The sequence below is a fragment of the Neoarius graeffei genome, chromosome 18 (assembly GCF_027579695.1).
Source record: "Neoarius graeffei isolate fNeoGra1 chromosome 18, fNeoGra1.pri, whole genome shotgun sequence".
Classification (NCBI taxonomy): Eukaryota; Metazoa; Chordata; class Actinopteri; order Siluriformes; family Ariidae; genus Neoarius; species Neoarius graeffei.
The window spans coordinates 26,868,808-27,157,165 of NC_083586.1; the positions used below are offsets into that span (position 1 = coordinate 26,868,808).

At 42.5% G+C, this 288,358-nt stretch overlaps 2 protein-coding genes, 1 non-coding gene and 1 pseudogene across 4 annotated transcripts; 2 read left to right on the plus strand and 2 right to left on the minus strand.

Moving 5' to 3' along the window:
• Positions 1-18,212: 18,212 nt before the first annotated feature.
• Positions 18,213-150,048, plus strand: kpnb3 (karyopherin (importin) beta 3). Of its 2 annotated transcripts, none has more exons than XM_060898618.1 (26): positions 18,213-18,360; positions 22,845-22,925; positions 34,233-34,425; positions 34,557-34,659; positions 34,760-34,856; positions 38,794-38,898; positions 40,243-40,365; positions 55,485-55,605; positions 61,891-61,978; positions 68,678-68,784; positions 70,515-70,639; positions 70,756-70,845; positions 74,674-74,847; positions 83,570-83,788; positions 83,946-84,029; positions 100,278-100,410; positions 107,052-107,173; positions 127,345-127,441; positions 127,565-127,737; positions 130,990-131,101; positions 131,195-131,250; positions 131,370-131,492; positions 138,820-139,039; positions 148,898-149,126; positions 149,221-149,362; positions 149,469-150,048. In XM_060898618.1, the coding sequence occupies exons 1-26, from the start codon at positions 18,217-18,219 to the stop codon at positions 149,553-149,555; spliced, it is 3,348 nt and encodes a 1,115-aa protein (XP_060754601.1). In that variant the 5' UTR covers positions 18,213-18,216; the 3' UTR covers positions 149,556-150,048. The 2 variants fall into 2 exon arrangements, with proteins under 2 accessions (XP_060754601.1, XP_060754602.1); XM_060898619.1 differs by having other exon boundaries at positions 83,579-83,788.
• On the plus strand, positions 40,452-40,588 carry LOC132866890 (small nucleolar RNA SNORA84). Its single transcript, XR_009650654.1, has one exon. It is a non-coding gene; the product is annotated as a small nucleolar RNA SNORA84 (small nucleolar RNA).
• Positions 150,049-192,453: 42,405 nt separating the features above from the next.
• On the minus strand, positions 192,454-250,820 carry LOC132866057 (sodium/potassium-transporting ATPase subunit alpha-1). The gene is made up of 22 exons (XM_060898620.1): positions 250,654-250,820; positions 210,215-210,334; positions 210,039-210,098; positions 209,704-209,907; positions 209,481-209,594; positions 209,260-209,394; positions 208,001-208,118; positions 207,579-207,847; positions 202,612-202,920; positions 200,353-200,487; positions 200,071-200,263; positions 199,789-199,964; positions 199,576-199,712; positions 197,954-198,104; positions 197,683-197,851; positions 197,432-197,586; positions 197,222-197,345; positions 195,867-196,012; positions 195,662-195,792; positions 195,466-195,567; positions 194,381-194,472; positions 192,454-194,102 (listed from the first exon to the last, which is right to left on the minus strand). The coding sequence occupies exons 1-22, from the start codon at positions 250,663-250,665 to the stop codon at positions 194,074-194,076; spliced, it is 3,081 nt and encodes a 1,026-aa protein (XP_060754603.1). The 5' UTR covers positions 250,666-250,820; the 3' UTR covers positions 192,454-194,073.
• A 3,772-nt stretch (positions 250,821-254,592) lies between these two features.
• LOC132865750 (sodium/potassium-transporting ATPase subunit alpha-1-like) lies at positions 254,593-274,222 on the minus strand (annotated as a pseudogene).
• Between the last annotated feature and the right edge of the window lie 14,136 nt (positions 274,223-288,358).

Genomic DNA, 288,358 nt, shown 5'->3' on the forward strand with positions numbered 1-288,358 from the left:
AGTCATGTTAATGACCTATTGCCAATTGACCTAATGAGTTGCAATTTGGTCCTCCAGCTGTTCCTTTTTTGTACCTTTAACTTTTCCAGCCTCTTATTGCCCCTGTCCCAACTTTTTTGAGATGTGTTGCTGTCATGAAATTTCAAATGAGCCAATATTTGGCATGAAATTTCAAAATGTCTCACTTTTGACATTTGATATGTTGTCTATGTTCTATTGTGAATACAATATCAGTTTTTGAGATTTGTAAATTATTGCATTCCGTTTTTATTTACAATTTGTACTTTGTCCCAACTTTTTTGGAATCAGGGTTGTACCATTTATATATCTATTTGTTGCATTTTCTGCAATTTCTTTGAATGTGGTCTCCATCCCTTTGTAGATTGGAGACCATTCAGCATTCAAAATATCAAGAAAATTTATTTTCCTCTAAATGTATTTTGAAAGGAAGTTTAAGTCCGGGTTGGCATACGGTATTTCCCGATTTATGTCATGTCATATTTCCCAGTCAATTATTAGTGAAATATAAACATGACAAATGTCTCCCATTCACTTTGTACAGGCAAACTTAAAACCATATATCAGACACCGTCCAGGAAATAAGCCGTTGACTGGGGAATATGACCAACCCTGATTTAAGAGTACCCTCAATAGACCCAGGGCGGCACGGTGGTTAGCACTGTTGCCTCACAGCAAGAAGGTCCGGGTTCGTGGCCGGCGAGGGCCTTTCTGTGTGGAGTTTGCATGTTCTCCCCGTGGGTTTCCTCCGGGTGCTCCGGTTTCCCCCACAGTCCAAAGACATGCAGGTTAGGTTAACTGGTGACTCTAAATTGACCGTAGGTGTGAATGTGAGTGTGAATGGTTGTTTGTCTCTCCGTGTCAGCCCTGTGATGATCTGGCGACTTATCCAGGGTGTACCCCGCCTTTCGCCCGTAGTCAGCTGGGACAGACTCCAGCTTGCCCGCGACCCTGCACAGGATAAGCGGTTACAGATAATGGATGGATGGATCAATAGACCACTTGTGCATGGCATCATGCATCATGTGATAATTTCTCCTGGGACACAACCAGATACCGTCTTTCCTGTAAGCAAGGCTTAATCTGTCTGAAATATGGTTCATTTTTGCGCCGTTTTTGGTTGCTCCAATTGTTCAAATCGAGAAAAAGATAAAAGGTACTACCATCTCCCTGGAACTTGAACGTCTGACTGTGGCTTAGAAACTTGACTTGGGCATTTCTTTAGAAAGGAAACCTCTCTGATCCAGGAGTAGGAGATTTTTTTCAAAGCAGTAAGAAGAACCCAGTATGCTTTTTAATCTGTAACGGTCACTGAATCCCTTTGTTTGACTCCAGCTTCGAGCCCACAACAACGATGCTATGTAAGAACAGCTCTCTCCAAGGCCTGCCATAAAGTCGCAATGTGTGGCCACAATCTTGCCATCTTTTTCACTGACAATCCACTGAGTTAAAGGCTTTTCCGTCATTCTTTGCGAGCGGTTAACCTAGAATAGAATATAGTTCGTATTCAGTCATGGGACTTTTGCTTGCGAGTTTACTTCCGGTGAATTAAGTGGTGGTCAGACAAACCAATTTGGCTGCAGTTACGTAAAGCGCTCGTAAAACCGTCTACGACTATTTTCACAGTTTAGAGGCCAATGCACGGTCAAGATACCTTCAGAAAGTTGCTCTTTGCAATGGGATAGATCCTTACACGCTAGTAAATTAGGATTTTTGCAATGATTTGAAAAATTATCCATCCATTGAGTTCCTCGACACCTCAAACTACCTGGTGCTGCAGACATCGTTCTACACAGACACACAGATGAAAACCTGGAAGAGCATGCAGGCGTACAACTTTTTATATATGTGGCTTGGTTAAAGATCTGGGGATCAGGATCCTACAAGATAGATCCTGTATCGTTCATGCCCGTGTAAGGAGGAATTTCCGGGCTTTTTGTACGTGTCTTTGCGATGATTGCTAGGACGCGACAAGTTTTTGTATCAAGTGTAAATAAACCACAGCTGCTTGAGTCTCAATCCTCCCTGCTCTTCTCTTCCAGCAAATGATAAGGTTTTTTTTTTAATTAAAACAGAGAAAATGCAGTGAGAAGGTACATTCCAACATCTATGTAGGTTACGCTAGGCCACAAATCTACATCGTCACTCCAATCGTTTTGAGGAATTTTATATGGATCATAGCCACCAATGAACTCTAATTTCCACATATATACAGTATATCCTTTCCTTCTTTCTGACTTAGATTATCCAAGTAATCCAGTAGCAAAGCTTTTTTTTTTTAAGCTGTAGCTTTCTTTGAACTACAGACATCTTCAGTATTACTTGTCTTCAGTATGCAGTGTTCTGCACTTTTCAAAAATAAAAGGTGGTGGCAGGGGTTTGGGGCCCCCTAGGCCCCCAATGAGGTCCTGGGGCAGAGCCCTGGTAGGGGGTCAAGGGGACTTTGTCCCCCTGAAGCTGATGGACTTGGGGCTTTTTTTGACAGTGAAACTGGCCAATAAATGGATAGGAAATGCTAAATCATTGTTAAAACTAGATAGAACTCAACGCCAACGGCATTGACGGGGATGCCTCCACCCGGTAGACTACACCATAGATTTACACAGAAGACTAGATTCCTCACCGCGTATTCCAGAACGTCCGCACAGGGCGGCCATCTTACCACAGACAAGGGGTATGAAGACTTACGCAAGCACAGCACAGCCCAGCACTCACATTATGATTTACAGGAAATCAAAGTACTGACTTTGATGACAAGATGATGTGTGTGTCTGTGTGTGTTTTAATTGTAGATGTTTATATCAGTATATTTAGTTTTATTTTAACTGCACATTGGAGCCTAGTCAAATGAAATTTCAATCTTCTGTGCTAATATATATTGACTTTGACATGATAATCAGCTTTGAATGTCCTTTTTGTAAATGTAAAGATATCTTTTTATCCTTGGAAGTATAACCACATGTGATTAATTAAATGCTTTTTTTGTCACAAACTACCGTGAGTCGCTGTTACTGTTTTATACTATTACTTACTCGGGCAGTGCATTTGTTATTATGCTATGATGTGAGTTTACATTTGTTATTATGCTATGATGTGAGTTTACATTTGTTATTATGCTATGCTGTGAGTGCATTAGGTTTTTGAGGTGGATGAAGTATTTCTGAAGTTTCAGAAGTGAGTAAGCTGTTTATTTAACTTTAGCTTCCCCTACGGCCCTATCACATGTAAAAATATTTTCACTAAAAATTGGAAATAAATTGTATGGTTATTTGTCCTAAGGCCGCAGTTATCCATAAGTATGCAGTGTTAGGCTTCTCACAGCATAGGAATTTCAGCATGCATCCTGTCTTACAGTCTGTAGTATACTGAAATATTTTCGCCAAGCTATGCGTATTTTTTTAAAACATAAAATGATTATTCATCATGGGGCGGTACGGTGGTGTAGTGGTTAGCGCTGTCGCCTCACAGCAAGAAGGTCCGGGTTCGAGCCCCGTGGCCGGCGAGGGCCTTTCTGTGTGGAGTTTGCATGTTCTCCCCGTGTCTGCGTGGGTTTCCTCCGGGTGCTCCGGTTTCCCCCACAGTCCAAAGACATGCAGGTTAGGTTAACTGGTGACTCTAAATTGACCGTAGGTGTGAATGTGAGTGTGAATGGTTGTCTGTGTCTATGTGTCAGCCCTGTGATGACCTGGCGACTTGTCCAGGGTGTACCCCGCCTTTCGCCCGTAGTCAGCTGGGATAGGCTCCAGCTTGCCTGCGACCCTGTAGAAGGATAAAGCGGCTAGAGATAATGAGATGAGATGATTCATCATTAATATCATAAATACATACTTTTGTTTGTTTTTTTTATATAACAAACCAAACCGTTTGAATATCGATTGAAATTTGAGGAAGTTACGGTCATCTGAAAAGTACATATCACTACCAACACAATGTAATGGGTAAGCCAGCTGTATGAGGTAAGATGGCCGCCATGTGCGGACGTTCGACTTCGTTGACGGGCAACGGGGACGAGGCATCCAGTCTTCTATGTAAATCTATGGACTACACGCCTTATTAAGCTGTGATTTGGGGATGGACATTTGACCTCACGGTAATCTTGACCTGGTGAAATTACTTGTATCAGCCTTGGAGATATTGTGTTCACAAGGTTTTTGGACAGACATTTGACCTCACAGTGACCTTGACCTTAGACCTTTTGATCTCAAAATCTAATCAGTTCATGTTTGTCCCAAAGCGCACAAATGCTGAAAGTTTGGTGAAATTCCTTTCATTAGCCTTTGAGATATCGCGTTCACAAGGTTTCGGGACGGACGGACAACCCGAAAGCATAATGCCTCCTGCACCTTACGGTGGCGGAGGCATAATAATTTTACAAAAAATTAACACACTTACTGTACATATCATCTTTATTGTCAACATGAGACTCATTTGACATTTCAGTTGAGACTGATGCGCCTGTTGTGCATCCCTGAATTAATTATATATTTTTTTCTGTGTGTGAAAAATAAATGAACTTCCATGCATAAACAAAATGCTCAATTACAATAAATGCATACATTTTTTACAATACACATAATTAAATGTTAATTGGGTGAAACCACTCCAATCCATGCACGAGACTGGCACTACAAAGCCACCCTGGCCTCCGTAGTTCGGATCCTTTGACCCAGGAACCTGGAAGTCCTGCAGTAAACAAACACTGAAGCAACGGGAAAATGCAGCTCTCGCCTACACAGTCACAGATACATAAAATAAAAGACCTGAACTTAACTAGTGTGTGTGTTTGACTGACATTAGCTATTGTGTTTGACTGACAGCTACGCTCAGCGATTCCCCCGGAGGCTGTTGTGGCCATTCCCTACTCGGATTCTGGCGGACTGTTTGGCGAGTGACCGATCCATTGACGGTAAACGAGGATGGAGTGGACTTCAGTGGTGACTATGATATTGAATTAATTCAACAAAGTGTAAAATGTGTTGTATGTGTTGCAGTAGTGCACATTACGCAGGTGTTTTGTGGCAAGTCAAATGTTAGCCTTCGCTCCACTACCCAATATAATAGCTGTCTTGCTAACGTTAAACACGCCTGCGTAATGTGCACTACTGCAACACATACAGCACATTTTACACTTTGTTGAATTAATTCAGTATCATAGTCGCCACTGAAGTCCACTCGATCCTCGTTTACCGTCAATGGATCGGTCACTCGTCAAACAGTCCGCCAGAATCTGAGTAGGGAATGGCTGAGCGGAGCTGTCAGTCAAACACAAGTTAGCCAATGGGAATGCATTCCTGGACAGCCCACCCACACAGGAAGTTTGTGCCAAAACTGCAAGCAAAAAGTCAGGGAGCGCAAACGAGAAAGCTGGAATCGCAACCAAAATAAATTACGTCAAACAAAACTGAGAAAGACGCGGAACAAAAATAAAAGGTTTCTGAAGAGTAATAGACTGATATTTTGCACGATTACACGAATAATTTGTTTGCCAGTCTAAAAAAAATTGACTTTTTTTTTGTATTTTGATTCGTCGTTTTTGTTTGATATTTCAAAAGTATTGTATGAACATTTTGCCACAAAATTGATTCCATACAAGTCCAGGTCCCAGCTAAACATTGAGCAGGAGCGGAGAGTTGCAGTATCATGCTTCAAACCCCGCTTCAAAAAGCTGTGCACTGCAAAACGTGCTCATTGTAGCCATTAATCCTGACTTCCTCATTTTGATTAAAAAAAAAAATCAGCACAAATAGTTTTATTAATTTTAGTTTTGTAGGTTAAAGTGTTTTATATATTGTGCTCCTGAGTTAATGTTGCTGATCAATTTGAATGTATTATTATTTATTGAGTTTATTTAATTGTATTTTTCAGTATCAAATGGGGGGCGGCACGGTGGTGTAGTGGTTAGCGCTGTCGCCTCACAGTAAGAAGGTCCTGGGTTCGAGCCCCGTGGCCGGCGAGGGCCTTTCTGTGTGGAGTTTGCATGTTCTCCCCGTGTCCGCGTGGGTTTCCTCCGGGTGCTCCGGTTTCCCCCACAGTCCAAAGACATGCAGGTTAGGTTAGCTGGTGGCTCTAAATTGAGCGTAGGTGTGAATGTGAGTGTGAATGGTTGTCTGTGTCTATGTGTCAGCCCTGTGATGACCTGGCGACTTGTCCAGGGTGTACCCCACCTTTCGCCTGTAGTCAGCTGGGATAGGCTCCAGCTCGCCTGCGACCCTGTACAGGATAAGCAGTTACAAGTAATAGATGGATGACACGTTCAAGATTTGCAGCAATTCTTTCCTGAATCATAGCCTCTGGATCTGAATGGCATCATTTGTTAAGTTGGATATGCTTGGACCAGGGTGGCGTAGTGGTTAGCGCTGTCGCCTCACAGTAAGAAGGTCCGGGTTCGAGCCCCGTGGCCGGCGAGGGTCTTTCTGTGCGGAGTTTGCATGGTGTCCGCGTGGGTTTCCTCCGGGTGCTCCGGTTTCCCCCACAGTCCAAAGACATGCAGGTTAGGTTAACTGGTGACTCTAAATTGAGCGTAGGTGTGAATGTGAGTGTGAATGGTTGTCTGTGTCTGTGTGTCAGCCCTGTGATGACCTGGCGACTTGTCCAGGGTGTACCCCGCCTTTCGCCCGTAGTCAGCTGGGATAGGCTCCAGCTTGCCTGCGACCCTGTAGAAGGATAAAGCGGCTAGAGATGAGAAATAGAGAAAACTTCTAGGACCTTATCAATTGTGCTTAGTCTTAGGGAAATGAAAAGAACTCCTGATCAAAGACAGCTCTCTTTTTATTTGCATCCCTCACTTCCTTCCTTCATTTAGGCTCCTGAGGCTAATTCACTCACTTTCAGTTTTCTTTCTGAACATGTCTAGACTTTGGCTTTGATCCAGCCTGGGACAAAAATCTGCCAGTCAGTGTTCATCTCAGAGATCAAGATCAGAGTTTCAACAAGAAACAGACATGATGAGACAGATTTTCTGTTGTTGTTGTTGTTGTTTTCCCCCTTCACTCTGCGCACAGACGTGTAAAAGCCATGAAAATGATCACACGCTATCAGTACTCACAAGTGAAATGTCCGTCCACAACCTTTGACATGTCGGTTTGTACAGTTCACTGCTGCACATGCAGGCATTTTCCTCAACAACGTGTCGCTTCCTGGGCAGAGATCCAGTCGGACTGATCCTATGTGCGTGCTAATATGGCGGCCAGATCGCCTCACCTGATTGGCCAATGAGCGCCCCAGGTCTATGACGTAGACAGTGAATAGCAGTCGTATCATAATCTAATTTTTATTAGTTTACTTTTCACATTTTCACGATTTGGTACTAAGCTGTAATCGTTAGACGTGTCCGCCTGGTTAGTGAATCGTGTATTTAGTTAAATTAAATAGAAAAAATATATAATATTTTGTTTTCCTGCAAAAAAGAAGAGATCTGCCTGTAGTTATGTGGATACAAAAATGGACTAAAACTATGACTAGAGCATAACTATGCTATTTGAGACACCGCTTTCGACTTAAGGCTTGATTTGCGTGTGGGATTTTCTGATAAGTAAGAAAAGAAAAAAAAGTACATGCTAAACACTGAGCTCTATGTGAAGCTATGTGGCCGCCATCTTACCACTCCCATAGCATGAATTTGGCTTGTGTGTTAAACCATTATCTCATCTCATTATCTGTAGCCGCTTTATCCTGTTCTACAGGGTCGCAGGCAAGCTGGAGCCTATCCCAGCTGACTACGGGCGAAAGGCGGGGTACACCCTGGACAAGTCGCCAGGTCATCACAGGGCTGACACATAGACACAGACAACCATTCACACTCACACCTACGGCCAATTTAGAGTCACCAGTTAACCTAACCTGCATGTCTTTGGACTGTGGGGGAAACCGGAGCACCTGGAGGAAACCCACGCGGACACCATGCAAACTCCACACAGAAAGGCCCTCGCCAGCCACGGGGCTCGAACCCGGACCTTCTTGCTGTGAGGCGACAGCACTAACCACTACACCACCGTGCCACCCGTTAAACCATTATATCTGATCAAATCTTATTTTCTCACCTTTACCCCATTCCTTAAATATCTTTATAGTGCTTTTTCTGTATGGAGTTTGCATGTTCTCCCCGTGTCTGCATGGGTTTCCTCCAGGTGCTCCGGTTTCCCCCACAGTCCAAAGACATGCAGTTAGGTTGACGTGGGGCGGCCTTGGGCTGAGGTGCCCTTGAGCAAGGTACCTGACCCCTGACTGCTCCCCAGGCGCTCTGGTGTGGCTGCCCACTGCTCTGTGTGTGTGTGTGTTCACTGCTTCAGATGGGTTAAATGCAGAAGATGAATTTCACTGTGCTCGAAGTGTGCATGTGACAAAGGTTTCTTAGTTTAGTTTATAAAAAGTTAATCAAGTTGATTTCAGATCGCCTGATCTCTCCTTTAACTCATATCTTAACTGTATATCAAAGAAAACGTTTCCATCCCCTTGGAAGGTTGCACGGATTAGTCCTATACCAAAGTGTGTTGAAGTGAAAATGAATAATGATTTCCATCCAGGGTGGCACAGTGGTGTAGTGGTTAGTGCTGTCGCCTCACAGCAAGAAGGTCCGGGTTCGAGCCCCGTGGCCGGCGAGGGCCTTTCTGTGCGGAGTTTGCATGTTGTCCGCGTGGGTTTCCTCCGGGTGCTCCGGTTTCCCCTACAGTCCAAAGACATGCAGGTTAGGTTAATATGGGACACCGCAGAGCATTTTTTAACTTAGTTACATGGTCTCCTAGTCAATGCCAAACCAGCTTCACTGGGAGACCAAATTTTAAACCAAGTTATGTTAGATTGATGCTGAAAGGTAAAACTGAAATGGGATTATGGGAGATGCTTGAATTGCTGGTCCAAATTCATAAGACTGTTTTCTTTGGATTGGAATGTTTAAGAAATATTGACGTTGGGTTGTCAAGACTGTTCCAATTTCCAAATTATAGACTAAATATACAGGTATTTGATACTATGTTTCACATTGAGCAATAAAATTGAAGATTTTCTTATTTCTTATTTTTCACTGTTTCTTAAAATACATATTATGAAAGTTGATAAAACAATAACTTAAACTCATAGTGTAATTTTAGTATTTTACCATACTTATGATGAAGTGAGGTGGCACGGTGGTGTAGTGGTTAGCGCTGTCGCCTCACAGCAAGAAGGTCCGGGTTCGAGCCCCGTGGCCGGCGAGGGCCTTTCTGTGTGGAGTTTGCATGTTGTCCGCGTGGGTTTCCTCCGGGTGCTCTGGTTTCCCCCACAGTCCAAAGACATGCAGGTTAGGTTAACTGGTGGCTCTAAATTGACCGTAGGTGTGAATGTGAGTGTGAATGGTTGTCTGTGTCTGTGTGTCAGCCCTGTGATGACCTGGCGACTTGTCCAGGGTGTACCCCGCCTTTCGCCCGTAGTCAGCTGGGATAGGCTCCAGCTTGCCTGCGACCCTGTAGAAGGATAAAGCGGCTAGAGATAATGAGATGAGATGATGAAGTTATGGTAACTTGGCACTGCATTAACTATGTTGATATTATGCTGGCTGAAACGAGGATTCGTAATGTGGCAATTTGCATCACAGAATATGCCACAGTGGTGCAGCCGCATGGACTCTGGGGCCTGTGATTGTATTGCCCAGACCAGTTGGTCTCCTAGTGGAAAATCCTTAAAAAATGCTCTGTGGGACGGCCTTGAGCGAGACACCTAACTCCCAACTGCTCCCCGGGCGCTGTTAGCATGGCTGCCCACTGCTCTGGGTGTGTGTGTGTGTGTGTTCACTGCTTCAGATGAATAAAGTTGTGCTTTCTTTCTTAATTTTATCCCTAATCTATAAAATTGATGAGCAAGCCTGTGGCGACGGTGGCAAGGAAAAACTCCCTCAGACGACATATAGCGCTTTTAACAATAGACATTGTTGCAAAGCAGTTTTACAGAATTTGAATGACTTAAAACATGAGCTAAAGGGCGGCACGGTGGTGTAGTGGTTAGCACGGTCGCCTCACAGCAAGAAGGTTCTGGGTTCGAGCCCAGCAGCCGGTGGGGGACTTACAGCAAGAAGGTTCTGGGTTCGAGCCCAGCAGCCGGTGGGGGACTTTCTGTTTGGAGTTGGGCTGAAGTGCCCTTGAGCGAGGCACCTAACTCCCAACTGCTCCCCGGGCGCTGTTAGCATGGCTGCCCACTGCTCTGTGTGTGTGTGTGTTCACTGCTTCAGATGGGTTAAATGCAGAGAGGAATTTCACAAGTGTGTGATGAATAAAGTTGTGCTTTCTTTCTCTTCACTATTATTGTTTTTTTTTTCTTTTCCAGTCCAGTCTCTGATCATTTTTTTTGAACAGCTCTTTTACTGCTGTTATAATCCATGGGGCCAAATTACTCAATTCTGATTGGGCAATCAAGGCGGGCTTTTTTCCTTAACACGGGGCTGTATTTCTGAAATGCTATTGGCTAGTTCGTTGCTTGGTTACAGTTACAAAAATTAGCAAATTGTGTCAACAAAATGGCTTTTGTAAAGAAGTTCCAATCAAATTTTGTAAACCACTTTCAAAATCCTCGTGTCGTGTCGCCGTGTCATGATGAACGACGCTTTAGAAACTGATTCAAACGTGCACGATAGTCTCGCGCCCTGATTGGTTCAGAAAACGTAAATGACAAATGTTGTGAACTTGAATGGCTTCCGAAGTATGAATTTGGCCCTATATATTATAAACAAGTAATCGTATGGTTCCTCGTAAAATTAAGGATCAATTTCAGTCGTGATTTCAATGCGACTCGGGCAATTTTCAAAACTTCAAAATCACTCGTGAAATTAATCCTTAATTTTACTCGGCCCCATACGATTACCTATACTAATTATTTCAACAGAGATTATTTCAGTTTTTCTCTTATACAGTGTATCTTTCTCTTTTGTATAGTCCTTCATTCCTATCTATCTATCTATCTATCTATCTATCTATCTATCTATCTATCTATCTATCTATCTATCTATCTAATGCTGTTCAATACTTCCTTTCTGTTTAGGACAGTTGTTGAAACAGGATTATTTTCTCATGTTATTTGCCATTTTCACTTCCTTCTCACAGTCATGTCTTAAGTCACATAATTCACTGTCACAATATTCATGCAGCTTGCGACCAATATGACCAATAAATCAAAGATGAGGTCTTTAATACAACTTCTTTAATAACTTTTTTCATAATAAAAATTGATTTAAGAAATAAACTATAATCTGTAATTTTCTATTCTGATAAAACTCTTTTGGATTATATTTTAAGTGAACATCTTCCATCCTCTTATTTAATATATCACTGATCATGATGAATAACTAATATGTAAGTCACCTAGCTTGCTTAAGCTACTTTTCCCTGAAACACTGCTTGCAGAGACGCTCCTTTGTTAATACCACAGTGATCAGCATGGTGAATGCGGAAGTGTTTGTCCAGGTGTCCCATATGGCAACACTGATCTCTACGTAAAATACCTGGAAAGCTCATTGGCCAATACGCATGCTGTACGGTCCAAGCAACCGTTTTACCACACCCGTCGCGTGCACTTGGTTTACGTGTTAAACCGTCGTATCTGATCAAATTTGCCCCAAGAAAAGTATTTTCTGGCTTCTTTTTTCTCCTTTCATTACCTTCTCAACTTTACCCACATTCCTTACATATCTTTATAGCGCTCCCCTTTACTGTTATTGTTTTTTCCTTTTCCAGTTCAGTCTCTGATCATTTTTTGAACAGCTCTTTTAGTACTATAATTATTTTACTGACATTTATTTCAATTTTTCTCTTATACAGTGTATCTTTCCATTTTGTATATTTCGTCTTCCTTTCCATTTAGGACAGTTGTTGAAACAGGATTATTTTCTCATGTTATTTGCCATTTTCACTTCCTTCTCACAGTCATGTCTTAAGTCACATAATTCACTGTCACAATATTCATGCAGCTTGTGACCAATAAATATATGTTATTTACCAGCTGGGAGGTCTGTATCGTGAAATACCGTGACCGAGGTCTTGAAAGTACTGAGCGAGGCCCTCTGGGCCGAGGTCAGTATTCAAGGCCGAGGTCACGGCATTTCACCATACGGACCGACCTTAAGCTGGTAAATAATATATTTATTTTTTTCTTTACCAAATTCTAACAGAAAATAAGAGCGCCCGAAAGGGAAAACCGAGCCGAGCCGCCATTTTGAATCCTCATTCACGGCTGTAATGCAAATGGCTTCCTCCTCGGTATACAAGTGCACTTCCATGGCAGGAAAAAAACTACATTTTGCCCCCTATGTAGTCCCCTATTTATACAAATAGGAGTCATTCAGGATTCAGCCATGTTTTTGCTCGGTGTTAGCAAGTTAGAGGTTTTTAGCTTTCTCCTGAAATGTTTTCTTTTATTTCTTCTTCGTCAGGGTAGTAAAACTCACTTTTGCTGTGAAGACTGTTTTTATCGCTATCCATGATGTAAAATTAATGCTATTATGCTGACAAATGCTGGCAAAAATTTATAAGATTTTTGATAAAAATCTTATAAATAAATCTTATAAAAAAGATAAATGTTGACAAAAATTGCTACTAAGTTTGCTGTTGTTGTGAACGAGCGAGTCGCCAGAGGTCCATAACCGGGGTCCATATTGTAGGATACAGACCCGCTCGCCAGCCAATCAGAGCGCAGGACTTGATGGAAACTGGACCGTGAAAAAAATTAATACTGTTAAGACATGACTGTGAGAATGAAGTGAAAATGACAAATAACATGAGAAAAATAATCCTGTTTCAACAACTAAACTACCTATTAAACAGAAAGGAAGTATTGTACAACCTTTGTGTTGGAATAATAAATAGATAGAAAGGAAGAATAAATATACGAAAGAGAAAGATGAAATAATCTCTGTTGAAATAATTATAGTCGTAAAAGAGCTGCTCGAAAATGATCAGAGACTGGACTGGAAAAGAAAAAAAAACAATAACAGTGAAGGGGAGCTCTGTAAAGATATCTAAGTGATGGGGTAAAGGTGAGAAAATAAGACAAGGTAATGTCTCATCTCATTATCTCTAGCCGCTTTATCCTGTTCTACAGGGTCGCAGGCAAGCTGGAGTCTATCCCAGCTGACTACGGGCGAAAGGTGGGGTACACCCTGGACAAGTCGCCAGGTCATCACAGGGCTGACACATAGACACAGACAACCATTCACACTCACATTCACACCTACGGTCAATTTAGAGTCACCAGTTAACCTAACCTGCATGTCTTTGGACTGTGGGGGAAACCGGAGCACCCGGAGGAAACCCACGCGGACACGGGGAGAACATGCAAACTCCGCACAGAAAGGCCCTCGCCGGCCACGGGGCTCGAACCCGGACCTTCTTGCTGTGAGGTGACAGCGCTAACCACTACACCACCGTGCCGCCCCGACGAGGTAATGAAAGAAGAAAAAAAAACCTCAGGAGATACTTTTTGGGGGGCAAATTTTTAACACATAAACCAAATACACACGATGTGAGAGGTAAGATGGCGGCCAGATGGCTTCGCTCGTCTCTACAGCGGGGAATGGGCTCTGAGCTGTACAGATTTTCTATCGAGCTCAGTGATGCTAAATCGCTACTTTACCATTGGACTCAACGTTTTGGGTTGAATATCAGAAACTGGTTATCTCTTAAACCTCATATTCCTTCATTAAGTATTACTCACATTTTATTTTATATGGATAATTTAAGCCCATCTAACTCCAATATTGTTAATATAGTCTTACTTTTAGCCAAATATCACATCTATTGTAGCAAATGGAGGAAACAAACCCGCATTTTCCTGTTTTATGAACAAATTCAAATTGTACTATTCTGTATTACTTAGTTTAAAAGACTGGAAGGTGGCTGGAAGTATTTCTCATCAGATTTCGAAGTCATTATTGTTTTAACCTATTTCCAGTTGTATGGTGTAGCTCTTTTTTTATTAAAAATGATATTATTCTTATGCCCCCTGGCTTTTTTTTTTTTTTGCGCTTTGTACTATTGTAAAAACCTGCCTTCGACAGGGATACATTTTAGCCCCCTCCTTATTCATACTCTTTTTCACTTACGTGTTACGCCATGCAACAAAAAATCTGCCACCTGAAGATGAGATAGGCATCAGAAGTGTTATGGATGGCAACCTATTCAATCTGCGGCGTCTCCGCAGAAAGAAAGCCACCAAAACCTCCATTAGTCAATTTTTGTATGCCGACGATGCTGGATTTGGGAGACACAAAACAACTGCCCTCCAGAACCTCACTAACCATCTCCAAGCGTCCTGTCAGAAATGTGGTCTCACCATTAGCCAGGAGAAAACAGAGGTCCTACATCAGCAAAACCAGCAAAGTCAAGATGCGCCTCCCGTTACTCTCGGAGACAAAGCCCTCACTGTCTCTAACACGTTCTGCTACCTTGGTGGCATTGTCAGTGATGATTGCCAGCTTGACAAGGAGATCAATCAGATAATCTCAAAAGCCAGCCGTACATTCCATTCCCGAAAGGCTAAGGTGTGGGACAGAAATGGAATCTCCCCAAGAACCAAGTTGCTGGTATACAGGGCCATAATCACGCCAACTCTCCTATATGGTTCAGAGATGTGGACAACTCATTGCCATCATCTGCGCAAGATCGAGCATTTTCGACAACGATGCCTGCACCAACTGCTCAAAATCAACTGGCAGGATCAAGTGACCAACATTGAGGTTCAGAAAACAGCAAAGGTTGCCCCTATAGAAATAGCTGTCAGGAAGAACAAGCTCAGATGGCTTGGGCATGTGTGTCGTATGCCGGATCACAGAATCCTGTTGAGTAAATTTTAATGTCATACTGTTTTGTTATTTTCCTTTCCTCTGAGCGTTACCTCTTCAAGGACAAACGACAGAACATTTTGCATCGAAGCATGTCTATCTTATCATGATCCTTACATGCGTAGCAGATGTGCGTACCAGCCAGCGATTAGACAAGATCCAATCAGCTTTAGAGCTGATCACGCTCCCAGCGCATGATCAGGGCATGTAATTGCAATGATGTAATGCAAAAGATGTAACGTCTCCTTTTTATCTAGTAAAGAGTATATACCGGTATACATTTGAGAACAAAGGGACGGTGTGAGTGAAGGGTGTTGCCGAACCCTCATCACTTGTCCGTTTCCTCAAATTGCACCAGTGAACATCCAGGGTTTGGACATTGAGATTGTGGAGGAGTGCAAATACCTGGGTGTTCACCTTAACAACAAACTGGACTGGACTAACAACACGGATGTCCTGTACAAGAAAGGCCAAAGTCGTCTCCACCTCTTGAGAAGACTGAGGTCTTTTGGTGTGTGCAGGACACTGCTTAGGACTTTTTATGACTCTGTGGTAGCATCAGCGATTTTCTACGCTGTGGTCTGCTGGGGCTGTGGAAGTTCAGAGAGGGGCAGGAAGAAACTTAATAAACTGGTCAGAAGGGCTGGGTCAGTCTTGGACTGTCCTCTGGACTCCATTGAGGTGGTGGGTGAGAGGAGGATGTTAGCCAAGCTGACCTCAATCATGGATAACCCCTCTCACCCCCTACATGAGGCTGTGGGGGCTTTAAGCAGCTCGTTTAGTAGTAGACTGCTACACCCACGGTGTAAGAAGAAGAGATACCGCAGGTCATTCATACCGGCTGCTGTCAGACTGTATAACACCCACAACTTGTAATGTAGCACCAATAACCTGTTTGTCGGTTTTATTTGCACTACTTCACCACTACTACCGCTGCCATCTCTCATCGATGCAATTATTATGTGCAATAATATCGGCCTTAAACTATTTTTATGCATACTTATATATATATAATTTATGTATATATGTGTGTATATATATATATATATATATACAGAATCTACCTGTAATGTGCAATTTTTCCGAGCCTCTCAATAAGGCAATGTTTCTATACTTTTTCACGGTAGATAATGCAAATAGCCCTCTGTATTTAATCCTTCATTTGTCTAATTTTTATTTCAGTTTTATTTGTTATCTGTTTGACATTTTCTTGCTACTGTAACACGTGAATTTCCCCAATGTGGGATGAATAAAGTGAATCTAATCTAATCTAATCTAATCTAATCTAATCTAATCTAATCTAATCTAATCTAATCTAATCTAATCTAATAAACCTTCATTTTGCAAAAGGATGAGACTGTCGTTTTTCCACGACACTCTCAAAACAAGTCCTATTTGGTGAGCTGACCGGAGGGCACAGGAAAAGGGGCAGGCCGCACAAGAGGTGGAAAGATTGTGGTAAGGAGGACATCAAACTATTTGAGATTGGTGACAACTGGCACACATCAACACAGGACAGACAGCAGTGGCGACGCTTCCTACACAGAAGAGAGAAGGTGGCAACTGCAAGCCTGACTGAGCGTGCCCAGGCCCGAGGAGAGTACAAGGTCCCCAACATCATGAGGATGGGTTCCTCTCGAGGTTTCTTCCTCATGTCGTCTGAGGGAGTTTTTCTTTGCCACCGTCGCCACAGGCTTGCTCATCAATTTTATAGATTAGGGATAAAATTAAGAAAGAAAGCACAACTTTATTCATCTGAAGCAGCGAACACACACACACCCAGAGCAGCAGGACTTAAGTGTCTCGCTCAAGGGCACCTCAGCCCAAGGCCGTCCCATATTAACCTAACTACATGTCTTTGGACTGTGGGGGAAACTGGAGCACCCGGAGGAAACCCATGCAGACACGGCGAGAACATGCAAACTCCACACAGAAAGGCCCCCGCTGGCCGCGAACCCAGAACCTTCTTGCTGTGAGGTGACCGTGCTAACCACTACACCACCGTGCCGCCCATTAGCTCATGTTTTAAGTCATTCAAATTCTGTAAAGCTGCTTTGCGACAGTGTCTATTGTTAAAAGCGCTATATGTCGTCTGAGGGAGTTTTTCTTTGCCACCATCGCCACAGGCTTGCTCATCAATTTTATAGATTAGGGATAAAATTAAGTAAAAAAGCAAGCACAACTTTATTCATCTGAAGCAGTGAACACACACCCAGAGCAGTGGGCAGCCATTGGGAGTTAGGTGTCTTGCTCAAGGGCACCTCAACCCAAGGCCGTCCCATATTAATCTAACCGCATGTCTTTGGACTCTGGAGGAAACCCACACAGACATGGGGAGAACATGTAAACTCCACACAGAAAGGCCCCCACCAGCTGCTGGGCTCGAACCCAGAACCTTCTTACTGTGAGGCGACCACTTACACCACCGTGCCGCCCTTTAGCTCATGTTTTAAGTCATTCAAATTCTGTAAAGCTGCTTTGCAACAATGTCTATTGTTAAAAGTGCTATATGTCGTCTGAGGGAGTTTTTCCTTGCCACCGTCGCCACAGGCTTGCTCATCAATTTTATAGATTAGGGATAAAATTAAGAAAGAAAGCACAACTTTATTCATCTGAAGCAGTGAACACACACGGACACACACCCCCAGAGCAGTGGGCAGCCGTTGGGAGTTAGGTGTCTCGCTCAAGGGCACCTCAACCCAAGGCCGTCCCATATTAATCTAACCGCATGTCTTTGGATTTTGGAGGAAACCCACACAGACACGGGGAGAACATGCAAACTCCACACAGAAAGGCCCCCACCAGCTGCTGGGCTCGAACCCAGAACCTTCTTACTGTGAGGTGACCACTTACACCACCGTGCCGCCCATTAGCTCATGTTTTAAGTCATTCAAATTCTGTAAAGCTGCTTTGCGACAGTGTCTATTGTTAAAAGCGCTATACAAATAAATGACTTGATGGGGCAGCACAGTGGTGTAGTGGTTAGTGCTGTCGCCTCACAGCAAAAAGGTCCGGGTTCGTGGCCGGCGAGGGCCTTTCTGTGTGGAGTTTGCATGTTCTCCCCGTGTCCGCGTGGGTTTCCTCCGGGTGCTCCGGTTTCCCCCACAGTCCAAAGACATGCAGGTTAGGTTAACTGGTGACTCTAAATTGACCGTAGGTGTGAATGGTTGTGTGCGGCTTGTCCAGGGTGTACCCCGCCTTTCGCCAGGAGTCACCTACTATTGTACTAAAAAAAAAAATCTGTGAAATATGGTTGTTGTTTTTTTTTTCCTCAACAAGAGGTTGTGTTGTATTGGTATTGTATAAATAAAATAAAAAAAAACAAAAACAAAAAAAAATCGCGACTTGAGAATACGACTTCCTGTGTGACCCGGAAGTAAACTCTGATAAGGCGGCAAAACATGGCGGATCCAGGGTTTATTTTGGCTCCTCCTTCATCAGCTGGTTTCTTTCTGGAGCCTACTGCAATGGCGGAGCAGCAGCAGTTTTACCTTCTCCTGGGGAACCTCATGAGTCCTGATAATAATGTCAGGAAGCAGTCGGAGGTGAGAGGCGGTGTGTGCTGGGAGTGAGGGAGGGAGGGATGGAGTGAGTGAGGGATGGGGTGAGTGTTGTGTTGGTGGAGGCGGTGGTGTGCTGGGAGCTGGAGCCTCAGTGCGCCGCGCGCTCCACGTGTGACGGGGCAAGTTTTGCGAGAGTCCGCTAAGCTAAAGCAGAGGGAGCCCCGCTGCTCGGCTCCACGCCGCGGCGCGCACTGGCACTGGGTGCTTGTTTCCGTCGCGGGCTGATGAGTGTGTGCTGGAACACGAGCTTAATGGCTGTTTGGGCTTTAGTCCCATGGCGGTGTATTTATTTCTCGTGCAGTTTTTACGCCGTCAGGTGCAACTTGTTAAACAAGAAGCGGCTGCGAGTTCCATTCCAGCCGCCATTACTGAATGTAAAGCCGCACTCTGGGTGCTCGGCTCAGGCACTCGTTTATCAGGGAAACGCTATGATGATTTGTGTAGGTTAGCGTGTTAGCTCGTTAGCACGCTGAAAATGTCCGTTTTGTCCAACTGTACCAGCAGAAAGTTTGAGACAGACAACAGGAACAAAGTTTCTTCAAACATCCAGACTGCTTGGAGTCCATCACTGACTGACTGACTGACTGGCTCTTCCCCTCCCTGATCAGTGTGGAATCACTGACTCACTGACTGACCGACTGACTCTTCCCCTCCCTGATCAGTGTGGAATCACTGACTCACTGACTGACCGACTGACTCTTCCCCTCCCTGATCAGTGCGGAGTCACTGACTGACCGACTGACTCTTCCCCTCCCTGATCAGTGTGGAATCACTGACTGACCGGCTCTTCCCCTCCCTGGTCACTGTGGAATCACTGACTGACTGACCGGCTCTTCCCCTCCCTGATCAGCGCGGAGTCACTGACTGACTGACTGACCGACCGACCGACCGGCTCTTCCCCTCCCTGATCAGCCCGAAGTCACTGACTGACTGACCGACCGACCGACCGGCTCTTCCCCTCCCTGATCAGCGCGGAGTCACTGACTGACCGACCGACCGGCTCTTCCCCTCCCTGATCAGCGCGGAGTCACTGACTGACCGACCGACCGGCTCTTCCCCTCCCTGATCAGCGCGGAGTCACTGACTGACTGACCGACCGACCGGCTCTTCCCCTCCCTGATCAGCGCGGAGTCACTGACTGACTGACCGACCGACCGGCTCTTCCCCTCCCTGATCAGCGCGGAGTCACTGACTGACCGGCCGGCTCTTCCCCTCCCTGATCAGCGCGGAGTCACTGACTGACCGACCGACCGACCGGCCGGCTCTTCCCCTCCCTGATCAGCGCGGAGTCACTGACTGACCGACCGGCCGGCCGGCTCTTCCCCTCCCTGATCAGCGCGGAGTCACTGACTGACCGAACCGACCGGCCGGCCGGCTCTTCCCCTCCCTGATCAGCGCGGAGTCACTGACTGACCGGCCGGCCGGCTCTTCCCCTCCCTGATCAGCGCGGAGTCACTGACTGACAGACCGACCGGCCGGCCGGCTCTTCCCCTCCCTGATCAGCGCGGAGTCACTGACTGACAGACCGACCGGCCGGCCGGCTCTTCCCCTCCCTGATCAGCGCGGAGTCACTGACTGACAGACCGACCGGCCGGCCGGCTCTTCCCCTCCCTGATCAGCGCGGAGTCACTGACTGACCGACCGGCCGGCCGGCTCTTCCCCTCCCTGATCAGCGCGGAGTCACTGACTGACCGACCGGGCCGGCCGGCCGGCCGGCTCTTCCCCTCCCTGATCAGCGCGGAGTCACTGACTGACCGACCGACCGGCCGGCCGGCTCTTCCCCTCCCTGATCAGTGCGGAGTCACTGACTGACTGACCGACCGGCCGGCCGGCTCTTCCCCTCCCTGATCAGCGCGGAGTCACTGACTGACCGACCGGCCGGCCGGCTCTTCCCCTCCCTGATCAGCGCGGAGTCACTGACTGACCGACCGGCTGGCCGGCTCTTCCCCTCCCTGATCAGCGCGGAGTCACTGACTGACCGACCGGCCGGCCGGCTCTTCCCCTCCCTGATCAGCGCGGAGTCACTGACTGACCGGCCGGCCGGCTCTTCCCCTCCCTGATCAGCGCGGAGTCAGGCCTTGGTGCGGTTTAATCTCGCTGTGGGATGCGAACAGAGCTCCTTACGATAGTGTCCGACTGAGACCGAGATGTACAGATTCCATTCCATTTTATAGTTCAGCCTCTGGTTAAATATCTTGTCCTGTATTTCAGTCATTATCTAAAATCGTTGGAAACTTACTTTCCCTCCCACGTGAACTAAACTTTGGCTTTTACCATTCACGATATGGGGGGAGGACCAGGACTCGTGCTGTCTGGGGGAGGAAGGACAGGACTCATCCCTTTTTTCAAGGGAGGATGTGTCTGTTTTGGGGGGGAAAGGGACAGGGTGACTTCCTTTTGAGGGGAGGGACAGGATGACTCCTGTTTTTTTTTTTGGGGTGGGGGGAATCATCCCTTTTGAGGGGAAGGGAGAGAACTCATCCTTTTTTTCAGGGGAGGACGTGTTCCTTTTGAGGTGAGGGACAGGACGACTTTTTTTGGGGGGGGGGGGGGATCATCCCTTTTGGAGGGGAAGGGACAGTACTCATCCTGTTTGGTGGTCTCATCCCTTTTGAGGAGAAGGGACAGGATTCATGCCCTTTTTCAGGGGAGGATGCATCCCTTTTGGGGGGGAAGGGGCAGGACTCCTCCCTTTTTCAGGGTCAGGACATTCCCCTTTTGGGGAGGGAAGGGTCAGGACTCCTCCCTTTTTCAGGGTCAGGACATTCCCCTTTTGGGGAGGGAAGGGTCAGGACTCCTCCCTTTTTCAGGGTCAGGACATTCCCCTTTTGGGGAGGGAAGGGTCAGGACTCCTCCCTTTTTCGGGGGCAGGATATGTCCCTTTTGGGGGGGGAAGGGTCAGGACTGCTCCCTTTTTCAGGGTCAGGACATTCCCCTTTTGGGGAGGGAAGGGTCAGGACTCCTCCCTTTTTCAGGGGAGGGTGCATCCCTTTTGGGGGGGAAGGGTCAGGACTCCTCCCTTTTTCAGGGGAGGGTGCATCCCTTTTGGGGGGGAAGGGGCAGGACTCCTCCCTTTTTCAGGGGAGGATGCATCCCTTTTGGGGGGGGAAGGGGCAGGACATTCCCCTTTTGGGGGGGAAGGGGCAGGACTCCTCTCTTTTTCAGGGGAGGACGTGTCTATTTTTTGGGGGAAAGGGACAGGGTGCCTTCCTTTTGAGGGGTGGGACAGGGCTCTTCCCTTTTTTCAGGGGAGGATGCATCCCTTTTGGGGGAAAGGGACAGGGTGCCTTCCTTTTGAGGGGACGGACAGGACTCCTGCTGTTTGGGGGGGAAGGGACAGGACTCATTCCTTTCAGAGGACTACAAATGAATATCCCTTTCAAATGAACATTCACTCAATGAGTGGATTTTTATTCCTTAATTAACCTGTTAAATTACTTACTCGTCTTTTCTCGATGGTTCAAGCATTAAGTTACAAATGTCCGCAATATTAACACATCTGTTCTAGACAACGTGACGGGTTTCCTGAAAGGGTTTACTGTATATAAGATCTCTGCTGGAATGCACATCTGTTGCCTTCAGCTCTGTGATGGATCGTGTCCCATCCAGGGTGTATTCACTCGTTGAACCCGGGGTCCCTGGGATGGGCTTAAACCAATTACAGGAGAAGAATGAATGTTGCCCTGAATTTGATCCTCAGCAAATTATTGATGTGCAAAAGTGACAATTAATTTAATTTGTAGTTCACAGCAATTGTCTTTCTATATAGGCCTGTACTTATTTATTATTTTTATTTATTTAATAAACAGGGTAAATTAATCTGTTTTAGTGGAAGGATCATAACCAAATGAGGGGGCGGGGAGTGAAGAGGTTGGAATGCTTTCTGTAATTCAGGGTGTAATTAATTTGGGTGTGATTGGTACGATGTATGATGACGGCTATTATCAGCTGCTGCCAGACACCGAGCGCAGAAACAATGTCACTGCTGTGCTGAGAATAGTTAAGCAGGCCATGTCCCATTGATGGCTGCGCTACAGGGGTGCTGCTGATGTAGTTTAGCACATGATCTGGGTTGTGGGCCCCCACACACAAAAAGAAGAAAGGTGAAGGGTTTCCTCCTAAATGCATGAAGTCAGCCAGGGGAATCTTTTCAAACTGCTGCTCATGCTGCGTCCTGGGGCGTCATAACACGGTTTGAGGAAAGTGCTATCCACCCAGATGTGCATGTGCTCCCAGACATCCACAGCTGGCTCGTAGATTTACCGCGGTCGGGTCCTACATGGGGGTGCGTTGTTCAAGGACCTGCTGTGGAACATTGTCAGTTCTCCGTGTGTGTTGCTGTAAACGTGTCCTCGGGTTTATCAGTGTAAATTTGTTCATATCATGGCATTTCTTGTGGTTTTCCAAGTTTGAATGCCGTTCTTCTGCTGTAAGCTTTGTACTTTCTCTTTCTCCCCCCAACATAGGGAACGTATGACACCATCCCTGGATCAACAAAGATAAGTTTCTTGCTGCAGGCCATTCGTGATGCATCGGCTGCTGAGGAGGTATGTAACGCTTATTTATGCTCAGACCAAATGTTAAATGTGTTTTGGTTTGTTTAAACTGAGTAATTTGCAGCACCTAGAAGTAATGAGCCACTTTTTAATTATATCCAGATTTGTCTGACCCAATCACAAATGGACAGCCAGGACAGAAAACTGTGTTCCTTCACACACCTGGTGTTTCAGATGGATTTTCAGTACCACCGTGATCATAGTTCTACAGTAGCAGAGTTGCCAGATCTGTCAAAAGCATTTAGCCAAACAGTTTTTATGCCTGGCTGTCTCTGAACGTCTTAGTTTCCGAAGCATAAATCAAACTACTAGGAATCGTCATGAAACCTGACGGTTATGTTAAGTGACTAGAGGAGTTGTGCCTTGACATTTTGGGATTTCTGTGATTTTATACATTTTTTTTTTTCGCATATTTCCATGGCAACCAATTCAACTTAGGAAATTTTGCAGTTTGGGGCGGAAGAAATGAGATGTCGTCTCCTGACAGGGACTTAAGGCCTCTGCATGCTCTTGCGACAAGGCTTTCGCAGATAGCTTTTCGCAGACAGTTGTAATTTATCGTTGAGCGGGGAGTAATAGGCGTGCGCGATGTTATTCACCGGCACAACACAAGGGGGCGCGAAGTCGCTAGGAGTAGTTGGTGGGTGTGGTTAGTGGAGTGTTTATCCTCCGGTTACTTATAATGACTAGAACTTTTTTTTTTTTATAATGACTAGAACTGGAGTCGTATAGATGTCCGTACTTCCTCGATCGACCGCTCTTCGTGCTGCTCCGTCTTCGCTCGTGTTTTTAAAAATGCCAGTCGTGAAAACGAACCAAACCGGGAAAGTAGGGAAGCGGAAGTGCGTGTACAGCGGATGTAGAGTGGACCAATCAGAGCCCTCTTGTCTGCGACGCTGTCTGCGAGGCTTCTGCGATGGTCACAATTTTTGGGAGGTGCGCGCAGAGCGTCTGCGAATATGGGGGGGCTACGCAGACTCTATCTGCAACGCTATCTGCGAGGACTGGGTTGTCAGCATAAATTGGCCTTTAGCCAGGATTGGGAAGGTTTTTTTTTTTTTTTTTTTTTTTTTTGTGTGTGTGTGTGCGTGTGTTGCAATCTTGTGACTTCTGGAGCTGGAATTGAGCCTTATAGCAATAGTTGGGGATTTTTGACATGAATCTGTATGGCATCCCCATCAATAGTGTCGTGCAAACACACTGACTTACCCCCGACAGCATCCTGTGAGTCCAGTTCTTGTCCAGTTTTGGTCCAGACGAAAGTAGTCCGGCAAGTTTGTTGGGGTCACGAAAGTAAAACGTTTTTCTTCTCAAAACAGTACGTGTTCAAAAGAGTGATATATCTGCATCACAAAACCGTTGCCAAATAAAAAGTCAGACCTCGTAATTATTTGGCGCTATATTTTGTCTCCCTCGGTATCACTGCGCGCTGTCATGTTGACATCTGCGCAGGAATCAACACCTTTCCCATTGTTTGGCAGTGATTAGGAGTTCAGATCAGCGGCGCTAACAAGCTAATTTGAGAGCAAGAACAGCGACAAATTTATCACCTTCTATAACCTATACAATAATATATTTGTGAAAATGGTGCGCACTTGCGACTATCCAGCCCATAGCTCCAGCTTCACCTTCTTCCACTTCTCTGTCCACCCTTTCTCTCTCTGCCCGTTCTAACTCCATCTGGCGAATTTCTTCATCTGTATATTCGGGTTCATAAAGATATCCCTTTGGCTGTGAGATGAAGTCAATGTTTTCAACGTCACTGTCATAGTCAGACATGTTGTCGCTAACTTTGCTAGCAGTAAACAATGAATGAAATAGCGATGTGTCGGTCGCGAACGATCCGGTTCAAAGAAGTGAACGACGGGAGTCGGCTCTTCGGGGGGAGCCGAATTAGTTTTGTCCTTAGGTGCCTCAGAGAGAGAGAGAGAGAGACTTTCACAAAAAAAGTTGCTGTCCGATTGCGTCTTTGTGTTGTCTATTACCATTCAAAGGAAAAAAGTAGCATGGTGTACGCCTACTTTTTTTGGTTGATGTCATTCACAGCTGCGAAAATATGAAAATTGGTGTAATGCTTAAAGCTGTGGAGCGCAGGGGAGAGGAGTCTGTGAGGCACCTGAGGAGGGGAAAATCAGCTGTGTATTTTATATTGGTAATATAACACAGTTTTGCATTATGTTTGTGAGAAAATAATTTATTAATTGGTAAGTTTTATTTCTATAGCTAGAACATTGTTACACTGCTATACTTTACAAAGTTTTACAATGGCTACAAAAACTAAAAAATAAAATGGAAAACATCCTATTGATAAAATATAAATAATGTAATTAATTAACTAGTTAATTGCAGCAATTAAATCAAAAATAAAATCTTGGGAGCCGAAAGAGCCGGCTCCTTATAGTAAGAAGAGCCGAAAGAGCCGGCTCCCGGAAAAGAGCCGAAATTCCCATCACTAGAATGAACCAGCCGTGGCTGTCACCTGGCGGCAGCGCGCAGTGATAAGAAGGGAGAGAAAATAGCGCCAAGCGATTTCGAGGTCTGACTTTTTATTTGGCAACGGTTTTGTGATGCAAATATATCACTCTTTTGAACACATACTGTTTTGAGAGGAAAAACGTTTTACTTTCGTGACCCCAACAAACTTGCCGGACTACTTTCGTCTGGACCAAAACTGGACAAGAACTGGACTCACAGGATGCTGTCGGGGGTAAGTCAGTGTGTTTGCACGACACTATTGATGGGGATGCCATACAGATTCATGTCAAAAATCCCCAACTATCCCTTTAAAAATAAATGAAAGAAAGCATTAATTTTAAGTGTGAAGATTTTATTAGGCATTTGGCACATTTTATTTACTAACTTGATAAAATGATGTAACACTTGTTTTTTTTTTTTTTTTTTTTTAATTTAGTTTCTTATTCCTTAACCTAGAACTTTACAAATCACTAGCTATCAATAAAATCTTCTGCCAATTCCTGCAGCGAAAGCAGAAACCTGAAATGAGAATTTCTAGTACACTTAAAGGAGATACGCAGAGCCTTTATTTTTAAATAAATTTCTGAGTGGATAGTATTTCCATCCTTGACTCTTGTATGCTGCATAAATGGGAATAAATATATTTTTTGAGAGTTAAAACCGACCGCAAAGTTGGCGTTCGAGCCAGCCAGCCCTGAGTGCGTGACGTCACAGCGGGAACCGGTTTTAAGGCCGAGGCCTTTTACAGCTGTAGACCAAAAAGTCATGTAAATAAATAAAAATTTGTGGTGAAAGTAAGAAATGCCGTTACCGACTCGCTCAACTAAGACTGATTTGACTTCACTGATTGTGGGTTGACTCTCGTTAAAACAGGATGGGTGTTATAACTTATGCAGCGTACATGTACATGCATGCATTTTCACTGATGAACCGTAAAAGGCTCGTTAAATAATCAGATGAACTGAGACAATCACATTCTGAAGCAAATTAAATAATCTTATACCGCTAACTTAAACACACAATACAAGTTACATGGATTAATCTAAACGCAGGGAAACGAGTGCTTTGTATCCAAATGAGAGTCGGAGCTTACCCGTCTTGCGTTCTCGCTTCTTGAAGGCAGAGCTTGTGGCCGATAGTTTGTTTCAAAACAGACTTTCAGTTCTCTGTTCATTCGCTTCTTCCACGTAAGGGTGAGATGGCAGCAATGTCCAGCGGAGAAATCAGACAGCTACGACACTCATTCTCTATTTTCTCTAGAGAGATCTTGCAGTCATGTGACTGGGAAAGTACACAGCCGCCATCTTGTCGGTAAAAAACACTCGTGTACAGAATGGATAAATTTCAACCGACAGACTACACGGCTCATTTTTCTAATGAACAGGTAATTAGATACATGTCTAAAATAAACGACCTACGGATTAGTGACCCTTATGGCTTACCGGACGGAGTTTTCACGACCGTGTCAGTGGATACGGAACTGCCAGAGGTGGAACACCCAGACGTGTATAATTACCTCATTAACTTTCCCTCGCTGTTCAGTGGTGAAGCACTGCGTGCTTATAAATCTCTGCACAGTTCTCTTTACAGAAATTCATGTGACCCCTAAAAGTGTAAAATAATTTTATATCTAGAGACTACATTGATTGTCACACCACTAAAGACCCAATCCACCCCCCCGCGCCAAGCCTTTTCTCAGGTTCCCACTTCCCGGAATTTTTTATTAGATCAAGTCATAAACTTATGTTGCGAATAACCACATGGATATACTGAAATAAATACATAGCGAACCGGAGATGAAATGGTCACTGCACAGGTGCCAGTGATCGTTCTTTCCAGTCGGTTCCCATGCCTTGTTTGCATCGGCCTGGCCGATAGCAGCAATCCACTTTGCACGCCTGTCAGGGTCCCGTGGCAGCCTATGAAACTTTCTTCCCGATTTCTGACCTCTCCTGTTGTGGCATTTATATGCCATACAACTCTCCGGCATTGTGGAACGGTAATATTTGAAGATTTGGGCGAAACACCCCCCCCCCCCACCAAAGTCAGTGTTGGAAAGACGGCGGAAATATGGCGTTTGACCGACAAAATGGCGACTGCTTACAATCTGGAGCGGATGTGACGTCACGTGCAAGATCTCCATACTGAGTACTCCGCCATTACTGCTCAGCTCAGGTGATTACTAAAACCCAGGACGGAACCGGAGTTCACTGCCCAAGCGATTCTGTCCCGGGTTTTAGCAACAACCCTCGGCTCGCGCTCCGGGAGAACTGGTGCAACTGGACTTGCTTTAAAAAAAACAAAACAAACTTGTTTTCTTTCTTTAATTGTTGGTACTGCACCCTCTTTCTATACAGGCTTATAGCCAACGCTCCTCAACAGATCAGAGGTTTCGTACGAGTCTTCAGTAAAATGTGCAGAGCAGAGGAGAGACCACTTCGTAACCGCCCAATGTGCCCGTGAACAACTCGCAAAACGCGTCCAAATCTTTGCAGGTTGAACATTCTTGGGCCATGAATGCAACATAAATCCACCTTCTGTCGTGTTGCTGGCATGTCTATGTGGCATGGCGATAAATTGGCTCAAAATGGAGGCTCGGAGTTGCAGTCAGCTCTGTGTTTAGTATAGCGGAAATGGCGATGAGACCAATAGACTTCCTGCTGTGACGTTACGGACGTCAAGGTCATTCACTCAGACCGCTACCTATATAAATCACTTTAATCGTAAAAATTACTATTAGATTCATTGTTAACGCTTAAAACGATTCCTGTGTCATTCTTGAGGTCTCAAGGCATTTATAAACGAAAGTGAGGCCATGGTTCTGCGTATCTGCTTTTAAGACAAAACAAAAATTGCTGGAATCAAGTCCTATTACACGGAATACGTCTTTACTATAGACAAACGAGATTCGGCCAACTCTGAAGATGAATATTATGAAGTGTATACAACTGAAAATAATAGATACCTTTAACAAGTTTTGATCTTACGAAATGTACATAATGCACGTTACATCACAAAATGTTAATCATTTTGATTCTGTTAAGTGCAATAAACAGGAGTTAAAAATAAGTGAAATGAAGTTAGAAATAAAAGGGAATTTTCTTGTAGTTACTTAATGTAAATACTGTAAACAATACAAAAAATGCAAGAAGTTTAAGATAATGTAAATCTTAGTGAAGGAGGAACAAACCGAAAGAGTGGAAGTGATTATCGTGCTGTTACCATAAGAACAGACTTTTATGAATGTGGAAGTGGGCGCTCAGCGTGCCGAGGCCAGTGCCACTGAGGAAGGTGACAAGTTTTTATGTGTCGTCTAATTTAGGTCATTTAAAAACCTATATTATTTGGCAGTGGGCACGTAGGAAAGTGTAAAGTATAAAGTTTTGCAATAGGTTTATCATGCTTGTATGATATAAAAAAAAAAAAACTCGTGAAGATGTCTCAATACACGTCCTACTCGTTCTAAACCTGTTGAGCTTTGCTGGCGAAGCTCTCAAGGCTTTCAAGCCTTGTTTCGAATTCTGACCAATAAGAATGCTACGTTTTTGGCAGTAAACTTGATTTTCTCGACTTGCATATTAGAGGTCTGCGCGGGTCGGATTTTTCAGTCCAGCTCCCGCCCGCGCCCGCATTGTGCAGTACCGCTCCCGCCCGCGCCCACAAAGAATTATGATTTTCAGTCCCGCTCCCGCCCGCAAATCCCGCATGATGCAGATGTTTGCGTTATTTCTCAGGAAAGTTCTTGTCTTGACACAGCGTGATGGTGCCCTGCCCCCTACTTTGAGTGGATTTGAGCATAAATATCTACAGTTCACGTTTATTATTTACCTTGTTTCTGAATTCAGCATGTAGTGTCTTGAATAATAATAATAATAATAATAAGTGCTGTCAAGCGATTAAAATATTTAATCGCGAATCGCACATTTTTATCACATGAGAAACCATTGTAATTCTCTGATCAGCATAAAAAAGTGAATGGGCTTGCTTTGTACCAATGGGTGGTTTTTTTTTATTTTTTTATTTTTTATTTATTTTTTTAATTGCAGAGCTAGTAAGAGAAGTGAATTGATTTACTGCTTGAGTTAGTCTTCAACTCTAATCAGAGAGACAGGTTACACAGTGACGGTAGGCTTGACTCTATGCTATCCCAGAAATCCTTCCTGTAATATGCAAATTTGGCCGCCTCTGATTGGACAGCCAAATTTGCATATTACAGGAAGGATTTCTGGGATAGCATAGAGTCAAGCCTACCGTCACTGTCTAACCTGTCTCTCTGATTAGAGGTGTAGACTAATGCAAGCAGTAAATCAATTCACTCCTGGTTCTCTTGCTAGCTGGGTGTGAACTGCGAGTCATTAGTGATCAAAGGATTTCCCGTTAGGGTGATCAATGGCAAATTTAAGATGCCATTCCTCACTCAATCTGGCAATCTGACTCTCTCTCTGCAAATTTAGGCATCTTAAAATGTTTTTATTAATGCCAAATAAAATATCCAGCAAAAATTATATATGATTTATAAATTTTATTTCAAACACGTTTTTAGTTAGCGGGACTGCAGCTTATCACCGCTCCCGCCCGCGCGCGCATATGTGCACTCCCGCTCCCGCCCGCGCGCGCATGTGTGCACTTCTGGTCCTGCCCGCGCCCGCAATGAGCTTTCAAAATTTGTCCCGCACCACACTGCTTTGTGGCGGGTCCCGCGGGAGTGCAGGGCTCTATTGCATATATGGAAAGCACGCACCGGGAACCCGACAAAAATGTCCACAGAAATGCGCAAAACGACTTCACAAAGCAACAATTTTTGTTAGCACAGGTTAGTGTCAAACTCGCGGCCGTATTTTTTGAGAATTGGCCGTGTAAAAGACGGCGGCACGGCTTGCTAGCTGACCCTATGTCTGCTGATGACTCTTGTTATACTTGGCCACTAGATTTGTTTCTACTGAAAAATCTTTGAAGCTCAGATCAGTGGCGTAAAAGTGTACCTACATCCATGGCCGTAGCCAGCTGTGAGGCCACCAAGGTCCGACCTCGGTCATTTTTTAAGAGCTGGAAATGCATTTGTACGCTAAATATTCAACTGGATGAAAAAAAAAAGAACATTAAAACGTCTCCATAAAAAGTGCATTGTTAAGCCTAGGTCACAACCGGATGTACGATTTTTTTTTTTTTTTTTTTTTTTTGGCAGTGCGATTTTTGGCGTTTTCCAAATTGCTGCTTTTTTTTTTTGTTTTGTTTGTTGAGAAAGACGCATGTTGGCCATAAGTTTGTCTTGCAACCTGAAAAAAACGTAAGCGCCCATAGTTTGTTTGACATGACAAAGAACCTCTGCGGCTTGAAAATCAGCACGTCACACGCGCGCCCTCTATGCGTTTTTTGCACGTATACCGGCCGTAGGAGCACGTACGGCCGGTTGTGACCGAGGCTTTAATGATGTTAAACGTTGATTCTGTGTCTATTTCGTGCGCGCGGCTCTGACACCAAGAACACGAAAGCGAATGAGCGCGTGACTCGGCGGAGGAACGCAGTGCAGGAGACACGGGGTTTCCATGGTAACCATCAGCGCACTTTCATCAAGCTGTTAAATTTACATTTTCGAAGCAGCGCAGTTGTAGCCTGCCTTTTTTTTTTTTTTTTTTTTTTAAATAAATCATTTGATAAGCCAAAGCAATAGATTGGAAAGTTTCAACTTGGGTTTGCCTTGGATAACTTTGCCTAAAACATGGTGTATACTCATATTTTTCCCAGAATTATTATTTTTTGTGTCAGTGTAACAGATGCCAGGTTGTTAATGTATCTCTGTTCCATAGGCTACATGGTGAGGGGATCTTTTGTCCTCATTGCTTGGGCCAGATCAAACCATTAAACAAGCTTCAATTATTCTTCCTCTTGCCACATACATGGGTTTTTTTTTTTTTTTTTCCTTCAACTTGGTTATTGATTATAAAGAATGAAACGCACATTGTTTGGACAGGCTCAAATATCATTCGCATGATTTGACCCATATTGCAGTACAGCAGACAGTTAACAGGGTTTTTTCTAGAAAAATTTAGTATGAGGGCGCTCACCATTGCGAGGGAGTTGGGGGGGGGTGTGTGCCGGTTGTCCGTCCCCCCCTCCGCCGTGCACAATGGGACATTCTGAGGCTGTTGGAGAGGGAAATTGTAACAAATTGTCTGTCAACATTGAAAAAGAAAGTAATCCTCTTCTGCCCTGGACAGTCTTTGGCTTTCTTCCGCTTCGTGCCGCGGGATGACATCTTTAAATGCCCAAGTGTCAACAAAAACAACTCGCGAACTACTTCTGTCAAAAGCTCCCGCGCCGGTGGGTGAAAGGTCATTCAGTCTCGAGAAATCTCGCTCTACAAGTCAGCTGACCTTGTATGTAACCCATGTCAAATCTCGCGAGAGCACCCGCGACAACTAAACAACTAAACAGCATGGCGCCTCAGTCTGGGAAACGCCAATTCGGATTGTTTTTGCACCGTCTGGCGGTGTATCTACTATGATTGGAATATTTTTGGAGTAATTATAACGTATTTGATGATCAGACACATTGTCACGTGGTGTTGCTGGGATCTTTTCACGGAGAAAAGATCGTTTTGAGAAAGACTGCATGTTGTGCAGTAGCATATAAGTGCATGGCCTCAGTGTGACTTGGGGTTCAATCGGCATTTTGGTAAGGGGGCGCACGCCGGGAGTAAGAGGGCGCAGTGCCCCGTTCCCCGGTTTAGACGCAAGCCTGGTTAAATCAGACCCCATGGGCTACTAAAATAAAACATTCCTCCATTAATGGCGTGTGTATGCAGAGCTGCCACGTGGGCCAGGCACAAACAAAATAAAACGTGCTTAGTTGCGCACAACGTGAACCATCAACAGTAGAACGAACCCACTAATGTGGTGAACATGTATGGAAGGAGTCATGAGATGGAGATCTCAGCTTCTCATGAAATCTCTGGTCCATACGTGGCACTGATCTAGGAGAACCGGTTTTATTTTACTACATGATGCATGCCTATTGTGAACACTGTCTGGAGGTGATCACGTACTGCAGGAGTCTTGGCCTTGGTGGCTCACTGTTACTTGGGCCTAAAGCCCAAAAAATAAACTTTTATACTGACATGATATCCATACAAGACATGTTCCAGTCTTCTCTTGTTCATATTTGTATCTGTATACTGTGTACAGATTACATTTTAAAAGGAAAACCGTGTCCCTGGGTGCTGCCACCTTACTCTCTGAGGTTAAAGTGCATATCACGGGTAGATTCAGGAGCGAGATCAATGTAATTCTCCTGTTGTATATTAAACTTTGGTCAAATATCTGTTGCATTTTGTGCAGTTTTTTTTTTTACCTTGCGCAATACCAGAAAAATTCAGTTGAAATCAAGCCATTTGAGGCGAATCGGTCCGCCTCTGAAAAAACTTGGCATTTGGATTTCCCGGCAAACATTGATTTTCGTGACGTCGCGTGCGGGACGCCTCCCTCTGAATCCTACGTCAGCGCTGGTTTGTTTATGAGAAAATTATTATAGGTAGCTATTGACCGAGAGAGGGTGACCATAGGGCTGCACAATTAATCGAATTTAATCGAAAATCGTGATTTTGGCTGCCACGATTAAATTAAATGAAAATCGCGATTTATTTCTATTTAAAATGCGAGCTCTGCTGTATATCTGATCAAGCACTTTTTGACCAATACTCCGCCAAACCATTAGGGGGCGAACCGACGCATGTAAGGTTTCATTACTCCGCCTAAATAAGCAAGCAAGCCAAGTGCAGTGTTGCCAGATTGGGTGGTTTTAAGTGCATTTTGGCGGGTTTTGGGCTGGAAAACGTCAGCAGCATCTGGCAACACTGGCTAAGTGCGCAGAGCTTCAGTGCAGCGGTATCTTCAAGGGGTGATAGCGTGAGAGCAGAAAGAGAGTAGCGTGAGAGTAGGTAGCAGATTGAGGTGAGAGAGAAAAGCTAACTATGTCGGAACAACAGACTATTTAGCACTGGAGGCAATGCTGTGACCTGCCTTCGCTCATGTTTAAAGCCAGAGCATGTTGACAGGCTGGTCTTTCTAGCTAAAAACTTGTAGGCCTCAGTATAATGCTATGTAATTGTTGCAGTTGAGTTTTCAGTTCCTTCATCCTTTGGTAATTTCTTGGATAAATTTCATTTATTTGTCATTTGGAAATCAGAATTTCTCTTTTAAATTTCATTCTGCACTGAAAGCTGTTCATATTGTTTGTTTGAATATAGTGAAATAAAATTTAAGTGATTTCCCTAACATCAAGAATAATCGTGATTTAATAATCGCGATTACAATTTTGATCAAGATAATCGTGATTATCATTTTTTCCATAATCGTGCAGCCCTAGGTGGCCATGAGTTGGTCTAGTGGCCTGCCTCTCGATTGGGAGATCACGAGTTCTACTCCCGGTCGGGTCATACCAAAGGCCATCGTAAAAATGGTACCTACTGCCGTTTGGCAAGGCACGCCACGATACAGATGCGAGTGAGGAGTCAAACTGCCATGGTTACCAGAGGACCGGCCCCCCATTGTAACCCTAGCTATGTAATAGGCGAGAGGCCGAGGGCTACAGAAACTGAGATTGGCGCCGCCACATGGCGTGGGAAGGACTTTGACCAAGAGAGTAATTTGATCAAAGGTTTGTATTAATGTAGGTAGGCTGATTTCTCTTGTATGGGCTTCAGAATAACTTGTTTGCAGAAAATGTTTTTTTTTTTTTTTCGGGGGGGCATAATTCCAACTAACCAGTGACTTTTCTGAAGAACCGAACACGTTTTAAGGCTAACTGTCGTTGCTTCCCGTCCAGGTTAGGCAGATGGCAGCAGTCCTGCTCCGGCGATTGTTGTCCTCGTCCTTTGAAGACGTCTACCCAAGCCTGGCGGTAGACGTTCAGACTGCCGTTAAGACAGAACTGCTTGCCAGCATCCAGTTAGATGGATCCTCTAGTATCCGGAAGAAGATTTGTGATGTAGCTGCTGAGCTGGCCCGCAATCTTCTCGGTTAGTTGAACCACGTTAAAAGTCCTTTCTGAATTTACTGATTTCTTCTAGTTTTGGTGGCCCCAATGAGTGGATGAAGCGTCCTTGTCTGTTCACATGCTGACTTGACTGCGTGCGTCTCATTCTTTCAGACGATGACGGAAACAATCAGTGGCCAGAAATTCTCAAGTTTCTGTTTGACTCCGTGAACTCTCAGAACGTTCGTCTACGCGAGGCTGCGCTCCACATTTTCTGGTGAGCTGTCCCTTTTCACCGTTTGGCTTTTATCATGGCGCAGTTTCACTCTGTGTTTGATTTATTTATTTATTTTTTTTTTCCCATCTGTTGCGCACAGGAATTTCCCGGGAATATTTGGCAACCAGCAGCAGCATTATATGGACGTTATAAAACGCATGCTGGTACAATGCATGCAAGATCAGGAAAACCCGCAGGTGAGTAACACTTTCACCATGAGGAGTTGTTGAATTTGAAATCAATGCTTGCACTATGATATTTCTGATCGGATTAGGTTGTATAGTTCCATGTGTATAGGAGTCCGAAGCTCCCTGGGCAAAGTTAGTGGGATGTGGGTGTCGTCTCCCCCCTCCTAAAGTTACTCATGGTGGTGCAGTGGTTAGTACAGTCACCTCACCACAAGAAGGCTCTGGGTTTGAACCTCATGGGTGATTGGTGCTTTTCTGTGTGGAGTTTGCATGTTTTCTTCAGGTGGTGTTCTCATTAGTTATTCAGAACTGTAGCTGGTGGTCTACCAAAGCTCATTTGACAAAGCGTTTGTATGGAGAAGGTGCATTGCTTGTAGGGCTGCGTACCGGTACTGTACCGTGAAAATCGATTCGGTACAGGTCTAAAATACCGGATCATGAAGTTCCGGTACCGTACCGACGTTTTTTTCTAGAAAAATTTAGTATGAGGGCGCTCACCATGGCGGGGGGGGTGAGATGATGCCGGTTGTCCCCCCCCCCCGTGCAAAGCCTTTGAAAAAAATGCTCCAATGGGACATTCTGAGTATCTGAGAGGGAAATTGTAACAAATTGTCTGTCAACATTGAAAAAGAAAGAAGTAATCTTCTGCCCCGGACAGTCTTTGGCTTTCTTCCGCTTCGTGCCGCGGGATGACATCTTTAAATGCCCGAGTGTCAACAAAAACAACTCGCGAACTACTTCTGTCAAAAGCTCCCGTGCCGGTGGGTGAAAGGTCATTCAGTCTCGAGAAATCTCGCTCTACAAGTCAGCTGACCTTGTATGTAACCCATGTCAAATCTCACAAGAGCAGCCGCGACAACTAAACAACATGGCGCCTCAGTCTGGGAAATGCCAGTTCGGATTGTTTTTGCACCGTCTGGCGGTGTATCTACTATGATTGGAATATTTTTGGAGCAATTATAACGTATTTGATGATCAGACACATTGTCACGTGGTGTTGCTGGGATGTTTTCACGGAGTCGGTAAGGGGGCGCACACCGAGAGTAAGAGGGCGCAGCGCCCCTGTTCCCCCGTTTAGACGAAAGCCTGGTACCGATATAAATTTACACTAAGTACGTGCTTATTTTGTGACTGAAGATGCGTAAATCCTACCACGAAGATGAAAATGTAGCACTGGAAAAGACGTAAAATGCCACGCTGAAACTTGAAATCAGAGCCATCTTTGATTTGAGATCCTCTCGCCACGGTCTCACGAGACATTGCGAGAGCTTGGCTGATCCAGCGTTCTGATTGGTCAAAAAGACTCAAAATCAGGTCAGCCATTTTTCCTTTGCCAATGCCAGCAGTCTTTGCTGCTTTGTGTAATTTTGCCGCGTAAGTTAAAGGCCGCGGACTGTGCGGAGTCTGTAGTACTCTAGTGTAGTCACTTCTCGCTGTGAGACAACTTCTGACTTTTTGTCCCAAGTTAACGAAGTGTGAGACTGAGAGGGCGACTGAGAAGTGAGGTAGGAAACCTAGTTATGTTCGGTTTTCTTTGAATAAAGATACTGACAAGTTGTCAACAGTTTATTCATGTTTCTGTCATTATTAAAGAAGTTCAGAAGAATTTGTCAAATTGTACAGGTACAGGTCCGGACCTGTACCTAAACCTCTGTACCGGTACCTGATGTTACGTTTAGGTACGCAGCCCTAATTGCTCGTATGAAAAATGCATCGTTTGAATTGATCAAACTGTGAAACTGAAGTTTCTTCAGGGTTCCCCGTGAACTAATAAAGGGTGAACGAACACAGGATTTCACAAAAAGACGTCGAAAAAGGTGGCTTTCGAACCTCTCGCTGAAATCGAAAGGGGTCAAGTCGAAGCATGCTCGAGTTTGCAGTGATCACTTGGTGAAAGGTTTGTATCCCTCTCAGCTATCGTTAGTGCTTTTCCAAGTGCTTTTCTTGCTGTGTGTCGTTATTTTACGGTAATTTTTTTAGTCACAACGCGCTAAAGTCCCCAGCTGTTTCTTTGTTTCCTCATCACGAAGTCCATACGCATGAAGGTCGACAAAATTCTTCCCCAGCCGTACAGTTACAATGCGCTGTGATCACTTCTCCGTCTTGTTTAGTTAAAATCCAGGTCTTTAAAGGGGCTCCTGATCTGTGAATGATTTAGCTGAGAGATAAGAGCCGACACAAGTGAGAAACTGTTGCTTGTTTACACTTCAACTTACAGCGCTTCGTTGTAAAGACGCGAATGAAAAGCTTAACACGGGCAAAACCAATCCAGGATTCATTGGGCAGCGACTTGATAGCGAGGTCCTTTACCCAGCCACATAGAAAAAAAGTTTTCAGCCTACATACTCTTCCACGCTTTCATCGGTTTTGCGGTGTAGAAGGACATCTGCATTAGTCTGGCTAACGCGACTTCAAAGCTGTGCGAGCTATTGGTCTGGCCAAGATATTCAGCCCAACCGTTTCCCAAAGGCGTGGTTGACCCGCCTCCCTGAAATGCCTCAGTTTGCTACTGGTCGAAGCCAGAAAAGGCTGTGACGAAGCTTAAACCAATCACATCACTCTTTCCTCTGACGTATGCGATGCGACGGGGCTAACTGGTAGATTAAACTCTTACCGAAGCCGGTCGGGAGCAAGGCTTTCAATAAATCCCTCCAGGGCTGCTCTTTGCTCCGTTTTCAATGAGAACTTCCCGTTGAATGCTTTCAATACAGCATCTACCGCTGTCAAAGGCTTGCCGCTGCTCCATGTTCGTAATGTTTCTAGTGAATGAAGCGCTTCCGGCATAGATTCTGTAAACAATCTATGGCTTCCGGTCGCAGTTCTACTATGTCAGTGCCTTGAACACGCCTCTACCCAGGGCTGTTGGAGATGCTCAAAGTTGATTGGTTCCTGATTTTTCCGGAGCTTGGAAGAGCTGTAGATAGCTTGCCTGGCCAGACTAAGCTCGCAACAGGCCCTCGTGTTGCGTCACACTTAGGATGGGCGGGCCCAGGCTACGTCTGCAACACCAGATAGTTGGAGATGTCTGGGAACTCGACTGAAGGGCAGTTTTCCAGATCGTATGACAAAATCCTTCTTTCCCAGACTGTCAGGGTCGATTCCATTGCACGTAGCGATCTTCTGAATATATCTAAAGCCAGCAGTGGCTTCTAGATTACGAGCGTGCTCTGATAACTTGTTTGCGCTACGGCAGCCGTTTAGACCACCAGCTATTTTACTTCCGGGAGAACCGCTAAGAAAAGTCATGTGACTGAAACCCAGCAATAGATCATGAATGAATGAATGGATGGATGGACTTGTGCACCCGAAACAATGTCTAAAAAATTGCTAGTTGGCTGGTGAAACAAATATATTTTTCAGTCCAGCCTTTTTTCATAGTTTATTGATCTATATAGAATACCTTTGTTCTCAACTCTTTATAACGGATAACAGGAAAGTGTTTGTCATTGGAAACTCTCACCTATCTCTAGCAACCAGCTTGATCTGGAGAAGGCCAGCTTGGTGTCCGTTGGCATGCCTTTATTCTCCACCGTGTTTCGTACTGGTGGTCCTGGCACCCCCTGAGCTCGGCTCCTTTGCTCGTTAGCGCTGTTTGTCGGGTTTGCGTGGCCTGAGCGATTTCGCAGCCATCACTTGTCCGCGTTTGTTGTAAAGACCAATATTTTCATAGCTTATTTAGATCTTTTTTTTCTTCATTGTTCAGTGGTCAGTCAGAACTTCGCTGTAGTCTGATGTGGGAGAAAAATCTGCCTTTTTATTTGTTTTTGAGGAAATCGTCCCAATTTCTAACCACTTTCCAGGTTTCTTGGTCTTTTGCAATTTTGATTTTTTTTTTCTTTTCTTTCAAGGGCTGGAGTTATAATAATAATAACTTGATTATGCTGATCAATAGTTGTTTATGATGTGCGCACACATTTAAATACCTTTTTTTTTATCTGCCTTTTAGATCCGTACACTCGCAGCACGTGCAACTGCCTCCTTTATTCTCTCTAATGAGAGCAACATGGCAATACTTAAACATTTCTCTGATCTCCTGCCTGGCGTACTACAGGTGAGCAATGACTACACTACCGTTCAAAAGTTTGGGGTCACCCAGACAATTTTGTGTTTTCCATGAAAAGTCACACTTTTATTTCCCACCATAAGTTGTAAAATGAATAGAAAATATACCGTATTTTCTGGACTATAGAGCGCACCTGTATATAAGCCGCATCCGCTCTATTTTTAAAAAAAAAATTAAAAAAAAGATATACAAGCCGCACCGGGCTATAAGCCGCAGATATCTATGTTGAAAAATTAGATATTTACTGCATGTAGAGAACGATTTTGTACTGTAAATGTACATGTATGTACCTGAACAGATTCTTTCCGAACAGTGCCTTTTAACACGGCAGCAACTTTGCTGATTAAAACGGAACAGAACCAAGAGAAAATAACCGGTATTTATTTACCTTCATTTCTCCTGTGTTTGAAACCACAAGTCACTTTAATCATCTTCGCTGGATTTGAAAATAATTACCAGTTAGTAATTTGTCGTGCGTGTTCTGTCTGCTAAAGATCTGCTAATTCTTCTTTGCATTGATTTTTCGTCTCTCTTATTTTTGATTCTACTTCCGGTTAGAGCGCCCCTAGCGGTGGAAGAAAAATCCACAGAATAGCCGCACCTTTGTATAAGCCGCATGGTTCAAAACCTAGGAAAAAAGTAGCGGCTTATAGTCCAGAAAATACGGTAGTCAAGACATTTTTCTGGCCATTTTGAGCATTTAATCAAGCCCACAAATGTGATGCTCCAGAAACTCAATCTGCTCAAAGGAAGGTCAGTTTTATAGCTTCTCTAAAGAGCTCAACTGTTTTCAGCTGTGCTAACATGATTTGTACAAGGGTTTTCTCATCATCCATTAGCCTTCTGAGGCAATGAGCAAACACATTGTACCATTAGAACACTGGAGTGAGAGTTGCTGGAAATGGGCCTCTATACACCTATGGAGATATTGCACCAAAAACCAGACATTTGCAGCTAGAATAGTCATTTACCACATTAGCAATGGATAGAGTGGATTTCTGATTAGTTTAAAGTGATCTTCAGTGAAAAGAACAGTGCTTTTCTTTCAAAAATAAGGACGTTTCAAAGTGACCCCAAACTTTTGAACGGTGGTGTATATGTGTCAAATTAAGTCACAGGTTAATGTCAGTCTTTCATGGCTTTTTTTCCTGGATAAAACTTTTCTGTTCTGTCATACAGCTTAGTGTCTAGTGTTCCAGGTCTAATGCTTTTCTTTGAGCATCTTTGCATCTTACAAGATGTAAAATTCTGAACCATTTTGCTCAACCTGATTTAAAGTTGTTTCGCTATCTGACGACAAACTTCTTCTCATTGTTCCTTGCTGTAATCCAGGCAGTCAATGAATCCTGTTACCAGGGTGATGATGCTGTGCTGAAGTCACTAGTAGAAATTGCCGACACCGCCCCGAAATACCTGAGGCCTAACTTGGAGGCCACTTTACAACTCTGTCTCAAGGTATACACACTGAATCTTTTGTTTTGATCTCTTGTTGGGTTTTTGTCATCTGTAGCCATGCAAAAAAACAAAACACAATTGTGTCTGCCTGGTGGTTCCTTGAGGCTGCTCATCTGTGCTGTTCATCAAGGTTATATTTCACAGGCAAATAGTAACTACTTCGGTTTAATGCTTGGGAGTTGCTGACCTCTGTGACTTCCAAAGCCCGGCTGGAGGAACATTCAGTGCTCAGAACTGATCAATACTTCGGGCATGTGGGTTTTTATTTTTCCATTAAGCTCATGCGTCCTTTCCCGTCCTATCAAAATGATACGAAGGACTCCATTAACAGTTCCTGTCCAGTATCTTCATGTTTCTTAGTACGTTGTTCTTGTTTGGGAATTGAGGTTTTTCACCCACGTGACCAAGTCATGTGAGGCTGCCATTTTGGACGGCACGGCTCGAATCAGTTTGAATGCGAGGAAGGCGACAAACGAAAAACATAAAAGAAAAAGGAGCGAGATGCAGAAAACACCTTCACTATCCAGTGACGCAGGGCATTTACAGGGCGAGCAGAGGGAGAGGGATTTGCAAAAATTGAGGTTAGCAGGCTTAGAGAACGACGTTTACCTGCTTCCACCAGGATTGTTCACTGACGTACGGAAGTACACGAAGCCCTCGTCTTTACCTGACTTCGGCCCACATGATCTGTATACCTATGTCGTTAAAAACCCATCGCCATACACAGGTATTGATCTGAAAGCATAGAAGAGTTTGGATGCCTACAAATATTTTGTGTCAGGCTGGGTAACATGCCTACATCAGTGGGTCGTCCCTGGAGCCGGTGGTCGCCATCTTATTACAGCTAAGGTTTGTTCACATTTTCATTTACTTTCGGTCCTCAGGATAAACAAAATGTTATTAAATGTCATTGAAATAACTTCTTAGTCTGTTGAGACATGGCCCGTTATAAATTTGCTGTTACCAGGCAATGACCAAGAACTGTATTATTAGGGTCGGTGTCTGTGTTGTACCAGTGTACTAGCAGCTAGCTGTTAGCACTAGCTAATGTCAACAACATAGTAGCTAGTATGTTACTGTAGCAATGTTTACGTTCAGTCATTTGGATGACTGTTAAAACCTTTCAGTCTCAAGTTTTTCCTTTACTGGATTTACTAGTTTACTGTAATTATGACGCGGCAGCTATTTACACCGGATCCGGTGTAAATAGCTGCCGGAGCGCGCTCTGGCTTGCTCCCCCTCAAATTAAGCCGCACGCTCAGGCTTGCTCCCCCTCAAATTAAGCAGCGCGCTCTGGCTTGCTCCCCCTCAAATTAAGCAGCGCGCTCTGGCTTGCTCCCCCTCAAATTAAGCAGCGCGCTCTGGCTTGCTCCCCCTCAAATTAAGCAGCACGCTCCGGCTTGCTCCCCCTCAAATTAAGCAGCGCGCTCCGGCTTGCTCCCCCTCAAATTAAGCAGCAAGCTCCGGCTTGCTCCCCCTCAAATTAAGCAGCGCGCTCTGGCTTGCTCCCGGAGTGCTCCGGCCGAGGTTCTGGAGCGCGCTGCTTAATTTGAGGGGGAGCAAGCCGGAGCGCGCTGCTTAATTTGAGGGGGAGCAAGCCGGAGCGTGCTCCGGCAGCTATTTACACCGGATCCGGGAGTAAGGGCCTCTGCATGCTCTTGCGACAAGGCTTTCGCAGATAGCTTTTCGCAGACAGTTGTAATTTATCGTTGAGCGGGGAGTAATAGGCGTGCGCGATGTTATTCACCGCCACAACGCAAGGGGGTGCGAAGTCGCTAGGAGTAGTTGGTGGGTGTGGTTAGTGGAGTGTTTATCCTCCGGTTACTTATAATGACTAGAACTGGAGTCGTATAGATGTCCGTACTTCCTCGATCAACCGCTCTTCGTGCTGCTCCATCTTCGCTCGTGTTTTTAAAAATGGCGGTCGTGAAAACAAACCAAACTGGGAAAGTAGGGAAGCGGAAGTGCGTGTACAGCGGATGTAGAGTGGACCAATCGGAGCCCTCTTGTCTGTGAGGCTTCTGCGGTGGTCACAATTTTTGGGAGGTGCGCGCAGAACGTCTGCGGGGGGGGGGCTACGCAGACACCATCTGCGACGCTATCTGCGAGGACTGGGTTGTCAGCATAAATTGGCCTTAAGAGGGTGCAGCGCCCCTGTTGCCCGGTTTAGACGAAAGCCTGAACAGGCATGCCTCGTCAAAAGTTAGTGGAATCTCTTGCCGCCTTGATGCATTTGATACCATCCAATAATAATAATTAAAAAAAACAAAAAGCAGTAAACATCTCTGTTCCACACCTGTAGTAATCCACATGTCAAGAGCTGCTCAATTAAGTAAAGAGAAACGACATCGGTCATTACTTTAAGACATGAAGTGACATTTAATTAATAAAAATAAACCATTTAACTAGATGTGTCCAAACTTTTGGCTGGTACTGTACGTGAATAGAAATTTTCGTATATTTGTAGTTAGAAATGGAGCATTGATCGATGAAAGCTAGACTGCCTTTCAGATCTTTCAAGTGTAGGTTATGAAAAGAATTTTCCCCGACACACAATTATTTTTGTTTAAAGCTACTGAATTCGAATCACAGACTTTCACGTGGCCCGAAATTCTCTGCTTTTTTTTTTTCTGCTTCACCATGACCCAATTCAAGATGCTACGTAATGCATGACGTGGTGGGCTTTCCCCGTTCGCGCAAGGCATTGTGGGATACAAATTTGAAACGGGAGAGAACAATGGAGTGTGCGAATGAAATGTAAAAGACCGACTACGGTAACGGAAAGCGAGAAGAAAAGACGTTCTGTTCTATACGAAGGAAAGGAAACGCAGGACCGAGCTAATAAATATCAGCGCTCAGCGAGCACCTCGGTGTGATCAGCTGTTCGTTTAGTGACGGATGGAACTGTCAGTGCACGGTCAAGGTAAACCTGTAGATGGCAGTAACGCAACACTGGATGCCAGCTGCCGTAAAACCCAAAAGAAGGAGGAAAAGACGACGACGATGACTGTGTATGCGCATACTGACCACCTCGGTCTGCTTGACTGCGTGAAGAGTGATTTGATTTTTTTTTTTTTCTTGCATGTTATTTGCTCAGGAATTCCTTCAAATATTAAATAGCTTCCCAGCCACAGAATGGCCTGATATTTATTTTTTGAGATATTACAGAAATAAAACTCACAATGACAATTTCAGAGGGAGCTAAACTTCACCGATTTTTATGAAATCAAAAGGCCGTCTAGCTTTAAGGCTAAAAGTTGATTCTGTCCTGCTTATGGAAATTGAGCATCAAAGATGTATTGTAAAAAAAAAAAGTTTCACATTTTTCAGGATTTAAGTTTATGGTTCATCTGATTTCATACTACCGTTCAAAAGTTTGGGGTCACCCAGACAATTTAGGGGCCGTTCACAATTATCAACATTTTCATGAGCGTACAAAACGTACGCTGGGGGGGGGGGGGGAGGGGGTTAATCAGCCGTGTACGCTTTTAAAATGGTTATAAAAATGTCGATCCTTCTTTGTATCAACGGCTATACCTCCTTGTATTGACGGCTCTTGATCCGTGGCTATCTCAAGAGAAGATCGTCAATACAGCCCTATCTCACTCCAATGGCTCTAATTGCCGTGTTTGTACACAGCATGAATGCACAATACAGACGTTCCCTGGGCGTCCGACGGTGGCGCTGGCTGATGCACACGTTCTGACGTTGCAGAGCAATGGCGTCCCAGTGTGAGTGGTTCAATGAGCTGGAGATTTATGTGAAAAATAGGCCAGACATGATACATCGGTCCCCGAACAATGAATACTGCCACTTCATCAATGTGTTCCATTTCGTCAACCACAATTTAAAACGGTCTGAGGCAGTCAGCGCTGGACAAAACCTTTGGAAAAGGTTGAAAACTGATGGTCTGAATGCCGGCCGATGTGCACTGTATCAACAAGGTCGCGAAAGGATGGAAAAACTCAGTGCGGCCAAAGAAAACTATTGTGGACCTATTTCAAAAGGTTAGTTTGACTTTGCTTCTGAGGGTAATTTTGGAAGGCTGGCCACGTCAGTGTGGAAAGCTACTGTGTGTAGCTAGGCCGTAGCTAGTAGAGATGCATGGATGGCGGTTGCAGCCGCGGAGTCCGCAGATAATCCGCGGATCGGGCGGGTGAACTAGCGAAAGTTCCTGTGGTTTCTATTTTTTTGTGAATAAACAAGATCTTTTTTTAAATACAGAAAAATCAACATTTTATTTCATACACTTTGGGGAGGGGGGTGGTTAAAAAGTGTACGTCTTGTACACTCATGAAAATGTTGACAATTGTGAACGGCCCCTTAGTGTTTTCCGTGAAAAGTCACACTTTTATTTCCCACCATAAGTTGTAAAATGAATAGAAAATATAGTCGAGACATTTTTCTGGCCATTTTGAGCATTTAATCGACCCCACAAATGTGATGCTCCAGAAACTCAATCTGCTCAAAGGGAGGTCAGTTTTATAGCTTCTCTAAAGAGCTCAACTGTTTTCAGCTGTGCTAACATGATTGTACAAGGGTTTTCTAATCATCCATTAGCCTTCTGAGGCAATGAGCAAACACATTGTACCATTAGAACACTGGAGTGAGAGTTGCTGGAAATGGGCCTCTATACACCTATGGAGATATTGCACCAAAAACCAGACATTTGCAGCTAGAATAGTCATTTACCACATTAGCAATGTATAGAGTGGATTTCTGATTAGTTTAAAGTGATCTTCATTGAAAAGAACAGTGCTTTTCTTTCAAAAATAAGCACATTTCAAAGTGACCCCAAACTTTTGAACGGTAGTGTGTGTATGTTGTTTTGGATAGCTTTGGTGTTGGACGGTGGATGAAACCATGAAATGCCCTTCAAAGATATGTTAATGTTTTGCTGACATCACGTTCTTGTCTAATGTTCGCCAGGTCAAACACGTTTGATGGTTTATTTTCATTAGTTTATAGATAACATTTAGTTAAAGACCAACGGCGAAGTCTAAAATGTAAACGTTTTAATGGTTATGGTTAGAAACTGATTAAAAATGCTTTGCCTGCTGTTTTGCAGCAGTCAAGTCTGTCACAGTAAAAATTGAAGTGCGTATAGGTACGGAGTTTTTACAGTCAAACTCTACAGCAGGGCTTCAGGTAGCAATTTATAAAAGATTGATCGTTACCAAGAAATTAAACGTGTTTCTTGTGCCAGTCTGTCTATACATAAAATATTCTCTCTCAGGGTCCACAAAACAATAGTGTTTATTAGCGACCCTTTTTACACAGATTCCTTAAAGTGCATGTCTTGGACCAATTTTATTTTATTTTTTTTAATATGAAAGAATGTCCCTTTACACACTCATCCAGAAGGGTAATTTTGCACAAGGCCATCTGTCTATAGCAGAAAAAAATAAAATAAAACACGTCTGGAAAAATCCCAAGCGAGTCTGGAGCCAGATTCGTGACGTTACCTGCGGAAGCGCCAGCAGGCTGCGAGAGCTTTGCACGGTTTCAGTGCACAGCCTGTGTAGACCAAGCGCTCCCATTTCTCTCTTTGTCCGGTCCTTTGGAAAATGATGAGTACTAATCCCATCAAGATTGGTGTTGCTACACCCTCCTGCGATACATCTGTTAACCATTTTAATAATTACGCGGTAACGAAGAAATTTGCAGAAAACCACCAGGTCGTTTTCTCATAAACAAACCAGCGTAGGATTCAGAGGGAGGCGTCCCGCATGCGACCTCACGAAAATCAATGTTTGCTGGGAAATCCAAATACCAAGTTTTTTCAGAGGTGGACCAATTTAGTCTGGCTAACGCGACTTCAAAGCTCTCCGAGCTATTGGTCTGGCCAAGATGTTCAGCCCAACCGTTTCCCAGAGCCCGTGGTTGACCCGCCTCCCTGAAATGCCTCAGTTTGCTACTGGTCGAAGCCAGAAAAGGCTGTGACGAAGCTTAAACCAATCACATCACTCTTTCCTCTGACGTATGTGACGTGACGGGGCTAACTGGTAGATTACACTCTTACCGAAGCCGGTCGGGAGCAAGGCAAAAACGTCCTTCCTTTCAATAAATACCTCCAGGGCTGCTCTTTGCTCCGTTTTCAATGAGAACTTCCTGTTGAATGCTTTCAATACAGCATTATTCTGTAAACAATCTATGGCTTCCGGTCGCAGTTCTACTACGTCACTGCCTTGAACACGCCTCTACCCAGGGCCGTTGGAGATGCTCAAAGTTGATTGGCTCCCGATTTTTCCGGAGCTTGGAAGAGCTGTAGATAGCTTGCCTGGCCAGACTAAGCTCGCAACAGGCCCTCGTGTTGCGTCACGCTTAGGATGGGCGGGCCCAGGCTAGGACCAATTCGCCTTAAATGGTTTGATTTCAACTGAATTTTTCTGGTATTGTGCAAGGTAAAAAAAAAAAAGTCGCAAAATGTGACATTTGGCCAAATTTTAATATAAAATAGAATTACATTGATCTCGCTCCTGAATTTACCCAAGATGTGCCCTTTAATATTGGCATGAAAGGGATCTCGATGTTCCAGCTTATGTTGCAAGCCGGCATTCCATGACCAGAGGCATGATGTGTCACAAGACAGCTTCTAGGGTGACGTGTCTACACGCTGGAACTGAGTACCCTGATTGTACTAGCGCTGCTTTAACCCTTTGGGTTCAGGAGCATATTGACAAACTTTACACTTTCCTATGTGCCCACTGCCAAATATTATAGTTTTTAAATTAGATGAAACCTAAAACTTGTCCCCTTACTCAGTCACACCAGAGTCGGAGCAATGAGCGCCCTCTTACACATTTCATAAGACTATTCGCATGGTAACGGCATGGTAATCACTTTCACTCTTTCAGTATCGATTGGTTTTTCTTTTGCCGTGAGAACACCCGCCGTAAACGGGTTAAAATCTGCCTGAAGTAGTTTAGGCTATTTGGAGGTATAACTTGTTGCGGGATGGCACACGGATTTTATGTGCTTTGGATGATTCAGGACAGCGATTTAATTCATGACTCAATCTTGAGAACCGCGACACTAATGAGTGGTCCATGTCTCTTCCCCCCCCCCCCCCCCCCCCCCCCTTTTTTTTTTTTTTTTTTTAATATATAAAACTTCAACTCGATCCAGCCCAAGATCAACTCGAGTAAGTGTAAATATTTTCTGATAAGCAGATTGGTTGTGCGCGCTGTGGTGCATACACGAAAAATGACTGAGCAATTTTTTTCAGAGTTAAAAGTATTTTCCTCAAATAGTTAATTTTGCTGTATTTTGAGTTGAGTGTACAATTTGGAGTTGAGATTGGGAGTAAATTTACCGAGTTCCAACACGTTTTAAAACTACTTTTCTCTACATCTCATCTCATTATCTGTAGCCGCTTTATCCTGTTCTACAGGGTCGCAGGCAAGCTGGAGCCTATCCCAGCTGACTACGGGCAAAAGGCGGGGTCCACCCTGGACAAGTCGCCAGGTCATCACAGGGCTGACACATAGACACAGACAACCATTCACACTCACATTCACACCTACGGTCAATTTAGAGTCACCAGTTAACCTAACCTGCATATCTTTGGACTGTGGGGGAAACCGGAGCACCCGGAGGAAACCCACGGGGAGAACATGCAAACTCCGCACAGAAAGGCCCTCACCGGCCCCGGGGCTCGAACCCGGACCTTCTTGCTGTGAGGCGACAGCGCTAACCACTTACACAACCATGCCGCCCCATGGCTGTTCATGTCTAAAGCAATTTACTTGTCGCTCACTGCTTTGTAGCGAACAGTTGAGCCTTATTCACACGCGGCGTTAATACGCGTCCTGGGTGATCAAGCTACAGGTGGAAGTAAATCTGTTCATACCCAGCGTTAGAATGCGTCTCCACATGTGTCTTGAGTGAAGACTTGCGATCAGATCTCACCAACTTGCCCTGTATGCAAATAAGCATATACATAATTTCCATTTGCAAAGACCAAATTCACTTTTTTCTTTTTTTTTTTTTTTACACTGGCAGGAGGCAGTGATGCACTTCCTGTATGGGGAAAAAGACGCAACCAAAACTTGGCGTGTTCCAGGCAAATTAAAATACCCAAGATGTTTGAGACGCTCCTTGTTTTGCGTTTTTCAGACATGGTCCTAAGTAGCACTGATGAATTAACTTTGAGTGGGACGTCGTGTCCTGTCTTGTAAGAAGAAAGGGAAACTTTATGCACATATATTGTTCTGATATTCCACGTTTGACAGTGTTCTGTAAAACACGTGTGTTTAAATGCAGCTCTGTGGGTTTGGCTCTCAATATGTTGGCGCAAAGCAGGCTTGCCACAAAATGTTGACGGAGTCAGGTGAAATATAGTCGTTACCAGAGAGCCAAACCATGCATTCCCTTTTCTCTTCAAACCAAAGCACTAGTTATTCTTTAAACTCCGGGAAAGATTGGGCAGCTGCTTTTACTTGTTTGGTTTTAATGATGAAGTTAGGAAACCTCAGTTCTTCATCTCTTACAAAATGCTATGGGATTGTTTGTTTGTTTGATAGGAAATCTTCTGGGCAAACGAAACCAAAGATTGTGAAGGCAAATAGGACCCTCAGATAAAGGATTAAGCAATCAAATAAGTGCCCCTTTTCTGTTTGTGTACACACCTATGTATCTGTCTGTAGTCTGTAACATGCACACAAGTTTGGGGAATAAGAATTCGGAGAGAATGTGAAGGACCCAGGAGCACCCTCTTAAACACGGACTGCTTTAATATCTACTGTACAGTGGTGCTTGAGTTTGTGAACCCTTTAGAATTTTCTATATTTCTGCATAAATATGACCTAAAACATGATCAGATTTTCACACAAGTCCTAAAAGTAGATAAAGAGAAGCCAGTTAAACAAATGAGACAAAAATATTATACTTGGTCATTTATTTATTGAGGAAAATGATCCAATATTACATATCTGTGAGTGGCAAAAGTATGTGAACCTCTAGGATTAGCAGTTAATTTGAAGGTGAAATTAGAGTCAGGTGTTTTCAATCAATGGGATGACAATCAGGTGTGAGTGGGCACCCTGTTTTATTTAAAGAACAGGGATCTATCAAAGTCTGAGCTTCACAACATGTTTGTGGAAGTGCATCATGGCAGGAACAAAGGAGATTTCTGAGAACCTCAGAAAAAGCGTTGTTGATGCTCATGAGGCTGGAAAAGGTTACAAAACCATCTCTAAAGAGTTTGGACTCCACCAATCCACAGTCAGACAGATTGTGTACAAATGGAGGAAATTCAAGACCATTGTTACGAGGTCACAAAGGACCCCAGGGTAACTTCTAAGCAACTGAAGGCCTCTCTCACATTGGCTAATGTTAAATGTTTGTGAGTCCACCATCAGGAGAACACTGCATGGCAGGGTTGCAAGGAGAAAGCCGCTGCTCGTCTGCAGTTTGCTAAAGATCATGTGGACAAGCCAGAAGGCTATTGGAAAAATGTTTTGTGGACGGATGAGAGCAAAATAGAACTTTTTGGTTTAAATGAGAAGCGTTATGTTTGGAGAAGGCGGCATGGTGGTGTAGTGGTTAGCGCTGTCGCCTCACAGCAGGATGGTCCGGGTTCAAGCCCTGTGGCCAACGAGAGCCTTTCTGCGCGGAGTTTGCATGTTCTCCCCGTGTCCGCATGGGTTTCCCCCACAGTCCAAAGACATGCAGGTTAGGTTAACTGGTGACTCTAAGTTGAGCGTAGGTGTGAGTGTGAATGGTTGTCTGTGTGTCGGCCCTGTGATGACCTGGCGACTTGTCCAGGGTGTACCCCGCCTTTCGCCCGTAGTCAGCTGGGATAGGCTCCAGCTTGCCTGTGACCCTGTAGAACAGGATAAAGTGGCTAGAGATGATATGTTTGGAGAAAGGAAAACACTGCATTCCATCATAAGAACCTTATCCCATCTGTGAAACATGGTGATGGTAATATCATGGTTTGGGCCTGTTTTGCTGCATCTGGGCCAGGACGGCTTGCCATCATTGATGGAACAATGAATTCTGAATTATACCAGTGAATTCTAAAGGAAAATGTCAGGACATCTGTCCGTGAACTGAAATCAAGAGAAGGTGGGTCATGCAGCAAGACGACGACCCTAAGCACACAAGTCGCTCTCCTAAAGAACGGTTAAAGAAGAATAAAGTTAATGTTTTGGAATGGCCAAGTCAAAGTCCTGACCTTAATCCAATGGAAATGTTGTGGAAGGACCTGAAGCGAGCAGTTCATGTGAGGAAACCCACCAACATCCCAGAGTTGAAGCTGTTCTGTATGGAGGAATGGGCTAAGATTCCTCCAAGCCGGTGTGCAGGACTGATCAACAGCTACCGGAAACGTTTAGTTGCAGTTATTGCCGCACAAGGGGGTCACACCAGATACTGAAAGCAAAGGTGCACATACTTTTGCCATTCACAGATATGTAATATTGGATCATTTTCCTCAATAAATAAATGACCAAGTATAATATTTTTGTCTCATTTGTTTAACTGGGTTCTCTTTATCTACTTTTAGGACTTGTGTGAAAATCTGATGATGTTTTAAGTCATATTTATGCAGAAATATAGAAAATTCTAAAGGGTTCACAAACTTTCAAGCACCACTGTAGAATAAAGGCAGCCCTTCAGTGTGGCCTAGGCCACATTTATGGACTCTGCTCCATAATCACCTCGAGCGAGACTGCAAAATGGCGGCCAATCGCTTCATCGCTGTAAGTGAGGAAGAATGACAATTTATGAAGGAAAACGCTGTTCCTAAAAATGCTATGAAGTTTGGTCTAAAACTATTCAAAGGGAAGATGGAATTGAGATTTTATTGATTTCAAAACGAAGTATTTTGAGTCTGCATAGATGAGCAGCAAGTCTGCACATGCCTTAAATCACATGTATTTTATATTAAAATAATTCTCGATCTCGGACTCTGTGAATAATGACCTCAACTTCGTCTTATTATTCACCAATATTCACTTGTTCACCAAAAGCTAATTGTTAAATGTGAACGAGGCCGTGGTTGCTAATGGACATTCCGGACTCTGGCTGCCTAGGTATCCCTCTTATTAGGGCCGGAGCACTGGAGGTGCAAGGCCTTATTGTTTGTTTTTGTACAGATTCTTAATTATTTTTCAACAGTTTCCCATTTTTGAGATGATTCCCATGGGCAAAAACTCATGAAATTTATCTAAATTGGTCAGTGTGTGGGGTTCCCCAAGACGAACAAAACTGTAATGTACGCAGTGTTAGCCAGTTGAATTGCGAAGGGATTTGCGATATCTTGCAAGATGGATGTTGAAAAGGTGAAACCATAAATTTATACGTTAAGCCACGCAAACAGGAAACGTCTTAAATTTGCCATGCGTTGCCTGATATGGTTGAAACTTCACAGGTTATAGGATATGATGGTTCTGATGAGATCCACATGCCCAAAGTGACCCTCTGGTATAGTGCCATCATTTGGACCTGGACAGTAATCCAGGGCTCGAAATTCGCGGTGGTCCGGTCGCCCGAGGCGACTTAATTTGTCATTTGGTGGGGAATTCTGGTCACTAGTCAGCCCGGCTGGCTAATTGAAAAATAAAAAATATATACGAAGCGAAGATTCAGACTTGCGGTCAACTAACACTGCCACGTATTAAGTGTGTGCTGTGTCTGTGTTAATCGGCAGGACGGAAAATACCGAAGAATTCTGAATCTTGTCGTGTACGAGTCAGGCTGTCGGGTTTTTTTACCTACTGCGCATGCATATAACGCATCTCGTTGAATATTGCGGTAATCACGTGTAGTATTGGACCAGGTGGGTGGAGCACAGAAGCACGGCAGGCCAGAACGGAGTTCTCAATGAACTATTTATTGCTAGCTTTTCAGCCTTTTATCACTTCCCAGCCGCGCGCACGTGTGTTCTGGTTGGGGAGAGAGAGCTCCCTTTCTCTGCTCTCCTCTCCTTTTAAATGGCGCGGTTGCTGGGGAAGACACACAAACACAGGTTAATCCCCATCAGGTGCAATGATTCCACCACTTACCTTCCCTGACTCCGCCCTCCATTCACAGACCGACGCTTGGCCACGCCCCCACTGCCACATCACGTTATCAAGTTCATTAGATGTGGCCACGTTATCGCCCATTTAAACGCGTGTTGTTTACATCTACATCTGCCAAAGCTACGTTGCGATGTGGAATTTTCTGAAAGGTGTACAGAACCGCCAGAGACGGGGACAAAGCGACCTCGGTCTGAAGAGGAGAAAAAAGGCCGCCAATAAAGCGTACCAGAAGGAGAAACGACAAAGGACTTATAAGCAAACGTGGGAGCAGGGTAGGCCTTGGCTGCAATACGATTTTTATGGAATAATTAATTTTTTTCAAGTTGATTCCTCGTCAATATGAAGCTCCTAATGCTTTCTCTCTCATAAATGGTTAAATACAGAAAACATGTTGGATATATTTCGGGTGCTATAGTCATGGCAGTAAGTAGATTTGTTTTCAATACCCATACACCAAGTTGCCAAGTTTTCCAATATATTATTTGTTGATATTATATTATGGTGCTCTGTGTTGTTCTCATTTATGTATTTAACAACAATATCAAAATACTCAGGTCTTGAAATAAATGCACATTAGTCATGAGCAATGGTAACTACTCTCGTGTTATTTTTGACAGAAGTAAAATTCGTACATGAACAAATTTTGGCGAGCTGATTTTCTGTTTGGCGAGTTACTCTGGAAGGGAACTAATCCGGCTGGCTAGTGGGGGAATTTCTAGGCCTGTGCATCAGATACCCAGGCTTTTCTCACATCTCAGATGCATGTGCGTTGTATGATAACGTGTGACTGGTTGCGGAACCAGAGCTGCCAGGGCCTCCCTCATTGCTTGCGGCTATGTTTTTTATATTTGTCAATGTCGGAGTCATCTGTCGGTCCACTGTATCCTTCGTGTCCTATTGGTAGTCGCCTCAATTGCGTCACCTCAAAGTTGGCATTAATTTTACTCGATACCTGCTCATCTCTTACTGCTAATGATCATTTTGCCGGTCATCGTTACAACCTGCTGAATTTCACAAACATTCCATGGTCACTGCTGGTCTCTTCCTGTGTATTCACCCTTTAGTATTCACCCACGTTGATCCTCTTCATTGTTGGCAGCTCTGGGTGTTGGTTGATGACTGAGACCGGTGCAGTGGGCTCAAACGTGTAGCCATTGTTGCTGGCAATCTCCTTTTTATTATATTCTTTAAATGTCATGACTACGTTCGCAATCTGTAAATCCCCATGCCGGATCACGTCATCCTCTGGGATATCCCGGGGGGGGGGCGGAGATGCACACGCAGTCAAAATATATCAAAGGGCTTGAGTGTTGTGTTGTAGGACAGGCTATATATTTCTTCTCGGACTTTTACAAAGCCATTAAATGTGGAAACACTTTTTCTTCCTTTCTGTTCGTCCTTCCAATATTAGGCCATCCTTAAAAAAAAAATAAAATCCGTTTCTGTCCACCGGGTGAGCAAAAAAATTTTCAGTCGGGAGGGAGGGATTTTTTTATGAATGGATAAGAAATCGCAATGCTGTTTGCTTTTTCTTTCAGTACTTTATTACAAAAGCAGACACTTAATAAAATGACGGTTTAATCAACTGAAACTTGTACAAAAACTTTGTTAGCATTTTAAATGCTGACTGCAACATTTGCAAAACTTTTACAAAGGTACTTAAAATGTCCGACACACGGACTTTTTGTAGTTCTAAATCGAGCGTTAGGCCGAGTTCGGATGAAATTACACTATTAAAATGATCACTGAATGATTTGTTTTTCTGAATCTTTACTATTTTGTTGTTCGCTAGAATACCATTTTGCGATTTCACACTTAAGCAAATGTTTGAAAACTCCGGATCTGCTTCCTTCATGGTGGCTGCCATTTTTTTTTGTGCCGCACGGCGCATGCGCAGAGCTGATTCAGTTCTATATTCTGCGCGGAATGCAGGGCTTTCCACAAGCGCCGGCTGCCGGCCACACAATTAAGTCCAGCCGGCTACTTTAATGACTTATTTTTGTAGCCCACAGGCTCTAAATATTAATTTTCGATTTTAATAAAATTAAATGTTTATCTAACGGACTGACAATAATGTCAAACTGAACCGCACTCATTTAAGTTGTGATTCGCGCTGTTTGTACCGATAATAACCACAAATTCCCCGCCGACTTCGTTGATCAAGGGAGAGTAACTCATCCGCGGCCCCGACATGCGGTGTGTGCGCGTGCACTCGGCGGAGGCAGTAGTGTGTCGGGGCCGTCGGAGGGAACAGAAGCAGAGATGATGCTTATTTTGTCTCCGGTAAACCAGTCTTCTCTCGTTCAATTACGTGCTGGCATCAAAAGACACCGCTGGTTGTAAATGAAACCAAACTGAGTGGTTGGAGTGTATTTTCATACACAAATGGAGAAATGTTGGCTGAGTGTGTAATTGTGTCGCCCCACTGCAGACCGTTGTCGTTGTTAATTCATAGCATGCTCAGCTGCGTGAATGTGTCATGCACCGAAAATAAGAGATTTACAAGCCAGGAACGCCTCATGATGCAATACGCAAGAAAAGAAGATTTACTGCCATTTTACTTTGTATTTGAGTAAAGTGAATAAATAAAGGGTCTGTGGAAAATACATTTAATCCTGGGAACTGCGTGCACAGGAGTTTATTTTGTGTTCACTCCCCCCGGCTGGCTACTTATTTGTCATGGCTGGCTAGTATGAGCCTTAGTGGAAAGGCCTGGGAATGTGGAAATGTCAAGTTCGAGTTTAGATTTACGAACCCGAAAAAAATGTCAAAACCGGCGTTAAAAAAAAAATTTCAACCGCACACACAGCACTCACCCGGCCGGTGGACCGGAAACAGAACATTTTTTAATAATGGCCTTAAGAGGTAAAGGTCATAATGCTTGTTTGTCTAATGGACAGATTTCCTTCCATATGGCAAACGCAGAAACTGTCCATTGTACATCGGTGTTTATGTAAATATAAAGGTGTCAGCCTGCAGACGCTGTGCTCTTGGGGGGTTATGTTAAATGAAAATGTCTGTTTTATGCAATGATTTGAGCAAATTATTATTTTTTTTAAAAAAGCAACTTTTTTTGTGTGTTCCTTTTAGCTGTGTGCGGATACAAGTCTGACAAACATGCAGAGGCAGCTGGCGCTTGAAGTTATTGTAACGCTCTCTGAAACTGCTGCTGCCATGTTGAGGAAACACACCGCCATTGTGGCTCAGAGTGGTAATGGACACAACACTAATATTAATATGAAGTGTGTGTGGGGGGAATGAAACCAGGTTGGTCACATGAGTGCCGAGCTTTATTAAATCTCTGCAGAAATTTACCTGACTCACAATACACGCACGTTTATGTGGACAAAGTTTTTATTTGTGTCTTTGTATTGGCTGTGCATGCATATCCCCATGTAGAGTTCCGTGCAAAAGTCTTGGGCACGTGCAGCGCAGTAAAGGAAGTGTTTGGTGTGATGACACTTTGCTGATTTAAAAAAAAAAAGTCTCTGGTGCAGTTTTGTAAAGAAATTGGCCAAGTTTTATTGAGCATCTTGCAGAACCAGCACGGTTCTTCTGGAGACTTTGTTCAGATGTTCTGTTCAGGCCCTAAGTCCAAATCCGATCGAGTTTGCATATCTGATTGGAATCTGAACAGCCGAAAATCGCAAGATCCAATTTTTTACAAATCCATTCCGTTTTGAAATATTATTTGTGTAGTTTAAGGCCCGACTGCTCTGGGGTGGGTTTCCCGATAACGTGGCCCTTTAAGGCTAAAGAGCGAGTTGAGAGACTCTCTTAAAGGGGAACAGAGGGCAATATATCGAGTAAATATAACAATAAAACACACATTAACGAACCTTATTCAAGACTTACAAAAGTTTTTTTGTTCTAAGGTTGGAAAGTTATAGTGTTTTGAAAGTAGCTCGAGCAAACTATTTCCGCAGTTTGAACAGCCCGCCATGATATTAATTTTATCCAATCAGAATGCACGTTCATTTTCTCTGCGTAACACTCATGACGTATGTATGTGCCCAGTTGTGTTGGCTCATTGAGGTTGGGAATAGCACGTGTGAAATACCTGTTTCTGCCTCTTGCGACGATTTCGCAAGTCCACGGGTGGCGCCTATCTCATTGCAGCACATAAATTCTGCTGGACTCGTGAGCAACTCCACGTTACATTTTCCGCACGAGCACCACGCCGTGTCACCTGCACGCAGACGCTCTGCCCCACACTCGCCATGCCCATGGTCAGCATCAGTGTCATCCAAGCTTTCTTCTCTTATTTCATCACCGGAGTCGAGAGTACCTCTCCTAGCTATTTTAAGTTCGTTTCTTAAGACAAGGATTTTTTAAGATGTTACCTTGTTGACAGTTCCGGCGAGAATCTTCCGTCTTCTTCAAAACAGTCACCAGATGTGTCCTGGGGGAGCGACCTGACAGCAGGAGGCGTGAACTACCTGTCAAATTGGGCGGGACGTTCACGCCTCCGTAGCGTAACATCAGCTGATAAGGCACGTCACCACTCGACATCTGGTGACTGTTTTGAAGAAGGCGGAAGATTCTCGCCGAAACTGTCAACAAGGTAACATCTTAAAAAATCCTTGTCTTAAGAAACGAACTTAAAATAGCTTTAATAGTTAGACATAATGAACTTCCACTACAGAGTACCTCTCCTAGGTTCAAACTGGTACCCTTCTAAGCCATAGCCTGCTTGCAGTGTGTCTTGCGGGATCTCTTCGTATGATTCGACAGAGCCGTCGCTTTCACTTGATGCGCCCGACGCCATGATTACACGCTTATCTCCTCTATTTCGGAGAGTTCCGCTAGTGCAGTGGGGAGCGCTGACGTCACGGTCTTTTAAAAATGGCGACTCTTGTGCGGTTTAGCGTATAAAGTATTATATTTACAATTACCAAGATATTTCGTTGTTTTCTAGTATATAAATTTGATAGAATACTTAAGAATACGTTACTTTGTCACATCAGCAACTGTATATATTTGGTACCCCTTTAAGCAGCGAATGTTCTCTGTCCGTGGTTTTCCCGAACTCACTCGTAAGGAGTCCAAAGAGCAACGGGACCAAGGGTCTTTGCAGTGCGCGTCCCTGATATAGGCGTTAGTTGTTAAAGGTTGATCGTACTGTCGTTGCTGAAGGCATTAGTGGTTGCTAAATCCAGTCGATAAGGTCACATGGCGTTCGTTTTGAACAAAAATGCAATGCAGTATTATGAAGCGCTTAAAATGAGTCTTCTGGAAGCATTACGCATGCATATGGTAACTAAACGTTTTTGGGCAATTTTTTTACAATTCAAAGCAGGGTGGCTTATTTTATTTTTTTTTAATTAAATGAATGAGGAAATAATAAACTAAATAAGTAAATGTGTTCCCCATGCCCATTCATTTCACTGTGTTACACCCCACCTGATAACACAGTCAGGATTATTTCAACCACTTCTCCACAATGCCAAGTGGGCAATGCTCTCCCGTGTAAGTGCGCATGGAGAGAGAGAGGGGTTTCGAGCTGTGTAGTGTGTACCTAAGGAGGCTGAATTGAACCCCCCCTCCCATAAATAAATATATATATATATATATATATATATATATTAGTGCTGTCAAAAATGTCGCGTTATTAACGCGTTAACTTGACTCAATTTTAACGGCGATAATTTTTTTTATCGCGAGATTAACGCTCTGTGACGTGTAGGTTTTTCATAAGCTTTTGAAACTGCCAGGAACTTGGAACAGAGACAAACGATAGCAGCTAGACTGTAATGCCGCGCCCCACACAGCCAGAGTCCACTGCCCCCCCCCCGAGAACCAGCGCGGGCAGGGCGCGCTAGTAGAGATGGGATTTATGGCTCTTTGATGGGATCCGCATCTTTGTGATCCGTTCTTTGAAAAGAGCCGTTCAAAAGACTGGCTCATTTGGCTCTTTTTAAATATTTATTCAGTTTTAAGAAGACAGCGTCTAAAGAAGCCAGATCCCTCTGAACTGTAAACTCAATGCTATCCCAGAAATCCTTCCTGTAATATGCAAATGTGCCCGCCTCTGATTGGACAGCGCGACGCATCAACAGGCAGAAAGTGTAAAAGTACAAAATGTGTTAAGTGAGCTGAAACAGTAAAGATCAGATTCAATGCAATATTTATCAACGAACAACTTAAACTTAATATAATAGTGTACTTTATATTATAATCAAGCATGTCAAGCCTACCGTCACTGTGTAACCTGTCTCTCTGATTAGAGTTGTAGACTAACTCAAACAGTAGATCACTTCACTCTTGGTTCTTTTGCTAGCCCCGCGCCGGTGCTCGGCTTAGGTTTCACTTTGCAGTGGCTGTGACAAGACGTGTTATGCTTTGCAATACAAAGCAAGCCCATTCACGTTTTTATGCTGATAAGAGAATTACAATGGTTTTTCATGTGACAAAAATGTGCGATTAAATTGCGATTAATCGCGAGTTAACTATGACAGTCGCGACATTAATCACGATTAAATATTTTAATCGCTCGACAGCACTAATATACGTGTGTGTGTGTGTGTGTGTGTATAACAGAGATGTATGGATAGATTAAAAAAAAAATCTTGCGCGTGCGCACAGATGCAGAAATGTCATATCAAGTGAGACTCACTCACCTAATAGAGTTAAATTTGATTAGAATGTGGTGATATTCCGATATCCATTCGTAATTCCATAAGGTTGAAATATATTCATAATGTTTTGTGTATATTTATTTAATAATTAATTTGATGTACTTGCAATGTACAAAAAAAAAAATAACCCCAGTTTCCGCCGTTGGCTGTGAGAGTCCCGCAGCGCATTCTGTGTATTCGGCGGTGAGCGAGTCGCTCTTTGTTGTGAAGGAGTGGTCCGGGTGTCTCGTAAATTCAGAGCAAACTAAAGGACTACTTGGGCTACGATGTTGTTCGGGAAAACCACGTTAGCTTGACAATGGATCTTAAGAGGGAATTTTTGCCTAGGTCACAACCGGACGTATCATTATTTTTGGCGTTTCCCAGGTCGCTGCAGGGCTTTTTTTTTTTTTTTTTTTTTTTTCCTGTGGAGAAAGACGCATGCTGGCCGTAAGTTTGTCTTGCAACCTGAAAAAAACGTAAGCGCCCGTAGAGTTTGTTTGACATGGCAAAGAACCTCTGCGGCCGGTCTACGGCTCGAAAATCAGCACGTCACACACGCGCGCCCTCCGTGCGTTTCTTGCGTTTTTTTTTTGCGCGTAGACCGGCCGTAGGAGCACGTACGGCCGGTTGTGACTGAGGCTTTAAAGACACTCTTGGCCTTAAAGGAAAAGGCAACTTTTGTACAAAACCAGGTGTGTAATAGGAGAAAAACATGTACGTAATCAATTCCGTTAATTATTTCCATTATATATCGAACATGAAAAAATATTTTTAACTTTGAAATCATGAATTGACACAGAAGAGCCGAAGTTGGAGGAGGCAGCCATTTTGAGATTGTGGGCAACTATAAACCAATCAGAATCTTTCGTTAATGCGCCTCCCTCTGATCTGTGACGTCACTGGGCCCATGAAAACAGTGTTTACAAGCAGATCACTGCGATTAGGAGTCCCGGCGGGGGGCTTGTATTCGATTCGTTTATATCCCGACCTTGTCAGCTGTCAGATTTATGTTCATGGACCCGGTAAGCTGGTAAATAATATTTATTTAGTTTTTTCTTTACCAAATTCTAACAGAAAACCGAGCCGAGCCGCTTCGCGCATGCGCAGTAGGCTTGGTAGGACAAATCCAAATAGGAGTCATTCAGGATTCAGCCATGTTTTTGCTCCGTGTTTTTACTCAACCAAAGTTCTACAGTATTATGAGCTTTAAGTTGCATAAATAAAACCATTTGGTGAAACTTTGAAGAAGCGATTGTACTGGTTTTTTACCTTATTACCATGAAGCACTGAAGAGTTCTTTTCAGTGGTGGGCCGCATGATGTCACGCAGTAGATCAATATGGCGGAACGCATCTTCGCTGAGCTCAGCGCAAGCCCGTATTATTAAAAGTTAAAAGATGCTGTTATGCGGTCTGTTCTTTCTCTATAAATTCCATGATCGATTACTTTATATATTTATCTATCTATTTGTGGTGATTTTGTACAAAAGTTGCCTTTTCCTTTAAGAGGCTTTCGGGAAACATGTTAGTTTAGTGGTGCATGAAATAAAGCAGATCAGGCAAGCTTCCGTCTTTCTTTAAATATAAATCCTCTACTGTGGCTCCAGATTGGCATGTGGTAAATAAGCAAGCTCCTTTCACTCCCCTGCGTTTTCGTTTCGGTCAGCTATTACTTCTACTTTCGGGTACAATGTCATTACGATAGCAGCCAACGAGAATTTCCACACATCAGATGTGATCCTGTATGATGTGGGCAACGAGAAGGATCAGATGCAGTCTAAAATGGATTTGACTGACTGAGCCTCGCCTCGCCTCGCCTTCGACTGTCACGCTTGCTTCTTATTTTGCAGCAAAACCCAGCAGCCCTTCATTATCATTTTTGTCTGAAAAGTGGTCTCCCGTGTAACGTGCTGCGTTCTTTACTGACGCACGTTTTCCGTAACACTGAATTCTGTGCTGGAAAACTAATGTATGGAAATGGAAGTCATATATAAAATAATCTGTAGCAAAGTTTGTACTTAAAAATTGGGTACCTAAGGTGGGGTTTACATTAGACCGTATCGGCGGATCATCAGATTAACGTTTTTAAAACGATTAGTGTGCACACAGCAACGCCAATACACGGATACGCTCGGCTCCGCAGGCATCCTGCGCTCCAAATCACTCCGCCCTGAACAGCGAGTGCCCTCTGGAGGGTGCGCACTCCGGCCCTGCGCAGCTCACAGAGCGCGTGAGTGAAGTGCACGAGCTGTGATTCGGGACTGAGCCGCTGTGTGTGTGATCCCAGCGCATATCACTTACCACTTGCAAGTGGAAGGATGGCAAGCCTAAAGACAATCATAACTACACAATGGGCAGTATTTGCATCAGTATTTGCAGTATTTTCATACTTTTATACTCTTTAATGAAAGGCGATACAAGGCGGAAGTCCGCGCCGTTTTTCAGCAGTCAGTCGCGTCACATGACCAACGCCAGCGAATCAGGAAGGTGGATGTCACAGTGACGTTGTCCAATGAGACGCCAGCTAGAGCTCAGCACAGCGTATCCGCGTATTCTGAATGTTTACACAGCACCGGAGCTGACACGATCTGGATTGAATACGTGGACGCTGGCGGTTTAATGTAAACGGACAGTGCATCCGCGAAGAAAACGAGACAGATACGGTCTAATGTAAACTTGGCCTAAGACTTGAGAACTGTACTGCATAGACAGGATCTAATTTTAAAGCTGTGTGGGGGGAGAAGTGAGTGCCGTATTCATAGTTCCATAAAGGTCAGTCCAGCAAAAACAAATGCAAAATATATTATGCCTTTAGTAATGCATTTCTACTTAAAGGTTTGCTTTCCCCCCCCCCCCCCCCCCCCCCCTTCCACCGCAGTGCCACAGATGTTGTCCATGATGGTGGACTTGGAGGAGGATGAGGAGTGGGCAATGGCAGATGAATTGGAAGATGATGATTTTGACAGGTAAGAATTTGTAGGGGTTTTTTATTTTTTGGGGGGGTTGGAGACATTGGGAATTTTTAGGCCGAAAACTTTATTATTTTTTTTTTATTTTATACCTCTACCACAGTATGCAAGTGTTGAAATTGATGCTCTCAAGGAGCAGGTTTTTAAAGCAGATACACAGAACCTTTTTCATTTTTAAATAAATTTGAGTGGATAGTATTTCCATCCTTGACTCTTGTATGCTGCATAAATGGGAATTAAATATATATTTTTGAGAGTTAAAACCGACCGCAAAGTTGGCGTTCAAGCTGCCCCGCTGAGCCAGCCAGCCCTGAGTGCGTGACGTCACAGCGGGAACCGGTTTTAAGGCCGAGGCCTTTTACAGCTATAGACCAAAGTCATATAAATAAATAAAAATTTATGGTGAAAGTAAGAAATCCCGTTACCGACTCGCTCAACTAAGACTGATTTGACTTCACTGATTGTGGGTTGACTCTCATTAAAACAGGATGGGTGTTATAACTTGCATGCATTTTCACTGATAAAACGTAAAAGGCTCATTAAATAATCAGATGAACTGAGACAATCACATTCTGAAGCAAATTAAATCATCTTATACCGCTAACTTAAACACACAATACAAGTTACATGGATTAATCTAACCGCAGGGAAACAACGTGGTCTGTTTGTATCCAATTGAGATTCAGAGCTTACCCGTCTGTGTTCTCGCTTCTTGAAGGCCGAGCTTGTGGCTTATTTGTTTTGAAACAATCTGACTTTCAGTTCTCCATTCATTCGCTTCTTCCACGTAAGGGTGAGATGGCAGCAATATCCAGCGGAGAAATCAGACGGCTGCTCCACTCATTCACTATTTCCTCCATACCGTGTACTCCGCCATTACTGCTCAGCTCAGGCAATTACTAAAACCCGGGACGGGACAGAAAGTCACCAGTTTTAGCAACAACCGCGGGGAGGTCACTGCCCAAGCGATATGTCCCATCCCGGGTTTTACCAACAACCCTCGGCTCACGCTCCGGGAGAACTGGTGCAACTGAACTTGCTTTTCTTTAATTGTTGGTACTGCACCCTCTTTCTATACAGGCTTATAGCCAACGCTCAACAGATCAGAGGTTTCGTACGAGTCTTCAGTAAAATGTGCAGAGCAGAGGAGAGACCACTTCGTAGGCGCCCAATGTGTCCATGAAGTTCTCGCAAAACGCGTCCAAATCTTTGCAGGTTGAACATTCTTGGGCCATGAACGCAGCGTAAATCCACCTTCTGTCGTGTTGCTGGCATGTCTATGTGCCATGGCGATAAATTAGCTCAAAATGGAGGCTCGGAGTTGCAGTCAGCTCTGTGTTTAGTATAGCGGAAATGGCGATGAGACCGATAGACTTCCTGCTGTGACGTTACGGACGTCAAGGTCATTCACTCAGACCGCTACCTATATAAATCACTTTAATCGTAAAAATGACGACTTAGATTTATTGTTAACGCTTAAAACGATTCCTGTGCCATTCTTGAGGTCTCAAGGCATTTTTATAACCGAAAGTGAGGCCATGGTTCTGCGTATCTGCTTTAACTTAAGGGCGTTTGCATCCAGTGTAGGAAATGCACTGCACGGTTGCAGCGCACTTTTTTTTTTTTTTTTTTTTCCTATGTAGCTCACCTTTTAATAATCTTTAACTGGAGCACCTGAAACCCTCCAAACAGATGTTTGTACTGATCATGACTTGAATCAACTTCTGTCTCTGTGATTTATGTAGTGATCACATATCCTGCGCAAACCGATTGATTATGATCACTACAGAAGTCCTCTGACGTTTACTTAAGACGTGTGGCCAGAAATTGTTATACGCAACAAGGATGTGCCAAGACATTGTTTTCCAAATGCATTAAAATTATCCTCCAACTTTCACCACTGGCATGTCTGCTTCTTCAATAATTGGTGATAATTTATGGGTTGTTTTACAATCAGGGTCCGCAAGCTAAAAATCACATTTAACACTTATTATCTTCAATATCAAAAGGCTTGACTAAATAAACTTGGTTGTTTATTGTAGCCCTGTGATAGCTCTATTTACCATGCAAAAAAAAATTTGGTGATAATGTTATTTTTGGTGAATGTATGGCAATATATGTCATATTTAGCAAAATTACTCGTGTCATTTAGAAAAAGTGCTTTTTTGACCACAGGTAGCTCCAAAAGGGATGCACTTACATCATTCTTTATACCATAAAACACATATTTGGTTCCATATCATTGGAAACATAGTTAAGTTTTAAAGGAACAGTCCACCGTACTTCCATAATGAAAAATGATGTTCTCTGAATTGAGACGAGCTGCTCCGTACCTCTCCGAGCTTTGCACGACCTCCCAGTCAGTCAGACGCGCTGTCACTCCTGTTAGCAATGTAGCTAGGCTCAGTATGGCCAATGGTATTTTTTGGGGCTGTAGTTAGATGCGACCAAACTCTTCCGCGTTTTTCCTGTTTACATAGGTTTATATGACCAGTGATATGAAACAAGTTCAGTTACACAAATTGAAACGTAGCGATTTTCTATGCTATGGAAAGTCCGCACTATAATGACAGGCGTACTAACACCTTCTGCGCGCTTCGGCAGCGCATCGATACCTTCACTCGGAGTTGTACCTTTTTTTTTTTTTTTAATATAGACAGGGCGGACGGACCAGGGCATTCGCCCGCCTGGCCGTGCCCAACGAGGAGCGCTCTCGGCCGGCTTGGGAGGCAGACGGTAGCCCCTCCTGGAAGTGTGGTTTTACCATGGGCCTCATGCGGAAAAATGACAAAGTCCCAGTTTTACCATGGGGCTCGAGTTGTACTTTTTTTTTTTTTAAAGACAGGGCAGACGGACCAGGGCATTCGCCTGCCTGGCCGTGCCCGAAGAGGAGTGAAGGTATCAATGCGCTGCCGAAGCGCACAGAAGGTGTTAGTACGCCTGTCATTATAGTGCGGACTTTCCATAGCATAGAAAATCGCTACGTTTCAATTTGTGTAACTGAACTTGTTTCATATCACTGGTCATATAAACCTATGTAAACAGGAAAAACGCGGAAGAGTTTGGTCGCATCTAACTACAGCCCCAAAAAATACCATTGGCCATGCTGAGCCTAGCTACATTGCTAACAGGAGTGACAGCGCGTCTGACTGCGTCTGACTGACTGGGAGGTCGCACAAAGCTCGGAGAGGTACGGAGCAGCTCGTCTCAATTCAGATAAGAGCATATTTCATTACGGAAGTACGGTGGACTGTTCCTTTAATGTTGAATGCCAGCAAGTTTTCAGACTATTTTGATCAAATTAGTATGGAATTGTGTCAAAAAAAAAGTCCTCTCCGAGACAGCTAATTTTTCAATATAAAATAACATATCTAAAATGATTTTCATCCTAAAATGTGGTCAAGATATTGGGACATAAATATTAGAGACAACTAACACAAAGCTTACAGCCTTATATTTAAAAGCACTATGGAAGTAGTGGATTCTGAATTGTTAAAAAAAAAAAAAAAAGTCCTCTCCGAGAATCACTTCATTAGTTTCTCCCAGCCCTGCTTAAAGCTACACTTAATCTTGTTATAATACAAACTATTCCACATGCCTATCTGCTCTTTAACTTGTCCTTCACTTAAAAACTGGTACAAGAACCAGTTTGAATCTATTTGAATTTTAGACCCCTGTGACACACACTTGGTACCCTGATTGTGAAACAACCCTTATTCTAATAGTATCAATGTTATCGTGCTGTGACGATGTAACACCTGATTGTTAAAGCTCTGAACTAGCCTGTAGACACGGTTCTTCCTGATCAGCTTTGTTCTGTGCATCTGTGACATCTAGTAGGTTAAAGTAGACCTAAATTTGTTTATCGTACTAAACTGCAATTTCTGCAGTGAGTAATTTGAACACTATCAGTGTTCTGTAGCAACCCGAAAGAGTGAACACTTGGCATGCGCTCTAGTGCACAGTTTGTAATCATTCTTTGTTCCTGCAAGTGATCCGTTTACTATCAGATACGCTGCTGCCTTTATGCTGAAGGACAGTCTGCTTAAGTTAAACACCAGTGCCGCTCCTGTTAGTTCAGATTTTTCTAGGAGTACCTGAGCACAACTACGTTTTCCTAACGTAATTGTATGGACCGAGCACGAAAGGGTTTTATCCCCCGCTGGCCAAAAGGCCCGAAGGGGGATTATGTCGTGGCGATGTCCATCTGTCCCAGGAAGGGTGTTCACCTTCTGAAATCAACGCCTCTCACGATTTTTGGAGGAATTTCATGAGACTTGGCAAGATTCCTTGTTGTACAACCCCGATTCCAAAAAAGTTGGGACAAAGTACAAATTGTAAATAAAAACGGAATGCAATGATGTGGAAGTTTCAAAATTCCATATTTTATTCAGAATAGAACATAGATGACATATCAAATGTTTAAACTGAGAAAATGTATCATTTAAAGAGAAAAATTAGGTGATTTTAAATTTCATGACAACAACACATCTCAAAGTTGGGACAAGGCCATGTTTACCACTGTGAGACAGCCCCTTTTCTCTTTACAACAGTCTGTAAACGTCTGGGGACTGAGGAGACAAGTTGCTCAAGTTTAGGGATAGGAATGTTAACCCATTCTTGTCTAATGTAGGATTCTAGTTGCTCAACTGTCTTAGGTCTTTTTTGTCGTATCTTCCGTTTTATGATGCGCCAAATGTTTTCTATGGGTGAAAGATCTGGACTGCAGGCTGGCCAGTTCAGTACCCGGACCCTTCTTCTACGCAGCCATGATGCTGTAATTGATGCAGTATGTGGTTTGGCATTGTCATGTTGGAAAATGCAAGGTCTTCCCTGAAAGAGACGTCGTCTGGATGGGAGCATATGTTGCTCTAGAACCTGGATATACCTTTCAGCATTGATGGTGTCTTTCCAGATGTGTAAGCTGCCCATGCCACACGCACTAATGCAACCCCATACCATCAGAGATGCAGGCTTCTGAACTGAGCGCTGATAACAACTTGGGTCGTCCTTCTCCTCTTTAGTCCGAATGACACGGCGTCCCTGATTTCCATAAAGAACTTCAAATTTTGATTCGTCTGACCACAGAACAGTTTTCCACTTTGCCACAGTCCATTTTAAATGAGCCTTGGCCCAGAGAAGACATCTGCGCTTCTGGATCATGTTTAGATACGGCTTCTTCTTTGAACTATAGAGTTTTAGCTGGCAACGGCGGATGGCACGGTGAATTGTGTTCACAGATGATGTTCTCTGGAAATATTCCTGAGCCCATTTTGTGATTTCCAATACAGAAGCATGCCTGTATGTGATGCAGTGCCGTCTAAGGGCCCGAAGATCACGGGCACCCAGTATGGTTTTCCAGCCTTGACCCTTACGCACAGAGATTCTTCCAGATTCTCTGAATCTTTTGATGATATTATGCACTGTAGATGATGATATGCTCAAACTCTTTGCAATTTTACACTGTCGAACTCCTTTCTGATATTGCTCCACTATTTGTCGGCGCAGAATTAGGGGGATTGGTGATCCTCTTCCCATCTTTACTTCTGAGAGCCGCTGCCACTCCAAGATGCTCTTTTTATACCCAGTCATGTTAATGACCTATTGCCAATTGACCTAATGAGTTGCAATTTGTTCCTCCAGCTGTTCCTTTTTTTGTACCTTTAACTTTTCCAGCCTCTTATTGCCCCTGTCCCAACTTTTTTGAGATGTGTTGCTGTCATGAAATTTCAAATGAGCCAATATTTGGCATGAAATTTCAAAATGTCTCACTTTCGACATTTGATATGTTGTCTATGTTCTATTGTGAATACAATATCAGTTTTTGAGATTTGTAAATTATTGCATTCCGTTTTTATTTACAATTTGTACTTTGTCCCAACTTTTTTGGAATCGGGGTTGTATATCAATAATGCGCATATTGTAATTTCGTTCAATTGGGTCGCGTTTTACCAGAGTTACAGCCCTTGATTGATAACCTTGTACTTTGACAATTTCATGAAGGTGCGCTCGCTTTCTGACATCAACTCCTCTCACGATTTTTGGACAAATTTCTCGAAGCTTGGCAAAAAGCCTTGTTATATGATGGTAATGGGCATATTGCGATTTAATTTCGTTCATGAAAATTTTACCAGAGTTTTGAGCCTTGATTTAAATAACGGACAATTTCATGAGGGCGTAGGTTCTTCTGAAGTCACCTCCTCTCTCGATTTTTGGATGACTTTCACCAAACTTGGCAAAAGGCTTTGTTATATGACGGTAATACGCATATTGAAATTTCGTTTAATTTGGGCAAATTTGACCAGAGTTATGCGCTTGATTATTAACAAACTTTGGCAATTTCATCAAGGTGTGCTGGCTTTCTGAAATCAACTTCCTTCATTTGTATGCCCTGCTGACCAAAGGGGGATTATGTCATGGCGATATCAGTCTGTCCCGGGAAGGGTGCTCACCTTCTGAAATCAACTCCTCCTCACAAATTGTGGAGGAATTTCATGAGACTTGGCAGGATTCCTTGTTCTATGTCAGTAATACATGTATTGCAATTTTGTTCAATTCAGTCACATTTTACTAGTTATAGCAGAGTTGCCGGGGGGATATTGTGCATTCAGAGTAACTCTTGGGGTGGGATGTTTGTGTGTCTTTTATTAGGCTTCACTGAATATTTTATTATAATATTTTTCCCCCCCTTCCCAGTAATGCTGTGGCAGGTGAGAGTGCTCTCGACAGAATTGCCTGTGGCCTTGGAGGCAAAATTGTGCTGCCCATGATTAAACAGCACATAATGCAAATGCTCCAGAACCGTAAGTTCATACAGACCCGCATCACAATTTTTAAAGGTCCAGTAATTAACTTAATTGTTCTTGCTGGAGCATGCACTATACACTTTTTTTTTTTTTTTTTTTTTTAATTTGGATGATTCTTCAAAACTTGGTCAAGAAGGTAGTACTCCTCCTTGTGGCTCCAGCAAGAGAGAGGAGTGTAGCTTTTTTTTGGGTCAAGAGAGTACTGCCCAATTATACCCTGTCCACACTAGGGAATTTTGTACCGATATGAAACTACTTTCGTACTGCAACACCTGTCCACACTAGCAACTATACCGGTACTGTAGCGGCATAACTGTATCGGTACGAAACCCACAAATGTATGGGTTTCGTACCGGTACAGTATCGGTACTGTAGTGCTTCGCTGTAGTGTGGACAGATGAAGCGGCTCTGTATCGATACAAATATAATGCGCAAAGTCTCACACCTCAATCGATGTCTTCGCTGAATAAAATAGTGAAGAACGGAGATTCGTTTGTTTCTTTCTCAACTGCCTCGCGTGTTTTATACGATTCGACTGAATAAATGACCACCAGAAATACAGACTGTACACTGACAACAAAAAGCACACACACGTTGTTTCATCCGTACGGAAGCCGAAAGAGGCCCTTCATATCATCCTTTTTTTTTATTCACCTTGTTATCCCGAGATAACGACATAAATTTTTTTTTTTTAAAGATTTTTGGGCTTTTTCCACCTTTATTGGATAGGACAGTGTAGAGACAGGAAATGAGCGGGAGAGAGACGGGGAGGGATCGGGAAATGACCTCGGGTTGGAATCGAACCCGGGGTCCTCGGATTTATGGTATGGCGCCTTATCCACCTGAGCCACGACGCCCCAATAACGACATAATTAATTCAGGATCTCGAGTAAACAGCTGAGAAATGGTTCATTCAGGTGCGCCAAGAGACTTGTGATATGCTGACTTTGGGGCTGTTTCTCATTCTGTATAGACACAACTTTGGTCATTAGAATGTCTGGAATAATCGATCACCTAATAAGGCAATATTTTGATCAGGGGTTGGCACAGGGAGAGATTGCATTAAGTCTTTTAATAAGGGATCGTTTCAAAATTAGTCCGCGGCACCTCCGCAGAAGACTGGCCCGGCTTCGTCTCTACCGACGGAGATACAGCGATCCAGCTGAGATCACGGAATAATTTTGTTTTCTCGAGATCTCGAAATAACGGATGCCATATATTCTCAGAAGGAAGTTACTCGGTAACCACGGAAACATTTCGCGCACGCGCATTTCAACTACCGTGAAAGAAAACCGCAAACATTTCTCGCTAGTGTGGACAGATGCACTAAACTGTACCGCTATACTTTGTATCGATACAGTTATACCACTTTCGTACCGGTATAAGTGTGAACACAGCATTAGACTGAGCTCATTTGGATGTGAATAATGTGCAGGAATCTTCAGCTTGGCTGATATGATGCTCGGTCTAAGCCTCACAAAAATGGCCAACCAAAAGTGAGGCCATATGACTTGACCATTTCTGCCTATTTACACTGAATTTATATTCGTGTACGCACTACATGACTCGGCTCACCACTTGTGGTAATCCGATTAAAAATGCATTATAATCAGCTTTCAGCAAGCATGTTTTTAATTCTTCACAACCTTTGATCTCTTTGGTGATGCCTTGCTGAGCGTTAAGAATCTTTGTCCTAAACCTTCTTACTTGTTTTGTTCACGGCACAGCGGATTGGAGGTACAGACACGCCGGTCTTATGGCGCTCTCTGCGATTGGTGAAGGCTGCCATCAGCAGATGGAGTCGATTTTGAATGAAATTGTCAGTTTTGTCCTGCTGTTCTGCCAAGATCCTGTGAGTACTGACCAAGTTATTTTTACACTGAGCACCTGAGTGATCTATGGATCACATTGCTCTACATCATTTAATGGCCATGGGTCCCCCCCCCCCCTTTTTTTCTTCTTTCTTAGCATCCCAGAGTTCGATATGCAGCTTGCAATGCCATTGGTCAGATGGCAACAGATTTTGCTCCTACTTTCCAGAAGAAATTCCATGACAAGGTATTGTTTTCACAAATCCCTGGGATTCACCCTGAACACATTAGAGTAATTGAACTTGCCTGAAATGTGTCGGAGGCTGAGACTGTGCCAGAAGTGCTGTAAATGGTGATCGCTTTCTAGTGTGAAGACTAGGAGTTGCAGTTTAGATGTTTAACACAACACCTTGTACAAGGAGACCCCATTACCGTATTTTCCGGACTATACATCGCTCCGGAGTTTAAGTCGCATCAGCCAAAAAATGCATTATGAAGACTTATCCTTATAGTATATATATCCTTATATATATATAAGTCGCACTTTTTTGAAGGGTTATTCTATCCATGGAATCTGTGATTGTATCTGATAAGCGGCGCGTGGTTACTGCGCGACTGCATTGTTTATTTAATAAACAAACAGCTGAGCAGTGATAACGCGCCCTTTGCCCTGTAAGTACCGTAGTTTGATTATTTTAAATATCTACTACTATCATTATAGCCTTTATTATTATTATTATTATTATTATTATAAGACCATTATTAAAAAATGTTCTGTTTCCGGTCCACCGGCGGGGTGAGTGCCGTTTGTGTGGGTGAAAATTTTTTTTTTTTTTAACGCCGGTTTTTCGACATTTTTTTTCGGGTTTGTAAATCTAAAATCGAACTTGACATTTCCGCATTCCCAGGGCTTTCCACTAAAGGCCTCTGCATGCTCTTGCGACAAGGCTTTCGCAGATAGCTTTTCGCAGACAGTTGTAATTTATCGTTGAGCGGGGAGTAATAGGCGTGCGCGATGTTATTCACCGCCACAACGCAAGGGGGCGCGAAGTCGCTAGGAGTAGTTGGTGGGACGGGACGTCACGTCACCGGTTTTGGCAACAACTGCAGGGCAGTCACTGCCAGAGTGATATGTCCCATCCCAGGTTTTACCAACAACCCTCAGCTCACACTCCGGGAGAACTGGTGCAACTGAACTTACTTTCCTTTAATTGTTGGTACTGCACCCTCTTTTAATACGGGCTTCGAGCCAACGCTCCAACAGATCAGAGGTCTCATACGAGTCTTCAGTAAAATGTGCAGAGCAGAGGAGAGACCACTTCATAGGCGCCCAATGTGCCCATGAAGTTCTTGCAAAACGCGTCCAAATCTTTGCAGTTTGAACATTCTTGGGCCGTGAATGCAGCGTAAATCCACCTTCTGTCGTGTTGTTGCACCCGCCAGCAACACATCTATGTGGCATGGCGATAAATTAGCTCAAAATGGAGGATCGAAGTTGCAGTCAGCTCTGTGTTTTAGTACAGCGGAAATGGCGACGAGACCAAAAGACTTCCTGCTGTGATGTCAAGGTCATTCACTCAGACTGCTACCTATATAAATCACTTTAATTGTAAAAATGACTAGATTTATTGTTAACGCTTAAAACTATTCCTGTGCCATTCTTGAGGTCTCAAGGCATTTATAAACAAAGTGAGGCCATGGCTTTGCGTATCTGCTTTAAGGATAAGCAGCTTTGCTTTTGGGGTGTCACTTGGATGGTGGAATTTGCTTCGAAATACTTTTTGAGGTTTTACCAAACATTGTTATACCCCTGCTCTGTGGGGGGGTATACTGGCTTACCTCCTTCCATCTGTCCAAAGCACCCTTTTTCTCCGCAACCACAAATCCTAGCCACTTGGTACCAAACTTCAGCTTGGGGTTCTATTGAGGTTTTTCACCTGACGTCACAGGGTCACGTGACGCCCCGGTGTCCGCCATTTTGAAGGTCAAGCTAGCTAATGTCAACAACATAGTAGCTAGTATGTTACTGTAGCAATGTTTACGTTCAGTCATTTGGATGACTGTTAAAACCTTTCAGTCTCAAGTTTTTCCTTTACTGGATTTACTAGTTTACTGTAATTATGATCCGGCAGCTATTTACACCGGATCCAGTGTAAATAGCTGCCGGAGCGCGCTCCGGCTTGCTCCCCCTTAAATTAAGCAGCGCGCTCCGGCTTGCTCCCGGAGTGCTCCGGCCGAGGTTCCTGAGCGCGCTCCGGCAGCTATTTACACTGGATCCGGTGTAAATAGCTGCCGGATCATAATTACAGTAAACTAGTAAATCCAGTAAAGGAAAAACTTGAGACTGAAAGGTTTTAACAGTCATCCAAATGACTGAACGTAAACATTGCTACAGTAACATACTAGCTACTATGTTGTTGACATTAGCTAGTGCTAACAGCTAGCTGCTAGTACACTGCTACAACTACACCGACCCTAATAATACAGTTCTTGGTCATTGCCTGGTAACAGCAAATTTATAACGGGCCATGTCTCAACAGACTAAGAAGTTATTTCAATGACATTTAATAACATTTTGTTTATCCTGAGGACCGAAAGTAAATGAAAATGTGAACAAACCTTAGCTGTAATAAGATGGCGACCACCGGCTCCAGGGACGACCCGCTGATGTAGGCATGTTACCCAGCCTGACACAAAATATTTGTAGGCATCCAAACTCTTGTACGCTTTCAGATCAATACCTGTGTATGGCGATGGGTTTTTAACGACATAGGTATACAGATCATGTGGGCCGAAGTCAGGTAAAGGCGAGGGCTTCGTGTACTTCCGTACGTCAGTGAACAATCCTGGTGGAAGCAGGTAAACGTCGTTCTCTAAGCCTGCTAACCTCAATTTTTGCAAATACCTCTCCCTCTGCTCGCCCTGTAAACGCCCTACGTCGCTGGATAGTGAAGGTGTTTTCTGCATCTCGCTCCTTTTTCTTTTATGTTTTTCGTTTGTCGCATTCAAACTGATTCGAGCCGTGACGTCCAAAATGGCAGCCTAATGATGCATCACATGACTTGGTCACGTGGGTGAAAAACCTCAATACCGTGTATACCGTTTTCAGGTCTGTCCCACATCGACTTCCTGTTTACCGACTGAATGCGTTTATGAAACATGCAGGGTGGATTTTGACGCCATTTCAAGAAGCAAAGTGCGATTTCAAAATGGCCGTTTTTCAGGATGTTATTTGAAATCCCTGGGGAGAACGCTGCTCTTGTTTTCAGGGTTAATTATTTGTTGAAGTCAACATTCATAGTAAGTGTCCTATTCCTTCAATTGCTTGCATTCTGATGAACAAGAGCAGGGCTATTACCATGGATGCAAACGGCGCGCCTTTTGGCGGATGCCGCCTTTTTCATGGCTGTCTGGGGGACTTGTGTGAATCGCGCAGATCCGATGAGGGTTTTGGTTTTTTTTTCGGGGGGGAGCATTGGAGTGTCTGATTATAATTTCATCAAAGTAAATTCTGTATGAAAATTACTAAATAAGCAAATGCCGTTACAGTCCATGAAACGTAGGAAGTATAAGTATGAGAAGAAAACAGTAAATCAGAAAGCTGCACGTAAAGCCAATTGGCTGCGCGCCATTATCTGCTGCTGGCTGCACTTCACTGCATGCACAAGGATTTCCATCAGGCCAACGCAAGTTACGTAATTGGCTTTACGTGCGCAGCTTTCTGACTTACCGTTTTCTTCTCATACTTCCTATGTTTCATGGACTGTAACGGCATTTGCTTATTTAGTAATTTTAATACAGAATTTACTTTGAAATTATAATCAGACACTCCAACGCCCCCCCCAAAAAAAACCTCATTGGATCTGCGCGATTCACACAATTTCCCCCAGACAGCTGTGAAAAAGGCGGCATTCGCCAAAAGGCGTGCCGTTTGCATCCATGTATACGGACGCAAGCAGTAGCTCTCAGTTGAGCTTGTTTTTCCACATTGTAAAATTTGTTAAATGTTTTTTTTTAAATAAAATTCCTTAATTTGAACTACCAGCTCAAATGTTCTCACTGTTCTTTGTTCTAGGTAATCTCGGCCCTTCTCCAGACCATGGAGGACCAGTCGAACCCTCGTGTTCAGGCCCATGCTGCGGCAGCTCTGATCAACTTCACTGAAGACTGCCCCAAAGCGCTCCTCGTTCCCTACCTGGATAATCTAGTTCAGCACCTCCATGTCATCATGGTGGCTAAGCTCCAGGAGGTCTGTTAAGAGAAGTCGCCATAGTTTGTAACAACTGACTGTGTTTTTCCATCAGTATTGAACACCTCACTCAATCCCCACCATTAACTAACCTCGGCAGCTACCCGATTTACCAAATGTTCCTTCGCCAACACCAGTGGCAAGTTTGCTGCTAACGTTCCCTTAATTTGCTGGACGGCTAACTAACATTAAAGAGAACTTTCTTTTAGGTAATTTCAGCCAGTTGGCAAATTACCAGACGTTCTCCCTAATTTAGTCTCGCCGGTTTCCTGCCGACTAGTTAGGTCCGTGTTAATTTTGACGCAGGTTTGAAGCTTGGTTTTAGTCACATTTTAGCTATAGTTTTCTCAGTTTCATGGTGCTGTAGTGGGTTTTGCTGAAGGATATTTCTCCTGGCTGCCCGTGAAGTAAGCGTACCTTGAACAATGTGTTTAGTCAGAACGTGTTGCTGAACTGCAGCAACCATTGATTGATTTCAGTATAGATTAGCTTTTTCTTTTTAGTTTGGTAGTTTTGTTCAACGTTTAATACGAATGCTCAGCCCTGATGAATACTTGTATCGCTGTTGCAGTTAAGAGTTAACTCCTGCATCAGTGGTTTTGTTTCTCATGAGGCCATCCTTAAAAAAAAAAAAAAAATCCGTTTCCTGTCCACCAGGTGAGCAAAAAAAATGTTCAGTTGGTGAGCAAAAAAAAGTTCAGTTGGGATATATATATATATATATATATATATATATATATATGCATGCATACATACATACAGTGGGGCAAAAAAGTATTTAGTCAGTCACCAATTGTGCAAGTTCTCCCACTTAAAAAGATGAGAGAGGCCTGTAGCTTTCATCATAGGTACACTTCAACTATGAGAGACAAAATGAGAAAAAAAAACCCAGAAAATCACATTGTCTGATTTTTAAAGAATTTATTTGCAAATTATGGTGGAAAATAAGTATTTGCTCAATAACAAAAGTTCATCTCAGTACTTTGTTATATACCCTTTGTTGGCAGTGACAGAGGTCAAACGTTTTCTGTAAGTCTTCACAAGGTTTTCACACACTGTTGCTGGTATTTTGGCCCATTCCTCCATGCAGGTCTCCTCTAGAGCAGTGATGTTTTGGGGCTGTCGCTGGGCAACACGGACTTTCAACTCCCTCCAAAGATTTTCTATGGGGTTGAGATCTGGAGACTGGCTAGGCCACTCCAGGACCTTGAAATGCTTCTTACGAAGCCACTCCTTCGTTGCCCGGGCGGTGTGTTTGGGATCATTCTCATGCTGAAAGACCCAGCCACGTTTCATCTTCAATGCCCTTGCTGATGGAAGGAGGTTTTCACTCAAAATCTCACGATACATGGCCCCATTCATTCTTTCCTTTACACGGATCAGTCGTCCTGGTCCCTTTGCAGAAAAACAGCCCCAAAGCATGATGTTTCCACCCCCATGCTTCACAGTAGGTATGGTGTTCTTTGGATGCGACTCAGCATTCTTTCTCCTCCAAACACGACAAGTTGAGTTTTTACCAAAAAGTTCTATTTTGGTTTCATCTGACCATATGACATTCTCCCAATCCTCTTCTGGATCATCCAAATGCTCTCTAGCAAACTTCAGACGGGCCTGGACATGTACTGGCTTAAGCAGGGGGACACGTCTGGCACTGCAGGATTTGAGTCCCTGGCGGCGTAGTGTGTTACTGATGGTAGCCTTTGTTACTTTGGACCCAGCTCTCTGCAGGTCATTCACTAGGTCCCCCCGTGTGGTTCTGGGATTTTTGCTCACCGTTCTTGTGATCATTTTGACCCCACGGGGTGAGATCTTGCGTGGAGCCCCAGATCGAGGGAGATTATCAGTGGTCTTGTGTGTCTTCCATTTTCTAATAATTGCTCCCACAGTTGATTTCTTCACACCAAGCTGCTTACCTATTGCAGATTCAGTCTTCCCAGCCTGGTGCAGGTCTACAATTTTGTTTCTGGTGTCCTTTGACAGCTCTTTGGTCTTGGCCATAGTGGAGTTTGGAGTGTGACTGTTTGAGGTTGTGGACAGGTGTCTTTTATACTGATAACGAGTTCAAACAGGTGCCATTAATACAGGTAACGAGTGGAGGACAGAGGAGCCTCTTAAAGAAGTTGTTACAGGTCTGTGAGAGCCAGAAATCTTGCTTGTTTGTAGGTGTCCAAATACTTATTTTACTGAGGAATTTAACAATTAATTCATTAAAAATCCTACAATGTGATTTCCTGGATTCTTTCCCCCCATTCTGTCTCTCATAGTTGAAGTGTACCTATGATGAAAATTACAGGCCTCTCTCATCTTTTTAAGTGGGAGAACTTGCACAATTGGTGGCTGACTAAATCCTTTTTTGCCCCACTGTGTGTGTGTGTGTGTGTGTGTGTGTGTATATATATATATATATATATATATATATATATATATATATATATAATATCTCCCAATGCTGTTTCTTTCAGTACTTTATTACAAAAGCAGACACATTTTTAATAAAATATGACGGTTAAATCAACTGAAACTTGTACAAAAACTTTAAGTTAGCATTTTAAATGCTGACTGCAACATTGGCAAAACTTTCACAAAGGTACCTAAAATGTCCGACACACGGACTTTTTGTAGTTCTAAATCGAGCGTTAGGCCGAGTTCGGATGAAATTACACTATTAAAATGATCACTGAATGATTTGTTTTTCTGAATCTTTACTATTTTGTTGTTCGCTAGAATACCATTTTGCGATTTCACACTTAAGCAAATGTTTGAAAACTCCGGATCTCCTTCCTTCATGGTGGCTGCTGTTTTTTTGTGCCGCACGGCGCATGCACAGAGCTGATTCAGTTCTATATTCTGCGCGGAATGCAGGGTTTTCCACAAGCGCTGGCTGCCGACTACACAATTAAGTCCAGCCGGCTACTTTAATGACTTATTTTTGTAGCCCACAGGCTCTAAATATTAATTTTCGATTTTAATAAAATTAAATGTTTATCTAACGGACTGACAATAATGTCAAACTGAACCGCACTCATTTAAGCTGTGATTCGCGCTGTTTGTACCGATAATAACCACAAATTCCCCGCCGACTTCGTTGATCAAGGGAGAGTAACTCATCCGCGGCCCCGACATGCGGTGTGTGCGCGCGCACTCGGCAGAGGCAGTAGTGTGTCGGAGGCGACATCGGAGGGAACAGAAGCAGAGACGACGCTTATTTTGTCTCCGGTAAACCAGTCTTCTCTCGTTCAGTTACGTGCTGGCATCAAAAGACACCGTTGGTTGTAAATGAAGCCAAACTGAGTGGTTGGAGTGTATTTTCATACACAAATGGAGAAATGTTGGCTGAGTGTGTAATTGTGTCGCCCCACTGCAGACCGCTGTCGTTGTTAATTCATAGCATGCTCAGCTGCGTGAATGTGTCATGCACCGAAAATAAGAGATTTACAAGCCAGGAACGCCTCATGATGCAATACGCAAGAAAAGAAAAGATTTACTGCCATTTTACTTTGTATTTGAGTAAAGTGAATAAATAAATGGTCTGTGGAAAATACATTTAATCCTGGGAACTGCGTGCACAGGAGTTTTTGTGTTCACTCCCCCCCCGGCTGGCTACTTATTTGTCATGGCTGGCTAGTATGAGCCTTAGTGGAAAGCCCTGGGAATGCGCAAATGTCAAGTTCAAGTTTAGATTTACGAACCCGAAAAAATGTCGAAAAACCGGCGTTAAAAAAAATTTCAACCGCACAAACGGCACTCACCCGGCCGGTGGACCGGAAACAGAACATTTTTTAATAATGGCTTGAACTGTCTCCGTCTGTTATAATGGTACGTTCCATGTAGCGTTTGTGGATGTGAGTGTTGTGTTGACGGAAACCAGACGTTCGCGTTCAGAGTAGCATAAGGGTTGTTTTACAATCAGGGTACTAAGTTTGTGTCACGGGTCCAAAATTCAAATAGATTCAAACTGGTTCTTGTACCAGTTTTTAAGTGAAGGACAAGTTAAGAACAGATTTCAGGTCATTTTTTGACGTGTGTGTATGGTAGTTTTGTGTAATCTGCTATAAGATAAAGAAGATTAAGTGTAGCTTTAAGCAGGGCTGGGAGAAACAAATGAAGTGATTCTCGGAGAGGACTTTTTTTTTTTTTTTTTTTTTTTTGACAATTCAGAATCCACTACTTCCATAGTGCTTTTAAATATAAGGCTGTAAGCTTTGTGTTAGGTGTCTCTAATATTTATGTCCCAATATCTTGAGCACATTTTAGGATGAAAATAATTATTTTATATATGTTATTTTATATTGAAAAATTAGCTGTCTCGGAGAGGACTTTTTTTTTTTTTTTTTTTGACACAATTACATACTAATTTGATCAAAATAGTCTGAAAACTTACTGGCATTCAACATTAAAACTTAACTATGTTTCCAATGATATGGAACCAAATATGTGTTTTATGGTATAAAGAATGATGTAAGTGCATCCCTTTTGGAGCTACCTGTGGTCAAAAAAAGCACTTTTTCTAAATGACACGAGTAATTTTGCTAAATATGACATATATTGCCATACATTCACCAAAAATAACGTTATCACCAATTTTTTTTTTGCATGGTAAATAGAGCTATCACAGAGCTACAATAAACAACCAAGTTTATTTAGTCAAGCCTTTTGATATTGAAGAGAAGTGTTAAATGTGATTTTTAGCTTGCGGACCCTGATTGTAAAACAACCCCTAATTCTCTGGCCAAAATCCTGACGCACCAGCTGGTGCAGGGTGTTCCCTTTTTCATTTCTTGAAGGCTTTTTGCACAAGTTTTTTGCGTCATGTGCGTTACAAGTAACCTGTAAACTGTCAAGGGAAAGTGAATAAGAGCTGCTACACATCCTTTTTTTTTTTAAATGCATTTCATAAAATGAGCACATAACTAGGCTATCTGCTTGAACGGAGTAAGCCATTTCATCCTCTTTACTCATCGGGGCATAATGAATAGAGATTTTGTGTGTGGTTTTTTTTTTTTTTTTTTTCCCTTCTCTTCCTCATGTACAGTGCTGAGCGTAAATGAGTGCACCCCTTTTGAAAAGTAACATTTTAAACAATATCTCAATGAACACAAACAATTTTCCAAAATGTTAGACGGTTTAATATAACATCTGTTTAACTTATAACGTGAAAGTAAGGTTAATAATATAACTTAGATTACACATTTTTCAGTTTTACTCAAATTAGGGTGGTGCAAAAATGAGTACACCCCACAACAAAAACTACTACATCTAGTACTTTGTATGGCCTCCATGATTTTTAATGACGGCACCAAGTCTTCTAGGCATGGAATGAACAAGTTGGCGACATTTTGTAGCATCAATCTTTTTCCATTCTTCAACAACGACCTCTTTTAGTGACTGGATGCTGGATGGAGAGTGATGCTCAACTTGTCTCTTCAGAATTCCCCGTAGGTGTTCGATTGGGTTCAGATCAGGAGACGTACTTGGCCACTGAATCACTTTCACCCTGTTCTTCTTCAGAAATCCAACAGTGGCCTTAGATGTGTGTTTAGTCATGTTGGAAAAGTGCACGGCGACCAAGGGCATGGAGTGATGGTAGCATCTTCTCTTTCAGTATAGAGCAATACATCTGTGAATTCATGATGCCATCAATGAACTGCAGCTCCCCGACACCAGCAGCACTCATGCAGCCCCACATAAGGACGCTGCCACCACCATGTTTCACTGTAGGCACCAGGCATTTTTCTTTGTATTCCTCACCTTTGCGACGCCGTACAGTTTTGAAGCCATCAGTTCCAAAAACATTTATCTTGGTCTCATCACTCCAGAGTATCGAGTCCCAGTAGTCTTCATCTTTGTCAGCATGGGCCCTGGCAAACTCTAGGCGGGCTTTTTTGTGCCTGGGCTTTAGGAGAGGCTTCTTTCGTGGACGGCATCCATGCATGCCATTCCTCTGCAGTGTACGCCGTATTGTGTCACGGGAAATAGTCACCCCAGTTTGGCTTTCTACTTCTTTAGATAACTGCAGTGAACTCGCATGCCGATTTTCTTCAACCCTTCTCATCAGAAGACGCTCCTGTCGAGGTGTTAACTTCCGTGGACGACCTGGACGTCTCTGTGAGATGGTTGCAGTTCCATCTTTCTTACATTTTTGTACCACTTTTGCTACAGTATTCTGACTGATAAGTAAAGCTTTGCTGATCTTCTTGTAGCCTTCACCTTTGTGGTGGAAAGAAATGATTTTCTTTGGGGAATTCTGAAGAGACAAGTTGAGCATCACTCTCCATCCAGCATCCAGTCACTAAAAGAGGTCATTGTTGAAGAATGGAAAAAGATTGATGTTGCAAAATGTCGCCAACTTGTTCATTCCATGCCTAGAAGACTTGGTGCTGCCATTAAAAATCATGGAGGCCATACAACGTACTAGATGTAGTAGTTTTTGTTGTGGGGTGTACTCATTTTTGCACCACCCTAATCTGAGTAAAACTGAAAAATGTGTAATCTAAGTTATATTGTTAACCTTACTTTCCCGTTATAAGTTAAACAGATGTTATATTAAACTGTCTTCAACATTTTGGAAATTGTTTGTGTTCATTGAGATATTGTTTAAAATGTTACTTTTCAAAGGGGGTGCACTCATTTACGCTCAGCACTGTACATTATTAAAGTGTAGTCATGAAATAAAAGGTAGTTGGTGAGTACTTATCGTCATTTGACAAAATTAATACCGTTCTCCCCCATCATATGATGGTTACTGATTCAGAAGGGTGAAGGTTATCGTTTGCATCCTCGGAGATGAAGCCAGCCTGATCTTTTTGACCTGCTGCATCATAGGGTAGAGTAACGCACTGCGGAAAGGGCTCTCATCGCCCTTGCCGATTCATGAGCGCATAACTCGGCAATTGTAAGCAGCTGTGCTATGATTGATGGTGGAGAGTGAGTATGCTGCCCTTCCCACCCAGAGAGCATGTACAACCCCGATTCCAAAAAAGTTGGGACAAAGTACAAATTGTAAATAAAAACGGAATGCAATAATTTACAAATCTCAAAAACTGATATTGTATTCACGATAGAACATAGACAACATATCAAATGTCGAAAGTGAGACATTTTGAAATTTCATGCCAAATATTGGCTCATTTGAAATTTCATGACAGCAGCACATCTCAAAAAAGTTGGGACAGGGGCAATAAGAGGCTGGAAAAGTTAAAGGTACAAAAAAGGAACAGCTGGAGGACCAAATTGCAACTCATTAGGTCAATTGGCAATAGGTCATTAACATGACTGGGTATAAAAAGAGCATCTTGGAGTGGCAGCGGCTCTCAGAAGTAAAGATGGGAAGAGGATCACCAATCCCCCTAATTCTGCACCGACAAATAGTGGAGCAATATCAGAAAGGAGTTCGACAGTGTAAAATTGCAAAGAGTTTGAACATATCATCATCTACAGTGCATAATATCAAAAGATTCAGAGAATCTGGAAGAATCTCTGTGCGTAAGGGTCAAGGCCGGAAAACCATACTGGGTGCCCGTGGTCTTCAGGCCCTTAGACGGCACTGCATCACATACAGGCATGCTTCTGTATTGGAAATCACAAAATGGGCTCAGGAATATTTCCAGAGAACATTATCTGTGAACACAATTCACCATGCCATCCGCTGTTGCCAGCTAAAACTCTATAGTTCAAACTAGAAGCCGTATCTAAACATGATCCAGAAGCGCAGACATCTTATCTGGGCCAAGGCTCATTTAAAACGGACTGTGGCAAAGTGGAAAACTGTTCTGTGGTCAGACGAATCAAAATGTGAAGGAAATCAGGGACGCCGTGTCATTCAGACTAAAGAGGAGAAGGACGACCCAAGTTGTTATCAGCGCTCAGTTCAGAAGCCTGCATCTCTGATGGTATGGGGTTGCATTAGTGCGTGTGGCATGGGCAGCTTACACATCTGGAAAGACACCATCAGTGCTGAAAGGTATATCCAGGTTCTAGAGCAACATATGCTCCCATCCAGACGACGTCTCTTTCAGGGAAGACCTTGCATTTTCCAACATGACAATGCCAAACCACATACTGCATCAATTACAGCATCATGGCTGCGTAGAAGAAGGGTCCGAGTACTGAACTGGCCAGCCTGCAGTCCAGATCTTTCACCCATAGAAAACATTTGGCGCATCATAAAACGGAAGATACGACAAAAAAGACCTAAGACAGTTGAGCAACTAGAATCCTACATTAGACAAGAATGGGTTAACATTCCTATCCCTAAACTTGAGCAACTTGTCTCCTCAGTCCCCAGACGTTTACAGACTGTTGTAAAGAGAAAAGGGGATGTCTCACAGTGGTAAACATGGCCTTGTCCCAACTTTTTTGAGATGTGTTGTTGTCATGAAATTTAAAATCACCTAATTTTTCTCTTTAAATGATACATTTTCTCAGTTTAAACATTTGATATGTCATCTATGTTCTATTCTGAATAAAATATGGAATTTTGAAACTTCCACATCATTGCATTCCGTTTTTATTTGCAATTTGTACTTTGTCCCAACTTTTTTGGAATCGGGGTTGTATGATTTTGGTGTGTCTGACTCCTGAACTTGGATGCGATTCTGTTTTTTAAAACTGCCAAATTCGCTGGCTTTTCAATCCTAACTAGTCCTGATATCGGCACGTCCTTAGTTTGTCTGAGTGATTTTATTTCCCCCCCCTTCCCCATTTTTTTCTGATTTTTCTTCAGCTCATTCAGAAAGGTACCAAGCTGGTGCTGGAACAGGTGGTGACCTCCATTGCATCAGTGGCTGACACAGCAGAGGAGAGGTTTGTTCCTTACTATGATCTTTTCATGCCCTCCCTTAAACACATCGTAGAGAACGCTGTGCAGAAGGAGCTTCGTCTGCTAAGAGGCAAAACCATCGAGTGCATCAGTTTAATCGGTCTTGCCGTGGGCAAAGAGAAGGTGAGTGCGAGACGCACATCTCCGGTCTTCTGATGACCCAAAAAGTTCGATTAGCATAACCACTGAGGAATGTTCTTGAAGTCGTTGTCTTTTGTGTAACCGTATAAAGTCTTTAAAGCAGCTCTGTCGAAATGACCTTTATATCTTCTCACTTTAGTTTATGCACGATGCGTCAGCAGTGATGCAGCTGCTCCTCAAGACCCAGACAGACTTTAATGACCTGGAGGACGATGACCCACAGGTGAGCGTTTTCCTTCATAGGAAAATTTGAGGGCGCTTGATTTTGAATGTTATGAGAGATGGAAGATGCTTTATTGTGTATATATACAGTGCCTTGCAAAAGTATTCATCCCCCTTGGCGTTTTGTCGCATTATAAGCCGGAATTAAACTGGATTTTTGGAGGGGTAGCACCATTTGATTTACACAACATGCCTACAGCTTTAAAGGTCCCACGGCATGGTGGTTTGTTGATGCTTTAAACGGGCTCGTGGAGGTTTCCGGATGTTATATCCGCAGCCTTTCTCGAAATGAACCCTCGGCACATAGATATAGCCTCCTGGGAGAAAGCCCCATTTCAGCGCTTTTCCCAGTGCGTCGTTTTGCTAATGAGAAGCAGGAGGCGGGGAAGGGTAGAGGGTGGGGGCGGGTCTTATCATTAATATTCATGACATGTAAACGTGTTACCTCTGATCGGCTGACAGCACTGTGACGCTACCTCCAGTGGGTCAGAACAAGCGGATGTGGGTGTCTTACTATGGCGAGAGAGAAGGAACAAACCGCGAAGAGAAAAATACCGCGCGCTGACGTCATTAAGGTGCGACGCGAGGAAATAAAATAAATTCAACAAATGTTTGGGTTTTTACTGAACAAACAAACAAATAAAATGAACGAGTGACTTAAAGAAAAGAATGTGGGTGTCTTTGTAAAAACTGTTTTGATTGGCTATTATAACAGAGCATGCTGCATGCTTTTTGGTTTTGTAGCGCAGAGTACCTGGCTAACTGCAGGAAGCGGTTAGCTGCACAGCTAATGTAGCCATTGCAAGGCTAACGTGGCACCGATTTTAAAACACGGCAAAACGACTTAAGTTATCCACTTACTTGTTCAGTGTTTGTGGCTGATGCGGCAGGGATGCTTGGTACGGACCCAGGCTTCAGTGACAGTTGATGTGCAAAACCTGCCCTGTACTGTCCCAAGTTGTGGAAACATTCATCAGGAAAATGCTTCCGACAAACATGCACCGTCTTAGGTAGACTCGACGGCGTATTATTGGAGTAAATAAAATTAAGCCACTGCGTCTTCAGGGGCTCTCCCGTCGGCAGTAAAAACAGACTCCTTTCTGTGTTGTCACATCCATGTACAGCGCAACTTCCATGTTTGGTGGAAACTTTTGAGCTGGGCGGGGCAATCCATACAGTGGGTGGGAATCCAGAGGGGGGGCATGGGGATCATCTCCCTTGCTGACGTCGGCAAGGGAAGAGTTCATCAACGCGCCGTTTTGACGCGCCATTCTCAAATGTTGGGCATAGTTTGGTTTACACATTATGAAATTTCTAGCCGCTGGGGTGACTTAAGAAGGTCAGAGGAACTCATTTTAACGTTAAAAAACCTCAAAGTGAAAATGTCATGCCATGGGACCTTTAAAGGTGCACTTTCTTTTATTGACACAAACAGAAATCTGGGGTGTGCATAAATATTCACCGTCTTTCGTATGAAACCCCTAAATAAGAGCTGCTCCAACCAATTCACTTTATAACTCACACGATTAGTTGATTTAAGAGCCACCGGTGTGCAATCATGTGATTTTCTGTATAAATCAACCTGTTCTGGAAGGACCCCGACTCTGCTACACTACTAAGCAAGGAGCCTCCAAACAGGTCAGAGACAAAGTTGTGGAGAAGTATAGATCAGGGTTGGGTTCTAAAAATATCCCAGGGAGCTCCATTAAATCCATTATAGCAAAATGGAAAGAACATGGCACCACTACAAACCTGACAAGAGAAGGCCGCCCACCAAAACTCACAGACTGGGCAAGGAGGGCATTAATCAGAGATGCAACAAAGACACCAAAGATAACACTGAAGGAGCTGCAAAGATCCACAGCGGAGATGGGAGCATCTGTCCATAGGACCACTTTAAGCCGTACACTCCACAGCTTTATCTGGCCTCCACTGTAGGAAATATTTTTGATTACAATTCAAATGTTTTTGTAAAATTGACTTGCATATAAAATAACCACATCATGAAGAATTAAAGCCCCGCCTTCACAGATGAGTGAAAATATTGAATAAATTTTCTCTTAAATGCCAAGTTATGATGACTGAATTGATTCTTCACTTAAATATGAATAATATGATACAGTTTGGGTATTTGATATGGCGGAATAGGACACGATGGAAAAATCAAGAACGCACCGGAAAGATGAGAATAACAGCAGTGGTAAAAGAACAGCGACTGTACCGGCTGAAGGTCGCGCAGGTCTCTGCTGCGGCGCGCGAGCAACGGGACATCACTACCGCGCCAGACGGAGCGCGAGGCGGGGGCGGGGCAAAGTGACTGGCCGTAGATTCTATCAAAAGTTCGATCTAAATTGGCCATGGTTGCAAAATCTTGGCCAAAAATACGCAAACACTATGAAATATGAAAGTAAGATGAAAAAGAAACAAACATTCTATTGCCTTATACTGCAAAACTAAAACAAAATAAAACTGTCAAAACTCCCCTTTTCAGTGATAACGTCCGAACAGATCACCCGCGTAACAGAAAGACCGCAAATGGAAGCACGATCAACTTCTAACTGCTGGAGTGGAAAATTCCATTCTACACGTGCAGATTGTTAATGTGTGTCCTTCCCCGCACACAAATAACACGCTATGGTAAAAAATAGACCACGACTCATTTTATAGCTCAGAAATTCATACAGGACCAGCTACCATCGTAACATATTCTGTAAGAAACATATTCTATACCTAACTTTCAGCTTTCGTTTTAAAAAACAAAATCGCAGATTTATAACTAAATTTTTATCTGGTGTAGTGATTAAGTTACTGCTTTTGGTGAGGTCGTGACCTCGACCCTGAAGCTTTCCGTTTAGATCAGAACACACGATCGTATTGGTTTTGGGTCTGCGGAGAATGGAGTTACAACGGTGATCAAATATTTTGCATGATGTTTTATTACGGTTATGATTATTCTGTGAGCGCACCGATCCTTAGGTGGATAAAGTTACAACTTAAAATACAATTAGTGATAACTGTAGACTTTTCAGTGGACTCCAGCCTTTTTAAGGGAATGCGATGTAGTCAACCGTTTATCACGTCCCAGATCAAGCCGCCATTTTTCCACAAATTTGCAGAATTTTTGCCAAATTCTGAATATTCACATCAAAGATTTAGTTTTATCTGTGTTATTTCTTTCATCGTTTTATTTCAAATTAAAACCAACATCACCATTAAAAAAAAAAAAAAGTATAGTTTACTGACTGTGAGTATATTTAGTGGGGGACCCCCACAGTACCCAGTTTCTGAGACAGACCCAATTACAGCCATTTTTTTTTTACACAGTCCATTCATTACACACGTTCAAAAGTAATTGGACCAACTAGCAATTATGAGCATAATTTTTAAGATCTGGATGCAAATCCTTTGCAGTCAATTGCTGCCTGAATTCTGGAACCCATGGGCGTAATTCAGTGCCGTTTCTTCCCTCAAGATGGTTTGTCAGGCCTTTACTGCAGCCGTCTTCAGTTTTGTCTTCAAGTGAGAAGTACACTCAATTGGGTTGACTGACATAAGAGTACGTTTTGGGTCATTATCCATCTGTACTGTGAAGTCCTTTTTAAATTTTGTGTTTGAGGTGAAATTACAGAAGTTCACTGGCCAGATATATATGGACCTGATTTGTATGTTTTGTTTCCCCATGTTGCTGTGGAATGAGCATATTGTACAGACATTTTGCTATGCAGCTTGGGGTTGTACAGTCATGTTGGAGTTTAAAGCAGATACGCAGAGCCTTTATTTTTAAATAAATTTGAGTGGATAGTATCTCCATCCTTGACTCTTGCATGCTGCATAATTGGGGGGAAAAAAAAAACAGAGTTAAAATTGACCGCAAAGTTGGCGTTCGAGCTGCCCCACTGAGCCAGCCAGCCCGGAGTGTGTGACGTCACGGCAGGAACCGGATTTAAGGCCGAGGCCTTTGACAGCTATATACCAAAGTCTCATCTCGTTATCTGTAGCCGCTTTATCCTGTTCTACAGGGTCGCAGGCAAGCTGGAGCCTATCCCAGCTGACTACGGGCGAAAGGCGGGGTACACCCTGGACAAGTCGCCAGGTCATCACAGGGCTGACACATAGACACAGACAACCATTCACACTCACATTCACACCTACGGTCAATTTAGAGTCACCAGTTAACCTAACCTGCATGTCTTTGGACTGTGGGGGAAACCGGAGCACCCGGAGGAAACCCACACGGACACGGGGAGAACATGCAAACTCCACACAGAAAGGCCCTCGCCGGCCACGGGGCTCGAACCCGGACCTTCTTGCTGTGAGGCGACAGCGCTAACCACTACACCACCGTGCTGCCCATTAGACCAAAGTCGTATAAATAAAAATTTATGGTGAAAGTCAGAAATCCCGTCACCGACTCGCTCAACTAAGACTGATTTGACGTCATTGATTGTGGGTTGACTCTCGTTAAAACAGGATGGGTGTTATAACTTATGCAGCGTACATGCATGCATTTTCACTGATAAAACGTAAAAGGCTCATTTAAATAATCAGATGAACTGAGACAATCACATTCTGAAGCAAATTAAATCATCTTATACCGCTAACTTAAACACACAATACAAGTTACATGGATTAATCTAAACGCAGGGAAACGAGTGTTTTGTATCCAAATGAGAGTCGGAGCTTACCCGTCTGTGTTCTCGCTTCTTGAAGGCCGAGCTTGTGGCTGATTTTTGTTTTGAAACAATCTGATTTTCAGTTGTTCGTTCAGTTCTCGGTTCATTCATGTCTTCCGTATAAGGGCAAGATGGCTGCAATATTCAGCAGAGAAATCAGACGGCTGTGACACTCATTCTCTATTTTCTCCATTACTGAGTACTCTGCCATTATTGCTCGGCTCAGGCAATTACTAAAACCTGGGACGGGACGTCACTGGTTTTAGCAACAAGTGCGGGGAGTTTACTGCCCGAGCGATATGTTCTGTCCTGAGTTTATCAACAACCCTCAGCTCACACTCCGGGAGAACTGGTGCTACTGAACTTGCTTTGGGCAATTCCATGTAAATGTCAACCTGACCATGCAAAAATAAAGCAACATGTAATACATCAAAACCACTCCCAGAGATATCACCTAGGCCTGTATTTTACAGATGTGAATAAGTTGAACCAATTTGTAACCAACCTAATATGTCACTGTCAGTCTTTCTTTCTTATAATGTAAACCCCAAGCTAAAATCAACTTTGATCATGTACAATTCTATATTATTGCCACAAGCCACAGAAATGTATGCTAAAATCCGCAAAACAATAGCCATCCTAAATATTATTTAAGAACTTTGATAGTTTTAGCTGATATTTAGAGAGTTTTTCAAAGGGTTATGGTGGTTAAATTGCTGATTTTCTAAACATATGCCATGTCTATTTCAGACGCGTCACATCCATAACGGAATTTCGTCACATCCATAACGCTGACTTTTCCTTCCGAAACTCTGCATGAAATACAAAATATTTTAAACAAAGATTTTTTAATATTCACCTTGGACCCCTCTATCAAATGGATCTCTCCATTTCGACATTAGGTTTACAATTTCACAGAGTTTGATGAAAATGTACAGTCACCCAAGAAAAGTGATACTTTTTCTGTCACATCCATAACGCATCTTTTATTGGCGTTTTCTGGCATGCCCTAGATGTACTATGGGAATTGTTCTTGTTCTATCACTTCTCCAGTATGGTACAGCCTTAAAATATGCAACACCTGTTTAAATACTGGGAGACAATAAAACATGCACTGGGTCATTTGTTGCCATTTTGAGTTCAAGTGTCACGTCCATAACGCTGGAATTGCTCCTTTCCTTTTTAAAAAATAAATAAATTACTTGTTTTGTTTTAATTGTTGGTACTGCACCCTCTTTCAATACGGCAATACGGGCTTGTAGCCGACACTCAACAGATCGGACGTCTCATACGAGTCTTCAGTAAAATGTGCAGAGCAGAGGAGAGACCACTTCGTAGCCGCCCAATGTGCCTGTGAAGTTCTTGCAAAACGCGTCCAAATCTTTGCAGTTTGAACATTCTTGGGCCATGAATGCAGCGTAAAGCTTTGAACATTCTTGGGCCATGAATGCAGCGTAAAGCCACCTTGTCGTGTTGCTGCATCCGCCAGCAACACATCCACATGGCATGGCGATAAATTAGCTCAAAACGGAGGATCGGAGTTGCAGTCAGCTCTGTGCTTTAGTACTGTATAGCGGAAATGGCGATGAGACCAATTAGACTTCCTGCTGTGATGTTACGGATCTCAAGGTCATTCACTCAGACCGCTACCTATATAAATCACTTTAATCATAAAAATGACTATATTAGATTTATTATTAACGCTTAACTATTCCTGTGCCATTCTTGAGGTCTCAAGGCATTTATAAATGAAAGTGAGGCCAGGGTTCTGCGTCTATGCTTGAAATAAAGTGTACAGTAGGGGTGTAAATCTCAGGGTTCTACTCAACGTGATGGGGTTTAGGATTCATTCCTGAGGCAATGATTTGAGCTGTGTTTGCTATGATGGTTTGAATTGGCAGCCTGTGACTTGATGTATGTAGGTTCTGAATAGCTGTGAATGCAGTCTGTATTTTGGATATGTATAGCAGCGAACTTTCTTTAACTGGTGATGCAACAAGCATAACTCACTGGACTATAATCCTTGCCTTCGACCTCGATATGTCGATCCAACCGGTCAGGTTGTTCCTCCGTTTAAAAAAAAAAAAAGAAAATAGACGTGATTCCTAAAATAAGGGCAGTGCCTCTTACTTGGCTGGTGTGGCATGAAATTGAGGTTTTTCGCACTAGACGCCAGTTCACACCAGACATGTCCTGTCCAGTCAGGGGCGTTATGAAACAGGTACTTGGTGCATGTTGGTGGTGATTTTTTTTTTTTTTTTTTTTTTTTTTAAACATGTAGGAACCAAATCGGTCCACGCTTTGAGAAACAGTGCCCTAGGCTATGAGGCTCAGTCTTTATAATGCTAATGAGTTGACTTTTTTTTTTTTAAATGCATTTGCTCATATTTACCTTTGAGTGAATAAGGTTACAGCAGGCAAGAGCTGACTGTTTCATTTGGGAAGTGCTTCTGTACAGCTGCAAGTACATGCATCTTATATTTTATGATTGGAATCCAGTAAGGATGGCGAGCAGTAAGAACTGTAAACTCACCTGGGCTTGTCTGTCGACCTCTTTTCACAGGCAGTGTTGGCTGCGAGCAGCGAACACCACCTCATTATCGATTAAATTTTTTGCAAGGCACAATTTGCAGTATGCTTTGATTCCCAACTCTATTACCCTGTCCACACTAGGGATTTTGTACCGATACGAAACTACTTTCGTACCACAGCACCTGTCCACACTAGCAACTATACCGGTACTGTAGCGGTATAACTGTATCAGTACGAAACCCACAAATGTATGGGTTTCGTACCGGTACAGTATCGGTACTGTAGCGCTTCGCTGTAGTGTGGACAGATGAAGCGGCTCTGTATCGATACAAATATAATGCGCATGCGAAAACGAAACGACCGTGGAGCTACATGGAGCGGAGAAAGGGAGGAGGGAGGAAGAGAGGGGGAAAAGCGAGGGGAAGAGAAGGAAAGAGGGAGAAAGGGGAGGGGAAGAGAAGGGAAGAGGGAGAAAGTGAGGGGGAGAAAGGGAGGAAGAAAGGAGGAAGAGGGGGAAGAGAAGGAAAGGGGGAGAAAGGGAGGGGGAGAGAAGGGAAGAGGGAGAAAGGGAGGGGGGGAGGAAGAGGGGAAAAGGGAGGGGGGAGGAAGAGGGGAAAAGGGAGGGGAAGAGAAGGAAAGGGGAGAAAGTGAGGAGGGAGGGAGGAAGAGGGGGAAAAGGGAGGGGAAGAGAAGGAGAGAGGGGGAGAGGGGAGGGGAAGAGAAGGAGAGAGGGGGAAAAGGGAGGGGAGGGGAAGAGAAGGAAAGGGGGAGAAAGTGAGGGGGGAGGAAGAAAGGAGGAAGAGGGGGAAAAGGGAGGGGAAGAGAAGGAAAGGGGAGAAAGGGAGGAGAAGAGAAGGGGGAGAAAGGGAGAAGGGAAGAGGGAGAAAGGGAGGGGGGAGGAGGGGAGAAGGGAAGAGGGAGAAAGGGAAGGGGGAAAGAGGGAGAAAGGGAGGGGGAAAGAGGGAGGAAGAGAGGGGGAAAGAGGGAGGAAGAGAGGGGGAAAAGGGAGGGGAAGGGGGGAGGAGGGGGGAAAGAGGGAGAAGGGGAGGGGAAGAGAAGGAAAGGGGGAGAAAGTGAGGGGGGAGGAAGAAAGGAGGAAGAGGGGGAAAAGGGAGGGGAAGAGAAGGAAAGGGGAGAAAGGGAGGAGAAGAGAAGGGGGAGAAAGGGAGAAGGGAAGAGGGAGAAAGGGAGGGGGGAGGAGGGGAGAAGGGAAGAGGGAGAAAGGGAAGGGGGAGAAAGGGAGGGGGGAGGAAGAAAGGAGGAAGAGGGGAAAAGGGAGGGGAAGGGAAGAGGGAGAAAGTGAGGGGGGAAGAGAAGGGAAGAGGGAGAAAGGGAGGGGGGAGGAAGAAAGGAGGAAGAGGGGAAAAGGGAGGGGAAGGGAAGAGGGAGAAAGTGAGAGGGGAGGAGGGAGGAAGAAAGGAGGAAGAGGGGAAAAGGGAGGGGAAGGGAAGAGGGAGAAAGTGAGGGGGAAGAGAAGGGAAGAGGGAGAAAGGGAGGGGGGAGGAAGAAAGGAGGAAGAGGGGAAAAGGGAGGGGAAGGGAAGAGGGAGAAAGTGAGGGGGGAAGAGAAGGGAAGAGGGAGAAAGGGAGGGGGGAGGAAGAAAGGAGGAAGAGGGGAAAAGGGAGGGGAAGGGAAGAGGGAGAAAGTGAGAGGGAGGGAGGGGGGAGGAAGAGGGGAAAAGGGAGGGGGGAGGAAGAGGGGAAAAGGGAGGGGAAGAGAAGGAAAGGGGAGAAAGTGAGGAGGGAGGGAGGAAGAGGGGGAAAAGGGAGGGGAAGAGAAGGAGAGAGGGGGAGAGGGGAGGGGAAGAGAAGGAAAGAGGGGAAAAGGGAGGGGAAGAGAAGGAAAGAGGGGGAAAAGGGAGGGGAGGGGAAGAGAAGGAAAGGGGGAGAAAGTGAGGGGGAGGAAGAAAGGAGGAAGAGGGGGAAAAGGGAGGGGAAGAGAAGGAAAGGGAGAAAGGGAGGAGAAGGAAGGGGGAGAAAGGGAGAAGGAAAGAGGGAGAAAGGGAGGGGGGAGGAAGAGGGGAGAAGGGGGGAGGGAGAAAGGGAGGGGGAAAGAGGGAGGAAGGGAGGGGGAAAGAGGGAGGAAGGGAGGGGAAAAGGGGGGAGGAGGGGGGAGAAGAGGGAGAAAGGGAGGAGAAGAGAAGGGAAGAGGGAGAAAGGGAGGGGGGAGGAGGGGGAAAGAGGAGGAAGGGAGGAGAAGAGAAGGGAAGAGGGAGAAAGGGAGGGGGGAAAGAGGGAGGAAGGGAGGAGAAGAGAAGGAAGAGGGAGAAAGGAGGGGGGAGGAAGAAGGGAAAAGGGAGGGGAAGGGTAGAGGGAGAAAGTGAGGGGGAAGAGAAGGGAAGAGGGAGAAAGGAGGGGGGAGGAAGAAAGGAGGAAGAGGGGAAAAGGGAGGGGAAGGGAAGAGGGAGAAAGTGAGGGGGGATGAGAAGGGAAGAGGAGAAAGTGAGGGGGAAGAGAAGGGAAGAGGGAGAAAGGGAGGGGGGAGGAAGAAAGGAGGAAGAGGGGAAAAGGGAGGGGAAGGGAAGAGGGAGAAAGTGAGGGGGGGAAGAGAAGGGAAGAGGGAGAAAGGGAGGGGGGAGGAAGAAAGGAGGAAGGGGAAAAGGGAGGGGAAGGGAGAGGGGAGAAAGTGAGAGGGGAGGAGGGAGGGAGGGGGGAGGAGGGAGAAAGGGAGGGGGGGAAAGAGGGAGAAAGGGAGGGGGGGAAAGAGGAGAAAGGGAGATTCGTTTTCTTTGTTTTGTTTCTCAACTGCCTCATGCGTTTTATACGATTCGACTGAATAAATGACCACCAGAAATACAGACTGTACACTGACAACAAAAAGCACACACACGCTGTTTCATCCGCCATGTTCTCGGAAGGAAGTTACTCGGTAACCACGGAAACATTTCGCGCACGCGCATTTCAACTACCGTGAAAGAAAACCGCAAACATTTCTCGCTAGTGTGGACAGATGCACTAAACTGTACCGCTATACTTTGTATCGATACAGTTATACCACTTTCGCACCGGTATAAGTGTGAACACAGCATCATTGTTGAATACATCAGGGTGGGTTTCACTGTGTGGCGTTAGGGTGAGCCCGTACACGAGGCCTGTTGACCATGCATTGGAACCTGGAGGGGTTTTTGGGTTAAATGAATGTTGGGCCGATACTGGTGTCCGTATTAGTGCGCCCCTAGTTAAGAGTTCCTGGGTTTCGCGTGACGTCACATCCGCCTCATTAGTTATTCAGAACTTTAGCTGGTACTCTACCGAAGCTCGGTTGGCCAAGCGTTAGTACGGAGAAGGTGCATCGCTTGGATGAAAAACGCCTCACGCTTGTGTTTTTAGGTTGTTCGAATTGATCACACTGTGAAACTGAAGTTTCTTCAGGGTTCCCCGTGAGCTAATAAAGGGTGAACGAACACAGGGTTTCACAAAAAGACGTTGAGAGAGGTGGCTTTTGAACCTCCTGGTGGAATCGAAGGGAGTCAAGTTGAAGCACGCTGGAGTTTGCAGTGATCACTTGGTGAAAGGTTTGCATCTCCCTCTCAGCTCTGTGCTGACTGTTTTCCAAGTACTTTTCTTGCGGTTTATTTTTTTAGTCGCAAAGCGCTAAAGTCCCCAGCTGTTTCTTTGTTTCCTCTTCACAAAGTCCATACACATGAAGGTCGCAACAAAGTTCTTCCCCAGCCGTACAGTTACAATGCGCCGTGATCACTTCTTCTCAGTCTTGTTTAGTTCAGATCCAGGTCTTTTTAAAGGGGTTTCTGATCTGTGAATGATTTAGCTGAGAGATAAGAGCCGACACAAGTGAGAATCAAGCCAACTGTTTGTTTCCACTTCAGCTTGCAGCGCTTCGTTGTAAAGATGCGAATGAAAAGCTTAACACGGGCAAAACCAATCCAGGATTCATTGGGCAGTGACTTGATTTGATTTTTGTTTTATTCCGAACAGTAAAGAATATAAAAAACAAAAAAAAAATGCAATCATCAAAACATCATAAACAGAATAGCGTAGCCACAAGGCAATAACATAATAGGGGTGTTCACACGGCACATATTTGCATCGATGCTGCACCGATGTATTTTGTTGCGATATATCTTGCACCGGTGTAAATTTTGTGGAGCGTTCACACGTCACAAACCTGCTGACTAGAGAGAAGCGTGTTAGCACTGGTGCAGCCCCACTGGCGTTCACACGGCAGTTTTTGCGACCATGCTATACGATAGTAATAATGCGGAAATGAAATATGCGCATGCGTGAAAATGTACTTCCTTTTCCCGGTTGCCATGGCATCACCAAGTGCCGGGAAAACAGCGTGGATGAAGACACCAGTGTTGCCAGATACTGCTGACGTTTTCCAGCCCAAAATAGGTTCAAATCCGCCAAAATGCACTTAAAACCGCCCAATCTGGCAACACTGGAAGACACGCAGTTCTGCTGTTGATATTCGCCATTTTGGAAGCGCAAAATACCAGGATGCAAATTATACAATGCCCGTATGTAATCAACTCTCCTCACGCGTAGCGAGTCTACCCCTGTAGCGTTCAGACGTCCCATTTTATATCGGTGCTGCCCCGCAAACTAGCATTTACTCCGGAGTAAATTTCTTAAACCACCTCCCGAGCAGCACCGGTTTAAGCAGCTTTCAGGGGCGACACCGCTATAACTTTGCACCGTGTGAACGCTCTACCGGGACAGCCCCGGTGCTACACCGCAGTAAAAGTTGCCATGTGAACACCCCTAATGATGTTCGGAAAGGATTAGGAAGAAGTAAATAACTTATCAAATCCTAACCCTCTATACCACCGTTAATCAAACGTCACTTTCCGCCATAATAAACTATATCAAAAAAAAAAAAAACATGCCAAGACATACCAACATGGTATAATATGGCCCAAATCATATATGAATACTTATGCTATGCATATATACACACATACAATACATATATTACAGTACATACACACAACTATACACATTCATACGTACACAGACACCCATATCATCATTATGCATATTATTCTTATATATTATATACAATTATATGTGCACTCACTCACTCTTTTTATATAATAAGCTCAACAAAAATAAAAACTTTACACTCGTGCCAAAGTCAATAATTTGAACATTTTGGAAAATAGGTTTGAAATAACGATTGTATTCAATTATCTTGTCATTAAAGATGCTATAGCCTACAGATCATGTTTGTCATGGAATCGGTTCCACCGGAAATGCGACGACAATGTCCATGATCCAAAACTGTGAGTCGCAACTTAATGAAATCATGTCAGTATCGGGTGTGTCCTCCATGGGCGTTCACAACTGCGATACAACGTCTCCTCATGGATTGGATGATGCGTCTGAACACAGCTTGGGGAATGCGCCGCCATATTTGTACCAACATGGCACCAAGCTCCTGCAAGTTCTGTGGAGGGTTCCAGTGGTGCCAGTTTGATGGAGACGTGTCTGGAGATTATGGATGGTCTGTCGACTGCATCCCATAACCCTCGCACCGTCAGTGACGGATGTTCCCGTATTCAGCATGCCAATGGCACGTTCACGCTGAATGTTTGACAGTCGTGGCATTGCAAATTAACGAATAATTAACCATAAAACCTTGTTTTTCTGAGATGACACTCTACTCTGCTACCGTGAGATCAATAGGTCACGTCACTTGTGTCACGTGGAAACGTGATTTTAGCGTGCAGTGCTCTCGCACGTGCTACGTAGGCCTGACCAGTAGAACGAATGTGTGACGTAATGCCCTTGACAATGCATTTAACCATAATCACAAGAACTCTTTCAAGAAAAGTTTCTAAACACTATTTATTTGAAAAATAATGTGTTGTTTTTATTTTTGCTGAGTATATATCCGTATGTACCCATACCCACATATATTATCAATAGCATGTTATTGTAATTCCTCCTCCCTATACCTCATAAAGATCTGCTCCTTATACCTTTTTTTGAACTGGTTTATAGTTGTACATTTCATGAGCTCCACATTCAAACTGTTCCATCACTTTACTCCACAAATAAAAATACTGAACATTTTTAACGTTGTCCTAGCACTGCGAGTTTTAAATTTCAGTTTCCCCCTAAAATTATAGCCCCCCTCTCTATCCGAGAACATTGTTTGGATATTCCTTGATACTTTTATAATTCCTTACTTTGCACATTATTAAGGCAGTTTTATATTCTATAATATCCCTGAATTTTAAACATTTAGAATTTAAGAATAGTGAATTAGTATGATCTCGGTAACCAGCACTATGAATTATTCTTATAGCTCTTTTTTGAAGTATAGTTATTGCATGAAGTGAACATTTATACGTATTTCCCCACACCACTGAGCAGTAATTTAAGTACGGTAAAAACAGGGAACAGTAAAGAATGCGGAGTGAATTATAGTCCAGGACGTGCTTAGCTTTACTCAACGCAGATATGCTTCTTGATAGTTTAATTAGTATGCATTTTATATGTGATTTCCAATGAATTCTATCATCTATTATTACCCCAAGAAATGTATTATTAGAAACTCTTTCAATATCAACACCATGTACAGTGCTGAGCGTAAATGAGTGCACCCACTTTGAAAAGTAACATTTTAAACAATATCTCAATGAACACAATTTCCAAAATGTTGACAAGACAAAGTTTAATATAACATCTGTTTAACTTATAATGCGAAAGTAATACACCCCACAACAAAAACTACTCCATCTAGTACTTTGTATGGCCTCCATGATTTTTAATGACGGCACCAAGTCTTCTAGGCATGGAATGAACAAGTTGGCGACATTTTGCAACATCAATCTTTTTCCATTCTTCAACAACGACCTCTTTTAGTGACTGGATGCTGGATGGAGAGTGATGCTCAACTTGTCTCTTCAGAATTCCCCAAAGAAAATAATTTCTTTGCACCACAAAGGTGAAGGCTACAAGAAGATCAGCAAAGCTTTACTTATCAGTCAGAATACTGTAGCAAAAGTGGTACAAAAATGTAAGAAAGATGGAACTGCAACCGTCTCACAGAGACGTCCAGGTCGTCCACGGAAGTTAACACCTCGACAGGAGCGTCTTCTGATGAGAAGGGTTGAAAATCGGCATGCAGGTTCACTGCAGTTATCTAAAGAAGTAGAAAGCCAAACTGGGGTGACTATTTCCCGTGACACAATACGGCGTACACTGCAGAGGAATGGCATGCATGGATGCCGTCCATGAAAGAAGCCTCTCCTAAAGCCCAGGCACAAAAAAGCCCGCCTAGAGTTTGCCAGGGCCCATGCTGACAAAGATGAAGACTACTGGGACTCTATACTCTGGAGTGATGAGACCAAGATAAATGTTTTTGGAACTGATGGCTTCAAAACTGTTTGGCGTCGCAAAGGTGAGGAATACAAAGAAAAATGCATGGTGCCTCCAGTGAAACATGGCGGTGGCAGTGTCCTTATGTGGGGCTGCATGAGTGCTGCTGGTGTCGGGGAGCTGCATTTCATTGATGGCATCATGAATTCACAGATGTATTGCTCTATACTGAAAGAGAAGATGCTACCATCACTCCGTGCCCTTGGTCGTCGTGCACTTTTCCAACATGACTAAACACACATCTAAGGTCACTGTTGGATTTCTGAAGAAGAACAGGGTGAAAGTGGTTCAGTGGCCAAGTACGTCTCCTGATCTGAACCCAATCGAACACCTATGGGGAATTCTGAAGAGACAAGTTGAGCATCACTCTCCATCCAGCATCCAGTCACTAAAAGAGGTCATTGTTGAAGAATGGAAAAAGATTGATGTTGCAAAATGTCGCCAACTTGTTCATTCCATGCCTAGAAGACTTGGTGCAGTCATTAAAAATCATGGAGGCCATACAAAGTACTAGATGGAGTAGTTTTTGTTGTGGGGTGTACTCATTTTTGCACCACCCTAATTTGAGTAAAACTGAAAAATGTGTAATCTAAGTTTATATTATTAACCTTACCTTCCCGTTATAATTTAAACAGATGTTATATTAAACTTTGTCTTGTCAGCATTTTGGAAAATTGTTTGTGTTCATTGAGATTGTTTAAAATGTTACTTTTCAAAAGGGGGTGCACTCATTTACACTCAGCACTGTAGCTGTACATTTATTGCCCTATTTATTTTATAATTATTAAATAATATGATTTTTGTTTTAGACAAAACAAAAAAGGACCTTGATAGCGAGGTCCTTTACCCAGCCACATGGAAAAAAGTTTTCAGCCTCCATACTCTTCCACGCTTTCATCTGCTTTGCGGTGTAGAAGGCCGTCTGCAACACCAGATAGTTGGAGATGTCGGGGAACTCGACTGAAGGGCAGTTTTCCAGATCGTATGACAAAACCCTTCTTTCCCAGACTGCCGGGGTCGATTCCATTGCACGTAGCGATCTTCTGAATAGATCTAAAGCCAGCAGTGGCTTCTAGATTACGAGCGTGCTCTGATAACTTGTTTGCGCTACGGCAGCCGTTTAGACCACCAGCTGTTTCACTTCCGGGAGAACCGCTAAGAAAAGTCACGTGACTGAAACCCAGCAATTAGGAAAGATGGCAGCACTGAGACAAATTATCTGTGTTTTGTAAAGATGCACTTTTAATGGACGGATGAAGTGGAGGTCCTAGACAATCATAAGGGTTTCGGGTTGATCTAGAACACTCCCAGACATCCCACCCTGCAAAACCCCATTTCATGGAGGTACTCCTTTTGATCTGGAGATTTCCACATGGAGCGTTTGAAGGCGTGTAGTTGGGTACCTTTTTGTGAGCACCAGTTTGAAGCCCGAAATAGGAAATGGAGCACCACGTCCTCACGGACATGAGCAAATGAAGACTGCAAAGCTGCAAGTGCACCATTTGGGACAGGCTTCAATGATCCATCTCTTGTCACCTTTAAAAAAAAAAAGTTTTTTAAATGTTTTTTTAGTGTTTCCTTCATTTAAAATGTGTATTTAAAAACAAGTGCATGCCATGGTTTCGCAACAGTGCTCGAATTTCATTGCACCCCACTGATTGCTGTGGTCATCGAGCAATATTTGTTGTTCTGCAGATCTCCTACATGATCTCGGCATGGGCCAGGATGTGCAAGATTCTGGGCAAAGAATTCCAGCAGTACCTTCCTGTGGTTATGGGACCACTTATGAAAACGGCTTCCATCAAACCAGAAGTAGCTCTCTTGGATAGTAAGTCACAATAATTACTCTTGACTGGCTAACTTCTTGTCCATTGCTTTGCACAGAATCCATATGATTTAGGGATGATTAATTAATTTTGCTTGTGTGTACTGATGGATAGAATTTAATTTCAGTTTAATGCTCATAGATCGCTGTGTTTTGTACACTAGGTGGTAGCACCAGAGGTAATGCATGGATGCAAATGGCACGCCTTTTGGCGGATGCTGCCTTTTTCACGGCTGTCTGGGGGAATTGTGTGAATCGCGCAGATCCGATGAGGGTTTTTTTATTTTTATTTATTTATTTTTTGGGGGGGCGGGCTTTGGAGTGTCTGATTATAATTTCATCAAAGTAAATTCTGTATTAAAATTACTAAATAAGCAAATGCCGTTACAGTCCATGAAACATAGGAAGTATAAGTATGAGAAGAAAACAGTAAATCAGAAAGCTGCGCACGTAAAGCCAATTGGCTGCGCGCCATTATCTGCTGCTGGCTGCACTTCACTGCACGCGCAAGGATTTCCATCAGGCCAACGTAAGTTACGTAATTGGCTTTACGTGAGCAGCTTTCTGATTTACTGTTTGATGAAATTATAATCAGACACTCCAATGCCCCCCCCCCCCCCCCCCAAAAAAAAAAACCTCATCAGATCTGCGCGATTCACACAAGTCCCTCAGACAGCCGTGAAAAAGGCGGCATCCGCCAAAAGGCGTGCCGTTTGCATCCATGGTAATAGTAGTTTGCAAGTGAGTACCTAACTGCCTCCTTGCATGCATGCTGAAGTCCAAAATATTATGCTCGTCGTAACACTTGTGTGTAGCCTAGTTTCATTTGGTGAATACCAAAACAGGCCGCCATAAACTACTTCTCGAGTTTTTCCACATTGTCTGTCTGGAAGTCACCACAGATCTGTAGTGTAACCATCCAAGGGTAGTCACCATAAACTGTGTGTATATACTTGCACTCTGGTTTCTATAGTGCAGAGACTCAGATTGTTGGCGCGCCCGCGTCTAAGATGCACTATTTCAAATAATGAACGCATTGTCAAGAGGGGCAGGGGCCAATATGGACGCGAGCATTTTATACCCTATTTGGAACGTTTCATGGCGTATTACAGACCCTCCAGGATTTCGTGGTGTTGCGATTTGCAACTTCAACGCAAATTCAACCAATCCCTGCGAATTCAGGGCGGTGTTGCAATTATATCCAATCACCGCAACTTTCCTGCAAACTTGACCAATCGTTGGCGTCGTCTTGAGGGGACGTCGACAAACTACCTTCCGCCTTACTTCCAATGTTGCCAGATTGGGCGGTTTCCCGCCCAGTTGGGGGGTTTCAAGTGCATTTTGGCAGGTTTTGAACATATTTTGGGCTGGAAAACGTCAGCAGTATCTGGCAACACTGCTTACTTCCGTGTTTCCGTTCAAGAGAAGCAGCCTGTGCGAGTCAGTGTTTATATAGGCTTAAATTCTGTTACTCAAAGTGTGTTATGTTTACAGTGAAGGACTGTGCGCATTTTACATTATTTTTTTTTTTACTTAATACAAGAAATTAATGGATGCCAACATTTTTGCCAAAATGGTATTTTATTTTCCATTGTTTAGGCAGCTTCAGCATCATACTGTGAGATTCTGTTCAAATTGTTTTTTTCTTCTATGAAGCCTGAGCCATTTATTTTATTAGTTTATAATTATTGTTTAATTTAGTCTTCAGGAGAGACTGCCTGCACACAGTACTAGTATTAATAGTGTTTTTTTTTCTTACATGAAAGCTGAGGCATTTATATTATATTTTAAGGTAACTTCATGTTGTGCTGTGAGGTTCTCTGCACTTTAACTTTAGAACCAACAGGTGCATTTGGATGAGTAAAGCCTATTTTTCTGCATTTTTATAGTCCTGGTAATCTTTTATATTGGTAAAGTTGTTTATAGGACCATTTCTCAGTGTCTGGTTTTTTTTTTTTTTTTTTTATCAATAGTTTTTCAGTAATAACTTATCACTCAATTTTAATCCCAAAAAGAGAAAATCGCAACAATTTCTCGCAACTTTCACTTCCTCCCACAATGTAATCACAACAAAAACCTAAAAAACACCGCAACTTTCATCGCAATTTTTTGGAAAACCCCCCGCAACATCAGACATTTTAGCCCGCAACAATCACAAAAAAGGCCCGCGGAATCCTGGGGTGACTGGTATTACTTGACTTCATGGTCTCAATATCGAAAATCTTACACAAATATGCAACTTCCAACACAATTATCTGGATGTTCAACAGATTTCAGCATCGGATGAATTTGTTTTGACCGCCGCCATATTGAATATACGTCGGACCCGTTCGTGTGTTTACGCCGCCCTGTTTGTAGCGTCCCAAGCGAGTAAAACCTGATCCAAGTCTTTCGCTAGGTGGCGTCTTACGGTCTATTTATGAATATTGGAAAGGGACAAGAAAGCATGGATAAGAAAAAAAAAAAAATACATCTATTTTGTCATTCTTCGGCAGAAAGAGAGTACATTCACCTGAAAAAACTGATGCCCCTGATACCCAAGGTAATTAGTCATACTAGATTTACAACAACTACTGCAACATCAACTACTACAACAGCAACCACTACTACTACTACTATAGCCCTACACCAAACTGAAAACAAGTTAATAAAATAAATTATAATTTACAAAGAGGAGATAATATAGATGTGATATATAGTGGCCTGTGGTTGAATTCCAAAATATTGCCACTGATTAAACAATATCTCAATACATTTGGTTGAAGCATTGATTTTTGTCATCTACATTGCTTCATATGGCTTCTAATACCAAAAAAAAAACAGAATTGAGAAGAAAAAAACAGCCCCTGGGCTGCCCCAGCTGTTCATTGGGCTCGCTTCGCTCACTAGGTTCGCTTCAACTGAAGGATAATCACTGGGCCCCCCATTGTAGAAATGGGCCCCTGTTTTTTCCCAGGAGGGGCCCTGTGGGCCCCTTGACCTGCAAAACAATCTGAGTCTCTGATAGTGACTGACTTGATCGTGGTCTGAAACACAGTTCAAAATCCGTGCCGGTGTGCTGCATCTGATTATGTGTCACGCTCCTGTCTTTAAAAAAAAAAAAGTGTTGTGTCAGTGATGTATTTCCTCATCACTCTGAAATTAATTCCTGGTTGCATTTGTCATCACTACTGCAACCTGAGTGTTTTTCCTCGTCTCACCAAAATGGAACGGTTTGTGTTCATGCGCGCTGAGTAAGATACCGTCGCTGAGCAAGAACGCATTACAGGCTGTTTTAGTACACTACCGTTCAAAAGTTTGGGGTCACTTAGAAATGTCCTTATTTTTGAAAGAAAAGCACTGTTCTTTTCACTGAAGATCACTTTAAACTAATCAGAAATCCACTCTATACATTGCTAATGTGGTAAATGACTATTCTAGCTGCAAATGTGTGGTTTTTGGTGCAATATCTCCATAGGTGTATAGAGGCCCATTTCCAGCAACTCTCACTCCAGTGTTCTAATGGTACAATGTGTTTGCTCATTGCCTCAGAAGGCTAATGGATGATTAGAAAACCCTTGTACAATCATGTTAGCACAGCTGAAAACAGTTGAGCTCTTTAGAGAAGCTATAAAACTGACCTTCCTTTGAGCAGATTGAGTTTCTGGAGCATCACATTTGTGGGGTCGATTAAATGCTCAAAATGGCCAGAAAAATGTCTCGACTATATTTTCTATTCATTTTACAACTTATGGTGGGAAATAAAAGTGTGACTTTTCATGGAAAACACAAAATCGTCTGGGTGACCCCAAACTTTTGAACGGTAGTGCATATTTTCCAAGTGAAATGGGAAAACAAGGACGCTTCGAGGCAGTTCGGTTCCGACTCGCAAACTTCATGCTCTGTATGCCACTACCTCTGCTGCTCACTAGTGTGTAAAGGGGTTGTGCTCATAATGAGCACTGAATGAAACGATTTTACATGAGCAGCAAATTTGCCAGTGTGTTGTAGTGCAAATCAACTTTTAATAAGCGTATATGTGCATCGATGAGTGTAGTGAAGATGCAAGGAGCAGACGTAAAGAAAGTTGGTGAATTCAAGTACCCGGGGTCAACTGTGCAGGAAAATGGGGGCTGCGATAGTGAGGTGAGAAAGCGAGTGCAGGCAGGGTGGAGAAGGATTTCGGGAGTCATTTGTGATAGGAAAGTCCCAGCAAAAGTGAAAGGTAAGATGTATAAGACAGTAGTGAGACCAGCTGTGATGTATGGATTGGAGACCGTACCCTTAACGAAGAGACAGGAGGCAAAGTTGGAGGTGGCGGAGTTGAGGATGTTAAGGTTTGCGATGGGAGGTTGGGCAGGATAAGGAACGAGCACATCAGAGGGACAGCACATGTGGAGAGCTTGGGAATTAAGCTAAGAGAGATGAGACCGAGATGGTACGGGCACATCCTGAGAAGAGATGCAGAGCATGTTGGAAGGAGAATGTTGAGGATGGAGCTGCCAGGCACACGAAAACGAGGAAGGCCAAAGAGGAGATACATGGATGTGGTGAGAGGACATGAAAGTGGCAGGTGTGGTAGAGAAGGATGCGGAAGACGGAGCAATGGAGATGAAAGATCTGCTGTGGCGACCCCTAATCAGGAGCAGCCAAAAGATGCTGCTGCTTAATAAGCATGTGTGTGTGATCTACAATATAAAATGATACGCACACAATCATGCGGGGGAAATGGTACACCTTCCTTCAGTTCCATGTGGTTCTTTTTTTTTTTTTGGGGGGGGGACTTAAATATGAATTTATTTCGTATTTCACCCCCAATTTTTATAAACAAATGCACATTTCAGTATATAGTAGTCATCTCTTCTCCAGGGAGAACCAGGGAGTGCATGCTTCCTACTTTTCACAGTTAAGGGAGTAATAAGCAGCCATGTGTTGCTAATGAAATGCACGAGATTAGTTCAAGGGGAACTGAAGTCGTTTTTAAACTTCCTTAATTTCTTAACGTGTTGTTCAATTTACGTTTTCGGTTTTAGTAACCTTATATCGTGACTCGTATTGGTAACTAATCACAATTAAATATTATACTTATCAGCCTATTCGGTTTTTAGCCGTGTTGAATTTAGTTCGTTTGTACCACGGCAGGGCAGCACGGTGGTGTAGTGGTTAGCGCTGTCGCCTCACAGCAAGAAGGTCCGGGTTCGAGCCCCGTGGCCGGCGAGGGCCTTTCTGTGTGGAGTTTGCATGTTCTCCGCGTGGGTTTCCTCCGGGTGCTCCGGTTTCCCCCACAGTCCAAAGACATGCAGCTTAGGTTAACTGGTGACTCTAAATTGGCCGTAGGTGTGAATGTGAGTGTGAATGGTTGTCTGTGTCTGTGTCAGCCCTGTGATGACCTGGCGACTTGTCCAGGGTGTACCCCGCCTTTCGCCCGTAGTCAGCTGGGATAGGCTCCAGCTCGCCTGCGACCCTGTAGAAGGATAAAGCGGCTAGAGATAATGAGATGAGAATGAAATGTACCACGGCAGGCGTCGCTTATCCGCGCGATCTTCACGAGACTTGTGCGAGACTTCGAAACGTGAAGCGTCAGCCAGGTGTCAGTGCTGCCATTTTGAAAACTGTTTTCCAAACGAAAGATTGCACAAAAACGAGTTTAAATGACGATTACTGCCGACTTTTTTTCCTGATTGCTGTCAAAACAAACCAAACTTCCGGCTTGATTACATCAGCATTCGAAAGCGGGCGCGCAGGGTTTTTTCGCGGTTGCGCTGAAAGAAATCAAATTAAAAGTCTCACGTTTGATTTAATAAAAGGCAGCGGCAAAGAAGAAAGTATTCAGCCTTGATTAAAAAAAAAAACTGAAAGATGCAGGTACTTTGTATTTATTAATGTGCGAAATGCGCTCAGTGTAATATGCATCACAAAAATACATGCGTGTATTTATTATTTTGAAAACCCACCAGCCGGCTGATCTGACACGTTTTAATTGCGCAGCAGTAATGACGCAAATACCACCGCGACAGACTAGGGTCCGAAACAGGTGCCGTCCCCTCTTCTCCATTTTACAAATGAGCTCACTATATAGTCCTCTATATAGTAATTCCTTATATAGGGAGGATTGAGCGATTTCTGTCACCGGGAACGTCGGTGATTTTTGATTTCCGCTGTACGTTTTACTTCCGTCCTACGATGTCTCGCACAGGTCTCAACGAATCTCGTTTACGGCCATTGCTTTGACATACGGACTGATATATTACAGAGCATGTTTCAAACACTCATAACTTGCTATAGCAGCGACAGAATAGTGATCAAACGTGCATTCCGATATTTAATAAAATGAGAGAATTTTGATGATTTTTTTTAAAATTGCCTTCAGTTCTCCTTTAAGTACGCACGCTGATTGGAGACAATGGGTTATCTTGAAACTGTATGGTTTGTGTTTACTGTGCATTACTGTAGAAACCCTTCTGAAGCCACCATGGTTAGGGTTAACACTCATTATGGGAAGGATTGCATTCCTCCTCCTCTTAGAGAGCTTGCTGCTGCATGAGAATTGGCAGGTGACCAAATAGTCATGCGTGGGGTGTCTTTATTATTGTTATGGAAAATTGCGCTTAATCACCCAAGCTTAATGATGCATCATTTTACACTGTTTTACTGTACCCTCTCAGCCCAGGACATGGAGAACATGTCTGAAGATGATGGGTGGGAGTTTGTGAATCTTGGAGATCAACAGAGCTTTGGCATCAAGACTGCTGGATTAGAAGAAAAGGCTACAGCTTGTCAAATGCTGGTATGTTTGAGTTATGATTTTGCTAGGAGGCACTTAGTAAATGTACACGTGCTTTGATTGTGTGTATAGGTTTTTTTTTTAAAAGCAATTATGCAAACTTCAAGTTTTACATGTCTGCTAACATGTGAAAACATGCATTTCCTGAACTTTTGACAACCTACTTTCATGTACAATGAAGGTTATTTACCAGCATGGAGGTTCGTATGGTGAAATACTGTGACCGAGGTTTTGAAAGTACTGAGTGAGGCCCTCTGGGCCGAGGTCACGGTATTTCACCATACGGACCGACCTTAAGCTGGTAAATAATATATTTATTTTTTTCTTTACCAAATTCTAACAGAAAACGAGAGCACCCGAAAGGGAAAACCGAGCCGAGCCGCCATTTTGAATCCTCATTCACGGCTGTAATGCAAATGGCTTCCTCCTCGGTATACAAGTGCACTTCCATGGCAGGAAAACAACTAAATTTTGCCGCCTGTGTCGTCCCCTATTTATACAAAATTGAGTCATTCAGGATTCAGCCATGTTTTTGCTCGGCGTTAGCAAGTTACAGGTTTTAGCTTTCTCCTGAAATGTTTTCTTTTCTTTTATTTCTTCTTCCTCAGGGTAGTAAAACTCGCTTTCGCTGTGAACACTGTCGTTATCGCTATCCATGCTGTAAAATTAACGCTATTCTCCTGAGAAATGCTGGCAAACTTTTATAAGATTTTTGATCATCTTATAAATAAATCTTATTTTAAAAAAAGAGAGAAATATTGACACGCATGCTCCTATGTTTGTTGTTGTGAACGAGCGAGTCGCCAGAGGTCCATAACTAGGGTCTGTGTTGTAGGATACAGACCTGCTCGCCAGCCAATCAGAGCGCAGGATTTGATAGAAACCGCACCGCGGAAAAAAATAAGGGGGTTGAATAAAGTTGTTGTTGTTATTATAATAATAATAATAATTATTATTATTATTATTATTATGTTTAAACATACACTTTTTTTTAAACCTTAAATGGCGAGCAATTTTTAACAGGTACTAACTGAAGGTATGCTAAATTTTGGCTTCTGGTTTGCCATACTTGCATCTTCTGTAGTGAGCATATTTAATAAATAATATCCACTAGACGTTTCATCTGTTTTGCTTTTAACAGGTGTGTGAGTGGTGTTTTTTTTTTTTTTTTTTAAATGAACCTTTTTAAATTGTATGCTAGAGGCACAACGTTGCCAGTAGAATATGCTGTGATTATTAGAATCTGTGGAAACTTTGAAAGTGACCGTATCCCATGCTATGAACACTGCCTGGCTGAAAAAGTTGTGTGCGCTAATTTCATCAGACCACGTTTAGATTTGAATATGGCACGCGTTCACTATGGCCTTGTTTCGACAAACTTGTGCAACATGTATTTATTTCCTTCCAGAGTAGGGTTGGTTCGATACCAAAGTTTTGGATTTGGTACAGTACCAGGCATGGTAGAACGCTAACGATACTAGTTTGGTGTGTTTAAATTAAAAAAAAAAAAAATGCAATAAATTTTCAGAAATTATGATACATGGGGCCAAATTACTCAATTCTGATTGGTCAATCAAGGTGAGCTTTTTTTCCTTAACACGGGGCCGTATTTTTGAAATGCTATTGGCTAGTTCGTTGCTTGGTTACGGTGACACAAATTAGCAAATTTTGTCAACAAAATGGCTTTTGTAAAGTAGTTCCAATCAAATTTTGTAAACCACTTTCAAAATCCTCGTGTCATGGGGCGCTGTTGAGCAGGATATGGAGTAAGACACGCTTTGGGAAGCTCTGCCAAAATCTAAGTTTAAAATTGTATTTGAAGCGCTTTATACTTCTCATATTGGTCGACTGAAGTCACGTACATGTGGCCAGTGAGCTGATCTGTATTTTATGTCAATGGCGAGGAACCTACGACAATATTCTTACACTCCTGGGCGGAAAACGGCTAATAGCAAACAAGCTAGCATGGAAGATCTCAAGACCAAAGTTCTTGCCTCTCTTAAAGATGACATCTCAACACTAATCAGGTCAGAACTAAAGGACATTCTTACTGGCGAATTCAGCGCGGTAAAAAGTGAAATTCAGGCTGTTAAGACTGAGGTCGTGAACAGTGTTTCTCGACTGCGCACCGACCTAGAAACGGTGACTACCAAAATGGCTGACATGGAGCACAGTCTGACAACGTGCTCAGACGATGTTACAACTCTACAAGCTACAGTCGAACAACTTCAGGCAAATGTGTTGGACTTGCAACAAAAATGCATGGACATGGAAGGCAGAATGAGGAGATCAAACATCCGAATACTAAACGTCCCAGAGGAGGCTGGAACGGGCGACCCGTCATTCGTCACACAGCTACTGAAGGAGGCATTCGATTTGGATAAAGACGTGTTGGTTGACAGATCGCATCGACTCGGAAGGGCTTCGTCATCAAAGAAATCTAAACCTACGCGAGAGAATAGCCCTACTGCAAGCCAGGAGAAGCCCCGGGCCATAATCGCAAAGCTCCATTATTATCAGGATTGTGTGGACATACTTCGCCGAGCAAAGGAAACGGGTGATGGCTTGCGCTATGGAGGAGTGTCTATTTCCATCTTTCCGGATTATCCTCCAGCCGTCGCGCGAGCAAGATCTGCGTTCAACGAGGTAAAACAGCTGCTGAGAGGCCGCGAGGATGCCCGCTACGGAGTGAAGTTCCCTGCCAAGTTATGCATCACTTTCAAAGGCACCAAGAAAGAATTTTTGGACCCGAGAAAAGCGATGTCGTATGTGAAATCGACAATACTTGTGGAAGACAGGCTTGTATCGTCAGAGTAAACGTTGTAATCATGATGACATGTCCGAAAGGTAGGCTAAAATCTATTTAGAAATTGAAAGTGATCGCGAGTGAGAGAGAATTACTGTAATCAATAGAACCACTGATGTTTGGACTGGCTTGATACAATGGACAGTCGACTTAACGTATTGGAAGCGCTTTTCATTACTGCTTAATTGGCAGAGCCCCCTGCTCGAGTTTGAGTTCCCCCATCACAAGCACATAGTCTATGTGTGGATTCCATTGTAAAGGGTTTAGTGTTCACCTCATTCTAGGTGACAAGGGGAGGGACTTAATCGCACCTGATAATCTTTTTTGTATGGTTTTAATGCTTATTTTTCTCACCTTTTTTTTTTTTTTTTTTGGAGGAGGACCTTTTTTTTTTTTTTGCACCAATATCTGGATACATTAATATGCTTTTATATAATGATAAATGGCTAACACACTGTTGAGAGGTAATACAGGATGCCCAGTTAACTTTGTTTCCTGGAATGTGAAATCTTTAAATCACCCTGTTAAACGCAAGAAAGTTCTGTCGCATCTCAGCCAGCTTAATGCTGGACTGGCCTTTCTCCAAGAAACACATTTACGTCAATGTGATCATAGTAAACTAAGAGGCACCTGGATAGGTCAACTCTATCATTCCAATTTCAACAGCAAGTCAAGAGGCACAGCTATTTTGATAAATAAGAATGTTCCATTTGTAATGTCAAAAGTGGAGGCAGATAACTATGGAAGGTATGTTATAGTTACAGGAAGATTATATGAAACCCCAGTTGTCCTAGCTAACATATACGCCCCCAACTGGGATGATGAGTCATTTTTTTCATCCTTTTTTTCTCGCTTGCCAGATATAAACTCTCACTACCTTATTTTGGCAGGTGATCTGAACTGTGCCTTCTCCCATTTAGACCGTAGCTCAACTAGAATGGTCCCTCAAACTAGAGCAAGCCAAACCATTGATTTATTTCTTCAGACTTATGGGATTACAGATGTATGGCGCTTTCAGAATCCTAACTCTAGATGTTACTCTTTTTTCTCCCATGTTCATAAAACCTTTTCCCGCATAGATTATTTCCTAATGGACAACCGCCTTCTCCCCATAGTGAGTAAGTGTGAATATCAAGCAATTATTATATCTGATCATGCCCCATTATTGATGACATTGGATATACCAACCTCACAAGATGTTTATAGACCATGGCGATTAAATAATTTATGGCTCAGTGATCAATGCTTTGTTGATTTTATCTCATCTGAAATATCATCATTTATGGAAAATAATAAAACACCAGGTATGTCATCATCAACAATATGGGAGTCTATGAAGGCATATCTAAGGGGACAAATTATATCTTATTGTGCCCAAAAGAAAAAGGGTGAAACAGCATATCTTAAGAAATTAACTGAGGATATTTTGCATGTCGATAGGTTACTTGCTCAGGCGCCATCCCCAGACTTATATAAACACAGGCTCATGTTACAGACAGAATTCAATCTTTTATCATCTAAATATATTACCAACCTTCTCAATAAATCACATCATAAAATTTATGAACACGGTGAAAAAATAGGTACAATTCTTGCACACCAGCTGCGCCAAAGGTCTGCAGCCCAAAGTATAACTGAAATAAGTGATGAGACAGGCAATAAGCATATCAACCACCTTGAAATTAACCAGACTTTCCATAGGTTCTATTCTAGGCTGTACAATTCTGAATCACATCAGGATAAAAATCTGTTTCAATCCTTTTTTCACAATTTAGATATTCCTTCAGTACAGAAGCAAGTTGCCTCTGAACTTGATGAGCCATTCACTGAAGAAGAATTTTGCTTTGCTGTGAAAACTATGCAAAATGGCAAATGCCCGGGGCCAGATGGATTTCCTAGTGAATTTTTTAAAAAGTTTTCTAAAGAGCTAGCACCTCTTCTACTCTCTGTGTTTGAAGAGTCATTCACAGCTGGGTCACTGCCCCCAACAATGCGTCAAGCTGTTATATCACTTATTCCTAAGAAGGACAAAGATCCCTTAATATGTGGCTCTTACCGCCCAATTTCTCTTTTAAATGTTGACAATAAAATACTTGCCAAAATGTTAGCCTTGCGATTGGAAAGAATACTTCCATCACTGATATCAGAGGATCAGACAGGATTCATTAAAAATAGACAATTATCATCTAATGTACGTAGATTGCTTAATATTCTTTACAACTCCTCACCATCCAAAAGCAAAGAAGTTTTGATATCACTAGACGCCGAAAAGGCCTTTGATCGAGTAGAGATGGACTATCTTTTCTTTATTTTAGAACGTTTCGGGTTTGGACCACAATTTATACAGTGGATTAAGGTATTGTATTTCCTACCTATGGCAGCTGTTCGAACTAATAATAACCTCTCACCTTTCTTCAATTTACAACGTGGCACTAGACAAGGCTGCCCCTTGTCGCCCCTACTATTTGCTTTAACTATTGAGCCACTGGCAATTGCACTGCGTAGCAATACTGACATCAAGGGAGTGTTGAGAGGCGGATTAGAGCACAAGGTTTCACTATATGCCGATGATATGCTCATATATATGTCAGATCCTGAGGAAAGTCTACCTAAGATGCTGGAGGTGCTACATTCATTTGGTAGGATTTCAGGATACAAGGTTAACATGCAAAAAAGTGAACTTATGCCTATTGACCCCTCCTATCAGCTTACTACAAACCAATCATTTTCTATCAAGATATGCACACATAAATTTAGGTATTTAGGAATTTGGATAACACGTAGGTTTAAAGATTTATATGAAGCTAATTTTGCCCCACTTTTAAAAAGTCTAAAGACAGACTTAAGCCGCTGGAACCTCCTCCCGCTATCCCTAGGGGGAAGAATCAACGTTGTCAAAATGAATATCATGCCTCGTTTTTTGTTTGTCTTCCAATGCCTCCCCATTTTCTTAACTAAATCTTTTTTTGGAAATATAAACAAACTTATATCTGGCTTTATTTGGAATGGGAAAAATCCACGTATACGTAAAGAAGTACTGCAACGACACAAACAACATGGTGGGTTCTCCTTGCCCAACTTTCAATATTACTATTGGGCAACTAATATTAAAAACATACTTTTTTGGATCCACTCTGCTACTTATGAAAACTGCCCCAGCTGGTTGCAGCTAGAAATAGCATCTTGCAAACAGGTCTCATTACATGCAATAGCCTGCTCCAAAATTCCCCTTGAAGAGCCCATGTCCAAATTCTGCAGCAATCCCATTGTGAAACACTCTTTTAAAATATGGGCACAATTTAGACGGGCCTTCTCTTTATTTGACATGTCTAAGAATGCCCCTTTGGTTGGAAACAATATGTTTACCCCATCTATAAATGATAATGCCTTTAAGGTCTGGTCTGAGAGGGGACTGAAGACAATCAAAGATCTCTATGTTGGTGGGGTGTTTGGATCCTTTGAACATTTCCAAACACAAAACCGCATTCCTAGCACACACTTCTACAGGTATCTGCAGCTCCGTAGCTTTGTTTCTACACACTTTCCATCTTTCCCATCACCACAGACAGATTCTCTTTTAGATACATTAATCAAAATCCTTCCTCAATTTAAAGAAACAATAGGAATAGTTTATGGTGTACTTAATACAAGCAACTTAGAACAATTAACAGTGTTAAAAAGCAAATGGGAGGAGGAACTGGATACAAATATATCTGACACACAATGGCAATCCGCTCTCAAAAATATACATTCATCGTCAATTTGCCTCAAGCATGCTGTTATTCAATTTAAAGTTTTCCACCGGTTACATTGGTCCAAGACAAGGTTGGCTAGGATTATGCCTAATATTGATCCAACATGTGACAGATGTAAAGTTGAACCTGCTACACTCGTACACATGTTCTGGAGTTGTCCAAAATTATTTGAGTTTTGGAATTCAATCTTTGTGTTTTTGTCTAAAGCTCTGAATGTGGATATTGAACCCTCTCCATTGGTTAGTATTTTTGGAGTAGCACCTGAAGAACTAAGCGGCATAGGCGACTATGGTAAAATTGTTATAGCATTTACAACACTAATTGCCAGACGTATTATATTAATGAAGTGGAAAGACAAATCGCCCCCTACATTTAAGCATTGGATTAATGATGTAATGCAATATCTGACACTTGAAGATATCCGATTTCATATCCAGGGTAACAGTCTCAAATTCTGCTATATTTGGCAGCCTGTCCTCACTTTAGTGGGAAAGCTTGATTCTAATGACATTGTTATGTAGTAAATTCTATGGAAGTCCTCCTCCTCCTTCCTTCCTTATTTGTGTATTTTATTCATTTATTTATTTATTTATTTATTTATTTATTTATTTTTCATTATTGGTTTTTTTTTTTTTTTTAATTATTATCTATTATTATTTATGTCATATTGTTTTTTCTTCTTGTTGTTAATTACTTTGAATTGGGGTGCGACGGGGTTGGGAGGGTTGAATGTTAATGTTTGTTCTGTACTTAACACAAAAATAAAAAAGACTTGAGATTAAAATCCTCGTGTCATGATAAACGACGATTTAAAAACTGATTCAAACGTGCAAGATAGTCTTGCGCCCTGATTTGTCATTCACGTTTTCTGAACAAATGTTGTGAACTTGAATGGATTCCGAAGGATGAATTTGGCCCTGTATATTATAAACAAGTAATCGTATGGTTCCTCGTAAAATTAAGGATCAGTTTCACTTGTGATTTTTCAAAGTTTCAAAACTTCGAAATCCCTCGTGAAATTAATCCTTAATTTTACTCGGCCCCATACGATTACCTATACTAATCCCTGCCCACACTAACGCGCCTGAAAACGCATTTCACATGACCATGCTGGGATAAACAACTGATTGAGTTCCTTTTCTTCCAGGAAGGGCTTGGGATGTACTGTATGTAGGGATGGCAAAAACTAAAAAAAAAAAAAAAAAAATCTTGACCGACCACCGAGCCTCATTAGCCGGTTAAAGTCGGTTAACCTATGAGTTTAAACAGGGATGCAAACGGCGCGCCTTTTGGCGGATGCCGCCTTTTTCATGGCTGAATCGTGCAGATCCGTTTTTTTTTTTTTTTTAGGGGGGGCGTTGGAGTGTCTGAATAATTTCATCAGAGTAAATTCTGTATTAAAATTACTAAATAAGCAAATGCCGTTACAGTCCATGAAACATAGGAAGTATGAGAAGAAAACAGTAAATCAGAAAGCTGCACAAATGTGCGCAGCTTTCCGATTTACTGTTTTCTTCTCATACTTCCTATGTTGCATGGACTGTAACGGCATTTGCTCATTTAGTAATTTTAATACAGAATTTACTTTGAAATTATTCAGACACTCCAACGCCCCCCCCCCCCCCCCCCCCCCCAAAAAAAATCGGATCTGCACGATTCAGCCGTGAAAAAGGCGGCATCCGCCAAAAGGCGTGCCGTTTGCATCCCTGTTTAAAATTCTAGAATTGGAATTATTAGAATCTATTCTAAATCTAACCGCGAGCATCCGCACATGCAGTCCCAGTCGCTGCCCTCCACTCACATTCCCTTTTCTACAGCACGAAACGTTTAGTGAAACGCGGCACTGATGTCGAGGGGTTTGTATTGGAGCGGAGGACAAATGGCTCCAGCTTAGACGGTTTCAGTTGGCCATGACGGCGTTGAAAATAAAGTCAAGTGCTAGAAGAAGCACATAACATTCAGTGATGGGAATAACGGCGTTAAAATAAAGGCTGTTATAACGCCGGGTAATCTAATTAATTAGCTACAATCGTTAGAAAGCCGTTACCAATATCAACACGCCATTACTGCATGGTATTGAAGTTGCTCTGAAGCCGTCACCGACTCGGCTCACAGACATAAAAGCTGCGTTTGTCACTCCCCCTCCAGACACCGCTGTCGTTTCATTCTCTCCCCTTCCCTCCAAAAGTCGGCATCTGCGCCTTTAGTTTGTGTGGAGAGATATGATCTGCAGTAACATGCATTGTTGGCTACAGACCGAAACATACTTTCAGAATGCACTGGCCAAGGCAGGACTAAACTCCATGTGCCTTCTAATAATAATAAAAAAAAAAACAGAATAGTAATTTGTAAGCTAAAAAGCCTGTGTCCACACTTTTTTTTTTTTTTTTTTTCTCTCACCGAGTGGCAGCTGTCTTCAACTGGGGCGGGACATGACTGAATGGGTGTTTCTGATTCGTCAGCTGTCGTCCTTACACCGCATGGCATGCTTCAAGTGTTTACAACACAGAATTCCAGGTTCTCTGCTCCAAAATCGGCAGCTTCAAAACGATTTTTTTTTTTTTTTAACCGACAACCAAAAAAAAATTAACCGGTTGACGTTGATTCGGTCAACCACCGGTCAAACAGTCATCAGTTAACATCCCTAACTGTATGCGTATCGAATGTTTCATAGGGTTAGATGTGTAACGACACCTCTAACCCAATGAAACATTCGATACACATACAGTACATTCCAGTTTGTATAGAGAATTCCAGGAACGGAAGGCGCACATAATAATCTCAGACTGAAAGATTGTTGAAGTGGTGGGTTCAATACAGTCTTTATCAGGAGAACCAATTAAAGCTGTTTGAATCCTTCACATATCTCGGAAGTGAAATCAACTCCACTAAACATGAAGTGACATGTCGTATAGCTAAAGCTTGGGCAGTCTTGAACAAACTGCAAATAGTCTGGAAGTCGGATCTATCTGATGACCTAAAACGGTTTCTTTTGCGCCACAGTAGAATCAGTCCTGTTGTATGGCACCACGACTTGGACTCTGACTAATACCCTCGAATCCAAACTCGTTGGCACTCGGATGCTGAGAGCGGTCCTTAAAGGAACAGTCCACTGTACTTCTATAATGAAATATGGTCTTATCTGAATTGAGACGAGCTGCTCCGTACCTCTCCGAGCTTTGCGCGACCTCCCAGTCAGTCAGACGCAGTCAGACGCGCTGTCACTCCTGTTAGCAATGTAGCTAGGCTCAGTATGGCCAATGGTATTTTTTGGGGCTGTAGTTAGATGCGACCAAACTCTTCCACGTTTTTCCTGTTTACATAGGTTTATATGACCAGTGACATGAAACAAGTTCAGTTACACAAATTGAAACGTAGCGATTTTCTATGCTATGGAAAGTCCGCACTATAATGACAGGCGTACTAACACCTTCTGCGTGCTTCGGCAGCGCATTGATATCTGAGCTCCGTATCAATGCGCTGCCGAAGCGCGCAGAACGTGTTAGTACGCCTGTCATTATAGTGTGGACTTTCCATAGCATAGAAAATCGCTACGTTTCAATTTGTGTAACTGAACTTGTTTCATGTCACTGGTCATATAAACCTATGTAAACAGGAAAAACGTGGAAGAGTTTGGTCGCATCTAACTACAGCCCCAAAAAATACCATTGGCCATACTGAGCCTAGCTACATTGCTAACAGGCGTGACAGCGCGTCTGACTGACTGGGAGGTCGCGCAAAGCTCGGAGAGGTACGGAGCAGCTCGTCTCAATTCAGAGAACAACATATTTCATTATGGAAGTACGGTGGACTGTTCCTTTAAAGTGCATATCCTGGACCAAAGTCGTGTGTGGGTTTTTTTTTTTTTTTTTTTTTTTTTTTTTTAAAATATACATGAAAGTATGTCCCTTTACACACTCATCCAGAAGGGTAATTTTGCACAAGGCCATCTGTCTACAGCAGGAAAAAATAAAATAAAATGTGTCTGGAAAAATCCCAAGGGAGTCTGGAGCCAGATTCGTGACGTCACCTGCGGAAGCGCCAGCAGGCTGCGAGAGCTTTGCACGGTTTCAGTGCACAGCCTGTGTAGACCAAGCGCTCCCATTTCTCTCTCATTGTCCGGTCCTTTGGGAAACGATGAGTACTAATCCCATCAAGATTGGTGTTGCTACACCCTCCTACGCTACATCTGTTAACCATTTTAATAATTACGCGATAACGTTGAAGAAATTTGCAGAAAACCACCAGGTCGTTTTCTCATAAACACACCAGCGCTGACGGAGGATTCAGAGGGAGGCGTCCCGCACGCGACATCACGAAAATCAATGTTTGCCGGGAAATCCAAATGCCAAGTTTTTTCCGAGGCGGACCAATTCGCTTCAAATGGTTTGATTTCAACTGAATTTTTCTGGTATTGCGCAAAATGCAAATTGTGACGGATATTTGACAAGTTTAATATAAAATAGGAGAATTACATTGATCTTGCTCCTGAATTTACCCGTGATATGCACTACAACATCCCACCAAATCACAGCTCGATCCCTGAAATCTCATCTACCTTACATGAGCGTAGAATGCGTTTTGTTGGACACTGCTGGCGAGCAAAACAAGAGCTTGCAAGTGACCTCTTGCTATGAATTCCTCGTCATGGCCAAAAAAGAGCTGGTAGACCAGCCACCACGTACATTGACCAACTATGTAGAGACACCGGTTGCCTACCTGAAGATCTGCCGATCTTGATGCAAGATCGTAATGGATGGCGTGATGGGATGCTTGTCCGAGCTAGCTCGACTAGATATGTGTCGTCTCTGACCACCACGCATGACTTGATACCATTTGTAAAGGTGCAAGGAGAAGGGGATGCCACTTCTCCTCCACTGTCTAAAAGCAAAATCTCACTATATCTCGTTGAGAGCCTCGATTCTCAAAAGGTTTCAGCAATTTAATGTTATTTAGTTTGTTCAGCTGTTACCAAATCCATAGCGTCTTTCCAAACTTGCCTAGATGACTCAAAGCAGTGTTGCAGATCACTGGTCAGTCGGTGTTGAACAGCGGTCACGCCGACAAGCTGCTGGCTCAGTCTTAAAGGGTGAATTCTTAAAGGTGTGTTTCAAAGTATAGTGAAAGAAAAAAAAAAAGCAGGTTCTAGCGAAATGCAGTAATGTTAGCTACTGAAATGTGACGTGATGTACTGCTTCAAATGTTAAATTATCCGGTAACTGGAGCAACCCTAGTCCAGAATTGCATTGATTTTTCGCTGAGCTCTTCTATTGATGACTGGAGAGTCGAATCACTCCGTAAAGTCGTCTCCAGTACGTCTCAAAGACTTTCATTGGGGTTATGACTCTGTAAACATCCATACATGGGATGTACATTTGGGTAGTCAACCGACATCATTTTTATTGCCATAACGTTGCTGATCCTAGACCTGGCCTACTGAAGCGATAGGGCTCAGTATCACTTTGAATTTTATCGAGTCCACATACTGTAGTACTGTACTCGTACGAAGTACTGTAATTCTTACACTATACACCCAGTTGGGATGTAAATATCCTTTAAATTAAACCTGAAAGCCTGTACTTGGAGCTCATTCGTTATCTTTCAACTCCAATATACAATGGATGGGGAGAGAATCTTGGTTAATGTACGAATATTTGTGGATCTGACTGTATGGTCAGGCGGGTTTTTTTTTTTTTTTTTTTTTTTCCCCCCCACGGTGCGGTTTCCATCAAATCCTGTGCTCTGACTGGCTGGCGAGTGGGTCCGTATCCTACGGTACGGACCCCGGTTATGGACCTCTGGCGACTCGCTCGTTCATGACAAACATGGTGGAATTTTTTGTCAACATTTTATCTTATTTTTAAAAAAAAAGACATCAAAAATCTTATAAATGTTTGCCAGCATTCTCAGGAGAATAGCATTAATTTTACAGCATGGATAGCGATAACGACAGTGTTCACAGCGAAAGCGAGTTTTACTACCCTGAGGAAGAAGAAATAAAAGAAAACATTTCAGGAGAAAGCTAAAAACCTGTAACTTGCTAACACCGAGCAAAAACATGGCTGAATCCTGAATGACTCCTATTTGTATAAATAGGGGACTACATAGGCGGCAAAATGTAGTTTTTTTCCTGCCATGGAAGTGCACTTGTATACCGAGGAGGAAGCCATTTGCATTACAGCCGTGAATGAGGATTCAAAATGGCGGCTCGGCTCGGTTTTCCCTTTCGGGCGCTCTCGTTTTCTGTTAGAATTTGGTGGTGAAAAAAATAAATATTTACCAGCTTAAGGTCGGTCCGAGACCCAGAGGGCCTCGGTCACGGTATTTCACAATACGGACCGACCTTAAGCTGGTAAATAACACACACATACGTACATTTGGAGGCTACTTTGCAAAATTTTCCAAGTCTTGGTTTTGGTGGTAATATACAAGTTCAGATATAAATCTGGACTACTTGTAATGTTTGTAGGCTGCTGTTTGATAGTTAATTATGCAGGGGAACTTTGTGCATAAAAAGAGCCCTGAAACCACATGTATAGGAAATTGGTATAAAAAAAATTACATCAATATGCAATTATTATCTCCATAATAGGTGTTTTGTGGCACACAGCCTTTTTTTTTTTACTCGGGTCAAAAGCATGGTTCATACATTAGATACCCATTTAACCCTTTAAGGACCTAAACTACTGAGCGGGATCAGTTTGAACCTCCGAGGTGGTGTGGTGTGGTGTGCTGCTCAGTCTATTCAACTGACATAACTTTTTGCTTTTAGGAGTTTGTTACTCTATAGATTCTTTATCTAAAAGTATGTTTGTTTCAAGATTGAAGTGTTTAACAAGGTGACTGATTTTCTGTTGGGGTCCCATAACGCTTGCAAAAATATTTCCGCAAGTTTAGTTTAATTTATTTGTCACATAAAATATAGATTACACATAAAGTATAAATTACAACAAAAATAAATATATACATATGTATAGCAAAAATAGGGAAAAAAAAAAAGAAATGGATACAAACGTGACAGGAGAAGAAAACAGGGCGTAAGCCCCAATTGACATTCAACCCCCACAGATTACAAAAATATAAAAACTTATGACGCATTTAGGATAGTAAAAAAAAAAAGAGGGGGGGGGAAAGAGGGGGGAAAAAATAAAAAAATAATAAATAAAATAAAAAATAAAGAAAAATAAAAAAAAATAAATAAAAAATAAATAAATAAATAAATAAATAAATTAAATAAATAAATAAAATTAGAAAATAAAAATCTGTGCGTGTCTATCTTTGCCTATCTGTATGTTTGTCTCAGATGTCTGCCATAATTAAGACTATGACTACGTTCAGACTGCACCTTGAAACGACCCATATCCGATTTTTTTGCCCATATGCGACCTGTATCCGATTTGTTATTGACAATCTGAACGACACAGATCCGATTTTTTTCACATGCGACCCAGGCCGCTTGGATATGTGGTCCTAAATCCGATGCATATCCGATATTTTCACATGCGACTGCAGTCTGACCGGACAGGTCGCATTCATGCGACCTACACGTCATCAACAAGAGACAAACGTCACTATTCTGCGTTGGCTAATCCCGCCTCTTTGGTGGAAAACATTTGTACAGTTTTCAGAATTTAAATAGACTTTTATAGAGTTGATCAAGCTAATGGTGGATTTGGTAGGGACCTGGATGTTGATCTGTTAGCCTGATTAAATAAAACAGTTTCTATAACTGATTTATAACTTAAACCATCCTGTATTACAAGATTATAAGATTGTTCTGGAAATTTCCAGTAATTTGACACCTTCGGTCTCATTAGTCTGCTGCCCACATTAATCAGATTATTGTGTGAGTTCCGCCGCCGCCACAAAAACCACATCGCCAGGTCTCGCCTCGTCTCCATCGCAAACTGCACTGGTGTTTCTGCACCTTGAGCCAGCGCTGAGAGAAGTTGCAGAATTCAGCTGGCTATAAACAATCTCAATAAATATTTATAAAAATGTAGAAAAAGTTTATTAATATGACGAAATAAATATGTGCAAATTATTAAGCCTGAATTAAGAGTTTGGTAATACAGCGGCCGTATCCCAAACGACTGCCTACTGAAGCTCGAGTGCACTATATAGAGTTTAAACATCCATTACTTCCTAGTAACATGTAGTGCACTTGTATAGAAATTAGAGAGACATTTAGGAGTCAACCCTCGTTACCAGGCTACACGTTTTCATTTCAGTTCAGAAACAAAAACACACACGAGACCTCACACTTTAACACTAACCAGATAATTAAACAAACAAAAAAGAAATCTTTAAATTTGAAGGGTGCGCTTTTTTTTGTTTACGTATTACGTAGATGTGCTTATATTACGTGTCAATTTGCGCATGCGGGACACTTTTGGGCCGTTTTCCGTTCATATTGGAGATCGCATACAAGTCTCATATAATTGGTAATGTGAACGGCCTAACAAAAAAATCGGATTTCACAACAAATTGGATATGGGTCGTTTCAGGTTGCAGTCTGAACGTAGTGCATAACTCTTACAAATTGTAGATAACTAGTGAACCTCTTCGTTATAGAGTTACTGAAATGTCTGATGCTCATATCCCGTGCACGCTCCATACACAACCACAGACAACAGATTCCTCATCCCTGCACCGATCCTGTAAATATATGCTTTGTGCTAATATGCTAATGCTTAATAACATGTCCACATAACTCAATAAAAAGCTGGGATAGGTGAGTCCTTATTTGAATAAAAGATTTTATTAGAAGAAAATTTTGAAAGCTGCACATGTCAAATATAATGTTTTGAATTAGAAGCATCATTCGTTTTTTTACTTTTTCATTAATATGGAATATCAGACGATGAGTTCATTGCATCATAAACATGTGGACACATTTGAAGGTAGCTTAATATGCATGCTCTTAGAAAATGCTCATTCTGTTTTATTTCTGGTCATAATGTGTTACTGCTTTTATCTTCATGTTTTGTGTTTGACTCCTTAAGCCAGCATCTCACTGGGCTGCGACAAATTGCGAACGTCATTTGCAAGAGAGTTTCAAAAGTGTCTTGAACCATTCGCGGGACTTCTGTTTCCTTGCATGAGTCGCAAAGTGTCGCTCCTTCGTCGCTGAAATTTTGAACATGTTCCAAAAAATCGTGCGACACAATTTCTCTCAAAATGGCCGCAAACGCGTCGCTGGCGTCGTAAAGCCGTCACGAACCCTTCTCGAGTCAGTTTCCGTGAGACAGGAAATGCGAGTGTATCTCACTGGGCTGCGACTAGTTGGAGACACAACAATTGCGATAAAATGTATGTGAATATCAATTCAATGTGATTTCAAGTGAAAATTGTCGCTAATTTGTGTATTTTATCGCAATTGTTGTGTCTCCAACTAGTCGCGGGCTGTCGCAGCCCAGTGAGATGCTACCCTTAGGCAAAATGTTACTACTTGATGTAGTTTGGACATAAAAAAACAAACTGCTAGCAGCTTAGTAATAAATGTCTCAATTTCTGGAATGAGGGATTGTGAGCTGAGTTCTGGAATGTAGATAAGCTATAATTTTTTTTTCGCGGTGCGGTTTTCATCAAATCCCGCGCTCTGATTTGGCTGGCGAGCGAGTCCGTATCCTATGGTACGGACCCCTGGCGACTCGCTCGTTCACAACAACAAACATGGTGGCAATTTTTGTCAACGTTAACTTTTTTTTATAAAGATTTATAAGATTTTTATCAAAATCTTAAATTTTTGCCAGCATTTCTCAGGAGAATAGCATTAATTTTACATCATGGATGGCGATAATGACAGCCTTCACAGCGAAAGCGAGTTTTACTACCCTGAGGAAGACAAAAAAAAACATTTCAGGAGAAAGCTAAAAACCTGTAACTTGCTAACGCCGAGCAAAAACATGGCTGAATCCTGAATTGACTGTTTTGTATAAATAGGGGACTACATGGACGACAAAATGTAATGGTTTTTTTTTTTTTTTTTTTTTTTCCTGCCATGGAAGTGCACTTGTATACCGAGGAAGAAGCCATTTGCATTACAGCCGTGAATGAGGATTCAAAATAGCATTAATTTTACAGCATGGATAGCGATAATGACCGTGTTCACAGCGAAAGCGAGTTTTACTACCCTGAGGAAGACAAAATAAAAGCAAACATTTCAGGAGAAAGCTAAAAACCTCTAACTTGCTAACACCGAGCAAAAACATGGCTGAATCCTGAATGACTCAATTTTGTATAAATAGGGGACTACATAGGCGGCAAAATGTAGTTTTTTTCCTGCCATGGAAGTGCACTTGTATACCGAGGAGGAAGCCATTTGCATTACAGCCGTGAATGAGGATTCAAAATGGCGGCTCGGCTCGGTTTTCCCTTTCCGGCGCTCTCATTTTCTGTTAGAATTTGGTAAAGAAAAAAATATATATTATTTACCAGCTTAAGGTCGGTCCGTATGATGAAATACCCTGACCTCGGCCTTGAATACTGACCTCAACCCAGAGGGCCTCGCTGGTAAAAATTTTTTTTTTTTTTTTTTTTTTTTAAATTTACTTTCTCAAGCTCTGTAGCAATAGTGTAAAATATTTCTGGGTTTATGTTCTCTATGTACTTGTTTCATTTTACTTGATATCATGTAAATGTATGATTTTTATTCACAAAGTTAGTAAACGGGTAATTTAAAAAAATTATAATGGACAAGTGATATGGATTTTTTTATTTTTTTATTTTTGTTTTTAAAAATGTTTTTACATGTGATATTTAGCATTTCCTTTTTTTGGTGAAAATGGTGATTGCTGACATTACTACATAAAAATAATTAGTTTGGGATGTAAATAAAGGGTTAATACTGAGAAACCAGACTTGGCAAATTTTGCAAAGTAGGCTACATATGCTCCCTGACTGTTTTATGAATAGGGAAGAGAAGAGCAAGCGCAATGAACAGCAAACAGAGGCTTTAATCAGGAACTGCACTGCATGGTAATTGATGACGGGTATATGCCAAGTTTACCAGATATGGCTGATGAATGTTGCTGTAAAATACAGTGGTGCTTGAAAGTTTGTGAACCCTTTAGAATTTTCTATATTTCTGCATAAATAGGTCCTTCCACAACATTTTGATTGGATTAAGGTCAGGACTTTGACTTGGCCATTCCAAAACATTAACTTTATTCTTCTTTAACCATTCTTTGGTAGAACGACTTGCGTGCTTAGGGTTGTTGTCTTGCTGCATGACCCACCTTCTCTTGAGATTCAGTTCATGGACAGATGTCCTGACATTTTCCTTTAGAATTCTCTGGTATAATTCAGAATTCATTGTTCCATCAATGATGGCAAGCCGTCCTGGCTCAGATGCAGCAAAACAGGCCCAAACCATGATACTACCACCACCATGTTTCACAGATGGGATAAGGTTCTTATGCTGGAATGCAGTGTTTTCCTTTCTCCAAACAGAATGCTTCTCATTTAAACCAAAAAGTTCTATTTTGGTCTCATCTGTCCACAAAACATTTTTCCAATAGCCTTCTGGCTTGTCCACGTGATCTTTAGCAAACTGCAGACGAGCAGCAATGTTCTTTTTGGAGAGCAGTGGCTTTCTCCTTGCAACCCTGCCATGCACACCATTGTTGTTCAGTGTTCTCCTGATGGTGGACTCATGAACATTAACATTAGCCAATGTGAGAGAGGCCTTCAGTTGCTTAGAAGTTACCCTGGGGTCCTTTGTGACTTCGCTGACTATTACACGCCTTGCTCTTGGAGTGATCTTTGTTGGTCGGCCACTCCTGGGGAGGGTAACAATGGTCTTGAATTTCCTCCATTTGTACACAATCTGTCTGACTGTGGATTGGTGGAGTCCAAACTCTTTAGAGATGGTTTTGTAACCTTTTCCAGCCTGATGAGCATCAACAACACTTTTTCTGAGGTCCTCAGAAATCTCCTTTGTTCGTGCCATGATACACTTCCACAAACATGTGTTGTGAAGATCAGACTTTGATAGATCCCTGTTCTTTAAATAAAACAGGGTGCCCACTCACACCTGATTGTCGTCCCACTGATTGAAAACACCTGACTCTAATTTCACCTTCAAATGAACTGCTAATCCTAGAGGTTCACATACTTTTGCCACTCACAGATATGTAATATTGGATCATTTTCCTCAATAAATAAATGACCAAGTATCATATTTTTGTCTCATTTGTTTAACTGGGTTCTCTTTATCTACTTTTAGGACTTGTGTGAAAATCTGATGTTTTAGGGCATATTTATGCAGAAATATAGAAAATTCTAAAGGGTTCACAAACTTTCAAGCACCACTGTAAGTGAGGGAGCATATTTGTGCATTTTACGTTTTGTATTTGTAAAGGATTTAAATACAGGTTTGCCGACGGTACTTGGACATTTTAGATTAATTTTAACATACTGGAGTGGGCTTGAATTTTTGTTCCTGTAAGAAAAGGAGCTGAAGATGGGTTGGTGTGTATGAACCCCATATCCACATTCGTCTGTCCATTTTCATTTAAGCCATACAATACATCAAAGTGCTGACACCAGGCTTGTAGGACTCGTGACTTGACTTGGACTTGAGCATTGACTCGGACTCGTGCATGAACTGCATTCGGACTTGTAAGTTGTTGACGAGGATTTTTTATATTTTTTTTTTGTAATGTGCCATAATTTCTGCGTCTACATTCATTTTTGTACTAATTTCATGCAAGAGTGTCACACCGGCGCGCCTTGGAGACTCTCGGGTGCACTATGGACAGCGCACACGCCAACTGGACTCTCACGCGTACCGTAAACGACGCTCACCTGCACAGGATGAAGACGCTGATATTGAAAATCTGAAAACGCACTCACTTTGCGAAGTATTGAGTTGCATTGCTGATACATTACCGAGCCTTGTTTGGGTTCCTGTTTCTCGTCTTTGATTCTGCCGAGTCTACGATAGCCTGTTTGTGCCTCGCTCGACCTGTTGCCCGTTTTATGATTTTGCCTGCCGTTCTGGATTGTTTTACTTGTCTTCACTTGTATATCTGTACTTGCATCCGTCTCTGACAGAATACTTCACACTCCTTGACAAAGAGAATGCGCATTCACATGTTCAGGAACAAACTAATGTTAATGGCACGGTTGGAGTCTTGTTCTCGGACTCGACTCTGATCAATAGTGGACTCGACTTTTTTAAATTTTTTTTTTTAAATGACTTGGACTTGAACACTGGGGACTCGAGCCTGGACTCGGGCTTGAGGTTTAGTGACTCGATTACAGCACTGGCTGACACTAATCTGCGTTTCTGATTATGGAATGGGTGTATTACAAAATGTTGAATAACTGAGGACACCGATCCCCTTAGCTAGGACGAGTAGATTGATGATGAAAATGGCAATTGTTTTAAAGTCAGAGTTTGGAAACGATTAGAAATGAATTCCAAAACAGTTTACTGGTTTATTTTTCTGCACGTTTTCGGTGTCCTCTTATCCCAACCATTCTGTAATGTAGATTTCTGTTGTAGTGAATTTACATGCTGACTCTCCCTCCTCCCACTTTTTTCCCCTCCCCCCAAGAGTCCTCTTTTTAACGTTCATTTTCCACTTTTGCTTTCTTGCGAACAGGTCTGCTATGCTAAGGAGCTAAAGGAAGGTTTTGTGGAGTATACAGAGCAAGTTGTCAAGCTGATGGTTCCCTTGCTTAAATTCTACTTCCATGATGATATCCTTTTGTTTGCGTAGATTATTATTGTGTACTTGGAAGCTACAATGTTTTGGCTGTGTTTTCTTCTTCCTCCCCTTTCATACACATTTCAGCTATTCTCATCCTTAACCTAATCTCCACGTGTGCGAGTAGCTGCTGCCGAGTCCATGCCTCTGTTGTTGGAATGTGCACGTGTGAGGGGTCCAGAGTACCTCACTCAGATGTGGCATTTTATGTGCGATGCTCTCATCAAAGCCATCGGCACGGAGCCAGATTCAGATGTGCTGTCCGAGATCATGCACGCTTTTGCAAAGGTATATTTATTGCGTTTGGTTGATGCCCTTATCCAGAGTGGCGTACAGAAGTGCTTTGAAATTGTAGCCTGGCAAGCCAGACTAAATGTGAATATTTAGTCTGGCCTCGATCCGTAGACATTTCCGACGGGGGTAGGAGGAACAACCCGCTGTCTTTCAAACTGTCTCTGTGCGTATAGGCCAACGCTCTGACCAATCAGCGCAACAGTGACTGTGACGTAGTCAGAGCGACAGAAAGCAGTGGGGGAGGCCTTGAAATAAATAATTTTTCAAAATGCGTATTAATTAATAAACAGGTTCTAGATATTAAGAAGTTTGGAGATGATGACCACAAGTTTGGAGTCTGTACCACATTTTTTTTTTCCAAGTGTTTTTCAAGGGTTTGCTTAAACTGTTTTTGAGAGTTTTTATTTAGTGGTGTTTGGTGAAATAATTTCCCTTAAATTTAAAATAACGGGAAAATAAGAAACAATCAAAAAGTAATGTTTCAAAGCTGTTTATTAATTCTTCGTACTGCACAAACTAGCCCCATCCTTTTGGCTACGAGCGGAGCCAGCTGGTAGATCAGACTTTTGCCATAGCCGGTCAGCAAAACAGCGAAAACGTCCTTCTTGAAAAGGAATGAGCGGAGAGCCTCTTCCTGCTTATGTTTCAACGAAAACTCCAAGTCTAATTCTTCTAAAACTGATTCCAAAGTGGAGTCAAACGCGCGCTGTTCACTAGCCGTAGCCATCTTTCCTGCTGTGCTTTCTCCAGCGTCGCGCAGCTTTGTCGTCACTCCTGCAAAAGCCCACCCAAAGAATCCAAACAAAAACCTTGCGTTGTGATTGGCGGGCACGATTTGATGCCCGGGGTGTTTTTGTTTATATGGTGCAAGGCTAGACCCATTCGCTAGGCAAAAATATTTTTGGCCGCTAGGCGGGTGGGTCTAGTTTACTAGGCTATTGAAATTGGTCAATAAATACATAAAACTGAAAACTACCAAAGTTTACGTTTGAGTAAATTTTTTTATGCCTCCGCCACCATAAGGTGCAGGAGGCATTGTTTTCAGGTTGTGCGTCCATCCTCAGGCCATTATTAAAAAATGTTCTGTTTCCGGTCCACCGGCTGGGTGAGTGCCGTTTGTGCGGTTTAAATTTTTTTTTAACGCCGGTTTTTTGAGGTTTTTTTCGGGTTCGTAAATCTAAAATTAAACTTGACATTTCCGCATTCCCAGGGCTTTCCACTAAGGCTCATACTAGCCAGCCATGACAAATAAGTAGCCAGCCGGGGGGAGTGAACACAAAATAAACTCCTGTGCATGCAGTTCCCAGGATTAAATGTATTTTCCACAGACCATTTATGTATTCACTTTACTCAAATACAAAGTAAAATGGTATGGAATCAATTTTGTGCCAAAATGTTCATACAATACTTTTGAAATATCAAACAAAAACGACAAATCAAAATACAAAAAAAGGAAAAAAAAAAAGTCAACTCTGGTCCGGACCAAACAAGCGGACCGAGACCGAGCTGCAAGGTCGGACTCGGTCCGGACCAAAGGAACCCTGGTGCGGACCTTTTGGAGGTGTGAAAGCAGACCGGACCTAATCCGACAGTTTTGCTTTTTTGTACCTCGGGAGCTTCCGTCGTTTGTCGAGCATTATGGGAAACAGAGTCTTGACACTCCACCGCAAAGTGCAAACACTGTTTCGGTTGTCAAGGGAACCTTACAACAGTCGTTCAGTCATTCAGACCAGTGGTAGGCTAGACTACAGAGTACAAAAAATGAGTAGGGGGCAAACGTGGGTCGAGGAAGAAACGCGCACCCTTGTGGATATATGGGCAAATATCCACATATCTGAGCTTTTGGAGAGAACACACAAAAATGCCGACGTGTTTGCTGTATTCAGTGAGAAAATGAAGGAGAAGGGGTTCACGCGCTCCCCAGAACAATGTCGGCTAAAAGTGAAGGAACTCCGTCAGACCTACATTAAAATCAGGGACATTCTTTCAAAAAGTGGCGGTACTAGCGACGCGAAAAAGAAATTCATCTATTGCGTGAAGAGCCAGAACTGTCACAACATGATGTGCGCTCATCAGCGCTATCCTCCGTAGCCGCCTTGCCCTTTGTTGTCGTCGTTGATAAATTACTTGTACAACAGCATAGTAATCGCACAATTGTAAAAACTGGAAAAAACATATAGCTTTGATGACATTAAAAAGAATAACAGCACGGAAAGCCTCCATGACTGCTTTTGAACTTAACGCTTTGTGCGCGTGTCGTCTCTGACCAATAGCTGAACGACCTCAGGGCGCGCGGCTTTGTTGGCAGATTTTGGTCCGCTTACTAAAATGTACAGTGTGAAAGCGAACCGCACCAAAATGAAAAAATAAAAAAAACATTTGGTTCGGACCAAAGCAAGTGAACTATCGAACTATCCTGGTCTGAATACACCCTGAGTGTGAAATCGCAAAACGGTATTCTAGCGAACAATAAAATAGTAAAGATTCAGAAAAACAAATCATTCAGTGATCATTTTAATAGTGTAATTTCATCCGAACTCGGCCTAACGCTCGATTTAGAACTACAAAAAGTCCGTGTGTCGGGCATTTTAAGTACCTTTGTAAAAGTTTTGCAAATGTTGCAGTCAGCATTTAAAATGCTAACTTATACAAGTTTCAGTTGATTAAACCGTCATATTTTATTAAATGTGTCTGCTTTTGTAATAAAAAAGTACTGAAAGAAAACCAAACACAGCATTGCGATTTCTTATCCATCCATTTAAAAAAAATAAAATCCCTCCCTCCCGAATGGAAAAATTTTTTTTTTTTTTTTTTTTTTTTTGCTGACCCGGTGGACAGGAAGCGGATTTTTATTTAAGGATGGCCCAAAACCTTGTGAACGCGATATCTCAAAGGCTAATGAAAGGAATTTCACCGAACTTTCACCATTTGTGTGCTTTGGGACAAACATGAACTGATTAGATTTTGAGGTTAAAAGGTCACAGGTCCAGATTACTGTGAGGTCAAATGTCCATCCTGAAATCACAACTTAAGGCGTGTAGTCAACCAGGCGGAGGCATCCCCATCGACGCCATTGGTGTAGAGGGTTTTTTTTTTAAATCTTACGTTTCCCCATAATGAATACTTGGTTTCGTTTATTGTAGCAATACATGATTTGAATGTTAAAAATTCAGTGTAAGCAAGCGGTCAGATGGGCTTTAGACATTTTGTTTCGGTGATTGAAATGTTCTTTCCTCTTGCGCTCAGTGTATCGAGCTAATGGGAGATGGCTGTCTAAACAACGAGCACTTTGAGGAGATGGGAGGCATTCTGAAAAGCAAACTGGAGGAGCACTTTAAAAACCAAGAACTCCGACAAGGTGATCTCTCGAAAGAATCGAAGAACGAAGTTTTTTGTTAAGTGCAAATAACCTTTTTTTTTTTTTTTTTTTCCCCCTCCCTTTTCTGTTTAGCCAAAAGACAAGATGAGGATTATGATGAGCAGGTTGAAGAAACGTTACAAGATGAGGTAAATGTGCCTTTATTCCTAAGAGTATACTTTTTTTTTTAAATTAAAACGATTAGTTCAAAGCTGCAGGGTAAACTCTACTTTGATAAAATTAATAGCGTGTTTTCCTCCTCTCCCAGGATGAGAATGATGTGTACATTCTTACCAAGGTGTCGGACATTTTGCATGCTGTGTTCTGCAGTTACAAAGAGAAAGTGCTTCCTTGGTTTGAACAGCTTTTACAGCTTATAGTCAATCTTATTGTAAGTATAGTCCAGTTATTTTATTTATTTTTAATTTTGACCAATCCTATAATCTGATATATCCAGGTTGTGTTTTGCTTGGCCAGTTATAATTCCTACAACATCGTGGTGTTCATATGGTCTGGTTAACACCAGACCATATCACAAGTGAAATATGGTCTGGAATCCGCCTATTGAATTTCTCGTAGGGGAGGTGTGGTTTACGATTGTCAACGGCCGTTTATTGGACGTTGCGAATGTCTATCATTTGGCGTACGCGTAGCCCATGGCCAATCATGGCAGTTATACCCGGTGATGTAGTTAGAGCGACGAAGAGGCGACTCTTGATAGCATTTTCCTGCTCTGGACCAAGCTGTGCCGCAGAAATCCCGAGATCGCCTGCCTCCTTTACCTGGTCTTCCACCAAGGCAGTCAGTGGCGAGACTACCGCAACGACCGGGGTTTGGCTAAACCCCATCTGCTTAGCCACTAAGGGGGCTAGTTGGCAAATGAGACTTTTACCAAACCCTGTCGGGAGCAAGGCAAAGGCATCTGTCTTCGTGTCAACGAAAGACTGTAACGCCAAACGCTGTTCTTTTTTTTTTTTTAAACAAACTTTCGCTCTAAACTATTCAGAACAGTGTCTAAAGCTTGATCGAAAGTTTGGTTCGTATCGCTCGCCGCCATGTTAAATGTGATCCGTAAACAGTCCCAAATAAACTACAAGCTTCCGTTTGTCGAGTAGTACGCGTCACCGTCTTTCCACCCCTCCCCACTCTCTGATTGGCTCCCTAACTCAGGCGAGCCTTTAGACCATAGTTTCCATGCTGTCTTTTCAGATCGGAACGATTGTGCAAAGCAGCATGGGATTTCCCAGGCTAGTGTTCATCTAGTCTCCTGTGTTTATTAGGAAAGATTGTGTACATTTTAAATACAGCTGTAGCCAGCTTTTTTTTTTTTAAAGAACGCTTTGGTTTTCCATTCTGATAGCTAGGATCCGATTAACGGAGTAGCGTCTAATCTTAAAGCTTCGATTTCATAAAGTCAGTGAAATTTAGTTCCCTCTGAAATTCGGTCATTGCGATCCATTTATTTCTGTAATATCTCTCAAAATATCAGGCCGTTCTGCGGCTGGGAAGTTATTTAACTTGAGGGGATTCCCGAGCAAATAATGTGCACGAAATCGCTCGCTTCGTGCAGACAGAGGAAGTCCGTGTGCGCACGCGCATCATTCTGTCGCTAAACGAACAGCTGATCACACCAAGGTGCTCGCTGACTGCCGATATATTTATTAGCTTGGTCCTGCGCTTCCTTTCCTTCGTATCTAACAACGCCTTCTCTCGCTTTAACGTAGTCGGTCTTTCACGTTTCATTCTCGTCCTCCGTTGTTTCAGATTTGTATCCCGCAATGCCTTGCGCGAACAGGGAAAGCCCACCGTGATGTAGTATCTTGCATTGGGTCATGGTGAAGCAGGAAAAAATGGCGGAGAATTTCGGGCCACATGGGTCTAAATTCGTTAATTGTTCTATTTTTAAAAACCTAATAAAATTGGAAGTCTGTGATTCGAGTTCAGTAGGTTCAGTCCACTAAAGAAAAATAACTGGGTGTCTGGGAAAACTCTTATGACCTACACTTGAAAAATCTGAAAGGCAGTCTAGCTTTAATCTACATGGAGTAGCTGGCTTTGGGCCGGTTTTGAGCCCTGTTGCTGTTTGGCATTGCATCATTAAATGTAGGCTCATATTCGGGGTGTAGAAAAACTGATGGGAATCAATCAGTCCAGCAGGCTCTTGTATAGGGCCATTATTAAAAAATGTTCTGTTTCCGGTCCACCGGCCGGGTGAGTGCCGTTTGTGCGGTTGAAATTTTTTTTTAACTCCGGTTTTTCTACATTTTTTTCAGGTTCGTAAATCTAAAATCGAACTCGACATTTATGCATTCCGTGCAGAATATAGAATTGAATCAGCTCTGCGCATGCGCCGTGCGGCACAAAAAAATGGCAGCCACCATGAAGGAAGAAGATCCGGAGTTTTCAAACATTTGCTTAAGTGTGAAATCGCAAAATGGTATTCTAGCGAACAACAAAATAGTAAAGATTCAGAAAAGCAAATCATTCAGTGATCTTTTTAATAGTGTCATTTCATCCGAACTCGGCCTAACACTCGATTTAGAACTACAGAAAGTCCGTGTGTCGGACCATCACAAACCGTTACTGGAAAATTCGTTTGATCTTGATCTATCCGAGACGTTACAAACAGCTTTTGAGTTTTGTCATGGGAAATTCATTACCCTGACAGATCTGTAGAAGAACCTAATAGATCTTAATATTTTATTAAATGTGTCTGCTTTTGTAATAAAAAAGTACTGAAAGAAAAAGCAAACACAGCATTGTGATTTCTTATCTATCTATCTCGTGTGTGTATATATCCCTCCCTACTGAATTTTTTTTTTTTGCTCACCCGGTGGACAGGAAATGGATTTTTTTTTTTTAAGGATGGCCTAACTGCACCAGTTTACGAGACTAGGTCTGGTTCTTATTGAGAATGGAAAGCCATTAAAATCAAGTTAATGTACTCCAGATAACGGTTATAATACCAGTTCTCAGGTCAGGGAGGACCATGAAGAAATGATTGGACATTAAAGAAAAACAATTTCAATCTCGTACATCAGTGCAAGTTAAATTGAACTGAACTGAATCTTTAGACTGGACGTGAATCACATGTATTGGTGCCAAGCTATGCTTTATTGGATCAGTATTGAATTGCATTGTCAAATTTGTTAGGATATCTTTTTGCATAATATTGTATACTAGGTATAATGTGTGTTGTCTGAAAAAGGGAGATTCTGGCCTCTGTATGCAATAGAATAAAGGTTTACAGTGTCCTCTGAAAGTACTGGAACAGCAAGGCCAACTCTTAAAAAACTCCACACTAAAAAAAAAAAAAATTGGGCTTGAAATTAAAACGTAACTAGATTTCAGCTTTCCTTTCCTGATATTTACATCTAGATGTGTTCAACAATTTAGACCGTGGTACCTTACACTACCGTTCAAAAGTTTGGGGTCACTTTGAAATTTCCTTATTTTTGAAAGAAAAGCACTGTTCTTTTCAATGAAGATCACTTTAAACTAATCAGAAATCCACTCTATACATTGCTAATGTGGTAAATGACTATTCTAGCTGCAAATGTCTGGTTTTTGGTGCAATATCTCCATAGGTGTATAGAGGCCCATTTCCAGCAACTCTCACTCCAGTGTTCTAATGGTACAATGTGTTTGCTCATTGCCTCAGAAGGCTAATGGATGATGAGAAAACCCTTGTACAATCATGTTAGCACAGCTGAAAACAGTTGAGCTCTTTAGAGAAGCTATAAAACTGACCTTCCTTTGAGCAGATTGACTTTCTGGAGCATCACATTTGTGGGGTCGATTAAATGCTCAAAATGGCCAGAAAAATGTCTTGACTATATTTTCTGTTCATTTTACAACTTATGGTGCTAAATAAGTGTGACTTTTCATGGAAAACACAAATTTGTCTGGGTGACCCCAAACTTTTGAACAGTAGTGTATGTGGCAGACCACCCATGCTTTAGGTAAGCAAAAATATACACGGTCTTAAAGTAAATAACACAATATTTGGTTGTATATTCCAACTGCATCAAGCCAACAACAGACATCCATTTTTCAAGTGATGATAAATCTTGGAACGTGTGACAGACAGGGGTTTCTTGTTGCCCAGGTGTGCCCCGTTCTTGTTCTTCAGAGATGTAACCGCTTAATTTGTCAAGTCAAGTTTATTTTTATAGCGCTTTTAACAATAAACATTGTCGCAAAGCAGCTTTACAGAATTTGAACGACTTAAAACGTGAGCCAATTTTGTCCCTAATCTATCCCCAATGAGCAAGCCTGTGGCGACGGTGGCAAGGAAAAACTCCCTCAGACGACATGAGGAAGAAACCTTGAGAGGAACCAGACTCAAAAGGGAACCCATCCTCATTTGGGTCTACTGTTGGTTTGATCCCTGGTTTTCACCCGTAAAGACCGAAGTTGTGAAAATGGATAAACCAACATGAAGACCAGAGAGTTGACGAGAGGAGAAAAGCAAGCCATTCTGAAGATGAGAATAGAAGAGAACTTGATCAGAGCCATTGGGTATAGCCAGTATGACAATTTGGAATGTCCTGAAAAAGAAACGAGGCACTGGTGTACGAACAGCCAGACGTCGTCATTCACTGCGGTTTTCCTTGGATGACCTGCTCAAAACATTGCGAGAGCTGTGAAGAAAACCCCCCAAAAGTCATCTGTGACAACGTTGGGCTACGGTCACACTACAGCTTGCAACGCTTTGTGATGGGTTATCCGATGAAAGTGAGGCGTTTGGTGCGAGCGTTTGCTGACGAAAATGTAGTCACCAAATTTCAATACATGCATTTGAAATTTTTCATGATGGTTTTTGGCCGCTCATGAGGCGGAGACGCACCAAAAAACAACTCGTGAAACTCCTGAGAACGTTTTGCCGTGCATCGCACGATTAGTGGCAATGCTACTAATGTTTCATCACAAACCCATCATGAGCTGTCGTGTGACCAGGGCCTTAACCACTACAGAACATGATTAAGATATCGCAGTGCACTGTTTGGTTTGCATCTTGTTATGGCCTCTGTATTTCCCCTCTCAAACTGTTCAATCAGAAGGCTGTTCCAGTACTTTCAGACGGGTGGGGGTGTGTATAGGCAGGCTAAAGATATTCAGTGTTGGTTTCTCACAACTTCATTTCATGTTACTGTACATTTCCTTTTAGCTTAATTACTTTAAAGCTGGCTTGATTAGAGACAAATTTTGTTTTAATTCACTGTATTCCAGTGGGTTACATTCATACACGAAGTTGAATTTATCTTTAAACGGACGTTCTGGAAATTTATGTCATGACTTTAGCATCTTCTGATTGGCCAGTTATTCGGAGTTAATTGGGAGTTCACCTTGAAAAGGGTCTACCTTTAGGCAGAGTGCCTTTTTGCTGTTGATGCCATGGGGAAATCCAAGCAACTCACCGGTGGGGAAAAATATGGATTACAAGTGTGGCGTGTCCTTGGGAGTAATTTTTAAATTCTGGTTCAAATTGGAGGGAAAAAAGAACCATTAAAATCAATTTGCAAGAGAGAATGAATGTACTGCAGAGTTCTTGTAGTTCCAATTCTCAGGCAAATAAAGACTGGAATGACAATGTTTGAAATTATTTTTCTTTAGTCTCCAACCTAGGATATCTGTGCATTGTTAAATTTAACTGAACTGAATCTTGGGCAATTTCTAGACAACTGATGGTCCCATAAGCAACTGTAATGTGTTGTGCAAGTACGGAAATCTTGGGACCACACAAACTGCATCGTCAGGAAGGCAGCACAAATTGATGAACAAACTTTTTTTTTTTTTTTGGTCTGGAAGGTTCAACTGAACCCCAAGACAGCAAAGGTGGTGGTGGTGACTTGTACCAAAATACGTAAAGCTACAATTTAAGCTTTGCATCGCCATTGCCTGAAAGGTGGTTATGTAGGGACCACACTCCTCTCCCAAAACCGGGAGTGAAGTTTGCAGCTCGTCACCAGCCTTATGGAGGCGTGTTCTATGGTCCGATGAAACACAAATCGAATATATGGAAGGGAACGGGTGAGGCTTTTTATTTCCGCGGTCTGTCATGATCTGGGTGTGTGTTGCTGGAAAAAGAAGTCAAATCAACTTTGTCAAATGCTATACATGCTCGACATACAGCACAGATGAAACATCAGTCCTCTCTGACCCACGGTGCAAACAGGCAATGCAATAAATAAAAATAGAATAATTGAAAAAAACAGACCGTATAAACACTCTAGATAGGAACTAGACATAAGGGGTGTTCACACGGCACATATTTGCATCGATGCTGCACCGATGTATTTTGTTGCGATATATCTTACACCGGTGTAAATTTTGTGGAGCGTTCACGCGTCACAAACCTGCTTACTAGAGAGAAGCGTGTTCACACCGGTGCAGCCCCACTTGCGTTCACACGGCAGTTTTTGCGACCGTGCTATACGATAGTAATAATGCGGAAATGAAATATGCGCATGCGTGAAAATGTACTTCCTTTTCCCGGTTGTCATGGCATCACCAAGCGCCGGGAAAACAACGTGGATGAAGACACCGGTGTTGCCAGATACTGCTAACGTTTTCCAGCCCAAAATGTGTTCAAATCCGCCAAAATGCACTTAAAACCGCCCAATCTGGCAACACTGGAAGACACGCAGTTCTGTTGTTGATATTCGCCATTTTGGAAGCGCAAAATACCAGGATGCAAATTATGCAATGCCCGTATGTAATCAACTCTCCTCACGCGTAGCGAGTCTACCCCTGTAGCGTTCAGACGTCCCATTTTATATCGGTGCTGCCCCGCAAACTAGCATTTACTCCGGAGTCAATTTCTTAAACCACCTCCCGAGCAGCACCAGTTTAAGCAGCTTTCAGGGGCTACACCGGTATAACTTTGTACCGTGTCAACGCTCTACCGGGGCAGCCCCGGTGCTACACCGGAGTAAAAGTTGCCATGTGAACACCCCTATTGACTAAACACTCAGACAATATAAACACTCTAGATATTAACTAAATGTAGACTAAACACTCGTACACACAAATTGGTTCAAATAACCAAACAGTCAAGGGCACTTGAGGTATAGCAGGTAAACATGAAATAAGCAGAATAAACAAACTAGCAGCTGTTAAGATGAGGTAGTGGTGCATTTCAGAAAATAGATGGCAGCGTGAGGAAGGAAGAATATCTAGAAATGGTGAAACGCTGCCTCAATTGGGCTTTCCAACAGTACGTACTAAGCATACCCAATATGAAACAAAATGGCTTAAAAAGAAAAGTGAAGGTATTGGAGTGGCAATCGCAATGCCCCGACCTGAATCCTGGAGAAAATTTGTGGACTGAACCGACTGAGCAGAAATTCCAATCCAGTATTGAAAGAAGCTTGTGGAAGACTGCCCCGAGCATTTAATTAAGGCTCCAGCAATTAAGCAATGCTGACGAAGTGCCTGTAAATATTTGACCCTACTGAAAACCTTACGTCAACGAAAGGTGAAATAAATGGGTGTCGCGCCGTAATATTTAAGATCCCTTTATGGAAAAAAAATTGGACCGTAATTGACTTAAAACAGGAAATTTATGGCAACATGAAATGTGTGAAGTTGTGAAAAAATGACTTAACCGAGGTGTTGTGTGAACTTTTGGCCTGAACTCTGTATACAGAAGTTTTCTGACACAGTAAATGGACATTGCGCAAATGACCACACCCCAATCCATCGCTCTCTTGTAGTGCCCACATAGGCCCTGGGCTGACAGACAGTGGGGTCTATGCATTTTCGATGATGTGATTGAGCACTGCAGTCCTTCTTCATTCAAGTATGCGGAGTACTTCTTGCGACCCATGATACAAGCTCTCTGTGACACCAGCCCAGAGGTACGACAGGCAGCTGCTTACGGGGTTGGAGTCATGGCCCAGTTTGGAGGAGAGAACTACAGGCCCTTCTGCACAGGTGAGTTCATAGACGTCCATTAAACACCGTTCATAAAACCCAAAAATGCTACTTTTGCACTGCAAAAAATGTCCTTTCAAAAATAAGAAATAAAAGATTAAAACAAAGCATATTTGCTTGAATCAGGTGAAAAAAAAAATCTGCCAATGGAACTAGTCAAATTTGACTTGGTAAGATTTCTTAAAGTAAGATGAAAAATCGAACCTGTTTTTAGATGAAATAATTCCAAAATAAGATTGGGGAACTTATTATGCGAGATCTGATTAACTCAAAATAATCAAAATAGTTCTTATAACAAGATCGTACTTCTTACATTTAGCCATTCAAGTATTTTTTTGGGGCTTTTTCACCTTTATTGGATAGGACAGTGTAGAGACAGGACAGGAAATGAGCGGGAGAGAGAGACAGGAAGGGATCGGGAAATGACCTTGGGTTGGAATCAAACCCAGGTCCCCGGATTTATGGTATGGCGCCTTAGCTACCTGAGCCACGACGCCCCTCAAGTCATTTTTATTTATTTCATTTTAAGGGTATTTCACTTAAATTCATGACAAAGTCTTAGCAGTAAAAACTGAATTGAAGATAAATATACTGATATTAGGATTGTTAAATTCTACAACTAAGCATTGCTAGCTTAAAAGATTCTCCTTTTGTGACCTGTAATTAGTAAAATACTCTAGATATGAGACCAGAGACTATCTTGAATCAAGTTGACGACACGTGTAGCATTGCAACAAGTTTATTTTTTCCCCCATTTCAACATTAAAACATCTCTTAAGATTCCACTTCCCCAGGACCTCAGGCACCAAAAAAATAAATAAAATAAAGTCTACGCATTTTGACTTGGTGCTTACACAACGCCAAAGCAACAGTGCATTTTGGGGGCGTTTGTTTGTTTGTTTTCTGATTTCAGTAAAGTTCATTTATTCCCAAAACAAGCATACTTTTTTTTTTTTCTTGAAACAAGATGAACCGCATTTGACAAATGTCCAAAATGTACTTACTTGTTTTAAAAAAAAACTTTTTATTTTCAAAGGCGCTCCAAATAAGACTTTAAGACATTTTGTCTATACAAGATTTTCAAGATGGACTGTCTAAAAACTAGCCTTTCTAGCTAAATGAGGTTTTGCTTGTTGGGCAGTTATGTCTTATAATAAGGGTGGCGAGATGTTTTGACTTGAAAATAGACAAATAAACTTCCTAAGATTTTTATTTTTTGCAGTGTGGACTTCCGAAACCTCAAGCATCCATTGGTTCTACTCATCTTTATATTGCATTCAGTTGAATATAGGTCAAAAAGGATTTTTAAATCATTCCCTTGAAGGCAAAATACAAAAGCAGCTTGGTTGAGAAGTTTGATGTCCAGTTTTTCCGTCATGAATATAGCATTAAGTTAGTGATTTTTAAACAAAGCATGGCCCAGTGCCAGATTTTAAGGCCAAATATTACATATTCACATGTACAACCCCAATTCCAAACTAGAAGGGCACCTGGTAGTGTGCAGATCTCTACCAGGCCGCATATTTGGATTTCCATCACAATCTAATAAATTATTCCTTGGCCCATGGCCCACCTTTCCTCAAAACTTCATCAAAAACTTTTCGCCACTTTTAGAGTTGCATTGGGAACAGACAGACTAACAGAGGTGAAAACCTCCTCCCAAAAAAGTTGGTGGAGGTAAAAAAAAAAAAAAAAAAAAACGTGGGACATGTAAAATGGAAATTAAAAACAATGCACTGATTTTTGCAAATCATGAAAGCCTGATATTTCTTTAAATAATAAGAGTAGTACAAAGATGGGTCAAATGTTGAAACTGAATTTGGTGCCAGCAACCTTTTTTTTCAAAAGTTGGAATGGACAACAAAAGACTGGAGAAGTTGTCGGTTTATTTAAAAACTAATTGGGTTAATTGGCAACAGGTCAGTAACATCATTGGATATAAAAAGAGCCACTCGGAGAGGCCGAGTGTCTCAGAAGTAAAGGGGGAGGGGTTCACCGCTCTGTGAAAGATTGCGTGGGTAAATAGCGCAACAGTTTAAAGGAGATACGCAGAGCCTTTATTTTTAAATAAATTTGAGTGGATAGTATTTCCATCCTTGACTCTTGTATGCTGCATAAATGGGAATAAAAAAATATATATTTTTGAGAGTTAAAACTGACCGCAAAGTTGCCGTTCGAGCTGCCCCGCTGAGCCAGCCAGCCCTGAGTGCGTGACGTCACAGCGGGAACCGGTTTTAAGGCCGAGGCCTTTTACAGCTATAGACCAAAGTCATATAAATAAATAAAAATTTATGGTGAAAGTAAGAAATCCTGTTACCGACTCGCTCAACTAAGACTGATTTGACTTCATTGATTGTGGGTTGACTCTCATTAAAACAGGATGGGTGTTATAACTTATGCAACATGCATGCATTTTTACTGATAAAACGTAAAAGGCTCATTAAATAATCAGATGAACTGAGACAATCGCATTCTGAAGCAAATTAAATAATCTTATACCGCTAACTTAAACACACAATACAAGTTACATGGATTAATCTAAACGCAGGGAAACAGCGTGGTGTTTTGTATCCAAATGAGAGTCGGAGCTTACCCGTCTGTGTTCTCGCTTCTTGAAGGCCGAGCTTGTGGCCGATTTGTTTTTGAAACAATCTGACTCTGTTCATTCAGTTCTCCATTTATTCGCTTCTTCCACATAAGGGCGAGATGGCAGCAATGTCCAGCGGAGAAATCAGACGGCTGCTCCACTCACTCACTTCTTTTCTTCATACTGTGTACTCCGCAATTACTATAAAACCTGGGACGGAACCGGAGGTCACCGTTTTTAGCAACAACTACGGGGAGGTCACTGCCCGAGTGATGTGTCCCGTCCCGGGTTTTAGCAACAACCCTCAGCTCAGTCCGGGAGAACTGGTGCAACTGAACTTTTCTTGTAGTTTTCCTTTAATTGTTTGTACTGCACCCTCTTTCAATACGGGCTTCTAGCCAACGCTCCTCAACAGATCAGAGGTCTCGTACGAGTCTTCAGTAAAATGTGCAGAGCAGAGGAGAGACCACTTCATAGCTGCCCAATGTGCCCATGAAGTTCTCGCAAAACGTGTCCAAGTCTTTGCAGTTTGAACATTCTTGGGCCATGAACGCAGCGTAAAGCCACCTTCTGTCGTGTTGCTGCATCCGCCAGCAACACATCTACGTGGCATGGCGATAAATTGGCTCAAAATGGAGGCTCGGAGTTGCAGTCAGCTGTGTTTTAGTACAGCGGAAATGGCAATGAGACCGATAGACTTCCTGCTGTGACGTCACAGATGTCAAGGTCATTCACTCAGACCGCTACCTATATAAATCACTTTCAATCATAAAAATTACTATATTAGATGTATTGTTGACTCTTAAAACTATTCCTGTGCCATTCTTGAGGTCTCGAGGCATTTATAACCGAAAGTGAGGCCATGGCTCTGCGTATCTGCTTTAAGAACAACATTCTTCGATGTGAAATGGCAAATAATTTGGGCATCACATCATTAAAAGATTCGGAGAATGCAGGGAAATCTCTACACAAGGGACAAAGGCCGAAAACCAGCATTTGATGTCTGATCTTCGGGCCCCCAGGTAACACTGCGTTAAAAACACGCGATTCCGTAGTCGCAATCGTTGCATGGGCTCAGGAACACATCTGAAAATCATCTGAGCAGTTTGTCCCTGCATCCACACAAACAAGTTAAAATGATATCCGATTGTAAACAATATCCAGAAACACCACTGCCTTCTCTGGATTCGAGCTCATTTCTGATGGACTGCGGCGAAGTGGAAAACTGTTCTGTGGTCTGATGAATCAAAATTTGAATTTCTTTTTTGGAGGTCATGGACACTGCATCCTCTAGCCTAAAGTGGAGAGGAGGCAGTCTGGCTTATCAGCACACAGTTCAAAAGCCAGCATCTGTGCTTGTATAGGGGTGGCATTAGTGTACATCTGGGAAGGCATCTTTAATGCTGAAAGGTACATCCAGGTTTTGGAGTAACATGCACTGCCATTTAGGTGACTTTGCAGGGTCGTCCCTGCTTATCCCAGCAAGACCATGCCAAACCACGTTCTGCATGTGCCAAGTGTGGCTTCATGGTAAACGTGTGGGTGCTAAACTGGCCTGCCTCCCACTGAAAATGTGTGGCATGTTATGATGGGCAAAATGCAACGGAGACCCCAGACTTTTGAGCAACTGAAGTTGTATATCAAGTAGAGCCCTGCACTCCCGCGGGACCCGACGCAAAGCAGTGCGGCGCGGGACAAATTTTGAAAGCTCATTGCGGGCGCAAGCGGGAGGGGGAGTGCACAATGCGAGAGCGGGCGGGAGAGGTGATAAGCTGCAGTCCCGCTAACTAAAAACGTGTTTAAAATAAAATTTATTAATTTGTCTCATATATAATTTGTGCTGGATATTTTATTTGGTATTAATAAAAACATTTTAAGATGCCTAAATTTGCAGATGTGGTCTAATCTTGCGTACGTTTCCGAATGGGTATCTCTGTAAAGCCTCAGCTGCGCATGCCGCCTGGCAATGCGCACCCTCGCTACGTGTGCTAGGTGAAGGATCGGTCAGTGGAGTGCTCAGCTCAGCATATTTAATTCCCCAAGCCAATGACAAGAACTTTCGTGAGAAATAACGCGAACGTCTGCGTCATGCGGGATTTGCGGGCGGGAGCGGGACAAAATATGGCAGGCGGGAGTGGGACTGAAAATCATAATTCTTTGTGGGAGCGGGACTGCACAGGGCGGGAGCGGGACTGAAAATTCTGTCCTGCGCAGACCTCTAATATCAAGCAAGAACAGATGTTTTACTTGGAGAACTTCGGCAATTAGTGTCCTCAGTTCCCGAACACTTGGTGAAATCTAAAAAATATAAAAGCAACATGCATAGCATATACTGAGATTCACAGAAACTTGGTCACTCACTCGCAAGCAGACAGCAAAAGTTTGTGGACACCTCAGTCACACTCATGCCTTCAGAACACCCCCCCCCCCCCCCCAAAAAAAAATTGCAGATTTAGGCCCCTTTTGCGGTTTTAGAACCTCCACTCTTCTAGGAAGGCATTCCACTAGATTTTTGCTCACGGCCCTTAATTCCATCTGTTCCAGAGGCACAAGATCACGGACCCTGCACTTCAATCCCAACTGAGCATACAGTGGTGCTTGAAAGTTTGTGAACCCTTTAGAATTTTCGATATTTCTGCATAAATATGACCTAAAGCATCATCAGATTTTCACACAAGTCCTAAAAGTAGATAAAGAGAACCCAGTTAAACAAATGAGACAAAAATATTACACAGTACTTGGTCATTTATTTAATGAGGAAAATGACCCAATATTACATATTTGTGAGTGGCAAAAGTATGTGAACCTTTTGCTTTCAGTATCTGCTGTGAACCCCCTTGTGCAGCAACAACTGCAACTAAACGTTTCCGGTAACTGTTGATCAGTCCTGCACACCGGCTTGGAGGAATTTTAGCCCATTCCTCCGTACAGAACAGCTTCAACTCTGGGATGTTGGTGGGTTTCCTCACATGAGCTGCTCGCTTCAGGTCCTTCCACAACATTTCCATTGGATTAAGATCAGGACTTTGACTTGGCCATTCCAAAACATTAACTTTATTCTTCTTTAACCATTCTTTGGTAGAACAACTTGTGTGCTTAGGGTCGTTCTCTTGCTGCATGACCCACCTTCTCTTGAGATTCAGTTCATGGACAGATGTCTTGATATTTTCCTTTAGAATTTGCTGGAATAATTCAGAATTCATTGTTCCATCAATGATGGCAAGCCGTCCTGGCCCAGATGCAGCAAAACAGGCCCAAACCATGATACTACCACCACCATGTTTCACAAATGGGATAAGGTTTTTATGCTGGAATGCAGTGTTTTCCTTTCTCCAAACAGAATGCTTCTCATTTAAACCAAAAAAATTCTATTTTGGTCTCATCTTTCCACAAACCAGTTTTCCAACAGCCTTCTGGCTTGTCCACATGATCTTTAGCAAAGTGCAGACAAGCAGCAATGTTCTTTTTGGAGAGCAGTGGCTTTCTCCTTGCAACCCTGCCATGCACACCATTGTTGTTCAGTGTTCTCCTGATGGTGGACTCATGAACATTAACATTAGCCAATGTGAGAGAGGCCTTCAGTTGCTTAGAAGTTACCCTGGGGTCCTTTGTGACTTCGCTGACTATTACACGCCTTGCTCTTGGAGTGATCTTTGTTGGTCGACCACTCCTGGGGAGGGTAACAATGGTCTTGAATTTCCTCCATTTGTACACAATCTGTCTGACTGTGGATTGGTGGAGTCCAAACTCTTTAGAGATGGTTTTGTAACCTTTTCCAGCCTGATGAGCAACAACAACGCTTTTTCTGAGGTCCTCAGAAATCTCCTTTGTTCATGCCATGATACACTTCCACAAACATGTGTTGTGAAGATCAGACTTTGATAGATCCCTGTTCTTTAAATAAAACAGGGTGCCCACTCACACCTGATTGTCATCCCATTGATTGAAAACACCTGACTCTAATTTCACCTTCAAATTAACTGCTAATCCTAGAGGTTCACATACTTTTGCCACTCTCAGATATGTAATATTGGATCATTTTCCTCAATAAATAAATGACCAAGTATAATATTTTTGTCTCATTTGTTTAACTGGGTTCTCTTTATCTACTTTTAGGACTTGTGTAAAAATCTGATGATGTTTATTTATGCAGAAATATAAAAAATTATAAAGGGTTTGCAAACTTTCAAGCGCCACTGTATGTTGCACCAAAACCTGTATACGTCATTCAGCATTAATGGTGCCTTCCCAGTTGTGCAAGATGCACATGTACCCTAATGCATCCCCGTATCACGGATGCTAGCTTTTGAACTGTGCACTGATGAGCCGGATGGTCCCTCTCCTCTTTAGCCCAGAGTACATGGTGTCCGTGATTTTCCAAAAAGAATTTCAAGCTTTGATTCATCGGACCGCGGGACAGTTTTCCACTTCACCTCAGTCCGTCGTAAACGAGCTCAGGCCTAAAGAAGGCGGTGGTGTTTCCAGATATCGTTAGTTTATATCTGGTTTCTTCTTTGCATGATAGAATTTGAACTTGCATTTGTGGATGCAGTGATGAACCGTGTTTGGATGCTGGTTTTCGGTCGTGTTCCTGAACCCATGCAGCGACTTCCACTACAGAATCATGTCTGTTTTTAATGCAGTGTCGCCTGAGGGGCCCAAATATCAGTCATCCAGTGTTGGTTTTTGGCCTTGTCCCTCACATACAGATTTCTCTGGAATCTTTTAATGATTAGATGGTACTGTAGATGGTACGGTATGATGCTCAAATTCTTTTAAGTGGCGTCCCTCAACGTAAAACTACAGTCATTGCACTATTTGCCCACTCATCCTTTCTGGGATGCTCTTTTAATCCCCAATCATGTTACTGACCTGTCGGGAATGGAATCTCCTAATCTGAACTAAATCCAAAATGCTAGGTAGCCATAAAATATGGATTTCAGTTCTGCAGGAACCCTTTATTATTACAAGCAAAGACTACATGTATGCAAGGACATGGGTTGTTCTCTACAAGGACCCGTCTGTGATTCCGTCTTTCAGCAATGCAACGGCGTGTCCATTTGTTTAGATATGAGCTGACGTACAGCAGTAAGCAGTAAAAGGTTTCGTTTTCTAAACTGTGGCCTTGTTTCATTCGGCCTGTGTGAAGACTTGGGGGGCGGGATGATACTGAAATGACCTGGAGAGCATAACATTTTCACAGGCTCCAGAATTCATAGCACGCATGAGTTCACCACATAGTGTTCAACTATGGAGCCCTGCTCATGACATTTTAACTAAATTCCCATATCTGTTTGTTCCTGCGTTATAGGTAAACTGTGGCCACATTTTTGTCCATTCCTTTTAGTTAAATTCTGGCCATGTTTAAAATGAGGGAATGAATTATTAAAACATGGCCACTATACAGTACCAGTCAATAGTTTGGACACCTAATTCAGTGTGTTTTCTTTTTTTATTAAGACATTTCATGTCTTCAAGTAATGATGGGGTGTCCTCTCCCTCTCTCTCCTTATTTGAGTGGTTCTTGATGTATGGAGTATATTGATATATGCAGGGCTGTGAAAAATCCGCGGAATTCCGTGAATTTGGCCGCCAAAAATATCATTTTAGTAAATCATCTAATTTTGCAATAAAAATTGGGGGGTAGGTTTCTTTTGCGACAATGACAGACCGGTTTACGGCATTTGCGCCATGCTTACAAACCATGGCGTGAATCTTGTGCTCTTTAAACACGCTTTCGATATCAACGGTTTTGAAAAGGAGAATTTCGCGGTATGTCCGTGTCACGGAGGGACATCGTTCAGACGGAGGACGGTGAGACCGACGATGTCAAAAACATTTGCCAAGGAAAACGGCATCAAAAATCCATGGAATTGGCGATGGCTGGAGTTTAAAGTCGGTAGTGAATGAGCACATACGGAAGATAAAAGAACCGGGGAAAGCTTACTGCATCTTGTGCCATCAGGATGTGAAGTACGGTTCTGGTGGAAGAACGCGTTTGGTTGACCATGTTAAAGGAAAAAAACATGCGGAATTGGTGAAATTGAAGCTGTTGAACTATAGATTACCAGGTAGACCATCTTGTTCACATTTATATATTCAATTTATTATAATAATAAACAGTTCAAATTAAATGGCATGGTTGAGAAAATATTTGCTTTCAGGAGATGCTTCAAATCCATCAATATACACAAAATCTGTTCAGCTTCTGGGGCCCTGCGGGCCCCCGGCTCCTGGGGGACTGCTCCCCCCAGACCCCCTGCTAAAATTGTTTCCTCGGATTTTGTCATTTCTATTTCACAGCCCTGTATATGGGACACAATGACGTCCCTAAAAAGGATTTAAACAAAGTAGATGAAGGATGACAGACAAAATTGCCACATACCAGCAGTAACTACTGGTAAACAGCAGGGCATGAAATCCCGTATGTGAGAACAGAACAAAAATAAAATTTGTCATAAAGGCCAGAGAATAAAAATGTCTTGAGCATAGCTTTAAAAATCGATGGATGGAGCATGTATATTTTCTAATGGCAACTGGTTCCATAAGCATGGAGCAGTGACTGCCAAGGCTCCATTACCTTTTAGCTTAAAACGTGTTCATGGGACATGTAAAAGAGCTTCCCTGGCATATATAAAGGACCTGGGGGCTGAATGCAGATGGAGAAGATCTGAAATATAAAATGGGGCCTGCCCATTAAGAGCCTTAAAAACAAGTAATAGGATCTTAAACTGAATTCGAAAATGGGTAGGAAGCCAACGGCGGGAGACCAGAATTAGGGTAATGCGTTGTACGTGGATACAAGCGGTCGAAATGAGTGTTCTCCGCAGGGTGGCTGGACTCTCCTTTAGAAACAGGGTGAGAAGCTTGGTCATTTCGGGAGAGACTGAGTAGAACAACTGCTCCTCCACGTCAAAAGGAGTCAGTCGAGGTGGTTCGGGCACCTTGTTGGGATGCCCCCTGGATGACTCCCAAGGGAGGTTTTCTGGGCATGTCCCACCGGGAGGAGACCCCGGGGCAGACCCAGGACATGCTGGAGAGATTACATCTCTCACTTGGCCTGGGAACGCCTCGGTATTCCTCCGGAAGAGCTGGTGGAGGTGGCCGGGGAGAGGGAGTGTAGGCTGCTCCCTCCGCGACCCAGATCCGGATAAGTGGCTGAGGATGAGCATGATTGGACAACTTTGTGCTCCTCACAAATTTTCAGATTTACTGGCAAACTTTTACTTGGATTCAGATTTAATGGCAGTTTCTCTTCTGAACATCCCCAGAAGCTATTCCTCTCCTGATTAGCGTGATCCAGGCTGCAGATTCCAGAGCCAAGGAAAACGTAAATGCAACAGAAAACTGCATCTCTGCTGTTGGTAAGGTCATGAGGTATCGACCAGAATGCGTCAATGTCGACGAGATCCTCCCTCATTGGATTTCATGGCTGCCACTCAATGAAGACAAAGAAGAGGCCGTTCACACATTTAATTATCTGTGTGATCTTATTGAAAGGTGAGTCCAACAATTGCGGTCTTGTGTATCGGGTGGTATTCGGTTTTTGGCCAGTCCTAATCAATTCTCCATTATTTGGTTCTTTTTATTAAAGCAACAATCCTACTGTTCTTGGACCGGACAATGCAAACCTTCCCAAAATATTCCTCATAATTGCTGAAGGGGTTGCTAATGAATCGGTTAAAGCTGAAGATCACTGCAGCAAGAGACTGGCAAATGTCATTCGTCAAGTACAAGTGAGTGATTTGGTTAACCTTTTATTTATTCATGTAGTCAACATGGTGTTGCTGACTGAGGCATCAGTATTAGTGTCTGAAAGTTGCTCTCATGTCCAATCTTCAGGTCTCTGGAGGACTTTGGACACAGTGTGTATCAACGCTCAATGAAACCCACCAGAAGGCCATTCAGGATCTCCTCAACACGGCGTAAACTGAGGCTTTATGGTCCACCAGAGAGAGAAAGAGGGGTCTCTTTCCAACCACAAATCTCCCACCCACCCATTGAGTAATGAACTGTAGTATTACTTGATTGTAGGGCTAATATCCAATATGCCCTCCCCCTTCCCTAATGGGTGTAGTATTCGATTCTGCAGAAAAGGCTTCCTTCTTTTATAGAAAAGTCCTTGTGCTCATCTCCGTGAAAGTGTGGAGGTTACATTTAGATGTTAAAACTTTTCCAGTGTAGGAACTGTTCCACTAATATTGAGTTATTACACGTGTCCCATCGCAATGTCTTACACTAAGGATATTGCCTCATCTACGTTTTTGCAGCTTTAGTTTAAACCTGGATTCCCATCGACTGTAGTGACTTTACCAGTAGTGGGGAAGGCCAGTTGTTTTTGCATCCATGGGAGATGTGATGTAACGGCTAACAGCATATCTTCTGTCACTCCATGATATAAAAATAAAAACATAAGGTATGAGTCTCTGTGACTTTTTTTTTTTTTTTAAAGATGCAAAAGGTTTACTGTTCTAAACACATGACATCATTAATCCAGAAAGACGAGGGGTTTTTTTTTATTTAAAAAAAAAATCCATTTGTATTATCGGTCTTGTCCCCTGTGTTGGCAAATATAAATTAACTTTAAATTTAGTCAATAACGTTTAGACTTCATGTCCGCTAGTCATAAATGTTGATACAGGACCCTCAAAGCTCATTAGTATCAATTTATTTTGATTGATTGATTACTTTATTCTGAACAATAAAGAAGAAATATATAAAAATAAAAAAAATTTAAATAAAAAATGCAATAATCAAAACATCGTCATAAACAAACAGAATAGCGTAGCCACAAGGCAGTAACATAATGTTCGGAAAGGATTAGGAAGAAGTAAATAACCTATCCAATCCTAACCCTCTATACCACCGCTAATCAAACATCACTTTCCGCCATAATAAACTATAGACCCCTTCGCATGTTTGTAAACAAACCGACCGTTGCCAGGATGCGCGCGCAGCCTGGACTCAGGCCCTGTCCACACGGCAACGGATTCAGGTGACTCCGATACAATTGCTTATCGTTTAGGCCTGGCGTCCACACGGCACCGGCGTTTTGGGTGCCCAAAACGCAATCTTTTTGAGAACGGGTTCCAGAGTGGAAAGATCTGGCAACGTTGCCGTTGTGAAGTCGTCTGGATGAGTAGAACGGATTTGTTTACGATGACGTCACAACCACATGACTGTGAGTGCTTCACGCCGGGTAGAAGTGTAACGAATATCACCAGGAAAAAGCCTTACAGAGCACTAGTGAGAGTGAAACACGAGCTTGGATATTATTATTATTATTATGTTCAGTGTTAGTTCACAGTAGTAATGCAAGAAGCAGAATAGTGACAGTAATAGTGAAGCAAAAACATGCAATTGTACAAACACTGCAGCTCTACAGCAAAATATTCATTTATGAAATGGTCTGATTCTTAACACCAGTAGTGCCAATGATCTCATTGCGATGCGAGTTGTCAACAAATCCTATAACTTGGTTCATGAAACGCGCTCACAAAATATTTTCACTGTGAATATTTATTGTGTAATGATGCAAAGTGAGAGAGAGAGAGAGAATAGCCCTTAGGGCAGAGTCAATCCCGCCAGCAAAAATGGGGGAAAAAAAGGAGCGATCTCACCTCTTCAAGATGTTGGTTTAAGTCCGACAAGACATTCCTCAAAAAGGGCGTAGAAGAACAAATTAATCCATCAACGTGTAGCATTCAATTTATTCCGGACCATTAAAGACGCCGCCTTCCGCGTAGAATCATACGTCATCCTCGCCGCCATATTGGATGGGTCAAAGCGGAGAATAAAGATTCATGCGCTGCCTTTAACTGTACCAACAGGTTTACCGTCCAAACGAGATCACATGGGATTACCTTTCACAGGTGAGAAACAACAAATTAATCCATCAACGTGTAGCATTCAATTTATTCCGGACCATTAAAGACGCTGCCTTCCGCGTAGAATCATACGTCATCCTCGCCGCCATATTGGAAAGGTCAAAGCGGAGAATAAAGATTAGCTGCGTTTAACTGTACCAACAGGTTTGCCGTCCAAACGAGATCACATGGGATTACCTTTCACAGGTGAGACTGGAAAAATACTTTTCATTGTATTTGGTCATTATAATGTAATTTTACAAACATTTTCCTGACTTTGTGGCTAATATGAAGTCTCGCGCATAATAGTTTATGCGCATGCATCCTTACTTCTATTGTTCTGGTGTCTCCGAAGGGACCGTCTTACAGCGCCCCTAGAGGTGTGGCATGTGTATTGCATCGTTTTCAGCAAGTGTTGCGTTGCCATATGGACCTGATATTTTACTGATCGTTGCCCATTTGGACGCGATATATTTTTAAATAACATCTCGTTGCCGTTGTCGTGTGGATGTAGCCTCAGAAACAATGGTGCTGCCCATAGACCAGCATTATGAGCTGTCAGATTATGCCAAACAGTTGTCGTTACAAGATCGAGAATGCTACATAAATAAGTTAACTCTAACAAGTGGACATCGCCTACCGGATCCGCATTTAATTAAAGAGTGGACGGACGATGTTAGTAAGTTCCCTGGTATACAATGGCCAGATATATACTCGTACCTTATTGACAAGACTTCAGTGTACACCCACGAAAAACTTCGTGCCTACAAGTCTTTAGACGCATATGATTGTTATGTGCGGGCATGTACAACTTGATTAACAATGGGACATTCATATTCATTTTGTTTTAATCAAATTATGCCAGTGGTGTGATGGCAATGTGGCTTTAGCTACAACAGCAAATACCAACACTAAACAGTAATTTGCAGGAGGTAATGGCATGAAAGGAATGATAGTGTAAAGAGTGCAGCTAAGAGAAATCAGAGCTGCGTAAAAAGCGAGAGGCAGAGACCAGAAATGAAACTGAACGGGGCGGGAGCTAGGTTAGAGCAGTCAACGTAAGTTGGCATTTAGAGTGAGGGCACACAATTTTACCTTTCCATCCTTGCTTTAAAATTGTGATTTTCGGCATACACAAATAATGATGGCACAAAATCTGGACTGCTTGAGTCAAGCGAGACCTCTCCTACAAACAAAACTGCATGCAAAGCTAAGTTAACACGCTAACAATATTCATTACATTGTGTAACTATGACCCAGCTAATCAGACAAACGTTACCAAAGTATTTTGCTACATCAATAAACGAAGACTAGAAAGAATAAAAAAGAAAGATTTAATAAATAGCCTGATCTTAGCTGTGATGAAGTGGGCACTGCAAACCCGCGCATTTTTGATGGTGCTTTCATCCCAGTCTACACGTTTGATGGCTTGTAGTCATAGACGTCGGCAATTTTTTTGGAATGGGTGAGATCCTGCTGGAATTCTGTACATTTTAACCCCATCACTGCTACGATTCTGACACCCGACAACACAACAACTAGGCATCGCTGAGTCTTTTTTGAGTCCAGGCTGCGCGCGCAATTTCCGCTTATGTATGAATGACGTTTACTGCGAAGGGGTCTATATATACAAAAGAAAACATAGCAACATGGTATAATATCGATCAAATCATATATATACAGATACTTGTTATGCATATATACACACATACAGTACATACATATACACATACCTATAACTATACACAAAATACAAGAAGACCAGTCACAGACTTGCTCTCAATTTCATCACCTATATAGTCTGCCTGTCCTCTTTCTCATATATTTTTATTAATATGTTTTTATATAATTTTTTAAACAGTTTTATGTTGGTGCTATTTGAGTTCATTATCCAGACCATTCCACAATTTCACCCCACAGACTGTTCTGCACATACTTTTCATAGCTGTTCTAACATTTACTCTCTTAAAATTCATTTCCCCTCTCAGGTTATACCCACCCTGCCTTTCCATAAACGTATTTTGTACCTCACCCGGAAGAAGGTTATGTCTTGCTTTATTTTTATTTTAATGAATAAAGTTGTGAAAGCCTGTGGAATGTTGGGTAGAAAAGCAAAATACGATAGCAAGACGCTTCAGTCGATCCCAACTTTACTGCAGAGGCACCAACATGGACCACGACAAGACGCCTGAAAAGTATGCTCTTCTCCAGTGTTCCAAAAGCCTCTTAATGCTAAGAGCATCTTAACTAGGAGAGAGCGCGTTCACTGTGCTGCGTACTCTACCAATTAATGATCTTTGTGCTGTGACGTTTTGGGGAAACTCGGCACTTTTTTTTTTTCTTCAGCTAAAGCAGCAGTCATGCCAAATACAGTTGTGTTCAAAATAATAGCAGTGTGTTTAAAAACGTGAGTAAAGCTCAAAATCCTTATAGTTTTTATTTCCATGCGTTGGGAACACTGCACATTATATTCTACATCAAAACATGAAGAAAAATGTATGAGTATTTTAATTACTTTACAGAAAATGAAGAAAAATGAACATTGGGCTGTTCAAAAAAATAGCAGCGTCTGCATTTTTCATTACAAACTCCAAATATTTACTGTATAAACTGAAAAAATCTTAAGGATTTAGTATTCCTGTGAATCACTAAACTAATATTTAGTTGTATAACCACGGTTTCTGAGAACTTCTGGCACCTGTGAACAGGTATTCCAGCCCAGGATGATTTGACAACATTCCACAATTCCTCTGCATTTCTTGGTTTTGCCTCAGAAACAGCATTTTTGATGTCACCCCACGAGTTTTCTATCGGATTAAGGTCCGGGGATTGGGCTGGCCACTCCATAACTTTCATTTTGTTGGTCTTGAACCCTGATGCTGCTCGCTTACTGGTGTGTTTGGGGTCGTTGTCTTGTTGGAACACCCATTTCAAGGGCATTTCCTCTTCAGCATAAGGCAACATGACCTCCTCAAGTATTTTGATATATGCAAACTGATCCATGATCCCTGGTATGCGATAAATGGGCCCAACACCACAGTAAGAGAAACATTCCCATATCATGATGCTTGCACCACCATGCTTCACTGTCTTCAGAGTGTACTGTGGCTTGAATTCAGTGTCTGGGGGTCGTCTGAAAAACTGTCTGCAGCTCTTGGACCCAAAAAGAACAATCTTACTTTCATCAGTCCACAAAATGTTTTTCCATTTCTCTTTAGGCCAGTCGATGTGTTCTTTGGCAAATTGTATCCTCTTCAGCACGTCTTTTTTTTTTTTTTTTAACAGTGGAACTTTGCGGGAGCTTCTTGCCGATAGATTAGCTTCACACAGGCGTCTTCTAATTGTCACAGTACTCACAGGTAACTTCAGACCGTCTTTGATCACCCTGGAGCTGATCATTGGCTGAGTCTTTGCCATTCTGGCTATTCTTCGATCCATTCGAATGGTAGTCTTCTGTTTTCTTCCACGTCTCTCTGGCTTTGCTGTCCATTTTAAAGCACTGGAGATCATTTTAGCTGAGCAGCCCATCATTTTCTGCACTTCTTTACAGTATACGTTTTACCTCTCCAATCAACGTTTTAATCAAAGCACGCTGTTCTTCTGAACAATGTCTGGAACGACCCATGTTTCTCAGGTTTTCAGAGAGAAATGGATGTACAACATGTGCTGGCTTCATCCTTAAATTAGGGCCACCTGACTGACATTTGTTTTTTCACAGAATGAATGACCTCACTAATTAAACTCCACACTGCTATTATTTTGAACACGTCCCTTTCACTTAATTATTCGATTACACAGACTCGGAGCATGCATATCATGAATGTTGGGTCTGTTGGTTTTCTATGACTCTACTACACCTACTGGTAAATTATTTGCCATGTAGTAATATAATTTCCACCAAAACCAGTGACTGATCTGGTTAGTCGTGTTGGACTGCTATTATTTTGAACACAAGTGTAAAATTCACGTGGTGGAAAAGGCAGTTTGCTGCAGGGGAAACAATGCAGGATGCACTCGTTTCGGCTAGTGGCTAATTTTTTCATGCCAGTTTTATCCAGGAGAAATTTGATGTGTGAATTCCCAAGCTTTGCTCTTGTGCGGAAATGGAAAATAAGATGACAGCACTGGTGTTTGGTCAGTAAAGGTGGAAATGCCACATGAATACGTTCATACCTGCTGGAACCAAAACACTGTTTGTGGCAACTTTATGACGAGCGGTTAGTGTACATGCTACCAAGAAAGTCTGCGTGGACGTGAATGCAAAAAATTTAAAAATGGGTTAACTAGATGCAAAGACGGTGGCGGGGGTGTGCGTCTGCGATAGAAGTGCAGGGTTGGATGAACTGGTGTCTCTATATTTGGGCAAATTGTTTAATCATTTCCTTTCAAGTCAATACTAAGACGTTTTTGTACTGTACAGATCTAAAAATGACTACAAATAAGTCAGCTGATAAGCAGCAGATGTCTTACACTACATTTGTAGATGGTTTGTGATGTTATGGACAGGAGCCAGACTGCAGACAGTGCATGCACTTATTTTGTTCAGCTTTTGCTTATAAATCTAAGTTTTTCCACGCATTAAAGTTCAACATCAGTTCAAACAGTAGCGGTTTTATATTGTTGGCATGGAAGCAACCTGCTTGCTAGTATATTCTTGTTAGTACATCATCTGAAATGTAGGAGATTACTGTTCCATAATTAATGCTCATGACCATACCCCTCCTAGAACTGCCACCTTATTGTGGTGGAGGGGTTTGTGTGCTTGAATGATCCTAGGAGCTATGTTGTCGGGGGCATTATGCCCCTGTCAGGGTTTCCCAAGGCAGACAGGTCCTAGGTGACAGGCCAGACCAAGAGCAGTTCACCAAAACCCTTATGGAGAAACCATCAAGGACCGTGACGTCGCCCGGTATGGCGCAGCTGGGGCCCCACCTTGGAGCCAGGCCTATGGTCATGAGCTTTGGGTAATGACCGACAGAACAAGATCGCGGATACAAGCGGCCAAAATGAGTTTCCTTCGCAGGGTGGCTGGGCGCTCCCTTAGAGATAGGGTGAGAAGCACAGTCACTCGGGAGGAGCTCGGAGTAGAGCCGCTGCTCCTCCACATCGAGGGGAACCAGCTGAGGTGGCTCGGGCATCTTTTTCGGATGCCTCCCTGGGGAGGTGTTCCAGGCATGTCCCCCTGGGAGAAGGCCCCGGGGAAGACCCAGGACACGCTGGAGGGACTATGTCTCTCGGCTGGCCTGGGAACGCCTCGGTGTTCTTCCCGAGGAGCTGACCGAGGTGTCTGGGGAGAGGGAAGTTTGGGCTTCCATGCTTAGACTGCTGCCTCCGCGATCCGGTCCCGGATAAAGCGGAAGAAGACAAGAGACGAGGTAATTAATGCTGGTTGACTCTGATCAATTGTCTAGTTAATAGCATACCCAACTAAGGGAGAAGCATTTTTGCATGTCTGTCTGTACATGTGGACATTTTCATATTCACCATTTTAACACCTGTTCATCTAATCCTTTTCATTTAATGTCAGACCTTATTGTAATTCATATATTTTTCCTTAGTCCTTAAAGTGCACATCATGGGTAAATTCAGGAGCAAGATCAATGTAATTCTCCTATTTTATATTAAACTTTTTGGTCATATCGGTCACATTTTGCATTTTGTGCAATTTTTTTTTTTACCTTGCGCAATACCAGAAAAATTCAGTTGAAATCAAGCCATTTGAGGCGAATTGGTCCACCTCTGAAAAAACTTGGCATTTGGATTTCCCGGCAAACACTGATTTTCATGATGTCATGTTTGTCATGTTTATGAGAAAACGACCTGGTGATTTTCTGCAAATTATCACGTAATTATTAAAATGGTTAACAGATGTATTGTAGGAGGGTGTAGCAACACCAATCTTGATGGGATTAGTACTCATTGTTTTCCAAAAGACCGGACAATGAGAGAGAAATGGGAGCACTTTGTGCGAGGCTCCCGGAAAAAGCCGAGGACCAAGCAGAGCCGAGAAAAAGACCAAGAAAATCGGCAATTCACAAGTTGACTGTTGCCGGGTAAGAAATAAGAGAGACTATACTCTAAATTAGGTGTTCCTGTGTTTGTGTGGTACACAGATAATGTTATTTATTGACACAAATGTAAACAACACGAAAGCGCTGGGCGATAATACACTTCACATGTATCAAGGGATATGCGTGTCAGGGCTTGAGATCTTGGGACCTGTCAAACACATTAAATGTATATACAACCCTGCTTAGCTTATGAAACCTTTCTCCTACAGTAGCCAGTACTCTTCTAAATGAAATATATAAATACATAAGTTATTAGAAAAATTTTATGTAACAATAGATAGATGAGCATTGATACATGAATCCATGGGTTAAGAAGCTCAGGTGACAATTCCATATTTCAATGCAAAATCGCTAGCTGCTAAACTTGGTCTACACAGGCTGTGCACTGAAACCGTGCAAAGCTCTCACAGCCTGCTGGCGGAGCCGCACGTGACGTCACGAATCTGGCTCCAGACTCCCTTGGGATTTTTCCAGACGCGTTTTGTGCTGTAGACAGATGGCCTTGTGCAAAATTTACCCTTCTGGATGAGTGTGTGAAGCAGTGGCGGCTGGTAGTCTTTCAAACAGGGGAGGCTGGTCGGTTACAATATTTCCAGATTAAAAAAGAAAAAACATCAATTTTGCCCATACTCTTGCCTCTGATCTGGCTGATTGTTGGCAGGGTCACAAACTGTGAAATAACAGGTTCTTTTGGCCCATTAGCCTACTGTCCAATATACATGATGGTGGTGTTGGGGGGGTATATTTTAACATTTTATATTTTAAAATTGTGGCATGTTGTTTAAAAATTGATCATTATTGAAAGCAGCTCTTTGTCAGGAACCTCAGCAGTAACAGCAGAGTGTTCTGGAATAGGCACAAGCACTGACCTTGGGGAGCCAAACATTGAGCTGGGTGCCACACATTTCATTCAATGACACTTTCCCTATATTTTACTTATTTTGACTAATTTTGATTAATTGGTTGGGTGGAATCTGTAGTTATGATTTTAAAAAGGTAATCTCATTTCAATTACAGAACAAGGCCAAAAACCAGTAAAGGAGAGGAGTTTAGCTGCCATTTATGATGCTTTCCATTGTCTAGAAACCAGTGGAAACGACACAAAGTATTCGTGGTTCCAACCAGAACTACACTCCTTATTCCCTATAATTGAATAATTATTTGACCGTGCACTTGTATTCATGTAATACAAAACACAAAATATTACCTTTCATTAGCCATCGTTGTCTTTTGGCTGCTTCCGTTAGGGGTCGCCGATTTTGATTTGGTTGAGGTTTTACATTGGATACCCTTCCTGACACCACCCTCCACAATCTGTGTGAGCTTGGGACCAGCACCAAGTATGCACTGGCTTGTGCAACCCCCAGTGGCTAGGTGTTTTACCAAATTTGCATGTCTGAACTATGGGGAAACCCATGCAGGCACGGGGAGAACATGCAAACTCTACAGAGAGGCTCCCGTTGGCTGTGAGGTTCGAACCTGGAGCCGCCTTGCTGTGAGGTGATGGGATTAACCACTGCACCCTCGTACCGCCTGTTGCCTTTCATTAGTGGCACACAGAAAATGTTTCATACTGAAAATCAAAACCTTGCATTTCGCTTTCAACAATGTGTTGCTCTCGTGCCACACTGAAATGCATTGTGTACCCTGGTACCAGCAATAGGTTACTGGCATTCCTGGTTATAAATTCTTTAATGCCAACTAAAGAAATTTGCATACCTTAAGTGCTTCTTTGCATGTAGAGGATTGTGGCATCCACAAAAACCTTCCCCCAGGTCTCTCTCTTGCTGTCAGGAGTCCATTGCAGAGCTGTCTTTGGAGGTGTATCCATCCCAGCCATCTCTACATTCTCCTCTTAATGACCAAAGTGTCAAAGATATTGTCCGAGTCTGCTTGTAACGCTCCATTGTGCTTAAATTGTTTGGCCAGAATATCTCCAAGAGTTTTCTGAGACATATTTTATTCAATTCTGTGCCATTGCAACATTCAGCTTTTCAGCAATCAGCTTCATAGAGCAAAGCACTGCGTTGCTCTTGAACATATGGATTTTAAGGTGGAGGCTGATGTTCTTGGGCTTAGAAATGGTTTTTAACATACTGAAGGCTTGGTTGGCTTGGCATTCCTTATATTAATGTCTCCCTCATTACTGGTTGTCATATAACCCCAATTCCAAAAAGTTGTGACACTGTAAAACATAAAAACAGAATGTGAACATTTGCAAATCAAGGAAACCCTATATTTAATTGGAAAAAGTGCAAAGATAACATATCAAATGTTGAAGCTGAGAAATTTTTGTTTAAAAAAAAATGCCCATTTTGAATTTGATGTCAGCAACACGTTTCAGGAAAGTTGGGGCAGGGGTATGTTTACGACTGTTGCATCACCTCTACTTTTAACAACACGCTAAAAGTTTGGGAACTGAGGAGACCAATTGTTGCATTTTAGAAAGAAATGTTGTTCCGTTCTTGCTTGATTATATAATTTCAGTTGCTCAACAGTTCAGGGTCTCATCTCATCTCATCTCATTATCTCTAGCCGCTTTATCCTTCTACAGGGTCGCAGGCAAGCTGGAGCCTATCCCAGCTGACTATGGGCGAAAGGCGGGGTACACCCTGGACACGTCGCCAGGTCATCACAGGGCTGACACATAGACACAGACAACCATTCACACTCACATTCACACCTACGGTCAATTTAGAGTCACCAGTTAACCTAACCTGCATGTCTTTGGACTGTGGGGGAAACCGGAGCACCCGGAGGAAACCCACGCGGACACGGGGAGAACATGCAAACTCCACACAGAAAGGCCCTCGCCAGCCCCGGGGCTCGAACCCAGGACCTTCTTGCTGTGAGGCGACAGCGCTAACCACTACACCACCGTGCCGCGTTCAGGGTCTCCTTTGTCATATTTTGTGCTTTGTAATGTGCCAAATGTTATGAATATAAGAGAGGTTTGGACTGCAGGCAGGCCACTTTAGCACCTGGACTCTAGTTACTACAGAGCCATGCAGTTTTAAAGTGGTTTGGCATTGTCTAAGGTCTTCCCTGAAAAACGTTTTGTCTGGATGGCAACATATTGCTCTGAAACATGTATATATCATTCAGCATTAATGATGCCTTCCCAGATCTACAAGCTGCCCATGCCATGTGCATTAATGCACCCTCATACCATCACAGATGCTGGCTTTTGAACTGTGCACTGATAAGCTGGATGGTCCCTCTCCTCTTTACCCTGGAGGATATGGTGTCTGTGAATTTCTACTTTTGATTTGTCAGACCTCGGGACATTTTTCCACTTTGCTTCAGTTCATTGTAAAAGAGTTTGGGCCCAGAGAAGGTGGTGGTGTTTCTGGATATTGTTTTAACTTGAATTTCTGGATGCAGTAATGAACCGTTTTCACAGATGATGGTTTTCTGAAGTGTTCCTGAGCCCATACAGTGACTTGCGCTACAGACACGTGTCTGCTTTTAATGCAGTGTCGCCTGAGAGCCTGAAGATCACAGGTATCCAATGTCAGTTTTCAGCCTTCTCTCTTTGTTGTCTTGTACTATTTTCAATGAAATATAGGGTTTCCATGATTTGCAGATCTTCACATTGTTTGTTTTATACAGTATCCCAACTTTTTGGAATTGGGGTTGTACTTCTGAGATATGTAAGTTTTTACATCTTCGGTGTCCTTCCCATTGGCCTGTCTACTTTCGCTATTTGTCCCGATTGTCTTGGATTTATTGGCATTAATGTTAAGTCTGATTTTTCTGGCATGTGTACTAGTTTTTGTGATTTTTATTCTGCATGTCTGATAGATCATATCTTGACTGGAAGTTCGTAATCAGGATAGCGTAGTCCTATCTTCATAGCATAGATTTTCTCAGACCAATGTTCAAGTTCATTTAATGGTGCTTTCCTTTTGTCCTGGGAAGTCATGTTTTCCAACTTCCCATGTCAACTGGAACGCCCCCTGAAGTCAGATTTCTGACTACCAAAGTTGGAGGAACCTCACCAACTCAGACTTCAGAATCCAAGATGGCTGCTTTGCACATAATCAGTAGTGAAAGCTGTTATAATTAGCACTTCTGTCTTATTTGTCATCTCATCTCATTATCTCTAGCCGCTTTATCCTTCTACAGGGTCGCAGGCAAGCTGGAGCCTATCCCAGCTGACTACGGGCGAAAGTGTCTTATTTGTGTCTTATTAAATTAGTCATACACAGTATTGTCCAACCACTATCTGTGGACATTTGTATGGAAAATGCCATGTAGCATGTTATTAACTGATCTTGCTAACACTGGCTAGAACTGGTATTGCTAATTGTTGGTATTGGTTTTCTGATTTCTTGCACTTGAATGCAGTCAACTCATGTGACGTCATTCCCAGCTCTTTACCCGTTATAGATTCAAGGTTGACGTCTGTGTCTTGGGTGACATGGTGGTGCAGTGGTTAGCACTGTCACCTCAGAGCAAGAAGGTTCTGGGTTTGAGGCTAGTGGCCGGGGGCCTTTCTGTGTGGAGTTTGTTCTCCCCATGTCCGTGTGGGTTTCCTATGGATGCTCTGGTTTTCCCCACCGTCCAAACACATGCAGTTAGGTTGGCAGCAACCCCACATGCATAAGTGAGACAAGCTGGAAGAAGGGAGTGAGAAAATTGAGATGTTTAAAAACATTTGGGTTTTTAATCAGATTCATTGAATTTGGTTTCCTGATGTGAAATGGAGTCAAGTTTTTACGTTTTCTAACAGATGATGTCCCATAGCAACTTGAGATCTTTGAGCTGATCTCACTACTCCACTTCAAATGGTACATTTTACCTTCAATGGTACATGAACCAAATTCAATGAATCTGGAGGAATTTTGGTGTATAAAGGGCAAGGGCACAAACCTAAACTGAACACGTGATCTTCAATTCCTCAGATGGCACTGTGTCAAGAACCATCATTCATCTATAGCTGATATAACCACATGGGTTTGGGATTACTTTGGCAAACCTTTGTCAAGCACTACAATACAGAGTTACATCCACAAATGCCAGTAGTAGTAGTAATAGTAGTAGTAGTAATAATAATAATAATGGTTTATTAGCATTATCCAAAACAAAATTTGGCTCTTACAATACTAAAAACTATCTATAAACAAAGATTAAAAACACACTTAAATAGGTTTAGGATATAATAAAATTATAAGAAAAACGTATACTAAAAAATTCAATTGATAGAACAGCATACAGCAACAAAAAAAATTACAATAAACGGTATATAAACGCAGCATAAAACTATAAGCATTTATGTACTCAAGTAAAAGTAACTTTTTACTGAGGTTACATTGTTGTTTAAACTGGTACAGTTTATCACATCTGTAGGAAGAGAATTAAATATCTTGGATGCACCATCTTGAAAAGTACCTGATATCAATGACACCTTAAGCTTAGGTGCATTAGATGAGTGGAGAGACCATGCTGGTGTGTGTTCTAACTTAAGAAGGCCAATAACTACAGCGCAATGCCTTAAGTAATAACTTGGACAAATGAAACTCTCTACGCTCCACAGTGGGGAGCCAGCTTAGTTTAAGCATATCGGATGTCTGCAACACATAATACTTAGTTACGAAACTCGCAGCAGCCAGCTGTAAACACTGTAGTCACTTAACAAGGTAATCAGGCATGGGATAAGAGACTGAATCATTAACTTCCATTTTTGACAAAATAAGAGATTCGACTGTTTCCTGATGTGAAATGGAGTCAAGTTTTTACGTTTTCTAACAGATGATGTCCCATAGCAACTTGAGATCTTTGAGCTGATCTCACTACTCCACTTCAAATTTTGATGGATCTCAGTTCCAAGGAGACAAGTTGCGATAATCCTTTCAAGCACTTGTCCATTAACAGAAAGATTAGCTTGGTAGTCATCAAGTCAGTGAACATGTGCAAGTTGTTGAGTAGACAGCAGCATATACAACCCCGATTCCAAAAAAGTTGGGACAAAGTACAAATTGTAAATAAAAACGGGATGCAGTAATTTACAAATATCAAAAACTGATATTGTATTCACAATAGAACATAGACAACATATCAAATGTCGAAAGTGAGACATTTTGAAATTTCATGCCAAATATTGGCTCATTTGAAATTTCATGACAGCAACACACCTCAAAAAAGTTGGGACAGGGGCAATAAGAGGCTGGAAAAGTTAAAGGTACAAAAAAGGAACAGCTGGACGACCAAATTGCAACTCATTAGGTCAATTGGCAATAGGTCATTAACATGACTGGGTATAAAAAGAGCATCTTGGAGTGGCAGCGGCTCTCAGAAGTAAAGATGGGAAGAGGATCACCAATCCCCCTAATTCTGCGCCGACAAACAGTGGAGCAATATCAGAAAGGAGTTCGACAGTGTAAAATTGCAAAGAGTTTGAACATATCATCTACAGTGCATAATATCATCAAAAGATTCAGAGAATCTGGAAGAATCTCTGTGCGTAAGGGTCAAGGCCGGAAAACCATACTGGGTGCCCGTGATCTTCGGGCCCTTAGACGGCACTGCATCACATACAGGCATGCTTCTGTATTGGAAATCACAAAATGGGCTCAGGAATATTTCCAGAGAACATTATCTGTGAACACAATTCACCGTGCCATCCGCCGTTGCCAGCTAAAACTCTATATTTCAAAGAAGAAGCCGTGTCTAAACATGATCCAGAAGCGCAGACGTCTTCTCTGGGCCAAGGCTCATTTAAAATGGACTGTGGCAAAGTGGAAAACTGTTCTGTGGTCAGACGAATCAAAATTTGAAGTTCTTTATGCAAATCAGGGACGCCGTGTCATTCAGACTAAAGAGGAGAAGGACGACCCAAGTTGTTATCAGTGCTCAGTTCAGAAGCCTGCATCTCTGATGGTATGGGGTTGCATTAGTGCATGTGGCATGGGCAGCTTACACATCTGGAAAGACACCATCAATGCTGAAAGGTATATCCAGGTTCTAGAGCAACATATGCTCCCATCCAGATGACGTCTCTTTCAGGGAAGACCTTGCATTTTCCAACATGACAATGCCAAACCACATACTGCATCAATTACAGCATCATGGCTGCGTAGAAGAAGGGTCCGGGTACTGAACTGGCCAGCCTGCAGTCCAGATCTTTCACCCATAGAAAACATTTGGCACATCATAAAACGGAAGATACGACAAAAAAAAAAAAAAAAACTAAGACAGTTGAGCAACTAGAATCCTACATTAGACAAGAATGGGTTAACATTCCTATCCCTAAACTTGAGCAACTTGTCTCCTCAGTCCCCAGACGTTTACAGACTGTTGTAAAGAGAAAAGGGGATGTCTCTCAGTGGTAAACATGGCCTTGTCCCAACTTTTTTGAGATGTGGTGGTGTCATGAAATTTAAAATCACCTCATTTTTCTCTTTAAATGATACATTTTCTCAAACATTTGATATGTCATCTATGTTCTATTCTGAATAAAATATGGAATTTTGAAACTTCCACATCATTGCATTGTTTTTATTTACAATTTGTACTTTGTCCCAACTTTTTTGGAATCAGGGTTGTACTTGGTTTCCTGTGGGTTTAAGGCAAGGTGGTTGTTGTGAGACAAAGATGACCGTTGATCAAGAGCATGATGTAATCGCTCCTCGCAATATTTCATATCACCTGGCATGTGCATAAAAAGTGGTGTCATCAGCATATTGATGAGATGAGACTGAGTCAAGCTCATCTGAGTGGTCGTTGACATAAAGATTTGAGCAAAACAGGACCCAAAATTGAACCCTGTGGAACACCAAAAACGTCTATCTTTTGGGATACCTTGTCATCAATCTGAACAAATTGCTTGTGCCCAGTCAAGTAGTTGGTGACCCAGTGTCGAAAGGACTTAGAGAAATTGTATTTGTGGAGCTTTTTCAAGATCCTTTCAAAAGTGATCCTGTTGGACACTTTGGAGAAGTTGGCCATGACTGCAAGTGTCACCTCACCACGTTTCATGGCATGAAGAATGTCCACACGCATAGAAAGCAAAACCAGTTGTGATACTATGCCCCTTAATACAGATACAGAGGACATAAAAATTGCCATCTGATTTAACACCAGGCGCTCATAAATCTTAGACGTGATCAGCAAAATAGATATTGGATGGAAATCATTATTCATTTTCACTTCAACACACTTTGGTATAGGACTAATCTGTGCAACCTTCCAAGGGGATGGAAACGTTTTCTTTGATATACAGTTAAGATATGAGTTAAAGGAGAGATCAGGCGATCTGCAACTTGATAAACTTTTTTTTTTATAAACTAAACTAAGAAACCTTTATTTGTCACATGCACACTTCAAGCACAGTGAAATTCATCCTCTGCATTTAACCCATCTGAAGCAGTGGGCAGCCACACCAGAGCGCCCGGGGAGCAGTCAAGGGTCAGGTACCTTGCTCAAGGACCTCAGCCCAAGGCCGCCCCACATCAACCTAACTGCATTTCTTTGGATTGTGGGGGAAACCGGAGCACCCGGCGGAAACCCACACAGAAAGGCCCTCGCCAGCCGCTGGGTTTGAACCCGGAACCTTCTTGCTGTGAGGCGACCGTGCTAACCACTACACCACCGTGCTGCCCACTGGTATCCCATCAAGGCCACATGAACTGGCTGACTTTAGGTTTTTTAAATTCTTGGGCACCCTCTTGACAAGTAATGCATCTGAGAGAGAAGGTATAGTCATTATGATCAGGTAAGGAATTTATCAGTTTCTGCAATTTATCAACAGACCCTGCTGTGGCGCCAGTTACGCATCAGGTGGTTGAGGCAAAATGTTCATTGAGTTCATCAGGATTAAATCTGAGAGGGAAAGGACTAGGATAGAGAATTCTGTGAAGAGCTCTCTATACCTCCTTCGGCTTACTTGATGAGCAAGAGCCTTGTTAGAGGACTCGCACTTTGCCTGCCTTATCAGAGACTTTAATTTGTTCTGAGTCTCTTTGTACTGATTCCAAACAGGCTCACTCTTTTCCTCATGTGTCCTTTCCTGGAGAGATTGACACCTTTCTTGGAGATGCAGTATGTCAGGGTGCTTCATCCAAGACGCAGGTGGATGAGTAACTTTAGGACGCTTAAGTGGAGCATGTTGATCCAGACATTCACGAATGAGTTGAGTAACTCGACTTGCATATCCGGATCATCAGTTGAATATATCAAGCTCAAAGGGAATTCCCCAATGTCCCTAATGAACATCTGCTCATCAAAATTACATTCACGTCAATGAACTTTGTACCTGAGCAGAAAATGAGTGACTCGAATATTAATGCGCACACAAGGAGCATCATGGTCATTTATCAATGGACAAGGAAGTACTCCAGATGCATTTTGTGTGATGCATGTTGGCGATATGATCTATTAATGTATCAGAATGAATGTAAAGTAGTGAGTTGCTGTATTAAGAAGTTGTTTTAAGTGTAAGGCAGTTAAAACTTGACTGCAAAAAGGAAGCCTTATGTTAACTGTGTCCAGAGGCGCTGTCAGCTTCTCTGGGCTCGGAGCCACCTGGGATAGACCACCACACAATGGAAATATGTATCATGGTCAGACAAATCAGTATTCAAGGTCTTTTTATGAAGAAATAGATGCTGTGTGCTCTGTACCAAAGATGAAAAGGCTCATCCAGACTGTGACCAGCAAGAAGTCCAAAAACCAGGGTCTGTCATGGTATGGGATTGTGTCAGTGCCCTTGACGTAAACTTACACTTCTGTGACAGCAGCATTAATTTACAAAAGTATGTTGAGATTTTGGAGCAACATATGCTGCCTTCAAGATGACATCTTTTCCAGGGATATTTTAAACAAAACAATGCAAAACCACATTCTGCACACATTACAAAGGCGTGGCTGTGGAAGGAGAGGGTGCCTGTCCCTTCTGAACCCAATAGAGAATGTGTGAATTTTGAACCGAAAAATGTAACATGACGACTACATTCTTTTGCACACATTAAGACCTGTTTGCAGGAAGAATGGGACAAAATAACAGCTGAAACGCTTCATCACTTGGTGTCTTCAGTCTCTAAACAAGTTTTAATGTTGTGAGAAGGAATGGCAACATTACAAAGTGGTAAATGCTTTACCTTCCCATGGGTTCATACTGTCTGCAATGAAATACAAGTCAAAGTAAATTTAGAAATTACTGCTTTTTTTTTTTTTAATTTGCATTTTCCATAGCATCCCAACTTTTTCCGATTTGGAGTTGTAACAGTTTACTGGTGTAAGGAATGCAAAAGGTCAAGGGTTCATCCTCTCCATGACAAATTACAACAGGGTAGAAAGAAAGATAGGTAATGTAACTATGATTGTCTGATATAAAGACTTTTTTTTTCATGATTCAAAAGACACTTCAGTGTCACTGTCCCCTAACTAAGATCTGTTTAGTGCTAGTCCTGGAAAGAAATGAGGTTTCTAAAGTTATTGCTCATCATCTAATCAGATTAAACCCCATTGTAGAGATAACACAGTAACCCGATCATTTACAGTTGTGGTCAGAAGTTTACATACAGTGACCTGAATGTCATCTTGGATATGAATGTCATGGCAATATTTGGGCTTTCAGTAATTTCTTTGAACTGTTCTTTTTCCGTGGCAAAATGATTGCACAACATACATCTTTAATAAAAGAAACACGAGAATTTGGTGCACAAGTTTTAATTTTCTTTGGGTTTTCTGAAACCAACATGGTCAAAATTATACATACAGTGTCAAAAAATTTACATACGCTCAATTCAGAGGTGCTGAAACTTCCAAAATGTCTCTTATCTTGCTGAGGCCAAGGTCTCTTAACTTCCTCTTAGTGATCATGATTGACTACAGCTGGTAGCTTCTCTGTGCCTTCATAAAAAGGGTTTGTTTACAGCACTCATTGGATTGACCAACACACAGTAAAATGGGAAAGTCCAAGGAGCTCAGTGCAGATCTGAGAAAGAGGATCACAGATATGCACAACTTTGGAATGTCTCTTGGAATCATTTCTAAACAACTGCAAATTCCAAGATCAGTTCAAACAATTGTATCCAAGTTATTGTGAGGTGGAGTCACTTTGCCAAGCCACTTTGCTTCAAGAAAACCCAAACTGTCACCCTCAGCTGAAAGGAAATTGGTTTGGATGGTCAGGAACAACCTGGGAACCACCATGGCACAGCCCTGCCATGAACTGGAAGCTGATGGATCACTGTCTACAGTTCAGATCACCATGGACTAAGAGGCTGCTATCCAAGAAATAACCCCCTGCTCCAAAATTGACACCTTCAAGCTTAAAGTTTGAAGCCAACCACACCGACAAAGATACAGCCTTCTGGAGGGCAATTGTATGGTCAGATCAAGTCAACTTTATTGTCAAATATGCTATACATGCTCGACATACAGCACAGATGAAATATCAGTCCTCTCTGACCCACGGTGCAAACAGGCAATGCAATAAATAAAAATAGAATAATTGAAAAAAACCCAATATAAACAGTATAAACACACTAGATAAGAACTAGACAAATACTAAACACTCATAAACAGACAGTATAAATACTAGGTAAGAACTAGACATAGACTAAACACTCATATATACATACATATATACACACATGTAAATTGGTGCAAATAAACAAACAGTCAAGGGCACTTGAGACAAAGATTGAGTTGTTTGGCCACAATGACCACCATGTACAGAGGGACACTGTGCCAGCTGGTGGTAGGATCATCATGCTCTGGGGCTGTTTTGCTGCCAGTGGAACTGGTTCATTGCACAAAGTGGATGGAATAATGAAGAAGGAGGACTACCTCAGAATTCTTCAGCATAAACCATCAGAAACTTGAACACGACTTGGGACTTAGGAGTTACAACAGGACAATGAACCCAAACACACATCAGAGCTGGTTGTGGAGGATAAAGCAGGCTAACATTAAGCTTAAAACAAGTCCTGACTTCAACCCTATTGAAAATATATGGACCGTGCTCATAAGCCGAGTCCATGCCAAGGGAAAAAAAAAAACAAATTTAATTGAACTCTGCCAATTCTACCATAAAGAATCATGAAATATCCAACCAGAATTCTATCTGAAGCTTGTTCATGGTAAACAAAAAATGTTTGGTCAAGGTGAATCTTACGAAGAGGCATTTTACCCAAATATTAGGTGTGCTGTATGTATATCTTTGACCCTGTATGTATAATTATTGATTGATTTTTACTGTGTTGATTTCAGAAAACTCAAAGAAAATTAAAACTTGTGCACCAAATTCTAGTGGTTTTTTTAATTAAAGATGTATGCTGTACAATAATTCTGCCATAGAAAAAGAACAGTTCGAAGGGGAAAACACATGAACATACAGATTATTTACACATTTCTGAACACCAAAAATTGCAATCAGCACGAAACTTCTATTATATATAGTCACATGCTTAGGCATCACTTACCTTGCACCATTCCCCAGAAATGTCAGCCAGGGAAAATTGGGAGGTGTTCCTGTTGTTGCTCTTGACTTGCCAGTGGAGCCTTCTGGCGGATGTGGGTCTGTAGAAATGGCATGGACCATGGGAACCTTTACCTGCTGTGTTGTGCCTCCACATCAGTCAGCAAGGCATTCACTCTTCTGCTTAACTTCTTCACCTCCTGTGATTTGGACTTTTTTGTTTGTGACTGAAACCTGGCTTTATACTGGTGTGTTTGCCCCTTTTTCAGAACTTCTTCCTTCTACATATGCATTTTCTAGCTTACCTTGGACCACTGGCATCACTTCCTCGTTCACTTCAACTCCTGCTTCACTTTGATCCCACCTTTAACATCCTCATCTCATTATCTCTAGCTGCTTTATCCTGTTCTACAGGGTCGCAGGCAAGCTGGAGCCTATCCCAGCTGACTACGGGCAAAAGGCGGGGTACACCCTGGACAAGTCGCCAGGTCATCACAGGGCTGACACATAGACACAGACAACCATTCACACTCACACCTACGCTCAATTTAGAGTCACCAGTTAACCTAACCTGCATGTCTTTGGACTGTGGGGGAAACCGGAGCACCCGGAGGAAACCCACGCGGACACGGGTAGAACATGCAAACTCCACACAGAAAGGCCCTCGCCGGCCCCGGGGCTCGAACCCAGGACCTTCTTGCTGTGAGGCGACAGCGCTAACCACTACACCACCGTGCCGCCCTCCTTTAACATCCTATATAAATAAATAGATTTTGGCGCAACAAATGTGCGAGCTTCTGAACCTCAGCTATTGGTGTGTGTGCTGTCCTGTAGGCAGCGACCTGAAACATTGACCTTAATAATTTACCCCAAGTCCCACTTGCTCCATGTCCCAGCACTCGACACAGGTGCACATGTCAATGTCCACATTTGTGCGAAGCCATGTACGCAGAAGTAAAATTTGTGAAACATGCAGTATATATTAGATCATCTGCCTGTTTTTATTTACTGATACAGTCCCTTCTTCTAGGGTAAAACCTTGTGCACTAGTATGCCGCTTGCAAGTGTTTAACCCTTTTACTACACTACCGTTTAAAAGTTTGGGGTCACTTTGAAATTTCCTTATTTTTGAAAGAAAAGCACTGTTCTTTTCAATGAAGATCACTTTAAACTATATAGGGTTTATAGATTTATAGGAGGGCGGCACGGTGGTGTAGTGGTTAGCGCTGTCGCCTCACAGCAAGAAGGTCCGGGTTCGAGCCCCGTGGCCGGCGAGGGCCTTTCTGTGTGGAGTTTGCATGTTGTCCATGTGGGTGTGCTCTGGTTTCCCCCACAGTCCAAAGACATGCAGGTTAGGTTAACTGGTGACTCTAAATTGACCGTAGGTGTGAATGTGAGTGTGAATGGTTGTCTGTGTCGATGTGTCAGCCCTGTGATGACCTGGCGACTTGTCCAGGGTGTACCCCGCCTTTCGCCCGTAGTCAGCTGGGATAGGCTCCAGCTTGCCTGCGACCCTGTAGAACAGGATAAAGCGGCTAGAGATAATGAGATGAGATGAGATTTATAGGATTTGTTGACAACTTGCATCGAGTTCGTTACACTTCTACCCGGCGTGAAGCACTCAGTCATGTGGTTGTGACGTCATCGTAAACAAATCCGTTCTACTCATCCAGACGACTTCGCAACAGTGCCGTTGCCAGATTTTTCCACTCTGGAACCCGTTCTCAAAAGATTTCGTTTTGGGGTACCCAAAACGCCGGTGCCGTGTGGACGCCAGGCCGAAACGATAAACAATTTTATCAGATTCACCTGAATCCGTTGCCGCGTGGACAGGGCCTGAGTTTCTGGAGCATCACATTTGTGGGGTCGATTAAATGCTCAAAATGGCCAGAAAAATGTCTTGACTATATTTTCTATTCATTTTATAACTTATGGTGGGAAATAAAAGTGTGACTTTTCATGGAAAACACAAAATTGTCTGGGTGACCCCAAACTTTTGAACGGTAGTGTACATCACAATTTTCTAGTGCTTTTCAAGACTCTGTACTTTATATCCTGGATATGTGCGTTGATCGGAGTTTTGAGGAGCTTACCACCCTTTTGACTCCACTTGCACTAGCATCCTTGACTCTGTTGCTCCCTTTAGGACTCAACGCACTAGATAACTATTAGAGCCCTGGTTGAATGAGACTACCCATGCTCTAAGATGCGAATATAGACAAGCTGAGAGAAAGGTGAAGAAGGATAAGCTCCAAGGCTATGCTCACATTACCTGCCTCATTGTTCAATTCCAGTTTTTTTGCTCAGGTCAGATTTGCCTATCTTGACAGTTCACATTCATAATTAAGTCACCTGTATCTAACTGCAATGTGAATGCATCTCTCCTCTGAAGTGGCACACATGCACACATTGATACGATTTTGCATGAGTCATCTGCATCACCAACAACAAAAACATATTTGCGAGACTATTCATGGTAGTAAAACTGACTAAATGGATGTGCTAGTAGCTGTATGTATTGCCCAAATGAGGATGGGTTCCCTTGTGAGTCTGGTTCCTCTCGAGGTTTCTTCCTCATGTCATCTGAGGGAGTTTTTCCTTGCCACCGTCGCCACAGGCTTGCTCATTGGGGATAGATTAGGGATAAAATTAGCTCATGTTTTAAGTCGTTCAAATTCTGTAAAGCTGCTTTGCGACAGTGTTTACTGTTAAAAGCGCTATACAAATAAACTTGACTTGACTATTTAGCTCTGGAGGATGGCCAGCAGTATGTCAGCTTTACATGGTCACGTCGAGAAGGGAGAAAAAGGCCAGATGGCTAGCGTTTGCTGTTTTTGCAGCTATTGTCGCTCTCCTCCATTGTTGTTTTGCTGTACTGCTGGTGCTGGCTGACAAAGACGGTGCTCAGCGCGTGCGTATAGGCAAAAAGCCACATGAATTCCAATTTGACCGTTCTCATTTGTCACATGGTCACAATCAGATATGTGTGCAATCTAGGAGCATATATGATAGTGGTCAAATCAAATCTGATTTGAAAAGATTGGATTTCTGTGTATACACGGCCCTGAAAGCATTAGATCTGTCATATTATGGCAGAAAATCAGATTTGAGTCACTTCAACTTGGTAATGTGAACGTAGCCCAAGTTTCTGTCTGAGTTTTACAGGACTGTTTACCAGAATACCAGAGAGCTGTTAAAACAGAGTATTTACGTATCTAACCTTTTCTCCAAAAACAGTCATAGGCCTCAGGTTCTTTTCAGTGTTTTAACTCTATTATAAATCCCTATGATACAGCTTGTATTGTAGCTATGACTACACTCTGGGAAATAATTTAAGAAAGTTTTGTTGTTAAGATTGTTACTCTTAGGTCTTCATCCACTCAGTTTGCTCTAGACCATTCTGTTCCTTCAATGTGCTCAGCTGTCTTCAACCAGTCTGAGCCTGTATCGTTCTCCTAATTAACAGAAGTAATTCATCATCTGCAGCCTACATATCGTCCCTTAGACAGTGTTCCCTCTCAAAGAGGTTTTTAAGACAGTTGGGTCAAGTATTCTTGTTTTGATTAATACATCTTTTATTTCAGGGGTGGCATAGTGGTGTAGTGGTTAACACTGTCACCTCACAGCAAGAAGGTTCTGGATTTGAGCCCAGTGGCCGATGGGGGCCTTTCTGTGTGGAGTTTGCATGTTCTCCCTGTGTCTGCGTGGGTTTCCTCCGGGTGCTCCGGTTTCCCCCACAGTCCAAAGACATTCAGGTTAGGCTAATTGGTGGCTCTAAATTGACCGTAGGTGTGAGTATGAATGGTTGTTTGTCTTTGAGTGTCAGCTCTGCGATGATCTGGTGACTTGTCCAGGGTGTACCCTGCCTCTTGTCCATAGTCAGCTGGTATAGGCTCCTGCGACCCTGCACAGAATAAGTGGTTATGGATGGATCTTTTATTTCAGGGTACGTTACAGCTGCTTTTAAACATACTGTGGTGCAGCCTCTTAGCAAAAATAAAAATTTGGACCCTTCTGTTCTCTCTTAGGCCAACTTCTCAGCTACCTTTTCTGTCTAAAGTTTTGGAGAAAGTAGTTATTATTCAGTTGCAAACATTTTAGAGAACCATGGCATGTAGGAAAAGTTCCAGTCAGGTTTTTAACTATGCAATAGTCCTGAAACAGCACTTTTAAGTGTTTTAGCTCATCTGGCCATAGGCCAGACTGGATAAGCTTATGCGATCACGGGTCATTCGTCTGTCAGTCGTCGTTGTCCATTGTCCGTCCACAATTTACAAAAATCACTACTCCTACAGGATTGATTGGATTTCAATCAAGCTTGAATTGAAATCAAGCTTGGTGGGCATGCATAAAAGTTGTCAAGATGGTGGTGGTGCCGCCTGTCATATCTACAATTTTATGGGCATCTGAAATTTTTTGGGTGACTCGTCACATTAAATGTTACTCTTCATAAACTGATGGGATGTTTTAACTGAAACTCACCCAGAAGACTCTAAAGACATATACCAATAACAGTTGTTCATCAGGTGGCGCCACCTACTATGGCTGAGGCTACAGAGGGGTCATGTGCAATTTCACGAAAATCGCTACTCCTCCTACAGGAGTGAACAGATTTTGATCAAACTCATATGGAATGTTCCCCAGGTTGGTATGTATAAAACTTGTCAAGATGGTGGCGCCACCTGTTAAATATAACATTTTATGGGTGTTTGAAAATTTTGGGTGACTCGTCACACCAAACACTACTGTTCGTAAACTGCTAGGATATTTTCACTGAAACTCACCCAGAAGACTCTAAAGACATATTCCAACAAGAATTGTTCACCAGGTGGTGCTACCTGCCATGGATGTGGCTACACAGGGGTCATATGCAATTTCACAAAAATTGCTGCTTCTCCCACAGGATTGATCGGATTTCAAACACAACAACAGTGGCTGGTATGAGCTACAGCCTCACTGAGGTGACTTTTTTAAATGATCTCTTAACTGTTGATTCAGGTAACTCTGCTATTCTGGTGCATTTAACCTTTACTGCTGCCTTTAACACTGTGTATCATATGACCCTTATATCACATCTTGAACAGTGCGTGGGCATCAAAGGTACTGTCCTGAAATGGTTTGAGTCATCTGATAGGAACTGCTTGGTTCACTGAGGTAAATATTCTTCTACTGCAGCCCCACTTAATTGTGGAGTCCCTCAAGTCTCCATTTTGGGCCCCATTCTCTTTTCATTGTATGTGCTGCCGTTGGGGTTCATTTTTAAGAAACACAAGATAACTCTTCATTGTTTTACGAATATATCTGCCTATAAAAATAAAACAGAAAGATTCAATACAGTCCTTGCTGAACTGCTTAAAGGACATTAAAAACTGGATAGATTTAAACTTTCTCAATCTTAATAAAAATAAAACTGAGATCATTCTGTTTGGATGACCTGACCTTTGGGATGGCCCTGATGATATCCTTGGCCCTTTAACCACAGACAACTTATCTTTTCTTAAAACCTCAGTGTGATTTTTTTTTTCACAACTCTTTCAAATTCGATCAACAGACAGCTCAGTTGTGAAAACTAACTTTTTTCAGTTAAGACTTTTAGTCAAGGTCTTCGAAGACTTTGGAAAAAGTTATTCATGCTTTTATTATCTCTAGGCTAGACTATTGTAAATCTTTGTATGCGGGTATACAGTAGTCATCTCTTCATCACCTGCAGTTGTTATAAAATGCGGCTGGTCATCTTCTAAATAGAAAGTGTAACATAACACCAGTACTGGCCTCCCTCCACTGGCTTCCTGTCTGTTTCAGGATTGATTTTAAGATTTTATAGCTTGTTTTTAAGGTTTTAAGTGGGCTGGAACCACCTTATCTAGCTGAACTCTTGCATCGTCATATCCTGGTTAGAGCCCTGAGGTTGACTCTTGGATGTTCTGAGATCCAGACACAAAAACAGAGGTGATCAAGCTTTTGTGGTGGCTTTCCCTAATCTCTGCAACAGCTTACCTTTTCATATAAGAACTACTCAGACTTTAGAACCTTTTAAGTTGCTGCTGAGGACCCACCTCTTCTCACTGGCATTCAATTAGAGTTGAGTTTGACACCCTGACTTCATCTTATATTAAAAGTTGACTGTTTAAAGCTGGGCGGCATGATGGTGTAGTGGTTAGCGCTGTCGCCTCACAGCAAGAAGGTCCTGGGTTCGAGCCCAATGGCTGATGAGGGCCTTTCTGTGCGGAGTTTGCATGTTCTCCGCATGGATTTCTTCCAGGTGCTTTGGTTTCTCCCACAGTCCAAAGACATGCAGGTTAGGCTAATTGGTGGCTCTAAATTGACCGTAGGTGTGAATGTGAGTGTGAATGGTTGTCTGTGTTTATGTATTAGCCCTGTGATGACCTGGCGACTTGTCCAGGGTGTACCCCGCCTTTCGCCCGTAGTCAGCTGGGATAGGACAGGATAAGCGGCTACAGATAATGGATGGATGGATATTTAAAGCTGACTTATTGTATTTAAACTTTATATAAAAGTTGATTGAGTTTATTGAAAGCTGACTATTTAACAGTGATTTTATTTAACTATTTAACATTGATTTATTTTATTTAAAGGTGCAATGCATAAGAATTTGGTCACCTGACGACATCATGCTCCACACTCCAAATAGGGAGCATTTATTTACTGCCAGCAATAGGGGGCAGTATATTACCACAATGTTCAGGTGTCCAACCCCATTGTAAGAAAGAAAGAAATTCACAGCGTCTTCTTTCCCTTCCCCCAATCACCACCATCACCACGCTCATAGAATTATCGCCGTCACTATCATCACACACAGACACACACACACCCCCTTCTCCATGACTACTGGCACCCCTTGTAAAGATTTAGTAAAAAGGGTTGGGGGAAAAAATCCACCTTTTGGTGAAGTCGCTTCATCTCACACTGAAAAAATCCAAGCTTTAATTGAAATAAATTTATTAAAAGAAAAACAAATCTGGGCCGTGGCCAGCGAGGGCCTTTCTGTGTGGAGTTTGCATGTTCTCCCCGTGTCCGCGTGGGTTTCCTCCGGGTGCTCCGGTTTCCCCCACAGTCCAAAGACATGCAGGTTAGGTTAACTGGTGACTCTAAATTAAGCGTAGGTGTGAATGTGAGTGTGAATGGTTGTCTGTGTCTATGTGTCAGCCCTGTGATGACCTGGTGACTTGTCCAGGGTGTACCCCGCCTTTCGCCCGTAGTCAGCTGGGATAGGCTCCAGCTTGCCTGCGACCCTGTAGAACAGGATAAAGCGGCTAGAGATAATGAGATGAGAAACAAAATCTTTCTTCAAGAAATAATTCTTCATTCATCTCATCTCATTATCTCTAGCCGCTTTATCCTTCTACAGGGTCGCAGGCAAGCTGGAGCCTATCCCAGCTGACTACGGGCGAAAGGCGGGGTACACCCTGGACAAGTCGCCAGGTCATCACAGGGCTGACACATAGACACAGACAACCATTCACACTCACATTCACACCTACGCTCAATTTAGAGTCACCAGTTAACCTAACCTGCATGTCTTTGGACTGTGGGGGAAACCGGAGCACCCGGAGGAAACCCACGCGGACACGGGGAGAACATGCAAACTCCACACAGAAAGGCCCTCGCCGGCCCCGGGGCTCGAACCCAGGACCTTCTTGCTGTGAGGCGACAGCGCTAACCACTACACCACCGTGCCGCCGAAATAATTATTTTCAATAAAAATACATGTGCCACTATTATTGGCACCCATGGAAATTACAGTGAACACGATGTAACTGAAGCATGTTTCCCATTTAAATTGTACATTTTTGAGTTGATTGGAGTGTGTAGGAACTTTCAAGCTGTAATCCATGACTTCTTGATTAACTGGGGTACAAATATATACAATTTGGCACGGAGTCCAAATTCCCTTAGTCATCCATCAACATAAGAAAGATAAGAGAACACAAACTAAACGAGGGAGAAATGTGTTGACCTTGATAAGTCAGGGAATGGTTGTAAAAAAAAAAAAACCCACAAGGATCACTGGTGGTGAATTACAGTAAAAATCTTACAATAAAATCTTGGGGTTTCCAAGTCTCCAAAATCCCCATCAGACTCCACCTCCAACAAACAAAAATGGAGCTTTTTGGCAATAAACACTCAAGGTGGATTTGGTGTAAAAAGAAGGATGGCGATAATGAAAAGAACCTGATCCCAACTGTAAAATATGGTGGAGGTTCTGTGATGTTTTGGTGTTGTGTTTCCTCCAAAGGCCCTGAAACCTTTTGAGCATACATAGCATCATGCATGCTAACATGGAATGTACACTCCATGAAATACAAGGAGATTTTAAATTAAAATCTGGCTGCCTCTGCCAGGAAACTAAAACTGGGTCATTATTGGCTCTTCCAGCAGAACAATGAGCTGAAGCATATGCCCAAATCAACACAAAAATGGTTCGCTGATGACAGAATCAAGCTTCTGCCCTGGCCATCTCAGTCCCCTGACCAGCCTGAACCCCAGTGAAAACCTGTGGAGTGAGCTGAAGAGGAGAGAGCACAAGAGTGGGCTGAGGACCCTGGATGATCTGGAGAGATTGTCAAGTCAAGTCAACTTTATTGTCAAATATGCTATGCATGCTTGACATACAGCACAGATGAAATATCAGTCCTCTCTGACCCACGGTGCAAACAGGCAATGCAATAAATAAAAATAGAATAGAATAATTGAAAAAAAAAAAAAAATCTAAACAGTATAAACACTCTAGATAGGAACTAGACAGACTAAACACTCAGACAATATAAACAAACAGTATAAACACTAGATAAGAACAAGACAGACTAAACACTCAGACAGACAATATAAACAGTATAAAACACTCTAGATATTAACTAGACTAAACACTCATACACACACACACACACACAAATTGGTACAAATAACCAAACAGTCAAGGGCACTTGAGGTATAGCAGGTAAACATGAAATAAGCAGAATAAACAAACTAGCAGCTGTAAGATGAGGTAGTGCGGAATAGTGCAAATGAGCGAGGTAAAGTGAGATGTGCGGTCCCTGAGTTCAGTGTGTTAATGTACGATGAGATGTATGTGTGTGTGTGTGTGTGTGTGTGTGTGTTGGGGGAAACTGTGAGGATGACATGTCAGATGCTGAAGGGGGGTGTGCGAGCAGAATCTGTGGCAGGGGGCAGAGGGGGGAGGAGGGGCAGAACAGGGAGGGAGTTGAGCCTCCTGACCGCCTGGTGAAAGAAACTGTTCTTGAGCCTGCTGGTTTTGGCCCGGAGACTCCGCAGTCTCCTCCCCGACGGCAGCAGGCTGAAGAGGCTGTGAGATGGGTGGGTGGGGTCACCTGCAATCCTGATGGCTTTGCGGGTGAGGTGGGAGTTATTGAGGTATTTCACTCACGTGACCAAGTCATGTGATGCTGCCATTTTGGACGTCACGGCTCGAATCAGTTTGAATGCGAGGAAGGCGACAAACGAAAAACATAAAAGAAAAAGGAGCGAGATGCAGAAAACACCTTCACTATCCAGCGACGTAGGGCATTTACAGGGCGAGCAGAGGGAGAGGTATTTGCAAAAATTGAGGTTAGCAGGCTTAGAGAACGACGTTTACCTGCTTCCACCAGGATTGTTCACTGACGTACGGAAGTACACGAAGCCCTCGTCTTTACCTGACTTCGGCCCACATGATCTGTATACCTATGTCGTTAAAAACCCATCGCCATACACAGGTATTGATCTGAAAGCGTAGAAGAGTTTGGATGCCTACAAATATTTAGTGTCAGGCTGGGTAACATGCCTACATCAGCGGGTCGTCCCTGGAGCCGGTGGTCGCCATCTGATTACAGCTAAGGTTTGTTCACATTTTCATTTACTTTCGGTCCTCAGGATAAACAAAATGTTATTAAATGTCATTGAAATAACTTCTTAGTCTGTTGAGACATGGCCTGTTATAAATTTGCTGTTACCAGGCAATGACTAAGAACTGTATTATTAGGGTCGGTGTAGTTGTAGCAGTGTATTAGCAGTGCACTGTTAGCACTAGCTAATGTCAACAACAGTAGCTGGTATGTTACTGTAGCAATGTTTACGTTCAGTCATTTGGATGACTGTTAAAACCTTTCAGTCTCAAGTTTTTCCTTTACTGGCTTTACTAGTTTACTGAGCTAGCGCGCTCGGGCAAGCTGGGAGCTAGCTAGCGCTAGCCTGCCGGCGGCCGGTGCGCGCTAGCTCCCAGCCTGCCCGAGCTAGCGCGCTAGCTCAGTAAACTAGTAAATCCAGTAAAGGAAAAACTTGAGACTGAAAGGTTTTAACAGTCATCCAAATGACTGAACGTAAGTAAACATTGCTACAGTAACATACCAGCTACTGTTGTTGACATTAGCTAGCTTGACGTCCAAAATGGTGGACACTGGGGCGTCACGTGACCCTGTGACGTCAGGTGAAATACCTCAATAGATATCCATAAGAGAAGGAAGAGAGACACCAATGATCCTCTCAGCTGCTCTCACGATGCGCTGCAGAGTCTTGCAGCAGGACACGGTGCAGGCGCAGTGTGAAGAGGAATGGTCTCAGGATGCCCTGCTCTGTATCTCCAGCCTTATAAAATGTTATAGGAGAGACTCAGTGCTGTTTTACTGGCAAAGTGAGGTAGTACAAAGTATTAAATGTAGGGGTGCCAATAATAGTGTTTTTGTTGAAAATAATTTCTTGATGTTTTTCTCTGAATAAATTTATTTCAATTAAAGGTTGGATTAAAAAAAAAAAATTCCAGTGTGAGATGAAGCCACTTCACCTAAAGGTGGATTTTTTAAAAAACCCTTTTTACCAATCGTTACAAGGGGTACCTAACATTGTGGTCTTCATATGTGGTATCAGCCTATAGTTTACATTATATCTCTCGTCAAAAAATTCCTGTGCAGGGATTGGCCAAGGATGGTTCACATGACATAAAATAGTTCCACCATTGATTAAGCAATGTATCTCATGACGTCAAAAAAAAAAAGGATATGTATATGGTGTGAGTCAATCATTGTATATCCTGGATATACCATGAACTGATGTCACAATTTCAAGCTATACAGCCGACTTGAGTCACAGCTGTGATTCTGCAAGTATTTGTGTGTGTAAATCTATGTATCATGATCATGCGAGGCAGACAATAGCATGGTACATGCGGAGGTCGAAGGTCGCTCTGACAAACATGGCTGCCTCCAGTGAGTTTATGCCGGGATTCAATCTTAACACTTTTAGTTCTGAATTTTTTTGATGAGGGATATAAATCAAATATACCATGCACCACGCGGCTCCAGTTGAAACCATTAATTATCTTCGGTGACTGGCATAGTGCCATTTTCTTTGGGTCCACACCCCTCAGAAAATAGTACTATGCCAGTCACCGAAGAGAATCCATTATTTCAATCAGATCCTCTCAGTGCATGGTATATTTGATTATTATAGCTTGCTTAGCTCAGTGATTAGCAAAAAACATACACAGCAAGAATAGTATGAGGACAGCGACAGCAACTTGTGCATCAGTAGCTCAGTTTTTAGCAAGAATACATCCATGGCAACTTGAGCATCAGTGGTGTCCGAGACAACGACAAATCACAACATGGAAGATATGTAACTTTTTTTTATTAATAATGTGACTGATTAAACACACTGCCTATGACTCAGTTAAATAACCACATAGTTCATGGGCGTCGCCACCATTGAATGTGAAGGGGACGTGTCCTCTTCACATTTCATAATTCTTCGTTTGGACTCCCCCACATTTAACATAAAATATTAGTTCACCCAGCTCCGTTTCTATTGCTTCATGAAAGAATCCATTCCGCTTGATCGATAAGAGAATACACATACCATTGAAAATCCACTCCGGGTTTTCCGGGCGTTACCTACAACAACTCACCGCACGCAAGTGAAGTGAATCTCAGCAGAGAAATTTTGGTGCAAGGTGCAGGCTGCTTGAAAGTAGAGGAGGTAACGTCCGCCCCATTGCCACCTCACAATGTCTAGCTTTTGCTAAAACCTTATTCTTTTGTTATATGCCCTCAAAATTAACCCTAGGCCACGTTAAATTAATATTCAACTAAACAATGAAATAAGCTTAGCCTAATGGGGTGTTCTTGGTTGATGATGAATTGTTTGCAGTATTTGCTCCTCCCCAGACACAATGGACATAAGGACATTCTTTACAAAGAAGCGGAAAGTAAGTCAAAATTTCCCCACAGGACAGGGGTTTGTTTTTTTGTCCCAATGGAAATGTTAGTGCAGTTAGCTGGCTAGTCAATGTTAGATGTATCAGCTAGCTTAATGTTAGCTATCATTTAATTCAAACCCAGTAGGCCTGCCTTACTGTAATGCCAAGAATGAGGTCAAGTCTGCTCTGATGATATTTATTGATTCCTTGTTCCTTTGCCAGTTTTCTGGAAAGTAACATGGGAAATCAATGTATGGGGAAGGAATAGTAGAAAGGAAAGCAATGGAGAGAGATGGATGTTATTCCAGGTGGATTGTGAAGGAAAGGGGGATAAAAGTTATGAAGTGGTAGAAATTGTGGTGGCACCAATGTAAGAAGCAGTTATATCTATACATCTATTTGTTATACTGTGGGTGGTAAAAAGAGCAACTGGACTTGCTTGAAGATTCTTGAAGACGTTTCACCTCTCATCCGAAAGGCTTCTTCAGTTCTGTCTGACTAATAGGGAGTATCAGGTATTTATCCTCTCATGGATGAAAAGCAATCCTAAGGTGTCGTTGAGTCATCCTGTTGGTGTGGGTCACTGGGGGCTGGGTGTGAACGGCCTAGAGAGTCGTTGGGGTGATCAATGGATTGCTGGTTCTCTCTGTCCTCCTGTGAGTCACTGAAAACAGCTGGGTTTTGGTGTGCATTCAGTTGTCTGGGAAGTGTGCTAAGGACTGCATTGTAAGTGGCTGATAAATGATGTCAAATGGCCCTTTTCCACTACCCTTTTTCAGCTCACTTCAGCCCGACACGGCTTGCATTTCGACTACCTCAGAGCAGCACGACTCAGCTCGCTTCAGCCCTACTCAGCACCCAAAACTCGCACGGTTTTGGAGTAGGGCTGAAGCGAGCCAAACCGAGCCGAGTGGGGCTAGGGGCGTGAGGAGACACTCCCCTGTGCACTGATTGGTGAGGAGGAGTGTCCTCACATGCCCACACACGCCCCGCGAGCACGCTGGGATCTGTACACACCGTAAACCCGGAAGAAGAAGAATTACGAATTACGAGAATTTCTGAAGCCTTATGCGCCTCGCCTCATCTATACGCTCTTGCCAGTATCTGTTGGCATTGTCGGTGACAACAAGCCACAGCACCAAGACCAGCAACACTAACGACTCCATGTCCTCCATGTTTATTGTTTACTATCTGGGTCGTGAGACTACCGCTTTAAAGGTCACTGATGTCACTGTCTGCGCTGCCTAACAACATCACGTGAAGTCCACCCACTTTCGCTAACTCCACCCAATGTGTCCACCCACTTCCAGCCAGCACGGTTCAGCGCGGTTGTAGTCGAAATGCAACTCCAACAGCCTCACTCAGCTCGACTCAGCCTAACTCAGCACGGCAAGGCTCAGCCCAACTCAGCCGCGTTGGTAGTGGAAAAGTGGCATTAGACCACCATCTCTGTTCAGTGATGGCCGTTCCAGGTTGACAAAAATGGCTTCTTTAACTCCTCGCTCATACCAACAATCCTCTCTGGCTAAAATGTGTATGTTGCAATCCTGGAATGAGTGTCCTTTGTTGTTAAGATGAAGATAGACAGCAGAGTCCTGGCCTGAGGAACTGGCTCTCCTGTGTTGAGCCATGCGCGCCTGTGAAGCGGTTTTGTTTTCCCCAATATACGAGTCAGTGCATTCCTCACTGCACTGAATTGCATACACTACGTTGTCCTGTTTGTGTCTGGCTATTCTGTCCTTAGGGTGGACCAGTTTCTGCTTCAGGTTGTTACTGGGTCTGAAATGTACCGGAATGTTGTGTTTGTAGAAGATCCTCCTGAATTTCTCAGATAGGCCAGAAATGTAGGGAATGACAATGTTCTTGCATTTGTTCCTGTTATCCTCCTTGTCCGTCATGTTCCTTTTTCTGCTCTTGAAAAAAAGCCCAGTTGGGATACCCGCAGTTCTGAAGTGCTTTCTTGATGTGATTCTGCTCCTTCTCTTTTCCCTCTACTGTTGTAGGAATGTTCTGAGCCCTGTGTTGCAAGGTCCTAATGACTCCCAATTTAGACTCCCTAATGATTCCCAGTTTCAGTGGGTGGTGAGAGTCGAAAAGTAGGTACTGGTCTGTGTGTGTGGGTTTCCAGTAGACCTCGATGCTAAGGCTTCTGTCTTGTCTAATGTGTACATCACAATCCAAGAAGGCTAGATTATTCCCACTGACATCCTCCCGAGTGAAATTGATGTTATGTTATATCAGAGTTTATACTACTGATGATAGGTTTGACAGCAGTATAAACTCTGTCACCTATAACATTGCCAAACACCTAGCCACCATCCTGGCTCCTCTTGTTGGGAACACGCCACATCACGTCAAAAACTCCCAAGATTTTGCTACTAAAGTTGCAGACCTCAAACTAGACTCAGATGAAACCATGGTTTCCTACGATGTCACTTCTCTTTTCACCTGCATTCCCACCACAGAAGCAGTCGAATCTATTAGAAAATGACTCCTTCAAGACAGCACCTTACTGGATAGAACGAACCTCACCACGGACCAGATTTGCACCCTGCTTGACCTCTGCCTGACTACCACTTATTTCCAGTTTAATGAAAGTTTCTACAGACAGAAGCATGGATGCGCCATGGGCTCACTGGTGTCCCCTATAGTGGCCAATCTATACATGGAGGAAGTGGAACATAAAGCTTTGACCACTTTTTCAGGAGTTGCTCCCAGCCACTGGTTCAGATATGTGGATGAAACTTGGGTTAAAATCAAAACCCATGAGGTGGAAGCCTTCTCTAAACACATCAATGCAGTGGATATCAACATCAATTTCACTCGGGCGGACGTCAGTGGGAATAATCTAGCCTTCTTGGATTGTGATGTACACATTAGACAAGACAGAAGCCTTAGCATCGAGGTCTACCGGAAACCCACACACAGACCAGTACCTACTCTTTGACTCACACCACCCACTGGAACACAAATTGGGGGTTATTAGGACCTTGCAACACAGGGCTCAGAACATACCTACAACGGTAGAGGGAAAAGAGAAGGAGCAGAATCGCATCAAGAAAGCACTTCAGAACTGCGGGTATCCCAACCGGGCTTTTTTCAAGAGCAGAAAAAGGAACATGACGGACAAGGAGGATAACAGGAACAAACGCAAGAACATTGTCATTCCCTACATTTCTGGCCTATCTGAGAAACTCAGGAGGATCTTCTACAAACACAACATTCCGGTACATTTCAGACCCAGTAACACCCTGAAGCAGAAACTGGTCCACCCTAAGGACAGAATACCCAGACACAAACAGGACAACATAGTGTATGCAATTCAGTGCAGTGAGGAATGCACGGACTCGCATATTGGGGAAAACAAAACAACCACTTCACAGGCGCGCATGGCTCAACACAGGACAGCCAGTTCCTCAGGCCAGGACTCTGCTGTCTATCTTCATCTTGACAACAAAGGACACTCATTCCAGGATTGCAACGTACACATTTTAGCTAGAGAGGATCACTGGTATGAGTGAGGAGTTAAAGAAGCCATTTTTGTCAACCTGGAACAGCCATCACTGAACAGAGGTGGTGGTCTAAGACATCATTTATCAGCCACTTACAATGCAGTCCTTAGCACACTTCCCAGACAACTGAATGCACACCAAAACCCAGCTGTTTTCAGTCAGTGCGTTTACATGCACATAGAGAGAATCGAATTTCTGCCGTTGCTTGACTGAAATCAAAGTTCAAAATGCCATGTATACACCTTAATTCGGCTGAAATTGAACCGAACTTGATTTCTCGGAATCGAGCTACACGACCTAGATTATGCAATTTCTGCCGAGCTACTTAGTGCATGTAAACCCTATCGAGCTACGTATTCGAGCTACTTACTTCAGCACTGCCCCTTCCAGAAGTGACGAGTGACGAGACCACAAGCGGGAAACACAACAGCCTCGGTCGGCATGACAACGGCATGAATCTTTTCTTTTTGTGGCATTGTTTGGACTGTTAAAATTTAGCTCACTTACTGTATCACCAAATACATCTGTACAGCTGTTGCATAGCTGTGAATTGTGTACATAAACAAGTCATTGTATTTGTGTGTGTGTATATATAGATGTCCAACATCTGAAGAATGTCAATAAAAACAAAACAATTGAACTTTTTGTGTGTTTATTAAGACATAAGTTAAATTGTAAGCAAAAAATGGACTTTAGAAAAATATTTTTTGTAAGCAAAAAATGGACTTTAGAAAAATATACAATTGTGCAAAATAAGTTGTCTTACAATACAGTGGTCTGCGCAGGACAGTTTGTAGCCCTACAGTCTGTTAGAGCAAGCCTAACAGCTTGAGCACGGAACTTGTGAACACAGAACTGCCAGTGTTGCCAGATTGGGCGGTTTTAAGTGCATTTTGGCGGATTTGAACATGTTTTGGGCTGGAAAACATCAGCAGTATCTGGCAACACTGCTGATAACTTTGTTTACACTCTTGAATAGCTCTTCTTCATGACGACAACCGGAAGTGTACCAACACGATGGGGCGTGTAGCGCCACCTGTGGCTCGGGTGCACAATGTACCTCACACAATAGCTCGATTAACTTGTGTGCATGTAGGATTGGATTTCTCTGGCACCCCTGCTGGGACCCTTAGCTCGATTACCGACAGCAGCTCGATTTGGATGTGCAGGTAAACACACTGAGGCCCTGTCCACACGGCAACGGATTCAGGTGACTCCGATACAATTGCTTATCGTTCAGGCCTGGCGTCCACACGGCACCGGCGTTTTGGGTGCCCAAAACGCAATCTTTTTGAGAACGGGTTCCAGAGTGGAAAGATCTGGCAATGTTGCCGTTGTGAAGTCGTCTGGATGAGTAGAACGGATTTGTTTACGATGACGTCACAACCACATGACTGTGAGTGCTTCACGCCGGGTAGAAGTGTAACGAATATCACCAGGAAAAAGCCTTACAGAGCACTAGTGAGAGTGAAACACGAGCTTGGATATTATTATTATTATTATGTTCAGTGTTAGTTCACAGTAGTAATGCAAGAAGCAGAATAGTGACAGTAATAGTGAAGCAAAAACATGCAATTGTACAAACACTGCAGCTCTACAGCAAAATATTCATTTATGAAATGGTCTGATTCTTAACACCAGTAGTGCCAATGATCTTCTCATTGCGATGCGAGTTGTCAACAAATCCTATAACTTGGTTCATGAAACGCGCTCACAAAATATTTTCACTGTGAATATTTATTGTGTAATGGTGCAAAGTGAGAGAGAGAGAGAGAGAGTCAATCCCGCCAGCAAAAATAGGGGAAAAAAGGAGCGATCTCACCTCTTCAGATGTTGATTTAAGTCCGACAATACATTCCTCAAAAAGGGCGTAGAGGAGCAAATTAATCCAATTTATTCCGGACCCTTAAAGACGCCGCCTTCCGCGTAGAATCATACGTCATCCTCGCCGCCATATTGGATAGGTCAAAGCGGAGAATAAAGATTAGCTGCGTTTAACTGTACCAACAGGTTTTCTGTCCAAACGAGATCACATGGGATTACCTTTCACAGGTGAGACTGGAAAAATACTTTTCATTGTATTTGGTCATTATAATGTAATTTTACAAACAGATTTTCCTGACTTTGTGGCTAATATGAAGTCTTGCGCATAATAGTTTATGCGCATGCGTCATTACTTCTTCTATTGTTCTGGTGTCTCCGAAGGGACCGTCTTACAGCGCCCCTAGAGGTGTGGCATGTGTATTGCATCGTTTTCAGCAAGCGTTGCGTTGCCATATGGACCTGATATTTTACTGATCGTTGCCCATTTGGACGCGATATATTTTTAAATAACATCTCGTTGCCGTTGTCGTGTGGATGTAGCCTGAGTGACTCACAGGAGGACAGAGAGAATCAGCATTCCATTGATCACCCTAACGGGCAATCCATTGATCATCCTAACGACTCTCGAGGTGTTCTTGGTTTAATCGGGCCAAAAATGTGCACAGGAATGTGCTCTCTCAGGCTACATACATCTCAGTTGCTGGCTTGTGAATTAGCAGATCTTACACACACACACTAAAAAACTGCTCACAAGTGTCAAGGGATCTGTAACTTTTAAACTTAACCAAAGTGTGTGCACTCAGTCCAAAAACATGATTATAATGTCTGAGTATGTGACTGGAAGCTCTGTAATCCAGCCTTTCACTGTTGTTTAGTGTTTGGCATTGCAGTTCAGTTTCTCCCGGAAGGATCCCTTTTCTTTCTCCTACTCCGAAAATATAACATACTGACACACAAAATTGTAACCACAAATCCGTGTTTGTTGCCCGAATTCTAGTAATTTCTGTGAATTGCTTCTTTTTTCTTTAGTTTTCAGCAATCTGAACTCAGAAGCTAACATGCATGTAGCTGCCAATGACGTGTGATTTCTCCGATTTTGGGCTAATGGCAGACGGGATATTACACTTACTATTGCCTCTTGAAATGCAAAGTGGTGTTACGTGACAGATGGTACATCCTTTCTTGGGGATAGCTGGTTCGCATGCTAACTTCTGCTCTACAGTACACAGATGTCTTTCATATAACTTTAAAGCTGTTACTTATTCACATGCTGTTGATAATTTAAATTTTTGTTTGAATGTTATAAATTACAACTCTTACACATAGCAACTTTAAAGCTGAGTTTTGTTTAACGTCAACTCCTTTTATTTCAAATTAATGTTTTTTACTTGAAGTTGCCTCTTTATTTTTTTTAAAAAGTTCACTTTTTTGTTATTTAAAGTTGACTTTGTTATAATTCAACTTTTTTTTATTGATACTTTTTGTTTACATGTTAAAATTAAAAGTAGACGACCTTTCAATTTCATAAAATTGGTGAAATTTAGTTCCCTCTGAAATTTGGTCATTGTGATGTATGTTTATTTCTGCAACATCTAAAAAAAAATAAAAAACAACCCAGACAGGCCATTCTGTAGCTGGGAAGTTATTTAATTTGAGGGGATTCCCTAGCAAATAATGTGCATGAACTCGCTCGCTTCGTGCAGTCAAGCAGACAGGGGAAGTCAGTGTGCGCATGCTTACCTTTGTTGTCTTCTTCTCCTTTTGGGTTTTACAGCAGCTGCCATCTACAGGTTTACCTTTGACCGTGCACTGATAGTTCCATCATTCTGTCGCTAAACGAACAGCTGATCACACTGAGGTGCTCGCTGACCGCTGATATTTATTAGTTTGGTCCTGCGTTTCCTTTCCTTCGCAACATAACGTTTTTTCTTCTCGCTTTCCGTTACTGTAGTCGGTTTTCCACGTTTCATTCCCACACTCACGTCCTCCATTGTTTCACATTTGTATCCCACAATGCCTTGCACGAATGGGGAAAGCCCACTACGTGACGCAGTATCTTGTGTTGCGTCATGGTGAAGCAAGAAAAAAATAGCAGAGAATTTAGGGCCACATGGCCCTAAATTCATTAATTGTTCTATTAGGGGAAAAAATTTAATAAAATTGGAAGCCTGTGATTGGAATTCAGTAGCTTTCGGTCCACTAAACAAAAATAATTGGGTGCCAGGGAAAATTATTTTTATGACCTAAATTTAACTCTAAAAGGCAGTCTACCTTTAACTGAAGCTCTGACCTGTATCTGCATGATTTTATACATTGTACTGCTGCCATATGATAAATGAAGTGGTGTATAGGTATTCCTATTAAAGTGGCCAGTGAGTGTCAAAGTAATGGACACAGTATTGCCCTAAACATGCTTATGTAAATCTCAGCATGATGGAGAAGGAGGTCGTATGGTGCTGAGCTTAGTCCTAATTTTCAACGATGAAGTAAGAGATTCATCTCTGTTTCTGTATCTGTGTCAGGTGTTGGAGTAACAGGCAGAGGCAAGCATGAGAGACAGCCTGCAACGTTATTGAAGCCCAGGTTACTTTGATAGCAGCCTTCAGCTTGTCTGTATTTTTGGGTTGGGTGTTTCTCATCATCTTCTTGGCAATACCTTATAGACTGTCTACGGCAGGGGTGCCCAAATTGATCCATAAAGGGCCATGTGGCTGCAGGTTTTCATTCCAGCCATGCAGCAGCACACCTGATTTGGCTCATTCAATCAACTGAACTGTCTTCACACAGTCAAATACTTGCAGCCACACCCACCCTTGATTAAAGGGTGGGTGTGTCAGTTGATTGAATAAGCCAAATCAGGTGTGCTGCTGCATGGCTGGAATGAAAACCTGCAGCCACATGGCCCTTTATGGATCAATTTGGGCACCCCTGGTCTACGGGGTTCAGGTCAAGCGAGTTGGCTGGCCAATCAAGCACAGTAATATCATGATCAGCAAACCATTTGATAGTAATTTTGGCACTGTGGGCAGGTGCCAAGTCCTGCTGGAAAGGAAATCGACATCTCCATAAACCTTGACAGCAGATGGAAGCATGAAGTGCTCTAAAATCTCCTGGTAGACAGCTGCGTTGCCTTTGGACTTGGTAAAACACAGTGGACCAACACCAGCAGATGACATGGCACCCCAAATCATCACAGACTGCAGAAACTTCACACTGGACTTCAAACACCTTGGATTCTGTGCCTCTCCACTCTTCCTCCAGACTCTAGGACCTTGATTTCCAAATGAAATGCAAAATTTACTTTCATCTGAAAAGAGGACTTTGGACCACTGAGCAACAGTCCAGTTCTTTCTCTCATTAGCCCAGGTAAAATGTCTCTGGTTCAGGAGTAGTTTGATATTAGGAATGAGACAGTTGTGGCCCCTTTCCTGAAGATGTCTGTGCGTGGTGGCTCTTGATGCACTGACACCAGCCTCAGTCCACTCCTTCTGAAGCTCTCCCAAGTTCTTGAATCGACTTTTCTTGACAATCCTCTCAAGGCTGCGGTCATCCCTATTGCTTGTGCACCTTTTCCAGCCAGCCTTTTCAGCAATGACCTTCTGTGGCTTACCCTCCTTGTGCAGGATGTCGACGATCGTCTTTTGGACAACTGTCAAGTCAGCAGTCTTCCCCATGATTGTGTGTACTGAACTAGACCGAGAGATGCACAGTATTTATACTATTTTACTCAAACTGAAATATTTTGAGATGTTTTCCCCCCCTCATTTTTTTGTACTGTAGGTCATAATTATCAAAATTAAAACAGATGCTTGAATGCTTTAAACCTTTTAGTTTGTGTAATGAGTCTAGAATAGTGAAAAATTAATATTTCTTAAATAACTGATGGAAAATGTTGAACTTTTTCATGATATTCTAATTGAGATGCATTAGCAGAATGGTGAATTTCATATTGTTTGGAGATGGCCTTATGACCCCTCCTAGATTGATTAGCAACCATTGCTACAATTGCTTCTCTGAAGTCATGACTGGTTTCCTTTCCATCCGTCCATCCATCGCCGCTTATCCTGTTCTACAGGGTCGCAGGCAAGCTGGAGAGGCGGGGTACACCCTGGACAAGTCGCCAGGTTATCGCAGGGCTGACACAGGGACAAACAACCATTCACACCTACGGTCAATTTAGAGCCACCAATTAGTCTAACCTGCATGTCTTTGGACTGTAGGGGAAACCGGAGCACCCGGAGGAAACCCACGCAGACATGGGGAGAACATGCAAACTCCACACAGAAAGGCAGCTGCTGGACTTGAACCCAGGACCTTCTTGCTGTGAGGCGACAGTGCTAACCACTACACCACCGTACTGCCCTCCCTTTTCAAAGCTTGCAAATCAATTACAGTCCACAAAACAATATTAATTTGTTGATTCTAAATGAATCCAGCTTCCCTCACGATCCTGTTGCATAAGTTAATGGATGGATGGATTCCAAATTAATTTGGTGGGCCTTTATCAAGTCAATCCTGACCTGTATGCAATATATGTTTGACAATTCTGGTCTGAAGAAAATAGTTCCCAAAAGAATTTATGCCTATATTTTACCCAGTCTTCAATAATTAATCTCACCACGCTACTGTAGATTTGTACCAAGAACTGCTGTGGTTTAGAATGATGCAACACTCTGGTGTCACCCAGAAGAGGATGGGTCTTCTTTTGAGTCTGGCTCCTCTCAAGGCTTGTTCATGTAGTCTCAAGGAGTTTTGTCTTGCCACTGTTGTATCTGGCTTGCTTATTAGGAATCCGGTTCTACCTCTGGATTCCTATAAAGCTGCTTTCGGACAATGTTGCTAAAAGCTCTGTACAGATCAAACTGAATTGTACATTTACAAATTTGAAAATTACATAAAGTTGCTCAGGACACACAGTATAACCTTTGTCTTTTTATTGGATTCATTTAACAGTCTTCATTCATATAGGGAATGCATTTATACTAGTGACTTACATATCAAGGAGGTCATAAACAGAAGATGATTGGCAAGCTCATATTTCCTGCATTTTATTCAGGTTTCAGAAAGTGGTAAAGCCTAAATTAGGCAGAAATGATGACTGTACATGTTGCCTGGTTCAAAAGCACTTCCTCTGCCTGATGATAAACTCACTTCACACTGGACCCAGTTGCTGTTTTGTTTGTATAATTCTTAATTCTCTAAAAGTCATGCAAAATCATGCACACTGAATACATGGTTTAAAATACAAATTACATGGTTTTTTTCTGCCTTAATGTCATATCAGGCAAAAGCATACTCCTACATTAAAAGTACACTGGGTTCATGCTTATTCTTATTGCACCAAACAATAAAATATATGTGTTGCAATACATTTTTCCTCTTACTGAGCTTTTAAAATGCTTTTTTTTTTGGGGGGGGAGTTTGATGTGCCACTGCTTCATTTGGTTTATTAAATAATTGTAAATTAATTAAGCAGAGCTCAGCTGAAAGGGTTTAGCTCAAGCTGTAACCTAGACAATTACAGTTGTTAATGGTCTTTCCCAGTGTTGGTCTCAGTTTTATAGTAGCTGAGGAAAAATTAGGTTTTAAGTGGAACAGATTGAGGAAATAAAAACGTGCCGATTTAATTCACACACATACACAGAGGAAAAACATCTTAAGCAAATGTGACCTGTAGCTGTACGGGTCATTAAATGAAATTAGATAGCACCAGAACCCATGTGCTTACGATTTCCTGCGTGTATGTGAATATTTCGAATTCGTGATCACGTGTAATGTGAATAACAGCTTATGCTAGGGAGCCATGGTCATTTAGGCTTAAACTTGCTTCCCTCCAAAGTATATAAAGAATAGACTTTAAAAGAAGTTGGAAGCACAGAAAGACAGAACTCGGTGGCTCCAACTTGGTCTGGAAATCTCGCAGATCATTTGGCACCGTGAAAGCCTTAAAGCTACAAAATCACGTCTATAAAGGGAGTTTACCCCACTTTCAGAAAAGGACGCTGCAGACATGATGATTTAAAATTATTCTGTGCAGAGCTAATAGAGCTGTACTGAGTAAAACTACTCTACAGGTTTTTATTTTAGAGGAGAGCAGACTAGTCAATTCACACCAAGAGCTAAGAGCAACGGGGGGAATCTAAACAAAAAAAAAATCCCCCCACACGTACCACTAGACACTTTAAGGACCTTGAGCAAGACCCTTTCAAACTGTTCAACTCTATGTTTGCATCCTTTATCAGTTTGTAGGTCTATTTGGACAAAATGTCTGCCAAATGAATAAATGTAAAGCATCCAAATGATTCCAAAATGTGGGAAACGACTGGGAGTTTATTCATCACAATTTTAAAAACGTAGAAAATTGGTCCGGCTTCAGAAACAAGGCACGCAATGTCTTGGTTCATGATCTCCATGTTTGTGTCGAGCATTCCCTAGAGATGTACAGATTTGTGGATTTTATATAAACTGAATTACTGAGGTTAAATTCCAGGCAGCAAGACAGCCATGCAAATAAACTTGTGCAGTGTGGACAGGATGCTTTAGTAATAGGTCTCCCTCTCCACCCAACCTATAACAAAACAGACACTCGTTTAATCATCAGACAGATTCAAAGTAAAATATAACTGATAAAAATTAGCCTTACAATTCTGCACTATTTAGTGTTGCCCTTGATTCATATGTAAAATATATAAATTGTTAAGTCACTTGTTCATTACAAGAGCGACTGGGATGCATTACATTTGAAGCTTGTATCCGGATTTCTGTAAAGCTGCTTTGTGACGAGGTTAAGTGTTAAAAGCACTATATAAATTAAGCTGAATTATACCAAAGTTTTTCCACACTCACCTCCTGGACTGCGTCGGATGATAAGCTTTCGGATTTCATCATAAATAAAGATAAGTAGTGAGTAGGGGAAGGCACAAAACCACCAGTTTGGCCTGGAGACGCAAGATCAAAAAAAAAAAAAAAAAAAAAAAAAAAAAGATGCTCATTACTACTGTTAATTAAAAAAAAAAACCCACAACCTCCATTTGTAAACTTGTATCAGTAGAAGAATCAGGGCTGCGAAATAGAAATGACAAAATCCGAGGAAACAATTTTAGCAGGGGGTCTGGGGGGAGCAGTCCCCCAGGAGCCGGGGGCCCACAGGGCCCCAGAAGCTGAACAGATTTTGTGTATATTGATGGATTTGAAGCATCTCCTGAACGCAAATATTTTCTCAACCATGCCATTTAATTTGAACTGTTTATTATTATTATTATAAATTGAATATATAAATGTGAACAAGATGGTCTACCTGGTAATCTATAGTTCAACAGCTTCAATTTCACCAATTCCGCATGTTTTTTTCCTTTAACATGGTCAACCAAACGTGTTCTTCCAGCAGAACCGTACTTCACATCCTGATGGCACAAGATGCAGTAAGCTTTCCCCGGTTCTTTTATCTTCCGTATGTGCTCATTCACTACCGACTTTAAACTCCAGCCATCGCCAATTCCATGGATTTTTGATGCCGTTTTCCTTGGCAAATGTTTTTGACATCGTCGGTCTCACCGTCCTCTGTCTGAACGATGTCCCTCCGTGACACGGACATACCGCGAAATTCTCCTTTTCAAAAACGTTGATATTGAAAGCGTGTTTAAAGAGCACAAGATTCGCACCGTGGTTTGTAAGCATGGCGCAAATGCCGTAAACCGGTCTGTCATTGTCGCAAAAGAAACCTACCCCCCCCCCATTTTTATTGCAAAATTAGATGATTTACTAAAATGATATTTTTGGCGGCCAAATTCACGGAATTCCGCGGATTTTTCACAGCCCTGAAGAAATAAATGCCTACTTGCATATAGCCATTCTGCGTGAACTTTATAGTTCTAATGCTACCAATCAGTACATTCAAGCATATATGAGAAAGGTGACCATAATGAACTTACTTGAGTGGATACATTCTGAGGGCAACATCCATTCCTGGACAGTAAGAGAGGAAAGCTGCCAAAGCAGTCTCCTCAAACAACCCGAAGATGAGAATTTTGTTCCTGCGTTCACAAGAAATTGTGAGCTTTTAGTTCACAGATCCAGCTAAACCAATAGAAGAACAATATTCCCGGATGCATTATGGTCTCGACTCACTTCATTCCTTGCTGAAAGACAGAATTCCTCCTGGTCTTACAGATGATCAAATCTGCCCATTGCACAACCACAATACTGATAAAGAATGCAGTGTGGCATGTGAACTCCACGATCTTCCTCTGCTCATATGTCTGGAAAGAATTTGAACACGTTAATACTTGAAACACTTGGGTGGGGGGGATTAAATAAAGAAATTCACACTCACCCATTGCTGCCCATAACTATCCTCCAGGTCATTGATATATTTGTCATCCCAGTATACACGTATTCCCAGCAATGTAGAAGGCAGGAATCCATTCTCAGCCAGGATTACAAAGTAGGTAAAGAAGCCGGCAAGTGCCTGAATCATACCTGCGAGTGGAAACAGGGGGCACAAAAGTGATCAGGTGGGATGACTTAAGACGGTTATTTTTGGAAAATTTGGCTGGTGTTCAAAACAGAAGTCTGTTGCCTTGTTTCCACACTGCCATAATGGACAGGTGCCTCAGAACACTCATTTCGAATGACCTTCGAGGACAGCATTTCCAGTAATGTGTCTAAAAATAACTAACTGGCTACGACATGCCTAACAAATCATATCAAACAAATTTAGTTGGTTACAGTTATGGGGCTTTAAGAAAGGACAATGTTTATTTCTTGGAAACTTTTCAAAAAAACCTAAGCGGGGGGAGGCCTCTCTATCTACCCATCACTGACTTACTTACAGACATCTATATTTTATTATACTACATTAGATAAAAATCACACCACGGGATTTTTGTACCAGATGCTCCGTTTACAGAACGTGTAGAAAAATGCCGTTGAAAAAAATGTGATATTTTGCACTGTTTTTGCTGGCTGGTCCAGTAACTATTAACGAATAACCACCTCAATATTGCCCCTATGGGATCAGCCAGTGAAAACGGTGCAAAATTATCACACGCTTTTTAACACTGTTTCTACACATTCTGTAAAAAGAGCATCTGGTATGAAATCCCATAGCGCGACACACACACAAAGTTTGGTCCACCAACTTTTGCTTGAGGAAGCTGCTGCACAAATTTTTTTTTTAAAGATTTTTTTTTTCACCTTTATTGGATAGGACAGTGTAGAGACAGGACAGGAAATGAGCGGGAGAGAGACAGGGAGGGATCGGGAAATGACCTCGGGTCGGAATCGAACCCGGGTCCCCGGATTTATGGTATGGCGCCTTAGCCACCTGAGCCACGACACCCCCTGCTGCTGCACAAATTTATGGGTAAGGGGCAACACATCAAGGATACATTGATGATGCTTTTTATAAAAAAAAAAAAAAGGGGGGGGGGAAGCGAGAGAGAGAGAGAGAGAGAGAGAAACACACCACACACAAAACACCTTTTGGGAGCAATTTGAAGGTATTTTATAAAAGACAAGAAATGAAAGTCTGATCAGTTTCAAACTGTCCTTGATGTCCGTCATGTTAGACACCCTCCCGAGACGGTATTTGTCTAGTTAGGGCTCAATTGTATTGCTTACATGTGAAATACACGTAAATAATGAGAAACAACTTTTAAAAATCAGTGAAGTGGCAGAGCTTCTTACCAATCTGTCCATAGGCCATGCTAATAAGCCTTTCATTAACCAGTTTGTCTGTCTTGGGGTTTCTGGGCTGCCTCTTCATGATGTCACTCTCAGCTGCCTCATAAGCCAAGGAAATTGCAGGGACCTGGGAGCGGGGACAGAGTTGATAAAGCCCAATTAAATGGCCAAATGATTCTGTTAAAAACAAGCTCTTACTACAAGTATGCTTACCATGTCTGTACCAAGGTCAATGCAAAGAATGGTGACTGTGCCCAGAGGAAGAGGGATGTTGGCAATTATAAACAGAAGAAAAGGTGTGATCTCGGGAATATTACTTGTCAAGGTGTAAGCAATTGACTTCTTCAGGTTGTCAAAGATTAGTCGACCTGGTTAAAAAAAACCAACACGTCAGTCGATATTAGGTTCTGATACTTTGCAGCCGAAATATCAATTATTGCTATTATTTGCTTCGTGTCCTATACCTTCCTCAACTCCAGTAACAATAGAAGCAAAGTTGTCATCCAGGAGAATCATATCAGCAGCCTGTTTGGAGACATCAGATCCAGCAATACCCATTGCTACACCGATGTCGGCCTTCTTCAGAGCAGGAGAATCATTCACACCATCACCAGTCACAGCCACAATGGCACCCTGTTGCAATAAAATGTAAAACTCGTAAACCGTCGTCTTTCCGTTAGTTCATTCATTAGTCTGACTGCAAAGTTCAACGGCTTTGAGGTAATCGACGGTTACCTGTCGCTGGCAACCTTCCACAATAATCAGTTTTTGTTGAGGAGAAGTTCTGGCAAACACAATCTCAGTGTGGTGTTTCAAGACATCATCTAATTGCTCAGGGGTCAGGTCTTTAAGATCCCCACCATGAACCACACAGGCCTTTGCATCCCTGAAAGCAAAAAAAAAAGTGAATAAGAGTTGAAATGCACATCATATTTTCAGGGATGTGATTTGGGGCTGGTGAAATTATCTGAAAATTTTAGCCGGGGGTCCAGGGCAGCACCCTGGTGGGGGGACAAGGGGGGGCGAAGCCCCCCGAAGCTCCTGGGTTCTGGGGTTTTCTGACTTAAAAATCGTACTAAAATGGCAAGCAAACACACAAGAAAAAATTTATCATGATTAACAAATTCAAGCCAATTTAATGGTCAACATGCAACTCTGAGCCCCTATAGCAAATTCAATGATTCTTAACTGACAAAAAGCCAAAACATGAAACCTAAAAATGTCATTCTAAATTAAATCATCTGCATTAGAATAAATAGAAAATTGTATAAGGAAAAACAAAATTTATACTTTCAATTACTGTAGAAGTTGAACATACCTAAATGTGCCTTTTCAAACAAACATGATGCAACATAAGAATTCATCCACAAGTCTTCAGGAACTCTCAAAGAAAAAAAAAAAAGATGCTAGCATCCAGTTCCAGCAGATCAGTCACTTTTTTTCTGCAGTTTCTACTCCAGCAATGTCAACTTCATATACATAACTCTATAGTGTTCACTCACCAAAGGATAATCATAACTCCACAGTGTTCACTCACTTAAGGATATTCAGAACCCCAGTGTTCACTCACTTAAGGATATTCAGAACTACTGCGTTCACTCACTTAGGTTTCGTTTCTATCCCGGGCTCCAGCCCAACTTTGCACACTCGTAGCTCGGGCAGGGGAGGTCCCAGCATCCCCAAACTTGACAGCCAGAGTCCTCTGCCCTCCCCCTAAAGAACCAGCGTGGGCAGGGCGCGCTAGCCCCATGCCTCGGGACGTAATTCGCCCTGAGGCGAGCTGCGGCGCTCCGCTTAGGTTTCGTTTCTATCCCGGGCTCCAGCCCGAATTTGCACGCTCGTAGCTCGGGCAGGGGAGGTCCCAGCTGCCCCAAACTTGACAGCCAGAGACCTCTGCCCTCCCCCCAAAGAACGAAATCGCTGAACAAATGTCTCACAGTCTTATGTCCAACGTCTGTAGCAACCTCTTTCTCCAACCATTCCCAGCGGGACTTGTTTTTCACTATTCTGTCGATTTCTTTAACTCGATTTGCATCTTTACGCCTCGATCACGGAGGCTGCCATCTTTCAACTCTTTGTTTGAAGCGAGCTTACGTACAGCTATCTAACAAGCGCGTTCATTGGTTGTTACAGAGCGATGGGCCAATCACGTACCTCGTTTCATCTCAATGACGGAATTACTGAAAGTCGGAACGAATAGGATACGAATGCGGATTTTTGAGCGAAAAATCGGAAAATTTTTTTTTTCAAATTTTGAGGTGAAAAAAGCGGAATTCTGCGAATTCACGGAAAAATCACATCCCTGTATTTTATCACAGAACCTATAAGAATATCTAAATACAAGAATTGCCTACTACCTTGGGTTAACCTCGTTTATTGGAATGTTCAGACGAGCAGCAATGTCTTCCACAGTCTCGTTGCCTTCAGAGATGATACCCACACCCTTAGCAATGGCTTTAGCTGTGATTGGATGATCTCCTGTAACCATGATAACCTGGGACAAGATAAAAGCTTTAGAATTCAAAACTACTGCACTGTTAACATCTGCCAATTTATCCAAATCATCATACCTTGATTCCAGCACTCCTGCACTTGCCAACAGCGTCAGGTACTGCAGCACGAGGAGGGTCGATCATGGACATGAGGCCAACAAAGCACAGGTTCTCAGTGGGGAAGTTCACTTCATCTGTGTCAAACTGGAACTCCACAGGGAACTGATCATCCGGAAGATCATAATGGCAGAAACCTAAATGGATCATGATTTATTACCAACAAACGTCACATTTGGGCCTTTTAATAAGTCAACCACACAAACTGTTGCCCGAGTTGCGCTGACAGTAACAGAATACTACCCAGCACTCGCTCTCCTAGGCCCCCCAGTTCCAAGTAGGCGTTCTGGAAAGCATCCTTCAACTCATCATCCAGTGGTTGCTCTTTTCCTTGAAGCAGAATAGTTGAACAACGGTCCAGAATCCTCTCAGGAGCTCCCTTCATTACTAGCAGGTGTTTGCTCTCTCCCTCAGTGGGATTCTTGTGGATGGAAAGCTAATGGGGGGAGGTTATAAGAAGACGTAAGCAAATTCATCCTCCCAGAAACTAAGCAAACTATAGTAGAAGTAGGCAGACCACATTACCTGGTATTTATTAGTGGAGTTGAAAGGGATCTCCGCGATCTTTGTGTATTTATCCCTCATGTCTTTCACTGAACCACAGCAAAGCTCAATACATTTCAACAGGGCAGACTCCGACGCATCACCAGCTGTATCTCTCTGTGGAAAAGTGTTGTGTTGAGGACAATTACGAAGAAATGCAACATTACTAATTCAGGTTAACTGCACACTAACATTAAATTGCCCTAATGGCAACAAATGGTTAATTGCACACTACAAGTAAACATGTTTGCTACAGTCAGCTCTTGGAAAACTATTCACAAGGGACTAGCAAAAGAAGGCAGGAAACATTCACAGGGGAAACTCAGTGCTACTTAAGAGGCTTTTGGGAGCTCAAGCCACCAAACTCCCTCAGGGCAAAGAGTGATATTACACCTTAGCACGAGTACAAAAACAAGGCTTTGTGAGTAAACATCTTGGAGGGTAAATGGGTAGAACAATGAATATTATTCTGCGATTAACCTTTGATGGTACACTACCGTTCAAAAGTTTGGGGTCACTTAGAAATGTCCTTATTTTTGAAAGAAAAGCACTGTTCTTTTCAATGATGATCACTTTAAACTAATCAGAAATACACTCTATAGATAGTTTTCACATGACGTCACAGAGTCGGGGATTCCCTGGTGGCGGCCATCTTGGAGGGCAAGCTTACTGTATGGGTCACTGAGCACACATTGTAGCGCGCGAGTTACATTCATTTATATATTATTTACATTTATTTAAAGCTAGCAATGGTGCAAACTTGTTGTATTCACGGCTGTCGTAATAGGTCAGATGATGACGTCAAGCGGAGCTTTTACGGAATTCCCACTGTACGGGAGCACGAAGGCGAGCAAACAAAGAAACTCAGCATACAAAAGAGAAATCTATGGCTTGCGAGAATCAACCGCAAGGATTATCAGCCTTCCAAACACAGCAAAGTCTGCTCCGATCATTTTATAAGTGGTAAGTTGTTTAAATAAACAATCAATTGTGTTTAAGTTTGTTTTTGGAAACCAAAACATCATGTGAACAATCTCTGGAGAATGCCTAACTGGAACCGCTGAGTGTACGTTTACATTGTAATGTACACTTAATATCGCTCGTTTGTCACGTTTCTATTTGAAACTTGTCACTTCACTCACGCAAGGGTCATTTTTGAAAAACATTTTAGGTCTATTCTGTAGTCCCGAGTGGTGTGCAGGACTGCGCAAATGTGCGCAGCTTTCCGATTTAAACTGTTTTTTTCTCATCCTTATACTTCCTGTTTCATGGACTGTAACGGATTTGCTTATTTAGTAATTTTAATACAGAATTTACTTTGAAATTATAATCAGACACTCCAACGCCCCCCCTAAAAAAAAAAAAAAAATCGGATCTGCGCGATTCAGGCAGCATCCGCCAAAAGGCGCGCTGTGAATATATAAAAGTTGTATATATCAGACAGCCTTTAAAGTTTGATGAAGTCAGTTTCAGGCTTTGGCAGCCCTGCATAGTCACTTGAAAATGCATCTTTGTCCACTTCGTAGGGGGTCAATTCCCCCAATCAAGGCCAGTTTGGCTGCATACCGTGAGATGTGTATCTACATACTTCTGTTTGCTTGATTTTGCCGACATTGATCTTTATTTTAGAAAACTGACTATATAACTTCATAAATTCGTCCGAGATAATGTAGCCGGTAGTGGCGATGGTCTGTTTTGTTTGCCCTCCAAGATGGCGGCTGGGGGGGCGTTCCCCGGAATGCCGTGACGTCAGTGAAAACTATCTATGCATTGCTAATGTGGTAAATGACTATTCTAGCTGCAAATGTGTGGTTTTTGGTGCAATATAGGTGTATAGAGGCCCATTTCCAGCAACTCTCACTCCAGTGTTCTAATGGTACAATGTGTTTGCTCATTGCCTCAGAAGGCTAATGGATGATTAGAAAACCCTTGTACAATCATGTTAGCACAGCTGAAAACAGTTGAGCTCTTTAGAGAAGCTATAAAACTGACCTTCCTTTGAGCAGATTGAGTTTCTGGAGCATCACATTTGTGGGCTCGATTAAATGCTCAAAATGGCCAGAAAAATGTCTTGACTATATTTTCTATTCATTTTACAACTTATGGTGGGAAATAAAAAAGTGTGACTTTTCATGGAAAACACAAAATTGTCTGGGTGACCCCAAACTTTTGAACGGTAGTGTACAACTCCTCCAAAAAAGACTGCGTTTTACAATCTGTGCTTTTAAACAACATGAATACCTTAAGGATTGGAACACTATCTTGATCTGCAAGGAAGACTGCACGATTGCAGAGGCCAGCGATTCGAGCCAGGGCAGCCCAAGTGGCAGAGCTTCTGTCAAAAGAGGTTCCACTTTGGTTCTCGGTGGTATCCGCTTCATGAATTTGATTGTCAAACCACATATGTGCCACAGTCATACGGTTTTGGGTCAGAGTTCCCGTCTTGTCTGAGCAAATAGTAGAGGTGGAGCCAAGGGTTTCTACAGCTTCGAGATTTTTCACAAGACAGTTCTTCTTTGCCATACGTTTGGCGGTTAGAGTCAGACACACCTGTGCATGGGGACAATAAGGGACTGATCAGAATATGGTTAACTAACCTGGTTTGTGAAAGATTGTATCCTTCACAGCAAATTTTCTCACTGGCAGTAAACCAGACGTGCTATTTTGCATGCGTTCTCCGTACTGAATATGAAATTTAGGTTCTATCTACAGCATAAGTGCAAAATATAGAATAGTCCATGTCTATAGAAACAGACTGATTTTATCCCAGCAGTATAATTTTCAAAGCCTGAAAGTCACTCTGGAAATGGTAAGTGTGCAGAAATTAATATGAACGAAGAGCAGATGTTACATTCATGGAAGCCCAGTTACTGTATTATTAAAATGGCTTCATTTTATCAAATGACTTGATTGTAGTTTGTTACCTACTAGATGAAATATTAAGGGGTGTTCACATGGCACATATTTGCATCGATGCTGCACCGATGTATTTTGTTGCGATATATCTTACACCGGTGTAAATTTTGTGGAGCGTTCACACGTCACAAACCTGCTTACTAGAGAGAAGCATGTTAGCACCGGTGCAGCCCCACTTGCGTTCACACGGCAGTTTTTGCGACCGTGCTATACGATAGTAATAATGCGGAAATGAAATATGCGCATGCGTGAAAATGTACTTCCTTTTCCCGGTTGTCATGGCATCACCAAGCGCCGGGAAAACAACGTGGATGAAGCCACCAGTGTTGCCAGATACTGCTGACGTTTTCCAGCCCAAAATATGTTCAAATCCGCCAAAATGCACTTAAAACCGCCCAATCTGGCAACACTGGAAGACATGCAGTTCTGTTGTTGTTGATATTCGCCATTTTGGAAGCGCAAAATACCAGGATGCAAATTATGCAATGCCCATATGTAATCAACTCTCCTCACGTGTAGCGAGTCTACCCCTGTAGCGTTCAGACGTCCCATTTTATATCGGTGCTGCCCCGCAAACTAGCATTTACTCCGGAGTAAATTTCTTAAACCACCTCCCGAGCAGCACCGGTTTAAGCAGCTTTCAGGGGCTACACCGGAGTAAAAGTTGCCGTGTGAACACCCTTTTAGTCAATTGCATTTTTTTGAAATGCAAGTTTTCCCTCCACTTCTTTACTTTATTTGAAAAAGAGAACGTGTGACTTGCTTAAAACAAAACAATACAGACCCATATAATTGATGATTAATTAAACTCAGTAGATGCTGAATTAAATAACCCACTTTGTTCACCTACTAGTGAGTCCATAACACAACCGCCAGTGATTTATTATGGAAGTGTCACCAAACCAGACGAAGAGATGATATCCCAAATCGAGCTCAAATGTAGGAGATGCGACACACTGTGCAAGTCACCCGAAATGCTGGTCACCGACAGGCTGCATGAATCTACAGTACTGGGTTTGTTATTCCTAGACCACAGTCACACTTCATACCGTTTTGGTTTTCTTGTGACCATTGGTAGTGCTGTCGCATTCTTTCAAAAAAAAAAAAAAAACTGAAATAATTCTCAACAACATTTGTTAACCACAAATTAGACTATGGAGATGCCAAAAACATTTTTAATCTCCAAAAGAATCTTTTTATTTTAATTCAATACTTGCGTGTACAATATTTGTTCCTATAATTTTAAATTAAGTGTCTTTTCTACGTTAAATAGTCTCAGTTACAGCAGACCGTCAACCCTGATGTACATATCAACGCTGTTAACTTCCAGTTGTGTTCATTTCCATTTCTGTGTAGAATCCAAATCGGCATGACATCGACGCTCACGCAGGATGAAGCTTTTATACTTGCACTTAGGTGCGCATCTCCTCTACCCCTTTTCCACCAAATCAGTTCCGGTGCTGGTTCACAACTCGTTCAACTTGCGAGCCAGCTGAGAACCAGTTTGCTTTTCCATAGCTCACGGTGCTAAGGGGAGACACGTCATTACGTTGCTGTATACGTCAGTTACGTCGCTACGTTTGCATAAACCTTGGCGCGAATATCGAAGCAAAAACAACACGGAAGAAGCAGCAGTGGCAACAACAACAACAATAATAATAATGGATGACTTCGCATTTGTACAGCTGCTGCTTCTCGTCGCTTAAAAATGGCGATCTTTCGTGGTCTTGTTATTGTTGTTGGTCTTAACAACTCCGCCCCCCCGCTGACGTAAGCGGTTCTTTCCTCTGGCCCAGCAGAGAGTTGGTGCTAGCCTGGAACCGGTTTTTCTGACCCCAGAGCCAGTTCTTTGTCAGTGGAAACAGAAAACCCGGTTCCAAACTAAGCACTGGCCCCGAACCAGCCCTGGAACTGCTTTGGTGGAAAAGGGGCACTCTAGGAGGCATTGTCACATGAAACACACCAGAATTTACTGACTTTAGATACAGAAGAGCAAACCCCCCCCAACTGAGTTCCATGTTTCACTGTAGGAAAAAATAAACATAACAGGTGTGCATCAGGTTACGGTGCAAGGTATGCAGCAATGCCATACACTACAGCAAAGATTAGACAGAGAAGTATAAACTGGCCTTTAAAAGTAACAGGGTTTACTTTTCTGGGTCATTTTACATGACTTTTTTAATAAAAAAAAGAAGAAAAAAAATGCATGTTACATTTTTTGCTTAAATAAAACTGCCAAATGTATTAAATCTTCGGCCAACTTCCAAAATATACGTAATAGGGCGTATTACAATTGGTTATATAGTATAAAATAAGGTTTTAAACATTCTGAAATTCTAGCAAAGTCTTCTGCTACAGGAGACTTTCTATAAATGCCTGGGACAATGATCCAGGTATTCACAATGCATGCTCACCTGATACCAAGAACATTTAAAGAGAGCCAAATGTCTACTTTTCATATATTCACAGTAGGGCTGCACGATTCTGGAAAAACATGTGAATCACGATTTTTTTTTTTTGCTTAGAATTGAGATCACGATTCTTCGTACAAAATGTTTATTGCACTGTTTATAACATCTGCACTGCTGAGGTTATTTATTTTTTCTTTTTATTTATCCTCTCTCTCTCTCTCTCTCATTATCTCTAGCCGCTTTATCCTGTTCTACAGGGTCGCAGGCAAGCTGGAGCCTATCCCAGCTGACTACGGGTGAAAGGCGGGGTACACCCTGGACAAGTCGCCAGGTCATCACAGGGCTGACACATAGACACAGACAACCATTCACACTCACATTCACACCTACGGTCAATTTAGAGTCACCAGTTAACCTAACCTGCATGTCTTTGGACTGTGGGGGAAACCGGAGCACCCGGAGGAAACCCACGCGGACACGGGGAGAACATGCAAACTCCACACAGAAAGGCCCTCGCCGGCCACGGGGCTCGAACCCGGACCTTCTTGCTGTGAGGTGACAGCGCTAACCACTACACCACCCCTAGTTATTCTGCTTAATTTATTTTTGTCTACATCCATATATTTTCTTCATCTGTTGTCCTGATTTTTGTGGATTTGTTAGATTGTACATGTTTTATATACTTCAATTAAAAAAAAAAAGTTCGGCTACAATGCATGGCTGAATGAATGGCATGAGAAGAGAAAATGGAGAATGGATTGCGTCATTCTTATTTACTAGTTTATGAGTTCAGTTTCTGCACTACATTACACACATTCATATTAGTCTTACAGTTACATTGACATTTTTTTTGTTTAAATAATACTTAATGAGATTAATGTTTATTGTTAAGGATTAATTTAGGCCAATGCTCAATTTTGGTTGTTTAAAATACCTAAGGGGTACTGGGTAAACTAGGTCTATGGTGCGAAATATTTATAAACATCTGATAAAAACCCGCCGAACTAACGTCAAACCCGGCCAATTTTTGTCAACCAGCCCAAGCCATTTTTTGCCCGCAAAGTAGAATTTAAAACCGCCCAATCTGGCAACACTGGTTTCCACACACTCAACTGGGTCACGTGTTGTAAAGACGCTTTACCATAGGTCGAGGGAGGAGTCAGCGGCAGTGCTGCCTTTAGGGGCGCTTCAAAAAATCCGGGAAGAAATGGGAGCATTTGTTTGTGATGCCGCTCGTGTAATAAAATGCTTAAGAATCGCTGTGTTTCGAAATGAGATCACGTGTACGTGTGAATCGAGATCGCGATTTTTTTAACGATTTATCGTGCAGCCCTAATTCATAGTTTCATCACCATTTGGTTTACTGGCTCAGCCTTTGGCTGAAGCCTATAGAGGCACCTGTCTGTCTGTGGATGTGTAGCCGAGTTCAAGTGCTAGCCTCAGGTAGCGATTCCACAGTTGCAGTGTGGCGCCACTGCGTACTGACTATGTAAGCGCCACGTTACATAACCTCAGCTTGCGACGTAATCCTCTGTGGCCGAGCGGTCTGGAGCGCTGTCCAGGAAAGGAACAGATTTTGCAATGGCAATTTGAATCCTGGCGTTGACGTAAGCAGCTAAACTCAGACCTGCACAGGTATTGTATTTTGACAGGTTTTCTACGTGGCTTAGAGCTTTTAATCAGTATTGTACTTGAAGTGGAATTATACCCATTTGTGACAAAATTTGTCGTCAGTTTATTCTTCCAGAACATCCGAGATCCAAACTGCACGCGCAACATAAAATTTCACTTTCAAAATCAGCCCTCTATTATTTGGGATCTTGGTAGCGAATCAAGGTCGTGGTACATACTGTCAGTACTGATGTTTAAACTGGTACTCACAGTTACAGTAGCCAGGAGACCCTCTGGCACGTTTGCGACAATGATACCAATGAGGAAAATGACAGCCTCGAGCCAGGAGTATCCAAGAATTAGGGACAGAATAAAGAAGGACACACCAAGGAAGACAGCCACACCAGTGATTATGTGGATGAAGTGCTCAATTTCAATGGAAATGGGGGTTCGGCCAACTTCCAGACCAGAGGCAAGAGTAGCGATACGGCCCATCACGGTGCGATCACCAGTGTTGATGACGATACCTCTAGCTGTACCTAAATAGAAAACAAACATGTTTAATATAATACAAAATATACAACCACCATCATACATGAAAATTCTCATGCCGGGTTTGGCAAATAAGGTGAGCAATTTATACTAAAATCACTTTATATACAAATGGACTCAAAATTATAACACAACCGTACCTTCTACACAATTGGTAGAAAAAAAAGCAATGTTCCTTGTTTCCAAAGGATTTTCATTAGAGAAGTCTGGAGAACGAGTCTGGGGCTCAGATTCGCCAGTGAGTGAGGAATTGTCCACCTGAAAAGGAGGAAGTCCCCAAATGAGTCACCAAAAAAACCCAAAAACCCACTAATGCCCTTTTTCCACCAAAGCAGTTCCAGGGCTGGTTCGGGGCCAGTGCTTAGTTTGGAACCGGGTTTTCTGTTTCCACTGACAAAGAACTGGCTCTGGGGCCAGAAAAACTGGTTCCAGGCTAGCACCAACTCTCTGCTGGGCCAGAGGAAAGAACCGCTTACGTCAGCGGGGGGGCGGAGTTGTTAAGACCAACAACAATAACAAGACCGCGAAAGATCGCCATTTTTAAGTGACGAGAAGCAGCAGCTGTACAAACACGAAGTCAGACATTATTATTGTTGTTGTTGCTGCTGCTTCTTCCGTGTTGTTTTTGCTTCGATATTCGCGCCAAGGTTTATGCAAACGTAGCGACGTAACTGACGTATACAGCGACGTAATGACATGGCTCCGCTTAGCACAGCGAGCTATGGAAAAGCAAACTGGTTCTTAGCTGGCTCGCAAGTTGAACGAGTTGTGAACCAGCACCAGCACTGGCCTAGTCTGGTTAACACCAGACCATATCACAAGTGAAATATGGTCTGGAATCCGCCTATTGAATTTCTCGTAGGGGAGGTGTGGTTTACGATTGTCAACGGCCGTTTATTGGACGTTGCGAATGTCTATCATTTGGCGTATACGTAGCCCATGGCCAATCATGGCAGTTATACCCGGTGACGTAGTTAGAGCGACGAAGAAAGACTGTAACGCCAAACGCTGTTCTTTTTTTAAAACAAACTTTCGCTCTAAACTATTCAGAACGGTGTCTAAAGCTTGATCGAAAGTTTGGTTCGTATCGCTCGCCGCCATGTTAAATGTGATCCGTAAACAGTCCCAAATAAACTACAAGCTTCCGTTTGTCGAGTAGTACGCGTCACCGTCTTTCCACCCCTCCCCACTCTCTGATTGGCTCCCTAACTCAGGCGAGCCTTTAGACCATAGTTTCCATGCTGTCTTTTCAGATCGGAACGATTGTGCAAAGCAGCATGGGATTTCCCAGGCTAGCCCTGGCCCCGAACCAGCCCTGGAACTGATTTGGTGGAAAAGGGGTATACTTGAGTAGTTATGAGACTGCCATTTTCCCCGGATAATAGTTAAAATCAGTCACCTTGCATCCATGGGCAGAAATTATACGCAGATCAGCAGGAATTCTGTCTCCACCCTTCACTTCGACAAGGTCTCCAACAACCACCTCCTCTGCATTGATGCTCATTTTCTCACCATCACGGATGACCAAGGCTTGCTAAAAAAAACAAAATCAGAAACATAAGGAACAGTACAATGGGTTTTACTCGTTTGAAATGGGAATGAAAATACCATTTTCGGTACCTGAGGAACAAGATTCTTGAAGGAGTCCATGATCTTTGAGCTCTTCGCCTCTTGATAGTATGAGAAACAACCGGTGATCATAACCACTGCAGATAACACGATACCCAGGTACAACTATAAAGCAGTGAGACGGAGGTTGGAATAAACAGGGATCAATCAGCTTTGCAGAAAAGCATACCTCCGATCCTTTTTTTTTTTTTTAAATACACAGAAATATCATTACGTTATCATTTGCTGGTTCATCTTCTGAAGCTGCTTGAATTCCATATGCCAGGAAACAAAGAATAGCTCCAATCCACAGAAGAGTGGAGAATCCACCAAAAAGCTGTTTGCAGAATTTGACCCATTCTGGAGTGGTGGGAGGGGGAGTCAGAGCGTTGGGTCCGTCACGTGCAAGAATCTCTTTCGCACGAGCGGCAGTCAATCCCTAGTAAGGAAAATGTACAGTCAAACCCAAAAGGTACAATAATTTAATATGGAACATCAAGATGATGTTCTACTAGCACGTGTCATATCTATGACAATTACAGACAAGTGTCTAAACAAAAGTAGACTCACCCTCGTAAGATCTGTGCCATACTTCCTGTTCAGCTCTTCCTGAGTCAGCTTATGATCATCCTATAAAAAGTTTTTTTTATTTGGGGGAAAAAAAAAAAAACCCAAAAATTTAGATTGTTTCAGTTAAAAGTTTTGACCAAAAGACTTCATACATCATGTGCAAGAAGCTAACTCACCAAGTCCACTTCCTTTTTAAGTTCATCCATATCCTTATCCTTGTCCTTCTTGGCCTTGGACTTGGATTTCTTGCCCCCCTGTTCGGAGGTGGCTGCCGGCTCATATTGTTCCCGACCTTCCTGTAATAGAGCAACCAGGCATACTTAAAATTTTATCCATTCCAAAAACTTTACAGTTACAATAAAGAAAATTATATTTAAAAAAAAAAAAAAACCACCACCCACAACACCACCATTTTTACTGCTTCACAATAAAAGCATGGGTGCACACAGAGATTGTGATATTATGCAGCCAAAAACCCAACTAGTGATGATCACGGTAATTTCAGTCCAACATCGCACATCTTAAGAGTACATGTGTGGATAGGACTCTTTAAAATCCTAATTCTGACCATTCCCATGGTCTTTCACTTGTACCTACCCATAATGTTTTTTCTAATGAACTTAAGGCTACATCCACACGACAACGGCAACGAGATTTTTTTTTTTTTTAAATATCGCGTCCACATGGGCAATGGATCAGTAAAATATCAGGTTCATATGGCAACGCAACGCTTGCTGAAAACGATGCAATACACATGCCACACCTCTACGTGCGCTGTAAGACGGTCCCATCAGAGACACCAGAACAATAGAAGTAGACGCATGCGCATAACTGCTATCCCTGTCACACGCACACACTTTCTCACTCCCTATCCTATGGATATAGTCCCTTTAAATCACGTGCTCGTTTTTTGAATGGAGACGCGGAAAGAGGAATGAATGGGGGTAGATGGAAGCCGGTACGCCAACATTCTGATATCCTCCAGAATTCTTTAATGGTCTGGAATAAATTGAATGCTACACGTTGATGGATTACTTTGTTCTTCTACGCCAGGGGTGTCAAACCTGATCCATAAAGGGCCATGTGGCTGCAGGTTTTCATTCCAGCCATGCAGCAGCACCCTGATTTGGCTTATTCAATCAACTGGCACACCCACCCTTTAATCAAGGGTGGGTGTGGCTGCAAGTATTTGACTGTGTGAAGACAGTTCAGTTGATTGAATGAGCCAAGTCAGGTGTGCTGCTGCATGGCTGGAATGAAAACCTGCAGCCACAAGGCCCTTTATGGATCAGGTTTGACACCCCTGTTCTACGCCCTTTTTGAGGAACGTATTGTCGGACTTAAACCAACATCTGAAGAGGTGAGATCGCTCCTTTTTTTTTTCCCTATTTTTGCTGGCGGGATTGACTCTGCCCTAAGGGCTATTCTCTCACACACTCTCTCTCTCTCTCTCACTTTGCACCATTACACAATAAATATTCACAGTGAAAATATTTTGTAAGCGCGTTTCATGAACCAAGTTATAGGATTTGTTGACAACTCGCATCGAGTTCGTTACACTTCTACCCGGCATGAAGCACTGACAGTCATGTGGTTGTGACATCATCGTAAACAAATCCGTTCTACTCATCCAGACGACTTCGCAACGGCGCCATTGCCAGATTTTTTCACCCTGGAACCCGTTCTCAAAAGATTTCGTTTTGGGGCACCCAAAACGCCGGTGCCGTGTGGACGCCAGGCCGAAACGATAAACAATTTTATCGGATTCACCTGAATCCGTTGCCGTGTGGACAGGGCCTTAGTTTCAAGAGCCTAAAATATTACATTCCAGGCATTTAGCAGACACTCTTATCCAGAGCGGCCTGGGGGTAAGGCGCCTTGCTCAAGGGCACTCCACCCGTTCCTGCTGGTCCAGGGAATCAAACCAGAAACCTTTTGGTCCCAAAGCTGCTTCTCTAACCATTCAGCCATAGCTTCCTATTAAAATGTAATTTACATCACAGTGATCCTGACTAGAATAGAGCAGTTACTGAACACAAATGAATAAATGGTTGAATGAGTTAAGCCTAATTAACACCAGATGCCGTGGCTTTTGTTTGTGAGCGTCATGTGTCACCTACTCTACTACCTAATTCACATGAGAATAAAAGCCACCCACGCCTTCAGTAAATAAAAAGCAGCTTGAATGTGAAACAAATGTGCCACCATCACAGCATTGAAGTGTGTTCAGGACTGTTTTTGCAAGTGGAGTCTATTCAGAGTTTTTTTTGTTTTTTTAAACAAAACAGCTGTAGGTTGAGCAGTTTGGCTCAGTTTCTGAAAGCAGTAATCATGATTTGGATCCAGAGGACACAGTCCAGAGGAAGAAAAGAACAAAAAGAAAGGGAGGGGAAAAAAAAAAAAATCTGACTAACTGGTACATTCAAGGCGGCATGGTGGCGTCGTGGTTAGCACTGTCGCCTCACAGCAAGAAGGTTCTGGGTTCGAGCCCCGTGGCCGGCGAGGGCCTTTCTGTGTGGAGTTTGCATGTTCTCCCCGTGTCCGCGTGGGTTTCCTCCGGGTGCTCCGGTTTCCCCCACAGTCCAAAGACATGCAGGTTAGGTTAACTGGTGACTCTAAATTGAGCGTAGGTGTGAATGTGAGTGTGAATGGTTGTCTGTGTCTATGTGTCAGCCCTGTGATGACCTGGCGACTTGTCCAGGGTGTACCCCGCCTTTCGCCCGTAGTCAGCTGGGATAGGCTCCAGCTTGCCTGCGACCCTGTAGAAGGATAAAGCGGCTAGAGATAATGAGATGAGATGAGATGCTTGGACCAAACTTAAATAATTGTCCAAACACTTGAGCTACTCTATTAAAAGAATTACTCTATTTCAGCGACCACACTGTGCACGAGCCCAACAGAGCTGCACGTCTCTTCCAAGTAGCCCAAGTGAACTACACTGCAGTCCGGTATGCAGCGATCACACTAATCAAACCAACTATGCAAATGCGCTCAGTTGTGGTACAGGTCACCAAGTACGAGTACACCCTTAATCAACTGTAGGATTCATTGCTTGTAGTCAGTGCTTGCAACGTAATTGGATCAATGTTAATGCAATAGGAATTGATCACACTCGTTCATAATTAACTCACTCCCTACATAACTCAAACTAGTAATTAGAAACTTGCTTAAATTAATTTAATAATGGGCAATGAGCAGTCCAGCAAGCAAATAAATAAAAATCAATCCGTTTCGCACTATTAGGTCCAACAGTGAACCATTTAGAGTTCGAAGGCATTTTAAAAACAAATTTGTTTCCTTGAAGATTCTGAGAACAGAGAGCCTAGAACACGACTTCGCATCTTCCTTACGCAGAGACCCTTCTTTCGGTAAGGTCCCTTTTGGTTGCCACTTGTCAAGGCAATTTTATTTGTATGCCGCGTTTAACAATAGACCTGGTCACAAAGCAGCAGTGATGGCGATGAGGAAAAACTCCAAGACGACATGAAGGAAACCTCGAGAGGAACTCGACTCAAAAGGGAATCTCACCTGGGTGATAACAGATAGCATGATAAGCTAGCACTTCTGTGTCCTATATGGTCAAAAAAGCATAAAATGTGTAAGTAGGAAATTCCTTATAGTTTTAACATGAAGTCTAATTTGCTGAAGTTATTGTCTGTTCATTGATGGTGACTTGAGTGCAAGTCTGTTCATGACAACTGCAGTCCTAATGTTATCATGGTAATTGTGGTCCGAAGCCGTTGTAGCAAAACCGTTTGCATTAATTGTCCAAGTGCATCTTTAGGCTGTCCATATGGGGCCCATCCTCCACAGGAGCAAAGTGATGAGAACTTCAGCAAGAAATAGGGCATCAGGATGAAATCAGGCAGAACTTGTGACTAGTACCCTGTCCACACTAGGGATTTTGTACCGATACGAAACTACTTTCGTACCGCAACACCTGTCCACACTAGCAACTATACCGGTACTGTAGCGGTATAAAGCTAGCCGCACACTACGCCGATCCACGAGGTACCGAACCGACCCATTTCAGAGCCGACTCCCGACAGGGCACGCACATATCCCCGACTAACTCACGACTGTTGACGAGTGCAGTATATATGTGTGGTTTTAATTAGGCTTCATCGTTATGATAATATGTAATAACATCGTTTCCATGACAATCGTCACAATCTTTATCGTAATTTTTCAGCTGACTGTAATTACGGAAAACTTTGAAGTACTTACAATCTTGAGAAAGTTTCAAGGCTCTCTCATTCAGAGCCTTAGCTTTCTCCCCCCGTTCTTGTAACTACGCGACGTAACGTCGTACAGGCATGGCCTGGCCCTCCACATTTCCACAAGTTGATCCTCTTCCCGCTCAGTCCAAAGTTCCGCCATTTTTCGAAAAGATAGAAGTCACATGATCACGAAATATCACGTGTTATATGCGAAAGATATGATTGGCTATTGCTAGCGACTCTCGCCGATCAGTCTGGCTCCCGATTAGTTTTTCGAATCGGCTGCGAGATGAGCCGGTACCATCGAAAACTAGTCTTTACAACTGACTCGCGACTTCAGTTGGCTCGGTACGCTGAAAATCGGCATAATGTGCGGCTAGCTTAACTGTATCGGTACGAAACCCACGAATGTATGGGTTTCATACCGGTACAGTATCGGTACTGTAGCGCTTCGCTGTAGTGTGGACAGATGAAGCGGCTCTGTATCGATACAAATATAATGCGCAAAGTCACCTCAATCGACGTCTTCGCTGAATAAAATAGTGAAGAACGGAGATTCGTTTGTTTCTTTCTCAACTGCCTCGCGCGTTTTATACGATTCGACTGAATAAATGACCACCAGAAATACAGACTGTACACTGACAACAAAAAGCACACACACGTTGTTTCATCCGTACGGAAGCCGAGAGAGGCCCTTCATATCATCCTTTTTTAAATTCACCTTGTTATCCTGAGCTAACGACATAATTAATTCAGGATCTCGAGAAAACAACACAACTAATTCGAGATCTTGAGAAAACAAAACCGTTATTTCGAGATCTCGAGAAAACAAAATTATTCCGTGATCTCGAGAAAACAAAATTATTCCGTGATCTCGAGTAAACAGCTGAGAAATGGTTCATTCAGGTGCGCCAAGAGACTTGTGATATGCTGACTTTGGGGCTGTTTCTCATTCTGTATAGACGCAACTTTGGTCATTAGAATGTCTGGAATAATCGATCACCTAATCAGGCAATATTTTGATCAGGGGCTGACACAGGGAGAGATTGCATTAAGTCTTTTAATAAGGGATAATTTCAAAATCAGTCCGCGGCACCTCCGCAGAAGACTGGCCCGGCTTCGTCTCTACCGACGGAGATACAGCGATCCAGCTGAGATCACGGAATAATTGTTTTGTTTTCTCGAGATCTCGAAATAACGGATGCCATATATTGTCGGAAAGAAGTTACTCGGTAACCACGGAAACATTTCGCGCACGCGCATTTCAACTACCGTGAAAGAAAACCGCAAACATTTCTCGCTAGTGTGGACAGATGCACTAAACTGTACCGCTATACTTTGTATCGATACAGTTATACCACTTTCGTACCGGTATAAGTGTGAACACAGCATAACGTTCTCTGAACACAGGAGAGTTTCATGTGAGGAGAACACGGCTGGGCGATATAGCGCAAACGCATCACGATAAAATGTGACGCGCCAATATCGACGATTGAGACCTATTTTTAATAATTACCAGGAGAAAAAGGGCTGATTTTAACCACTTCATTTTGAATTGAAACGCCTTACTTTTATCAACAATTTCCTCATCTGCAAAGTGTTCCTACACCCACTGGACTTGGGTGGGCCGCTGTTTGAGGAATTTTTTTTTGGGAAAAAAAAAAAATCTCAGGATAGGTTCTATTGTGCAGTGTTGTCTACCAAATGATATGAAGAAAAATCTGACCAATTTCTTTAATACTAGTTTACTGAAATTCTGTCAGGCTCATACAAAGAACATGTCATTTTCTAAAAAAAATAATAACCCACCATACGTGCTGCTACAGGCGGTCTACGGTAAAAAACTTGGCAAAACCGTGCTTGAGACTTGGGCGACACTTGCGTGTGTTCAGCGCCGGAGAAGGTCGCAGACTGGCCGTGGAGACACTTGGTCCTGCACATGCAAATTCTACGGGTCTTGCGACAAATCAAGAACGCATACACTACGTACGGGACCTGTACTCCTTTTGTACGCCTGAACCAAGTCAGCAGCGCGGCTAGTAGGGGCTTTGCGAAGACAGTAAGACGCACGAGTGATGCACAGTCGTTGTACGAGTGACGTGCCTTAGAAGTACTACACAAGTACTCCACACTTGCTATTTGTGCGGCCCGCAAGACAGAAGTACATCTCACTTTCTACCCACATTTGGACTAATTCTACCCGTCACTCTCTGCATCACATAGAACATAGTATAACGTATATTTAGTGTTTACTGTGGGACATGTGATGTGGGAATATTATCCGTATTGATATTATATATCATATTTTTGCAATATTTGCATCCTATTGTACATTCTATGTACATATTCATAGTATATTACTTAAGGTATGTGTATATCCTGTTTATATTTTGTGTTTTTTTTTTTTTTTTAATTCTCTTGACCTTAGTACTTTATTTTATTGTGTTCAAATTTACCGGACTGCTATGACAATTTAATTTCCCTTTGGGGATGAATAAAGTCATCTATCTATCTATCTATCTATCTATCTATCTATCTATCTATGTGCAGCGTGCACGCAGCGCATGTGACCTGCACACGACACGAGGGGCAAGACTCTGGGTAGCATTGTAGAAGGGAAGAAGATGGCCGTCACCATACTGCTGCAACGACCGAGAGAGTTGGACCCTTATAGGCAGATGATAGAAGCTGAGGAGCAGCATGAAGCGATATTGTTCTTCAGCCGAAAGACAGATGCAGAATGCTGCAAACACGCTGGTTTTATGCCCACTCCTGGCTTGCGTCACATGCAAGCCATGAGTGATCGTCACGTGCTACGGCCAAAAAAAAAAAAAGTGTGTTTCCGGTAACCCGTCCGATCGAGAATTTCCGCGTCGAAATTGCCGACCGTAAAGTTTTTATTACAAATTTCCCTCGATATTTTAGTGTAAGCGGCGTTAGTTTGTCATAATTTTTTGTTTCAACGCATTCAAGTTGTGAAAGAAATGATAAAAAGTAAAATGTTTCGCCACTTCTATCAGCCCTCCTGCATAAACATGGAAGCGCACTTGTATACTGAAGGAGGAAGGGAAAACTGAGCCGAGGCGCCATTTTGAATCCTCATTCACGGCTGTAATGCAAATTGCTTCCTCTTCAGTATACAAGTGCACTTCCATGGCAGGGAAAACACTACGTTTTGCCGCCTATGTAGTCCCCTATTTATACAAATAGGAGTCATTCAGGATTCAGCCATGTTTTTACTCGACCCAAGTTCTACAGTAGGCTAGGCTAGGCCGTCTGCTTCTAATGGAAGTAGCCTAGCCTAGGATGTTATTTTCACGTTATTTCTTGATAAGGTGTTTTCACGTTATTACATGAAAATATCATGAAATAACGTGATTCATGAAATTACGTGATGTTATTACATGATAAATATATTGTAAAAACGTGATAACTTTGTTAACAATATTTTTTCACATAATTACTTGATTCTAAGCCAATTTTTTTTGAGTGTGGCAGCAATACGCTTCCGTAGATCATAACTTGAACTCTCGCGATATTTTTTTTATTCGTTTAAAGATTTAAAACACTTTTATTTTATTATGATGTGTGGTATAAAGGATTCTGTGGCAAAATACTATTTTGTAAGATGTTTACTTGTGTTAATTTTTTCGAACAAAATAAAAAAAAAAAAATTAAGAAAAAAAAAATTTTTTTTCTCCTACCTACCGACCTTATTTTAGTATTTCATGTTACCTGAAACACGCTATCTTTTTTTTTTTGGCCTAATCACGTACGTCACACATGCTTCACAAGTGCGGCCCGTACTCCTAGTGCAGGAAACTGGTAAAATGCAAGTCACACTCACGGATAACGTGCGTCAGACATAAGCCACGGGCTAACGGCGCAATTTTTCCCCACGCCTTGAGGAAGTCAGGTGTGCAACCTGTACTTGACAAGTACTTTGCCCGTACTCCTCCCCCAAACTTTCCCCCGGGTTCACCGCGACCCTGAGACCCCTGGGGGGGGGGGGGGGGGGGAGTAAACACAAAATAAACTCCTGTGCACGCAGTTCCCAGGATTAAATGTATTTTCCACAGACCATTTATTTATTCACTTTACTCAAATACAAAGTAAAATGGCAGTAAATCTGCTTTCTTTTCTTGCGTATTGCATCATGAGGCGTTCCTGGCTTGTAAATCTCTTATTTTCGGTGCATGACACATTCACGCAGCTGAGCATGCTATGAATTAACAACGACAACGGTCTACAGTGGGGCTTAGCCCACTTAGCACACTACTGCCTCCACTGAGTGCGCGCGCACACCGCATGTCGGAGCGCGGATGAGTTACTCTCCCCTGATCAACGGTTCAGTTTGACATTATTGTCAGTCCGTTAGATAAACATTTAAATTTTATTAAAATCGAAAATGAATATTTAGAGCCTGTGGGCTACAAAAATAGTCATTAAAGTAGCCGGCTGGACTTAATTGTGCGCTTGTGGAAAGCCCTGTCGAATCAGCTCTGCGCATGTGCCGTGCGGCACAAAAAAATGACAGCCACCATGAAGGAAGGAGATCCGGAGTTTTCAAACATTTGCTTAAGTGTGAAATCGCAAAATGCTATTCTAGCGGACAACAAAATAGTAAAGATGCAGAAAAACAGATCATTTTAATAGTGTAATTTCATCCGAACTCGGCCTAACGCTCGATTTAGAACTACAAAAAGTCCGTGTGTCGGACATTTTAAGTACCTTTGTAAAAGTTTTGCAAATGTTGCAGTCAGCATTTAAAATGCTAACTTACAGTTTTTGTACAAGTTTCAGTTGATTTAACTGTCATTTTATTAAATGTGTCTGCTTTTGTAATAAAAAAAAGTACTGAAAGAAAAGGCAAACACAGCATTGCAATTTCTTATCCATCCATATATTAAAAAAAAAAAAAAAAAAAATCCCTTCCTCCCAACTGAAATTTTTTTTGCCCACCCGGTGGACAGGAAACGGATTTTTTTTAAAGGATGGCCCTGGTATCAGCATTTACTGCTCATATGATCGAGTACTCACTCACATATGCAAGTGTGTATCCATGTGCCTGTATGCAAACGTCCTGGACAAACCCAAGGCCTCTCCTAGACAAAGGAGTGTCCGTGTGTGTAAGGTGCGCTGGACCACATCTGATTATAATGAACTCATTTCAAAACCAAGGGAGAGAGAATAACCACTACATCTCAGAAAAATTAAAGTATATCTGGCAACCCATTTTAGCGAGCAAGTATGAAGAATGAGCGTTTTTGTGAGCGACTGACAAATAATAAAAAGAATATAAATGTACCGTACCACTAAAAGGAGCTATGTTGGGCTGAAATGATTGTCTACAGCGTGAAAGCTCTGTTCATGTGGTCAGCTATTTGGATAATCAGTGTGCATGTTACGTGTTATCGTCAACGTTACCATGACGGCATGGAGCACTCGAGTGCAATCAGCACATTCGGCTTTGTAATAGAGCTTTTTTCTGGCCTATTTAACTGATCATTAAAAGGACATCAGTCAATGTACATTCAATCATTCTATTTTTGTGTCAGTAACAGAAATTTGTAGGCCACTTTCTTTTTTTGGGTTTGTTTCTTTTCCTTCTTTATACGCCAAAAAATGTAAATAGTAAAGAAAATAAGGAAGAGAGTCAGGTTTTCTGAAGCCTGTTTTTATCACTGATAGATAGCATGCACAATTTACTGAGCAGCTCAAGCAGAGGAAATTCTAATCCGTGACAGCAAAGCAGATTACAATGTGATCCAAAAAATTAAAAAAAAAAAAAAATCCACAGACCGTAATCCATTTTTGTGGCAGCAGGTATAATGTCGGCTCTTTCCGCCAGCTCCCACCACAAGTATATGTAAGACCTGTGGGAAATTCTCACTCCATGCCGTTTCTGGCGGTTTGCATTTAAGTCAAACTTTCAAACAATTTTCTTATTGCTTTTGAAGAAGTGCCTATCGATGGTACACATCGCTATCGTTTTATCACCCAGGCCGAGGGCGGGATATCTTTGGTTTTCATTTTTAACAAGCCATGTCAGTTATGGCCCTTTTCCACTACCCTTTTTTCAGCTCGCTTCAGCTCGCTTCAGCCCGACACGGCTCGCGTTTCGACTACCAAAAACCAGCACGACTCAGCTCGCTTCAGCCCTGCTTAGCCCCTAAAACTCGCACGGTTTTGGAGTGGGGCTGAAGCGAGCCGAAGCGAGCCGAGTGAGGCTGGGGGCGTGAGCAGACACTCCTCTGTGCACTGATTGGTGAGGAGGAGTGTCCTCACATGCCCACACACGCCCTGCGAGCGCGCTGGGATCTGTAAACACCGCAAACCGCTTAAAAGCTCACTGATGTCACTGTTTGCGCTGCTTAACGACATCACCTGACGTCCACCCACTTTCGCTAACTCCACCCAATGTGTCCACCCACTTCCAGCCAGCACGGTTCAGCGCGGTTGTAGTCGAAATGCAACTCCAACAGCCCCACTCAGCTCGACTCAGCACGGCACGGCTCAGCCCGACTCAGCCGCGTTTGTAGTGGAAAAGCGGCATTATTTACTCAGATTGGAGAAGGTAAACAAAATAAATAAAGTCTATTACTATCTGAAAAAACGTCCTTAGCCCTGTAGCTAGGCTCTGGTCCGATGAGCTGCCTTCAGCTAACTAATTTACATAAATGTAAATTGAGTGTCGGCAACAGAGGCTTTTCGAGGAGCTGCAACGTTTATACCCCTTTTCCACCAAATCAGTTCCAGGGCTGGTTCGGGGCCAGTGCTGGTTCACAACTCGTTCAACTTGCGAGCCAGCTGAAAACCAGTTTGCTTTTCCATAGCTCGCGGTGCTAAGGGAAGCCACGTCATTACGTCGCTACGTTTGCATAAGCCTTGGCGTGAATATCGAAGCAAAAACAACACGGAAGAAGCAGCAGCAGCAACAACAATAATAATAATAATAATAATAATAATAATAATAATAATAATAATGGATGACTTCGCGCTTGTACAGCTTAGGGCTGTGCGATATATCGAATATACTTGATATATCGCCGAAAATTCTGTGTGAGATACATAAAATTATTATATCGTTACTATCGAGTATTTTATGGTCATCTTCCGACTTGCATTTGTTTCGTGTTTGTTTAAAACATTTTCCGGTGGTTTTCTCCCTGTCCCTCAGGCAGTAACGTGAGAGGCTGCCTAAGGGTAAAAAAACCAATAACGTCACGCATTCGCCAACCAATCCCGGGCGACATCTACGTGCTGAAAGGAACTTCTGGGAAGATTTTCTAGTTTTGGTTGTGTTGCCAGATTGGGGGGGGTTTCCCGCCCAATTGAGCGGTTTTTGAACATATTTTGGGCTGGAAAACGTCAGCAGTATCTGGTAACACTGCAGGCGGGAAGATTTCCTAGTTTCGGTTAACAGCGCTGACTCAGTTCGTGCAATCGCTGGTGTTGCATAGGCTACCGTGTAAGCTCTGTCAATTTCAGCGACAAATTAAAAATGGAAGCGGACGAATTGGTTCCTAAAAGAACTAGTAAGGGGTCAGTCATCTGGCGTTTTTTGGATATCGCGAGGAGGACGTGGAACAGCAAATGCCAGTTTGTAAAGTGTGCAAAAAACCCTGTCATCACGAAAGGCAGCAGCACTACAAATATGTTCCATCACCTGAAAACTCACCCGGTACAGTATGAAGAGTCTCTTAAATTCCAAACTACTTGCCCACGAGCTAAACAAATGACCACAACGGCCTCGTTCTCCAAAGCCCCCCCATGAGAAAACGAGTCAGAGATGGAGAGCTATAACGGATGCAATCACTAACGTCATTGCCGAAGACATGATCCCAGTTAGTATAGTGGAAAAACGAGGCTTCCAAAAATTACTAAAAACACACTCGATCCCAAATATGAGCTGCCTGGTCGCAGACATTTTACAGAGAAGGCGATACCGGAATTATACACATCTGAGAGGCGGAGCCAGAAAACATTCAGTTCAAAAGTGTGCAAAGAGAAAAGTTATGTTTTGCAGATCTCTCTCTTCTCTCCCTCAATCTCTCTCTCTCTATTGTGAATGTTCCAGTGGTTCTCAGTAGTCAGGTTAATAGCTTGGAGATCTATTTTTTAAAATAATTTAATGAATGAGCACTTTTCTTATTTAGGCTAAATGTCTTTCTCAGTGTTGAGCTGCACTTTATTGGTTTGAGCTCTGAGCAGCTCTGTATTGTTTTGCCCCTTTGTTGCCCAGATTGTTTTTGCAGTTTGTGCCACATCTTTGTTGAATAAAAATAGTCTTATTTCAATTCAATTGTGATTAATCACTAACATGAAAATTTAAAATGTGGTGTTGAAAACCACCTGTAAAGTTAACCAAGAATGTTATTTAATCTGCAGGGATTGTAGTGAAAACAGTAAAGAGTAAAAGTTAGATTTCATGGGGTCCTTTAGAGGAGATTTAAATATATCGAGATATATATCGTATATCGTGAAATGGAGAAAATGTATTGGGATATTCATTTTTTCCCCCATATCGCACAGCCCTAGTACAGCTGCTGCTTCTTGTCGCTTAAAAATGGCGATCTTTCGCGGTCTTGTTATTGTTGTCGGTCTTAACAACTCCGCCCCCCCGCTGACATAAGCGGTTCTTTCCTCTGGCCCAGCAGAGAGTTGGTGCTAGCCTGGAACCGTTTTTTCTGGCCCCAGAGCCAGTTCTTTGTCAGTGGAAACAGAAAACCCGGTTCCAAACTAAGCACTGGCCCTGAACCAGCCTTGGAACTGCTTTGGTGGAAAAGGGGCATTAGAAACCTGGAGTTGCTCGACTACTGCCAGGTCCCAGCCTCCCTTGATAGCCCCTGGTGTAAACCAGTTCTGGAGGCTACTAATGTGAAGTGGGAAATATGTCCTTGATCATGATACTTAAAGACATTTAACCATATACAATATGCAAGATTTAATGGTGCTATATGTAAGAATTTTAGTTGAAAATATTTAAAAATAACTAAAATTTCTCAACAGGATATGAAGAAATAACGGCTTTGACATTATGCCAAAAACACCCACCTACTGTGTTGCAGAGATACGGATGTGAAAAAATGAGTACATTCCATTGAAATTGTAGACTTTTCTCAACATATTTCAACAAGCAAACATTTCCCTCTATTTGATACAACACCAACAGAAAGGTAATATTCTCCAACAAACGACGAGACATTTTTCGCCATTTTCATCATCTAAGTAAAATTATACACATTTCCCACACTATTATATATAAAGTGTGGGAAATGAGGCCAGACCTGCAGACATTGACCGGCAATTTTTGCATTTGCCCGTCTGTATTTCAAAAGCATCGGACTGGATGGCCCGTGAAAAATTGTAAAGATATGGGTCTAATCTACTTCTAATTTTCTTCCAAATGTTACACTGGGTGAATACATTATGCCGTAACATGGCTTGTGAAACGGAGGGGGCCCGAATTCAAAAATTCATAACTCTGCCACCAATGGTCCTAGCCCTGCCAAAATTTACTGGCACATCCCTCCCCCCGCGACCTTTTGGATGAGCACAGGCACGGCCCGATCCAACGTCAGCGGTGAGCACGACTTGCGGAAACCTTTAGCACAAGCCCTTGCTCCAGCCGCTCTCACACGCGTGCAGGAATTTAAAAATTCATAACTCTGCCACCGAAGGTCCTAGCCCCCTCAATTTACAGGCACCTCCTATTCTCCAAGCCCTTTTGAACCAGCCTAGGCATGGCCAGGTACAACTGGGGCCCGGCCCACTATTCGCCCCGGAGCCTTCGAAAAACTTTAACAAAAAAACCTGAGCCAGCCTTTAAAAACCTCATAACTCAGCCACCCAAAGTCCTTAGACCCCCCCCCCAAAGATTTACAGGCACCTCCCTCTCCCCAAGTGGCATACTAAATAAAACAATAATAGTAAATTCTCATCTCATTATCTGTAGCCGCTTTATCCTGTTCTACAGGGTTGCAGGCAAGCTGGAGCCTATCCCAGCTGACTATGGGCGAAAGGCGGGGTATACCCTGGACTAGAGCCCTGCACTCCCGCGGGATGGGGATGGTCAGGTCAACACTGAACCGCACAAGTTCCCTCTGGATATCCTGGTCTGCTGGCAAGAGGTGCCCCAGCATACCACTCAGCCTGCCAAGATATGGAAGTACCTGCAGCTTTCAGTTCTTTTTAAATTAAGGCTGAATACTTTCTTCTTTGCTGCTGTCTTTTATTAAATCAAATTTGAGACTTTTAATTTGATTTCCTTCAGCACAGACAGCACTACAAAATGGCGTCTCCACTATACAGTGCCCTATATAGTGAGTAGCGAGCAATTTCGGACACAGGGATTGTCGAAAGAGGGCGCGCCCTCTTTCGAATGCTGACGTAATCAAGCCGGAAGTTTTGTTTGTTTTGATAGCAATCAGGAAAGTTTGAAAAACGTAGGAAATTCAGTCCAATGACTCAATCCAGCTTCCAGCGGTCTGGTCTGCACTCTGACTGATGTGTGCACGCTCTGGCCAGCAGGAGAAGAGGCGCGAAATGATGCTGCTTGCCCTTCGCAGCGAGATGTACTCGTCGCTATGGCGTCAATATCAAAGCAGGAGGAGGCGGCGCAAACCGGCACGAACTGTCTATGGGTGCGAAGCGACCTCCTTGCCCTTCGGGTCAATATCAAACACCCCCCCCCAATTTTTTTCTCATCAGATCTACACGATTCACGTAGGTCACCCATTTTGGTTTCAAAACGGCGAATTTCGCCGAAAGGTGAGGGATTTTCATGTATGCCACTGTGTTTCATCACCTCTACTTTTAACACTCTGTAGATGTTGCCAAGGAAACCAACTGCTGTAGTTTTGAAAGTGAAATGTTCCCCCATCCTTGCCTCATGTACAATTTCAGTTTCTTTACAGTTCAGGGTCTCTTATATTATGTGCTTCATAATGCACCAAATGTTTTCAATAGGACACAGGTCTGGACTATAGGCAGGCCAGTTTAGCACCCGGACTCTCTTACTACAGAGCTATGCAGTTTTAATATGTGCAGAAAGCAGTTTGGCATTGTCTTGCTGAAAGAAGGAAGGCCTTCCCTGAAAAAGACTTTGTCTGGATGGCGGCATATTGCTCTGAAATGTGTACACACACACACACACACACACACACACACACACTTACTTTAATGATGCCTTCCCAGATGTACAAGCTACCCATGTCATGTGCACTAATGCACCTACATACCATCACAGATGCTGGCTTCTGAACTGTGCACTGATAAGCCGGATGGTCCCCCTTTTATTTAGCCTGGAGGACATGGTGTCCATGATTTCTCCAAAGAATTTCTACTTTTGATTCGTCAGACCTTGGGACAATTTTCCACTTTGCCTCAGTCCATCGTAAAAGAGCTCAGGCCCAGAGAAGGCAGTGGTGTTTCTGGATATTGTTTATAGATGGTTTTAACTTGCATTTGTGGATGCAGTAATGAACCATTTTTACCATTTTGGTTTTCTGAAGTGTTCCTGAGCCCATACACAGTGATTTAAAGCAGTATTGCCTGTGTGCCTGAAGATCACAGGCATCCAATGTCAGTTTTCAGCCTTGTTTCTTGCATACAGAGATTTCTTCAGATTCTCTGAATCTTTTAAAGAAATAAACAAATTGAGCTAAAAGTCAGTCTTTATGTCCGTTTTATATACACATACATACATACATACATACATCTATATATACACATACATACACCTATATATATATATATATATATATATATATATATATATATATATATATATATATATATAATAAACTGCTGCATTTTGAATTCGCTCTTCACGATATAACCACTAAAGTGATGAGAATAGATGTTTCGTTTGTGTCTCCTAATACATCAATGTATCTGACTAATCCAGTATGGCCACGCCCGGGGGAATGGCCCAACAGACTGATGTTACAACTTTAACATGTTTAAAGCAATAGTTCGGGATTTTTGACATGAATCTGTGTGGCATCCCCGTCAACAGTGTCATGCAAACACACTGACTTACCCCCGACAGCATCCTGTGAGTCCAGTTCTTGTCCAGTTTTGGTCCAGACGAAAGTAGTCCGGCAAGTTTGTTGGGGGTCACGAAAGTAAAACGTTTTTCCTCTCAAAACAGTATGTGTTCAAAAGAGTGATATATCTGCATCACAAAACCGTTGCCAAATAAAAAGTCAGACCTCGCAATTATTTGGCGCTATATTTTGTCTCCCTCGATATCACTGCGCGCTGTCATGTTGACATCTGCGCAGGAATCAACACCTTTCCCATTGTTTGGCAGTGATTAGGAGTTCAGATCAGCGGCGCTAACAAGCTGCGGCTCCAGCTTCACCTTCTTCCACTTCTCTGTCCACCCTTTCTCTCTCTGCCCGTTCTAACTCCATCTGGCGAATTTCTTCATCTGTATATTCGGGTTCATAAAGATATCCCTTTGGCTGTGAGATGAAGTCAATGTTTTCAACGTCGCTGTCGTAGTCAGACATGTTGTCGCTAACTTTGCTAGCAGTAAACAATGAATGAAACAGCCGTGGCTGTCACCTGGCGGCAGCGCGCAGTGATGAGAAGGGAGAGAAAATAGCGCCAAGCGATTTTGAGGTCTGACTTTTTATTTGGCAACGGTTGTGTGATGCAGATATATCACTCTTTTGAACACATACTGTTTTGAGACAAAAAACGTTTTACTTTCGTGACCCCAACAAACTTGCTGGACTACTTTCGTTTGGACCAAAACTGGACAAGAACTGGACTCACAGGATGCTGTCGGGGGTAAGTCAGTGTGTTTGCACGACACTATTGATGGGGATGCCATACAGATTCATGTCAAAAATCCCCAACTATCCCTTTAAGCTAAAGTCCGCTTCATGTTTTTCGTCTAGGTCATCTTGTATTAATGTATAATGACATTTCATAACCCCGTAATTTCAAAATTTCCTGGTTAATCGCTTTAATAATATTATGTACCATAAATGTGATCCCCAAATTCTTTGCAATTTTACACTGAGGAATGTTATTCTTAAATTATTGCACTGTTTGCCCAAGCAGTCTTTCACAGAGCAGTGAACTCCTCCCCATCTTTACTTCTGAGAGACTCCGCCTCTCTGGGATGCTCTTTTTATACTCAATCATGTCACTGACCTGTTACCAATTAACCTAATTAGCTTTTTTAAAGCATTACACAACTTTTTCAATCTTTTGTTGCCCCCATCCCAAGTTTCCTGAAACGTGTTGCTGACATCAAATTCAAAAGAAGATTTTTCAAAAAACAAAATTTCTCCATTTCAACACTTGATGTTATCTTTATACTATTTTCAATGAAATACAGGGTTTCCATGATTTGCAAATAAAAGCTGAACGCGATCAGTGTCCCAACTTTGTCAGAATTAGGGTTGTAGGTTACACAGGAGGCAATTTTATTCATAATATGAATATTATTTGTTATTGACTCATTCACTGCCACAACTATACTTAACTGAAACACCTGTCATGTGACCAGATTAACAAATGTACTGCATTTAAAGGGGAACTTAAATCGTTTTTAAACTTGCTCTGTTTCTTAATTAACGTGTTATTCAATTACGTTTTTAGTAACCTTATATCGTGACTCGTATTGCCAACTAACTGCAATTAAATATTATACTTATCGGCCTATTCGGTTTTTAGCCATGTTGAATTTAGTTCGTTTGGTCCACGGAAGGTGTCACTTTTCCGCGCGATCTTCACGAGACTTGTGCGAGACTTCGAAACATGAAGTGTCAGCCACGTGTCAGTGCCACCATTTTGAAAACTATTTTCCAAACGAAGTATTGCACAAAAACGAGTTTAAATGACGATTACTTTTTTCAAACTCTCCTGACTGTTATTAAAAAATAAATAAATAAATAAAAACTTCCAGCTTGATTACATCGGCATTCGAAAGAGGGCGCGAGCGTTTTTTGACAACGTTGGCAGATGTTGGTCACTTTGATTTCCGCTGTACGTTTTACTTCAGTCCTACGATATCTCGCACAGGTCTCAACGAATCTCGTTTATGGCCGTTGCTTTGACATATGGACTGGTATATTACATGGCCTATTTCAAAACACTCATAACTTGCTATAGCAGTGACAAAATAGCGATCAAAAGATGCATTCCTATATTTAATAAAATGAGAGAAATAGAATTTTGATTAAAAAAAAATTTGCCTTCAGTTCTCCTTTAAAAGGGGGCAATACTAGCTTCTGAAGCCAAGGGTGTACTTGCTTTCTCACCAGAAGAAAGTATTACATCCACTGATATTTTTGCTGAATAAATGGAAGCTAATTTTCCTTGTTTTGTTCATCACCTTTATCTGTGAGCGCTGTATCAAAAAGCTGAAATGTTTGCTTTTTAAGGGTGTTTTCACACCTGGTCCCCTTTAAAGGAACCAGACTCAGTCCTCTTTAAGTGGACCAAAAAGTGGACCAACAGAAAAAGAACTCAGTTCTTTTTGTGTTCACACTGTGAATTTATTACAAAGAGGACTGGGTTCTCTTTCTGGTCCAGTTAAGCTTTGATGGGGCCTCAGTCCTCTTTCTGTTCACACCAGGTCCTCTAGAGCCCTCAGACCCCCAGTGCACGGAATTCTGGGTAATTTTCTCTTGAATCAAAATGTCTGCTGCCATGCTTACCCTGCTGTATTCTTTGATCAAAATAGTGCGGATTAAGGAAAATAAATTTATTATATGAGTGATTCCACGCTTATGGGTAGGGCTGGGCGATATGAGAAAAAATTATATCACGATATATTTTTTCAAAATTTTCGATAACGATATATATCACGATATAAATCAAATCACTATTTTTGTATTTTCTTTAATTTTCTGCTCAAAATATGAACATTACAAATTAGTAGTTCCTTCCTAATTAACAAAAATAGCTTAACAAGCCTTCAAGTTTCACAGAACCAAAACAAACTGGATGCACATTCTTTTGTTCTCATCTCATCTCATTATCTCTAGCCGCTTTATCCTTCTACAGGGTCGCAGGCAAGCTGGAGCCTATCCCAGCTGACTACGGGCGAAAGGCGGGGTACACCCTGGACAAGTCGCCAGGTCATCACAGGGCTGACACATAGACACAGACAACCATTCACACTCACATTCACACCTACGCTCAATTTAGAGTCACCAGTTAACCTAACCTGCATGTCTTTGGACTGTGGGGGAAACCGGAGCACCCGGAGGAAACCCACGCGGACACGGGGAGAACATGCAAACTCCACACAGAAAGGCCCTCGCCGGACCTGGGGTTCGAACCCAGGACCTTCTTGCTGTGAGGCGACAGCGCTAACCACTACACCACCGTGCCGCCCATTCTTTTGTTCTTTTTGTTCAAATGAATAAACTGAAACTGAAAAATAAAAACTATATACCATTGTTAATCATTTGTGCAAATTCTAGCAGCTTTCAAATAAACATAAAAGACATACTGACGTGTAAACCTTATGCTGCAAGGAGAAAAAAAGTGCAATCCTGTACGTCAGTGTGTTTAAGGTTTTGTGTAACACTTTGTTGTATGTCCGATTTTAAATATCCAAAATACCTCCACACAACCGAAGATCTCTGGCCCTTCTTTTCAACGATGTCGTCCAGGGCAGTGCTCTGACTTTCCTGTTCAGAACTCCGGTCAGTCGGCTTCTCGCTCATTTTTATAATCGCTTTGTTTCACGCTTTGTTGGAGAAATGCCGCGCTCCTGCAAACTTCACCACAGCCATGCTGTGCGTTGCTGCTACACGTGTGTGTGTTTGTGTGTGCACGCAACCTAACTTGACATGGCTCTCTTCCAACTGATTGGTTACGTGCGGTACTGTTTAGTTATGACTGGCTATTCGCGTGTCTGTCAAAACTTCGGATGAAGTAATTTTATTGAAGGCGTAGGCTTATCGTAGGCATATCGTACGTGTCTAATTTCTAATCGTAGAGATTTTATATCGTGAATAACATCGTAATCGTAAAATCGCCCAGCCCTACTTATGGGTACTGAAATGGGGACATGAACTTATTTTTAAAAATTCACCTAAAACCATTTCTTTTTTTACCATCAGGTCACAAAACATGTAATCTTTAATGAATGATATGTTAAAAGATAACTTTAATTTTCTGAGATGTAATAAAAACATATTTATACGCCAAAGTCAGAACGTAACAGAAGTGTTGTGGACATATATATTCTCAATTTTAACAATGTAGAATTACTTTTTGAAACATAGGAAGGTGATGTTTTAGCAAATATAATTAATAAACATGTGTAGTAGAATAAACATACACATTCTTTCAATAAGATTAACATGGTATATAGCTAGATTGTAATTAATTTGTAACAGACGCGAGATGGACAATCGTAACAGAAGTAATGGAACAGACATCATTTTGGAACTCATAGGCTTGACTTTGGCATATAAATATGTTTTTATTACATCTCAGAAAATTAAAGTTATCTTTTAACATATCATTCATTAAAGATTACATGTTTTGTGACCTGATGGTAAAAAAAAGAAATGGTTTTAGGTGAATTTTTAAAAATAAGTTCATGTCCCCATTTCAGTACCCATAAGCGTGGAATCACTCATATATATATATATATATATATATATATATATGTTATATTATTGTGGCCGACTCATCAGTCAGTAAGTTCAGAGAACTGTAAAGAGGCTGTGGTAAGTTCCAAAAGGAAGTTGAGTTTCCCTGCTACAGTCACGTGACCAACTACGGCAAACGAAGAAGGTTAAACTACAGTGAAAAGGGTGACGTGAACCCGGTGCGCTTTTTGTTCACAATGCGCAGATTAGGCGAACCGTACCGTTGATTTTTAGTGAACCGTACTGAGACCACCTCCTGAGGTGGTCTCAGTTCGGTTCGCTTTAAAGTGGTCTGGGTACGGTTGGAGTGTTCACATATGCGCAAAAAAATGCTGAGTCATCGATCTGAGTTCGGTTAGATGGCTGAAAGGGACCAAGTGTGAAAACACCCTAAATATGTTGAGAAAAGTTTACAATTTCTATGGGATGTCCTTATTTAGTAGGTACAGTCATGTGAATAAAGTTAACAGAGTAACCAGCTAGCCCGGGCCATCCTGTCTCATAAGACCACATTTGTACCTCAAGAGGTGAGAGTCACTACAGTAACTAAAGACTGTCCATCACGAGGGGATGAAGAGGTCACTCTGCCCTGAGGGCATATTCTAACCTCTTGTCAATCATGTTGAAAATACCGATCTCGGTTATTAAGGACAAGCAGTCAATGAACGCTGACGCTCTTGGCAAGGTAACATGACCACCCACTCCCGGAAAGAAACGCTGAAGAAGCACTGATGATATCTTCAGACAAGTATAGCAATGCATCATACCACTATTGCTCAACTCTACAAACCTACTGGTCTTTAGGTTAGTCACAACATTGCATCAACAACTCTTCTGGCTCTTTTCCACCGCTTGGTACCAGCTCGACTCTACATGCTTTTGGTATCAGCAGTTTGTTTTCCACTACAGCTGGCTGTCATAGTGATGCTGGATAAGACTGCAGTGATGTCATCTTCAACGTGACACACACAGGAGCATCTATTATTATTATTATTACTCCTTGCACATGTTTGGGTGTACACAAAATGATGTTATGCCAAGCTGAAGTTGCCACAATTAGTCATGTTTAACATGTTTTATTAAACAAAAAAAAGGTGTTAAAAAGCTGCATCCAAACCGTACTAGTAACGCCATCAAAAGTGCCACCAGTTTACAAGCAGCAAAACAAGCCACACATGTTAAAATGGTGTAATGGATGAAGCACAGGACATTCAATAAGAGAATGCAGGTTCATGTCCCTGCTCAGCAGGTTTTCTTTGGGGGGGAAGTTCTGTTGCAGGTAACTCCTTTAAAATTAGGTCAGCCTATACATAGTTTTCACTGACGTCACGGCATTCCGGGGAAAGCCCTCCAGCCGCCATCTTGTGGGTCAAACAAAACGGACCATCGCCATTACCGGCTACGTTATCTCGTACGAATTTATGAAGTTATATAGTCAGTTTTCTAAAATAAAGATCAATGTCGGCAAAATCAAGCAAACAGAAGTATATAGATACATTAGATGACATCTCACGACAACGGTATGCAGCCAAACTGGCCTTGATTGGGGGAATTGACCCCTACGAAGTGGACAAAGATGCATTTTCAAGTGACTATGCAGGGCTGCCAAAGCCTGAAACTGACTTCATCAAACTTTAAAGGCTGTCTGATATATACAACTTTATATATTCTAGCATTAAATAGACTGTTGAATGCTATGCAACCATAATAAGTTGATTAAACACAAATCAAAATCATACAGAATAGACCTAAAATGTTTTTCAAAAATGACCCTTGCGTGAGTGAAGTGACAAGTTTCAAATAGAAACGTGACAAACGAGCGATATTAAGTGTACATTACAATGTAAACGTACACTCAGCGGTTCCAGTTAGGCATTCTCCAGAGATTGTTCACATGATGTTTTGGTTTCCAAAAACAAACTTAAACACAATTGATTGTTTATTTAAACAACTTACCACTTATAAAATGATCGGAGCAGACTTTGCTGTGTTTGGAAGGCTGACAATCCTTGCGGTTGATTCTCGCAAGCCATAGATTTCTCCTTTGTATGCTGAGTTTCTTTGTTTGCTCGCCTTCGTGCTCCCGTACTGTGGGAATTCCATAAAAGCTCCGCTTCACTTCATCATCTGACCTATTACGACAGCCGTGAATACAACAGGTGTGCACCATTGCTAGCTTTAAATAGCCTGCTTGGGTTCTTTTGAAGACTTTGTACTCGCGCGTTACAATGTGTGCTCAGTCACCCGTACGGTAAGCTTGACCCACAAGATGGCCGCCACTAGGGAATCCCCGACTCTGTGACGTCATGTGCAAACTATGTATACTGGTATTTTGTGTAACCCGCCGTTGTAAACTGATTGCAGACTTTATGCCATTACCATTATGTCCTGACAGTCTGGATGCAGTTTTTTTTTTTTGGCTTGTTTAACACATTAGAAACATAACCAATTGTGGTCATTTCAGCTTGATGCAACACTTTCGCATGAGCGGCCAAAACACACACCAGTGAAGTATAATAAATTAATAGATAGATAAAACTATATTTTTTTTAAAAATGAGGAGCTTGTTCAGGACATCCTGTCTTGCAGACGATGCAATTATGAGATCATCTCTGACCAATCAGTAGCCTGCTGTTTTTTCACATCACCTTTTGGTATCGCCTCAACTCACTCGGAACCTTGATGGAGGTGATAACCCCCCCCAAAAAAGTACTAGTTACCAGGCATTATATCCACCATTTTGGCCTGATTAATTTTTTCTTTTGGGGAAGAGTCAAGATGAAATTTGAAGTACTAGGTGGTCATAGTTTGTATTTGTAAGCAAATACATTTAAAAAAAAAAAAAAAAACAACAACAGTGGGTGATTAATTTTATCTTCAGTTATAATCTTGACTTCCAACAATTATGAAACACGTAATGCACGTTCTGTACATGATACAATCTGATGGAATGCAGTGACGCTCCCCTTTGTCTTATATTACAAATCTAATGCACCCAGTTCCTTTACAGCATTGCGCTTCTGCCCCTCCATAAAAGCCCAAACTCACTCTCAGTCAGGCTGTTACGACATTTTTGTGCCTCATTCAATTCGCAAGCACAAATTATAATTATGAGCAAACCCAATCTATTCTGTGCGCGCTCTACCTGCACACTCGATCTCTGCTCCGTGTGGGTGTTGTCCAGTATGCTAGTTCGCTAGCGTCTTAGCTCATGAAGATGGTATGCTTCAGTAAAAGCTTCTTCTGATTCAAGAGAAAGAGGAATGTACATTTTTAGAGGCATAATGTGGGGTTTAAATGTTTATTGCATCTGACGTTTTATATATGAAAACACTTTTATGACAAAGTTGCTTTATTTTTAGTAGTTTTCTTTTTTTTAAAGATTTTTTTTGGGCTTTTTTCACCTTTATTGGATAGGACAGTGTAGAGACAGGACAGGAAATGAGTGGGAGAGAGAGAGACGGGGAGGGATCGGGAAATGACCTCAGGTCAGAATCGAACCCGGGTCCCCGGATATATGGTATGGCGCCTTAAGGCCAATTTATGCTGACAACCCAGTCCTCGCAGACGGCGCCGCAGACAGTGTCTGCGTAGCCCCCCCACCTTCGCAGACGCTCTGCGCGCACCTCCCAAAAATTGTGACCACCGCAGACAGCGCCGCAGACAAGAGGGCTCTGATTGGTCCACTCTACATCCGCTGTACACGCACTTCCGCTTCCCTACTTTCCCGGTTTGATTTGTTTTCACGACCGGCATTTTTAAAAACACGAGCGAAGATGGAGCAGCATGAAGAGCGGTTGATTGAGGAAGTACGGACATCTATACGACTCCAGTTCTAGTCATTATATATTAAAAAAAAAAAAGTTCTAGTCATTAGTAACCGGAGGATAAACACTCCACTAACCACACCCACCAACTACTCCCAGCAACTTCGCGCTCCCTTGCGTTGTGCCGGTGAATAACATCGCGCATGCCTATTACTCCCCGCTCAACGATAAATTACAACTGTCTGCGAAAAGCTATCTGCGAAAGCCTTGTCGCAAGAGCATGCAGAGGCCTTTAGCCACCTGAGCCACAACGCCCCCAGTAGTTTTCTATAGGTTATGGAAGTACGCCAACGGTACTACATAGTTGACATTTTTTGTGTCATTTATTTAAATGCACATAATACCAATTCAGAAAAAAAAAACCTGGGACTGTATGGATGAGGAGGAAATAAAAAAAAATAAAAAAAAGTCCTAAATGTAGTTTGACTTGGTTTCATTGCAGAGAGTATGAACCCAAGATATATTTCATGTTTTGTCTGGTCAACTTCATTTCATTTGTTAATATACATCCATTCCAGGCCTGTAAAGCATTCCAGAAAAAGTTAGGATGGGGCCAATTTAGGGCAAGTTATGAGATAAAACAAACAAATGATGTGATTTAAAACAGGTGGTGATGTCAGCAGGTGATTTTGATTATGATTTGGGAGGGAAAAAAAAAAAACCCCCAAAACCCACATGCATCCAGGAAAGGCCTAATCTTTAAAGTGCCATTCCACCATTGGATGTATTCTTTGGCATAAAATACAATATATTTTATGACAACATGACTAGACAGAGAAATCTTTTAGCTTCAAAATGATATATCAAACATAATTTTTTGACAACGACAAGTATATTAATTTTGCGACCAAAGTCACCTACCCTTTTAATTTCCGCGCGGTAGTGAAACGTGATGTCATCGGCAGGTTCCCCTTCTTGTGTACCACGTCACGTGTGACGTGGCACAGATTATCAGCAATGGCGGATAGAACGCAATTGTCAGCTTCGGAAAAGAAGCGAAGGAAAATAGCAAGTGATGCCCAAAGGAGACGGTCGATGGTGAATATCGGCACAGCAATCGACAAGTGGAAATCGCGTTCTATCCACCATTGCTGATAATCTGTGCCACGTCACACGTGACGTGGTACACAAGAAGGGGAACCTGCCGATGACATCACGTTTCACTACCGCGCGGAAATTAAAAGGGTAGGTGACTTTGGTCGCAAAATTAATATACTTGTCGTTGTCAAAAAATTATGTTTGATATATCATTTTGAAGCTAAAAGATTTCTCTGTCTAGTCATGTTGTCATAAAATATATTGTATTTTATGCCAAAGAATACATCCAATGGTGGAATGGCACTTTAAGGATCTCCAGTTTATCAACAAATGCGTGAGAAAGGTATGTTTAAAAACAATGTTATTCAAAAAAAAATTAAGACGTGAAGAAATTTTGCTACATTACCCTCTATGGTACACAAACAATCCAAGGAATCCGAAGGAATTTCAGTGCGTAAAGGGCAAGGGCGCAAGCCTAAGCTGAACACCTGTGATCGCTGATCCCTCAGATGGCACTGCATCAAGAACAGTCATTCATTTATCTCGGATACAACTACATGGGCTCGGGACTTTAGCAAACCTTTGTCAAGCACTACAGTACGGAGTTACATCCACAAACGCCAGTTAAAACTTTACTGTGCAAAAAGGAAGCCTCATGTTAACTGTGTCTAGAAACACACAGTGCGTTTACATGCACATGGAGAAAATCGAATTTCTGCCGTTGCTCGACTGAAATTGAAGTTCTAAATGCCATGGAAACACCTTAGCTAGGCTGAAATCGAACCGAACTTGATTTCTCGTAATCGAGCTACGCGACCTAGATTATGCGATTGTAGCCGAGCTACTTACTTCAGCACTGCCCCTTCCGGAAGTGACGAGACCACAAGCGGGAAACACGACAGCCTCGGTCGGCATGACAACAGTAGTAGCGAGCAGCAGAAGAGGTCAGGAGGAACAAACGAAGAAGAGAAAATGGCGAGCAGAAATGTGCACTTCTGGAGCAATGAGGAGACAGAGTTCATGCTCATTCAGCTTAAGGAGTTGAATATATTAAAATTCATGGACGGGAGAAAAACGCGCAATGGAGAACACGGAACTGATAACTTTGTTTACACTCTTGAATAGCTCTTCTTCATGACGACAACTGGAAGTGTACCAACACGATGGGGCGTGTAGCGCCACCTGTGGCTCGGGTGCACAATGTACCTCACACAATAGCTCGATTTCCTTGTGTGCATGTAGGATTGGATTTCTCTGGCACCCCTGCTGGGACCCTCAGCTCGATTACCGACAGCAGCTCGATTTGGGATGTGCATGTAAACGCACTGAGTGTGGACTTTTTTGGGCTCGGAGGCATCTGGGATGGACCACCACACAGTGGAAATTGTATTGTGGTCAGACCAAAAACGAAAAGGACCATCCAGACTGTTACCAGAAACAAGTCCAAAAGCCAGGGTCTGTCATGGTATGGGGTTGAGTCAGTGCCCTTAGTAAACGTAACTTACACTTCCATGATAGCAGCATTAATACAGAAAACTACACAGAGATTTTGGAGCAACGTATGCTGCCTTCAAAAAGACATCTGTTCCAGGGATAGTTCGACAAGACAATGCAAAACCACATTCTGCACACATTACAAAGGCGTGGCTGTGGAAGAAGAGGGTGCCTGTCCGCTCTGTTCCCGATAGAGAATGTGTGGAGAATTTTGAAATGAAAAATACAATCCTGCACTGTTGCACACTTTAAGACATGTTTTCCAGGAAGAATGGGACAAAACACCTGAAAGGCTTCATCACGTGGTGTCTTCAGTCTCCAAACTTCTTTTAAAAGGTCATAGGCAATGGTACGAGGTGAAACGTAGAATAATCAACTTTATTGTCTAGAAGAATGACCCAAAAAGGAAATTCAAAATTTTCCTAGTGTCTAATTTGCACCCTAAAATTGAATAAAACGGTTAAAATATACTGTTTTGCCCAATTTCCGAAGGTTTGTTTACACCTCACTTATGCGCACTTTCACCGCCAGGGGACCGTCGTCATGACGTCATTTAAGCCAAACAGACCGGGAGCAGCTCTGTGTTTACTAGCGAACCGAGCACACGTGTACGGGCTTTGGTCGTGAGAGGTTGTGTAAAATGTCTGAAAGTGACAGCGATTTTGAAGTAGGAACTCTCCAAATTGAATATCGAGAGGTGAAACCATAGATGTGTGAACCCATGGCCGTTGCGAAGCTATCGGTGAATGTGGCTCACTGGTTTGACCGTGCAGCCTCAGAATCGAACAGCGACTCGGCCGACTCTGATCACGGTGACCCCAGACCTCAACAAGAATCACGCCCAAACAATTTATCCTGGTAATTATGATAAATTCTTACTTTCGTCGTAATACTAAATAAGAGCCCTTTTGAAGCCCTCTGGCTTCACGCACATAATCCACTCTCTCCGCCTCGTCTCCTCTTCCGGGAAAAAACAAAAAAAAACAAACAAACAAAAAAAAAAACACACAAACAAACAAACAAACAAACAAACAAACAACAAAAAAAACCCCTCTGGCTTCACGCACACAATCCACTCTCTGCCTCTTCTCCTTTTCCGGAAAAAGCCAACCCTCTCGCGCTGCCTCTTCCGGAAAAAGCCAACCCATTCGCTCCACCTCTTCCGGAAAAAGCCAACCCACTCTCTCCGCCTCTTCTCCTCTCTCGGAAAAAGCCAACCCTCTCGCTCCACCTCTTCTCTCCCGGAAAAAGCCAACCCTCTCGCTCCGCCTCTTCTCTCTCGGAAAAAGCCAACCCACTCTCTCCGCCTCTTCTCCTCTTTCGTAAAAAGCCAACCCAATCGCTCCGCCTCTTCTCCTCTTCTGGAAAAAAGCCAACCCTCTAGCTCCGCCTCTTCTCCTCTTTCGGATAAAGCCAACCCTCTCGCTCCGCCTCTTCTCCTCTTTCGGATAAAGCCAACCCTCTCGCTCCGCCTCTTCTCCTCTTTCGGATAAAGCCAACCCTCTCGCTCCGCCTCTTCTCCTCTTTCGGATAAAGCCAACCCTCTCGCTCCGCCTCTTCTCCTCTCTCGGAAAAAGCCAACCCACTCTCTCCGCCTCTTCTCTTCTTTCGTAAAAAGCCAACCCTCTCGCTCCGCCTCTTCTCCTCTTCCAGAAAAATCCAACCCTCTCGCTCCGCCTCTTCTCCTCTTTCGGATAAAGCCAACCCTCTCGCTCCGCCTCGTCTCCTTTTCCGGAAAAAGCCAATCCACTCTCTCCGCCTCTTCTCCTCTTCCGGACAAAGCCAACCCTCTCGCTCCGCCTCTTCCGGACAAAGCCAACCCACTCTCTCTGCCTCTTCTCCTCTCTCTGAAAAAGCCAACCATCTCGCGCCGCCTCTTCTCCTCTTCCGGAAAAAGCCAATCCACTCTCTCCGCCTCTTCTCCTCTCTTGGAAAAAGCCAACCCTCTCGTTCCGGCTCTTCTCCTCTTTCGTAAAAAGCCAACCCTCTCGCTCCGCCTCTTCTCCTCTTCCGGAAAAAGCCAACCCTCTCGCTCCGCCTCTTCTCCTCTTCCGGAAAAAGCCAACCCTCTCGCTCCGCCTCTTCTCCTCTTCCGGAAAAAGCCAACCCTCTCGCTCCGCCTCTTCTCCTCTTCCGGAAAAAGCCAACCCTCTCGCTCCGCCTCTTCTCCTCTTTCGGATAAAGCCAACCCTCTCGCTCCGCCTCGTCTCCTTTTCCGGAAAAAGCCAATCCACTCTCTCCGCCTCTTCTCCTCTTCCGGACAAAGCCAACCCTCTCGCTCCGCCTCTTCCGGACAAAGCCAACCCACTCTCTCTGCCTCTTCTCCTCTCTCTGAAAAAGCCAACCATCTCGCGCCGCCTCTTCTCTTCCGGAAAAAGCCAATCCACTCTCTCCGCCTCTTCTCCTCTTCCGGACAAAGCCAACCCTCTCGCTCCGCCTCTTCCGGACAAAGCCAACCCACTCTCTCTGCCTCTTCTCCTCTCTCTGAAAAAGCCAACCATCTCGCGCCGCCTCTTCTCTTCCGGAAAAAGCCAATCCACTCTCTCCGCCTCTTCTCCTCTCTCGGAAAAAGCCAACCCTCTCGTTCCGGCTCTTCTCCTCTTTCGTAAAAAGCCAACCCTCTCGCTCCGCCTCTTCTCCTCTTCCGGAAAAAGCCAACCCTCTCGCTCCGCCTCTTCTCCTCTTCCGGAAAAAGCCAACCCTCTCGCTCCGCCTCTTCTCCTCTTCCGGAAAAAGCCAACCCTCTCGCTCCGCCTCTTCCGGAAAAAGCCAACCCTCTCGCTCCGCCTCTTCTCCTCTTCCGGAAAAAGCCAACCCTCTCGCTCCGCCTCTTCTCCTCTTCCGGAAAAAGCCAACCCTCTCGCTCCGCCTCTTCTCCTCTTCCGGAAAAAGCCAATCCACTCTCTGTGCCTCTTCTCTCTCAGAAAAAGGTAAAAACTTTTTCCTGAACTGGTCCCGCTGTTACAGTTCACTGCACAACAATAAGGCATGGTTTTTCTTTGGAAATTCCTGAACGCTCGTCTGCACTCAAGCCAAACGGCAACGTAAGTAAAAGGAAGTGGACTCAACTCAAGCGGTTTGTTTGGCTTAAATGACGTCACGCGCCAAGTGGTCACGAAAATAGCCGAACAGAAATTCGCCACAATAATTATTACTTCTTAACAATACTTCTTGGGACCAGAAGAAATTTACAGAGGGTTTTTTTAACCTATAAAGTTTTAAATGGGCATAAAATTAAAACCGTTGCCTATGAGCTTTAAGTGTTGTGAGGAGAAACAGCAACATTATAAAAAGCTTTACCACCCCAACTTTTTTGAAATGTATCGTAAGAATCAAAATTGAAACGTGTTTATTTTGAATAAACAAAATATTTGATGTTTTACCTCATGAAACGTGCTGTTGTATTGTTTTGAGTACAACAGAGACCTCTCAAAAGTCACTGCTCTCAGTTTTCAGTTCCAATTTCAACATACTGTCTCGACTTTCTGATTTGGTGTTGCATTATATTTATTTACTCATCTCTTTTTGACATTTATTTTTAAAAGTTTGCTTTTCAGTTGAATTATATTTAAAAGTTCAAGAAAATCCATTGTTACGACAGCTTTTTATAAAAGTTCAATAAATGCACTATGTTCCCAAAGTCAATGAGTAATTATATTAAATAATTAATCTCAATATAGACCAAAATATTGGGATTATGATTTTTGCCAAAATCGAGCAACCCGACCCAACAGTATCAGGACCTATAATAACAAAGTAGCATCCTATCTGGATTAATATTTTGTGTGCCGCATGTGAAATGGCCAAACAAACCAGATGGCATCAGAGTCCTTATAGGCAAGTCTTGCTACTCGGCAGCCATCTTGGTAACATGCCCAGGCAGTTATTTTGGTTTAACAGGATCACACCCCTACTTAATGGGGAGAGAGAGCAATAACTGCATTTTCAGTGGCCACAGACACACAAAAATCACATGTATATAAAATCACCAATCACATCTGATAAAAACGGCTTTAATATTTGTGACTTTGCCCTAAAGCAGACCTGGGCATTTTACGGCCCGCGGGCCGCATCCGGCCCTTTGGTTCATTCTGACCGGCCCGCGTAAGGTTAATTAGAAATTACAAAATAAACATATTTTCTAATTTTACCTCATGCATGGACTGAATGTGCATTGCTTTTATTTTGAAGTTGTGTTCAACAAAAACGCAATGTGCGCGACATGAACATGACATGAAATCCCACGAAACCTAATCCCGCGATAACTACTTCCGTAATTTGTCCAGACCAACCACAAACTTGTACGTCATCCTTCAAACGGTCCAGCCAATCGCATAGTGTGACGTCACCAGCAGGCGCCGGAGCCCGAGCCGATCTGTAGATGAGCAATTCCATTGTTATGGACGTGACACTTGAACTCAAAATGGCAACAAATGACCCAGTGCATGTTTTATTGTCTCCCAGTATTTAAACAGGTGTTGCATATTTTAAGGCTGTACCATACTGGAGAAGTGATAGAACAAGAACAATTCCCATAGTACATCTAGGGCATGCCAGGAAATGCCAATAAAAGATGCGTTATGGATGTGACAGAAAAAGTATCACTTTTCTTGGGTGACTGTACATTTTTATCAAACTCTGTGAAATTGTAAACCTAATGTCGAAATGGAGATATCCATTTGATAGAGGGGTCCAAGGTGAATATTAAAAAAATCTTTGTTTAAAATATTTTGTATTTCATGCAGAGTTTCGGAAGGAAAAGTCAGCGTTATGGATGTGACGAAATTCCGTTATGGATGTGACGCGTCTGAAATAGACATGGCATATGTTTAGAAAATCAGCAATTTAACCACCATAACCCTTTGAAAAACTCTCTAAATATCAGCTAAAACTATCAAAATTCTTAAATAGTATTTAGGATGGCCATTGTTTTGCTGTTTTGTGGATTTTAGCATACATTTCTGTGGCTTGTGGCAATAATATAGAATTGTACATGATCAAAATTGATTTTAGCTTGGGGTTTACATTATAAGAAAGAAAGACTGACAGGGACATATTAGGTTAGTTACAAATTGGTTCAACTTATTCACATCTGTAAAATACAGGCCTAGGTGATATCTCTGGGAGTGGTTTTGATGTATTACATGTTGCTTTATTTTTGCATGGTGAGGTTGACATTTACATGGAATTGCCCAGATCTGATTCCTACACCGAATCGAAGTTGTTGCGAACAGGTCACAAGAAGACTTTAGCCCCCAAAATGTCCGCAAAAAGAAGAAAGGTAGATGCCGAATGCAGGGCTTTCAACAAAACATGGACTGCTAAGTATTTTATTTACTGAAATGAGAGATAAAGCCGTGTGTTTAGTTTGCGGAGAGCAGATCCGAAAAACTGAAAAACACCAAATGAGGTGATTAGACTACAAATGTGGGCATCATTATTATAATATGATGTATCTTGTTTGATATTTGGAGTAGAAAGACAATATTGTGATGTCTTTATTGTGTTTTGGGGTGAATGTGACTGAAAAAAAAAAAAAAGGTACAAACGTTCACATTTTGTTAACCATTGTTTTGGGAAATTTGATTGAATAAATGACATTTTTTGTAAGGCAACCTCGGTTTTTTTTCATACTCTTACCAGTCTTAGCAGCTTGTAAAAACAATGTTATTTACTGCTTTATATAAAGAAATACAATTAATATTTGCAGAAAACCACCAGGTCGTTTTCTCATGAACAAACCAGTGCTGACATAGGATTCAGAGGGAGGCGTCCCACATGAGATGCCTCCCTCTAATGCAGAATTTAGTTCAGCCTTTTGGTCCGGCCCGCCACAAAAATTTCTGTTTCTCATGTGGCCCCATGGAAAAAAATAATTGCCCACCCCTGCCCTAAAGGGTTATTTAAAAAAATAAAATAAAAAACCCCGCCCCATGTGCACTTGCACCACTGCAACAACATGATTGGTTTCCCATTTCAGCAGACAACTGGCTTTTTGGTGGGAAGGGTGGAATATGCACATACAACTGCCACCTTTGGCATCTCACACACGCTTTTCCCATAGATTTCTGTTCAGGATTATCCAAGTGGTATGTCTCCTCCCTTAGAACATATCTGATAGCATGATCACAACGTTCTGAATCCGTTTAAAAACAGGCTGCGCTAATCACTTGAACCAGACAGTTTGTGCCCTCTTGAGACCGTCACTTGTTTGCTATGACCACTGATTTCTCGTCAAAGCTAATCTCTTATTAGCTTTGCTGATCAGCCAGTCCGAGAACTCATTTCCGAACCAGTTGCAGGCACTGACTCAGCACACGAAACCAGCACTGTCCAGGGCTAAGTGGTGCTAATAGCGTAGAAACACTGTCTGACAGGAAACATTTCTTCAACATGGACTCACTAGGGCCAGCGAACATGGATTAAGATTGAAAACAAGTGACAAAACATAAATACATGCCCATTATTGCCATGCAAGAACATCAGTACTAAAACATCCTACAAAAAAGCTTCACAGAACAGAATGAAAACTGTCTCGATTCCTTCTGCAGCCTTCTCTCTTCTTAAATCTGATGCAATTAAACCAGATATTTTTAGCAGGTACATTTAAACTAGAACGGCACTTGGTAGAGTGCATACTTTTACCAAAGTTCTCGGATTTGGATCAAAATCTGAGCAGTTGTAGAAAAAAAAAAAGTCGAAAACAACCACTTCCAACAAAGTCATGATCAGTGGTGGTGTTTTTTTAATTAAATATAGCATGTGATGGATCACATTATGAAAACAACGCATCTATCCATCTCTGATCTGTATGCTAATCTGCTTTATTTAAAAAACAAAAAAAAACACCCTCATCACCAAACATGATGGCAAAACATTTCACAAGGTTCATGATATTCCCCAACAGCAGTGGAGCAGAATTGAATATGCAGGGAGAACCATGTTACACCGCACTGCATCTGCTCCTTTAGGCCAAGCACCAAAAAAGGAAACCGCTAAGCCAGCCTCCACAGAGAGGCGGGGTGCGGCCGCTCCTCTCTGCTGACTTGTAGAGAGACGAGAATGCCAGCGACAAAAGGATCCTCACAAGTCGAGACTGCTGAACGGAAAGAATGTTAAACTCTTCAGAGGAACATGATGGACTTGACTCTTATGACGACCCTGTGTGTATCCCATAATGACGACATATGATACCGGCGTGTATGCACCATGATGACATTTGACGACTCTGGATTTGCCTCTACATACGTAGAGTGAAACAACAAGCTTTCTGACAAAGTTGCAGTAATCATTTATTGTACACCATTTGACATGAATTCTTCATGTAAAACGTGAAGATTGGTTTTCACACAGGTATTACTCACCTTTCAGACACTACCTGCGAGTTGGTGAATGTTGAAACATGACTTTATGAGTGATTTTTGTATTCTGCGTCCTGCCCTCTTTTCAAAAATGTATACATCATGATTGTTTCAACATAATGAAGGAGAAAACTGATATGAGCAAAACCTTGTCGTCTTTAGACTTTTTTTTCTTGTAAATATGTTCTAAGGGTGAACAGTATATACATATACAAGGGTGGCTGTAGCAACTGCTTTAAAGTGCATATCCTGGACCAAATTCGTTTTTTTTTTTAATATGAAAGTATGTCCCTTTACACACTCATCCAGAAGGGTAATTTTGCACAAGGCCATCTGTCTACAGCAGAAAAAAATAAAACAACAAAACACGTCTGGAAAAATCCCAAGGGAGTCTGGAGCCAGATTTGTGACGTCACGTGCGGAAGCGCCAGCAGGCTGCGAGAGCTTGCATGGTTTCAGTGCACAGCTTAGCGATTTTGCATTGAAATATGGAATTGTCACCAGAGTGCAATGTGGGGAAACGATGAGTACTAATCCCATCAAGATTGGTGTTGCTACACCCTCCTACGATACATCTGTTAACCATTTTAATAATTACGCGATAACGTTGAAGAAATTTGCAGAAAATCACCAGGTCGTTTTCTCATAAACAAACCAGCGCTGACGTAGGATTCAGAAGGAGGCGTCCCGCACGCGACGTCACGAAAATCCGTGTTTGCCGGGAAATCCAAATGCCAAGTTTTTTCAGAGGCGGACCAATTCGCCTCAAATGGCTTGATTTCAACTGAATTTTTCAAGGTAAAAAAAAAAAAAAAGGCACAAAAATGCAACAGATGTTTAAAGAAAGAAGAAGAAACTTTATTCATCACACACTTGTGAAATTTCCTCTCTGCATTTAACCCATCTGAAGCAGTGAAAACACACACACCCAGAGCAGTGGGCAGCCATGCTAACAGCGCCCGGGGAGTTCGGTGCCTCGCTCAAGGGCACCTCAGCCCAAGGCCGTCCCATATTAACCTAACCGCATGTCTTTGAACTGTAGGAGAAACCGGAGCACCTGGATGAAACCCACACAGACACGCGGAGAACATGCAAACTCCACACAAAGGCCCTCGCCGGCCAATGGGTTCGAACCCAGAACCTTCTTGCTGTGAGAATAGAATGCCTTTTATTGTCACTGCACAAACGTACAACGAAATTTAGTTCATCACAGGAGAGCAAAGCCGCTGCATACGTACGCGCCGCCACTCTTGGGCACTTCAGCCCAAGGCTGTCCCACATTAACCTAACCGCATGTCTTTGGACTGTAGGGGAAACCAGAGCACCCGGACGAAACCTACGCAGAGAACATACAAACTCCACACAGAAAAGCGCTCGCCGGCCACTGGGCTCGAACCCGGAACCTTCTTGCTGCGAGGTATATACTGTGCTAATTGATCTTGCTCCTGAATTCACCCGCGAGACGCACTTTAAGCTTTGCGTCCACACCTCTTCAGAGACAGATGAACATGCCTGGGGCAGATTTAATTGTTTTTGTTCACCTTGAAATATATACACACACTACCGTTCAAAAGTTTGGGGTCACCCAGGCAATTTTGTGTTTTCCATGAAAAGTCACACTTTTATTTACCACCATAAGTTGTAAAGTGAATAGAAAATATAGTCAAGACATTTTTCTGGCCATTTTGAGCATTTAAAGGGGAACAGAGGGCAATATATAGAGTAAATATAACAATAAAACACACATTAACAAACCTTATTCAAGACTTACAAAAGTTTTTTGTTCTAAGGTTGGAAAGTTAGTGTTTTGAAAGTAGCTCGAGCAAACTATTTCCACAGTTTGAACAGCCCGCCATGATATTAATTTTATCCAATCAGAATGCACGTTCATTTTCTCTGCGTAACACTCATGACGGATGTATGTGCCCAGTTGTGTTGGCTCATTGAGGTTGGGAATAGCACGTGTGAATCGGAAAGTAGGATGAATTGTAAGTGATCGGCTACACAAAGCCACAGTGTGTTGCTTTCGGGTGTAATAACAGGACCCTTCTAAAGGCCAATTTATGCTGACAACCCAGTCCTCGCAGACAGCGTCGCAGACAGTGTCTGCGTAGCCCCCCCACCTTCGCAGACGCTCTGCGCGCACCTCCCAAAAATTGTGACCACCGCAGAAGCCTCGCAGACAAGAGAGCTCTGATTGGTCCACTCTACATCCGCTGTACACGCACTTCCACTTCCCTACTTTCCAGGTTTGTTTTGTTTTCACGACCGGCATTTTTAAAAACACGAGCGAAGATGGAGCAGCACGAAGAGCGGTTGATTGAGGAAGTACGTACATCTATACGACTCCAGTTCCAGTCATTATATATATATATATATATAAAAAAAAAGTTCTAGTCATTATAAGTAACCGGAGGATAAACACTCCACTAACCACACCCACCAACTACTCCTAGCGACTTCGCGCCCCCTTGCGTTGTGGCGGTGAATAACATCGTGCACGCCTATTACTCCCCGCTCAACGATAAATTACAACTGTCTGCGAAAAGCTATCTGCGAAAGCCTTGTCACAAGAGCATGCAGAGGCCTTAAGCCATAGCCTGCTTGCAGTGTGTCTTGCAGGATCTCTTCATATGATTCGACAGAGCTGTCGCTTTCACTTGATGCGCCCGACGCCATGATTACACACTTCTCTCCTAGTGCCGTGGGTAGCGCTGACGTCACTTTCTTTTAAAAATGGCGACTCTTGTGCCGTTTAGCGTACCGACTATTATATTTACAATTACCAAGATATTTCGTTGTTTTCTAGTATATAAATTTGATAGAATACTTAATATGTTACTTTGTCACATCAGCAACTGTATATACACTGAACAAAAATATAAACGCAGCGGTCCATATTTTATGAAATACAAATGTTCAGATAGAAATTCATTTTCATTTTCTATGTGCCCGAGCCCAGTCCAGACGAGAACGTCGTCTCCCAGCAGTCAGGCCCAATCCTCGATGAGGTCTACGTGCATGGAGGCCAGCTTCTCCGAGTCGGTTTCTCACAGTTTGACTGCTGACCCTGCGATTGTGTCTCCCCATGGTCTCATCTGCGGTCCATGTTGCAGTCCGGCACCGATCACGCAGGTGGGTCAGACGGATATGCCGGTCTTGTGCTGGAGTGGTGACACGTGGCCTGCGTGCATGTGGCATGTTGTCTGTGGTGCCATGCTGCTAAAATCGTCGTTGGAGGCGGACTATCGTGGAATAGCACCCCCAATTGACGCCCTACAGCTCTGATGGACATTCCAGCCTGCAGCATGCCAATGGCTCGTTCCCGGTTGATTCTGGTCATCTGTGGCATCTTGACATTTGAACATTTTTGTCATTTTAGGGTGGCCTTTTATTGGCCCCACATAAAGGATGGTCATGACATGCATTACTCAGTGAAATTTTTGTCTGCAATGGTCATACCCGACTGGATCATGGATTATCTCAAGTCTGGGCACTGCTCAGAACTTGAGTAGAGGGACAATTTTTTTTTTTTCAAAAAATGTTTACTGGTATGCTATACTATCATTTGATGTGGGCAGAAAAAAAAATCAGTATCGGATGTACAAAATAAATAAAATCTTTAGGTGCTGCGTTTATATTTTTGTTCAGTGTATTATATTTGGTACCCCTTTAATCGACCCCACAAATGTGATGCTCCAGAAACTCAATCTGCTCAAAGGTCGGTCAGTTTTATAGCTTCTCTAAAGAGCTCAACTGTTTTCAGCTGTGCTAACATGATTGTACAAGGGTTTTCTAATCATCCATTAGCCTTCTGAGGCCAAGTTTACATTAGACCGTATCGGTCTCGTTTTCTTCGTGGATGCACTGTCCGTTTACATTAAACCGCCTGGAAACGGGAATCCGCCAGCGTCCACGTATTCAATCCAGATCGTGTCAGCTCCGGTGCTGTGCAAACATTGAGAATACGCGGATACGCTGTGCTGAGCTCTAGCTGGCATTGTCATTGGACAACGTCACTGTGACATCCACCTTCCTGATTCGCTGGCGTTGGTCATGTGACGCGACTGACTGCTGAAAAACGGCGCGGACTTCCGCCTTGTATCGCCTTTCATTAAAGAGTATAAAAGTATGAAAATACTGCAAATACTGATGCAAATACTGCCCATTGTGTAGTTATGATTAACCCCGCCGACAGTAGTCGGAGGGGTTATTATTTTCACCTGCGTCAGTCTGTGTGTGTGTGTGTGTGTGTGTGTGTGTGTGTGTGTGTGTATCTGTCTGTCTGTCTGCAAGATATCTCAAGAACCAATGGATCGATTTGGACCAAATTTTGTACGTGTTGCCAATCACCCAGGAAGGAAACCATTAAATTTTGGAGGTCAAAGGTCAAGGTCATGGCAGAACTTCGAAATTTTCGCCCAATGTATTTTAATAGGGAAAAGGCGGGGTTTGCACTCGTTAGAGTGTCCCTGTCTAGTTGTCTTTAGGCTTGCCATCCTTCCACTTGCAAGTGGTAAGTGATATGCGCTGAGATCACACAGTCCCGAATCACAGCTCGTTCACTTCACTCGTGTGCTCTGTGAGCTGCGCAGGGCCGGAGTGCGCACCCTCCAGAGGGCACTCGCTGTTCAGGGCGGAGTGATTTGGAGCGCAGGATGCCTGCGGAGCCGAGCGTATCCGTGTATTGGTGTTGCTGTGTGCACGCGAATCGTGTATTGGTGTTGCTGTGTGCACGCTAATCGTTTTAAAAACGTTAATCTGATGATCCGCTGATACAGTCTAATGTAAACATGGGCTGAGGCAATGAGCAAACACATTGTACCATTAGAACACTGGAGTGAGAGTTGCTGGAAATGGGCCTCTATACACCTATTGCACCAAAAACCACACATTTGCAGCTAGAATAGTCATTTACCACATTAGCAATGGATTTCTGATGAGTTTAAAGTGATCATTGAAAAGAACAGTGCTTTTCTTTCAAAAATAAGGACATTTCAGAGTGACCCCAAACTTTTGAACGGTAGTGTAGATATATCTCATTTCGCTGGTCTTTCAGCCATGACTTTATAATCTGGAAAAGCAAAGCATGCCACCCTGAGGAAAGGCATCAGCAGGGGCGGTGTTCACTGCACCAAAAAGCACATCCCGGTATGCTGCGATCGCGACTCATCAGAGCACAAGAACATAATCATATAGGTATAGATTTGTTTTTTCATTTAACAAGACTTGTCTAATAGTGAAGAAGTGATATGAGAGGATGAAATGTTAGGCCGGGTTGGGTTGTTGGTATGATTTCGCAGGAGGGAAGCAGGGTGAGGGGCGGTAAAAAGGAGGAGACATGATGGCTCCTACACCAACATTCAGACAGAAAACGGGTTTTTTTCCCCCATTCAGCTTATAAAACCACGGGTTTGATGAGGGAAAGCAGGACCGTGGGCAGGCCGCACTGTTGCATCAGGCTGCTTCCGCTTAGACAAACCGAATCGTGTGATGACTGAAGGCTCAAAGAAGCCCACGAGCGTTTCTGGTAAATTTCCACTCACTCCCTCACTCCATCCATCACACCTTCTTTCAGTCAAACATGTCGCAGGGAAGAAACTCACAAGTCAGTAATATTCCTGGAAACAACTCGAGCTCGATTTCCACTTAACCGACTGAAAGATTTGTTGCTCTGGTCACAAGACTCATTTTCCTTCAACGCACAAACAGGCCACATGAACCTCGCCGCCATCTCAGGAGAACTTTCACCGCCGCACTCCCAATCTTTCACAGCTTACAACCCGGTACCGAAGACACTTCCTGACACCAGAACCTGTTGCTCTTCGTTCCACCCAAATCCAAAAAGTCATATTATAAACCTACCCAGCTTTAATATTTATCAATCCAGCCACTCAAAGACCTCCAGAGGTCCTTCCTGTCTGAACCACACCATAACATCAGCTCACCAACAATACACAAGTTTAAACAAAACCCATTTCCGGTTATCATATTTATATTATATTATATTATATTATTGCTTGATTAAAAACACTTACTCCGCGTCCCATTTTACGTCTTTGGGTTTAAAAAGAGAATTTTCTGTTCAATCCGAGCACTTTAAAAAAAAAAAAATTAATAGTAATTAATAAAAACCACTCCAGCCGAACACGGAACCGAAATCCAGTTTCAGCACGCGCCTCTACACTTATATACAGCGACTCCTCTCTCTCGTGACGTCTGCTCCTTTTTCCATGGTAACATAGAGTGGGTGGAGTCTGCGGCAGTGAGAGACTGCTTCTGCTGTAATGCACTTTATTATTATTATTATTATTATTATTATTATTATTATTATACAGTCTGTACTTATACCGTGCTTTCAGTCAGTTTATTGTACAAAAAAAAATGGTGTTAGGCTTTGGAAATTTTTTTTAATTATTATTATTATTTAAATGTACTTTTGAATTGAACATACAAGCTATGAACTGAGCTATAGTGTATATACAGTATCATCTGATTAGTAGTGGTTAGCGCTGTCGCCTCACAGCAAGAAGGTCCGGGTTCGAGTGTGCGGAGTTTGCATGTTCTCTCCATGTCCGCGTGGGTTTCCTCCGGGTGCTCCGGTTTCCCCCAAAGACATGCAGGTGACTCTAAATTGACTGTAGGTGTGAATGGTTGTCTGTGTCGTGATGACCTGGCGACTTGTCCAGGGTGTACCCCGCCTTTCGCCTGTAGTCAGCTGGGATAGGCTACAGCTTGCCTGCGACCCTGTAGAACAGGATAAAGCGGCTAGAGATAATGAGATGAGAGATGAGATCTGATTAGTAGTGGTTAGCGCTGTCGCCTCACAGCAAGAAGGTCCGGGTTCGAGTGTGCGGAGTTTGCATGTTCTCTCCATGTCCGCGTGGGTTTCCTCCGGGTGCTCCGGTTTCCCCCAAAGACATGCAGGTGACTCTAAATTGACCGTAGGTGTGAATGGTTGTCTGTGTCTATGTGTCAGCCCTGTGATGACCTGGCGACTTGTCCAGGGTGTACCCCGCCTTTCGCCCGTAGTCAGCTGGGATAGGCTCCAGCTTGCCTGCGACCCTGTAGAACAGGATAAAGCGGCTAGAGATGATATGAGAAGGTCTGGGTTCAAGCCCCGTGGCTGGCGAGGGCCTTTCTGTGCGGAGTTTGCATGGTGTCCGCGTGGGTTTCCTCCGGGTGCTTCGGTTTCCCCCACAGTCCAAAGACATGCAGGTGACTCTAAATTGACTGTTGGTGTGAAAGTGAGTGTGAATGGTTGTCTGTGTCTATGTGTCAGCCCTGTGATGACCTGGCGACTTGTCCAGGGTGGAAGACTTGTCCAAATGGAAGCACGATCAACTTCTAACTGCTGGAGTGGAAAATTCCATTCTACACATGCAAATTGTTAATGTGTGTCCTTCCCCGCACACAAATAACACGCTACGGTAAAAAATAGACCACAACTCATTTTATAGCTCAGAAATTCATACAAGACCAGCTACCATCGGAACATATTCTGTAAGAAACATATTCTATACCGAACTTTCAGCTTTCGTTTTAAAAAACAAAATCGCAGATTTATAACTAAATTTTTATATGGCGTAGTGATTTTAAGTTACTGCTTTTGGTGAGGTCGTGACCTTGACCCTGAGGCTTTCCGTTTAAATCAAAACACACGATCGTACTGGTTTTGGGTCTGTGGAAAATGGAGTTACAATGGTGATCAATTATTTTGCATGATGTTTTATTACGGTTATGATTATTCTGTGAGCGCACCAATCCTTAGGTGGATAAAGTTACAACTTAAAATACAATTAGTAATAACTGTAGACTTTTCAGTGGACTACAACCTTTTTCAGGGAATGCGATGTAGTCGACCGTTTATCATGTCCCAGATCAAGCCGCCATTTTTCCACAAATTTGCAGAATTTTTGCCAAATTCTGAATATTCACATCAAAGATTTAGTTTTATCTGTATTATTTCTTTAATCGTTTTATTTCAAATTAAAACCAACATCACCATTCAAAACCGTATAGTTTACTGACTGTGAGTATATTTAGTGGGGGACCCCCACAGTACCCAGTTTCTGAGACAGACCCAAATATGCGTGAAGAATATCTAATGAAGTTTTGGTGGCCTTTTGGGTGTTCAACACATCTTTCTCTTTCCCAGAGAACAAAGCAATACTTCTGCGCATGCGCAGCAGAAAACTTTCTCATTGGATATTTGCATCAGCTCCGGCGTGTGATGTCATGTTGTCTTGACAACCATCGTAAACCATATTGAACGCTCATTCTCCATTGGGTAGAGTGACGTAATACACGTAGGATAAGCGATATGCTAACAATATTGCATGCTATCAAACCAAATGAATGAAACCCACTAAAAAGGAATAGAATACATGCTTTTATTCCATCAAAAAAGTGTCCTGTATGTATAATAATCAGTAATGTTTACCAAGTTACAATAACAAAAATATATATTTTTTCCTTGTTGAGTTTACATCTTTAGAATGTATTAACTGACCAGTCAAGTGGAAAGTCAGTACAGTACAGCTATGCAGAAAATTAAGAGACCACTTTTAATGGTGGGGACCTAAAAGTGGTCTCTTGTGTTTTTCCATAGCTGGAAATAGAAAGTGAAAGCCACAATTATCAAATATTTACACACCGCAGGCTCCAAGTGTGTTGCCTTGGAAACAATCATGTTCCACCCCCATTAGAACACAATGAAGTCCCGGATGGGGGGGAATGTTAAACTGCTGCAGTAACACCTCCTTCAGTTCTAGGATATTCTGATAGTATTGATTATCATATTATGAGCATAGCTCCACCAATGTACATATTTAGATCCTTGAAAAAAAAGATTTATGAGATGATTGAACTGCTGCAGTGATAGAAAGTAACACACTCACAAGAGAAGCCTCATCTAATAGCCACTATAATAAAATTTTTATCAGCTTCTTATCTAATTGCTTGGCAGAACTGTAGCTTAAATTTTATTTTATGACCGTAATCAATACATTAAGTAGATAAGATTGTAAAACATAGATATATTCAATCAGGGCTTTCTTGGATTGGCATGCTTTTTTGTATTCCTGAACCAACATTATGTTATTGCTGCGTCAGCTATTTAATTTTCTTTGCACTGCACTCTCAGTCAGTTTTTGGCATAGTTCTAGTGATTCACTCTCTTTGGAGCACATGACTTGTTCTGATATGTTTCATCCAACTACAGTGGTGCTTGAAAGTTTGTGAACCCTTTAGAATTTTCTATATTTCTGCATAAATATGACCGAAAACATCATCAGATTTTCACACAAGTCCTAAAAGTAGATAAAGAGAACCCAGTTAAACAAATGAGACAAAAATATTATACTTGGTCATTTATTTATTGAGGAAAATGATCCAATATTACATATCTGTGAGTGGCAAAAGTATATGACCCTTTGCTTTCAGTATCTGGTGTGACCCCCTTGTGCAGCAATAACTGCAACTAAACGTTTGCGGTAACTGTTGATCAGTCCTGCACACCGGCTTGGAGGAATTTTAGCCCGTTCCTCCGTACAGAACAGCTTCAACTCTGGGACATTGGTGGGTTTCCAGAGATGCACAGTTATGAGTTTGCTATGACACATTTTGCACTGTACTGTACTACTATTATACTTATCTTTTGAAAACAAGTATGCAGTGTTTATTCCTGCTTTTGTGGTTGCATGAAATAGGTCTTTTCTCTTTTTGTATTACTTCATGTGGCTAAAGATAGACAGTCAGACTAGCAGTCTAGCTGTGAGGCCTAAATATATAGGCATAGGCATGATATTATTTGTGGATAATGTTTTATGATGTAAGAATTAAATACAATAAGCACATCATACACATTGTTTTTTCCGAGTTGAGGTGTGATATTTATTGTGTAAATAAAACTGCTTTATTTTCAGCACTGCAGTTATTGACTGTGAGTGTGTTCATAGCAGAGGGGTCATTGTGGTTTAATAATCTGTGTCTTTTTCTAGCCAACCTAAAAAGGGGAAACAGAAATGAGGGAATGCCCCTACATCATGGAATCACAGATTTTGATTAAATCAATTTCACAAAAATAACATGTGTGTGATTTCTTTTTCTATATTTATTTACTAGCCCTGCGATAGCCTGGCGACTTGTCCAGGGTGTATCCGGCCTCTCGCCCATAGTCAGCTGGGATAGGCTCCAGCTTGCCTGCGACCCTGTAGAACAGGATAAGCGGCTACAGATAATGGATGGATGGATATTTATTTACTATTGAATCTGCATTCATCTCATCTCATTATCTCTAGCCGCTTTATCCTTCTACAGGGTCGCAGGCAAGCTGGAGCCTATCCCAGCTGACTATGGGCGAAAGGCGGGGTACACCCTGGACAAGTCGCCAGGTCATCACAGGGCTGACACATAGACACAGACAACCATTCACACTCACATTCACACCTACGGTCAATTTAGAGTCACCAGTTAACCTAACCTGCATGTCTTTGGACTGTGGGGGAAACCGGAGCACCCGGAGGAAACCCACGCGGACACGGGGAGAACATGCAAACTCCGCACAGAAAGGCCCTCGCCGGCCCCGGGGCTCGAACCCAGGACCTTCTTGCTGTGAGGCGACAGCGCTAACCACTACACCACCGTGCCGCCCTGCATTCATTGTAATCTATTAATAAATCAGATAATGTGGGTGACGCCTGTTCTTATCTCCTGCGTTCTGCCGAAGGTAGTATTTTCTGATCTCATCGTAGATGACGATGAGGAGCAAATAAGGTAGAGGACATAATCACCACCATGGTCTAAAAGAGATGGACAGTGAATATTACAGCTGTAATGCTCAAGTATGGTGGATTGTGTTTGGATTTAGATTGTTGTGTCTGCACAATGAACTGAGAACATAATGCAATGGAAATGTGGGATTACATCATACAAACATCATATTACAGTACAACCAAAACAAAGGAAACAATTACATTTCTCATGTATCTTATGACCTGCGATGACCTGCTGACTTGTCCAGGGTGTACCCCGCCTCTCGCCCATAGTCAGCTGGGATAGGCTCCAGCTTGCCTGCGACCCTGTAGAACAGGTTAAGTGGCTACAGATAATGAATGAATGGATGGATGGATGGATCTTATGACCGTTTCTCTGGAGAAAAAAAATGTCTTTATAATTATTTGCAAAGAAAAGTGAACTTACTAAAGTGGATACGTTATAACAGCAACATCCATGCCTGGACATTGTGACAGGAATGCAGCCAAAGCTGTTTCCTCTAAAAGGCCAAAATTAAGGGCTTTGTTTCTAAAAAACTTTAATAAAAGTTGAATGAAATCCCTCACAGTCTATATTGCTTTGATGAAACAGGAATAACATAAAATGCTTTACTTGATAGCGTCATATAATTTCTCTGTTATACATACTTAATTCCCTGGTTTATCAGTGAGTTTGTCTTGGTCTTACAGATGATTAAGTCAGTCCATTGTACAATCACAATCCTGACAAAAAAAAAAAAAAGAAAGGCAGTGTGGCATGTGTACTCCACAATTTTTCTCTGCCTGTAAGTCTAAAAAACAAAAAATTAATAAATAAAAGCAAACCCAAACACTTAGAGAGGGTCACCAAATAAGACCTTCTGAGTCTTTAGTTCTTGATTACAGTGATATATGTTACATACCCCCCATGTCCGCGTGGGTTTCCTCCGGGTGCTCCGGTTTCCCCCACAGTCCAAAGACATGCAGGTTAGGTTAACTGGTGACTCTAAATTGAGCGTAGGTGTGAATGTGAGTGTGAATGGTTGTCTGTGTCTATGTGTCAGCCCTGTGATGACCTGGTGACTTGTCCAGGGTGTACCCCGCCTTTCGCCCGTAGTCAGCTGGGATAGGCTCCAGCTTGCCTGCGACCCTGTAGAACAGGATAAAGCGGCTAGAGATAATGAGATGAGATGAGATGTTACATACCCCCGGCTGGCCACAGCTATCCTCCAGGTCGTTATTAATGTATCATCCCAATTTACACGCGGTCCAATAAGAAACAAGGGCAGAAATCCATTCTCAGCAAGGATTACAAAGTAAGTGAAGAACCCTCCAACTACTTGTATCATCCCTATAACAGAAGAGGAAAACAAACTCAAAATATCTTTATGTTGATTCAACATTTCAATAAGAGCTTTATCCAGGTCATGGCTGTAGTCCAGAGATTTTTCCCGGGAACACTGGGTGTGAGAGGAATACAACTTTTAATGGAGCATCACATTAGATTACAGGGCCCCATGTGTGCACTCACATAAATTCACACCTTGGGGCAATTTTAGTGTAGCCAATTCAGATACTTGCTTTTTTTTTTGTGGTTGGAGGACACTGGAAGAAACCAAATTGGACACGGGAACAAAACATGCATATCTTCACACAGTCAGTAAGCCAAATTCAAGATTTAATTGTCACCCTGGAGCTTTGAACAGGCAAAGCTATGCACCGTATCACCATGCCGCCCCAAAACAAAATACAATGTAATAGTGTTTAAATTCTGATTATTCTATGCTACACAAAGCTGGGTAAGTTAATGATAATTTTACAACCACAAATTAGAAAAAGTTGGGACAGTATGTTGAAATTGAAATTAAAACCGAAAACAATGATTTCTTTGACCTGTATTGCACTCAAAACATCTCATCTCATTATCTCTAGCCGCTTTATCCTTCTACAGGGTCGCAGGCAAGCTGGAGCCTATCCCAGCTGACTACGGGTGAAAGGCGGGGTACACCCTGGACAAGTCACCAGGTCATCACAGGGCTGACACATAGACACAGACAACCATTCACACTCACATTCACACCTACGCTCAATTTAGAGTCACCAGTTAACCTAACCTGCATGTCTTTGGACTGTGGGGGAAACCGGAGCACCCGGAGGAAACCCATGCGGACACAGGGAGAACATGCAAACTCCGCACAGAAAGGCCCTCGCCGGCCCCGGGGCTCGAACCCGGACCTTCTTGCTGTGAGGTGACAGCGCTAACCACTACACCACCGTGCCGCCCCGCACTCAAAACAATACAATTAAAACAATGTTTTATCTCATGAATTTAATTGTTTTTTTCAAAATAAACATTTATTTTAACTTTGATTCTTGTAACACATTTCAAAAAAAGTTGGGATAGTAAAGCATTTGCTACTTTATAATGTTGCAATTTCTTCTCACAACACTTAAAAGATGTTTAGGGACTGAAGACACCAAGTCATGAAGTGTTTCAGGTGTTATTTTGTCTCATTCTTTCTGCAAACATGTCTTAAGGTGTGCAACAGTACGGGCTCTTCGTTGTCATATTTTTTGTTTCTAAATTCACCACACATTCTCTTTTGGGGACAGAGGGGACAGGCACCCTCTTCTTCCACAACCATGTCTTTGTAGTGTGTGCAGAATGTGGTTTTGCATTGTCTCATTGAAATTTCCCTGGAAAAATGTCATCCTGACATCTTGTTGCTTCAAAATCTCAATGTACTTTTCTGCATTAATGCTGCCATCTCAGAAGTCTAAGTTACCTTTGCCAAAGGTACTAACACAAACCCATATCATGACAGACCCTGGCTTTTGGCCTTGTTGCTGGTAACAGTCTGGATGGTCCTTTTCGTCTTTGGTCCAGAGCACACGGCATCTATTTCTTTGAAAAAAGACCTGGAATACTGATTTGTCTGACCACAATACATGTTTCTACTGTGTGATGGTCCATCCCAGATGCCTCCAAGCCTAGAGAAGTTGATGGCGCTTCTGTACACAGTTAACATGAGGCTTCCTTTTTGCAAAGTAAAGTTTTAACTGGCATTTGTGGATGTTAATCTGTATCGTAGTGCTTGACAAAGGTTTGCCAAAGTAATCCTAAACCCATGTGGTTATACAAGTTAGATGAATGATGGTTCTTGATGCAGTGCCGTCTGAGGGATCAGAGATCACAAGTGTTCAGATTAGGCTTGCGCCCTTGACCTTTACACACCAAAATTCCTCCAGATTCCTTGAATTGTTTCATGATATTATAAAATGTAGAGGGTGAAATATCCAAATTCCACCATATCATTCTTTGAGGAACATTGTTTTTAAACATTTCAATAATTCTCATGCATTTATTGACAAATTGGAGTTCCTCGGACCATCTTTGCTCCTCAAAGACTAGGCCTTTTCTGGATACTGATTTTGTACCAAATCCTGGTTACAATCACCTGCTGATATCACCTGTTTCAAATTACATCATTATTTAGTTGTTTTACCTCATTATTAGCCCTAAATTGCCCCATCCTAACTTTCTTCAGAATGTGCTGCAGGCCTGAAACACAGGAATTGATGTACAGTATATTAACAAATTAAATGAAGTTGACCAGACAAAATGGGTTCATACTATCTGCTATGAAATACAAAGTAAAAAACAAAAGTCAAAGTAAATTTAGAAATCACCGCTTTCTTTTTTTTTTTTTTAATTTGCAGTTTCCATACTGCCGCAACTTTTTCTGATTTGGGGTTGTAGTAAATACATTTTACTTTGGTACTGAAGAGCAGGTCAGGTGAATATATATCTTTGAATTTTCTCACACGTCTTCTTATGGACAATTGCCACTCTTATAAGAGTGGCAATTGTCCATAATAATGTACTATTGCATATTTCCCTCATTATGCAATAGTACTTCTGACTAAGAAATCATCTGTGAGCAATAAACCATGCTTCGACTTATGAAAAAAAATGTGTTAGGCAAAAAGTTAGCTTACCAATTTATCCATAAGCCATACTAATGAGCCTTTCATTGACTAGTTTGTCTGTCTTGGAATTTCTGGACTGCCGCTCCATGATATCACTCTCAGGACCTTCACAGGCCAAAGATATAGCTGGCACATGTATAATTAATATAAAGCCACATTAATTAGTCATCTCTGCACAATTATATATACCATTTTGTTTCATACATCTGAAAATGTGTGAACCACATGAAATATTCTCATTCTCACCATATCAGTTCCTAGATCAATACATAAAATAGTGACCATGCCCAGAGTGAGAGAAATGCTCGCAGTAACAAAGAAGAGGAAGGGTGAAAGCTCAGGGATTTTACTTGTCAACATGTATGCAGGCGGCATGGTGGTGTAGTGGTTAGCGCTGTCGCCTCACAGCAAGAAGGTCCTGGGTTCGAGCCCCGGGGCCGGCGAGGGCCTTTCTGTGCGGAGTTTGCATGTTCTCCCCGTGTCCGCGTGGGTTTCCTCCGGGTGCTCCGGTTTCCCCCACAGTCCAAAGACATGCAGGTTAGGTTAACTGGTGACTCTAAATTGAGCGTAGGTGTGAATGTGAGTGTGAATGGTTGTCTGTGTCTATGTGTCAGCCCTGTGATGACCTGGCGACTTGTCCAGGGTGTACCCCGCCTTTCGCCCGTAGTCAGCTGGGATAGGCTCCAGCTTGCCTGCGACCCTGTAGAAGGATAAAGCGGCTAGAGATGATGAGATGAGATGAGACATGTATGCAATGGAGTTCTTCAAGTTGTCAGAGATCAGTCAGCCTGGTAAGATAATTATATTCAGTGAACTTTTAATGTGAGGATTCTGTTTTCACATGAACTACTTGTAAAATGCAATTACAGTTTCAGATTCTCTACCGGCTTCAACTCCAGTAACAATAGACACAAAGTTGTCATCCAGGAGAATCATATCAGCAGCTTGTTTGGAGACATCAGATCCAGCAATACCCATTGCTACACCAATGTCCGAATTCTTCAGAGCAGGAGAATCATTCATACCATCACCAGTCACAGCCACAATGGCAGCCTATTGGAACAAAGAGAAAAGATGCATAAAACTAAACAATATTTTCATTTTTATATTTCATCTCATCTCATTATCTCTAGCCGCTTTATCCTGTTCTACAGGGTCGCAGGCAAGCTGGAGCCTATCCCAGCTGACTACAGGCGAAAGGCGGGGTACACCCTGGACAAGTCGCCAGGTCATCACAGGGCTGACACATAGACACAGACAACCATTCACACTCACATTCACACCTATGGTCAATTTAGGCCCTGTCCACACAGCAACGGATTCAGGTGAATCTGATAAAATTGTTTATCGTTTCGGCCTGGCGTCCACACGGCACCGGCGTTTTGGGTGCCGCAAAACGAAATCTTTTGAGAACGGGTTCCAGAGTGGAAAGATCTGGCAACGGCGCCGTTGCGAAGTTGTCTGGATGAGTAGAACGGATTTGTTTACGATGACGTCACAACCACATGTGCTTCACGCCGGGTAGAAGTGTAACGAACTCGATGCGAGTTGTCAACAAATCCTATAACTTGGTTCATGAAACGCGCTTACAAAATATTTTCACTGTGAATATTTATTGTGTAATGGTGCAAAGTGAGAGAGAGAGAGAGAGAGTGAGAGAGAATAGCCCTTAGGGCAGAGTCAATCCCGCCAGCAAAAATAGGGAAAAAAAGGAGCGATCTCACCTCTTCAGATGTTGGTTTAAACCCTACAATACATTCCTCAAAAAGGGCGTAGAAGAACAAATTAATCCATCAACGTGTAGCATTCAATTTATTCCGGACCATTAAAGACGCCGCCTTCCGCGTAGAATCATACGTCATCCTCGCCGCCATATTGGATAGGTCAAAGCGGAGAATAAAGATGCCTCATTCATGTGCTGCGTTTAACTGTACCAACAGGTTTGCCGTCCAAACGAGATCACATGGGATTACCTTTCACAGGTGAGACTGGAAAAATACTTTTCATTGTATTTGGTCATTATAACGTAATTTTACGAACAGATTTTTCTGACTTTGTGGCTAATATGAAGTCTCGCGCATAATAGTTTATGCACATGCATCCTTACTTCTTCTATTGTTCTGGTGTCTCCGATGGGACCGTCTTACAGCGCACCTAGAGGTGTGGCATGTGTATTGCATCGTTTTCAGCAAGCGTTGCGTTGCCGTATGTACCTGATATTTTACTGATCCGTTGCCCATGTGGACGCGATATTTTTTTTTTTAAATCTCGTTGCCGTTGTCGTGTGGATGTAGCCTTAGAGTCACCAGTTAACCTAACCTGCATGTCTTTGGACTGTGGGGGAAACTGGAGCACCCGGAGGAAACCCACGCGGACACCATGCAAACTCCGCACAGAAAGGCCCTCGCCGGCCACGGGGCTCGAACCCGGACCTTCTTGCTGTGAGGCGACAGCGCTAACCACTACACCACCATGCCGCCCTTTTATATTTCATTTTTTATGTAATCATTTTTTATATTTTAAGTTTTTATAACAGCTAAACTACAAAATTATTTCCCTAAAAATTGTTTTATGGTACCTGCCACTGGCAACCTTCTACAATAATGTGTTTTTGCTGAGGAGATGCTCTGGCAGGGTGGCACGGTGGTGTAGTGGTTAGCACTGTTGCCTCATGGCAAGAAGGTCCTGCGTTCGAGCCCAGCGGCCAACGAGGGCCTTTCTGTGTGGAGTTTGCATGTTCTCCCCATGTCTGCGTGGGTTTCCACTGGGTGCTCCGGTTTCCCCCACAGTCCAAAGGCATGCAGGTTAGGTTAATTGGTGGCTCTAAATTGACCGTAGGTGTGAGTGTGAATGGCTGTTTGTCTTTGAGTGTCAGCCCTGCGATGATCTGGTGACTTGTCCAGGGTGTACCCCGCCTCTTGCCCATTGTCAGCTGGGATAGGTTCCAGCTTGCCTGCGACCCTGTAGAACAGGATAAGCAGCTACAGATAATGGATGGACAATCTCAGTGTGGTGTTTTAAGATATCATCCAGCTGCTTTGGGCTCATATTCTTGAGATCTCCATGAACCACACAGGCTTTTGCATCTCTTCAAAACCAATTTTTTTTTAGCATTTCATAAAAGTGAACAAATACACAGACAATTTACAGCTTTGTGCTTACCTGGGGTTGACTTCTTCCACAAGGATGTTCAGGCGAGCAGCAACGTCCTCTATGGTTTCACTGCTTTCAGAGATGATACCCACACACTTAGCAATTGCTTTAGCTGTGATTGGATGATCACCAGTAACCATGATAATCCAAAAATACAGACAGTTCTTGGACTACAATAGCATGGTAATGATATTATGACTTCAAAATATGACACATGTAAATAAAAGTGAATAAGGCAATACCTTGATTCTACTGCTCCTGCACTTAGCTACAGCATCAGGTACAGCAGCACGAGAAGGATCAATCATAGGCATGAGGCCAAGAAAGCACAGGTTCTCAGGAGGGAAGTTCACTGTCTCTATGTCAAATTCAAATCCTTCAGGAAACTGATCATCAGGGAGGCTGTAATGGTAGAATCCTGGAAGAATTTTTTTTTGGTCTATTTGTCTCTGTATAGCCTTCATTGCATATACAATGAAGCACAGTCTAGCCTAGCATAGCCTAGTATAACAGCATAGCCTTCATTGTATAGAAGTAATTGTCAAAACTGTACATGAATGTGACACCTAACACTCTTTCTCCAAGACTACCCAGTTTCAAATATATACTATGGAACGCATCCTTTATCTCATCATCCAGCAGCTGTTCTTTTTCTTGAATCATAATGGTTGAACATCGGTCCAGGATCCTCTTAGGAGCTCCCTTTATTACTAGCAAATGTTTGGTCTCTGAAGAAAATTAGGGTTCTTGTGGATTGATAGCCATTGAACACCAGATCAGTGAATGTTAGAGTTCTAGTGTTTTTCAATAGTCAATATTCAAAAAAATTGAATGAAAGTATAGTACCTGATATTTGTTTGTGGAATTGAAGGGGATCTCTGCAAGTTTTGCATACTTGTCTCCCATGTCCTTCACTGAGCCACAGTAGAGTTCAATACACTTTTATAGACCCCTTCGCATGTTTGTAAACAAACCGACCGTTGCCAGGATGCGCGCGCAGCCTGGACTCAGAAACAATGGCGCTGCCCATAGACCGGCATTATGAGCTGTCAGATTATGCCAAACAATTGTCGTTACAAGATCGAGAATGCTACATAAATAAGTTAACTCTAACAAGTGGACATCGCCTACCAGATCCGCATTTAATTAAAGAGTGGACGGACGATGTTAGTAAGTTCCCTGGTATACAATGGCCAGATATACAGTGGTGCTTGAAAGTTTGTGAACCCTTTAGAATTTTCTATATTTCTGCATAAATATGACCTAAAACATCATCAGATTTTCACACAAGTCCTAAAAGTAGATAAAGAGAACCCAGTTAAACAAATGAGACAAAAATATTATACTTGGTCATTTATTTATTGAGGAAAATGATCCAATATTACATATCTGTGAGTGGCAAAAGTATGTGAACCTCTAGGATTAGCAGTTAATTTGAAGGTGAAATTAGAGTCAGGTGTTTTCCATCAATGGGATGACAATCAGGTGTGAGTGGGCACCCTGTTTTATTTAAAGAACAGGGATCTATCAAAGTCTGATCTTCACAACACATGTTTGTGGAAGTGTATCATGGCATGAACAAAGGAGATTTCTGAGGACCTCAGAAAAAGCGTTGTTGATGCTTATCAGGCTGGACAAGGTTACAAAACCATCTCTAAAGAGTTTGGACTCCACCAATCCACAGTCAGACAGATTGTGTACAAATGGAGGAGATTCAAGACCATTGTTACCCTCCCTAGGAGTGGTGGACCAACAAAGATCACTCCAAGAGCAAGGCGTGTAATAGTCGGCGATGTCACAAAGGACCCCAGGGTAACTTCTAAGCAACTGAAGGCCTCTCTCACATTGGCTAATGTTAATATTTGTGAGTCCACCATCAGGAGAACACTGAACAACAATAGTGTGCATGGCAGGGTTGCAAGGAGAAAGCCACTGCTCTCCAAAAAGAACATTGCTGCTCATCTGCAGTTTGCTAAAGATCACGTGGACAAGCCAGAAAGCTATTGGAAAAAATTTTGTGGATGGATGAGAACAAAATACACTGTAAAAAATGTCCGTAGAATTAACAGTGAATTTATGTAAAATCATGACATAAAAAAACTGTAAATACAAAAGCAATGAAGCAGTGTGTAATTTACATCAATATACTGTAAAACTCCTCACCAAATACCACTGTTAATTTAACAGTAAGAATATGTTGATCATATTTTTTTGTAGAATTTACAAATTGTTGTAGTTTAAACAAACTGTAATACTAAAACAGAATGTGATAGTTAAAATTACATAATTGCCCTGTTAAAAAAATACAAAAACAGCCACTGTCGTGGCTCAGTCGACTAAGGCGCCATACCATGAATCTGGGGACACGGGTTCGATTCTGACCCAAGGTCATTTCCCAGTCTCTCTCCAGCTCATTTCCTGTCTCTACACTGTCCTATCCAATAAAGGTGAAAAAAGCCCCCCCAAAAAAATATCTGTCTAGTAGAACATTGAAACCACACTGTAAAAAAAACCCTGTTGTTTTTACGGAAAAAAACTGGCAGCTGGTATCACCAGAAAAAATCCGTAAAATATACAGCAAAACGGTAATTGCTTTTACGGTACAGCTTGTACATTTTACAGTTAAATCCAGCATATAAAACACTGGACTTCTGTTATATTTGCTACTTTAAACTGTAAAATGTACATGCTGTGCTGTAAAAGCAATTACCGTTTTGCTGTATATTTTACAGATTTTTTCTGGTGACTCCAGCTGCCAGTTTTTTTCCGTAAAAACAACGGGATTTTTTTTACAGTGTAGAACTTTTTGGTTTAAATGAGAAGCATTATGTTTGGAGAAAGGAAAACACTGCATTCCAGCATAAGAACCTTATCCCATCTGTGAAACATGGTGGTGGTAGTGTCATGGTTTGGGCCTGTTTTGCTGCATCTGGGCCAGGACAGCTTGCCATCATTGATGGAACAATGAATTCTGAATTATACCAGCGAATTCTAAAGGAAAATGTCAGGACATCTGTCCATGACCTGAATCTCAAGAGAAGGTGGGTCATGCAGCAAGACAACAACCCTAAGCACACAAGTCGCTCTCCTAAAGAATGGTTAAAGAAGAATAAAGTTAATGTTTTGGAATGGCCAAGTCAAAGTCCTGACCTTAATACAATGGAAATGTTGTGGAAGGACCTGAAGCGAGCAGTTCATGTGAGGAAACCCACCAACATCCCAGAGTTGAAGCTGTTCTGTACGGAGGAATGGGCTAAAATTCCTCCAAGCCGGTGTGCAGTACTGATCAACAGTTACCGCAAACGTTTAGTTGCAGTTATTGCTGCACAAGGGGGTCACACCAGCTACTGAAAGCAAAGGTTCACATACTTTTGCCACTCACAGGTATGTAATATTGGATCATTTTCCTCAATAAATAAATGACCAAGTATAATATTTTTGTCTCATTTGTTTAACTGGGTTCTCTTTATCTACTTTTAGGACTTGTGTGAAAATCTGATGATGTTTCAGGTCATATTTATGCAGAAATATAGAAAATTCTAAAGGGTTCACAAACTTTCAAGCACCACTGTATACTCGTACCTTATTGACAAGACTTCAGTGTACACCCACGAAAAACTTCGTGCCTACAAGTCTTTAGACGCATATGATTATGTTATGTGCGGGCATGTACAACTTGATTAACAATGGGACATTCATATTCATTTTGTTTTAATCAAATTATGCCAGTGATGTGATGGCAATGTGGCTTTAGTTACAACAGCAAATACCAACACTAAACAGCAATTTGCAGGAGGTAATGGCACGAAAGGAATGATAGTGTAAAGAGTGCAGCTAAGAGAAATCAGAGCTGCGTAAAAAGCGAGAGGCAGAGAGCAGAAATGAAACTGAACGGGGTGGGAGCTAGGTTAGAGCAGTCAACGTAAGTTGGCATTTAGAGTGAGGGCACACAATTTTACCTTTCCATCCTTGCTTTAAAATTGTGATTTTCGGCATACACAAATAATGATGGCACGAAATCTGGACTGCTTGAGTCAAGCGAGAGCTCTCCTACAAACAAAATTGCATGCAAAGCTAAGTTAACATGCTAACAATCAGGGCTGTAGTACTCGAGTCCGGACTCGGACTCGAGTCCGTCTCGAGACGTTTTTTTGATGGACTTGGACTTGACTCGGACTCGCTTGTAATTGGACTTGGACTTGTCTCGGACTCCCCTAGTGGTCTCGCTAAATATAGCTGCAGGACTCGTCAAGTCCACCAAGGAATCCGCCAACCAATGGTAGAGTCTCACACTTGAACTTGTTACTTTAAGATTCTAAATATGTGTTTTATTATCTTCCCGCGCGACCTTCATTGTTTTCTCTCACACATAGCCTATACAGCGAAGATGTCGGCTAATTCGGGGGTAATTAAATTCGCCTACACAAATCACCATGAGTTTTCAACAACAGATCAGAAAAAGAAACACCGGGCAGACTGCAGATTCTGCAAAAAAACAATTTCAGACACGCTTGGGACGACGTCCAATTTTAACAGACACCTGCAGAGGAACCACCCAGCAAGGTAAGTGACAGTTAGAAAGTGCTTAGCTTTATCTTGTGCTAACAGTAGTGAACACTGGCCAATGGAAGATACGGATACGACGCTACAATTCCTTACGTTAGTATTTTTTTCATCAGGTAAAACGTTAGATGCTAAATGAGAATTAAGTTACAATATTAACTACGTGCAGCGCAGTTTCAGGTGACGTTTGTGGTTGTGCCTGAATTGGGAAACCAGACTTGCCTTCCTTTACTTTCCCTTGATTTACCTGTATTTGTTGTTGTTTTTTTGTTTGTTAAAACAAGCCATTGAATGCAATTCATTTTGCTCCACCCTCTTGAGGTGTGTGTGTGTGTGTGTGTGAGAGAGAGAGAGAGAGAGAGTGTGTGTGTGAGTGAGAGTGTGTGTGAGTGAGTGAGTGAGTGAGTGAGTGAGTGAGACTGTTGATTAATGTTGACAAATGATTCTATGGGGGGTTTGTTACAGTTAATGCTCAAATAAAAATTACTTATTTCATTACACTCACGGCATGTACAGTTTTTTTTTTTTCAGGCAAGGCATACTCTAACCACAGGTACACACAGTATAATACTGGTAATAATTTTTCACACTTACTGTATGAGTGAAGCTATATTGTACAAGCTATTGTTTGTATATATACACAAACCATAAGTACTGTGACACTGTGTTAGTAATAACCCAAAGTTATTATCTTGATGCTCCAAGTATATGACTTGTATTTGCTGTCCTGGACTCGGACTTGAACCTCTTTGTACTCGGACTTGACTCAGACTCGAACCTCTTTGGACTCGGACTTGACTCGAACCTCTTTGGACTCGGACTTGACTTGGACTCGACTAAGGTGGACTTGACTACAGCCCTGCTAACAATATTCATTACATTGTGTAACTATGACCCAGCTAATCAGACAAACGTTACCAAAGTATTTTGCTACATCAATAAATGAAGACTAGAAAGAATAAAAAAGAAAGATTTAATAAATAGCCTGATCTTACCTGTGATGAAGTGGGCGCTGCAAACTCGCGCATTTTTGATGGTGCTTTCATCCCAGTCTACACGTTTGATGGCTTGTAGTCATAGACGTCGACGATTTTTTTGGAATGGGTGAGACCCTGCTGGAATTCTGTACATTTTAACCCCATCACTGCTACGATTCTGACACCCGACAACACAACAACTAGGCATCGCTGAGTCTTTTTTGGGTCCAGGCTGCGCGCGCAATTTCTGCTTACGTATGAATGACGTTTACTGCGAAGGGGTCTATAGAGCAGATGCTGATTCATCTCCAGTGGTGTCTCTCTGCAAAAGATGCAAAGGTTGAAATGAATAATATTTGAAACATTTGAATATTTGAAACAATAAAACAATATTTACTTACAAATATGCTTATCCCTCAACTCTCAGAAATAAGTAATAACTATATTATATAACTCTGCTCAGGTTGCTAATCAAACAGATCTGATAACTGTACAGATAATGTTTTAGTGATGAAGTAATTAAATAAAAAAAACAGGCCCAGACACACCTGGCCAGTCCCTGCTGGTTTGCTTTTGCTCATTAGGTTGCTCAGACTTGTCTGATAAATGCTATGTGGGCAGTGCATAACACCAGCTGTGTGATTGTTGAGGATAAAGCTTAAAAAAAGAAAAAAGAGAAATTTAGGTGAAATAAATGTAGACATTGGAAAGTCTCCAAGTATTATTACTTTGTACAATCACATTGAGTGCCCCAGGACCAGCATGAACCTAAGCTGAAACAAATCCTTGGATTTAGGGTCCCTGCATTTGTGGCTTTAATTCCAATGTTGTTTGGATCATACCTATGTTTATACAAATATTATATTCATATTATACTAAAATTCAGTGAAGACTTTTAGTGATTACTTTTACACAGACATACCTTAAGGATAGGAACATTGGCTTGATCTGCAAGGAAGTCTGCATGGTTGCAAAGGCCAGCTACATGAGCAAGGGCAGACCAAGTGGCAGAGCTTCTGTCAAAAGATGTCCCACTTTGGTTCTCTGTCGTAGCTGCATCATGAATTTGATTGTCAAACCACACGTGCCACAGTCATTCAGTTTTGGGGCTGAGTTCCTGTCTTGTCTGAACAAGTAGTGGAGGTGGAGCCCAGGGTTTCTACAGCTTTAAGATTTTTGACCAGATAGTGTTCTTGGCCATGTGTTTGGCAGTTAAAGTCAGACACACCTACAATAATCAAGTGAAAATAAACAATCATCAAGTAAAAACTGAGTATTGTTTGTTGTTGAAAAAAGCCTGAGAAATGCAGAAAAGTAGTAATTGCTTTTTATGCATTTCATGCAGGTGAGTCAGCAGATTCAGACAACATATCTAAGTTTCAAGAATAAACGATGTTAATATCATCATAACATGCACATCTGTGTTATCTATGTTTGGCAGAGTGAAATGTATTTGTATGGTGCCATGTTTCAAGTAGTTCATAGCTAATTATTGTGTCTTAAAATGCAGAAACAGTCATATATCATTTGGCCAATATTAGTTATCTCATCTAATCTCATCTCATTATCTCTAGCCGCTTCATCCTTCTACAGGGTCGCAGGCAAGCTGGAGCCCATCCCAGCTGACTACGGGCGAAAGGCGGGGACAAGTCGCCAGGTCATCACAGGGCTGACACATAGACACAGACAACCATTCACACTCACATTCACACCTACGGTCAATTTAGAGTCACCAGTTAACCTAACCTGCATGTCTTTGGACTGTGGGGGAAACCGGAGCACCCGGAGGAAACCCACGCGGACACGGGGAGAACATGCAAACTCCACACAGAAAGGCCCTCGCCGGCCACGGGGCTCGAACCCGGACCTTCTTGCTGTGAGGCAACAGCGCTAACCACTACAGCACCGTGCCGCCCCCAATATTAGTTATATGTAGTTATAATAATAATAATAATAATCAACATGTCAAATGTGGGGGCGGCACGGTGGTGTAGTGGTTAGTGCTGTCGCCTCACAGCAAGAAGGTCCGGGTTCGAGCCCCGTGGCCGGCGAGGGCCTTTCTGTGCGGAGTTTGCATGTTCTCCCCGTGTCCGCATGGGTTTCCTCTGGGTGCTCCGGTTTCCCCCACAGTCCAAAGACATGCAGGTTAGGTTAACTGGTGACTCTAAATTGATCGTAGGTGTGAATGTGAGTGTGAATGGTTGTCTGTGTCTATGTGTCAGCCCTGTGATGACCTGGCGACTTGTCCAGGGTGTACCCCGCCTTTCGTCCGTAGTCAGCTGGGATAGGCTCCAGCTTGCCTGTGACCCTGTAGAACAGGATAAAGCGGCTAGAGATAATGAGATGAGAATGAACATGTCAAATGTTGAAACTGAGAAATTTTATTGTTTTTTGAAAAATATATGCTCGTTTTAAATTTGATGCCAGCAATACATTTCAAAAAAGTTGGGACAGGGGCATGTTTACCACTGTGTTGCATCACCTCTGTTTTTAACAACACTCTGTAAATGTTGCCAAGGAGACCAGTTGCTGTGAAATGTTGTCCCATTCTTGCCTCATGTACAATTTCAGTTTCTTAACAGTTCGGGGTCTCTGTTGTCATATTTTGTGCTTCATAATGCCCCAAATGTTTTAAATAGGAGTCAGGTCTGGACTACAGTATATGGAGGCCAGTTTAGCACCTGGACTCTTACTACGGCGCCATGCAGTTGTAATATGTGCAAAAAGTAGTTTAGCATTGGCTGAAATAAGCAAGGCCTTCCCTGAAAAAGATGTCAACTCGATGGCAGCATGTTTCTCTAAAACTTGTATATATCATTCAGCGTTAATGATGCCTTCACAGACGTACAAGCTACCCATGTCATGTGCACCATGTACAAGAAGTACAAGCTACCCATGGCACGATCCCCAAATTCTTTGCAATTTTACACTGAGGAACGTTATTACGGACTCCACCAGGGGACGAAGTATTGTTTTCGTTGGGGTTGCTTTGTTTGTTTCTTAGTGTTTTTTTGTGAACAACATTACAGGAAAACAGCTGGACCAATCTTCATGAAACTTTCAGGATAGATGGACATTGGTCTCAAATAGAACCTCCAACATTTTGAGGGTCATCCAGTCAAGGTCAAGGTCACCAAAAAGGTCAAAATTGTTTTTTGTGATATCTTCCTTCATATTAATCATATTTACTTCAAACCAATTCCAAAATGTTCAGCTTTCAATTCTGCTTCCATTGATATACTACATTATGGGGTATCTCTCATAGTTTTCTTAGTGGTTGGGGTCAAATGTCAGTGGGGTCAAGGTCATTGCTAAAATTTGCATATTTTCCATTATAACTCAAAAATGGTTAGAGATAGAGAGATGTTTATCATTATCAACATATAGAGAGTCATATATGGGGTTTCATTTGGCACCATGACCTTTGACCTTGTTTGTTTGTTTGTGTGTGTGTCTGTCTGTTAACAATCTAGCGCCTAGATGGTTGCACCGATTGACTTCAAATTTTCAGGGTAGGTGGGCAATGGTCCGTAGATTAACTGATTAAATTTTGGGGGTAATTGGGTCAAGGTGAAGGTCACCAGAAAGGTCAACCTTTCGGTCAAAATAACATTTTCCATTATAACTCAAAAACGGTTGCCAATAGACAAATGTTTCCTATTATGAGCATATAGGAACTCCCATATGGCCTTTCATTTGGCACCATGATCTTTGACCTTGAGTGACCTTGAAAGGTCAGACTCAAGGTCATGGATTTTCAGAGGGCTATGACTTGAAAACGTTTGATGGTAGACAGATGTTTACTGTTATCAACTTATAGGAAGTGCTATATGGGCTTCCATTTGGCACCATGACCTTTGACCTTGAATGACTTTGAAATGTCAAACTCAAGGTCATGGATTTTCATAGGACTATAACCTGACAGCTAATGATTGAGAAATATTACCATCATCAACATATAGGTATAAAATAAGTGCTGCTGGGCAAGGTTTGTTTAGCCTGCCAATACTTGTTCTTAAATTGTTGCACTGTTTGCCCACACAGTCTTTCACAGAGCGGTGAACTCCTCCCCATGTTTACTTCTGAGAGACTCAGCCTCTCCGGGATGCTCTTTTTTATACCCAATCATGTTACTGACCTGTTGCCAATTAACTTAATTATGTTTCCCAGTCTTTTGCTGCATCTGTTCCAACATTTTTGAAAAAATGTTGCTGGGATTAAATTCAACATGAACATATATCTTCAAGAAACTTAAAAGAAAAGATTTCTCAGTTTCAACATTTAATATGTTTTCCTTGTACTATTTTCAATGAAATATAGGGTTTTCATGATTTGCAAATCATCACATTCTGTTTTTATTTACATTTTACACAGTGTTCCAACTTTTGTGGAAACTGGATAATAATAATAATAATAATAATAATAATAATAATAATAATAAAGGGCGGCACGGTGGTGTAGTGGTTAGCGCTGTCGCCTCACAGCAAGAAGGTCCGGGTTTGAGCCCCGTGGCCGGCGAGGGCCTTTCTGTGCGGAGTTTGCATGTTCTCCCCGTGTCCGCATGGGTTTCCTCCGGGTGCTCCGGTTTCCCCCACAGTCCAAAGACATGCAGGTTAGGTTAACTGGTGACTCTAAATTGACCGTAGGTGTGAATGTGAGTGTGAATGGTTGTCTGTGTCTATGTGTCAGCCCTGTGATGACCTGGCGACTTGTCCAGGGTGTACCCCGCCTTTCGCCCGTAGTCAGCTGGGATAGGCTCCAGCTTGCCTGCGACCCTGTAGAACAGGATAAAGCGACTAGAGATAATGAGATGAGATGAGATAATAATAAAATCAAATTTTGTTAGACAAGAATTACAATCACATAGTGTTACCTAACATCTCATCTCATTATCTGTAGCCGCTTTATCCTGTTCTACAGGGTCGCAGGCAAGCTGGAGCCTATCCCAGCTGACTACGGGCGAAAGGCGGGGTACACCCTGGACAAGTCGCCAGGTCATCACAGGGCTGACACATAGACACAGACAACCATTCACACTCACATTCACACCTACGGTCAATTTAGAGTCACCAGTTAACCTAACCTGCATGTCTTTGGACTGTGGGGGAAACCGGAGCACCCGGAGGAAACCCACGTGGACACGGGGAGAACATGCAAACTCCGCACAGAAAGGCCCTCGCCGGCCACGGGGCTCGAACCCGGACCTTCTTGCTGTGAGGCGACAGCGCTAACCACTACACCACCGTGCCACCGTTACCTAACATATTTCAAATAATATTAAATAATGTCACTTCCCATGACTGTGGTAAGTAAACCTTCAGGTACATTGGCAACAATGAGCCCTCTGAGGAAGATGACAGCTTCCAACCAGCCAGATCCAAAAATCAGGGACAAGATGCAGAAAGTGCCAGCCAGAAAAAAATGCTACACCAGTGATGATGTGGATGAAGTGTTTAATCTCTGTGATGATTGGTGTCTGTCCAACTTCAAGGCTTAAAGCCAGGATAGCAATTTGACCCATCACAGTGCGATCACCTGTGTTGATTACAATGCCTGTGGCAGAGCCTGAGGAAGAATTTCATAATGCATCACAACATATATTTGAAGCTTTTATTTTCCAATGTAAATGATAGTTTTCATGCTTTTTTTTACCTTCAACACAATTTGTAGACAGGGCTGCAATATTCTTTGTCTCTAAAGGATTTTCATTAGAAAACTGAGAGGTACAGGTTTGAGGCTCAGATTCATCAGTAAGAGAGGAATTGTCCACCTGAAAGGGTAAGGAAGAAACTTTAATTAAGTAAAATTTTAAAAATGTCATTATTATATGACATTTGGTAATTACTTTCTCTCTTACCTTGCATCCTTTTGCAGAAATACTTCGGAGATCAACAGGAATTCGATCACCACCCTTAATTTCCATAACGTCACCAACAAACACATCCTTTGCATTAATGCTTTTCTTCTCACCATCACGAATAACCAGCGCTTGCTATAATGCAATATTTCAAATTCCAATAACTTTTGTGCATATGCAGCAAGGGAAATTTGTATTCACAAAACAATTAAATTAAAAGTTCGTATACCTGTGGAGCAAGTTTTTTTTTTATGGATTCTATAATCTTTGAGCTCTTAGCTTCTTGATTGTATGAGAAGCATCCTGTGACCATCAATATAATTAGAATGTAATTGCAGTGTCACAAGGTCACAGGGTAGCTATGTAAAGACAACAACCTTTGGCTAGTTGGGTAAGAACATAAGCATCTCTTAAATATTTAAAGACATACACAAATTGCTGTAGTTGTTTCCCAGGGATTATTTGAAAGTGGAGCCACCAAATACAATAAAATATGAAGTTTGGTGGGCCCAAAAATGATAAGTAATTGACTGTTCTCTTTTTATTAATAACACTGTAATTAAATTAAATGTTTAAGTGTAAAAGTGAAATAAAAGAAACGAATAGACTCCAAAAGCTCATCTCTCTCAAGTTGATGGTATGATATTCTTGCACTTCTCCAAAAAGCCACTGGTGTCACTGTTTTAAAATGAAGAAAAATAGATTTATCAGTGGCTGATTTAAAAGGTTTTAATGTTAACTGTAGCTCGTTCTATGGGACATTTAAAAAATGAAGAGTAAACAGGTGCCACAGGCCTCTTTATTAAGCAATTGGATTGAAGCTACAGCACGAGTGCTATATTGAGTGTTAGAAATGACTACATTTGAGACATGTTCATTTACTACATTTGCATTATCTGTATTTTATAGTCGACATCTGTAGAAGCTCCTGAAATTGAATGTTATTGATGTTCATCAGATATGTCTCTTCAGCAACATGATGAAAGGCTTCAAAATGCATGCTCTGTCACACATACAGAATAAGTACACAATAGCTAAGCAAATTGCTATTATATACAGTATATCATATTGTGAGCATCCCTGAGTGGGTGGAACACTGAAGCACAGGACAGGCAGGTTTCACTGACTATACTTTTAATGAACTTCACCGCTGCTCTTTCAGCAGCTTGGAGGGTGGCATACAACACACACACACATGCTCCAGTTGGGATAGGATGGGTTCTCTATTGAGTCTGGTACCTCTCAAGGTTCCTTCCTCATGTCATCTGAGGGAGTTTTTCCTTGCCACCATTGCCACAGGCTTCCTCATTAAGGATAAATGAATTTATTAGGGATAAAATTAGTTAATATGTTTAAAGTCTTTATTTTTCTGTAAAGCTGGTTTGCAATGATATCTGTTGTTAAAAGCCCTAAACAAATAAACTGACTTTACTTGACTTTGGTGGATAGAGGTCTGGTTACAGACTGAATCCACCAATGAGTGTATGGTACCCCTTGGATACTCACTGGTATGCAATACGCTCCAGCTTGATTGGAGGTGGTCTCTGGTGCGTCATGGATCTGGACCACCTCCATTTCCATCGCATGACACTGGCCCTGGAAGTGCCCAGGCTCCCCATAGCACCAGCACCCTGGCCCAGGTCTCACCTCTGCACTAGTGGCTTGGGGATCACTCACCTGAGGGGGATGAGACACAGAAACATAAGGGGAGGAAGGGTGGGGGACACCATGGAATCAGCGAGCAGGCTGCAAGGGGTTGACCCCTGTTTCCATGGTGCAGGGATGGGGAAGGGACAGGAGGAAGAGGTGGGACGAGAGAGAAAGAGAAGAGGCAGAATGTCATCCTGCTGCTGGAACCACCACCAGATGGTTCTCAGTCAGAGCAATCACTCTATCCAGTGATCCTGGGCAGTGGCACTGGACCCACTCCACTGTCCCACCTGGCAGCTGAGCAATGAATTGCTCCAGTGTGACCGAGTTGATGATTCCCTTGGCGCCATGGTCTTCCACTCAACCACCGCTAGCAGGTGTCCCAGAGCTGCTGGCTGAATGCAAATGGCCAGCCAACCTCCTCCAGGGTCAGCACACAGAAGCACTGACAATGTTGCTCAGGGTGTGGCTGACATGTTACAGGATGGATTGCTTTAGATTTGCAGATTACAGCCTGTTGTCAGTAGAGAGTTGTTGGGTGGCAAGCTGGGCCTCTCTGGTCAGGAGCGATAGTAGGCAAGCCGTTCGCTGCTCGACCAGCCACCCCCATGCTTTTTCACCTTGCTCAAAGAGTGCCAGGAAGGCCTCTGGGTCGTCATGAGGCCCCATCTTTGTCAGAGTGATATGAGGGAAGCATGCAGATACTTGCCTGCAACAGGGCTTTAAAGTGCTGTTCCTGTTCATTGCACAAGGTGACCAGCACTTGGTGCTGATTCTGTTGGGTGGCAGTGAGGGCATGAATGAGCTCCTTAAATGGCAAGGACTCCATGTTGGCAGATCCCTTCAGTGTTCCCCTGGTGTTGGCACCAGTGTGAATATCCCTGAGTGTGTGGAACACTGAAGCAAGGATGGGTGGGTTTTGTTGACTATACCTTTAATTAATTTAATCACTGCTCTTTCAACAGCTTGGAGGGGTGGCACACAACACACACACACGTGTGCTCTGGTTTGGAGAACTGCCTCCTCTCCACTCTCTCTTCCCTTATCAGCTCTCGGCCATAACTGAACATACACAACATAAATGAGACACAGGTGTGATTGTTTTACCACTCACCTTCCCCAGCCTCACTCTCCATTCACAAACAGACACTTGACCACACCCTTGCTGCCACACCATATACAGTAAATACCTTAAATAAATATAGGAATAATAGTTCTAATATGCAGTTTATAATGTATATTTCCTTAGTACTTGTAATTACACAAAATAGCTATTGTCTGTCTTGAGGTGCAATGTGTCTTTTAAATAAACATATTACTTTTGTGTTCTTTTGCAATAATTTTTGCATTCTATAACAAATGTTTGCATTTCCTTAACATACTTTTTGTTTCCCCTGCAATTCTTGCTTTAGTTCCACCATGCATTACACTGTCATGGTATGCATGCAGTAGTATCCTATATGGACTTTTACTTTCAAGGATTTATATAGCCATTACTTTATACACCCGGTTATGTAATTAATAAAGGAGGGCAAGAATCTTTGTCATTTAAAGGATACAATTAGTTTTGTTTGTGATTAGTTACAGTACTGTGGACAGCTTCCTAGACACAGATGAATGCATGCAGATAATATGGTCTATGTGTGAGAAACATGTCTAACAGTTTCTGAGTAAAGCACTTGCTGATAAACCTGAAAGACCTGCGGCGATGTACAAACCATATTTCCAGAAAAGTTGAGATATTTTCTAAAATGCAATAAAAACAAAAATCTGTTCTTTGTTAATTCATGTGAACCTTTATTTAACTGGCAAAAAATAAAAAGATTTTCAATAGTATTACTGGCCAACTTAATTGTATTTAGCAAATATAAATGAAGTCCCTCCCATGTCAGGACCTGATCTTCCCAGGCAGTCTCCTTTCCCAGGACTAACCAGACACTAATGCCGCTTTTCCACTACAAATGCGGCTGAGCCGTGCCGTGCTGAGTCGAGCTGAGTCGAGCTGAGCGGGGCTGTTGGAGTTGCATTTCGACTACAACCGCGCTGAACCGTGCTGGCTGGAAGTGGGTGGACACATTGGGTGGAGTTAGCGAAAGTGGGTGGACGTCAGGTGATGTCGTTAAGCAGCGCAAACAGTGACATCAGTGAGCTTTTAAGCGGTAGTCTCACGACCCGAATAGTAAACAATAAACATGAAGTCGTTAGTGTTGCTGGTCTTGGTGCTGTGGCTTGTTGTCACCGACAACGCGAACAGATACTGGCAAGAGCGTATAGATGAGGCGAGGCGCATAAGGCTTCAGAAATTCTCGTAATTCGTAATTATTCTCCTTCCGGGTTTGCGGTGTTTACAGATCCCAGCGCGCTCGCGTGTGTGGGCATGTGAGGACACTCCTCCTCACCAATCAGTGCACAGGGGAGTGTCTGCTCACGCCCCCAGCCTCACTCGGCTCGCTTTGGCTCGCTTCAGCCCTACTCCAAAACGGTGCGAGTTTTAGGGGCTAAGCAGGGCTGAAGCGAGCCGAGTCGTGCTGGTTTTTGGTAGTCGAAATGCGAGCTGTGTCGGGCTGAAGTGAGATGAAGCGAGCTGAAGTGAGCTGAAAAAGGGTAGTGGAAAAGGGCCATTATATTAGTGCATTGGGTGGCACCGATCTCCATTTCCATAGCACTTGGCCTCTTGCCTATTACATAGCTGCAGTTATAGTAGTGGGGTGGGGGGGGCAGTCCTCTGGTAACTGCAAGAGTTTATAAGCAAAGTTAGAATTTGGTGCCTGCAATACACTCAAAAAAAGTTGGGACAGAGGCATTATTACCATTGTGTTACATCACCTTTCATTTTACTAACACTTTTTTTTATCATGGGGGATCTGAGGGTACTAACTGTTGCAGTTTTGCAATTGGAATTTTTGTCCATTCTTGCTCGATACAAGACTTCAGCTGCTCAACAGCCTGTGGTCGCCATTGTCTGACTCTCCTCTTCATGATGTGCCATACATTCTCAAAAGGAGACAGATCTGGACTGGCAGCAAGTCAGTCAAGCACAGGCACTCTGTGTCTATGAAGCCATGCTGTTGTAGCCCATGCAGAATGAGGCCTGGCATTGTCCTGCGGAAATAAGCATGGACTTCCCAAGAAGAGACATTGCCTTGATGGCAACACATGTTTCTCTAAAATCCCAACATATGCCTCTGCGTCAATTGTACATTCACACACATGCAACTCACCCATGCCATGGGCACTGATGCACCACACAGATGCGGGCTTTTGCACCTTTCTTTGATAACAAAGTGGCATGGAGAACTTGACATCCGGTTTTCCTGAAAACAAGCTGAAATGTGGACTCATCTGATCACAGCACATGTTTCTACTGTTTTTTGGTCCATCTGAGATGAGTTTGGGCCCAGAGAAATCAGCAGCATTTCTGCTCAGAATTGATGAATGGCTTCCTCCTTGTGTGATACAGATTTGCGTTACATTTCTGGATGCAGCGGTGGACTGTGTTAAGTGACAGTGGTTTTCCGAAGTATTACCAAGCCCACATGGCTATATTTGTCACATTAGCTTGATGGTTTTTCAGGCAGTGCCGCCTGAGGGCTCGAAGGTCACGCACATTCAGCAGTGGTTTCCAACCTTGCCCTTTATGCACTGAGATGTCTCTGAATTCCCAGAATCTTTTCATAATACCTGTATTACAGACTGTAGATTTTGAAAGACCTAAAATCTTGCATTGAAAAATGTTCTTTTTGAATTGACTAACAATTCACTCGCGAATTTTGGCACAAAGGGGTGAGCCACGACCCATCTTTACTTGCAAAGACTGAACCTTTGGTGCATGCTCCTTTTATACTCAACCATGGTACCCTCACCTGTTACCAGTTAACCTGCTTATTGTGGAATCTTCCAAAATGGTGTTAGTTGAATAGCTTATAAACTTTTCAGTCTTATTTTGTCTCTGTCCCAGCATTTTTTTGAGTGTGTTGCAGGCATCAGTTTCTAACTTTGCTTATATTTACAAAAACAATTAAATTGTTCAGTAAAACTACTAAAAATCTTTTCTTTGTACATTTGTCAGTTAAATAAAGTTTCACATGAATTAACAAATCACAGATTTTTGTTCTTATTGCATTTTGGAAAATATCCCAACTTTTCTGGAAATGGGGTTTGTAGCTTACAGCAGTTTATGGTTGCTGAACTGCTGGTTGTCCAGGTGGTGCTCAGAAAACAATGTGGTCTTTCTCAATAATTGGAGTAGTTTTGAGGGCAAGGCTGGCCTGTTAGAGTGGGGCGGCATCCATCCCACTTGGGAAGGTGCTGCTCTCATTTCTTGCAGCATGGCTCATAGTCTTAAAACAGGCCTAGTTAATCTGTGACAATCCAGAGTCAAGGCCAGGGAGCAGACAAGCAGACTAAACCAACTGTCGGCTAGCTGTCTTGAGTCATTACTTTGGTTCTACTATATTGAGACTGTGTCTGTTCCCCAAGCTAAACAAAAATGCAGAAATTCTCAGAAAGTTTGTTTTAATAACCTAATTAACAGAAAATCATCCTGAATGTATAGACAGCACCTTTGATCTGAAGCTAGAACTGTTAAACATTAGATCTCTTACATCTAAAGTGCTTATTGTTAATGAAATTATTACTGATCAGATGTTTAATGAACTGTGTTTCATAGAAATGTGGATCAAACCAAATGAGTATTGAGCATTAAACAAAGTTTGTTCTTTCAGATATAGTTATATACACCAGCCTCATCTAACTGGCAGGGGGGAAGCATTACAATTATCCATCTATCCATTATCCGTAACTACTTATCCTGTGCAGGCTTGTGGGCAAGCTGGAGCCTATCCCAGCTGACTATGGGCGAGAGGTGGGGTACACCCTGGACAAGTCGCCGAATCATCGCAGGGCTGACACATAGAGACAAACAACCATTCACACTCACATTCATACCTGTGGTCAATTTAGAGCCACCAGTTAGCCTAACCTGCATGTCTTTGGACTGTGGGGCTAACCGGCACACCCAGAGGAAACCCACGCGGACACAGGGAGAAAATGCAAACTCCACACAGAAAGGCCCCCGTTGGCCATAGGCTCGAACCCAGAACCTTGTTACTGTGAGGTGACAGTGCTAACCACTACAACACTGTGCCACCTGGCATTACAATTATTTATAATGATAATCTAAACATCACACAAAAACTTAGTCATACATTCAATGCATTTGAAGTTCTTTCTACTCACATAACATATGTCATGTTACAGCAGTGAACAGTTGATAACTAATTTCCTGGTTACCCAATTACACTTTTTGACCATATAGTACACCGTTATTAGAAGCAACTTATTTATAATTACACTATCCAGTGTCACCCAGATGAGTATGGGTTCCCTTTTGAGTCTGGTTCCTCTCAAGGTTTCTTCCTCATGTAATTTCAGGGAGTTTTACCTTGCCACTGTTGCCTCAGACTTGCTCCTTAGGGATAAATTTATTAGTTCATGTGTTTGAAGTCCAGGGTTTACCCCACCTCTCGCCCATAGTCAGCTGGGATAGGCTCCAGCTTGCCTGTGACCTTGTAGGACAGGATAAGCGGCTACAGATAATGGATGGATGGATGTTTGAAGTCTTTATTTTTCTGTAAAGTTGCTATGCAACAATGTCTATTGTTAAAAGTGCTATCCAAATACATTGACTTGACTTGATTCTATCCTGTGAGCTGAATATATCACCTTGAGTTTAACACATAATAGCATTGTAACTGTTACGGAGGGGGTACTGTGTATGTGCACATGTGTAGATATATGTTGGGGGTTGCAATAGAAATTAGAAAGGCACTCGGAGAGTACAGACCTTCGCCAAGGCCAAATACTACAACGTTAGTGAAAGATAAACTAAATTTGTCAAGCCGCCCTGTGAGTCAGATCCGCTCCCAAATTGAATGGGTTCTTCCTTGGCCTATGGTACACTTTTCCACCAAGTTTCATGTAAATTGGGCTGGTAGTTTTTTGCGGAATCCTGTTTACACTCAGGCAAACAAAGAAATTGAAAGCATAACCTCCTTTGTGGAGGTAATTAAACAGTGGCCACCGGCACATTAATGGGAAACCCTAAATTTCAGAGCACCCTCACTGAAAAGTCAAGCGACCACATACCACCAGCAAAAGAAAATCTCTGGTGCTGCCCCTACCCTAATGTATGAACTGTAAGCAACTAGTGGACAATTCTTTCTTCAGCTTGCAGATACAAAGGGATTTATTTGTAAATTATTCTCATCTCATCTCATCTCATCTCATTATCTCTAGCCGCTTTATCCTTCTACAGGGTCGCAGGCAAGCTGGAGCCCATCCCAGCTGACTACGGGCGAAAGGCGGGGTACACCCTGGACAAGTCGCCAGGTCATCACAGGGCTGACACATAGACAACCATTCACACTCACATTCACACCTACGGTCAATTTAGAGTCACCAGTCAACCTAACCTGCATGTCTTTGGACTGTGGGGGAAACCGGAGCACCCGGAGGAAACCCACGCGGACACGGGGAGAACATGCAAACTCCACACAGAAAGGCCCTCGCCGGCCCCGGGGCTCGAACCCAGGACCTTCTTGCTGTGAGGCGACAGCGCTAACCACTACACCACCGTGCCGCCCCTTGTAAATTATTTTTAAGAAAAAAAGAAAAAGAAAGAAAGCACAACTTTATTCATCACACACTTGTGAAATTTCCTCTCTGCATTTAACTCATCTGAAGCAGTGAACACACACATGAGCAAATACAAATACCCAGAGCAGTGGGCAGCCATGCTAACAGCCCCCGGGGAGCAGTTGGGAGTTAGGTGCCTCGCTCAAGGCCATCCCATATTAACCTAACCGCATGTCTTTGGACTGTAGGGGAAACCAGAGTACCTGGAGGAAACCCACACAGACAGAACATGCAAACTCCACACAGAAAGGCCCTCGCCGGCCGCTGGGTTTGAACCCAGAACCTTCTTGCTGTGAGGCGACCATGTTAACCACTACACCACCGTGCCACCCAAAGAACATTTACACAAGAAATTTGGTAGTTGTGAAAATCCAGGAATTTTGGAAAAAATGTTCCTATCCTACTTGTGCTCCTGAGTGTGTGTAAAATTATGCATAAGAAGAGTAACGAATGATTAACTTCAAATCATATAATTCGTAGGAATTACTGCACTTTTAGATATGGAATATACTATCAAGTGTAATTTGTTTATTTTTATTATATTTACAGCATTTTGCAAATGCCCTTATTGAGAGTGACTTTATAGAAGTGCTTTGTAGTCTCTTTAGCTTTATGGAGATGCTGATTTCCTTTTCCAGCAGGGGTTAGCACCTGCCCACAGTGCCAAAACTACTACCAAATGGTTTGCTGACCATGATAGTACTGTGCTTGATTGGCCACCCAACTTGTCTGACCTGAACCACAAAGAAAATCTATGCGGTATTGTCAAGATGAAGATGAGAAACACCCGACCCAAAAACACAGATGAGCTGATGGCCACTATCAAAGCAACCTGGGCTTCAATAATACCTCAGCAGTGCCACAGGCTGATTGCCTCCATGCCACACCGCACTGACGCAGTAATTTGTAAAGGAGCCCCAACTAAATAGTGAGTGTATAAATGAACATACTTTTCAGAAGTTGGACATTTCTGTATTGTAAATCATTTTTGATTGCTCTTAGGAAATATTTTAACAATTTGAGATACTGGACTTCTGATTTTCATTAGCTATAAACAATAATAATCAAAATTAAAACAAAAAAGTCAAGTCAAGCTTATTTATATAGAGCTTTTAACAACAGACAATGTCGCAAAGCAGCTTTACAGAAAATTAAAGACTTTAAACCTGAGCTAATTTTATCTATAATTTATCCACAATGAGCAAGCCTGTGGCGACGGTGGCAAGGAAAAACTCCCTCAGAAGACATGAGGAAGAAACCTTGAGAGGAACCAGACTCAAAAGGGAACCCATCCTCATTTGGGTGACAACAGATGTGACTATAAATAACTCACTTCTATAACTGTGCCCTATATAGTTACAAAGTATAACTGTGAAACCAGGAAAATCATTGTAGTTTTAACATGAAGTTTGTTTTGTTGAAGTTATAAACTGTTCAATGATGGAAACTTGAGTACAAAACTGTTCATGGCAACCGCAGTCCTAAAGTTAGCAAGTCAACTGTAGTCGTCAGACATAAATGTATTACTGTAAGTGTCCAGTGCCATCTTCCAAGTGTGACTTTTGACTGTCCATATGGGGCCGTCCTCCACAGGAGCAATGTGATGGGACTCTAGCCAAATGTAGAGCATCAGGATGGATCAGCCAGGTCCGAGGAACAGAAGAGGTCAGCACCACTGGTGCCTCAGGATCGACATATAACTCAACAGAGAGGGACAGACAAAATGCCCAATGTCACCTAAAGAGAACAGAATACATTTTGTACTGAGTGCAAGCAGGGACTCCAGCAAGACTAACTATGACAGCATAACTAAGAGGGAGATCCAGAAGGTAACACAGACACGAGGGAGACCTGGGACAAAACGCAGCCAGCCACTATATCGTCAACAAACCTGAGTGAATGAGTGTGTGTGTGTGTCACAGCATCCATATTGTACATCCCAGTTTACCAAAACACTTTATGCCTGAGGACCCTCCAGACCTACTCCTTTATCTAATAAAACTCTATTAACAAAAGGCTTCACTAAACAGGTATGTTTTCAGCCTAGACTTAAACACTGAGACTGTGTCTGATTCCCGAACACTACTTGGAATTTATTTATTATTTATTTATTAACCAATATTTCAACAGGATAAACCCCTTCAGACAGTGTCTGCTATCACTGGGGGTCCTGCATTAAATTATTACAATTGAAAAACAGATTAATAATTAAAAAGCAAAATACAACAGATGGTTGTTCCATAACTGTGGGGCTTTGTAAGAAAAGGCTCTGCCCCCTGATATATGAGGTACGAGCAGATAGCCTGCACCTTTTGATCTAAGTAGGTGTGCTGGGTCATAAGAGACCAGAAGTTCACTAAGGTACTTTGGCGCGAGACCATTCAGTGCTTTAAAGATCAATAGTAGTATTTTATAATCAATATGAAATTTGATTTGGAGCCAGTGCAGTGTGGATAAGATAGGGGTGATGTAATCATATCTTCTAGTTCTAGTAAAGACTCTTGCTGCTGCATTTTGAACTAACTGGCACTTGTTTATGCACTTATTGGAACATACAGACAGTAAGGCATTACAACCTAGAGGTAATAAAAGCATGAACTAGTTTTTCTGCATCATGTAGTGACATATTTCTTATCTTAGCAATATTTCTGAGATGAAAGAAAGCTATCTGGGTAATATCAATGATTTTCAAACGAAAGACTGGAGTCAGTGACCACACCGAGGTCTTTTACTGCTGCACGTGAAGAAACAGAAAGGCCATGCAGTCTTGAAATATTTCACTTTACATGTAATGAATAAAAAATATATGAAAATTCACTTTTTTAAATTAAATTATGAAAAAAAAAGAACTTCATGATATTCTAATAGTTTGAGATGCACTAGTATATACAGTATGCTATCTACAATATCCACAATATAAACAGTATACAATATGCAAAAAAAGTGCAGGTTATTTACAGATAAAACACAATATAAGTATAGAAAAATATACAAAAACTATAAGATGGCATACAGAGAATCTGAGTGAAAGTTTATTGCTGATATTCATTGAAAGTGAAAATTATTTGCATGTGAGTATTTTTTTCTGTGAGACTGGGTTACACCAAAATCTTCTTGCCACTTGCCAGTTGTTCTCTTTAATAGCTACTGTTTCATACAAGGATAAATCTAACCTCATAATGTGTAGAAAATCACAGTAATGTATTATTCTCAACTATTGTTATTTATATGAGGAAGCCTTCTAATTTAAATCAGTATGGCTCAGTGTGAGATGAGAAATACACACACTGCAATTTAAACAAGGTCTAAATAAAATTCATCAGCTTTGAATCATATAGTCTAGTATATGCTCGTATAATGTGTTTATTTGGAATATGTTTTCTAATAGTAATTTGAGTTCTGGAATGAATACATGCACAGAATATAAAACGTGTCATTTCAGGGTGAAAATATTTATTTGCATTATTCACTTATTTTAAGTAATACTAATTTAAGCTATGTCTCACAATGTATATAAAGCCCTGTTACTGAAACCCATTAACCCAGCTAAAGGAAGAGTAAAAACAAGAAGTTACATGATAAAGAGTAAGTTTTATCATCAAGACAGTTTTCTCTGATTTTCATGGCCTTTCCCCGACGAAAGCTCAAAGAGTACATTCTTCATTGTTTTATTTTGCCCAATGGCAAAGCACATTCTCAGTAATATTAGTGCTTGATATATAATGACTATGAATGTTCTCAAAAGATCTTTTCCATTTTCCTTGATGGTCAACCCTGTGCTACCTGATATGTCAACACTGATTTCACTTACAAACTCTATAATGCTATAAGGGGCAGCACGGTGGTGTAGTTGTTAGCACTGTCACCTCACAGCAAGAAGGTTCTGTGTTTGAGCCCAGTGGCCAACGAGGGGGTCTTTCCATGTGGAGTTTGCATAGTGTCTGCGTAGGTTTCCTCTGGGTGTTCCAGTTTCCCACACAGTCCAAACACATGGTTAGGCTAATTGGCTACTCTATAGGTGTGAATGCTTGCTTCCCAAGCCCAGAAATGGGAGGGTTGCAACAGGAAGGGCATCTGATGTAAAACTATGCTCCAATTAACATGACATGTGGATCAGTAGGGTCCACATGGACCCTGACCTGGCAACAGTGCTGGGCAAAGAAGAAGACTCTATAATGCTATAATTTCAGATGCTGTATCCAAAGTTGCCAATTCTTATCATGGGAAATAACTAATGCATGCTCAAAAAGTTGCTAAAAGTCTCTACAGATGACTTTGCTTTGAACTGTCATGATAATTTGAATAAAAAATGTGTTTCATGAAGAAGGAAGACTTTTTGAAGACACTAAGTATAATTATATAAGTATATATAAGTATATTCTAAGTATAGAATAGAACAAAATAGTATAGAACAGAATAGAATAGTTTTATTAGAATGAAAAATAATAAATAATAAATTATTTCTTTATTTTAACAAAAATAACTTTGGTAATGGCACCCCAAACTATTTTCATCTTTACAAATTATCATAGTCTCTATCAAGAATGCAGACCAAAAAAAAAAGCAATAGTAGTGAGTAGTTGGGAAATAGACATGAAGGAAATGGTTATGGACAAAATAACTAACTTTTTTTTTTTACTTGTAAATATAGCCAAAAAAGAGTTTATAATGAAGAACAAAGAAGTATGTGGGTGGGACAAACAGTGGTCTGGATTGGTCATTATGAAATTCCAGAGAAATCCCATTGGACTTGCCTAGTTTGTGAATGATTTGGAATGTTCACATTTTTGGTAGTTTCATAGGAACTGCAGCCGGGATATGGAGAACCAAAACCATGACATAAATCTCTATATGTCACTCATGAGGAATTCAATGAATTGTTTTGATAAATTTGGGAACTTTTTGTTTGTGAATGTGTCTATATAATAAAAAGAACATCACATGGCTTGAAAATATGAAGTTTATCTTCTCGTGTTGAAAAAGTTGCCTTTTTCATACAAAATGCATGGCGGATCTGAATGACATTGTGGCAGCGGGGGCGGGGTCAAGCGTCAGTTTGTGAATGGGGGGCGGAGTCAGGGAAGGTAAGTGGCAGAATCACTGCACCTGACGGGAATTAACCTGTGTTTGTGTGTCTTCCCCAGTGACCGCATCCTATAAGAAGAGAGGGAGAGCAAAGGAAGGGAACTCTCTCCCCAACCAGAATACTTGTGTGTGTGCGTGTGTGACTGGGAGAGTGTAGAGTAAAGAGCTGAAAAGCTAAAATAAAAGAGTTGTGTGAACTCAGTTCTGGCCTGCCGTGCTTCTGTGCTCCACCCACCTTAAGCCATTGCCACAGTGGTGCCGAAACCCAGGACAGAGTACAGAGGAGAACAGCCTCATGGAGTCCTCCCCCTTCCAGGACCTGGTCCATGCCCTTGCCACGGCCCAACAGAACCAGCAGCAGGCGCTGGACGCCCTCCGAAAGGAGCAGGAACAACGGTTTGAAGCCCTGGTGCTGGCACAGCAGGAAGATCGCCAGGTGTTCTGGCACTTGCTCATGTCGACGGGGCCCACCACCACCGCCGCGGACCCTCCCCACCTCACCCTAATGAAGATGGGCCCGCATGACGACCCTGAGGCCTTCCTTGCTCTATTTGAGCAGGCAGCAGAAGCATGGGGTTGGCCGGTGGAACAGCACGTGGCGCGCCTCTCCCCCCTGCTAACAGGTGAGGCGCAGCTGGCCACGCTACAGCTCCCCGCTGACAGCTGGCCGGTCTACGCCGACCTTCACAGGGCTGTCCTCCAATGTGTGGGGCGCACCCTGGAGCAGCAATGGCAGCGCTTCTGCGTGCTGCGCCTGGAGGAGGTTGGCCGGCTGTTCGTGTTTGGCCAGCAACTCCGGGATGCCTGCTGGCGGTGGCAGAGGGCCGACAACCACGACGCTGAGGGAATCATTGTCCTGGTGGCGCTGGAACAATTCATTGCCCGACTTCCGGAAGGAACAGCGGAGTGGGTCCAGTGCCAGCACCCGGCATCGCTGGATCAGGCCATCGAGCTGGCGGAGGACCATATGGTGGCTGTTCTGATGGCAGGACAGCATGTCTCCTTTTCTCCCCTCTCC

Excerpts from the sequence above, each read along its gene's own strand:
- kpnb3 (XM_060898618.1), top strand. The coding sequence starts at position 18,217 with ATGGCGGATCCAGGGTTTATTTTGGCTCCTCCTTCATCAGCTGGTTTC. Across the intron at positions 74,848-83,569 it reads TGGTGGCTAAGCTCCAGGAG|CTCATTCAGAAAGGTACCAA; the intron begins GTCTGTTAAGAG and ends ATTTTTCTTCAG. Across the intron at positions 83,789-83,945 it reads TTGCCGTGGGCAAAGAGAAG|TTTATGCACGATGCGTCAGC; the intron begins GTGAGTGCGAGA and ends TTCTCACTTTAG.
- LOC132866057 (XM_060898620.1), bottom strand. Across the intron at positions 209,395-209,480 it reads TCAAGAATCTTGTTCCTCAG|CAAGCCTTGGTCATCCGTGA; the intron begins GTACCGAAAATG and ends TGTTTTTTTTAG. Across the intron at positions 202,921-207,578 it reads GTCTCCTGGCTACTGTAACT|GTGTGTCTGACTCTAACCGC; the intron begins GTGAGTACCAGT and ends CCCCATGCACAG.